This window comes from Felis catus, chromosome A1 (assembly GCF_018350175.1).
Source record: "Felis catus isolate Fca126 chromosome A1, F.catus_Fca126_mat1.0, whole genome shotgun sequence".
NCBI classification, from domain to species: domain Eukaryota; kingdom Metazoa; phylum Chordata; class Mammalia; order Carnivora; family Felidae; genus Felis; species Felis catus.
The window spans coordinates 135,644,091-135,908,244 of NC_058368.1; the positions used below are offsets into that span (position 1 = coordinate 135,644,091).

The window sequence follows — 264,154 nt, forward strand, 5'->3', positions numbered from 1 at the left end:
TATATATATGCATATATATGTATATATATTGTATACATATATATGAGAAAGAAGAGATTGATGTTGGGAAAAAGACGAAGGAAATATCGCTCTGAGTTCAGAAGAGAAAGAAAACTCTCCTGGGAGATTAGAAAAACCTTTATGGAGAAGAAGGCATACATTGTTAATAGGAAAAATCAGTGGAATTCACGATGATTTTGAACTAGACTTGTCCTCATCCTGGCCACATGACAAAGCGGGCTTAAACTCTGAGCTTCAGCTTCCTCAGGAGCATCACAGAGTTTTTGCAGGATCAGTGGCACCTTTCATCTACTCCCCACCTCTGACTCTACCCAACAGCTGATTGTAGAGTTCAGCTGGGCACCATTGCAAGACGTAACTTGTGCTGTAAAGCTTCTGCTCTGGACCAGCCCCCAGGTTACTTAGCCACAGTCTCAGAGCCTCAGGCTACACAGCTTTACTAGACTAGTCACTCCACAAAGACTGACTTCTGTGCAGAGCAAGTCAGATCACATCGGTAGTGGACTGCCGAAGAGAAGCCTGACTTCAGTTTCCAGGACTAGCACAGGCCCTCTCTCATTCTCCCTCACGCCTCTTTGGCCCTTCCTCTTCTTCATTCCCTTTTAACTGCCTCAGCCTTCTTGGCATCCCTTAACTCAGCACAGTAACTAAAGTTACTACAAGGACTGAAATTAGGCCTCGGAGGCGCCTGTCTGACTCATCGGAGGAACGTGTGACTCCTGATCTCAGGGTCGTGGATTTGAGCCCCATGTTGGGCATAGAAATTACTTTAAAAAAAAAAACATAAACTTAAAATTTTTTTTAATGTTTGTTTATTCTTGAGAGAGAGAGCGACAGAGCCCGAGCAGCAGAGGGGCAGAGAAAGAGGGAGACACAGAATCCGAAGCAGCCTCTGAGCTGCTCAGGCTCCAGGCTCTGAGCTGTCAGCAGAGAGCCTGACACAGAGCTCGAACTCACAGACCGTGAGATCCTGACCTGAGCTGACGTCGAGTCGGACACTTAACCGACTGAGCCACCCAGCACCCCTCTTCCCTTTATTCTTAATGTTATATGCCAGCACAGCGTGTTATGGGATCAGTGTTTTGTTCATTTATTTTGCAGAGTGATCAGATGTGAATTCATGAAACTATGTTCTTTGGTCCTGGGAAGTTTTCTTGTATTGTTTATTTAACAGTATCCTCTGTGAATTTTCTCTGGTTTATTTTTCTGGAACTATTAGTTGTATATTAGACCTTGTGGAATGATCCTCTAATTTTCTTTTCTTTTCTATAGTCCATCTCTTTGTCTTTTTATCCTTTTTTTCCTGGGAAATTTCTGTGACTTTCTCTTTCAAACCTATTGCATTTTTAATTTTTGCTGTCATATTTTTAAGCTTGCAGTGCTGTCTTATAAACTTACTTGTGGATGCATTATTTTTATTTTTCTGATGATATGGGTGGTAACTTTTTTTTTATTTTTTAGCTTTCTACTTGAATTGCTTGTTCATTTGAAGTTTCTTTTTGTTTGTTTTGGTCTCTTTCAAGTTGGAGCATGTCCTCAAATGTCTGGTGCTCAATGGCTGGCTATTAATAGTTTTTGTTTGTTTATTTGTCTCTTATTTTATTTTTTTATACTTATTTATTTTTCAGAGAGAGAGAGAGCACAGAGGAGGGGCAGAGAGAGAGGGAAAGAGAGAGCATTCAAAGCAGGCTCCACGCTCTCAGCACAGAGCCCAATGTGGGGCTCGAATCCACAAGCTGTGAGATCATGACCTGAGCTGAAGTCGAACATTTAACTGAACTGAGCCACCCAGGTGCCCCAGTTTGTTTGTTCTTTAAATGTTTATTTATTTTTGAGGGAGAGCACACCTGCACATGTGTGTGAGTGGGGGAGGGACAGAGAGAGAGGAGGACAGAGGATCTGTAGCAGGCTGTGTACTCAGCAGACAGCCTGATGCAGGGCTCGAACTCACAAACCATGAGATAATGACCTGAGCCAAAGTTGGATGCTTAACCAACTGAGCCATTCAGGCGCCCCTGTATATTAATGATTAAGAGTAAAACACTAAAATTGACTAGAAGCTCTGTGTCAGCATGCCAGCATGTCAAGTAATGAGCATCACTTTCAGGGTGACCCAGCCATTTCTTTGGGTAGTCTACCCATCAGTATTTTTGAGATTTTTCTTTTCTCTTGGGCAGGTCCACTCCCCAGAGAGGCAAGGCCTTATCTCATTTTGGAGGATATAACTTCAGCTACCTGCATTTAGGGGACTGAGTGGAAGAAAGGAACTGGAGGTCTCGCCATTTGGTGTGGAGAATTTTACTTCATCCTCTCTCAACTTGCCCAGCACCCGAATCCAGAGTTCCTTTAGTTCAGCCTCTCCAAACATAAACTTCCAGTCAGCTGGGACCAGAAAGACGCTATGCTCTCGCTGCCCTCGAATGTGTAGGAGGGAATCAACTAATTCTGTTTCAGCTCCACCTACACCACCACTTTCACAGGCTCCTGGTACTCCCCATTCCTGAAACCTGCCGGAGCCTATAGCAAGATTCAGTTTGCTTCTTGGTTTCCCACCACTAGCTTAGATTTCAACTTTCTTGGGCTCTCTGGTACTTCCATTACCACTTTTTGATTTGCTTTCCTGCTTCCAAAATGTTGGCATTATTGTCTCCTCACCTATCCTTGAGAGTTACACGTTTTACTGTCTTCAGGGAGAAACAGAGACTATGTATATTCAGTCTGTCATGTTAAACCACTATTCCCTCAGTGAGCCATCCATCGCCTTCTGTTTTCTGAGACAACACTGATCTCCAACCTCTCTGATCTTATTGCCCAATTTTCTTAACGGACTTCTCCCATTTGGTTCAGTTTTAAATATGGAGTGCCCCAGGGCTTGCTCTTGGCATCTAGGCTTCTTTACATTCCTTCTCTGGATGACCTCCTCTGTGTTAGGATTTAAATACCACTTACAGCCAATGAAGACTTAAGCTCCCTCCCTGGGCTCTGCCCAGTGGACCTCTCCTCCCCCATACCTTTAAACATTCCAAATGTAGCAGAATTCTTGATCTCCTACTCACAACCTGCCACCCATTAAAAGCTGCTCCTCTCTTAGTCTTTCTGTTTCAGTTACTCAGGTCAAAACCTGGGAGTTACACTTTACTTATTATTATTTAAAGTTTTATTCATTAAGTAATCTCTACATCCAATGTGGGGCTTGAACTCAAGACCCTGAGATCAAGAGTCGCATGCTTATCTGACTGAGCCAGCCAGGTGCCCCTGGGAATTACCCTTGACTCCATTTTCTCTCACTCCCAAGTATGTAAATCATCAAGACCCAGCAATAGTCTTTTTTTTTTAATAGATTTTTTTTAATGTTTTATTTTTGAGAGGGAGACAGAGTGCAAGTGGGGGATGGTCAGAAAGAGAGGGAGACACAGAATCCAAAGCAGGCTCCAGGCTCCAGGCTCTGAGCTGCCAGCCCAGAGCCCAATACTGGGCTCGAACTCACGACCCTGAGATCAAGAGTCGCATGCTTATCTGACTGAGCCACCCAAGCGCCCCTCCTACAATAGTTTCTTAATGGCTCCTCTGGCTGTTCTTTTCCTTCCTCCTGCTTCCCTCCTCCTCCCCACCTACATACATTATCTCCATAGTAACTAAGGTAATCTTTTTGAAAGATGGATTATGCCACAGTTTGGCTTGAAACCCTCCAAAAGCTTGTGCTGCATTTACATAGCCCAGACTCTTTACCTTGCTTTACAAAGACTTGTGTAATTTTATTCTTTCTAATTTCTTCAATCTCATTTTCACTCTATCCCCCATACTCTAGCTACACGCTTTTCTGAATATGACAAATTCATTGCTATCCCTGGGTATTTAAAAGGCTATTTCCTCTATCTGGAATGTTCTCCTATTTGTCATTTAAACCTCACCTTAACCTAGGAATTATGTCACCTTCTCAGACCATCCCTGACTACCAAGTCCAAGGTAGCTACCAAGTTACTCTATTTATATCACTTTCTTGGGGCGCCTGGGTGGCGCAGTCAGTTAAGCGTCCGACTTCAGCCAGGTCACGATCTCGCGGTCCGTGAGTTCGAGCCCCGCGTCGGGCTCTGGGCTGATGGCTCAGAGCCTGGAGCCTGTTTCCGATTCTGTGTCTCCCTCTCTCTCTGCCCCTCCCCCGTTCATGCTCTGTCTCTCTCTGTCCTAAAAATAAATAAAAAACGTTGAAAAAAAATTAAAAAAAATATCACTTTCTTTTCATTCTCTTCATTCACTTAGTAGTATCTGACTTTTCTTTTTTTCACTTTGTTTACTTATTTACCTGTTCTCTCTCTCTCTCTCCCTCTCTCTCTCTCTGTCTCTCTCTCTTTCTCTTTCTATCTCCCTCTTACTGGAATATAAGGTTTGTGAGAATGAGGCACTTCTCTGTTTTGTTCAGAGATATATTCCTAGCACTTAGAACAGGGCCTGGTATGTAGTCAGCCCTATTAACTTGGCCAGAGGAGAGAACATTGAGTTCACTGACTTCACACTGTATAGTTAGCTCACTTAGGAGGAAGACACACACATTTTTAAATATTGTAAAGAAAGGAGGTGATCCATGGTACTTAATGCTAATTAAGCAAAACAAAACAAAACCCAAAACTAGCATATTGAATGAGTCTATAGGTATGTACGTAGTTGGCAAGATTTCTCAACTCTGGCTCTACCAGACTATTGACATTTTGGGCTGAATAATTATTTGTGTATGTGTTTGGGAGGGTGGGAGCTGTCCTATGCATTGTAGGAAAAGCTGTGGGAACTGTCCCAGATTAAAGGAAGCTAAATGCAACATCTGGCTCTAGACTGCATCCTCTACTGGAGGAGGGAAGACGCTGTAAGTGACATTATTAGATCAACTGACAAATCTGGAATATAAACTAGGTTGCCTTTAATATTGTAATAAAGTAAACTTATGAGGCACCTCAGTTGGTTAAGCTGCTGACACTTGATTTTGGCTCAGGTCATGATCTCATGGTGCATGAGATTGAGCCTTGAGATAGGCTTTGTGCTGATAGTTCCGAGCCTGCTTGGAATTCTCTCTCTCCCTCTCTCTGTGCTCTTCACCTGCTCATGTGCATGCACATGTGCACTCTCTCTCTAAAAATAAGCATTTGGGGCGCCTGGGTGGCGCAGTCGGTTAAGCATCCGACTTCAGCCAGGTCACGATCTCGCGGTCCGGGAGTTCGAGCCCCGCGTCAGGCTCTGGGCTGATGGCTCGGAGCCTGGAGCCTGTTTCTGATTCTGTGTCTCCCTCCCTCTCTGCCCCTCCCCCGTTCATGCTCTGTCTCTTTCTGTCGCAAAAAAATAAATAAACGTTGAAATAAATAAATAAATAAATAAATAAATAAATAAATACAAATAAACATTAAAAACAGTATACTTATGAAGTTGATAACTGTATTGTGGTTATATATGAGATTATCCTTTTTTCTTAGGAAATGCACACCAAAGAATTAAGGGATAAAGGGCTGTAAGTATGTATAACTTACCATCCAATGTTTCAGGAAGAAACAAATTTTTCATAGAGTTCATTAATTTTGAGACAGAGAGAGAGAGAGAGAGAGAGAGAGAGACTGCAAGCAGGAGAGGGGTAGAGAGAGGAAGAGAGAATCCCAAGAAGGCTTTGTGCTGACAGCAAGATCGATTTTGCAAATCCTGAGATCATGACCTGAGCTGAAATCAAGAGTCAGAGGCTTAACCAGCTGAGCCAGCCACCCAGATGCCCCAGGAAGAAAATTTTTATATGCAGTGAGACATAAAGATATATATAGAAAGAGAGAAAAATAAATGATAAAGCAAATGAAGTAATATGTTAAGGGTACTTGAATCTGGGCAAAAGGTATATGTATGTTCTTTGTAATAATTTTGTTTGCAACTTTCCTAAAGTTGAAATCATTTTCAAATAAAAAGCTAAAATAAAAGATTGGCTTTGGGAAGCAATTGGATTAAAGTAATCTAGCGGGTTAAAAAGCTGACAATATTCTTTTTAATGTTTACTTATTTTTGAGAGAGAGAGAGTGAGTGAGTGAGTTGGGGAGGAGCAGAGCGAGAGGGAGACACAGACTCCAAAGCAGACTCCGAGCGGCCAGCACAGAGCCTGACGGGGGCGGGGGTTCGAACCCACGAACCGTGGGATCCTGACCTGAGCCGAAGTCGACGCTAAACCGACTGGGTCACCCAGGCGCCCCGAAGCTGACAATATTCTTAACATACAATTTGTGCTGTGGAAACTTCAGGGATCCAAAAAATAGCCAAAGTTTCGTTCCCACGTAATTCATTTTGTGATCCTGGGAAAGTCACCCAAACCCTCTCTGAGCTTCAGTTCCTCCACCCCAGGAATGAAAACAAATGAAAGATATTCAAATCAAATGAAAGAATGTATTTTAAACCCTTTCCTGCTACAGTCCACTGCAGAAGAGGAAAGTGTGTAACAATAAGCAAGATCACAGCCATAACTGCTTCTCAGTTTCTCCAACCCTCGCTGCCCCACTGGCACTTTTCAGAGGCCACCAGCCACTCCCTGGGCGAGCTCCCGCTGCGCTCAAGGTCTCCTCTCCAGGCCGGCGGCACACTGCCTGCTCGCCTCTCCAGGTGGCAGCACAGCTGCCCGAGAGCAGAGGCCTGGCCCCGCCCCCTCTCGAACGTCTCCGCGGGATCGCCCAGGAAACGCATTCTCGGAGGAACAGGCAGCCGCCAATGGGAAGGGAGCGAGTGCCACGAACAGACCAATGAGGAGGGAGCAGTGCGGGGTTTAAACCTGAGGCTGGGTACTGCTCCTCCCGGCGTGCTGCGGTGGAACGACTGTTGGTCTGCGGTGCGTTCAGGTCCCCGGCTCTTCGGTGGCTCCCGTGCTCTGCTTCTCCCCGTTGAGCTGCTGCCTGGTGAAGAGGAAGCCATGGCGCTCCGGGTCACCAGGGTGAGCTGCTGCGGACGATGAACAAACGCGGCCTTCCTGGCTTGCTGCGTGTCCTCACATCCTCTGTCGCCTGCCGGAGGCTCTCGAGCGGACCCAGGGCAGCGATTTGGGGAGGAGGACGGGGGCGGGGGGGATCGGTGGGCCCCTGGCTTGGTGGAGGAGTTAGGTGGACCGACGGAGAGAGGAAGAGAACTGGACCAACCTTGGATAAATGCTTGCCGCGAGTGGGGAGGGCGATGGAGGGTCCACAGGAAACCTCTTTTAAAATGTGATAGAGGGCCCCAGAGCCGACACCCACCAACCTCATAACCCCCTTCCCGGAGAGAAAATGCCTGCAATTGCAGGCTTTTCTATTTCCTTTCAAATGTAAATTCGTGGAATTTTAGGGTCGGCCGGGACTAAACCGACAACCCCTGAATAGATGAGTGAAGAGGTTCTGGGAAGAAATTGACATGTCACTACCGAAGGGTAGATCCTGGAACCCCGGTTTTCCTTGGGAACCCTTTTTTTACAGCCAACTTTTGTCCTGAGAGCCTCTCTCTTGCCCCACCTTAATTGACCCTTGACTTACTCCGCTCTGATTGGGCCAGCTCTGAAAGTGGTCTTGCTTCTTTCAGAACACGAAAGTTAATGTTGAAAATAAGGCAAAGATCAGTATGGCAGGCGCAAAGCGCGTGCCTCTGGCCACTGTTGCAGCCTCCAAGCCGGGACTGAGGCCAAGAACAGCCCTCGGAGACATTGGTAACAAAGTCAGTGAACAGCCACAAGCCAAATTGCCTCTGAAAAAGGTAACTATCTCTTCCTGATCTAACTTCTCTGTAAGAGTCCACCTTACAGCTGTGACCCTTGATGCAGAAACAGTTCATTTTCTTCTTTCATCCACAGGAAGCAAAAACTTTGGCTCCTGGAAAAGTTATTGCTAAAAAAATACCAAAGCCTCTGGACAAAGCACCCGAGCCTGTGTCTGTACCTGTGCCAGAACCAGAGCCAGAACATGAGCCTGTTAAAGAAGAAAAGCTTTCTCCGGAGCCTATTTTGGTAAACTTACTTTGGTTTGGTTGTTTCTTTCCCTCATTTAATAATAACGTGGAATCAGTGTTTGAACAAATAGTAATAATAGTAACATTTATAGAGTGCTTAGCAGGAGGTAGCCTCTGCACTTCAAATACATTTAACTCCCCCAATCTTTAATTTTTTTTTTATGTTTATTTATTTTTGAGAGAGAGAGTGTGTGTGAGCGAGGGAGAGGCAGAGAGAGGAGGAGACACAGAATCCGAAGCAGGCTCTGGGCTCTGAGCTGTCAGCACAAAGCCTGATGCGGGGCTCAAACCCACAAACCCAGAGATCATGACCTGAACCAAAGTCAGACGCTTAACCAACTGAGCCACCCAGGCGCCCCATAACTCACCCAATCTTTGTATGGACTCTCTTACTTGTATTACTACCTCTACTTTTTAGATAATGGCTTAGAGAAGTATTGGGTAAATTTTCTAGAGTCACACATCTGATCACACATATGGACTTAAACCCAGGCCATCTGGCTTCAGAACTAGGCTCTAAATCGTTTTGTTATACTGCCTCCCCTCTCTTTTATTTATTTATTTATTTATTTATTTATTTATTTATTTATTTATTTAAAGTTTATTTGAAAGAGAAAGTTCTCTCAAGGGGCAGAGAGAGGGAGAGAGAATCCCAAGCAGTCTCCATGCTTTCAATGTGGAGCCCACTGCGGGGTCAAACCCTTGAACCATGAGATCATGACCTGAGCCAAAATCAAGAGTCGTTGGAAGCTTAAGAAACTGAGACACCCAGGAGCCCCTACCGCTCTTTATTAATGGTATTGATTTATCATATGTGCATGGATCAAAGATTTTACTGTCTTTGGTACAAGCCATCTGACCAGAATTTATTGACTGAAACAGATGATCTTGAATCCTTTTATTCCCTAATGTGGCCACTGAATAATTAATAAGCCTGTAACACTGGAATATATAAAAGTGTAAAGCAGAAAAAAATGTAGATTTTCAGAGTAGATAAAATGAGTTAACATTTGGCCTCAAAAACTAAAATTAAGAACTTAACTAAACATCAGTCATGTAAATATATCCACTCCTTTGAAGGAGAAACAGGGCACCTAAAAGGGGCTTTGCTGAATTTAAAATGAACTGCATTTAATGAAGCTCTAATTTTATAATAATACTTTTTTTTTTTCAGTGTTTATTTTGAGACAGCACATGAGAGAGAGCAGGGTAGGGGCAGAGAGAGAGGGAGAGACAGTGAATCCCAAGCAGGCTCTGCACTGAGAGTGCAGGGCTCGATGTGGGGCTCGACCATAAACTGGAGATGACCTGAGCCAAAGTCGGACGCTTAACAGACTGAGCCACCCAGGTGCCCCTACAATGGCATCTTTAAATTAAAAAACAAAAAGTAGGTGCCCCTGGGTGGTTCAGTAAATTAAGCATCCCACTCTTGATTTCTGCTCAGGTCCTAGGATCTGCCAGGGTGGTGGGATCAAGCACAGGCTCCACTCCTAAATAAAAAATTGCATGTATACATACATACATACATACATACATACATACATACATACATACAAACCAAACAAAGTAGTTAAAACCAGTTGAGAAAATGATCTGTAAAAGTCATTCAGCCTAGCCCCTTATATCTAAGGGTGGGAGATCTGAGGCTGTTGCTTTAGTATTAACATTCTGGACATGACACATGAAACCTATAGCATGTACAGTCATACCAACTATGTGTGGTTTCCTTGAAAGTCCCATACTGATGGTCTTTGCTGTCCCACTTATTTAAAAAAGGCCTTTCCTACCCTCACACTCTTTTAGCTTATCTTTTCATCTTTCAAAACAGCTCAAACATCAACTCCTGAAATTTTCCCTAACTTTCCCCACCCCTGTTCTTAGCCTCTTATCTCCTCATTTTATTTACTTCTGTCTTCTAAATTCAAATCCCTTTGGGTGCCTGGGTGGCTCAGCCACTTGAGTGATCCACTTCGGCTCAGGTCATGATCTCACAGTTTGTGAGTTCAAGCCCCATGTTGAGCTCTGTGCTGACAGCTCTGAGCCTGGAGCCTGCTTGGGATTCTGTGTCTCCCTCACTCTCTTCCCCTCCCCCACTCATGCTCTGTCTCTCTCTGTCTCAGAAATAAACATTAAAAAATAAAAAATAGATAGATAGATTCAAATCCCTTTGAGGACACTGTAAAGACCATGTCTTGCACAGGGCTTGACTAGAAGAACATGATCAATGAATGTTTAAACAAAGGGGAAACTGGAGCTTCAAGGAAATGGTTAATGATAACGAATGAACTCTGTTAGTCCTTGGTAGGCAGGACAGACATTGTGTTTTCCTGGGCAGTGAGAAGCAGTCCATGTTTTGAAATGAAGACAAAAGAGTCATTCATTTAGATTGACTTCACATGACACTGATAAACAGATTTGTTATGTACTCATATCCTTTAGAAGAAAGTCTAACATGTGATTTTGTTTGCTTTTTCTCTGTTTTACCCATTCGTGTCGAGGTCCTACTGATTTCAAAGTGGCTCATTCTATTTGGGCATTTCACTTTTGTATTAATCATGTCCTAAAGAGAAACGGAATAAATTTGAAAAGAAACTAATTTTCCTTTAAGGAAATGAACTGTGAATTATATGTCTCTTTAGCAGTTGGTCTGTTGAATTGGTACCAATAATTGGGCCTTCATTCCCAGATGGTATGCTTCTCTTTGCTATTATTTCAAAAGGTTTCTCTATTTCAAGGTTGATACTCCATCTCCAAGCCCAATGGAAACGTCTGGATGTGCCCCTGCAGAAGAATATCTGTGTCAGGCTTTCTCTGATGTAATTCTTGCAGTGAACGATGTGGATGCAGAAGATGGAGCTGATCCAAACCTTTGTAGTGAATATGTGAAAGATATTTATGCTTATCTGAGACAACTTGAGGTCTGTATTACTTCCAGAATATTTGTTTTTTCTAAATGGTGCTTAGCTTTATTAAAGATATTTTACTTTGTTTACAAGAATTCAAGCAGGATGTAAGTAGCATTTCTTAACAGATGCCACTTGGAAATTCTTCGTGGGGTACCAAAAATCAAGTCCCCAGACAAACCAAGGATATCTTTTGTTTGCCATTTTGGACAGAGAAAATTCAAAGTGACACTGGGTACTGCCCGAATGCTTTTTTTTTTTTTTTTTTTTCTCTTTTTCAAAAAAAAATTTTTTATGTTTATTTTTAAGAAAGAGAGTGCAAGCTGGGGAGGGGCACAGAGAGAGAGAGACATAGAATCTGTAGCAGGCTCCAGGCTCTGAGCTGTCAGCCTAGAGCCTGATGCAGGCCTCAAACTCAACGAACCACGAGATCATGACCTGAGCCAAAGTCAGATGCTTAACCAACTCAGCCATCCAGGTGCCCCCAGAACCCTAATGAATGCCCATAGGTTAAGGATGGGCAATTCCCAGGCTCTGTGTTTGAGGGTTAGAGGCAGGAGGTAGGCCGTAATGGAGAATATGCCGAAAAACTATAACCACCAGCAACACAAGGCACTTTGGGTCCTTGTGGCTGATGTGCATGTAACACCAGGGAAATTTTTCTGTGTCTGAGAGTACAATAAAAAAGTTTTTGGTTTTCTTCCACTTCATATCACTTCTGAAACTTCATATTAGTGGCATATGCCCTCTGCTCCTCCTGCCTGCCAAAACAAGGAAGCATTCTGTATGCTAACAAAAAAGCAAACGAGCACATTTGCCCAGTTGTGTGTTTATAAGGCATTCTCTTCTTTCAGCACCATTTAACGTCTTTTCTCTTTTGTCTGGTTCTTCTGGGCATCCAAAAGATTTTCTATACAGTTGTTCTGTAAGAAGACTTCCTTGCCAGGACCAGGCTTCCACTTTGGGTTTCATCTCCCTTTTTAAAGTTTTCTAACTTTGGTGGGGTGGTTTAGCAGATGTATGCGTTGGTCCTTGATGGTTCATTCTTTTTACCTATGGTGTGTTGAGGGTTTAAATCCTACAGCAGGAGAGTGGTAGCATATAGGTTCCAGCTGATCTGGAAAATAGCTGGTGCTATTTTTCTCTGCTTCATAAAGCTCAGGTTCTGGGTTTATAGTCTTAAGTGAAAAGATCTGAGATGATGGCAAGATATCTTGGGGTTGAAGTGGTTACAGAGTGTGGGCAGGTAACAGTGATGGTAAGTGGAACTTAGTGAGATCTGCCAATATGAAAAACCTGTCAAACTGCCCTATTTAATGTTTGCTTTCTTCCTCAGTGATAGAGCTGTTTGTAGTGACAGTATGAAGAATTAAGTTGACACCTGTTAGAGATTCTAAATGCTCCATTACTGTTCTGTGATGACTAATATTTCTGATCAGAAATGTCACAGGGAGTCTTGCTTCTAAAGGATAATCAGCATTCTTTTGCAGGAAGAGCAAGCAGTAAGACCAAAATACCTCCTGGGTCGTGAAGTCACTGGAAACATGAGAGCCATCCTAATTGACTGGCTAGTACAGGTTCAAATGAAATTCAGGTTACTGCAGGAGACCATGTACATGACTGTTTCCATTATTGATCGGTTCATGCAGGTGAGCATAATTCAGTACCTGAGGGTTCTCCATTCCAGGGTTCTAGCTGAGTCCTAAGAAACAAACTTCTCCGGCTAACATCTGTCTTGTGGGGTAGAGTGTCATTAATTGAGATTTTGCTATTAGAATGTTTTTTCCCATGTTCCCTTCATAGCTATGTTGTCTCTTTTTTTTCAAGTACATATTAGTTGTTCATCAGGTTGGAATTCCCATTGCAGAATAATTGTGTACCCAAGAAGATGCTGCAGCTGGTTGGTGTCACTGCCATGTTTATTGCAAGTAAATACGAAGAGATGTACCCTCCAGAAATTGGTGACTTTGCCTTTGTGACTGACAACACTTACACCAAGCACCAAATCAGACAGATGGAAATGAAGATTCTAAGATCTTTAAATTTTGGTCTGGGCCGCCCTCTACCCCTGCATTTCCTTCGGAGAGCATCTAAGATTGGAGAGGTACAGATTTCTTGGATAATCTTTAGTATGGGACATTATGAAATATTCCTAATCACAAAGATCTGATTCACCTGACTTAGAACTCTACATGAGGAAGATGTCAAGCTGTTCTTTATTTCCAGTCAGGCTATGTATTAATGTTTTCATTGAGGCTTTCCATGGGTAGTTGAATTTCACAGTTTAAAAAAAATTTTTTAATGTTTATTTTTGAGAGAGATATAGTGTGAGTGGGGGAGGGGCAGAGAGAGAGAGAGAGGGAGAGGGAGAGGGAGAGGGAGACACAATCTGAAGCAGGCTCCAAGCTCCCAACTGTCAGCACAGAGCCCGACGTAGGGCTTGATCTCACAAACTGTGAGATCATGACCTGACCCGAAGTCAGATGCTCAACCAACCGAGCCACCCAGGCACCCCAGCATTTGAGAGTTTATAGACAAATACTTGTAATTATAGTTAAGGGTATACTGGTTATTGCCATAACAGAATTCTGACAAAAGCTCAGAGACCTGTGGGTTTTGTTTCAGGTTGATGTTGAGCAACATACTTTGGCCAAATACCTGATGGAGCTAACTATGCTGGATTACGATATGGTGCACTTTCCTCCTTCTCAGATTGCAGCAGGAGCTTTTTGCCTAGCACTAAAAATTCTCGACAATGGTGAATGGGTAAGCTCTTCCCGCAGATTTACATTACCCGAAGCTTTTAAATTTTAAGTGATGTTTGCGCTAATACTGGACCGTTTTCATTAAAGGACAATTCAACTGATTTCTAAAAATAGAGGATCGACTGAGAGAATGATTAAAAATGTTATCTTGTTTACTATGTGTTCATAAGATATTCCCACTTCGTTACCTAATTTCACCTTATACAGATGAAGACTCTCAGGCAGGTCAAATGACATGCTAGAAGTCCATTCATACTCCCTGATTCTACACATATTTCTCCTATGTGCCATGTGCTACCCTAGGCCTTAGGAGTAGTATTAGGCATGCGAATCGAATGTTGGTGTCAAACAATTTGGAGCCCAGCTTTGGAGGGTACACTAGTCAGCAATTAAAGAAGTTTAATGAGGTTTGAGCACATTAGTGTATAATAGGTTTAATAAGTACAGGGTCCTGGAGAAGCATGAAAGAAGAGTATTTGGGGAAGAAGGCATCTTAAATTTATCTTAAATTGTAGTTATAATCAGTCCTACAGAATCCCTCTTCCTACCCCCTACCCTTGACTAACTTACAGAAATTTTCTGAGAACCATTCTTCATGAGCATTTCTAACATTAACTTTTGTTGCCGTAGACACCAACTTTACAGCATTACCTGTCATACACTGAAGAATCCCTTCTAAATGTTATGCAACACCTGGCTAAGAATATAGTCATGGTGAATCGTGGGCTTACAAAGCACATGGTAAGTCAGGGGCATTGTAAGATGTTGGGAGGACAAGTGAAAATACTTAAGACTTCAAGTCTGTAAATGAATAGTTTATTTTCAAGGAGTTGATTTTTTTTTTATATATAATGTTATTGTTTTAAGTGTATTAATACTTGAGAGAGAGAGAACACCAAGAGAATGAGGGGGAGGGAGAAAGAGAACAACAAGCAGACTCCACGCTGGCAACGGTGTGGAGCCCAACACAGGGCTCTGTCCCACGAATTCTGAGATCCGTGACCTGAGCCAAAACTGAGGCGCTTAACCAACTGAGCCACCCAAGTACCCTTGGAATTATTTTAAGTGACTCTGTACTATTGGGTCTCACAATGTTTTCCTTTTTCCCTTCATTAATTATTATGCTTTTGTCTTCCAGACTATCAAGAACAAGTATGCCACATCTAAGCATGCTAAGATCAGCACTCTAGCACAACTAAATTCTGCACTAGTTCAAGATTTAGCCAAGGCTGTGGCAAAGGTGTAACTTGTAAACTTGAGTTGGAGTACTATAATAACTACAAATAAAATTGGCACCATGTGCCATCTGTACATATTATATGTTACGTTTACTTACTTTTAATAAAGTTTGTGGTCCTTTTTATTTCTTACACCTTAACTCATTTGAATGTGGCTACTTCCTACTCAAGGGTAACCAAAAAGGTGTGTTAAAGATACGATGGGGAATATAAAAAGTGCTTTCAGTTTATTGGGACCCAGCACATATATATAATTGTTACTTGTGTGGTGTTTGTTTTATGTACCTGGCTTTGCATTCTTGTATGAATTACTATGGTCATGAAGGCATTTAAAGCCGTTCTCTAGGGCATACTGCATGTAAGCCCAATTATCTTGGAGAATATGCTGCCTTATTCTGTCAAAGATCTGCCACCTTACCCCTAGTCCTCCTGTTTTCTGTTTCTTGTGGTGGTTGCTGCCATAATTCTAAGTTGTTTTTACTTCTACCACTATTTCTTAAACTATCAACTTTTTTATTTGCAAAAATAAGAACTTTATATTCTACACTTTTTCACTTTCTTGATTGATCAAATAAAAGCAGATCCTCAAAACACATAAAAGTATCTAAAAAAAAAAGTTAATTTACTCCCCACCCCCTACTCTTACAGCTCAATCCCATCCATCTGAAGGCACCAACAACAGTTTGGGGTGTATCCTTCTTTGCTTCTATAAATACAAATATGCTTATAAATAAGTTGTTAGGGGGATTTCTAAAAAATGGAATCATTCTATATATAAGCAATTCCTTTTAACATGTATAGGCCTTACCTGTGTGTGGGCATTTCCATTCCATAATATGGATAAACTATAGGTTATCCATTCTGTTGATCTTCCTCTTTGCTCCTACAGATAAACCTGTTGATCATTAAATACCATGCTTTCCTTTTTGTACTCTGGGTTCGCTAGGTATGTGCATTCTAAGTTTTGGCAGGTGCTGCCAGATGACTCTCAAGTGTCATCAGCAATGTACAAAAGTGCTGGATTTCTCTGCTTCCTTGCCAGAACCGAAGATAATGATTCTCCAATTTCTGTGAATTTGGCAAGAAATAATCTAAGTTGTTTGCTGTCCTAATTTTTTAATTCTGATGGCTAGGTTGAATAAATTTTTGTTGATATGTAAGGTTTTTCCATTTTGTCATTTGTCTTTTGATTGTTTATGCTCTTTTGCCATGCAGACACTGAAGTTTTTATATTGTCAAATCTTGTTTTTTTTTTTTTTAATTTTTTTTTTCAACGTTTATTTATTTTTTGGGACAGAGAGAGACAGAGCATGAACGGGGGAGGGGCAGAGAGAGAGGGAGACACAGAATCGGAAATAGGCTCCAGGCTCTGAGCCATCAGCCCAGAGCCCGACGCGGGGCTCGAACTGACAAACCATGAGATCATGACCTGAGCTGAAGTAGGACACTTAACCAACTGAGCCATCCAGGTGCCCCTCAAAGTAAATTTTAGATGTCAAGATAAGGTCCCCTTAACATACTAGGTCATGCATCTCCTAAGAATTCAGTCATTTTCCTAAATAACCACAATCTTCATCATGCTAAGACAATTAACAACTTCTATGTGTAATATGCAGTGTGTGTTCAAATTTTCTCCGTTGTCCCAAAATGTTTTACAAACTTTTTTTTTCCAATTTAGGTTCCAACTAAAATTAATTTGTTTCCATATACATGCTTTTTGTTTTTCAAGGCATGGACATGAACTGTCTAGTCCATTTGTCTTATAGAATGTCCCTCATTTTAGATTTCTTGTCTGATTTTTTTTTTTTTGTCTGATTGTTTTTTGATAGTTAAATTCAGGTTATGCATTCCCCAAGAATATAGGTGATTTGTACAACGTATGCATATTGGAGTTAAATATTAGTTGTTACTACTGAAGATACTGTGTTTGATCATCCGGTTAAGGTGGTAACCACCTGATAAAGCTTTGCTGTAAAGGCGCTGTTCTCTTTAGTTTTATTATTCATTAATATTAACTTTGAAACCAACACCTCACTAGAAATGACATGATGTATTACTTAATTGCATTATCCCTTCTATATTATTAGAGATTCTCTAAAGAATAGCTCCACACTCACATCTGTCCCTTTTTGTTTTACTATGGATTAAAAAAAACAAACAAACAAAAAACCTTTGTTATAAAGCATAGTGCTTCTCAAAGTGTCATCCCGAACCAGCAGCATGAACATCACCTGGGCATTTGTTAGAGACATAAATCATAATCAAAACTTGGGAGAGACACCAAGCAATCTTTTTTTTTTTTTTTTTAATTTTTGAAATTCCAGTATAACAGTGTTACGTTAGTTTCAGGTGTACAATGTAGTGATTCAACAATTCTCCACATTACTCAGTGTTCTGCACAGTAACTGTGCTTTTAATCCCCTTCACCTATTTCACCCATCTCCCCATCCACCTAGTAGTCTGTTTTAAACCAGTCCTCCCCATGATTCTCATTCCTGCTCAGATGGAGAACTACTGCATTGTCTTTGTCCCAGATTCGGCCTTGGACACCTGATAGGTTTAAAAGGATGAGCTTCATGTGAGATACTGGAAGACGTCCAGGGTAAAGCCAAAGCACAAGATTTTTTTTTTGTATAAAACAAATAATGGGGGGTGGGGGTGCCTGGGTGGCCCAGTCTGTTAAGCGACTTACTCTTAATTTCGGGTCAGGACATGATCTTATGGTTCATGGTTTCCAGCCTGGCATCCGGCTCTCTTGCTGTCAGCACGTAGGGCTTCAGATCCTGTCTCCCCCTCTCTCTGCCCTTTCGTCTCTCTCTGCCTCTATCTCTAAATAAGTAAACATAAAAAAGGAAGAAAAGAAAGGAAACCATGTTTTTCCAGGAGTTTGTGGGTAGGAGTGGCGAACCTAACGTCGTATTTACATTCCTGTCTTTGCACTCAATGCCGGTAGCTGTTACTTTGATAATGAAGAGGAAGAAAGGAGAGAGCACTGTGTGATCAAGTGTAACTGAGCGGAAACTAGTTCTACGAGGGGAATGCTCGGCTCCCTTGTTCAAAGAGGTCTGAGTTGCTGTGCTTGTGCTACAAGGCTAGAGTGTCCCTTACACGACCGACCCTAATGAAAAACTACCAATCAATGGGGCGATTTACGTCCCACATTGTCTCCATTAGCCGCTCATTTAGCTGCCCAGCTAAAAAAGCTTGATTGCAAGCTGATAAATCGACAAGGTGGCACTTGGGGGCACAGGACTGTTATAAGAATGAATCTTGCGGATAGTGAAATTTCACGCTGCGAGTCTGGGGTTCAAGTATATGCACTGACTCATAGCGGGCTTTAAGTTATCTCTGAACTCTAGCCACTGTTCTCCGCCAAATGAGGGAGTCTGGACACTATGAGCTCAGATGGAAAGTCTACTTAAACAACCTTCCGGTGTTTCCCTTTCCAAGCCCGCGAATGTTAAGGGAGTACCAAGATGGGTTAAAAAAAAAAAAAAAAAAAACAAAAAAAAAAAAAAAACAAAAACAAAAAACATACACACACAAAAAAAACCCACAAAACTGTCTCGAAGATCTCCTGTCCCAGAGCCAAGGATGAACGACCATTTATGTCGGAGTTTTCTAGCCTGTTCCTGGGCGCCGGGGTGTGTCCCAAAGGGCTGTAGCCCAACTCCTAGCCCAGCACTCGACAGAGCTGATGCTTAAAGTTCAACTTTTCTTATTAGTGATCTGTAATGGTTGCAAATACTAGCCAGGACTAGAGAAACAGAAGTAACCACGGCAACCAGGGGACGGGACGGAAGGGGTGGAGCCGTGGAGCGGAAGGGGCCGGACGGGAAGCGACGGTCCTCCGGCCCTTTCCGGGAGACAATTTAGTGGCGGGAAGATAGGCCTCTGAGGCTGCATCTTCCCGTCCCAGGCCGTACCTCCCAGCGCCAGTCAGAATGGAGATGCAACCCAGGGGACAAGCGGCCACCGAGTCCCCGGACTCCGGAGGCGGGGAAGGCAGGCCACCACAGGTCGCCGGCGCCCAGGAGGCACGTCCCGAGGACCGCCTGACCCTGCTGCTCAGGTTGTTCCCTCTGGCTCGCTCGGCCGCATCCAAGTGGGCGTCGTGGGCGAGAGCTCTATCCTTAGCTCTCAGAGCCCCTAAGGCTGCGAATTCTGACTCGGTCGCTTCGTGGCAGTGCCCTCGAGTCATTCATTTAAACGCCTTAAGCACCGTTCTTAATCTTAGAAACAGAGGAAGATTACACCTTCCTAGTAGAGATGCAGTGGGGGTTAAATGAGCTACTCAGAGGCAAGCGTTTAGCACAGAGACCAGGGCCCTTAAGGCCTTCGGAGCTGTAATTTCCTCTCCTTTTCTCGTGCACTCACGTCCTGGGCTCCCGATTTTCCAGCGCGTAGTGAGGTGCATCTAAGGCCTCAGCTACTTGCATAAACATTGTCTTTCCTCTTTGTTTTTATGGTTATGACCCTTTTCAATCTAGAAGCCTCATTTGTTATATTTCTCTACCAAGAGGATGATTGATGTTTATACGTTTCCACCAAGCAGTTGCTACGGGAAGATGTGATGAGAAAGGATATCATTCCGGTGGGCAAACAATGGCACAGGGCCAAGTCTACTCTACTGCCTGTTCTGGTGTGGCCTCTCAAGCTAGGAATAATGTTTATGTTGGGGCGCCCGGGTGGCTCAGTCGGTTAAGCGTCCGACTTCGGCTCAGGTCATGATCTTACGGTTCCTGAGTTCGAGCCCCGAATCGGGCTCTGTGCTGACAGCTGGGAGCCTGGAGCCTGCTTCCGATTCTGTCTCCCTCTCTCTCTGACCCTCCCCCGTTCATGCTCTGTCTCAAAGATAAATAAACATTAAAAAAAAAAAAATACAAGAATAATGTTTATGTTATTAAGTAGTTGGGACAAAAAAATTTCCTGGAGGAAAATTAAAAACACGTGAAAATTATTTGAAATTCTAATTTCAGTGCCCTTAAGAAAGAGTTTATTGGAACAACTTTTCCTGCTACAGGGTATGAGTTGAGTAGCTCCAGCAGAGACCTTATGAATCACAAAGACTAAAATGTTTGTTGTTTGGCCTCTACAGAAAAAAATTTGTTCTAAACCCTAACAAAAGTTTTTTTTGTTTTGTTTTGCTTTAACTCCCCAAAGCATTGTAACTATTTTAGATTTACCACTGCTTTGAAAGGTCTTGGCTACTAAGCCTCACAACCTTGCTTTAAAAATTCCTTCATACCTACAATATAAAATGCTAAAATATTAAAGATAAAAGATCGCCTTTTGGGGCGCTTGGGTGGCTCAGTCGGTTGTTAACTCTTGGTTTCAGCTCCGGTTATGATCTCATGGTTCTGAGTTCGAATCCTGAATCCGGATTTTGCTTGGGATTCTCTCTCTCTGCCCCTTCTCTACTTGCTCTCTCTCGCTGTCTCTCAAAAATTGATAAACTTAAAAAAAGAAGAGATCAGGGGTACCTGGGTGGCTTAGTCCGTTAAGCGTCCCACTTCAGCTCAGGTCATGATCTCGCGGTTCCTGAGTTCTAGCCCTGCCTGGGGCTCTGTGCTGACAGCTCGGGGCCTGGAGCCTGCTTTGGATTCTGTGTCTCCCTCTCTCTCCGCCCCTCCCCCGCTCATGCTCTGTCTCTCTCTCAAAAATAAATAAACATTAGGAAATTAAAAGAAAAAAAATAAGAGATCACCTTTTGTATCTCAGGTAAAAGGAAACTGTTCCTACAGTGTCTTAAAATGCTAGCCTACCTTCTTAACCTATAAGAAATCGTTCTTTTCATTTGGAACTTTAAATCTAAGGAATTTATACCATGGAGATTTAGAAATCTGTCTAATGTTACTTAGCTACTTATGTAGGTCTCAAAGTCACAGAGCAGTTTCAGAATTATGAAACTACCATGTAAATGTAAAACTTGTTAAGTATAACTTAATAACTAGTTAGCATCTTACCCATAGCTTTTCTACTTATTTTATGTATGATCTTGAATTAACTACAATCATAGGACGACTGAGAAACTATATGAATTATCTATCCAAGGAGTAGTATCTTTGTTATTTTTCTCTGTCTCCTAAAAATGTTACAGTCTGTTTTTAAACTCATTACAGTGTTTGCAGTTTTCACCATTTTGATCTGTTTGTGTGGCCCATATTTATTTCTTCAGTGTGGCATATTAAGAATAAATTTAAAAGTCAAACTTTTAACTTTTATTCTTAGATGCTGTTTCCCCACTGGATTCCATTTTGTGTTTTGTGTCTTATTCTGAGGACTTTTTTATTTTTTAAGATTTTAGTTTTAAACAATCTCTACACCCAACATGGGGCTTGAACTCACCACCGCAAGATCAAGAGTCCCATGCTCCACCACCTGAGCCAGCCAGGCACCCCATAAGATTTCGGTGTAGTTGACACAGTGTTGCATTAGCTTCAGTTGTACAACTCACTGATTTGAAGTTTGTACATTATGCTGTGTTCGCCAGGAGTATAGCTACCATCTGTCCCATGATATCACTATTACAACATCATTGACTGTATTCCTCATGCTCTGCCTTTTATTCCCGGGACATGCTCATTCTATAACTGGAGGCCTGTATCTCCCTCTCCCCTTCACCCATTTTGCCCAGCCCCCACCCACCTTCCTTTTCTCTGGCAACCATTAGTTCTCTGTATTTATAGTGTTGATTCTGATTTTTGTTTATTCATTTTTTCCCTTAGATTGCATTTATGTGTGGAATTATATGGTATTTATCTTTCTCAGTCTGACTTATTTCATTTAATATAATACCTTTTTGGTCTCAAATGGCACGATCTCATACTTTATGGCTGTGTAATACTCAATACTGTGTGTGTGTAGGTATATATATATACATACACACATTTTCCTTATCTGTTCATCTACTGATGGACATTTAGGTTGATTCCATGTCTTGGTTATTGTAAATAATGCTGCAGTAAACAGAGGACTGCATATATCTTTTGGAGTTAGTGTTTTTGTGTTCCTTGGTTAAATACCAAATGGAATTATTGGATCATTTGTTATTTATTTATTTATTTATTTATTTATTTATTTATTTATTTATTGAGAGAGGGAGTGTGAGCAGGGAAGGGGCAGAGAGAGAGGAGGGAGAGAATCTTAAGCAGGCTCTATGCTCAGCACAGAGCCTGACGTGGGACTTGAAATCATGGCCATGAGATCATGACCTGAGCTGAAATCAAGAGGTAGATGCTTAACAGATTGAGCCACCAGGCCCCCCTCATCATGTGGTATTTCTGTTTTTTAATTTTTCCAGGAACTTCCATACTGTTTTTCACAGTGGCTGTACTAATTTACATTCCCACCAACAGCACACGAGGGTCCTCGCCAACACTTGTTTCTTGTCTTTTATTTTAGCCATTCTAACAGATGTGAGTGATCTCATTGTGGTTATGATTTGTTTCCCTGATGATTAGTCATTTTGAGCATCTTTTCACATGTCTGTTAGCCATCTGTATGTCTTCTTTGGAAAAATGTCTCTTCGGGTTGCCTGCCCATTTCTTAATCAGATTGTTCGTGTTTTTGGTATTGAGTTGTGCAACTTTTTTGTATATTTTTGATATTAACCCCTTATCAGATATATCATTTGCAAATATCTTTTTCCATTCAAGTAGGTTGTTCTTTTTGTTGATGGTTTCCTTTGCTATGCAAAACTTTGTATTTTGATGTAATCCCAATAGTTTATTTTTTTTTCAACGTTTTTTTTTGTTTTTTGTTTTTTGTTTTTTTTTTTTTTGGGACAGAGAGAGACAGAGCATGAACGGGGGAGGGGCAGAGAGAGAGGGAGACACAGAATCGGAAACAGGCTCCAGGCTCTGAGCCATCAGCCCAGAGCCTGACGCGGGGCTCGAACTCACGGACCGCGAGATCGTGACCTGGCTGAAGTCGGACGCTTAACCGACTGCGCCACCCAGGCGCCCCTCCAATAGTTAATTTTTTAAAAATGTTTATTTATTTATTTTGAAAAAAGAGAGTGCATGTTTGCTTGCACACGTGCAGGAGGGGTAGAGAGAAGGGAAGAGAGAGAATCACAAGTAGACTCCTCACTGTCAGCACAGAGCCCATTGTGGGGCTCAGTCTCATGAACTGTTGAGATCATGACCTGAGCCAAAGTCAAGAATCCAACACTCAGTTGACTGAGCCACCCACGCGCCCCAAGTTTATTTTTATGTATGGTGTTAGGAAGAAGTCTAGGTTATTTTGCATGTAGCTGTCCGGTTTTCCTAGCACCATTTATTGAAAAGACTGTCTTTTCTCCATTGTATATTCTTGCTTCCTTTGTCACAGATTAATTATCTCTATACATGTGGGTTTATTTCTGGGGTCTCTCTTCTGTTCCATTGATCTATTTCTCTGTTTTTGTGATAGCACCATACTGCTTTGATCTGTATAGTTTTGTCGTATATCATGATATCTGGAATTGTGAAAGCTCCAGGTTCATTCTTCTTTCTCAGGTTTGTTTTGGCTATTTGAGGTCTTCTGTGGTTCCCTACAAATTTTAGTATTAATTGTTCTAGTTTAATGAAAAATGCTGTTGGTATTTTGGTAGGGATTGCATTGAATCTGTAGATTGCTTTGAGTAGTATGGACATTTTGGCAATATTTTAAAACATTTTTTTAATGTTTATTTTTGAGAAAGAGATAATGTCAGCGGGGGAGGGCCAGGAAGAGAGAGTGGGACAGAGGATCTGCTCTGTGCTGACGGCAAACTGCCCCATGCAGGGCTCAAACTCATGAACCTTGAGATCATGACCTGAGCCGAAGTCAGATGCTTAACTGACTGTGCCATCCAGGTGCCCCTTGGCAATATTCTTTTAACAGATGAACATGGAATATCTTTACCTTTGCTTGTGCCATCATCAAGTTTCTTTCATCAGTGTTTTATAATTTTCAGAGTACATGTCTTTCACCTCTTTGGTCAAGTTTATTCCTAGTTATTTTATTCCTTTTGGTGCAGTTGTAAATGGTGTTGTTTTTTAAAAATATCTCTTTCTGTGACATTGTTAGTATATAGAAATGCTACTGATTTCTGGGTATTAATTTTAAATACTGCCTCTTTACTGAATTCATTTATTACTTCCAGTAGGTTTTTTGGTTGAATCTTCAGGGTTTTCTATGTATAGTATCCTGTTGTCTGCGAATACTGACAGTTTAACATACTTACCGATATGGATGCCTCATTTCTTTTTCTTGTCTGATTGCTATGGAGAGGACTTCCAGTACTATGTTGAGTAAAGATGGGTCAAAGTGGACATCCTCATCTTGTCACCTTAGAGGAAAACTCTCCATTTTTCACCATAGAGTATGATATTAGCTGTGGGTTTTTCATGGAAGACTTTTATTATGTTGAGATATGTTCCCTCTAACTCTAATTTGTTGAGAGTTTTTTATCATGAATGAATGTTTAATTGTGTCAAATGATTTTCCTGCTTCTATTGAGATGATCATATGATTTTTATCCTTTGTATTGTAGATGTGTATGACATTTATTGATTGGCAAATATTGAACTACCCTTGCATCCCTAGAATAAATCCCACCTGATCATGGTGAATGATTTTTTAAAAATGTTTATTTATTTATTTTGAGAGAGAGTGTGTGTGTGTGTGTGTGAGTGGAGGAGGGGCAGAGAGAGAGAGAGAGAGAGAGAGAGAGAGAGAGAGACAGAATCCCAAGTGAGGCTCGAATTCACTGACCATGAAATATGACCTGAGCCAAAACCAATAGTCAGACACTTAATCAACTGAGCCACCCAGGTGCCCCAGTGAATGATTTTTTTTTTTAATTTATTTTTGAGAGAAAGAGAGAGAGAGAGGGAGGGATGTGGGAGGAACAAAGAGAGAGGGAGACAGAATCCCAAGCAGGCTCTTTGTTCACAGCCTTGAACACCGGGCTTGAACCCGTGAACTTAACTGACTGAGCTACCCACGTGCTCCCATGAATATTTTTTTTTTAATTTTTTTTTTTTAACATTTATTTTTGAGACAGAGAGAGACAGAGCATGAATGGGGGAAGGTCAGAGAGAGGGAGACACAGAATCTGAAACAGGCTCTAGGCTCTGAGCTGTCAGCACAGGGCCCAATGGGGGGCTCGAACTCACAGACCATGAGATCATGACCTGAGCTGAAGTCGGAGGCTTAACTGACTGAGCTACCCAGGCGCTCCAATGATATTTTTAATGTATCGTTGTATGTGGTTTGCTAATATTTTGTTGAGGATCTTTGCATCTGTGTTTATCAGGGATATATTAGCCTGTAATTCTTTTGTGTGGTGTCCTTTTTTAAAATTTTTTTTTTTTTTTTTTTTTTTTTTGAGAGAGAAATAGAGACAGAGCATAATCGGTGGAGGGGCAGAGAGAGAGAGAGAGAGAGAGAGAGAGGGAGACGCAGAATCCGAAGCAGGCTCCAGGCTCCAAGCCATCCGCACAGAGCCCCTTGTGGGGCTCGAACCCATGAACCGCGAGATCATGACCTGAGACGAAGTCAGATGCCCAACCAACTCAGCCACCCAGGCGCCCTGTGTGTGTGGTGTCTTTATCTTGTTTTGGTATCAAGGTAATGCTGGCCTTGTAGAATGTATTTCAGAGTTTTCCTATCACTTCTATCTTTTTAGAATAGTTTGAGGAGAATAGGTATTAACTCTTCTTTAAGTGTATGGTAGACTTCACCTTTGAATCAATCTAGTCCTAGACTTTTACTTTCTGGTGGTTTTTTGATTAGCAATTCAATTTTGTTATTGTAATTAGTCTGTTAAGACTATTTAATTTCTTCCTTGTTCAGTTTTGGAAAATTGTGTGTTTCTAGGCATTAGTCGTTTCTTATAGATTGTTCAGTTCGTTGGTATATAATTTTTCATGGTATACTTTTATAATCCTTTGTATTTCTATCGTGTCAATTGTTACTTTTCTTGATTCTGATATTATTTATTTGGGTCTTTCTCTTTTTTTATTGATGAGTCTGGGTAAGAGTTGTTCAATTTTGTTTATCTTTTCAAAGAACAAGTTCTTGGTCTCATGATTTTCTTTTTTCTGTTTTGTTCAGTTTTTCTTTAGTCTCTATGTCATTTATTTATGGTCTGATCTGTAGTATTTCCTTTCTTCTACTTACCTTGGGTTTTGTTCTTTTTGTAGTCCCTTTTATGTGTAAGGTTAGATTGTTTATTTGAGTCTTTTCTTGTTTCTTGAGGTTGGCCTGTATTACTGTATACTCCCCTCTTAGAAATGTTTTTGCTGTGTCACAAAGAATTAGGACCATTGTGTTTTCGTTTTCATTTGTCTCTGTATATTTTTTTATTTTTTCTTTTATTGCTTCACTGACCTACTGGTTGTTTAGTATCATGTTGTTTAGTGTCTTTGTGTCTGTATTTTTTCCAGTTTTTTTGTATTGTGATTTATTTCTAGTTTCATACCATTGTAGTCAAAAAAGATGCACAATATGATTTGAATCTTCAATTTATTGAGATTTGTTTTTTGACCTTATCTATGATCTCTTCTGGAGTACACTCCACGTGCACTTGAAAAGAATGTGTATTCTTTTGTTTTTTAATGGCATGTTCTATATATGTTGTTTTGTCCCTCTCGTCCAACATGTCATTCAAAGGCATTGTCTCCTAATTGATTTTCTGTTTGGATAATGTATCCATTGATGTAAGTGTAGTGTTAAAGTCCCCTTACCATTATTGTATCACCATCAATTTCTCTTGTTGTGTCTGTTAATATTTCTTTATGTATTTAGGTGCTCCATTGTTGGGTTTGTAGATACTTAAAAATGTTATATCCTCTTGTTGGATTGATTGTTGGATTGATTCTGATTATGTAACGCCCTTCTTTCTCTCTTGTTACAGTCTTTGCTTTAATGTATTTAAGTTTATTTTTATTTGAGAGAAAAGAGAAAGATAGTGTGAGTAGGGAAGGGGCAGAGAGAGGGAGAGAGAAATAATCTCAAGCAGGCTCTGCACTATCAGCATAGAGCCTGACGTGGAGCTCAAACCCACCAAACAGTGAGGTCATGACCTGAGCTGAAGCCAAGAGATGGAGCATTCAAACAACTGAGCCACCCAGGTGCCCCGAGTCTTTGCTTTAAAGTCTTTTTTGAAGAAGAAAAAAAAAGTCAATTTTGTCTGGTATAAGTATTGCTACCTAGGTTCTTTTGGGGTGAGGGGAGGCTTCCATTTTCATAGTGAATGTTTTGCCATCCCTTCACTCTCAGTCTATATACATCTTTAGGTCTGAGGTGAGTCTCTTTTAAGGCAGGACATAGATAGATCTTGTTTTTTTTTTTTTTTTTTAATCCATTCTGCCATTCTCTGTCTTTTGATTGAAACATTTAAGCCATTTACATTGAGAGTAGTTATTGATAAGTGTGTACTTATTGCCATTAAAAAAAAATTTTTTTTTGTTTATTTTGGGGGGGGGGGCAGAGTGCAAGCAGGGGAGGGGCAGAGAGAGAAGGAGACACAGAATCTGAAGAAGGCTCCAGGCTCCAAGCTGTCAGCACAGAGCCTGAGGCGGGGCACAAACCCACGAGCCACAAGATCATGACCTGAGCCAAAGTTGGATGCTCAACCGACAGAGCCAACCAGTCGCCCCTACTTATTGCCATTTGTAAAATGTGTTTTCTGGTGTGGTTGTAATTTTTCTGCAAAAGACCTTTCTTGCTCTCTTTCTTTGTAATCGGTGAGTGTAGTGTTTGGCTTCTTTCTCTTTATTTTTTGTGTATCTATCATAGATTTTGGGTTTGTGGCTACCATGAGGTTCCTATATAACATCCAAATAAATAGCAGTCCATATTAATTTGATGTTCATTTAAATTCAAACATATTCTACAAAAAACAAAAACAAAACAAAAACCAGGAAACTGTGGAAGAAAAAATATTTTCCCCGTCTCTACCCTTTTTACTGTGTTTTCCACATTTTATATATATCTTGTCATATTTTATATCTTTTCATGTATCGTTTTCTTATATCTTATTTGGCCATTTCTTTTCTACTTAAGGAAGCTCCTTTAACATTTCTTGTAACACTGGTTTAGTGGTGATAACTTATTTATTTTTTGTTTTTTTTGGGAAACCCTATCTCTCCTTCAAATCTTAATGATAACCCTGCAAGTTTGTTAGTTTTTTCTTTTCAGCACTTTGAATATGTCATGCCACTTGTTTCTGGCCTGCAAAGTTTTTGCTGAAAAATCAGCTGATAGCTTCATAGGTTTTCCTTTATAGGTACTTTTTGTTTTTCTCCTGCTGCTTTTAATTCTCTCTTTATCTTGTTAAAAAATGTTTATTTATTTTGAGAGAGAGAGAAAGAAAGAAAGCATGAACGGGGAGGGGCAGAGTGAGAGGGAGAAAGAGAATCTCAAGCAGGCTCTGCGCTGTCAGCACGGAGCCTGACATGGGGCTCAAACTCATGAGCTGTGAGATCATGATTTGAGCTGAAATCAAGAGTTGGACACTTAACTGACTGAGCCACCCAGGCATCCTCTCTTTATCTTTAACCTTTGATATTTTAATTAGTATGTGTCATGGTCTGGACCTCCCTGGGTTCATCTCGTTTGGAATTCTCTGTGCATCTAAACTTCTTTTCTCTTTTAGCTGTTCTGTTTGCATGCTTTCCATCACTGTGTCTTCCAGATCACTGATACATTCTTCTGTATACTTTAATCTGTTGATGGCCTCTAATGTGCTTTTTATTTAAGTTATTACATTTTTCAACTCTGATTGGTGCCTTTTAGTATTTTCTGTGCCTTTATTGAAAATCTCACTGAGTTCTTACACTCTTTTCTCCAGCCTGGTGAGTATCTTTATGATCATTACTTTAAATTCTTTTTCAGGCATATTGTTTATTTGTTTCATTGAGTTCTTTTTCCTTTTGGAGCATATTCCTCTGTTTCCCCATTTTGCTTGATTTTTTGTGTTTGTTTCTATGGATTAGGCAAATAAGCTACTTCTCCTAAACTTGAAGGAGTGCACTTGTGTATGGTGTCCCCAGTGCAGACTGTGTGGTTGGTGACTTTTGCCGGCTGGAGCTGGAGCTATGTATGCTAGTTTCTCTTCCAAATCGTAGCACATGTCCATCTCTCTTCCTGCTGTCTTTTTGTTCTCTTTATTGTTGGTTTATTCAGTAGCTGTTCACTCAGCCCTTAGTTCTTCAAGAGGAATAGGGCATTTAATGGATGTAACTTGATGGGGCACCTGGGTGGCTCAGTCAGTTAAGTGTCCAACTTCGGCTCAGGTCATGATCTCACAGTTCGTGAGTTTGAGCCCCCTGTCGGGCTCTGTGCTGACAGCTCAGAGCCTGGAGCCTGCTTCACATTCCGTGTCTCCCTTTCTCTGCCCCTCCCCCATTTATGCTCTGTCTGTCTCTCTCAAAAATAAATATTAAAATTTTTTTTAAAAAATAGATGTAATTTGGTGTGTTCTGTGGAGGAGTTGAGTTCAGTTTTTCTATGTTGTCATCTTGAACCAGAACTCTTTGTGCCCACTTTTATTTTTCTTTTTCCTTTTTTTTTTAATTTTTAACAAACTTTTTAAATATTTATTTATTTCTGAAAGAGAGAAAGAGAGACAGAGTGTGAGCAGGGGATGGGCAGAGAGAGAAGGAGACACAGAATCTGAAACATGCTCCAGGCTTTGAGCTGTCAGCACAGAGCCCAATGCAGGGCTTGAACCCATGAGCTATGAGATCATGACCTGAACCCAAGTTGAGGTTTAACTGACTGAGCCACCCAGGTGCCCCTATTTTTTACTTAAGTAAGCTTCGTGCCCAGCATGGAACCCAACATGGGGTTTGAACTCATGACCCCAAGATCAAGAGTTGGACACTTAACTGACTGAGCCATCCAGGTGCCCCTCTTCAGGCCCACTTTAAATAAATCAGGCAAAACTAGAAGACTTATTGCTGAGTTTATTTACATTCATTAAATGCATAAACTTCTGGAAAAAAATGAGTTGGTTTATCCTATATTAATGAATAAAACCTCAGTAAATATATGACCATCTGGGGCACCTGGCTAGCTCAGTCAATAGAGCATGTGACTCTTGATCTAGTGGTCATGAGTTCAAACTCCATATTGGGAGTAGAGTTTACTTAATTAAAAAAAAAAAATACACACACACATATATTACTTTCTCTTCTCTTTATCTGTTTTTAGGCTGAGAGCACAAACTAAACAGCAACTCTTGGAATATAAGTCAATGCTTGATGCGAGTAAGTATTTTCATTTTCAAATAAGATTTTGTGAGCTTGATGATGAATAGTATTCTAGAGAAAAGAATATCAACTTTACAAAATATCAACTTTACTTGTTAGGGGTTCAGGAAATCGATTTTAAAAAGTAAGTAACAATGCTGGACAATTAAATCCTGTTGATCAGAGAATTGGGAAATTCCTGTTGGAAGGAGTCCTAGAACTTGCTACCATCAACAACTTGGAGATTAAATTAGCAGATGAGATGATTGCTAAGCAAGTGATCTAAGATCTATACTTTGAGAAACACTGGAATATAGAGATGAGAGGCAGAAGGGAGATCAGCTTAAAGACATGAATGACAAATTTTCAATTCTAAACATTGAACAAATTTATTTATTTTTTTTTAATTTTATTTTTTAACGTTTATTTATTTTTGAGACAGAGAGCTTGAATGGGGGAGGGTAAAAGAGAGGGAGACACAGAATCTGAAACAGGCTCCAGGCTCTGAGCTGTCAGCACAGAGCCCGACGACGCAGGGCTCGAACTCACGGACCGCGAGATCATGACCTGAGCCGAAGTCGGCTGCTTAACCAACTGAGCCACCCAGGCGCCCCAACATTGAACAAATTTAAAGTTATCTTTTAAAACCATTAATCCAGAAGTCTTAGGGAGCAAGAGATTACTAAAATAATGGTTTAGCTCTCCTGAAGTACTAACCATTCTTGCCACCTGATTTGTAAGCCCTTGGATTACAAAGATAGGTTTTGGTAAATCTTTCTTTCTCTGTGAAATGGGCTTAAGGAATAAAACCAATTGATACTTTAGGTTGAATCAAGAGTTTTGTTTATTTTTTTTTTTAATGTTTGTTTATTTTTGAAAGAGAGAGAGAGCATGAGCTGGAGAAGGCAGGGGGATGGGCAGAAAGACAGGGAGACAGAATCCGAAGTAGGCTCCAGGCTCTGAGCTGTCAGCACTGAGCCTGATATGGGGCCCGAACCCACGAACCACAAGATCGTGACCTGAGCCAAGTTCAGATGGTTAACCAGCTGAGACACCCAGAGGGCCTGAATCAAGAGTTTTGAAGGGGCACCTGGATGGCTCAGTCATTTAAGCTGCTGACTCTTGATTTCGGCTCAGATCATGATCTCACAGTTTTGTGAGTTCCAGCCCTGCATCGGGATATCAGCACAGAGCCCATTTGGGATTCTCCCTCTTTATCTCTCTATGTTTCTCTTTCTGCCCCTCTCTCTCTGCCGCTTTCTCTCTATGCCACTCATGCTCTCTCTGTCTCTCTCTAATAAATAAACTTTTGAAAAATTTTAAGAAAAAAAAAGGAATTGTGGAAAACCTGAGGGACCACATAGATATCTTACTTCACCTGAATACATGATTGAACTTAGGAACTTTTCAGACTCTGCTCAATTTGTTCTATAGGTCCATAGATCTGAAGGTAGTTCTCGTGTATTGTCTGTCTGATATTCCAGGCTTTCTAAAAATATATTTTTTATTTATTTTGAGAGAGAGAGTGCGAGCAGGGGAGGGGCAGAGAGGGAGAGTGAATCCCAACCAGGCTGTGCATTGTCAGCGCAGAGCCTGGACATGAGGCTCGATCTTATGAACCACGAGGTCATGACCTGAGCCAGAGTCAGACACTTAACTGACTGAGCCACTCTGGCACCCCCTTTAATTGTATTATTAGTGTTATTGGATTTGCAGTCTTTGTTTATAAATGCAGGTTTTCTTTTCATGTATCTACCTATACATATAGATTTATATGTAGGAATCACTGTATCTATGTATATAACTAGCAAGTATTTTCTCCCAGTTTGTTGCTTGCCTTGTTTTTTAACTATCTTTTGAGGAACCAAAGGCATTAATTTGATGCAGTGCTTTTTATCAAGTTATTTGGTCTTTTGTGGTGTATGATTTTCAGTCCTAAGAATCTGTGACCACTCCAAGGTCATAAAGATTTTCTCCTTTGTTTTGTTCTATGAGGCTTTGGGTTTTAGATTTAACATTCAGTTCTGTGGTCCTTTTTGAGTTAATTTTTTTTTGTATGGTGTGAGCTAAGAATCAAGATTCATTTTGTTTTTTTCCCCTACAGAAATCTAGTTTTTCTAGCCCCGTTTGTTCAAAGACTTTCCTTTCTCCATTATTTATGTGTAGGTTTATTTTGGGTTTCTTTTCTCTGTTCCCTTGAGGTATTTGTCTATGCTTACAATAATGCCACAGTATCTTCATTACTGTGGCTTTATAGTAAATCTTGATATCACTACTGTAAGACTTCTAGTGTTGTTCTTCTTTATCAATATTGGTTTGACTATTCTAGGTCCTTTGTGTGTCTCTATGCATTTAAAAAAATTGTTTTGGGGGCGCCTGGGTAGCTCAGTCGGTTAAGCGACCGACTTCGGCTCAGGTCATGATCTCATGGTTTGTGAGTTCGGGCCCCACATCGGGCTCTGTGCTGCCAGCTCAGAGCCTGGAGCCTGCTTCTGATTCTGTGTCTCCCTCTCTCTCTGACCCTCCCCCACTCATGCTCTGTCTCTCTCTGCCTCAGAAATAAATAAACATTAAAAAAAAAAAACATTTAAAAAAAATTGTTTTTATTTATGTTTGAGAGAGAGACAGAGTGCAAGCAGGGGAGGAGCAGAGAGAGAGGTAGACACAGAATCCGAAGCAGGCTCCAGGCCCCAGGCTCCAAGCTGTCAGCACAGAGCCCGACGTGGGGCTTGAACTCACAAACCATGAGATCATGACCTGAGCTGAAGTTGGAGGCTCAACCGACAGAGCCACCCAGGTGCCCCTCTATATGCATTTTAAAATCAGCTTGTTGTTTTCTTTCTTTTTTTTTTTTTTAAGTTTATTTGTTTTGTGAGAAAAAGAGAGATTGTGAGCTGGGGAGGGGCAGAGACAGGGATAGAGAGAGAAGCCCAAGCAGACTCCAAACTGTTAGTGCAGAGCCTGATGCTTCCTGAACCAAGCCAAAACCAAGAGTCAGATGCTTAACCAACCGAACCACCCAGGCATCCCCAGCTTAACAATTTCTACAGAAAAAAAAAAAAGTATTAGAATTTTGTTTGGGATTTGATTGGGCTCTATAGATCATACTGGGGAAATTGTATTAGCCATATTGATTCTTCTAATACCTATACGTAATGTATCTTTTCATTATTTTAAAGTGTTCATTGTAGAGCTCATGTACATATTTTGTTAAATTTATCCTTAAATATTTCATGTTTTTGAAAAAAATTTTGCAACTTAATTTTATCTTTTAATTTCTAGTTGGTTGTTGCTAACAGATAGACATAGAGATGATTTTTTTGATATTGCATTGTTCATGTTAATATTTTACTCCTTTTTTTTCTCCATTCTAAAACCGGCCTCTTCCATATGGTAACCGCTAGTCCATGTGACTATTGAGCACTTGAAATGTGATTAGTCCTTGAGAGGAGCTATAAATGTAAAATACAGAAAAAAAATTGTAAAATATTTCATTAGTAATTTTAAATTAGTTACATGTTGAAATGCTAATATTTTAGACCTATTGGGTTTAAATAAGTTATACTGAAATATTTTTACTTCATTTATAACATGGAAATGAGAAATTTAAAATTAAATTTAGGGAAATAGGGAGGGTGGTAAAAGAATAAGTTTTTGGGGGGCACCTGGGTGGCTCAGTCAGTTAAGCATCTGACTCTTGATCTGAAATTAGGTCCTGATCTCAGGGTCATGAGTTCAAGCTTCATGTTCATGAGTTCAAGTCCATGCCCAGCGTGAAGCCTACTTTTTTTTTTTAATTTTTATTTATTTTTTAAATTTACATCCAAGTTAGCATATAGTGCAACAATGATTTCAGGAGTAGATTCTTTAATGCTCCTTACCTATTTAGGCCATCCCCCCTTCCCACAACCCCTCCAGTAACCCTCTGTTCTCCATATTTAAGAGTCTCTTATGTTTGTGTCCCCCTCCCTGTTTTTTTATTATTTTTGATTCCCTTCCCTTATGGTCATCTGTTTTGTATCTTAAAATCCTTATATGAGTGAAGTCATACGATATTTTTCTTTCTTTCTTTGACTAATTTCTTCAGTATAATACCCTCTAGTTCCATCCACCTACTTGAGAATGTCAAGATTTCATTCTTTTTGATCACCAAGTAATACTCCATTGTATGTATGTGTATATATACATGTATATATGTATGCCACATCTTCTTTATCCATTCATCCATCGATGGACATTGGGCTCTTTCCATACTTTGGCTATTGTTGATAGCTCTGCTATAAACATTAGGGTGCATGCGCCCCTTCGAAACAGCATACCTGTATCCCTTGGATAAATACCTGTGAGTTGTATGGTAGTTCTATTTTAGCATGGAGCCTACTTTTAAAAAAAAATTAAATGTTTGGTTCGAGTCTCTGGCTTCCATTATATTTCTGTTGGACAGTACTTTTTTTGAAGAAGAAGAAGGGAGAGGGGCAGAGGGAGAGAGAGAGAGAGAATCTTTTTGTTTGTTCATTTGTTTAGAGAGAATGCAAGCAGAGGAGTGGGGCAGAGAGAGAGAAAATCCCAAGCAGGCTCCATGCTCAAGGTGGATGGAGCTCAATGCAGGGTTTGATCCCAGACCTTGGGATCATGAATTGAGCCTAAATCAAGAGTCAGATGCTTAACCAACTGAACCACCAGATGTCCCTGGACAGCACTCTTCTAAACTGTTACTAACTTCAAAAAATTATTTATTTGTAGGTGAAGAAAAAACTCCAGAACAAATCATGCAAGATAAGCAAATTGAAGCGTATGTCATATTTTTAAATTGTGTGTGTGTGTGTGTGTGTGTGTGTGTGTTTTTAATTTTTATTTATTTATTTTGAGAGAGAGGGAGAGTGCAAGCAGGGGAGGGGCAGAGAGAGTGAAAGGGAGAGAGAGAGAATTCCACTCAGGCTCCATGCTGTTAGCATGGAGCCTGATGTGGGACTGGATCCTGCAACCTGTGAGATCAGGACCTGAGCTGAAACCAAGAGTTGGAGGCTTAACCGACGGAGCTACCCAGGTGCCCCTCAATTTTGTGTTTTTTACTAAGATTTGATACTATTACCCATCTTACACCATTGTCTTCTTTTTCCTTTTCTTTATTTTTCCAAGTAATTTTTCATGCATGTACTGAGAAGTTGTTGATATACGGTATGTTCTTACGTTACATTAGTGATCCCATTAGCACTTTTGGCATTCCCCCTTTACAACAGAATTAGTAAAGTATCTCAGAGGTATCTTTATCAAATCTATAAATGCATCAATGTGGGGGTCTGTAGAATATTTTTATCAAGAGAGAGTCATTTTACTTTTTAAAAGGTTTGCTTTATATATTTATTCTAATGGGGAATTTTTTTTATATTGCTGAAATTCTTTTGTTCATGCTTCTTTGATAGTAAAATTGAAGACCTGGAAAATGAAATTGAAGAGGTGAAAACTGCTTTTGAAATAAAAAGGCTTGCATTACACAGGTAATTATTAAATTTTTGGTATAAACATCGTGAACTGAATGCAAAATCGGTATGATTTGAGGTAGAGTTAATATTTTAACTAGTCTAAGTGATTAATCAAGTGAAATGATCATCAGATAATGGTCACACAAATTTTGAGCCCTGAGAGAAAAGTTAACATCATTCATTAATACCTTCATTAGAAGTAGTTATATAAGATTCAGTTAATAAGGAAATATCAGACAAGGAAGTAGAAGGGTGAGCTTAAATCCCATTCAATGTTTCAAAGGATTATTAGATTCCATTACTGCGGTTAACTGTTAGTCAAGTAAAAGAATTGTCATCAAGTTTAAATAAATAAATATATATAATTTTTTTTTAATCTTTATTTTTTTGAGAGAAAGAACATGAGTGGGGTAGGGCAGAGAATAGACTGAGAATCCCAAGCAGCGCCTCTGACAGCACAGAGCCTGAAGTGGGGCTCAAACTCACAAACTGTGAGGTCATGACCTGAGACAAAAATCAAGAGTTGGATGCTTACCCGAGCCACCCAGGCGCTCCTAAGTATATTTTTCATATAGGTTTGCCTATATGAAAATTCATTCATTCATTCATTCATTCATTCATTCATGTTTTAAAATTCATTCAACAAATATTTGAGTGCTTACTATGTCTTAAGCTTTATAGTAGGTGTTGGTATACAGCTATGAATAAGGTAAATAAGCTATCTTATAGATTTGTGATCTGAATTAATAATTCCACTTAAATGAATGACTTTAAATTGTTTCCTTAGATTTGTGGCCTTCCCAGATGAATTTCTTATACATTTAATTGAAAAGTAGTTAAAGTCCTCTTAATCATTTCCAGCAGTGAACATTTTTCCCTCTTCTCAAGCTGGCTCATTGTATAGATTTTATATATATATATATATATATATATATATATATATATATATATATATGTATTTTTTTTTTTAAATTAGTTAGTTAATTTTAAGTAAGCTCTATGCCCTACATGGGACTTGCATTCATGACCCCAATTCAAGAGTGCATACTCCGCCCACTGAGCCAGCCATGTGCCCTAGATCATATTTTTCAAGACGACTTCAGAACTATTAAGAGATCTTATTTTAATGAGTCAAATTTTTTTGTGTGACATACGTGAGGAAATGACCTAAATATTGCTAAGTTGATTGCATTTTCATTATTATTTATTTATTAACTGTTTGAATTTAAAAATAATTTATGGAGTTTGTTTGTATATAGGTGTATTTTAAAGTTTACGTTCAAGTATGGCTTTATATTCCCTTTCTCCATTTCAGGCCTGTGCTAATCTCTGTGTTAATGCTTAATGCTTCCTGCTGGCCCCTCGCCAAGGTGAATGGCTGGGAGAGCAAACCTCAGGCTGATTTCAAGTGTCATCAGCCCCTCAGCATAGTAGTGCACAGCCCTAGCCATCTTGTCATTTTCATTTCTGTAACTTACTTGTCAAAGTATTTCCCTTACAGTAGTGTTTTAAAAACTACTTTGGTTTAGGTTACATTTAAAGGAAATCAGTCTTTAACTTGTAATATTTAATTTTTTTCTTTTCAATGTACCACAAATGTTATCCATGTTTTATAATGCAAGCTTTTTTCCCTTGCATTATAGGATGCAACTTTCGGCTGCACTTAAAAAAAACCTGGAGAAAATTAACCCCCAGACTAGGTACGTTTGTTTTTTCGTCTGGATTTGTTAAGGATGAGAATAAGAAGGGACGTTGGCATAATGACTTTATTTTTGTGGAAAAAAATTTTTTTAATAATTTTATTTATTTATTTATTTATTTTTTTCAACATTTATTTATTTTTGGGACAGAGAGAGACAGAGCATGAACGGGCGAGGGGCAGAGAGAGAGGGAGACACAGAATCGGAAACAGGCTCCAGGCTCTGAGCCATCAGCCCAGAGCCCGACGCGGGGCTCGAACTCACGGACCGCGAGATAGTGACCTGGCTGAAGTCGGACGCTTAACCGACTGCGCCACCCAGGCGCCCCTGATTTTATTTATTTTTGAAGGAGAGAAAGAGAGCGACAGCATGAGCAGGAGGGGCATGGTGCAGAGAGAGAGGGAGGCAGAGGATCCAACTCGGGCTCTGTGCTGACAGCAGACAGCCCAATGTGGGGCTCGAACTCACAAACGATGACCTGAGCTGAAGTTGGTTGCTTAACTGACTGAGCCACCTAGGCACCCCAGTTTTGTGGACATATTTTTAATTTACCATCAATGCCAACCACCTATATCTGAGGAATAAGAAAAGTGATGGAAGTTTTGTGCACCCTCTTCAGCATTATACTTTTTATAGTCCTGCCAATATTTTGTTTGTATTGCAGCCCTAAGAAGCAATGGAGATTTTTAGCCAGAAAATCTGAAAATTTGAAGGAAGGTTTTGAAAGTTTATTTTTGCTCAGTGTTTACTGTAAAACAGGAACAGGGTTAATGTCATTTAATCCAGTAACCCAATGAGATAGGAATTATATGCCTCATTTTTCATTGGCAGAAATGAGTTTGTGTGTGTTAAACTATTTGCGAAGGAATATAAAATAAAAACTTTGGCAGTCAAGGTTCTCTATGATCTTGTCCTATGTGTCTGGTCTTAGAGGCCTTACCTGTTCTAAAAATCTTGTGATAAAAGATCCCCTACCATTAGCACCATAAAAGTGCTGGATGCATTTGAGCACTTCCCCTTTTTGGGTGTCTTAGTTCAGACTGGTAATGCATTCTCCCATATTCCCTTTAACTCCAGGATTCCATAAATCCTAAAATCTGAATTTAGGCCCTCCTTGAAAGGAGAGCTTTAAACATTCTTGAGTTAAAGAGGTACAGGACATATTGACACCCAAAGAGGACAGAAAGACCAAGTAGGCTGTGATAGTGCCTTTAGCATGTTTTGAAGTTTACAAACCAGTATAGCTATAATTAGTAGAAAATGAGCTTAGCTTTCCCAGGTCTCTGCAGAGATTCCCATTTTCAGCCTGCTTAACAAACTCCTTCTGCAGTGTTCTCAAATGCCTGGCTGTTTATCAGAACAATTAGTATTATCACAGAGATCACATTCCTGGTCCCATTCCAAACCTTTTGACTCAGTCTCTGAAGATAAATGAGGGTGGTGGGGATGATCTGGTGATCCACAAAGGACTGTGGCACTTTGAAGTATAAGAACCATTGTTCTTACCGAGTCTTACATTACACCCTTTGGCTCCAGCCATACCAAACTAGTTGATCTAGGTAATTATTTCATGTCCTTTAAGATTCCAGGGTTTCCCTTGTTGTACTCTGTGCTTAACTCTCAGCAGTTCATATTTATTGCTGGTTGTAGTGGCACTGTGCTATAGTTGTGGATTTATTTATCTCTTTCAACAGATTTTTTTCCTCTCCGTGTTTTATTCTACTTTACATTCCTGGTGCCTAACACAGGTTTTTGTTGAAGACATGAGGGTAAAAACACAGCTTATTCAGTGAAATTATTCTTGTTGATGCTATAATGATAGATACATGTCTTTGTACATTTGTCAAATCCATAGAATGTATAGTACCAAGAGTGAACCATAATGTAAACTGTGCTTTGGATGATAATGATGTGTTAAATGTAGATTCATTTGTGATGAACAGATCTTTCTTTATCCTGGGGGATGTTGATTGTCAAGGAGGCTGTGCTTGTGTCATTGCAGGGGCAAATGGGTCCCTTCCTTCAGTTTTGCTATCAGCCTAAAACTGCTCTAAAAAATAAAATGTATTAAAAAATAATAATAATAAAAAATAAAAAAAATAAAAAAATAAAATGTATTTATTTTAAAGCAGCTTATTAGCAAGTTATTAGGGCTTTTTCTCCAAAATAGATTTTTAGAAACATTCATACATGCTTAAATTTAATATTTTTTTGTCTGTGATTACAGATTTTTTTAGGGAAATGCATCTCTAATTTTATTGTTTTTATTATTTTTTTTGCACCTGTAATTTTTTTTAGTTTATTTATTTTGAGAGAGAGTGAGGAGTGGGGGTTGCTGCGGGGGGCGGGGGGGTGGGGACGGCTAGGGAGGCCCTGGGAGGAGGAGGGACAGAGGGGTAGAGAGAGAGAGGGAGGAAGGGAGGGAGGGAGGGAGGGAGGGAGAAAATCCCAAGCAGGCTCCAAACCCAGCATGGAACCCGACATGGGGTTCAAACCCATGAACTACGGGATCATGACCAGAGCCAAAATCAAGAGTTGGACACCTGACCCAACTGAGCCACCCAGGCGCCCCTGCATCTTTAATTTTAAATACAAATTTAGTTTACATCAAACTTTTCCAGGTTTATTTTGTTAAATGATGACTTTCTATTAAAGTATACAGTAAATTTCATGAAAGGAAATAGATAGTAATCAATGTGTGTTCATTAATGAGATTTTTTTATTTTTAATTAAGGTTAACAAGTCATATTTTTTATTCCTTTTCAGTGTGCTTATGGATAACATGAAACACATATTAAAGCTAAACAAATTAATCATGAAGTCACAGCAGGTAACTGCACTTTGGGCTCTTTACACATTCTCATGATTTCAGTAACTTGATGCTGGCAACTGTATTGTGTATCGTTATATAGGATTTCCCAGAGGTTACTGGTATGATTGGAATTCACAGTCCTTAAGTTTCCTCTTTTTCATAACTCAGTTATTTCTGACATTGTGGCTAATTATCTACTTGTAATTTAAGCTACTGTCCTTTGTCTCTTTTTTGTATGGAAATAAAGGGATCGAGAGCTAGATAGAGGTTTGGAAAAGGAGAACTAATAGATAAAATTCAATGATGTTAAGTGTTACAGGTTTGTTCTTAGGTAATGTGCCTTAATCTTTATTTCTAATAACAGGAATCTTGGGATTTGGAGGAAAAACTGCTTGATGTTAGAAAGAAGAGATTACGTATGTAGAACAGTTTGTTTTGGCTTTTGTTTTGTTTTCTTGTAGAAAACATTTTCACTTACTATGGAGATTGATAAGGCCAGTTATCTTAGCCATTGAGAAATTTCTTAGCTTTCAAATTTTCTCATAATTTTACACATGGCATTTTTTAAAAAAATTTTTAGTTTACTTTTGAGAAAGAGAGAGCGCGTGCAGGTCCAGGAGAGAGGGGCAGAAAAGAGATGGAGTCAGAGAATCCAAAGCAGGCTCCAGGCTCTGATCTGTCCATGCGGAACTCGACATGGGGCTCGAACTCAGGAACCTCGAGACCATGACCTGCCCTGAAGTTGGATGCTCAACCAATTGAGCCACTCGGGTGCCCCTACACATGGCATTTTTAAAAGTAGTAGTCAGGGGCATCTGGGTGGCTCAGTTGGTTAAGCATCTGACTCTTGGTCATGATCTCAGGTCATGATCTCACAGTTTCATGAGTTCAAGCCCTGTCTTGGGCTCTGTACTGACAGTACAGAGCCTGCTTGGGATTCTCTCTCTCTCTCTCTCTCTCTCTCTCCCTCTCTCTCTCTCTCTCTCCCTACTTTACACCGTATCTCTCAAAATAAATAAATTGAAATAAACTTAAAAAATAAATAAATAAAAGTAGTATTAAAGTGTATTTAGCTTGATTTTTTTTTTTTTTTTTAGACCATTAAATCACAAACTTAATACATTCTCAGGGAGAAAAAAATGATACGGAAAAGTATAGTGTGAAATTCATAACCTCCTTCCTATGTGACCACAGTTAAGCATGTATCATTCCAGCATTTTTCCCTGCTCATATAAACATATTAATATGTACATAATTTTTTAATATACATATACATTATTTTAAATGATCGGTTGATACATATGATTCTACAGCTTTTTAACTTAATGAACATGAATGAGATGGCTTTTTGTATGAAAGTTATTGAAATGTTTATTTCAAAAGTAATACACATTTTCAGAATTTAGAAACAGAAAAGTATACTTAGGAAAAGTAAACTGTCAAGAGATAATCATCTTCAGTGCTTATTTCTTATCAAAGTTGGCCTCATTTTATTCTATGTTGTAAACTGCCTTTTTCACTTAATAGTATAGGCATAATTTATTTTTAAATATCACACAAATTTGCCTGTTTGTAAGTAATCTCAGGGTCAGAAGTAGTCTTGGTCATCTGATCTAATCATCCTTTGGATGTTTAATGTTTTTTCCATTGATCCCAACCTACTTTTGATCCATTAATGTCAAGGAACCAAGCTCCTGGGACACACCCATTTATGTTTTCAAATCATTTAATTCTTAGAACATTTCAGGAACTACACTAAAAGGTTGCTGATATTTTTATCTCTGGAGGAGAGAATCTTTTCGGTGAAAATTTATCTTGTTGATATGTCATTTATGTAAATAAAGGAGGAAAAAATATTTCCTTATGTATATCTCTGTCTATTCTTTTGGCAGCCCAGTATAAGTCCACTTAACATGATGCCCCTTCAAATATATGTAGACAGCCATCGTTGTCATACATACATACTGTGAACGTTTCGTGGAGGACATTGCTAAGTGTAAAATTAAAATATTGGTATTTTGCACCACAAAAGTCATTTTCAGATCAAAATGGAACTTTGCACCCCAAAATGATGCTTATTACATATTTTCTTTTAACTGAAATAGACAGGAACTGTTCTGCTTCACAGTTTTTCAGGATTCTTGTTTGTAGTTGTTATATGTAGTGTTTTTTTGTTTTTATTTTTAACCTAATAGAATTAAAACAAGCTTCAGAAAGTAAGCTTTTAGAAATACAGACTGAAAAGAACAAACAGAAAGATGATTTGGCCATTATGGAAAATTCAGACAAGATAAAGACCGTACAACAAAACCTACAGACGGAGATACAAGTTACTACAGTGATTCAACATGTGTTCCAGGTAACATTTATATAAATTAGGAAAGGAGGTAAAGAACTTTTTAAAAATGATTGTTTCTCTTATTTTCAGATTTGCTTTCAGTTAGTCTCTGACCCTGAGAAAATCATGAATTTAATACTATATACTAGTCTGCTTACATATATTTGGAATTTATGTGTATTTAATATTTAAGGCTTTGATTTTTTTATTATGTTTAATCTTAGGCACTTATAAGTGGAATGATTTTAGCAGCTCCATGAAGGCAGAATGGTATAATGGTGGAGACCATTAGACTTGAACTAGGGAGAATGGGGAAAACATGGAAGGGGGTGATGGGAATCTAGAATTACAATACTGACTGCAGCTTAATAGTTCTGGACCTTGAACAAATAATTTAAGGTTTTTTAAACATCAGTTTCCCTGTTTAGAAAGAGAGGTTGTGAAAACTCAAGAAGATAATTCATGTTAATCTGTTTAGTATAATGTCTGGCCAAACTAAATTCTCAGTAAGTGTTGGTAGTTATTATCATGTCACCTATTAAAAACTTTTTTCACCTCTTAAATTTTATGTGTTCCTTTATTAACTGCCTATTATGTGTCAAAGCAAATGCTTATTATGTGTAAAGCATATCCTTGTAGAATATGAGTTCTTGTATCTGAGCATAAGAAATTTGTCCTCAGGTCTTAAACCTACGTTTTAGTAACAGTGGGTTACTTGATTAGGAGTTAAGGAAGTCCCCTAGGCTATCCTCAAGTGGAGGATTGCATTATAAGGACAGGATTATTTTAATTTTTTGGGGTACATGTTCCTTCCTACTACATTGAGTCTTCTGTTATTTTGCTTTTCTTAAGTTTTATTCATATACTCTTAATTAAGTCTTATTTAATGAAATCATTGCTTTGTTAAGCAGAACATAGTTGTGGCTACCTTAGGAGCTCCTGCCTTTAATGGGTTTACTTCTATTTGAATGCTTACTTCCACTTGCCTTTGTAATTTAATTGGATTTATAAACACTAGCCCAAGAGCAAGAAAATACTATAGATACACCAAATTTTATAATTTTGTACAAAACAATATAACATTTATATTCTAAAATCTGTTTTAACAGGATTTCAATTAGTAACTTGCTATCATTGAGCCATAGTTTTAAAATAATAAATAGGGCATAACAGTTTATGCTTAAGCTATTTTTCACCATAGAAGTGCAAAATGACTCTGAATCAGAGCTGCAGTCTTTTTCCTTTAATCTAGAATACCATTGTAAAACTCCTTAGCAGGTAAAAACTATCCACAAAACTGATGAAGCAGAAGAAATTGTTATAAACATTGTAAATATTCCTTAGCATTATGGGGATCAAGGCCAAAGTCTTACTTAAAGTGGAAATTAATATACAAGAATGTATTTTTTTCATAGAGTAAATGCTGACACCTAGTTTGGTAAATATTTCAAAACATCATTGAAAGCAGATTTTTAAAAAGCTTGTTAAATTTTCAAAAGTACTTAAAAATTTAATGTAAAAATTTTCTTCTATTTTTTTTTTTTAATTACAGAACCTCATTTTAGGAAGTAAAGCCAACTGGGCAGAGGATTCTGCCTTTAAGGAAATTGTTCTACAGCTTGAGAAGAATCTCACCATGATCAAATAAGAATTTCTGTTTTATTATTTTTTGTTTCTATCTTTCATATATCATTTAAATAGCATATTTCCAGTAATTTTTTTTAGTGGTTTTGGAACTATTCTAATACTGCAAATTTTTTGTAACTTAACACTATAATACGGAATCTATTGTTTTAAATATGATAATTAAAGTGACTGGCATACTCCAAAAGAATCTGAAGATTTTAGTCTTGCAAAGTTCCCTCCCAAAAGACATCTAATCTGGCTTTCCACTGAATGTAGACATTTTTTTACAACATTCCTGGCAATCCCAACTGTCATTTGGAATTTCTTTTTCTTTCTTTCTTTCTTTCTTTCTTTCTTTCTTTCTTTCTTTCTTTCTTTCTTTCTTTCTTTCTGTATGTCTTTCTTTCTTTCTGTATGTCTTTCTTTCTTTATGTCTTTCTTTCTTTCTGTAGTTTCAAGTTTTTATTTAAATTCTAGTTAACACAGTGTAATAATAATTTCAGGAGTAAAATTTAGTGATTTATCATTTACATACAACATCCAATGTTCATCACAAGTGTCCACGTTAATACTCATCACCCATTTAGCCCATCCTCCCGCCCACCATCATTTGGAATACTTCTGTGCATCTGTCAGTCAACTAAAATATTAGAAATATTAGAAAATGATATCCACTTCTTGGGTTTTTTTCCAACTCTAAGTTGTATTTTATTCAGATAAATCCCATTTTATATTTATCTCCCCACAGATTCTTTTTTCTCTCTTTTTTTTATACACAGATAAAATTGACAAAACATTGTGTAAGTTGAAGGTGTACAGGGGGCTGATTTGACCACCATGGCATTAGCTAACATCTTCATCGTGTTACATAATTATTTCTTTTTTCTGTGGTGAGAACATTTAAGATCTAGTCTCTTAGCAACTTTGAAGTATATAATAGAGTATTGTTAATTGTAACCACTATAACCACCCACTAATGCTGTGCGTCAGATTTCCAAAAACTTACCCATCTTCTAACTGCATGTTTGTGCCCTGTGACCAACATCTCCCCAAGTCCCCGACACCCCATCAACATCTTTAAATAGAGATACAAATAAAGCACCTCAACCTTGACAAATAAAACAAAAAAATATCCAGAGTGTAACTGTTGTGGTTGTTGTAGAGTAATTGTGACTTTTTATAAAAACAAAACAAAACAAAAAAAAAAAAAACGTTCATTTATTTATTTTGAGAGAGAAGCAAGCAGGGGAGGGGCAGAGAAAGAGAGGGAGAGAGAGAATCCTAAGCAGGCTCCTCGGTATCAGCATGGAGCCTAACATGGGACTTGATTCTACAAATGGTGAGATCATGACGTAAGCCAAAATCAGATGCTCAAACTACTGAGCCACCTGGGAGCCCCAAGTGTGACTCTTTGTTTTGTTTTGTTTTGTTTTGTTTTGTTTTAATGTTTATTTATGAGAGAGAGAATGAGTGGGGGTGGGGCAGAGAGAGAGAGAGACAGACACAGAATCTGAAGAAGGTTCCAGGCTCTGAGCTGTCAGCACAGATTCCAATGTGGGGCTCGAATTCACGAGCCATGAGATCATGACCTAGGTCAAAGTTGAACGCTCAACCGACAGAGCCACCCAGGCATCCCCCAATTGTGACTTTTTAAATTTTGTATTTCTATATCATGCATTACTTTTATAAGTTAAATAATAAAAAGAGCAAATGTTACTTTGTATTATTAAAAAATAAAACTTGCTGGGGCACCTGGCTGGCTCTTAGTAGAGCATGCAGCTCTTGGTCTTGGGGTCATGAGTTAAAGCCCCACATTAGTTGTAAAGATTACTAAAAAACATGTAAATAAACTTCTAAAAAATAGAACTTGGCCTCTTGTATAGCATCTCATTCCTTTTGTTTTTTTTTTTTTGAAAGAGTTAAAGCCCCACATTAGTTGTAAAGATTACTAAAAAACATGTAAATAAACTAAAAAATAGAACTTGGCCTCTTGTATAGCATCTCATTCCTTTTGTTTGTTTTTTTTTTTTTGAAAGAGTGGGGGGAGGGGCAGAGAGAAAGAGAATCCAAGCAGGCTCTGCAATGTCAGCATGGAGCCTGATGCAGGGCTGGAACTCACAAACCACAAGATCATGGCCCAAGCTGAAATCAAGAATCAGACTCTCAAGCCACTGAGCTACCCAGGTGACCCCCATTCCATTTTTTGAAAACTCTAATTGAGGGGCACCTGGGTGGCTTAGTTGGCTAAGTGACGATTTTGGCTCAAGTTATATTTTTCTTATGGAAAAGCATTATTCTGGAAAATGCCTTCCTGAAACAAAGACTTATCATCATCTGAAAAACTTTCTGTATTTTCCTGGGATTTTATTATCCTGTGTGTTCCCTTCCAAAGTCCAACTCTGAGAGAGAAATTTCATTAGTTTTTCCTGAAGTGCTGAATTGTAACAAACATTGATAACGCTCTTAGGTCCATAGTTTGATCGCTAGATGACATGAGGAGCATTCACTATATGAAACATTCCATGGTTTATGTGATCAAGCAAAATTGCAGAAGCACATTTAAAGTTTCTACTTAGAAGTGTACGGTATTTCCACCAAGGCTCTCTTCACCATGCCAGACATCACTGAGACAGGAAAGTATACTCCCACAGCAAGGGAGTGCTAGGTTTCAGAGCTGGGGGTAGAAAATGGGTATCTGCTGGAAAGAGTACAGTCTACCACAGTCTGCCATCTTGGTCTTAAATATTAACTTTCCTTGTGCATGTAAAAGGCACAACATTGCCCAAGGAAATAAAGTTAATAGTGTCATCCAGTCATAACAGTTTCCAAGTTCAGGATCTCTTGATAGTCTTTCCCATCAGGTCCAGATGTGACTTTTCATGATCTGGAGATCTATAAACTGAAAAGACAAATTCTTTTGTTTCGCACAGTCAGCAAACAATAGTGGACAAGGTTGGCGATTCTGAAATCCTGCTTGGCAAATGATAGGAGGTGCTCCTTCCTAAGGAGAGGGAACATGTTTTGATAAGGCTTTTGTGCTGCTCACTGGAAGAAGTTCCTTTCTTGACTCTGCCCTTTGCTGTGTTCTCCCTTTGCAATACTAACATTGGCCATATCTGAAGAGGACATTAGAGAGTGTCCTGAACAGCTTTCTCAGTTGGGGATTCAAATATTTTACTTTTACATCTGTCAGTCTTTAAATTTGGACCAGTGGTTTGGTTTTTTTTTTTTTTTTTTTAAGTTTGTTTATTTTGAGAGAGAGAGCAAGTTGGGTAGGAGCAGAGAGAGGGAGAGACAGAGAGTCCCAAGGAGGCTCTGCACTGTCTGAGCAGAGCCCAATGGGGGCTCGTACTCACAAAGTGTTAGATCATGACCTGAACCGAAGTCAGACTCTTAACCGACTGAGCCACCCAGGTACCCAGTGCTTTTGTTAATGTAGATTTTAAATGTGGTTGGTGGTGGTCATAGTTGTTTTGGTTGGTTGGTTGATCTGTGTTAAAGATCAGCAAACTGTGGCTTACCAGCTGCCTGTTTTTGTAAATAAAGTTTTATTGGAACAAAGCTATGCCCATAGATTTACATATTATCTCTGGTTGTTTTCCCTCTACACTGGCTTAATAATTGAACTGAGTAGCTGCAAGAGATTATATGTCTGGCGCCCTATTTTTCTTACAGTCGACTGACTTAAAGAAACCTGTTGACCTACAGACCATTTTCTATTATGATTTGTCTGATTGCTTCCGAGTAGTTTATGTAGCTTGTTTGACCTCTGTATTCCTTTAAACTAAAACTTAGATCTGCTTTACTAAATGTAGTTTCAATTTTTTTTGTAGTTTCAAACTTTTTAAAAAAAAATTTTAATGTTTTTATTTATTTTTGAGACAGAGACAGAGCATGAGCAGGGGAGGGGCAGAGAGAGAGGAAGACACAGAATCTGAAGCAGGCTCCAGGCTCTGAGCTGTCAGCACAGAGCCCAACGCGGGGCTCAAACTCACAGACCATGAGATCATGACCTGAGCTGAAGTTGGATGCTTAACCAACTGAGCCACCCAGGCGTCTCTCAAACTTTTTTATCAAGAAAAATTACAGTTGTGACTAGGTACTTCATATTGCATTACATCAGAAGGCTGTTATTCATGGTTTTGCCTAAGAGATCTACAGCCAATATCAGGAACAGGGTATACCGTACAAGAAAGGAGTCAAAGGCCCAGAGATAGTAACGTTAAGAACATACATAATACAAGGGAGACCTGTATGGTTCAGTCAGTTGAGCATCCAACTCTTGATATCAGCTGAGGTAGTGATCTTGCAGTCATGAGGTTGAGCCCTGTGTTGGCTCCACGTGCAGGCCATGGGGCCTGCTTGGGATTCTCTGTCTCCCTCTGTCTCTCTGCTCCTCCCCTGCTCACACTCGCTCTCTCTCTCTCTCTCTCTCTCTCTCAAGATAAATAAACATAAAAAAAAAAAAAAGGAAGAAGAATACATAATACAAGAAGTAGAATCAGTTGGTGTGTTCCGAGTCCATGAAAATAGTCAAATAATAGAATTGAGGGTGTAGACAAAAATCAGAGAGTCTGAATGGGGTAAGTAATCAAATGATCTGATTACAGATCTGATGGTGGCTGATAGAAACCGAGTGGCAGTAGGAAGAGAAGACAGGATTTGGGGGTTAAGTCAATTTGCTCCCTTCACTTTAACTACTTTTATCATCTTCATCCTAGAATTAATCCAGAAGGGAGCTGGATGAGAATTCTGTGAAGGAGTATGAATGTCAACACTTAGAAATGAATCCACAGTAGGGGGCGCCTGGGTGGCTCAGTCAGTTAAGTGTTCAACTTCAGCTCAGGTCAGGATCTCGTGTTTCCTGGGGTTCAAGCCCCACCTCCTGCTTTGAATTCTATGTCTCTCTCTCTCTGCCCCTCCCCCGCTTGCACTCTGTCTCTCTCCCAAAAATCAACAAACATTAAAAAAATAATATAAATAAATGAGCCCACATTAGAGAAAAGTCATTATTTTCCTGACTCCCCCAAACAAAATTCATACCAATGTGACCATTAATTTGCACTGCAGTTGACATTTTCTGAATTTGTCACCAAGTATTCCCAGGAAACTGTTGTGTATGTGAGGAGTTGGAAAGTTTTTTTTTTTTTTAATGTTTATTTCTGAGAGAGTGCACAAGTGGGGGAGGAGTAGAGAGGGAGGGAGACATAGAATCCAAAGGAGACTCCAGATTCGGAGCTGTTAGTGCAGAGCCTGACGCAGGGCTTGAACCCCTAAGCCATGAGATCACAATCTCGGCCAAAGTTGGATGCCCAACCAACTGAGCTACCCAGGTGCCCTGGAAAGTTTATTTTTAAAACTTTTTTTTAAATAAAAATTTTTAGGGGCGCCTGGGTGGCGCAGTCGGTTAAGCGTTCCACTTCAGCCAGGTCACGATCTCGCGGTCCGTGAGTTCGAGCCCCGCGTCGGGCTCTGGGCTGATGGCTCAGAGCCTGGAGCCTGTTTCCGATTCTGTGTCTCCCTCTCTCTCTGCCCCTCCCCCGTTCATGCTCTGTCTCTCTCTGTCCCAAAAATAAATAAACGTTGAAAAAAAAATTTTAATTTAAATAAAAATTTTTAATGTTTATATTTATTTATTTACTTATTTACTTAATTTATTCATTTAGAGAGCATGAGCAGGGAGGGGCAGAGAGGGAGACACAATCCGAAGCAGACTCCAGGCCCCAAACTGTCAGCACAGAGCCCAATGCGGGGTTCGGACCCACAAACCATGAGATAATGACCTGAGCTGAAGTCGACGCTTAATTGACAGAGCCACCCAGGTGCCCCTGGAAAGTTTATTTTTTAATAAAGGCTCTAAATCATGGCACTTCTTTGTCCATATTCATTTCTTAAACACAGTCATAAAGGAAAATGAAAAATGTTTATTTATAAAAGTAACCCAGAAAGTCTGTCTTTTAAATGACTTCAGAATGAGAATCTGATGTAGATATTTACATAGAAACTTGCTTTTTCTCTCTGTACTAGAAATCTAAGCTTCTGCTGCTTTTGAGCTTTCTACCTGTATTGAGGTCATTGACAAAGTTGTAAGATGGTTAAAGTGTACAACATGATTTGATATACATCGTGAAGAGATTCCCACAGTTGGGTTAACACATTACCCCACATATTTACCTTTTTTTTTTTTTGGTGAGAACATTTTAAGTTCTACTTAGCAAATTTCAGTTACACAATACAGTATTACCTACTACAGTCACCACTTTTGAGCTTTAAGAACACAGTATCTGGTTTCATCAGTGGTGACTTAAAACAATTTTTTAAAATAAAGTTTATTTGTTTTGAGAGAGAGGGAGAGAATCCCAAGCAGGCTCCACCCTGTCAGTGTAGACCCTGATGTAGGGCTCCATCTCACAAACCATGAGATCATGACCTGAGCCAAAGTCAAGACATGGATGCATAACCAACTGAGCCACCCAGGTGCCCCAAAACAAAATTTTTTTGGCCTAGGCTTTATTTTTATTTTTATTGGATTTAGGTTCACTGCAAAATTGAGAGAAAGTAGAGTTCCTATATACTTACTGCTCCTACACATTCACAGCCTTACCCACTAACACCATTCCTTCTAGCCTGGTATGTTTGTTACAACTGAACCTATATTAACATGTCATTATCCCTCAAAGGTGGTACATTGTATGGATTTTAACGTGTATAATGACACATACTTATATTACGGTATCATAGAAGAGTTTCACTGTCCTAAAAACCATTGTGCTCTGCCTATTTGTCCCTGGCAATCAATTATTCTGTTACTGTCTCCATAATTTTGCCTTTTCCAAAATGTCATATAGTTGGAGTCATTCAGTATGTAAGTTTTCAAATACCATCTTTTGCTCCCACCAGTGATGTGTGTGAGTGCCTCTTTCCCTACAGCCGCCCCAGAATGTGTTACCCAAATTATGTATGTTGACCAGTTGGATGGGTGAAACTAGTGTTTCAGCATAGTTTAAATTTTATTAGAAGGGCCCATTTTGGCGCTTGGTAAAGTATTTTTAAAACTCTTCCCAGATTCAGAAGCCGCCAACCTAGGTCATCAAAACAAATTTATCACTGTACTTGAAGTCGTTTATGGCTACATTACCTACAAAATTATGTTAAATGGCCACAACATATTGTGTATCAGAAATTATAACAACATAAAAATTAATGTTCACAAAATTTCATGTAATTTTGAGGGAATGATACTGAAGAGTTATGTTTAGTCGGTTAAGTGTCTGATTTCGGCTCAGGTCATGGTATCACTGCTGGTGGGTTCAAGCCCTCCCCTCCACGGCTGTTGGGGATCTGTGCTGGCAGCGCAGAACCTGGAGCTGCTTTGGAGTCTGACTCCCTCTCTCTCTCCCCTCCCCCGCTCACACTCTGTCGCTCTCTCTCTGAAAAATAAACAACAAAAAAAAATTAAAAAAGAAAAATGAACTTTTGAGTTCTCATACTGGAATCAGGCAGCAGTTTAATATCAGGACTAATGGCAGAGAAAACAAGACCGTATCAAGTAACGCCAGTAAGGCAGAGAGTAAGAGGTTGCCTTGTATAGTCCTCGAAATGCCTACTCTTTCTGAGCTTGCCACTAACTCCCAAGTTTAACGAACTCGTTAGTTTTAGGATGCCACATGACTTTGTATTACCTATTTGGTTTCAGACTAAATTTTGGATTCTACTTAAAATAGAAACTGGCTATCTGGAAAGGAAATGGCCCTAGTTTACTCATAACCCGATGAGCAAAACAAACCCAACATCACAAACCTTCGCGGGCAAAACAAAACAATGGAAAGCACGTGGGGCAGTTCCTAGGCGTGAATTGAGGCGGGGCGGGTCGGCGCCCAGCGTGGGCTGGCTACGCAGTGGAGGAGGATCCGGCGCGAGCGCACGCTCGCCCCTCCTCCATGACGCCACAGGCAGGCCCCGCCCCCCAGCTGCCCAGGTCTCCTGTTATCTCTGCGGCTAGCAAGCGCCCCGGAAGCTGCCCCATCTCGGGGTCATGATGGGCAGCAAGATGGCGTCTGCCAGCAGGGTCGTTCAGGTAAGGAAATTTGGTCACTTTTCCGCACCGTGGGCGGTAGGGATGGTGCTGATTATAGCAAAAGCGCTGGGAAGAAAAGGCGGTGGCGGAGGCTGCGCGGTGACCGCGGCCCTGGGTAGGGCCAGCGGCACCGCCCGAGGATATGTGTGAAAATTGGACCTAGAACCCAATGAGTCGGGCAGTGAGCCGGAGACCAAAGCCGAGGGTTCGAGCCAGGCCGCGGGAGTGCTGTGTATGAGCACGTAGGCAAAGAGCTGCTGCGCGGTCCCTAGACTGTATCCTGCCAGGACCTCAGTAGCCCTCTTAGAGGAGTCTGCGGGCTAGGCTGCCCTGGCAATAGTCTCGGCCAATCGGCGTCTAGTATTGCCTGCGGTGTCCCACATCAGCCAATCGGAAGGAAGGCGTTAACGGCGCGTAGAAGGAAGCGAACCGTGCATCTGACCCGGTGTCCCTTCAAGGTCTTGGGAATGGCCAGAGAACTGGCCCCGCGGGCGGAGTCCTCACCCCAGGCGTATTCTCCCTCACCAATCCGAGCGTCTGGTTACAGGCTGGATGGGGACAATTGGAGGGGGGGAAATATATATTATTTGTTTGTAATACATGTTTTGTTGTTACCCAAGTTTTTTTTGTTTTTGTTTTTGTTTTGCCCTGAGTTTGTATTGGTAGCTGGAGGAACTTTGTTAATCCACACATCAATAATTAACTCCTGGTAGCTTCTGTATTTGCTTCTTCAGTTGTGATCGCTAACTTAAATAGGACAGGTAAAGTTGGTATATAAAGGGACACAACCTCCACTTTTGTGGCTGTTTTACACAATCTCTTTTAAATTCCGGAAGTGTACTGTATGGTTTTTAACTTTGATATAAGAAGTGCATTTCCCTTTGTACAAATACATGTCTTAAAAAGACCTTTTCTTAAAGTTGTTTCAGTCAGAAAGATAATCTTAAATCCTAGCCTTGGGTCCCATTGCATAATGATTCTATTACTCATTCAGTAGGTAGATATTAAGCATTAACTAATTAAAGATAATATGAGGATTAGGAGAACTTTGGGCAAAGGACTGGTTGGTATCCGTAATGTATAACCATACATGTTCATAATACATAGCTCAATTTTAAAATGGGTTAAAAAGTTGAAATGGCACAAAAGAAGATACACGAGTCTGTGAAAAGATGTGGAACTTCATTGCTTACCAGGAAAATACCAATTAAAACCAGGAAGTACTACTACATCTACCAAAATTATTCAGAGTTTAAAAACTGTCAGTACCAAAAGTACTGATGACAGTGTGAAGCATCTGAAACCCTCATCCATTGTTGTTAGGGGTATAAATGGAATAGCCACTCTGGAAAACTTTTATTAGTCTCCAGTAATTAAATATAGCTTCCCTGTGATGCAGTTTTACTTATAGGTTTATACCCAAGAGAAATGAGTGCGTATACCTACAAAGAGACTTAGATAAAAATGTCTGTAGCCACTTTATGCCATAATGACCCCCAAACCAGAAAAAATCCAAGTGTCCATTAGGAGGATAAACAGATTGTGGTAGATTTATTAAAATGGAAGAGTACACAGTAATGAGCTACTAACTACTGATAAGGAAGAAAAAAAGATACTGTGAGATGCGCAGTAAGGAATGGTCTGTCTTCCTCTAACAGAGCTGCAAAGACTTGTACTCATATCCATAATACAAAGTGGTTTTTGCTAACATTATGCAATAATTACATATAACCTTAGCAAAATTTATTGAGTACTTCTGTGTCACGTCTGTACTCAGTGCTGAGACTATAGCACCAACAAGCCAGACATGGTGCCTCCATAGAACTTAGAATTTGGCTCTTAATTCATACCTTAAAGAAAGAGTAGTATTTCAACAAACTGGCACAAACTGATGGGAATTCATAAGGCATGGTGTCAATATTCAGTAGAGAAATTTGGCTCGACTATAAGGTATTCAGAAATAATTTTAGTAGAATAAGTTATAGGGGCGCCTGGGTGGCTCAGACTTTCACAGGCAAATCCCTGGTTCCTCCAAACATCGCTGTAAATATATGTACTCATTTGCTGAGTCCTACAATAGATTCAAAATGGTTTCAAAATTGCTATATTTATACAGCTACCAACACCAACATATTAAGTAAAAAGTTCAAGTTTTCTTAGTACTGTATTTATTATTATCATTGCCTTTAGATGACAGTACAGAGTATAAGTACTATGAAAGTTATTTGGATTAGTTCCTTTTTTCCCCCCTTAGTTATGTTACCCAACTGATACACAGGTAGAATTGCTTCTTTGGGGGTGCCTGGGTGGCCCAGTTGGTTAAGTGCCGACTTTGGCTCAGGTCGTGGTCTCAAGGTTCGTGAGTCTGAGCCTCACATCAGACTCACTGACAGTGTAGAACCGGCTTTGGATCCTTTATCTCCCTCTCTCTCCGCCTGTCTTCTGCACACACACCTGTGCAAGCACCTGCACACACTCTCTCTCTCCCTCAAAATAAACATTAAAAAAAAAGGAATTGCTTCTTTGTGTTTACATTTAGAGTCTAAACATTTTTTTAATGTTTGTTTATTTTTGAGAGAGGAAAAGTGAGTGGGGCAGGGGCAGAGAGAGGGAGACAGGATCTGAAATGGTTCTGTGCTGACAGCAGAGAGCCTGATGTGGGGCTCGAACTCTCAAAGCATGAGATCATGACTGGATCCAAAGTCAGACACTTAACCAATTGAGCCATCCACATGCCCCTACATTTAGAGTTCCAAAGCAAATTTTGGGGCGCCTCCATGGCTCAGTCATTTGAGCGTCCAGCTTTGGCTCAGGTCATGATCTCATGGTTCATGAGTTTGAACCATGTCTCTGTGCTGACAGCTGAGCCTGGAGCCTGCTTCAGATTCTGTGTCTCCCTCTCTCCCTCTCCAATTCATGCTCTGTCTCTGTCTCTCTTTCACAAATGAATAAACATTTAAAAAAAAAATTTTTTAAGTAAATATTGAGGTGTCTGGGTGGCTCAGTCAGTTAAACGTCCAGTTCTTTATCTCAGCTCAAGTGTTGATCTCAGGGTCGTGGGTTCAGGCTCTGCACTGAGCCTGAAGCCTACTTAAAAAAAAAATTTTTTTTTTAATTTAAAATAAATAAAAAGCAGATTCTGAGAGAGGAAAATTTGAGCATAAGTATTAGATGATATTAAAGAATTATTTTTAATTTATTGTGGTAAAATGTGTAGAGATTATGGTTTGACAAAAATCTTTTTATGTTAGTGATACATATGGAAGGTATTAACAGGTTAGAGGAGAGGGTTGGGATTTGTTTAATGGAGGAAGGGGTGATGAATTAAGATTGTCGCTATTGCTGTTGAAATTGTGTAATGTGTTTATCAGGGTTTATTTCATTTTTTGTTTATTAGGGTTTATTACAGTACTGGCTCTACTCGTATATTTAGGAAAATGCCTTTTAAAAAAGGGGACACCAGGGGCACCTAGCAGCTCAGTCAGTTAAGCATCCAGTTCTTGATTTCAGTTTAGGTTGTGATCTTGCAGTTCATGGGTTTGAGCCCCAAGTCTGGCTCTGTGTCCACATTGAGTAGATTGCTTGGGATTCTCTCTCTCCCTCCCTCTCCTGCTCCCCTGCTTTCTCATACGCATGTGCTCTGTCTCAAAATTAATAAATAAACTTAAAAAAAAAAAAAAAAAAACAAAGAGGGCACCAGTCTGGAAATTTAATCTATAAGGGCATATTATGTCATATTTTTAAGTGTGCGTAAGCATTGTTGAAATGGATTTTTCTCTCTTGTGTACGTATCATCGTTTAAGTGTGTGTATCCATACTCACATACCTATACAGTTAGTCCTGTCTCACAAATGGTCTCTGTTCACACTTGGCAAATGTTTCCTCAACATTTACTGCATACCTGGCAGTACTGCAGAAGTGCTAGTTCTCTGACTCTGCCTTTTGCAGGAGATTAGCTGTCCTCTAATCATTGGCTCATTGATCTAGGAACAGAAAAGTACTTCAGAATACCTGGAGTAAAAGATGTAGAAGACAGAGCTGAGAAGTGAGGCTGGAGAGGGAGGGAGAGGCAGATCAGGGTGGGCCTAGTGAATGCCAAATATGAGCTTGAAGTTTATCCTGAAAGCTGTTGGACATTTTTAAAGCTTTTAAATGGGGTGTTGATAGCATATGGATAGAACATTCTTTGAAGAAGATTGGCTGTGAAAAGGAAGAAATAGTTACTAGAGGGAGAATTGGGTTTCATTTTTGTTTTGTTTTGAGAGAGAGAATGTGTATGAGCAGAGAAGAGAGAGAGGGAGAATCCTAAGCAGTCTTCTTGCCCAGCATGGAGCTGGACATGGGGCTCAGTTTCACAGATTGACACACAGTGTGACATTAGAGTTTTGTTTTTTACCATTAGACTTGACTGTGAACTTATGCTGAGGGAGACAACTCTATTCCAGAATTTTCTCACAGGAGCACAATTATAGTGGGGTTTTCAGGCCAGTCCCAACAAGCCTATTTATTTCCGTATTCATATGAAATGTATATTATGTAGTGGGGTGCCTGGGTGGCTCAGTTGGTTGGGTGTCCTACTTTGGCTCAGGTCATGATCTCACAGTTTGTGAGTTCAACCCCTGGTCAGGCTCTGTGCTGACAGCTCAGAGCCTGGAGCCTGCTTCAGCTTCTTTGTCTCCCTCTCTCTCTGCCCCTCCCCTGCTCTCACTCTGTCTCTCTCTAAAAAATAAACAAACATTAAAAAAAAATTTTTAAATGTATTATATAGTACATATATACAAATATTTTGGAGATAAACATACAGCTCAATATCACTAGTTACAGAGCAACTTCTAGATTACTTTAGTTGAAAATAGTACTGTTCATTAGAGTCTTAGCATTGTATATTCAGAAAATTTCATGCTGAAAGGTCCATTTAAGTTTCTCTCTAGCAGGGGTGCCTAGGTGGCTCAGTTAAGCGTCTGACTTTGATTTCGGCTCAGATCATGATCTCTTGGTTTGTGAGATTGAGCCCCACATCGGGCTGTGCACTGATAGCACAGGAGGGCCTGCTTGGGATTCTCTCTGTCCCTCCCATGCTCGTGCACTCTCTCTTTCTCAAAATAAACAAACTTAAAACAAAGTTCCTCTACAGCATTATCTAGAATTCTAGGGGTAAAACAGCAATACCCTGCAAATATCTGGGTTTTTTTATTAATTTAATTTAATTTAATTTAATTTAATTTTTTAAATTTACACCCAAGTTAGCGTATAGTGCAACAATGATCTCAGGGGTAGATTCTTTAATGCTCCTTACCCATTTAGCCCATCCCCCCTCCCACAACCCTTCCAGTAACCCTCTGTTTGTTCTCCATATTTAAGAGTATCTTATGGGGGTGCCTGGGTGGCGCATTCAGTTAAGCGTCCGACTTCAGCCAGGTCACGATCTCGCGGTCCGGGAGTTCGAGCCCCGCGTCGGGCTCTGGACTGATGGCTCAGAGCCTGGAGCCTGTTTCCGATTCTGTGTCTCCCTCTCTCTCTGCCCCTCCCCCGTTCATGCTCTGTCTCTCTCTGTCCCAAAAATAAATAAACGTTGAAAAAAAAAAATTAAAAAAAAAAAAAAGAGTATCTTATGTTTCGTTCCCCTCCCTGTTTTTATATTATTTTTGCTTCCTTTCCCTTGTGTTCATCTGTTTTGTATCGTAAATTCCTCATATTAATGAAGTCATATGATACTTGTCTTTCTCTGACTAATTTCGCTTAGCATAATGCCCTCTAGTTTCATCCGTGTAGTTGCAAATGGCAAGATCTCATTCTTTTTGATTGCCGAGTAATAGTCTGTTGTATATATATGTACCACATCTTCTTTACCCATTCATCGATGGACATTTGGGCTCTTTCCATACTTTGGCTATTGTTGATAGTGCCACTACAAACATTGGGATACATGTGCCCCTTTGAAACAGCATACCTGTATCCCTTGGATAAATGCTTACTAGTGCAGTTGCTGGATCATAGGGTAGTTCTATTTTTAATTTTTTGAGGAACTTCCATACTGTTTTTTCTTTTTTTTAGATGGGATTTTCTTTAAAAAAATTTTTTTAATGCTTATTTATTTTTGACAGAGAGAGACAGCATGAGTGGGGAAGGGGCAGAGAGGGAGGGAGACACAGAATCCAAAGCAGACTCCAGGCTCTGAGCTGTCAGCACAGAGCCCGACACGGGGCTCAAACTCACGGACCGAGAGATCATGACCTAAGTCGAAGTCGGATGCTCAACTGACTGAGCCACCCAGGAGCCCCAAGGAATCTCCAAACTGTTTTCCAGAGTGGCTGCACCAGTTTGCATTCCCACCAGCATTGCAAAAGAGATCCTCTCTCCACATCCTCGCCAACATCTGTTGTTGCCTGAGTTGTTAACGTTAGCCCTTCTGACGGGTGTGAGGTGGTATCTCATTGTTGTTTTGATTTATATTTCCCTGATGATGAGTGATGTTGAGCATTTTTTCATGTGTCAGTTGGCCATCTGGGTGTCTTCTCTGGTGAAGTGTCTGTTCATGTCTTTTGCGCATTTCTTCACTGGATGATTTGTTTTTTGGGTGTTGAGTTTGATAAGTTCTTTATAGATTTTGGATACTAACCCTATCTGATATATCATTTGCAAATATCTTCTTCCGTTCTGTCGTTTGCCTTTTAGTTTTGCTGATTGTTTCCTTCTCTGTGCAGAAGCTTTTTATTTTGATGAGGTCCCAGTAGTTCATTTTTGCTTTTGTTTCCCTTGCCTCCGGTGACATGGTGAGTAAGAAGTTGCTGAGGCCAAGATCAAAGAGGTTTTTGCCTGCTTTCTCCTTGAGGATTTTGATGGCTTCCTGTCTTACATTGAGGTCTTTCATCCATTTTGAATTTATCTTTGTGTATGGTGTAAGAAAGTGGTCCAGGTTCATTCTTCCGCATGTCGCTGTCCAGCTTTCCCAGCACCACTTGCAGAAGAGACTGTTTTTATTCCATTGGATATTCTTTCCTGCTTTGTCAAAGATTAGTTGCCCATACCTTTGTGGGTCTATTTCTGGGTTCTTTATTCTGTTCCAGTGATCTGAGTGTCTGTTCTTGTGCCAGTACCATACTGTCTTGATGATTACAGCTTTGTAATACAGCTTGAAGTCCGTGCAAATATCTGTTTTAAAATCAAGGGGTGCCTGGGTGGCTCAGTGTGACTTTGTCTCGGGTCATGATCTCGCAGTTTGTGAGTTCTAGCCCCACGTAGAGCTCTGTGCTGACAGCTCAGTGGGTGGAGCCTGCTTCATATTCTGTCTCCCTCTCTCTCTGCCCCTCCCCCACTCACACTCTATGTGTCTGTCTCTCTCTCTCAAAAAATAAACATTAAGGGGCGCCTGGGTGGTGCAGTTGGTTGGGCGTCCGACTTCAGCCAGGTCACGATCTCGCGGTCTGTGAGTTCGAGCCCCGCGTCGGGCTCTGGGCTGATGGCTCAGAGCCTGGAGCCTGCTTCAGATTCTGTGTCTCCCTCTCTCTCTGCCCCTCCCCTGTTCATGCTCTGTCTCTCTCTGTCCCAAAAATAAATAAACGTTGAAAAAAAAAAATAAATAAACATTAAAATAAATTACAATAAATGAATGAATAAATAAAAATATTCGCAAATACGTGTTTCCATGGGTTTAGAAAAAAGACTAAAAGGGCCAACAAATGTTTAATCTGGTTTTTGTGGGTTTGGGGATTATAGACTGTGTTTTCTTATTTGTGGCTTTTCACCATTTCTTCCAAAGTTTTTACACAGAGCATGTGTTACTTTATAGTCGGAAAAAGCTTTTTTTTAATTACCTAATTTTCTTTCTTCCTTCCTTTCTTTCTTGCTGTCTTTCTGTCTTTCTTTCTTTTTTTCTTTTTTTTAAGTTTGTTTATTTACTTAGCTCATGAGCAGGGGAGGGGTAGAGAGAGAGGGAGAGAGGGAATCCCAAGCAAGCTCTAGGCTGTCTGCACACGATCCCATGAACTGTGAGATCATGACCTGAGCCAAAATCAAGAGTCGGACATTCAACTGACTGAGCCACCTAGTCACCCTAAATTAGCTAATTTTCAATATGCTTTCTATCCTGTTCTGCACTGCTAGATAATTGGCCGTGGTAGGAAAACAACATTCAATATAAGTCAGGACACTTCTAATTCTTACCCAGCAGCAGGGTAATATATGTCATACAACATAAAATCTGTGTCATCTTTTTTCATAGGGTTGTTTTGAGGTCAGTTGGTAGTATAGTAAAATGTCTTCTAATGTGTAAAGTCCAAAGGTATTATGAAGAGTAGATAAGATAAATTAAAAGTTCATAGACCAGCTTTCCTAGTTGGGGAAGATAAAATAGTAATATTCAAGTTGCTGTCAAATATTAAGTTATTTTGTTTTAACAAAGGTATCTATGAAGTTCAGTACATTGTTTTTTTTATAGAGTTAATGAGTTTAGTGCTTCATCTTTTTTTTTTTCCCATATATTTTATTTTTCCTTTAGGTAGTCAAGCCACATACTCCATTAATAAGGTTCCCTGACAGAAGAGACAATCCTAAACCCAATGGTAAGTTGTGTTTTAGACTTTTTAAAAATTAGGTACAGATATATTTATACGTGAATTTCTATTATAGGCATTATTTCACATTTTAAAATCAGGGAGACCATTATAGCTTAGATCAAAACAGTTTATTAAGTTGCACATGCAGAAATTAACTTCTTATTACCTCCATTTAAAAAGGTAGTGACTCAGTAGAACATGTCTTTGAACTTTTTTTAAGAGTTTTTTTTGAAGTAATCTCTACACCTACTGTGGGGCTTGAACTCACAACCCTGAGATCAAGAGTCGCGTGCTACACCAACTGAACCAGCCAGGCACCCCTGTCTCTGAATTTTTTTTTTTCAATGTTTATTTATTTTTGAGACAGAGAGAGACAGAGCATGAACAGGGGAGGGGCAGAAAGAGAGGGAGACACAGAATCCAAAGCGGGCTCCAGGCTCTGAGCTGTCAGCACAGATCCCGACGCGGGGCTCGAACTCACAGACCGTGAGATCATGACCTGAGCCAAAGTCGGACGCTTAACTGATGGAGCCACCCAGGCGCCCCTGTCTCTGAATTTTTAATGATATTGTGATTATACAGGGAAATTTTTGTTCTTTGTTTTCTTCTGTCCTTTATTTAAAAGATTCTCTCATGCTTACATTGGAGAGGTTGTAAGGCACAGTAGCCATTCTTATATTTTTCTCCTAGCTAACCTTTTCTTTCATTGACTGATATATTCATTTAGTCAATAGATACAGACTGCCTTAGACCTGAGTAATCATTGATTATAAAGTAATTGAAGATTCTGAACAAGTCCTGTTTTCCCCTTATCCCTCACTTTTAGCAAATCCTTTGTCTCTGTTTTTAATTAATTCCAGTATAGTTAACTTACAATGTACAATATATTCAACAATTCTATACATTACTCATTGATCATTATGATTGTCCCTGTTTTTATTATAAGATATTTAACCTTTAATTCAGGGAGGAGTGGAAGAATTTTTATAGGGATATTTTTAATTTAACTTATTGTAACTTTTTTTTTTAATGTTTATTCATTTTTGAGAGAGAGAGACAGTGTGAGTGGGGGAGGGGCAGAGTGAGAAGGAGACAAAGAATCAAAGTAGGCTCCAGGCTCCTAGCTGTCAGCACAGAGCTCAACGCAGGGCTCGAACCCATGAACCGTAGGATCATGACCTGAGCCGATTTTGTAGGTTTAACCGACTGAGCCACCTAGATGCCCCTAACTTATTGTAACTCTTAAAGAATTAAGATATAGGGGTGCCTGGGTGGCGCAGTCGGTTAAAGCGTCCGACTTCAGCCAGGTCACGATCTCGCGGTCCGTGAGTTCGAGCCCGGCGTCAGGCTCTGGGCTAATGGCTCAGAGCCTGGAGCTTGTTTCCGATTCTGTGTCTTCCTCTCTCTCTGCCCCTCCCCTGTTCATGCTCTCTCTCTGTCCCAAAAATAAATAAATGTTGAAAAAAAAAAAAAAGAATTAAGATATAGGTGATAAAGGGGGCACCTGAGTGGCTCAGACAGTTACGTGTCTGACTTCAGCTCAGGTCATGATCTCATAGTTCATGATCTCGAGCCCCACATCGGGCTCTCTGCTATCAGCTCAGACCCCACTTCAGATCCTCTGTCCCCTCTCTCTCTGCCCCTCCCCTGCTCATGCCACCCCCCCCCAAAATATATAAACATTAAAAAATATATAGGTGAATAAAGAAGTATAAAGGTATTGAGAAAACTTCTCTTCATATACCAACTTTCTTATTCCCTATTATATTACCTGTAAACACCACCATATGACAAAACTTAAGTGTGTAGATTATTCATATGGGTTATACTCTACTACCTAGAAATTTAATATTTTATAAACTTGTTCAGTTTAATAATTCATTAACTTAAAGCTTCTTCCTTATTTGTTTTAAAAAGAACTTTTTGAAATTATTTATAGCTACCCAATTTATAGCTACTCAATAATACATTTTAGAATTATACCCAGCATTTGAAGAATGACTTGATTACTCAATAATAGATCATTCAAAATAGTATTTTAAGACACCTGAGCAATTTATTTCTCTAATTACATTTTTTTTTCAGTATCAGAAGTTTTGAGATCAGCAGGACTACCATCTCACTCTTCTTCAATTTCACAGCATTCTAAGGGAAGTAAATCACCAGATTTGCTGATGCATCAGGGTCCTCCAGACACTGCAGAAATAATAAAAACATTACCTCAGAAATACAGAAGGAAGCTTGTGTCTCAAGAAGAAATGGAATTTATCCAAGTATGTCATCGCTCTTTATCATAGTACTGTGCAAAACACCTGAACATTTTTGGCTTTTGGAATTTCATATGCTTGTTCTTTCCATTCCTTGTCACTGTGGGTCCATAGCTAAGACCAAGATAGTCAGGTAGGACAGGGTTATGAGAAATAAACCATGTACAAGCCCTCAGTAAAAGTACCTGAAGGAATATATATGTAGAAGTATAATATGTTAAGTAGCAATAGCTATAACCACATGAAAAAAAGCTCAGTAGAGTCCTTGGTAATTTTTCAATGTGAAGGGCTTATGAGGCCAAGAAATTTGAGCATCGCCAGTCAAGGTCAACCTTGTGTTCCTTCCTGATCAGAAATTGTTTACAACATTGATACAAGTGCCCAAGAGCAATGAAAAACCGAAATTGTTATTGAACACCTGATGATCATTTGCTTAAAATGGTGTAAATTTATATAATGTCCATGAAAAGATTTCTTCTGTAAATTTAAACCTAATCTTTTTGCTTTATTTTTTCCTTTTCAGCGTGGAGGTCCGGAATAATCACTGACAGTGTGGCTGCTGTTTGCCATCAAAGGAATAGTCTTTACAATAAAGGACTTCCAAAGTGGCACATGAGAAGCTACATTAAACAACTTGAATAAATATTCTGTTAAAAAAAATGAAATAGAAAATTTAGATGGACACTTGTATCTCCTAATATATGTATGTTGGTCAGCTTCTCCACAAGCTTACCTAATTGTTTATATACTTATTAAAGTATACATTTTTAAATGTAGCCTATTAATTTACTCTTGATTATCAAGTATTATCAGTGTTGAGCTATTAAAAGCACACAATATCTAGTAAACTGTCATAGGTTTCCCATAATTTCACTTTTGTTTCAGTTTCCTTCCTTCCTTCCTTCCTTCCTCCCTCCCTCCCTCCCCCCCTCCCCTCCCCTCCCCTCCCCAGCACATACATAACTGGGGGAATGGCAGAGGGAGAGAATCTTCAGCAGGCTCCAAGCTCAGTGTGGAGCCTGATGTGGGGCTCAGTCTCATGACCATGAAATCATGACCTGAGCCGAAATCAAGAGTCAGAAGTTTAACCTACTGAGCCACCCAGGCGCCCCTCAGTTTCTTTTTAAGACATGGAAAGATTTATCAGATAGAATTGCTGCTTTTGGGAAGTGATTTTCCTGAAGTTGGATGAGGATCAGTGAAAGAATGACTCCATTATTTGTTCTTAATTTTCTTTATATTTTTCCATTCACAAAATTACTGGAGTATAACTAGTTTAAAAACCATACCCTACACTAAATAATAAAAATACAGCCAAGGTAAAACAGGTGACTTTGTGGTAGTAAAACTGGGAGTTAATACAAAAGATTATTTGTAACCTACATTCAGAAGAAAATGAATATAACATAGAAACATATAACATTGAGTAGAAACTGCAACTTACTATGTTATTAGGGCTGTTAAGAAAGTCTTATTCTTTGATTTATTTTACTGTTTTGTCATCATGTGTGCAAATTCTGATAACCACTAACTTTCTCAAACTTAATGTCTGAAAGCCTCTTAAAATCGACCTAGATATTTACCTAATTAAGGCAATTTATGAAACTTTAATAAGGTCTTACAATGCCAAGGGTATGTATTATTGTGAAACTAAAGCCTCACAAAGCTAAATAAATTTTCTTCCATACCTTGAATGATTTCTAGAATATGCTTTAAAGAAGTCATCCTTAATAGTAAGGGTAGCTAGTGGGCAATAGACCGAGTCAAATTGTTGAGTATCGCTCAGTTGCCTGCCAATTAAGCTTTACTTTTTCTTTCTTTTTCTTTTCTTTTTCTTTTTTTTTTTTTCTTTTTACTATTCCAGGGTTGTGGCCTAATATAAATATTGCCCATCTCAATTATCAAATATGAGACTGATATTTGGTGGTAGCAATAAGCTATTCTGGTGATTCATAACATGATTCATGATTTTTTTTTTTTTTAAACCTGTTTAGAAAGTTTTGTTAAAAAATATCACCATTCTCTTTTTTCTCTCTGTAATTTTTTCATTTCAGTAAAAGGAAGCCAAGGACAATTTTTTTTTTTTTTTGCTTTCAGAAACAGTGGGTTCAAGTAATGAAGACTGATTTGTGTACTCCTGTGGGCCAGCAGTCAGGAACCCCATACTAGAACTGTCTGAAATTCACCTTACTACAGATCCTACCATGAAAGTTGCAGTGAAAAAATAGATCACTTTTATAGAATCTGTGAACACAAGTATGGCAAAAAGGCATATTCAGTGGGAGTTGGTGTCACAGGATGAGTTCCCAACAAGGATAGTATAGAAAGAATTCTGGCTTAGCTTTAAATAGCCTGTATTTTCATTTCAGAGTGAAGCACTTAAAATGTGTAACCATCAGCAAATTGCTGAATTTGTTCAAGTTTTTCAGTTTTCCTCTCCAATACTACACAGTGTGATAGGCGGAATCACAGTAGTGTATTATGTATTACTTTGTAGCAATTGAAAACTTAATGACTAAACACCCAAAATGTAGTGGCTAAAAACAACAATAATCACTTAATAGCTCATGGTTCCTCTGGGTCTGGAATTCTGGACCGTTTGGTTTCGCAGTTGTGCTCGGTGTCTCTCATGAGGCTGCAATCAGATGCCAGCGAGGACTGCGGTTATCTGGAAGCTTGACTGGAGCTAGATTATCTACCTCCAGTGGCTCATTCACGTGGCTGGCAAGTTGATGCTGGCTGTTGGTGGGAGGCCCCAGTTCTTCCCCACATAGGCCTCTTCACAGGGCTACCTGATTGAATTCATGATATGGTGGCTGACTTACCCCAGAGCAAATGATCTATGCTTGCAAGGCAGGCAGAGCAATGCCTTTTATGATCCAGACTGAAAAGTTACAACACTTCTGTCATATTCTACAGGTCACACAGAACAGCCTGTTTCACTGTCAGAGGAGACTGCACAAGCACATTGATACAGAATGGAAGATTCATTGGGGCCATCATGAAAGCTGGCTATTGCTAATGGGTGCAAGTGCTTTCTAAACTGTATAATGCTATACAGATGACAAAAGGTATTTTATGCATACAGTGACCTAATGAAGCCAGAATATGACCTAAACAACTGCCTTTTTACCCTACTTAAAATGTCCCCAGATAGGAATTAAGTTGTCAACAGCATAGTATAATGTGATCATCAATTCATATGCCATGACATACTTCAGAGCCTCTAGCCTCACAGGTGTATCATCACATTTAGCTCACTACTTAGCTTATTGCTACTACAAGTGAGGTTAAATTACTATTAAAGTGAGGGAACTTTGGGGGAATTTTAAATTCTGTGATTCTCATATATTATTAGGTATGACTTGACACAATTAAGAGACAATGGTAAAGATGGTGTGTTTGTGTAATGTATGAGAAGTTTGCCTATGAACATATCAGAGCTCAATAAAAACCCAAGTGACAAAGACCTGGAAGGAGACCAGTAATAGTTACGCAATGACAAACAGCACTGTCAGACCCTATTCTAAGGGTTTTGGAAATGTGAAGTCATTTAAGACTTGCAGCAACCCAATGAATAGTTGGAAACTAGAAACCAAAAGGTAAGTACTTTGCCCAAGTAATAAATCTAGTGGTTGAATATTTGTGGGGCCAGTACTCAAATGCAGGCAGTCTAGATCCAGAGCAAGAACTCAACCTTTACATTACCTTGACTAAATGATGAGTGTTGGTATTTTGCTGCCTTTTTCAACTCTGAATATTCGCAACTCTTAGAAACAACAAATGCTCCAGCTCAAAACCTTGGAATTACTGTTTTGTTTTTCCTCCCCCCACAACCCATATCCAGTCTGTCAGTAAATCTTATTGGCTAGAAGCCAAAATGATACCACCTTACATAGCTTACTGCAATAATTCTTTCACAGGTCTTGATTTTTTCCTGCCCCTTTAAGTCTATACTGCTGTCAGTGTAAAGGGCCATAGTGAACTTTAAAACAATCAGATCACATTACTTTGCTGAAAACTCTACAGTGGCTTTTTTTTTTTTTTTTTTTTTTGGCAGTGTCTTTTCAGTGATGTCTTTTATTCTTTTATTTTTTTTTAACTTTTTTTTTTTAATTTATTTTTGAGACAGAGAGAGACAGAGCATGAACGGGGGAGGGGCAGAGAGAGAGGGAGACACAGAATTGGAAGCAGGCTCCAGGCTCTGAGCCATCAGCCCAGAAACGGATGCGGGGCTCGAACTCATGGACCGTGAGATCGTGACCTGAGCTGAAGTCGGACGCTTAACCGACTAAGCCACCCAGGCGCCCCTCAGTGATGTCTTTTAACACCTATTTAAAAAAAAATTTTTTTAACCTTTGTTTTTATTTTTGAGACAGAGAGAGACAGAGCATGAATGGGGGAGAGTCAGAGAGAGGGAAACACAGAATCTGAAACAAGCTCCAGGCTCTGAGCCGTCAGCACAGAGCCTGACGCAGGGCTCAAACTCACGGACTGAGAGATCACGACCTGAGCCGAAGTCGGACGCTTAACCGACTGAGCCACCCAGGCGCCCCTTTTAACACCTATTTAAAACTGCAAGCCCTACTATATCCTTTTTCCTGCTTTATTATCTCTATAGCACTGAATTCTGTGTACCGTATTTTATCCCCTTCCATTGGAAAGCATGGTTCCTTGTCTTTTTCCCTCCTGATTTCTGAGCCTGGCACATAGCACTCAATATACATTCGCTGAATAGTGAATTAATGTGTTGAAAACTTATGCGAATCAAGGTTGAGTACTGCTCACAGTTAACAAGCACCTACTATGTCTAAACTTTCTGGGTATCTGATTTACTCTTCAAAACCACTTATGATGTAGCCTATTTCCATTCTACAAAGTAGAAAACCGATGATCAGATGTCTGTTCCACAGTACAAAATTCTTCAGCTGACCTGGAATTTTTTCTCCCGGTAGTGCTTCTTTACAAAGGACTGAACTAAGAACGCCACTTGGCCAGCCCTAAGGAAATGGGTTCTCTTCTAAGTAACCTGAGATTGCGACGCTAGGCGTCCATAGCAACCGTGGCGCCCTGACGCCCTTGCGCAATTACCAGAAAGCGAGATGCGGCATAAAGAGGTCAAGCCTTCCACACTCATACATTAAGCCCATCGTAGCAGATTAAGAACATCGTAGTAGAACGCTGACCTGTCTCCGGTAGTGAAGGAAATATCTAACTTAAAACCGTACAGGGTTACAGGGTTACAGTCACCACCTAAAACATTCCGCTTCCGGGACCAGCAGGCTATAGCGAGACGCGGCGCGGACCACGCAGAAACGCCAACAGGCCTGACTCGCGCCGCTTCCGTAGGGGAAGCTCTGGTCGGACTTAGCAGCATCCAGCTCAAACCGGAAGTAGGGGCGGAGCTAGTAAAACGTCGGCTCTCCGTCAACGGAAGTGGCTGTTGCAGGCTCTAAAGTAGCTTTAAATTCCTGCTGTCTCGGGAGCTCGCCCTTTACAGTTGGAGTCGCGTTTCGTGCGACGGATGGCGGTGGACGTGAAGTCGCGAGCAAAGCGTTATGAAAAACTGGACTTCCTCGGGGAGGGACAGGTGAGGTTCCCGGGCGGGATTCGGGGGGCCTGAGCCGAGAGCGCGGAGCCGCCTGACACACTCGCACGTTTTCTGGTGGAAGTCAGAGGACTGGCCTGGCTTCTCCTTCTTTTTGGGCGAGTCTGCCCGTGTGTGTACCCTAGAGGAGAGCTCCCGAGTGGTCCTCCCTTTCTGAAGAATAGACTGGAACGGGCAGTTTATCGCCTCACCACGTTTCAAGCAGCCGCGCATCTTCAACAGCCGTGGGGTGTTTGCTTCTCCGGATCTGAAAAAGTGAAAAGGCAAACACAAAAGAGCTCCCACGAACTTAGATTGTTTCTGCTTTTCTCTCTAGTTTGCCACGGTTTACAAGGCCAGAGACAAGAACACCAACCAAATTGTCGCCATTAAGAAAGTGAGTTACCGTCTGTTATTTTTCCTGGAGTCTCCGAGCATATCTGTGTGTGTGAGCTCTTGCATGGGCTTTTTACTACTCTTGACCGTACTCTGCTCATGAGGAGTTATTTATGTCATTTTCGGGGAAGGTAGAATTTATTAATATTTTGTGTTCCAAGATGGAACTCGGGTGAACTAGTTTTTTGTTGTTGTTCCATTAGTTGAAATAAAGAGAAAGCTGTATGTTACGTTTGCTTTTTAAACTCGGACGTGGGCAAGGGGGACAAGGACTCATCTGTTGGGTCCTTAGAACTATTTTAATATCCTTATCTTCCCAGGTCACCGTTTCTGCCACACCTGCATCCATTTTGTGCATCGTCTGTATTTTCTTTCTTTCTTTTTTTTTTTATTAAGTTTATTTTGAGAGGGGGAGGAGGGGCAGAGAGAGGGAGAAAAAGAATCTCAAGTAGACTCTGTACTGTCAGCAGATTCGAACTCACAAAGCGTGTGATCATAACCTGAGCCGCAACCAAGTCCTACAGCTTAATGGTCTGAACCGCACCCCCCCCCACCCCCCGCCAGGCGCCCCTCATTTGTATTTTCTGTGTACAGATTTTCCATGTAAGGCTTTTACGAGCATTATCATTATCATTTTAAAAAATTATTTTTGTAGCTTTTTGACTTGGATTCATTCAAGAAACTTCAGTCATATTTAGCTTATTTTCTACATGTCAGGCACTTTCACTTACGTTTTTTCTTTTAGTCTTCAAAATAGCCATGTGAAATAAAGTATCCCTATATAATACTTGAGATACCTGAGCTAAGAAAGATTAAGTAACTCGTCAAGCTGACACAGATCCTAACTGATAAAACTAGAATTTCAGTCCAGGTGTTTTGATGCCAGGTTGCATGTTCTTTCCTGGCCTACTGAAATCAGTAACCCTCTGAAAGAGAGGCTGTTGTCACATTTCAGGGCCTGTTGGGGGAGGTGATCTCCACCTTCTTATTGTTCCTGTTGCTGTTTGAATCTGTTTCTCCTTCAAAATTCCTAACTCCTTTGAAGCATATCCCCCTGATTCATTTAATACCTGACTTCCTATCTCCCTTTGCAGTTATTTTTGCTATTTTTGTCTTTTCACTTTTTCTGGCTTCTCTCTGCTTCATTTCCCAATTTATGTTCTGTAATCCAGCACTGTAGCTACTCCTGTGTAAAAGCCTAATCTATTCTGACCCTTTCTAAAGTCATGTTTTTATTTCTACCCGTGGTTCGCTATATTCTAGCCCCACTGACCTTTCTGTCCCTTGAACACATTAAATTCAGTTCGTTCCCAGGATCATTGCAGCATCATATGCTGCCTTCTGGTTAGCATATTTTTCCTCTAAAACTTGGCATGACTGATTCCTAATCTTGAAAACTCACTCACATGTCTGTTCCACATAGAGGCCTTCACTGGTCACCCTTGTCGTCTTTGCCATATTTCTCCGTTATCTTCATAACATTTATCAAAATCTGAAGTCCTCTTATCTATCAACTTATTGTGTGTCTACTTCCACTCAAATAATACTTTGGTCTGTGGCCAGTAGTTTTGTAGACATTTATTAAAAATGTATTAACCTGGGGTGCCTGGGTGGCTCAGTCAGTTAAGTGTCCAACTTCAGCTCAGGTCATGATCTTGCAGTTTGTGAGTTTGAGCCCGGCATTGGGCTCTGTGCTGTCAGTGCAGAGCCTGCTTTGGATCGTGTCTCTCTCTCTCTCTCTCTCTCTCTCTCTCTCTCTCTCTCTCTCTCTCTAATGCTCCCGTGCTCACGCATACATGCTCTCTCTCAAAATAATTGGGGCGCCTGGGTGGCACAGTCGGTTAAGCGTCCAACTTCAGCCAGGTCACGATCTCGCGGTCCGTGAGTTCGAGCCCTGCGTCAGGCTCTGGGCTGATGGCTCAGAGCCTGGAGCCTGTTTCCGATTCTGTGTCTCCCTCTCTCTCTGCCCCTCCCCCGTTCATGCTCTGTCTCTCTCTGTCCCAAAAAAAATAAATAAACGTTGAAAAAAAAATTAAAAAAAATAAAATAAAATAAGACATTAAAAACTATAAGTAAAAAATAAAAATGATTAACCAGATTGATATAATTCCTTCAGTGTTAGTATATTGAGTTCTGTAGTTATCTGAAAATCCTAGTGGGGTTTGTTTTGTTTGGGGTTTTTTTTGCTTGTTTTTAACATAAGTTAGGATTTAAAATCCATCCTGTTTCTCTTTGATAGACTTTTACCCCTTGACGGTGACTCACAGTGGAATCTTCTTTTATTTATTATTTCTTTAATTTTGAGAGAGAGAGAGAGAGCAAGGGAGAGGGGCAGTGGGAGAGAGAGAGAGAAAATGTCTTATGCAGGCTCCACTCTCAGTGTGGAGCCCGATGCAGGACTCGATTCCACTACATCGGGATAAAGACCTGAGCCAAAATCAAGGGTCAGATGCTCAACCGACTGGGCCACCCAGGTGCCCCGTACATTTATTTTTTTAATATTATGTTTAAGTAATTTCTGCCACCCAGTAAGTATAAGGCTTGACTCACCATCCCAGGATCAGGAGTTACATGCGTTTCCTACTGAACCAGCCAGGTGCTCCTTTACATTTAATTTTTATTTCCAATAATACATCTTTGTGGTTTTTAAAAAAAAAATTTTTTTTTCAACGTTTATTTATTTTTTTTGGGACAGAGAGAGACAGAGCATGAACGGGGGAGGGGCAGAGAGAGAGGGAGACACAGAATCGGAAACAGGCTCCAGGCTCCGAGCCATCAGCCCAGAGCCTGACGCGGGGCTCGAACTCACGGACCGCGAGATCGTGACCTGGCTGAAGTCGGACGCTTAACCGACTGCGCCACCCTGGCGCCCCTCATCTTTGTGGTTTTAAAATAAAAGGCCAAGGCTTTTTAAGGTGCTTGACTCTTCTAGCCCTGTTTTTCACTCCTTGGAGCAATCACTTTCAACTCCTATAATTTGCCTCTGGTATTTACTTTTTTTTTTTTTTTTTAATGTTTATTTATTTTTGATAAAAGAGAGTGAGAGAGACAGAGTGCAAGTAGGGGAGGGGCAGAGAGACAGTGAGACACAGAATCCGAATCAGGCTCCAGGCTCTGAGCTGTCAGCCCAGAGCCTGACACGGGGCTCAAACCCACAAACCACGAGATCATGACCTGAGCCAGAGTTGGATGCTTAACCAACCGAGCCACCCTGGGGCCCCAAAATTCGCTTCTTTTTAAGCAATCTCTACACCCAACTTGGGGCTTGAACTCACAACCCTGAGATCAAGAGTCACATGTTCCACCTATTGAGCCAGCCAGGCACCCCTTTCTGGTATTTACTTATTTCTGTTTCATTAAATAATTTGCTTACATTGTTATTTCTTGAGACCCCCCCCCCCAAACCTCGTTTTAGGCATTCTTTCTGCTATAGATTTGATGTTTTGGACCTTCCCCTCCCAACACTCAAAATTTTTACTCGTTCATTTACTAACATTTGTGCTTAATTTTACAAAAAATGAGTATTCTGTATTCTTTCACCTATTGTATCTTGGACTTTTAAGATGTCATAGAGGTAAGTGAAATATTTAATTTCTACTGAAATTTATAAAATAGCATTGGTCTCTACCTCATCTTTTTAAACAGATCATACTGAATTTATGTTTCCCAATTTATTTAACCAATCCTGTATTAGTGGCCTTTCGGAGTATTTTGTTTACTTGCTGGCTGGCTGCCTGCCTGCCTAAACCCCCATATATAAATTTTCTTTTGCAGTTTGTTTTTCTGATTCAGCATTATTTCTGAAATCTTCTACATGGATACTGTAGATCTGGTTTATTTATGATCATTGGTGATTAGATTTCATCATATGACTACAGTAAAATTTGCCCATCCAAATTCTTGTTGATAAACATTTAGGCTGTTTTGTTGTCTTTATGTTTTCCCTTAAAATAGCCCTATAGACATTCCTATTCATGTGAGTTTCTTTAGAGAATATATCCTTATTTGAAGCCAACTATGAATTATTATTCTTTTAGGGAATATATAGCATCAGCCTCACCACATATTGTTAGATTGCTTTTCAAAGTGGTTGGACTAGTTTGACTTCCTCCCCACATTCTTATCATATTTGTATTGTCAGATTTTACAACATTTGTCAATTACCTGCATCAGAAATAGTATATGATTGTTTAAATTAATTGTTTAAAATAATTGTTTCAATTTCTCTGATTACCAGTTAGATTGATCATCCTTTCTTAGATTTATTAACTTTTTAGACTTTCTCCTATGAGTTTTTCTGTTAGCTTGCTTGCATTTTTTCCTTCCTGTTGATTTGGTGGAATTCTTTATATATTCTGGGCATTGACCCTTTGTCAAAAAATACAAACTACAGATATCATCTCCCAGTCCTTGACTAGACTTTTAGTTTATATATGGTATCTTCTGAAGTCCAGAAATTTAGAATTCTGTTCTGGTTGAATTTGTCCATTTTTTTCCTTCATGGGTTTCCATCTTGTATGCTTGCCAACCTCCAGTTTGTAAAGGATTCTATTTACTAAATATTTTAAAATACTGCTTTTCACACTTAGGTCTTTGTTCCATCTGGAGTTAATTTTTCTATTTTGTGTAATATGAGGATCCAGTATTTTTTTCCTTGCTGACCCAGCATAATTGATAGTCTGTCCTTTTCCTGGTGAGTTGTAACACGAAGTTCTGCATTTAGTTGTAATGCCATGTTCCATTATATACTTGGATCTGTTTCCGGGCACCGTACTTTTTTTCCATTGATTGATTTTTTTCCATCCTTGCTCAAGTACTATAGTGTCTTTAATTATTACTGCCTTATAAAAAGGCTTGAAATCTGGTAAGTTGCACATACCTGTTTTTCTTCAAAATTATCTTGTCTACTTTATCTGCCATTTGGGAAATTTCTGACAATCAGAATTTGATATGAATTAGATATTACATGGTGCTGAGGCATTATTAATAATTTTGTAGGTATGAAATAGCATTTTGCATATGTAAGAAAATGTCCGTATTTTAGAGGTGCCTACTTAAGTACATGGGGATGAAATGACATGAAATGTGAGGTTTGTTATAAAACATTTTAGCCAACAGAAAGGGGGGCAGAGATTAATGATGTAGTAAGTGAGGGTCACCTGAGTGGCTCAGTAGGTTAAGCATCCAACTTGGTTGAGATCATGATCTCATGGTTGGCGAGTTCGAGCCCCATGTTGGGCTCTCTGCTGTCAGCATGGAGCCTGCTTGGAATCCGCTGTTTCCCTCTCTCTGCCCTTCTACCACCTGCATGCGCTAGCATACTCTCTCTCTCTCTTTCTCACAAATAAACATTGAGGCACCTGGGTGGCTCAGTTGGTTAAGTCTCTGACTTTGGCTTCAAGTCGTGATGTTGAGGTTCTTGAGTTTGAGCCCGGCATTGGGCTCTGTGCTGAATGCTCGGAGCCTGGAGCCTGCTTCGGATTCTTTCTCCCTCTATCTGTGCCCCTCTACCACTTGTGCTTTGTCTCTCTCTCAAACATTAAAAAAAGTAAGTAAACATTTTAAAAATAATAATAATGAAATAAGTGTGGCAAAATACTGATAATTGTTTAATCTGGGTGATGAAGTAGATGACTTCATGAAACTAATATATTTTTACTGTGGTTGGAAAATGTAATTTGGGGGCACCTTCCTGGCTCAGTCGGTTAAATGTCAGACTTTGGCTCAGGTTGTGATCTCGTGGTTCATGAGTTCAAGCCCCACGTCCACCTCTGTGCTGACACCTCAGAGCCTGGAGCCTGTTTCAGATTCTGTGTCTCCCTCTCTCTCTGTCCCTCCCTTGCTTGCTCTGTCTCTCAAAAATAAAGAAATTTTTTTTAATTCAGAAAATTAATAATTTTTAAAATTGTTCTTAGCTCCTTAATATTCCATGTAGAATTTAGAATCAGTTTGTCACCTTTCTTTCTTTCTTTCTTTCTTTCTTTCTTTCTTTCTTTCTTTCTTTCTTTCTTTCTTTCTTTCATATTTGTGATCTTTATTTATTTTGGGGAGAGAGAGAGAGAGAGAAGCAGAGCTCCAGCGGAGGTGGAACAGAGAGAGAGGGAGACAGAATCCGAAGCAGGCTCCAGGCTCTGAGGTGTCAGCACAGAGCCCAATGTGGGGCTTGAACTCATGAGCTGTGAGTTCATGACCTGAGCTGAAGTCAGACACTTAAATGACTGAGACACCCAGGTGCCCCTGTCACTGTTCTTTAAAAAATGCTGTTGAGATTTGGATTTGGTTGCATTGAACTTAAAGAAAATTTATGTATTTGGTATATTTATGATAGTACTGAGTTTTGCTGTCCATGAATGTGGCATTTGTTTATTTTGGTCTCATTTTTAAGCATGTTTTAATATTCTTTTATAATTTAGTTTTGGAAGGCTTAGCACATCTGTTGTTAGATTTATTCCTAAAGTGCCTTATATTTTTTGATGCTATACTAGTCTATCTTTACGTAAAAAGTTGTGTCTGTAGTATTATAGGGAGATGTCTTTTTATGTCTTTTAATCTATATTTTTTATCGTTATCAAGAATCTTATTTTTTTAATTCCAGTATAGCTAACATACAGTGTTGCATTAGTTTCTGATGTACAATATAGTGACTCAACAATTCTATACGTAACTCACGGTTTATCATAAGTGTACTCTTAATCCCCTTAACCTATTTCACCCATTCTCCCTACCTTCCCTCTTTGTTCTCTGTAGTTAAGAGTCTCTTTCTTGGTTTGTCTCCTTTTTTATTTGAGTTTGTTTTGCTTCTTAAATTCCACGTATGAGAGAAATCATACGGTATTTGTCTTTCTCTTACTTATTTCACTTAGTGTTATAGCCTCTAGATCCATCCATGTTGTTGTAAATGGCAAGATTTCATTCTTTTCTTTTTTGTGGCCGAGTAATAGTCTATTGTGAATATATGTACCACATCTCTATCTATTATTCATCTATAGATGGACACTTGGGCACTTGAGTTGCTTCTGTAGTTGGGCTTTTGTAAATAATGTTGCAGTTAACACAGGAGTGCATATATCTTTTTGAATTAGTGTTTTCATATTCTTTAGGTAGGTAAATACCCAGTAGTGAAATTACTGGATCCTGTGGTAATTGTATTTTTAATTTTTTGAGGAACTTCTGTACTGTTTTCCACAGTGGCCGCAATCAGTTTGTATTTAGTTTTTTAGGTACAATAGCTTTTTCAGAAGTAGTTCTTTTTTATTTTGTTTTGTTTTGTTTCTTAGTATTCTTGATTGCATTTAGTCATTGTATAAAGCAGTGAGTAAGAGACTGGTGTAAGCCTGAACCTATTAATGCAATTTGTTATACTTATTTCTTTATTGTTATACTTACTAAGAGTAACAACAGTTAAACCATTTTTTGTATTCCTAATTTGTAATTTTGCTTTTTAGAAACTGTGTTCCCTAAGAGCATATTATTGGGCATATTAATAAACATGTTACTTTAGAGGCGCCAGGGTTGCTTATTTGGTTGGTTGAGCATCCGACTTCGGCGCAGGTCATGGTCTCGTGCATCTTGAGTTTGCGCCCGATATTGGGCTCACTGCTGTCAGCACGTAGCAGCCTTTGAACCCTTTGTCTTCCTCTCTCTGCCCCTCTCCCACTTGCGTGCGCCCTCTGTCTCAAAAAAAAAATACATAAACATTTTTTTTTTAATTCTTTTTGATGTTTATTCATTTTTGAGAGACAGAGACAGAGTGCGAGCAGGGGAGGGGCAGAGAGAGAGGGAGACACAGAATCCGAAACAGGCTCCAGGCTCTGAGCTGTCAGCACAGAGCCCGACGCAGGGCTCAAACTCACGAACCGCGAGATATGACCTGAGCCGAAGTCGGATGCTTAACCGACTGAGCCACCCAGGCGCCCCCATAAACATTTTTTTAAAACATGTTATTTTATGTTTATATGTTATGTATTTCCTCCCAAATAGGCTACCTTGAAGTGCTATTTTTGTTTGTTAATCAGGATGCCCTCAGTTACTTTTCCACATTTAATCTTGCAAAGATACAGGAGACATTTATTTTCTTAAGTCCATTATTTGAATGTATAACTTAAAAACTTAAAGAGTGAGGAATGGTAGGTACTTGATCCTTTTTTTAAATTTTTTTGCAACGTTTTTTATTTATTTTTGGGACAGAGAGAGACAGAGCATGAACGGGGGAGGGGCAGAGAGAGAGGGAGACACAGAATCGGAAACAGGCTCCAGGCTCCGAGCCATCAGCCCCGAGCCTGACGCGGGGCTCGAACTCCCGGACCGCGAGATCGTGACCTGGCTGAAGTCGGACGCTTAACCGACTGCGCCACCCAGGCGCCCCCTTGATCCTTTCTTATATTGTTAATTTTGCTTTTCAAATTCGTGATTTCTACTCTCTTCTTGCTTACTAGCTACATGTAAGTTGCTACATGTTTTTACTGTGGCTATGTATTTGAAGTGTTTGTATTTTATGCATGAAGTCTAAAATAATTTAACACATTTTTAGTGTTTGTTTTTTTTTCCCCCTCTACCAGATTAAACTTGGACATAGATCAGAAGCTAAAGATGGTAAGTATTTAATGTAATCTGACCAAACAGGATAAGTTTTTCTTCTCACTGAGGAAGTTCAAGTATTAGCGTTCTAAGTGGCTCTGGGTAGAGTTTTTGCAGGGTGCTATAAGAGTAGACTCAGCATAGAGACAGGATATCGGTGATATCCACCATTTGGTTGTTAAGAGTCATGTAAGTCACTCAAGTCATCTGAGTAAATGGAACATAGCAAAGTTATTTATCAGTGGCTTGTCTTACAGTCTTCATTACTGTTTAACGTGTTGTTGTAAGCAGTTTATTCTTTATCTTAGCTTTTAATTACTTTAAAAGTTCAGGATATAGCTTCATAGAAGTACAGAAAACTCACTCTGGAATAAGTGTATGGAGAAAAATATCTTTATCCCTTCCACACCCTTGTGTGCTATAGTGTTAAGTCTTATTTAGTCATCAAGAGGTAGTTTTTATAAAAAGGATCCATCATCTGTTTAACAGCTAATACCAGATCTTATTTTAAATTAGGAATTCTGTCTTTTGTTTTGGGAAAGATACTGTCTTACCACTGTTTTGCTGTTACCATCAAGAATCTGTTGCTAATATTCGTAATGTAAAAAGGAGGAAGCTCTTGACATATTGCCTTCATGTTACAAGCCGACACCTGTTATTCCAGCAGTCTTCTAAAGTGATATGCTGCAAAGTGAATACTTTTTGTCATCATTTATCATAGTCTGTGTGAAGCTAGTTTCAAAATAAAGCAGTATAAAAGAAAACCAGATGTCATAAAAATTGACAGAGTAGCCCTTATTTTTGTGTAGAATATGCATATCTATTCCCCAAAAGACTAACTTTTCCCCAAAAAATATGTTTGGAAGAAGATATGAGGCTTCAGAATTGCTTTTCACATTTTGCTCTGCTTTTTTATATAGGTATAAATAGAACAGCCTTAAGAGAGATAAAATTATTACAGGAGCTAAGTCATCCAAATATAATTGGTGTGAGTATGATCTACATTGTTTCTGGGATATGGGACCCTGCCATTTCTGAATGTGGTAGTTGTTGATTGAAGGCTCAGCAAGGTGAGTTGTTTTAGGTGAGCCTTGTAAAAAAGCTTAAAAGTTTATCATGCCGAAATGTATTTTTTGTTCTAATTGAACTGGAGGCAGTGTCTTTAAAACCGTACAACTGATGAAATAAATTTAATTTTGTCAAAAATTATTTTGAAGCCTAGAGAGCTCTAACATGCATAAGCTTGAGTAAGCTCCCTACGACTCTGTGCCATAATTTCTACCTCATAGGGTTGTTGCGAGACTAGTTAATTTATTGAATGTGTGCAAAGTACCTGGAAAATAGTGCCTGGCATAGAGATGGCATATAATGAATGATAACTGCCACTGCTATTTATAGGATTTTCTTAAATACTGAGCATGGTAATTTTTCTGAATTAGAGACTGAGGTGAGATTTTCATTAAGGATTTCTTAATTATAACTGAAAATTTTGGAGGAGAATTTAAGTAGTTAGTGACTTTTTAAAAAATGTTTGTTTATTTATTTGAGAGAGAGAGAGCATGTGAGCAGGAGAGGGGTAGATAGACATTCTCAAGCAGGCTCCATGCTCAACACAGAACCTGATGCGAGGCTGGATCTCATGACCCTGAAATCATGATCTGTGCTGAAATCAAGAATCAGACACTTAACCAACTGAGCCACGCAGGGACTCCTAGTGACTTTTTAAAAATATTAAAGTTTAGTATTTTTGTGCTTCAAAGTACTAATTCCTAGGGGCGAAAAAAGGATAAATGTCAAATTTAATAAAATAATTCAAATTTAACAGGGAAATATCAGCAGTCCAGTGCTAGTTTAAATTTTTTGAAATTACTTTGGTTGGTATAATTTTCAAGTATTTAATAGGGAATCAGATTTTGATCTTTTTTTTTAATACTGCTTTGCAGCTCCTTGATGCCTTTGGACATAAATCTAATATTAGCCTTGTCTTTGATTTTATGGAAACTGATCTGGAGGTAAGATTAAGATTCGTAGAGAAATTTTTTTCTCTCTAAATCAAAAGAGAACCTAAATGTTTATTTTCTATGTTTAAAGATACTGTTAGTCAAAGGAATGCTTAATTTTGTTGAACTGTGAATGTACTCCCCCGCCCCCACCAGAATGACAGAGAGAAAGAGAGCATTTGTGTTTGAGCACACAGGGTAGAGTCAGATGGAGAAGGAGATAGAGAATCTCAAGTGGGCTCCAGAGCCAGCTGAAAGCTCTACTCGGAGCTCAGTCTCACAACTGTGAGATCATGACCTAAGTCACAATCAGAAATCAGACGCTTAATTGACTAAGCCACCCAGGCACCCCTAAATGTGAATGTACTCTTTTTTTTCTTTTAATGTTTATTTATTTTTGAGACACAGAGAGACAGAGACAGAGCGTGAGTGGAGGAGGGGCAGAGAGAAGGATACACAGAATCCAAAGCAGGCTCCAGGCTCTACACTGTCAGTGCAGAATCCGACACAGGGTTCAAACTTACAGACCTCGAGATCATGATCTGAGCCGAAGTTGGACGCTTAATTGGCTACGCCACCCGGGTGCCCCAGTATTCTTTTTTTTTTTTTTTTTTTATGAAATTTATTGACAAATTAGTTTCCATACAACACCCAGTGCTCATCCCAAAAGGTGCCCTCCTCAATACCCATCACCCACCCTCTCCTCCCTCCCACCCCCCATCAACCCTCAGTTTGTTCTCAGTTTTTAAGAGTCTCTTATACTTTGGCTCTCTCCCACTCTAACCTGTTTTTTTTTTTTTCCTTCCCCTCCCCCATGGGTTCCTGTTAATTTCTCAGGGTCCACATAAGAGTGAAACCATATGGTATCTGTCTTTCTCTGTATGGTTTATTTCACTTAGCATCACACTCTCCAGTTCCATCCACGTTGCTACAAAAGGCCATATTTCATTTTTTCTCATTGCCACGTAATATTCCATTGTGTATATAAACCACAATTTCTTTATCCATTCATCAGTTGATGGACACCCCCAGTATTCTTAAGTGAAAGATCTTTGGAGTCATTTAGCCATATTCCCAGTGTTAGATACAGAGATTTGGATTTCAAAGCATTTTTGTTGACCAAGTTCCCTATACTTTATTGACATTATTTTTAGATAAATGAGTATCAGGTCTTTCAGAATTTCCATATTATTACAGAATATCATCTTTTTGAAAGCCAAATTTTTGTTTTTGAGAAATTAAAATGTTACGGTTTTTCTTAATATTAATTGAATCTCAGAAATTGACAATCCAGGGATGTTGAACAACTGAAAGTCTCATATGCTGCTGGTGAGAATGCAAAATGGTACAGCCAGTTTGGAAAATAGTTGGCAGTTTCTTAAACAGTTAAACACACACATAAAGTACGATCTCGCAATACTACTGCTAGGCATTCAAGAGAAACAAAAACTTGTCTACACAGAAATCAGTTGGTACACAGATGTTTAGCTTTATTCATTATTGCCCAAATTGGAAACAATCCAGTACTCACTTTTGTCTAGTGAATATATAAACAAACTGTGGTATATCTATATAATGGAATACTGTTCAGGAATAAAAAGAAATTAACTACTCAATTAAGCAACAGTATAGAGAAATCTCAAATGCATTGTACTAAATGAAAGAACCCAGGTTCAAAAGACTATGTATTATATGATTCTATTTATGTGATATTATGGCAAAGGCAAAACTAAAGGAATAGAAATTGGATGGGGCGCCTGGGTGGCGCAGTCGGTTAAGCGTCCGACTTCAGCCAGGTCACGATCTCGCAGTCCGGGAGTTCGAGCCCCGTGTCAGGCTCTGGGCTGATGGCTCGGAGCCTGGAGCCTGTTTCCGATTCTGTGTCTCCCTCTCTCTCTGCCCCTCCCCCGTTCATGCTCTGTCTCTCTCTGTCCCAAAAATAAATAAAAAACGTTGAAAAAAAAAAAAAAAAAGAAATTGGATCAGTTGTGGCCAGGATTGGAGTGGAGGGAAGTACTGGGTACAGTGGAGCCTGAGGCAGTTGGAGGTGGGAGTGAGGGTTATAGAACTCTTATCTTGATTATGGTAGTGATTACACAACTGGATAGGTTTGTTAAAACTCATGGAACTATGCACCAAAAAGGGCATATTTTACCTGAATCTGATTTCTTTTTTTGTTTTTGCAAATGGGATTGTTCTCTTAATTTTTCTTTCTGCTACTTCCATATTAGTGTTTAGATATGCAACAGATTTCTCTATATTGATTTTGTATCCTGCCACTTTCCCGAATTCACTTATCAGTTCTAGTAGTTCTTTATTTGTATTTTTTTCAATATATGAAATTTATTGTCAAATTGGTTTCCATACAACACCCAGTGCTCATCCCAAAAGGTGCCCTCCTCAATACCCATCACCCACCCGCCTCTCCCTCCCACCCCCCATCAACCCTCAGTTTGTTCTCAGTTTTTAAGAGTCTCTCATGCTTTGGCTCTCTCCCACTCTAATCTCTTTTTTTTTTTTTTTTCCTTCCCCTCCCCCATGGGTTTCTGTTAAGTTTCTCAGGATCCACATAAGAGTGAAAACATATGGTATCTGTCTTTCTCTGTATGGCTTATTTCACTTAGCATCACACTCTCCAGTTCCATCCACGTTGCTACAAAGGGCCATATTTCGTTCTTTCTCATTGCCATGTATATAAACCACAATTTCTTTATCCATTCATCAGTTGATGGACATTTAGGCTCTCTAGTAGTTCTTTAAAGACTATGTGAATCTTTAGGGTTTTCTATATATAGTATTATGTCATCTGCAAACAATGAAAGTTATTTCTTCTTGCCAGTTTGGATACCTTTTATCCAAATCTGATTTCTCAAAAAATAAAATGGGAATTTTTAGCTAGTATAACTTAAAAATCTAGGAATAAACTGTCTTTAAGTACAGTTCACAAATAATGCCATCAGAACTCAGTCTTGGACTTTAACTTAGCTCTATTTTCTGCTTTGTTGCCTTCCTTCTCAATATAGTGCCTAATTTCTCAATATAGTGGCTCAGGCACTTCAGGCTCAGATCCTTAGAGTTTATTGATCTCTAAAGAAAGAGAAGGTACTTTGTCCTTTTTCATTCTAGCAGAAGTACTTGGCCTCTTTAATTAGCTTGGCTAGGATCACATGTCCATCCCTAAACCAGTGTCCTGGATAACAGGCTTCAGTTTGGTGGTTGCCTGTGCCTGGGTCTTGTATCTAGCTCTAGAGGCCACAGGTAGTGGTCAGTCCTGTTTTACATTCAAACAAATGATGAATGCTGTTATCAGAAGGGGCTGTACATCCTGGGGCAAGCAAAACAACAGATGTTCACTATTAGTGCCTTTTAAACAGAACAGGAGGAGAAAAAGCACCAGAAGAGATATTTTTCCTAACCATGTAACTTGAAATTCTGACAGTGCTTCCTAAGGAGAGTTAGGCAGTCTTTCTTGAGATTGTTCTGTAGAATGGATAAATTGATTTTATGTCTGTAAATGATTTTATGTGATATAATTTATTTGGAATAATTGTGTATTATATACCGGCTTTGCAGGTGATAATAAAGGATAATAGTCTAGTGCTGACACCATCACACATCAAAGCCTACATGTTAATGACTCTTCAAGGGTTAGAATATTTACATCAACATTGGATTCTACATAGGGTAAGGTTTTTAACCAAGTATGATTGATTCTTTATATTTTAGTCAAGGTTTATGTAGCCAATTATTATATAAATGGTCTGAATATGTAAATTGTTAAAAATATAGCTGGACCCCATTTTATCCCACCTTCTTCCTCTGTGTTCCCTTCAGTTGTTCCAGGAGGTGGTGCTATGAGGATTCTAAAATACTATGTGAAATTTAAAAATGGAAGAGGCCCAGTTCATTTTTTTCATAGATGAAGAGCTAAGTTGCTAAGTCACCTGACCAAGGTTATATGTATTTTTTTCAAGGTCAGTAGCTGGTAACTGACAGAGTATTAGAATCTAGATGTTTGGGTTAACTCCAGTGTTCTTTGTGCTGTATTGTTGTGACAGAAAAAAAAATACAGTGAGAATCTGGATTAAATTATACAATCCTAAAATTTTTTTAGAAAAACAAAATTTCTAAGAACTCTAAAAATCTATGAAGTAATAAAATTTCTGAAATAGTTGAGTCATTGTTAGAAACATCCAGCTATTGAAACAAGACTGATAATCTAATAGGTAGATGTTCTTAGATAGTCTGTTTAGGTAAATAGCTGAGAATATATAATTTGTAGTCAGTAATCCTCATATCCTAAACTTGGGATCCCTTTGAGGTTATTGCTAATATCCTTATAGTATAGATTTTGAAGGCTATATTCCCCATCCTCTGTAAATGCATAATGTTTTTATTTACCAAAGTTCAGATGGCAGCGACTCTTTGTTGAGTTCATAGTCATTACACTAGGCTGTTCACAGCAACCTTGTAGGTAAATTGAAGCTCAGTGATCCAAGGTCTCACCAAAGTAATATAACCAACCAATCTTAATTTTTCTTTGGTAGGATTTTATATCAGTGAGAAAAATATTGATTATTATTTAAATTTGGGGTTTACCCTGTTATTGCAAAGTTTAAAGTTAAGCCAACTAAGTGTATTGTTATAATATTCTCTTGTGCCCTGCTTATGTATTGATTTAAAACCTCCATGTACAGGATCTAAAACCAAATAACTTGTTGCTGGATGAAAATGGAGTTCTAAAACTGGCAGATTTTGGCCTGGCCAAATCATTTGGGAGCCCCAATAGAGCATATACACATCAGGTTGTAACCAGGTAAGAATTTTTTAAAACACTGAAAACTTACGTTGTGTGGGATTTTTTTTTTTTTTTAAACAAGTTCTCCGTGGGCCCAACGTGGGCTTGAACTCATGACCCTGAGATTGAGAGTCCTATCTCTACCGACTGAGCCAGCCAGGTGCCCCTTGTTGTGTAGGATATTAATCACAAATGAGCATCATTTGGCTTCTTTGAAATATCTCGGCAGAGTTCAGGAATTATTGTTGGTGTTTTGCTAAAAACATGGACCTCTTTATGTTTAACCACAATGAAAAAAATACTGCCATTTTTTCAAATGGAGTTCGATTAAGTCCATTGTCAGACATTTACCTAACAAGTTTTGGGACTAATTTATACCACTTCTACATTTTAGTTAGGTTGGCTGGAACTGTAGTGGCTATTTTTTTACATATTTACCTGATGGGAGGGGGGTTGTGTTTATTTTATAGGTCATTAAGTGATTTCATGTTTTAAATCATTTCAGTATGAATAAAAATTCTCTAAAGCAGTACATTGATAACTGGAGTTTTCATGTTTTTAGTACTCATGTTTTATACTTTTTATGTATAAAAACTAAAAAAAATCAAATGAAATAGATAGGGACAGATTTTATAATTCTAGTCAGGATGTCATTTGTTAATTTCCAAGTCTATTTTAAGGATCTGAAATTTCCTCCGTGAAAGGGCTTAAAAGGATAAGAAAATATGGGGCAGCCTGGGTGTGAGTGGCTCAGTTGGTTAAGTGTCTGGCTTCAGCTCAGGTCATGATCTCATTGTGGATTTGAGCCCCACGTTGGGCTCTGTGCTGACAGCTTGGAGCCTGGAGCCTGCTTTGTGGATTCTGTGTCTCTCTCTCTCTCTGCCTCTCCCCCTGTTGTACTCTCTCTCTTAAAAATAAATAAAACATTAAAAAAAAAAAGAAAGGATAAGAGAGTAGGAATTGGAGACCGTAAGAACAGACAGCTTTTCAGAATAACTAGAGAATGTGGAGACAGCTATTGGAGCAGGTAGGGCCTGGAGAATTTTTTGTTGTTACTTTGTTTTTTAGTTTATTTCTTCAGGCTGAAGAAATAATGTTGTTTGTACATTATTGGTAAAAGTCTAGTGAAGAAGAAAACGTTGATGTGGGAGAAAATGGAGAGATTTCAGTATTCTTTAAAATAAGCAAGAGAGGGGCGCCTGGGTGGCTCAGTCAGCTGAGCAGCTGACTTCGGCTCAGGTCATGATCTCACGGTTTGTGAGTTCGAGCCCTGCATCAGGCTCTGTGCTGACAGCTTGGAGCCTGGAGCCTGCTTCAGATTCTGTGTCTCCCTCTCTCTTTGCCCCTCCGCACTTATGTTCTCTCTCTCTCAAAAATAAATAAATGTTAAAAAAAAAGAAGAAAAAAAAATAAGCAAGAGAGCAAGGTCTCTAGTACCCACAGTTGAGATACTGGTTTTAAAATAGTCCAGAATAGGGGCGTCTGGGTGGCTCATTCGGTTGAGCGTCCAGTTTTGGCTCAGGTCATGATCTCACAGCTCTTGAGTTCAAGCCTCTCGTCGGGGGCTCTGTGCTGACAGCTCAGATCCTGGAGCCTGCTTCAGATTCTGTGTCTCCCTCCCTCTCTCTGCCCCTCCCCTGATCGTGCTCTGCCTCTCTGTCTCTGTCTCTGTCTCTGTCTCTCTCTCTCTCTCTCTTCTCTCTCTCAAAAATAAAATAAACATTAAAAAAAAAGAATAAATAAACATTTCAAAACAAAACAAAAAATCCGGTATGATTTAGCTGTAGTTACAGATGGAAAGGCAAGTTGTATGAATACAATGACTATAGGTGAATCTGTAGAAAATTTTTTTTTCTTTTGAAAAAATAATTCTTTTTTTTCCCATTACTTGAATTTTTTTCAGTGAAGTTGGAAGTAGGATTATAGGCTTAGGGGAAAGGTGGTATTGAAAGTTTCAGGAGAAAGAAGGTGTCAGTCATCTAAGAGTGGAAGAGTGAATGGACCAAGGATGTGTTTAATTTCCAGTATGGAACTGATTGGTTTTACAGCCAGTTTTTCTTGAGTTATATCTGTAAACATGAATTTCATCAGTGGGATGATGTTTCGCTGAGGAGTTTTCTCCAAGAAATACTTTAATAATTTCATTTTAAATTATTTTAAAATTCATTTTAAAATTAAAATATTTCTGGGGTACCTGGGCGATTCAGTTGGTTAAACGTCTGACTTGGCTCAGGTCATGATCTCGTGCTCTGTGGGTTCAAGCCCTGTGTCAGGCTCTGTGCTGACAGCTCAGGGCCTAGAGCCTGCTTTAGATTCTGTGTCTTCCTCTGTCTCTGTCCTTCCCCTGTTCATGCTCTCTCTTTGTCTCATTCATAAATAAATAAACAAACAAAACTTAAAATATTTCTTTTTGTTCTTCAGGTGGTATCGGGCCCCCGAGTTACTATTTGGAGCTAGAATGTATGGTGTAGGTGTGGACATGTGGGCTGTCGGCTGTATATTGGCAGAATTGCTTCTAAGGGTAAGTCTAGGATTGATGTATACACTACAGTATTGTAATCAATATTCTTATAACTTGGGTAAGATTATCTTCCCATCGATAATTCTCGAAGAGGAGCACCATTCTTATAATAAAAAGCCTACAAGCCGACCAGTTAAAAAAAAAAAGCCATCTTCCCCAATGTACCTTTTGTTAATGTTGATGTGAGATGAGAAGATCTCTCATTTAAGACAATGAAGGTTTTATTATAGGTCATTTCTATGTTCTGAAATACAACTATAATAAAATCTTCATTAGGCCATAATATGGTAATATCTCTGCAGTAACTAAATGTGTTAGGATGAACTTTTGTAGTCCTGGGACATTTTTAGTTTGGGGCTGTTTAAAATTACACTTTAAGAGATGTGTAAAACCAGCCACTGCAGCTGCACTATATAACTAAACCTTGTGTGAGAAGATTATTTTAGTTCTCTTCAAACAAAGCAGACATCTTGGTCTTATAGCATTCCTCTCAACCGAGACCATCTTAAAACAAGACATCATCTCCTACCCTGGTGGCAACAAAGATGGTGCATGAGAAACTTTTCTTTAGCTATAAAGTTGGGTTTAGCCTTTCTGAATGATGACAGCAAAGGAATATTGGGGAGTCCTTCTGAAGCTGAGAGTTTTTTCCTCCTTATATTCCAGATATTCCAATCCCAGCTGTTTTCAAGTGATACGTATTTCAAGAAATGTAAACCCAAGGCACAAAAATACAGCTTTTTAGTTTCTTGAACACAGAAAATAGCTTCTATACACCAGTTACTGTTTTGTTGCTTATTTGTTTTTGAGAGAGAGGGGGCGCAAGAGAGCAAGGGACAGAGAGAGGAGAGCAAGAGACATTCCTACGAGGGGCAGAGAAAGAGAGAGAAAGGGGGTCACCTGAAGTGGGGTGAGAGAGAGAGAAATAGAAGCAGAGCTCACCTGAAGCAGAGCTCGTGTTTTTACCTGAAGCTGGACTCGAGCTCACCCGATGCAAAACTTGAATTCACGAACCATGAGATCATGACCTGAGATGAAGTCAGACACTTGACCAACTAAGCCACCCAAATGCCCTGCAAAGTTGCCTTCTTAAATATCTTTCTTAGTTTAGTGTGAGTTATATGCATCATTTTGAGAAGCTCATTCCTCTGGGTGCTTGCAGAAGAAACCCTCACACATTTAGATTTGAAGATGAATAGTAATCTGTGTGCTAGTAATGGGTCTTGTGGATCAGCTCTGCTACCCACAAAAACAAAGAATTTCCCAGAAATTTACATTTGAGGATCATTTAGTTTCCCCAAACAGTTCATTCATTACCAAGATAAAGCCAGAATTCCTTGGCCCCTAATATTATGATTTATCATTCCATTGAGAAAGTAAGTAGAGAGAGATAGCAGTTAAGAGTGAACAGGTTAACAAGAGACTCTTAATGATAGAGAACAAACTGAGGGTTGATGGAGGAAGATGGGCAGGGAATGGGCTAGATAGGAGATAGGTATTCAGGAGGGCACTTGTGATGTGCACTGGGTGTTGTAAGTGATGAATTCTACTCCTGAAACCAATATTACACTGTCTGTTAACTAATTGAAATTAAAATAAATAGGTACGCATGGGTAACTCAGTTGATTTAGCATCCGACTTTTGGTTTTGGCTTAGGTCATGATCTCACGGTTTAGGGATTGAGCCTCGCATTGGGCTCTGCACTGACAGTGCTGAGCCTGCTTGGGGTTCTCTAGCTCCCTCTCTCTCTCTCTCTCTCTCTACCCCTCCTGTGCTCTCTCTCTGTCTCTGTCTCTTTCTCTCTCTCTCAAAATAAATAAATACTAAAAAAATAAATACAAAAATAGTTTAAATAAATAAATAGATTAGAAATTGTGGACTTGGTTGGAATCACAGTTGGAGTCTTATTAGCCATTGGCCTTGTTGCTTGAAGCTTATGAAGAAATTAATGGTTCCATTTGGTGAAGAACTGTACCATTTTGCCATACTTTAGTCCTGCACAATTGAAGAAAAATGTTTCCTATTTTGCTATTTTTGAAATGTTTTCTATTTTAAATTCTTCTGTGCTCATTTAAAAATATTCATGGAGGGGCGCCTGGGTGGCACAGTCGGTTAAGCGTCCGACTTCAGCCAGGTCACGATCTCGCGGTCCGTGAGTTTGAGCCCCGCATCAGGCTCTGGGCTGTTGGCTCGGAGCCTGGAGCCTGTTTCCGATTCTGTGTCTCCCTCTCTCTCTGCCCCTCCCCCGTTCATGCTCTGTCTCTCTCTGTCCCAAAAATAAATAAACATTGAAAAAAAAAAATATTCATGGAATTGGGGCGCGTGGGTGGCTCAGTCGGTTAAGCATTCTACTTTGGCTCAAGTCATGATCTCACAGTTTGTGAGTTTGAGCCCCGCGTTGGGCTCTGTGCTGACAGCTCAGAGCCTGCAGCCTACTTCGGATTCTGTGTCTCCCTCTCTCTTTGCCCCTCCCCCGCTTACACTCTTTCTCTCTCAAAAATAAGTAAACATTAAAAAGATTAAAAAAATATATTCATGGAATTGCTGTCCACACAGTTCTGAATCTGTGGTGAGATCCTGCCATCCAAACAATTGAATGCAGTTTAGTTCAAAAGATTTGCTGTTATCAGCATTCAGCCTTTTTTAAAGTGTTGTTTTCTTTATATTATATTTTATAAACAATAAATAAGCTTATGTCCAACCAAAGTAGTCAATATTGTTTAAATCATTTTATTTATTGTTTTTAACTGTATTTTTGAGAGAGAGAGAAAGAGTGCATGTGGGGGAAGGGCAGAGAGAGAGAGGGCGACATAGAATCCAAAGCAGTCTCCAGGCTCTGAGCTGTCAGCACAGGGCCCAGTGTGGGGCTCGAACTCAAAAACCATGAGATCATGACCTGAGCCCAAGTCAGAGACTTAACCGGCTGAGCCACCCAGGCACTCCTGTTTAAATCATCTTAGAAGCAAATTGATCTGTGGTCTTAACATCCTCTGTGATTATTAAATGAAAAAGAACACATTTAATTTATGATCTTCTTATGTTCTTTTTCATAATCATATTTTGAGACAATGATTAATAGAAAATCTAAGCTGGGATATTAACTAGTGAGCAACTGTCTTATTATCTGATCTAGATAGTTTCAAGGATATCATTTTAGTTTATAAAGAAGTCTAGTTTGGGAAGAACATTTTATGCCTTACATAAGGACACTGAGCATCTTTCAGGCCTGTATTAAAGCCTTCTCTAGGGATAATATGGTGATACAAAGGTTGATCAACCAATTACTGCCTGCTCTTCTTTCGTTTCATTTAAATGATCAGGATCCAGACCTGTTGGCTTCACTCTGTCATTCTAATACTTCATTTGAGCTGTATTAGCTCAGACCACAGTTTTCATCAGTTGGTTTTGCATAGACTCATTGGTATACCAGGTGCTAGAGGCTAAAGTGTGCTAGTTATTCAAGAACTATATTGTTGATTATGCCTATTGCATTAAAACATTGCCAGACTTCTAATATTTGGTTTATGAACCCTGCCTCCCTATAAAGACATGAGAAAGAAAAAATAAATTTCTCCATTATAATTTTTTTTTTTTAAATGAATATGAACTCAGTTTAAGAAGAGATTTCATGGGGCGCCTGGGTGGCTCAGTTGGTTAAGCATCCAACTTTGGCTCAGGTCATGATCTCATGGTTTGTGGGTTAGAGCCCCACATCAGGCTCTGGGCTGACAGCTCAGAGCCTGGACCCTACTTCAGATTCTGTGTCTCCCACTCTCTCTGTTGCTCTCCCACTCACGCTCTGTCTCTCTCTCTCTCTCACAAATAAACATTTAAAAAAATAAAATGAATAAAAGATTTCATGAATGGCATCAAATTGAAAAGAACCAGAGGGATGTCCCTCTTGGTTTCCTTAATCTTAGTACTCTTGGAGTCAGCATCTCTCTTCTTTTTAGGATTAATTTGATTCTTTTTCCTAAAACTAAAAAGATTTCATTCACATGCTTAGTCACAATTGTGTGTTGGTGAAATTTTGGTATCCTCTAAGGTGTTTTAGAACAGGAAAAAACAATAAGAAGCACAGGCTTAATGTTTATGTTTGTAATATGTAGATATATTATCTGAACATTATACAGTTGTGTTAACTAAATATGGATGACTCACTAGCCCAAATTCCATATTTAGCAAATGAAAATTGGTTAAGACTATTAGCTATTAAGAATGAGATTGGAAAAGAGCCCTGATATGGACTTATATGTATTATACATAGTATTAAATATAGCCATTGAAATTACTAAATGAAAACCAGAAGTAGTTATTCATGACTAGAAAAAAAACCACACTGATTTGTTGTGGGTTACATACTGGACCCACTACCTGCTCAGACATGACAGTGCATTTCTTTTTTTTTTTAACATGTTTATTTTTTTAATGTTTTCTTTTTTTATTTTTATTTTTGAGAGAGAGCAAGCCAAAGTGTAAGCGGGAAAGAGGCAGAGAGAGAGGAAGACAGAATCAGAAGCAGGTTCCAGGCTTTGAGCCATAAGCACAGAGCACGTCTCGGGGCTCGAACTCACAAACTGTGAGATCATGACCCATGTTGCAGTAAGGCACTCATCTGACTGAGCCACCCAGGTGCCCCTGTTTATCTTTGAGAGAGACAGAGTGCAAGTGGGGGAGGTAGAGAGAGGGAAACACAGAATCCGAAGCAGATTCCAGGTTCTAATTTGTCAGCACAGAGAGCAACATGGGACTTGAACCCACAACCGTGAAATCATGACCTGAGCCGAAGTTGGACGCTTAACCAACTGAGCCACCCAGGTGCTCCATGACGGTGCATTTCTTAGTCAAATTGCTTTGATGTTTAATATAGGGAAGACATTTTCAAAATAAAGTGGTAATTATATCTTAAAGATTTTTGAGAGGGCAGGGCAACACCCCCGCTTATAAATTATCTCTAAAAATATATTTAAATGCCATGTTTGAAACTAGATGCCATAACACTATGCCAGAAGATGTGAAAACAGAAATGAAGAAAGGCTAGAAATTATCAGAAAAAGATGCCAGCTGGAGGCAGTATGCGCTTAACACACAGAATCCTGAAGTGGCTTAGTTAGTGAGAAGCACTTGTGATCATTGATGGCAATAATGAAGTGTCAGACTAAAAACTGGGGTTGGTTGAGAAACTTACATATGGAACAATTAATACCAAGGTCTCCGACACAGCCAGGTCACTTCCCTTCCTCCATCCAGACTTACACCTAACTTATCCCTCCACTAGAGATAGGTTTGTCTAAAGAAATTTAAACACAAGTCTCCACACGTAGCTGTCCTTACACATAGTGGAGGATGTGGGTGAGTTGCTAGGGTGAAAACATACAAATTACATGAAAGTCATATACTGAACAGTTAAACCTTCAGTTTAGTCCCCTGCTTAGCTCCCAGAACCCTCATAGCTTTTGTAATAACCTGTAGTAACTCTTTAACCCAGGCAAAAGATCAGAAGATCCTTTACTGGAAGAACCGAATGGTCCCAGAAGATAGACCCACAGATAACTGGCATTAAACATCCCACCCATTCTTTTTAGAGAAAGCCCAGGAGTTTTTATTACCTTACTTTTAAATATGAATGATTAGCCAATGACTACCACATAGTTACCAAGGATTTCCAGATATTTGATGAAAACATCCAGCTAGAAAGACAGACTAACCAAAAAGAAACTTGGGAAAAAGGTAGCAGAAGAAAATTAACCCTCCACCCCCACATCATCAGAGAACTAAGAGAATAGTACTATATCTGTAAAACAAGAACATGATACTCTTCCTAAGGGAACAATGTAAGAATAGGGATACTTGAACCTTTTCAAATAAGGTAAAAGCAAACAATAACAGTGGAAAGACTGGAAAAGTAAGCTCAAGAATTCTTTCATCATGTAAAACCAAAAGAGAAAATTAGCAGAGTGATCCAGGATTGATCCTAGAATATAGCAAAACAGAACAAAGTAAATGTAGGATAGGAAATTCACAAGAAAACAATCCAGCATTGATAGGTGTGAATTGACTCAAAGTGCCAAAAAGACCCTGCACAGTGAATGAAAAAAGACCCGGTTGCCTGGCTGGCTCAGTCGGTTAAGCATCTGACTTCAGCTCAGGTCATGATCTCGAGGTTCCTGAATTCAGGTCACACTTTGGGGGAGCTCGATCCCACTTGTCTCTCTCTCTGTCTCTCTCTCTCTCTCTGCCCCTCGTAGGGTTCTCTTTCTCTCCCTCTCTTTGTACCCTCACTCGTTACCTCTCTCAGAAAACAAAACAAAACAAAAAACAGTATTTAAGACCCATGCCAAGGCACATTATGAAATTTATGAGTGCCAGAGTAGAAGACAAAGATTTTATTTCCATAGAGAGGGAAAACAAAGGTTACACAGAAACCATAATGAAGGATTAGGGAAGAGAGTGACAGAAAAGAGTGTCCGATTTCTCAACAGCAACGTTGAAATCTGGAAGACTATAGAACACATTGTGAAAGAGAATGATTTTTTTTGTGTGTGTTTATTTTGAGAGGGAGTGCGAGCAGGGTGGAGGGTGTGGGTGGGGTGGGAGAGAGAATGCTAAGCAGGCTCAGCACAGAACCTAACAAGGGGCTCGACACTAAGTGTGAGATCATGACCTGAACTGAAATCAAAAGTTGGACACTTAACTGACTGAACCACTCATGCATTCTGGAAAATAATTTTCAGCATAAAATTCTGTTACCGTTTGTATTTTGAGTTTGCTCTGAGAATAAGTACAATTTATTACACTAAAAATTTTATATCTACTTCCTTTCTTGGGAATTTATTGGTAGATATGCTGTACTGTTACATGAGTAAATCAAGAAAAAGAAGTGGGATCCAGGGAGCATGAGGTTGAACAGAAAAGGGATGAATAGAATTCCCCATTTAATAGTGAAAAGAAGTTCTGAGGAAACAGATGTGTATCAGGCCCAGTGAGCAACTAGTCCAGATTGTAGCAGGTGGGATGAGAGATTCAGCAGGGTAGTCCCTGGGGAAAAAAATGGAACTAATGGACTTTGATAGATTTGATCATATAGAAATTTTATTGAATAACTGGAATCTTATCCTTCGGTACAAACTAAGTTGCCATAGGAAAACAGTGGGAAAAGTTGAAGTGAGGGGGGATAAGAAATCCTTACCTCTAGAAAAACTAAGTTACTATTTTTTTCAACCTTAGTTATTTTCAGAGAGAGCATGTGTGCGCACGAGCAGTGAAGGGTCAGAGATAGAGGGGGAGAGAGAGAATCCCAAGCAGGCTCCATGTTCAGCGAGAAGCTTGACTCGGGGCTTGATCCTATGACTGTGAAATTATGAACTGAGCTAAAAAATCCAGAGTCGGTTGCCTAACCCACTGAGCCAGCCAGGCGCCCCTAGGGAAACCAAATTATTGTACAAGAAGGGAAATTTAATACAAAGTTGGCACTGAACAAAAGTTATATAGTAATAAATTGGGGTGATGGGTCAAAGACTCATAATTTTTATTCTGAGTCTATTAATAATATTTGAACACGGTGTATGTATTAATAATACAAAAGAAAATGTTTCCAGTTCTAGTTCCAAAGCAACTCTTCCTTTAGGAGAAAAATGCCTTTTAGTATTTGTATTTTTAAACATGCAAAATCAGAGAACATAGTAAAATGAACGTCAGTGTACCCACCAGCCAGCTTAACCAGCTTTGAACACATGACCAGCTTTATTTTATTATTCTCTGACACCATACTTTTTATGCCACAAATCCCAGAAATCTGGGAGAAAAAAGGATAAATTAGTACCCTGTGTTCAGATTTCCCACTTTTTATCATAAATGTCTTTTATGGTTTATTCAAATTGACATCCAAAGTTCACACATTAGGTAGCCCATTATGATTTAAAATTTTCACATCATGGGGTATCTGCCTGGACGTATTTGAGGAGCTTGCGATGACTCTTGATCTCAAGGTCATGAGTTTGAGCCCCACATTGGGTGTAGAGATTACCTTTAAAAAATTTTTTTGGGGCGCCTGGGTGGCGCAGTTGGTTAAGCGTCCGACTTCAGCCAGGTCACGATCTCGCGGTCCGTGAGTTCGAGCCCCACGTCGGGCTCTGGGCTGATGGCTCAGAGCCTGGCGCCTGTTTCCGATTCTGTGTCTCCCTCTCTCTCTGCCCCTCCCCCGTTCATGCTCTATCTCTCTCTGTCCCAAAAATAAATAAACGTTGAAAAAAAAAATTTTTTTTTAAGTTTATTTTTGAAGGAAAAGGAGAGCATGAGTGGGGGAGGGGCAGAGAGAGAGGGAGACACAGAATCGGAAACAGGCTCCAGGCTCTGAACTGTCAGCGCAGAGCCTGACTCAGGGCTCCAACTCACAAACTGCGAGATCATGACCTGAGCTGAAGTTGGTTGCTTAACCGACTGAGCCTCCCAGGCGCCCTGAGATTACCTTAAATAAATACTTAAAAAAATTTAAGGGCACCTAGGTGGCTCATTCAGTTAAGCCCTCTCTCCCTCACTTTCTCTCTCCCTCTCTCCCTCACTTTCTCTCTCCCTCTCTCCCTGCCCTTCCCCTGCTGTCTTTTGCACATGCACATACATGCCCATGTACTCTATATCTCTCAAAAATAAACTTGAAAAAAATACTTTACATCATACCTAAACACTTATTCTTAAAAAATATAATTAAAGTGCCAGCTTGCCCATGAAACTAAGGCTATCATGACGAGTGTCCCTTGAGTACAGTTTTTACATCATTAGTCTGCAAAGTAGGAGATAGTATTTTGAGGTATGAGAAGAAAATGTTAGCATGCCTGAAAATACTTACAAAACGTTATTTAATATAAGTTCAAGTTTCTTTTTCTGGGTACACATTTCATATATATAATAGTGCAGTGTTATACATAGGAGTTGTATTAAATCTGGATCCAGTCAGAAAAAAGAAACCACACATTAATTTAAAGAGGGAAGTTTAATATAAAGAATTAGTTATAAGAAATTGGAATAATGAAGGTTGACTAATAGAAAGTTACTCTGAATTCTGAAGAATGTAGGAATAGCAAACAGAAGGAGCAACCACCCTAGGACTGAGATAGAGCACCCAAGGAAGAGGACCCAAGGACTGAGATCTAGACCTTGTTGAAAAGGGCACACACTAGGGGCGCCTTGGTGGCTCAGTCGGTTGAGCATCCGGCTTCAGCTCAGGTCATGATCTCATAGTTTGTGTGTTCGAGCCCCACATCGGGCTCTGTGCTGACAGCTCAGAGCCTGGAGCCTGCTTCGAATTCTGTCTCCCTCTCTCTCTGCTCCTCCCCCGCTCATGCTCTGTCTCCCTCTCTCCTTCAAAAATAAAACAAAAAAAAAAATGAAAAGGGCACACACTGTGTCTCACTGGATGACATAGAAGTTGCCGTGGAGCTGTGTCGGCAGAACTTGTTGGAAATCTTTTCTTTTGCATGTGGAGGAAAGCTGTTCAGGGGAGGTTTTCTGGAGCCATTCTGCTACTCAACCCTCTCTAGAGGGAAGCTGCTCTGTGCATTGGGCAATGAAGAAACTGCCCACAGTGGCAGGAACCTGTTGCTAGAGAAGCTCAGAGTACTGCAGGGGGTGTGCTGGGCCAGCGAGCTGGAACTGGGAAGCGAAAGTCTTCTTCCTATAATATTCCTCCAGCAGCCTCCATTGTCAGAGCTTCAGCTGGCAAAAGAAAAATACGTTTTTGTTTTTTGTGGTTTTTTGTGAGAGAGAGAGGGCACAAATGGGTGAGGGGCAGAGAGAGGGAGAGAGAGAGAATCCCATGAGGGTCAGAGAGAAGGAGGGAGAGAAAGAAGCAGGGCTCACTTGAAGCGGGGCTTGAGCTCATGAACTGTGAATCAGGACCTGAGCCAGAGTCAGATGCTTAACTGACTGAGCCACCCAGGAGCCCCCAAAAGGACAATCGTTAAAGACCTACATCTATTTTCTCAGAGAAGGCAAAAAGGGTGAGCTCGAGTAAATTGATAACTGGCAGAGTTAAATGCTTTTTTGGCAGTGTTGGGGGCAATTGGTAGTGGTCCACAGTAGTAGAAGTGTTGGAGACCTGGTACTTAATCTGGTCTTTTCAATGAGTTTATAAACTTTTGAAGGCGTTTAACTGTGAAAGGCCTGTTATTCACAGTAAATGCTTTTTTACTTTTCTGTATATTTACACAGATGTTTGAGAACGAATTGGAAAGTAGTGTCTAATATATAGCAAGGATTTTAATTATTTATTAGCTTCTAATTTTTAACTTGTAATCACTTACCTTTTAAAGTTCATCATTATACCTCTTCAGAGAATTAGCATGCCAAGATATTATTTAAGTTAGATTGTAATGTAAATATGTTCTGCCTGCCTGCCAGCCTTTGCTCTCCTTCACTTTAGCTAGAATAGTTTTCCTCCATTTTAGACTTTTCCTCTGACTCTTTTTCATCTTTCAGCTTTCACTGCTGCTTCCTCTAGGATGCCTTCCTTGACATAGCTAAATTGGGTTAGGTGCTATTCTGTGTGGGCTAGAATCCTGTACTCTCACTGAAAACATCATCTTGTAAAGACCCCCTTATTTGTATTACCAGCATTCCCCACATCTACCCCATAGGAGAGTGAGGACTGTCTTGTTCCCTTCTTTAAATACCTAGGGCTTAGTTAATTAGCACAGTGCCTATTACATGGTGGTTTTTTTTTTTTTTAATGTTTATTTATTTATTGAGAGAGGGACAGAGATAGGGAGAGTGCACATGAGCGAGGGAGTAGCAAAAAGAGAGAATCCCAAGCAGGCCCTGAGCTGCCAGCGCAGAGCTCGAAGTGGGGCTCGGTCCCATGAACTGTGAGATCATGTACATGGTGATTATTAAAGAGTGAATAAAATGAGCAGGATGGTACTGTTTACTTGGTTGGCAGTGTAGGACATAATGCCATATCCAGTACACCTCAAGCTACATTTTGATTTTTGTTACAGTTTAGTTTTTCTTATTAAGTTTACAGTATTACTTGTGTAACTATTACAAAACACCTTGAAATACCTGTGTCTTGCTCTCTTTCAGGTTCCTTTTTTGCCAGGAGATTCAGATCTTGATCAACTAACAAGAATATTTGAAACTTTGGGCACACCAACTGAGGAACAGTGGCCTGTAAGCCTTCATACATGTTCTTTAATGTAGTTAGGATTCTATATGTTGTTGTCGTGTAGGTATTTCTTAAAGAAATGTATTCACGTCTTAATTTACTAGTAATATATACTCTGCAAAATTTATACCAAGTAGAAAGTTAAAATTGTGGTATGGTATCCAGCCTCCCATGTACATGTTGCCCTTCCTCCATCCCAGGGTTAATCACTGTCAGTTTGGTGGAACGTCTTGCTGTGAAGATACATACATAAACATATACTTAACACAATTACATATTTTATCTTTTTCTTAATAAAAATAGGATCATGCCATGTAAACTTTTTGCCACCAACTTGATCTTTTTACCTAACGTTTGTAACTGACCTTTTTCTTTTTTATTCTGACGGTTTTCTTTTTAATAGCTGCATATTTTATTTTAATGGGTATTCATGTTTGTTCATCAACATCTTGGTGGATTTAGGGGGTATTTGTAGAATTTTCACTAATAGTTAAGATGTCTCAGTATTGTGCATATTTTTAATCCATTATATTGTCTACAAAAAAGAAATCTTAAGTTGTGAGTAAAATTTACACCAATTTGAGTTGCTAAATTGTATATATCATAGTTTAGTAAGATAATCTCACTTGACTGTTCTTAAATTAAAACTGTAAACCTTTAGATTTTCCTTCCTGTTATAGCCCCATCTCCTGGAGAATAAATAACTACTACAAAAGATAAATTTTAATCAGACTCTGCCTTCTGGTTAAAACTGATAAAATTATCTGAAGCTGAAATTTAGTGTAAGGAGTTTTTTTTGTGCTGTTACTTCCTCAACTTTCTAATTGAAAGTTTGCTATATGTACTCATTGTAAAACATGCTTTAGTAGCTATCATTTATTAAACACATTATATGCCATCATGACAGGCTTTTCATAAATTATATGTCATTTTCCCAACAATCCTATGAAGTAGGTACTGTTAGTCCCAGTTTATTTGAGACAAGTGAGGTTTACTGAGGATAAATAACTTACTTACCCAAGGCCACACAGTGTCAGAGCTAGGAGTGCAATGTGGATCTGTGTACAGTACTTTTCTCTTAGACATGATTTTCTTTTTTCCCCTCTTAGACATGATTTTTTGTCTTTTTTTTTTTAATTGTTGTAATGTTTATTTATTTTTGAGAGCAAGACAGAGACAGAATGCAAGTAGGGGAGGGACAGAGAGGAAGACGCAGAAGCAGGCTCCAGGCTCTGAGCTGACAGCACAGAGCCCAGCGTGGGGCTCGAACTCATGAGCTGTGAGATCAAGACCTCACTTGAAGTGGTTAACACCTGAGCCACCCAGGCGCCCCAGGCATGATTTGCTAAACAGTAACTGCTTTACTGATATTTTCCTTAGATTTTTGAAAATTATACTTATTTTGAGATGATTGTAGATTTTAGTTGTAAGAGATAATTGAGATATTCCTTGAACTCCTTACCCAGGTTCATACAAAGTTAGTACAATATCATGACCAGCATGCTGACGTTGATAGGATTAACATACAGGGGCGTCACCACAAAGATCCTTTATGTTGCCCCTTTTTTAGCCATACCTACTTTCCTTCCATTCCCACTCCCTCTTTAATCCCTGGCAATCACTAATCTGTTCTCCCTTCTGTAATTTTGTCATTTCCAGAATAGAACTAGAATCGCATACTATGTAACTTTTTAGGTTTGCCTTTTTTCACATTCAGCATAATTATTTGGAGATTCATCCAGGTTGTATATATCAGTAATTTGTTCATTTTTATTGCTGAATGGTATGTATGTACCACAGTGTGTTTAACCATTCACTCCTTCGTTGTTTCCAGTTGGAGCTGTTAAAAATAAAGCTCCTATAAACATTATGTGTAGGGTTTTGTTTGTTTTTGTTTTTTGTTTTTTGTGGGTTTTTTTTGTATAAAAATAAGCCTTTATTTCTCTAGACTAAATGCTCAGGAGAGCAGTTGCTGAGCTCTATGGTAGCTGTGTAGTTAATTTAAAAAACTGCTAATTTGTATTTTCAGACTGGCTGTACCATTTTATATTCTTACCAGCCATAAATGAGTAACCCATTTTCTCTGCATCCTCTCCAGCATTTGGTGTTGTCACTTTTTTATTTCAAGTGTTCTGATGGTTGTGTAGTGACAGTTCATTGTGATTTTAATTATTTCGCTAATAACTGATGGTGTTGGATATGTTTTCATGTGCTTATTGGCCATCTGTATATCTTTAGTTAAATGTCTTTTCATGTTTTTTTCCCATTTTTTCAATGAATTGTATTTTATGATTTTTTTAAGTAATCTTTGTACCTAACATGGGGCTCGAACTCACCATCCTGAAGTCAAGAGTCACATGCTCTACCCACTGAGCCAGCCAGGTCCCCATTTTGTGATTGGATTGTTTGGTTTTTAATTCTGATGAAGTCTATTTTATCAGTTTGTCCTTTTACAAATCCTTGTTTTGATGTCAAGTTAAAGAACTCTTTGCCTATCTCAAAGATTTTTCGACAAAACTATAAAAAAAAGTTAAAACTGTAAATAGTTTTATAGTTTTACATTTGTCATTTCAGTATGTGATCCTTTTTGAGTTAATTTTTGTATGAGGTGTGAGACTTTGATCAAAGGTCTTTTTTTTTTTTTTTTTTTTTGGCCTGTGTATGGTCCAGTTGCTTTAGCACCATTTGTTGAAAAGACTATCTTTCCATCGAATTGCTTTGCATTGTTGTCAAAAATCAGTTGGCGCCTGGATAGCTCAGTTGGTTCACGGTCCGACTTTGGCTCAGGTCATGATCTCCCACTTCATGGGTTCAAGTCGGGCTCTGTGCTGACAGCTCAGAGCCTGGAGCCTGCTTCGGATTCTGTGTCTCCCTCTCTCTCTCTGTCCCTCCCCTGCTTACATTGTTTCTCTCTCAAAAATAAACATTAAAAAAAAAAAAGTCAGTTGGGTAGACTCAGCAGCTGTCTGGGGTAGTGGAGTTTCCATCCTGGGACCATGGCCTAATTTGTTGGTAACCTGGAGAAGGCCCAGGTGCTGGTGGACACTTAAAGCTTGATTGGCCACATTTTGGCAGTATGCCAAGATTGAGCTGGTTCCTCTTCTCCCTGCTTAGATTCCTGGAGTTACTCAGAGCTTGGAAAAAATAGTCAAAAGAGTTCTCAAACAGCCTCACAGTTACGGACGCTCTGCTGAATGTTTTGGTGACCACTGATGTGTGGATATAGTTTTATGTCTTTGAGATCATAGGCAAGCATGGCATTGTTGACTAGAATGTTTAAAGACCAGTCTTTAACATCTGTTTATATTTGGTTTATTATTTGAATAAAATAAGACAATATATCAAAACAATGAGTTGGGCATATTTGTGGGGATCTGTTTCTGGGTTCTGTCTTGTGTTCCTTTGATCTATACCTGTCCTTCTGCTTAATGCCACAGTCTTAATTAAAGTAGCTATGCCTTAAGTGTTGAAATCAGGTAGATTGATTCCTCCACTTTTGTTGTTTTTCAAACTTGTTATAGCTATTACAGTTCTTTTGCCTTCCCACATACATTTTAGAATAATCTAAAGTGATTTTGTCAGAATTTTGCTAAGAATTCCCTTCAACTCCATATATCATTTTGAGGAGAATTCTCATCCTTACAAAATTGAATCTCCAAATCCATGAATAGGACAGGCCTCATCATTTTTTTTTTTATTTTATTTTTAATTAGTTTCTACACCCAACTTGCATCTCGAACTTACCACTCTGTTGTAAGATCAAGAGTTGAGCACTCCACCAACTAAACCAGGCAGGCACCTCAGTTATGTAGCTTTTAGTATAAGTGTCCTGTGTGTTTTGTTAGATTTTCATGTATTTGATTATTCTTTTTGAATTATTCTAAATGGCATTTTAAATTTCAGTATCCACGTTTGTTACCAGTATATAGAACCACAATCAATTTTTGTGTCTTTATCCTGTATCCTCTAACCTTGCTTTTACTCAGTAATTTTAGGAGTTTTTAAATAGATTTCTTGGAATTTTCTAGATAGATCATTTGACAGTTTTAGTTCTTCATTTGAGATGTATATGACTTTCAGTCCTTAAGTTTGAATTATAAATATTTTTACAGGACATGTGTAGTCTTCCAGATTTCGTGACATTTAAGAGTTTTCCTGGAATCCCGTTACAACACATCTTCATTGCAGCAGGAGACGACTTGTTAGATCTCATACAAGGCTTATTTTTATTTAACCCATGTACTCGAATTACAGCCACACAGGTATTTTAGCATATCTTTCTTATATTAAGAAATATGAGGATAATCTTAACTCTGACACTGATAAAATAGAGTATCGTAAGATTTTCTAACATTCTTTAAATACAGTAAAGATGTGTTTTTGTTTTAAGGAGTTATAAGTTTTATCTTGTACCTAAGCTACAAGCCCCATTCAGACTGGTATTAAACTACATCATGCATACGCAACAAGAGGGTTTACTTTTGCTTAGGAACGTATAAATATGTATTTATTTCATAATTAATTGGCTTTCAAGTAGCTTACCTACAGAAGAAAAAATAAGAATGGTTTTGTACTTGTTAAAATAATGATATTTCAATTAATGCCAAGCCTAATGCCAAAAGTGTTCTTGTTTTTTTCCCCCATGAAATGCAGTCTCGGTATGCATGCTGATCATTGTCATAGTCAGAAAATGATAATGGGGAGAAAATGGTATAGTTCCTTCTTTTTCTTTCTTAAAGATTTTATTTAATTTTATTTATTTATTTCAATGTTTATTTATTTATTTTTGAGAGACAGAGCTCGAGCAGGGGAAGGGTAGAGAGAGGGACATAGAGAATCCAAAGCAGGTTCCAGGCTCCAAGCTTTCAGCACAGAGCCCAGTGTGGGCCTTGAACTCACAGACTGTGAGATTATGACCTGAGCCAAGTTAGATGCTTAACCAACTGAGCCACCCAGGCACCCCAGATTTTATTTTATTTTAAAGTTGCTTTATTTTAGAGAGGGAGCAATCAGAATCAGGGGAGGGACAGAGAGAGAGCGGGGAGAGAGAGAATCCTAAGTAGGCTTAGGTGCTGCTGGTGCGGAGCCCAATGCGGGGCTTGATCCCACAAACTGTGAGATCCTGAGTTGGACGCTTAACTGAGCCACCCAGTCACCCCTAAAGATTTTAAGTAATCTCTTCACCCAGTGTGGGGCTTGAACTAAAAATCCTGAGATCCAAGAGTCACATGCTCTTCTGACTGAGCGAGCCAGGTGCCCTGAAAATAGAAAAAACTGTATGCTTACAAGAGACAGAAAGATAATCTGAATAGAACAGACATCGATACTGACCCTAACTTAAGGGAAATAAGAACCAAACTCAAAAAAATGAGAAGACCAAGAGTATCTGCTTTTCCAAAAGAAGGAAGAAATACTGTCCAACACAAAAACAAAAGAACATTAGATTTGAAAGAAAAAAATCCATTGTCTTTGTTTTAAAAACAAGCACAAAACAAAAAAAGGTTAGTGTCCCAAACACTTAAAATTGGGGCAGGGAGGGCTGCCTGGGTGGCTCAGTGGGTTGAGCATCTGATTTCAGCTCAGGTCATGATCTCACAGTTCATGGGTTTGAGCCCCGAGTTGGGGGCTCTGTGCTGACAGCTCCAGAGTCTGGAGCCTACTTCGGATTCTGTGTCTCCTTTCTGTGCTCCTCCCCTGCTTGGGCTCTGTCTCTCTTTTTCAAAAATAATTAAACACTAAAAAAAATTTTTTTTTTTACATTGTGTCAGGGAAGTGTAGAAATGCAACACAGTACAATGATTTGGCTTCAAAAAGTAAGAAAGACCCTGATTAAAATGAAATGTCATAAGTCTTCATATCTATGCACAATATACCAAGAATATAAAATAGATATTTTTTCACTTAAGTTTATTACAGACTACCAGATCATTGTTTAATGCATTTACTTCTATAGGCCTTTTCTTTTTGGCAGTACACGTTACCTTCATACATACATGCTAGATATTTTACGATTAGAAGCACTCTTCTCATTTCAAATAAGTACCTTATCATTAACCTTTCCATACACACACACACACACACACACACACACACACACACACACACACACTACCTTCATCATAAGAAATTTGAGATAAGGTCAGATTATCTAGAAAGTTGTTTTCATTAATAGTAAAAATCAAAATATAAAACATGTAAATAAAAATTTATAGAAAAATACTAGTTGTACAACTTATTTGGGTTATATTTTGATAGAATTTTTTACTTAAAAATTCTTTAATGTTTATTTTTTAATTTTTTAAATGTTTGTTTTTGAGAGAGAAAGCGCACGCAAGTGGGAGAGAGAACCTGAAGCAGGCTTCAGGCTCTGAGCTGTTAGCATATAGCCCAATGGTGGGCTCAAACCCACAAACTGTGAGATCATGACTTGAGCTGAAGTCGGATGCTTAACTGACTGAGCCACCCAGGTGCCCCATAATGAATTTTTTAAAATGGGTTTTGACTCATGAATATCTGTCTTAAAGTTGCAATGAGATAGTCTCCCTTTCTTAAATCTCTGATAGCTCAGGATTAGCTTAATTTACTTAGGGAACTGCTGATTTGGAAGCATACTTTAGAAATGCGACTCTCTTGAAGTAAGGAATCTCTAAATTGTCACTGCAAATAATGTAAAATAATGTTTTGAGAGGAAATGCTTGAAAAGTTTGTATGAATTTCTTTATATTCCTGAAAGGATTATTGAAAAGGAATTTTTGTGCCTATTGAACTGTACTATGCAAATAATGTATGAACTTGACAAATTTGTCATTTAGAATAAAACTATTTTTATTGGAATTCAGGACCAAAGTAAAGAAAGTATCATGTCATAGAACATTGAACAGGTATTATGTAGAAATAACCTTGCTCATTTCATTCCCAGTAAAATTTTTAACTGTGGTAAATTGTTGGATTTTAATACATTGTTACCAGCCTGTTGCGTCTTTTAAAACAATTTTAAAAAATCTGTATTTACAGGCTTTGGAATTTGAATACACATACATGTTGTGACAGACTTTGAAGTTCTTTTTAAGCAAGTTTCTGTCTTTACATGTTGAACTATAGAGCCCCTTATGTATAGAGAGCTGAATTATACATGTCTTAACTAGGGATATTTCATATTTAATATAGGCTGTTCACCTGTAGAAAAATTACAAGGTAGTCTCTTTTTCTTAAGGTAATGAAATTTTCAACCAATCTTAAACCGTTATATGTTTCTTTGTAGTAATTTGCTCATCCAAATTCTTGAGATTAATTTCATGTTGGAAGTGGGGCATTCACATAGTGTTTTTAATGTTCTCAATAATTCTGGTGTTTTGATTTTCATAAACCGTTCAGATACTCACTTAAAACCCTACTTTCTTTGGTATCTTTTCTTTAAAGGCATTGAAAACTAAGTATTTCAGTAATCGGCCAGGGCCAACACCTGGATGTCAGCTGCCAAGACCAAACTGTCCACTGGAAACTTTAAAGGAACAGTCAAATCCAGCTGTAGCAACAAAACGGAAGCGAACACAGGCCTTGGAACAAGGTAAAACTTTCATTTTCATAAGAAATGAAATGAATTCAGAAAACTCCAAGTAAGTAATGTATAGCTAGTGACAGAGGGGCAGCTAAGAAATGTAGATTGTGAGCTGTTTGCTTTTTTCTAAGTGTATGGTAGAGAATGTGGTATTTTAGCCATATTTGTTTCCATTGAAAATTAATTAAGCCAAACATTTTAAAAGGATGTGGGCACTTCTGAGTATACCTCAGCGTTGCACAAACTATCAATGTGTGCCTTATTTTCTTTATAAATTTTTATCGGTATACTACATGCTTAATGTTTAACAAGTGCTATTAGCAAATCAAAGCAAGTAAAATATATTGGATGTAGTTGGATGCAATGACTGGTTAGAATTGCCATAAGATTAAATGTGAACAACCTCATTTTTTTTTCACCTAGGAGGATTACCCAAGAAGCTAATTTTTTAGTTACAAAGATCACTGGACAGTATTTTACTACTGAAGGAAATAGTCCAAAAGGCAATTAATGGAAAAATAGTAAACGTTAAGTGAATGCTGTAGAAGGAATTTGTAAATATTCTACACATGTAAAATATGTAAAACTGGATTATTTTTATTAAATGTATTTTAAAACAAACTTAATTCTGATTTTTCTGATGAGAGTGCAAAAGTAAGATTAAATTCAATTCTCTGAAATGTAGAATTGAAAATTCATTAAGGAAACCTTAATAAAAATAATCATCAGTTATTTTGATGACCTGGCCCATCTAGCTTCACAGATTTATAGTAGTATTTAAAAATGGGGTAGTAGGGGTAGAGGTAGTATTTAAAAATGGAAGCAGTAGTAGTAATGTAGCATATACCTACGACCTAGAGTTAACAAATGTTAATATACTAAATAGGAAAAAAAAGATAAAACTACAAATGAAATTGAGGTCCCTTTAATACGCCATTCCATTCTTTTCCTTTTTGGCTTCCCAAAAGGGAAGCGACTCTCAGGAAATGAGTGTCTTTCCGTGATTTTATACTGCTATTTTATAAAAATGCATGTAGTAATATACAGTATTGTTTTGAGTCTCCAAGTTTTATATGAATGATAGGCTGTCTCATACTATAATTTATTTTTACTCAAAGCTTTTTTATTTCTTCCATGTTAATACATATATATCTAATTTATTTAACAGCCATCTAATATATAAAAATACATCTATCTTACGTATACAACACTACATTCTTATGCTTTATTTATGGACTGTTATTTTTCTTTCCTGTATAAAAATTACCGTAAGTGTATCAGCATAAAGTAACACAAATTTACTAGCTCACAGTTCTATAAGCCAGATATCTGACCTGGCTCAACAGTGGTTTTCACATAGGTCAAAATCAAGGTGTCAGTTGAACTGGACTCTTATCTGAGTTTCTAGAGGAGAATCTGCTTCTATGCTTATTCAGTTTGTGTGATTTTCATGCACATGCTTCCTGTCCTTGTTAGCTGTCAGTCAAGGCTTTTCCCAGCTTCCTAAGACAGTCCACATGCCTTATCACATGGCATTCTCCATCTGTAAGCCAGCAGCCGTGCTTAGAATCTTTGTGGTTTTCTTGTCTGCTACCAAAAAGGGAAGTCTGTCTCAAAAAAAAAAAAAAAGGTCACCTGATCGGATTATCCATATATTAAGGTCAATTTACTTGGGATTTTAATCTCTTTATAGCAGTACCTAGATTAGTACTTAAATAATCAGGATGGGAATCATAAAGTATGCATTTTCAATAATGTTGATATTGCCATATTTCCACTGTGTTCCCAATAGCTATTTAGTTCTTAAAAATGAAGAACTCTCCACACCCCACCCCACCCCATCCCAGGTGCCTGGGTGGACCAGTCAGTTAAGCATCTGACTCTTGATTTCAGCTTTTGATCTCAAAGTGATGAATTCAAGCCCCACACTGGGCTCCTTGCTGGGTATGAAGTATACTTCCCCTTATCTTACTCCATATATAAAAACTAACTCAAATTGGATCAAAGACCTAAACTCAAGACCTAAAACTGTAACAACTCTTAGAAGAAAATATAGAGGAAAGGCTTCATGACATTAGATTTGGCAAGGACTTCCTGGGTAGGACCCCAAAACACAGGCAAGAAAAGTGGGGGGACAAAAGACATAGGGCATCTGAGTGGCTTAGTGGGTTAAGTGTCTGTCTCTTGATTTTGGCTCAGGTCATGATGGGTCCTGAGATGGAGCTCTGTGTTGGGTTCTGCACTGTGTGTGGAGCCTGCTTGAAATTCTCTCTCCCCGTCCCTGTCTCCCTGCCCCTTGCTCACGTGCTCGCTCTCTCTCTGAAAAAAGAAAAAAAAAAAAGACACTGGACTATGTCAGCATTTAAAACTTGTATGTATCACAGGAGTGTTAAGCAACACAGTGAAAAGAACAGAAGAATATATTTGCAAATCATATATCTGATAAAAGATAGCTCAACAATAAAATATTTTAAAAAATGGGCAAAGGACTTGAATAGACATTTCACCAAAGATGATCTAGAAATGGCCAGTAAGCATGTAAAAGATGCTCAACATCACTAATCATTAGGGAAATGCAAGTCAAAACCACGGTGACATACCCCTTCAGACACTTTGGGATCACTACTGTATATTAAAAAAAAAAAATCATAGAAAGTAATAAGTGTTGGTGAGGATGTGGAGAAATTAGGACCCTTGTGTTCTACTGGTTGGAATGTAAAGTGGTGTAGCTGCTATGACAAACTGTAGTCTTTGCTTAAAAAAATTTTAAAGGCATTTTCATATGATCTAGCAATTTCACTTCTGAGTTATATGCCCCCAAAATTGAATGCAGGTTCTCAAATATACACGGTCATCAACACTGTATGAATGTATTTGTTTCCCCTCATCATCTCTAGCACTCACAGAACCTTTGTGATTTTTCCTAATTTGGTATCTCATTATCATTTACTTTTTTTAAAAGTCTGCTGTTGAATAGTTCCTCACATTTGCTTACCATATATAATCCCTCTTTGTGAACTGTTGATTTAGATTCTTTGTCATTTGGGGAGTATTCCAAATGTTAGCAGTTTAAGCATCTGCATTTTATATAATACACATATACACACATTAAAAAAGAACATTTCTAGCTTTTATTGTTTTTTACACTTAGATATTATTGAACATGCCCAAATCTTTGCTTTCCTTACCTTTTATTTCATATTCAATTATTATATGTATTAGTTCTGTGTATACTCTTTATCATATTCCATTGACCTGTTGGTACCACACTATTTTAAATAATGTAGCTTTATATTACTACCAGGACAATGCAATTTAATGTCTAGTAACAGTAGTTCCTCATCATTACTCCTTTTTTCAAAATTTATTTGCCAAAGTTCATCTTTTATTAATATTAAAGGCAACTAAATGTTCTTGCTTTAACACAACTATAAATGGTTTCTATTTTATATTGTTACTTCATTTTACCTGTTGTTACCTCATCTATAAGTAGTATTCAATGTAGCCATATATCTTTTTTTTTTTTTACTAGAGATCATAACTAAAGTTTTATAAAACTTCTAAAACTTCTGACAATGTAATGCATTTCCTTTGGCATAATTGTGATTATTACTAATATAGCAACATTCCCAGAAGGTATTAAAGATTTTACGCAATACCTTAAAATTCAGCATCAAAACCAAAGAATGGTATAAGTGCTAGAATTCTGCACAGTTCTGGCTCCAAAGTGTCATCACACCAACAAAAAAAGAAGCTATAAAGGTAACTAGCAATGCTTTGAATATACTTCTGCCAAAGTCCCACCATGATAACTTTTTTATTGAAGTTAACTTAAGGAAATTATTAGTTGTAACCTTTCTCTGGCAAATGAAAATCCTGAAAAATAGCAATAAAACAAGATACATGTATTTCAAAAATTATGCAGCCACTCCTAGGCATTGTTATTTCTTAGAGCATTAATTTATATTGTTGCTTAAGCCAAAGATCCCTTTAGTCAATCAAAATAGTTTAATAACTTTTTTTTCTCAGAAATCACTTTCTTGTTTTTAAGATGTTGGCAAATACTGAAAATTTAATAAAGCATACTAATGTAATTTATAAAATCCATCAACACAGAATATTAATAAATTTCTTGTAGAAAACATTTGAGTATTTAAGCTACCTTCTAAAACTTAGAAATACCCATAAAACATACAACTTCTGAAGATGTAGCAACATTTGTACAGTCCTTTTTTAAAGTATCATAATATAAACAGCTCTCAGGTCTGATTTCAACTGATTTATCTTCAAAACATGATATTTGATGGCAAAGAACAGGATCTTTTGAGAGTTCTTGTGTAGTGCTGATCTCTGTGAGGGTGCTGGATTGAACAAAGACAGCCCACAGAACTTAAAATGTGAACACTTGAAAACACAGGATCATGCAGTACAGGGAATTCTGAAACTTTCCCCCATGCATTTTTTAATGGAAAATTGTCTTTCACAAGATTTTTTTCCTTATTGTCATTTGAGGTGGTGTCTTTCTCTTCTAATGCCCGAGCAAGCATGTAACTAACTTTTCTTTGATGAGCCAGAGCTTCTTCTTTGTCATTCAGCTACTTGGACAAAAAATAAAAATATGCCAATTAGTCAAAAAATCACAGCATATAGAGCTATAATCAGACTTTTTCTCAGAATGTTCTGTCTTCAATCTGTTAAGTCAGTCAATGTAAATACATTAAGTTAATCTAGCGATACCCAAGTATTATGACTGAGGACTTTTTTTTTTTTTTTAAAGGAGGAACAGAAGTTTCCTTCTGCTGAAACTTTTGTAGGTCATCTGAAGAGAGAGGAAAAACATACACGTGGTGTGTGTGTGTGTGTGTGTGTGTGTGTGTGTGTGTGTGTGTGTGTGTAATATCAACATGTAATTACCCCTGCAAGAGGAGGCTGAAGTTCTTTATATGTGAAATTTTTAAAATATATTTATATGTGAATAAATGACTTTAACCCTCTTGTATAGATAAGTATGTTCATATAGCATGAGTCTTTTAGTTTAGTCATATGAAATAGGGATAATGATTCAAGATATAATGTGTGAGAAAGTTGCCTTGTACATTTTAAAAATTCCTGAATTAAGTAAAAGGTCTTGTCATGGACTGTATGTGTAAATGCAGATGACAGAGGTACCTGCAGTTAATTACAGGGAGCCCCCTCTTTTCAGAGGTGAAGCTTTAAACTTGTACAGGAAGAACATGGATGGGAGAAGTGGGAAGAGCATGCAGGGAATTTAAGGAGATGAAGATCAAAACTGGAGGATGGTACCTCAGCTGAGAAAAGGGCATAAAAGGCAAGTACAGAGTACTGAAGAACGGAATTTTTAAAAAAAGAGTTGAATTAATAGGAAACAAAAAGATTAGCTTAACCACAACTTCTAACAAGAGAAAGCAAAAACACTGACCAACTCTGTTAGCATCTTAAAGACTTCCTGAGGATTATCCTGGTCTTCAGTCTTCTTAGAACTGTTTTCTGAAGGGAGCATACCCAACAGTTTCTGCCCTAAGGTCTTCTTACTTCCTTGTGATGGTAATCCTAAAACTGAACATGCAAATCAACTGAAACATAAAAACCCTTACTCATATACTTCCAGGAAAAGAGGTAAGTCTGAACCAAGGATAATTCATTTGTAAATCAGTCAAGAGGTGGTTCTCTTCTGGAGAAGTCTGGTGAGTCAGGCATCAGTGTAGTGGGAAGAGAACACAGACTTGAGAGGCAGGATGGCAAACGGAGGTTGAGTGGGTCACAGCGTAAGGACCCAGAGCAATGCCCTGCCTGCCGCTCTACTCCTTGGCTCCCAGTGATAGCTTCCCTCAAGAGAGCATGCAGCCCACATTACCAGATCATCTCAGTCTTCCAGAGGAAGCAGCAATCCAGATGTGTGTGTGAAGTCTTCCAGTGTTAAATGTCAGCCACTTAACCAACATTATTTGACAACACTATGTAGACCCAACAAAACATGTCTGCAGGCCACAAGTGGTCTCTAAACCATACAAATCCTGCATTAGAGGAGAAAGACCTGGACTTGAATCCTCATTTAGCCCCGTACTCAGTGACCTTGGACAAGGTCTCTGTGCTTTTTTTCTTGAATGAGAATAATAGCCTCCATGCTTCAGGATTGCTGTGTCATTAAATAATAGAGCATAGGGGCTGGGAGAAGGGAGTGGACAGTTAGTGTTTAATGGGTAGTTTCTGTTTGGAAAGATGAAAAAGTTCTGAAGATGGATGGTCTTGATGGGTACACAACAATGTGAACGAAGTTAATGTTATTTAAATATGGTTAAAATGGGGGATGCCTGGGTGCCTTGGTCTCAACTCAGGTCTTGATCTCATAGCCATGAGTTCAAGTCCTGTGCTGGGCATGAAGTCTACTTAAAGTTAAAAATGGTTAAAATGGTAAATTTATGTATATTTTAGCACAATTAAAAAAAACAAACAAACATGTAGCCCAGGTACTGACCTAATGTTTAAAAGTCCACATCTTGAAATGTGTACACTGATGTTCTTTATAGAAAGGGTGCAGTTTTATAGCAGAAGGTACCAAAATTGTGGATTTATACAAAGAAAACATCAAGAATGCCTTTGGAATGCTCTGCAAATGGTCTAATGGAAAACTGAGAACAGATAAAAGACAGTTCCCTTTCCACCCAATCCTGATAAACCACAGCCACCGGGGCTCACTCACTGACCTCTTCCTCAAGCAACTTCGACAAAAGGAGAAAAGCCAGACAAGTTGAAGTGCTCATTAGCTTTGATGAGTGAATGAATCTGCATCTCTATTTGTAGTCTTAAAAAAAAGAAATATGCTATAACCTATCTCTCAGAACTCGTCTAAGCTGCCATATCAACAAGAAAAGTTAATGTCTTCTAAGATGTTAACCACATACAAGAAACTGACCTATGGCAACATCCTGTCCCTCTTCAGATTACTGAAATCCGTGAATAAAATGAATCAGTCTTGTCGCTAAGAAACTGACAAAGAGTAGGGGCACCTGAGTGGCTCAGTCGGTTGAGCTTCCAACTTCGGCTCAGGTCATGATCTCACAGTCTGTGAGTTCAAGCCCCACGTCGGGTTCTGCACTGACAGCTCAGAGCCTGGAGCCTGCTTCAGATTCTGTGTCTCCCTTTCTCTCTCTCTGCCCCTCCCCCACTCATGCTCTGTCTCTGTCTCAGAAATAAATAAACATTAAAAAAAAGAAACTGACAAAGAGCTACTGACACTTGTATGGACTTGTAAAGGCCTTTCGGAGATGAATCAGTTATTTTAAATTCTGCTTCCAGTCTCTTCAGGGCCTTAATGGAAAACAAAGATCAGGAGCTATATCTATCAAATCATATTTTTAATGGAAAAGTTTTTCGAGTTTGTCATTAGCTAAGAAAGGCAGTCGTTCTAGAATATAAAATGAGTATGTATTCAAGTGCTGAAATGAATATTAATCTACCTCTTAGGAAAAACCCATTTTGTCTGTCTAGCACTACCTTTTTGGCCAACTTCCATGCACACAGTGGGTGGTCTTCTGTGCAGATGACAGAATGTGGCAGGCTTTCATAAGATTGTTCTAACCATGCCTTCCCCTTCATTTTCTTTCTCCCATAACTCTTCTCATCTTCCATCAAAACAAACAAGCAATTAAATTACACTTCCAAAGGGATCTGCCTTCAGTTCACATCACAGAACACCAAGGTTGTGCTTAAAGAGAACACCTTTGAAAATTCGGCAGTCCAGCTCCTATCAAGGGCTTAGCTTAGGACCTACACATTTGTGGTCCTTGAAAGAACTAGGTATTAACATTTTCCGTCAATTCCTAAAAGACTAAGTATATGGACTATGTTTGCATATTTGCCTGGCAGAATCACCTACATTGAGTTGGACACTAAGGTTATACCTTTGGCCTTTATCAAGGGATTATTATAGATAACAGCCATATAAATGCTGATTTTATATTTATCATAAATGATTGTTGGGGATTTAGACATTACATTAGCCAGCTCAGGGATTTTTGTTGTAAGTCTCATGTCAGAAAACCATTTTAGAAATTAATTTTAGGATAGTGTGGAATGCCTCCTTAAGAGTCAGTGTTGAGAGTTAGGATTTCCTGTGTTGCCCTGACTTCCACCTGATAAACAGTCTAAATACAGAAGTCTTACGATCTGCTTCTATCTACTTTCATAGTTCTTGTTTATCGCTTCCTTTTTTATTTCCCTATATTTTATTTTCCCTATATTTTATTTTATTTTCACATCACTTGACCTGTATATTATTAGGAATATGTACTACTTGAGAAAAAATTAAAAATAGGTATCTTATTAAAAGTTTCGTTTTTAATATTCTAAGACTCATATTTCCAAAGTTCATCTGAACACAAGAAAGATTGGAATTAGGATTATTGGTTTTGACATATTAGAAAATATTTAGAAATATAGTCATCTCAGAATTTCAATATTAAAACATCTAAACCTACAAATTATATAATCTTTCTTGACTAATAAAAGATTACAAGTTGGAATTTTAAATTGAAGCAGTATGAGTTGCACTGAATAATACTGATGAATAAAAACTGATACTGAACATTTAGAGAAACTAAATTTCTAAAAAATAACAGCTACTTTGATTTTATTGGATGATCTACTTCCAACTGTCATTTTTATTCTGTTATTCCATTTTTATATATTTTGTTCACACCAGTACAATACTGAAAAATGGCCATGAACTTTTGATAGGTTTGTGAAAAAAACCTAACCCTTAACTTGTTTCATTTTTATAAAAGTATTTTATTAATATTTCCAACTTAAGATTTTTCCTCTACTCCTCCATCTCCTTTTAGAATCCTACATTTCAGCAAAGTTTAATTAGACATACTTAATGTTTGGGTTTCACTATTTTTTTAAAAATTTTTTTAATGTTTATATATTGAGAGACAGATGGAGCATGAGCAGGGGAGGGGCAGGGAGGGAGGGAGACACAGAATCCGACGCAGGCTCCAGGCTCCGAACTGTCAGCACAGAGCTAGATGCTGGTCTCAAACTCACAAGCTGTGAGCTCATGACCAGAGGCAAAGTTAGACGCTTAACTGAATGAGCTACCCAGACACCCGAGTTTCACTATTTTCATTATGACGTCTAGGAAGTTTCCCTTTAATCACATAGCACTCATAAACTTTCCCCACTAAACATGTTCTTATTTAAATGAGATAGTTGAGGGGCACCTGGGTGGCTCAGTCAGTTAAAGGTCTTTTTTTTTTTTTTAATTATCTTAGAGAGACAGAACACGAGCAGGGGAGGGGCTGAGAGAGAGGGAGACACAGAATCTGAGGCAGGCTCCAGCCTTCGAGCTGTCAGCACAGAGCCCAACACAGGGCTCGAACCCATGAACAGTGAGGTCATGACCAAAGTCAGCACTTAACAGACTGAACCACCCAGGCACCCCATGGCATCTGACTCATGATTTCAGCTCAGGTCATGATCTCACTATTCTTGAGATTGAGCCTTGTGTCTGGCTCTGTGCTGACAGCTTGGAGCCTGCTGGGGATTATCCCTCTTCCTCTTTCTCTCTGTCTCCCTCCCTAACTAGTGTGCACACACACTCTCAAAATAAGTGAACAATTTTTTTTTAAGTAGCTTAAATGAGATAGTTGAGTAGTAGAAAAGATTCTACTGTTTTATGGTTTTGGTGATCCCAATATTTCTTCTGTATATGTAACGTCCAGTGACCCCCTTTCTTCCCATAGTTGCTAAATTGTGTAATAAATCACAACTGTGATACTTTAATTATATTCTCCTTTCATTTAACGGTGCATAGTCAACTTTGATTATAATCAAAAACAACTAAAATTGTACCTGATTATTGCCATTATAATTCATATTTACCATCCTCCTTAAGGTGCTTCCAATTTATCCATTTTGTTGCTTTTTTACACATTTTATCCATTTGTGTCAATCTTAGTGCCTGGTCATTTTTCCTCATTAATTGTTGCTCAAATGCAATTCTGAATGCATCTGCCATTATGTAAGCTTCTTCTTTACTCTTCTGCAAAAGTCCCAACTAGTTTTGAAAGAAAGTTGGACAGGTGTCATATGCAAAACTAGAACAATTCTTGCCTGAATGCTAAGTAACATTAGCAAATGTAGTCTCCTGCCTAGCATGTATCTGTCAGTCTGATCTATTTCATGTGCTTAAACTAATTAGTACTTGCTGATTCCCCTCTACAGTAGCTGCCCACTCTGAACTAGATTACCAGAAATTTCCTTCCTGGTGCCCGATCATTCCTTGTTAATCCACTTCTTGGACCTTACCTCATTACCACAGAAAGGCCTTGTGTGTGACCTGCCCAACAAGTAAGAAATGCATGCCAAAGGCTGCATTTCCATTCTGCCTTGGGCCAGTCTAGACAGTATCACTGAAAATAATTATGAATGTCACCTTTTAGATACGTGCCATAACTGACCCTGACTGATCTTTGTAATCTTATGCTTGTCTTAATGAACTGCTAATTTTTAGCTGTTATTTTTCCTATGTCTGAAGACTTGAAATTCCATACCTTCAATAAAGGTAAAATACTTTTTAAATTATGGTCCATGTTTGTATTTGTTATTATAATTAACTATAATGGCAGCTGTCATTTAAGTGCCAGCACCTGCATGGTGCAGTGCTAAACATTAAATGTCTGCCTCTTCTATTTCCGCAAAACAGCCCAATAACTAGTTATTATTCTCTGTTTTAACATATGTGTCCAAACCCACACACGTAGAAAATACTAGAGCTATGACTCAAACCTAGGTCTGGCTGGTACAAAGAAAGGTCCCTTCAGTGTACCTTGCTGTTTTTCTGCTAAGCTTCATGTTAATCTCCCCATTTATCAGTGTTGTGGATCCTAGTGATTTTAAGCATGAGCTTTTTCCTCTAATTATAAATAGAGTAATTTGGAGACCATTTATAGAGAAAAGAAACATAAACTTAGGAAATATTAACTATAAACTTAGGCAGACAACTTTATGTTGCCATAATATCATGCCAAGTACTATTTGTATTTTGGAACCATGTAAATAAAATCAAGTTTGTACGTTAATTCTATCACATAAAAGTAAGCCTAAGTTCCACAGCCAGTGACTACTAAAAGGAAGCTAATTATTGCAGATATTTCCCTTCTATTAATAGAGAAAAAAAAAAGCTTTTAGTGTTTTGATAATATGGTACTTACCTCCTGTTTGAGCTTAAGAAGCATTTTCCGAGCCGACGCCGCCATTTTGGCACAAGCACAGGGACTCCCTCCGGGACCATGGCAAAGGCAGGCTCCGAGGACAGCAAGCTTTAAACCCGAAAACATTACTCCCATTACTGAGGGTCGCACTACCTAGCTGCACACAAAAGCAAGGGCACTTACACACATGCACATTTATATTCGAGCATGCAATTCAAAGAAATTGGAAAGAGAAACAAAAACAGAAGAAAATTGACAGGCGGATTTCAGGATCCAACCACAAATGAGGAAAAAATGTTACTACTTGGAACAAATCCATAAAGGAGTTCTACCTTGCTTCTTTTCTTTTTCCAAAACTTCTAAATTGGCACCAGTTTCTATGGTCTGAATCCCTGCCAGGAACTTGAAGTAATATTAAAATCTACCTTGTCGATTTGTGAATGAGCTTAGCCGGGCTGCCCAGCATTTACTCCTGCCAGCTCTCACCAGGGAGAGGTGCATGCTTAAAAATGATGAATGAATTTTAATATGTCAGGAAAATAATCATCCCTCTATTTCTAAAAAAATACTTGTGATTGTGTCATGTGAGACACAGCTAACACAGCTTATGCTAAAACTATAAAAATAAGAAATGGGGCAGGAAGTGGCCAGCACATGTCCTAGTGTACCAGAATGTAATGCATGGACCCAGTAAGGTTGAGGAACTGTCCTGGGGAAATCAATGGGCCTCTCTTACCCTCAGTCTCAAATTGCTAAGTATAGTGCTATTCTAGAACATGTCGCAGACGGTGACGGGGAAAAGGAAAGTAGAAAATCTCCCTCTTGTTCATCTTTCATACCTGCCTACCTACCTCAAGACCTGAAACCTCTGTAAAACCACATTTATCACGGCACTTGTGTTCCTGAGCTGCCATCTGCTGTTTGATCTCCAGCATGGCGAGGGCCTCCAAATACTGTCGATTTAAAACTAGGAAGGGCCAAAGAAGAGAGTGTTAGTTACGCAGTCTGACTCCGGCCTCACCTAAGCTACTGGTTACACCAACATCATACACTCACTTCTTACAAGCAGTGCATATGTAGACACTGCCTACCAGAACTGCACAGCCAGAAAATCTGATAAAATAGTGGGTATCAAACGAGATAACAGATACTTAACATTAGATGAAATGTTACTGTATTTAATGTGGAAGTGTCCAAAGTCTGGGCTTCATTTGCTCAAAGAAAATTTGTAGGATTTTCAAAGAACATACAAATGCAAATTATTTGCACTTGCTAGATCTTGAGACCACCAGATGGTGAGATCTCATGCATTAATGTCAAATGGACCAGCTATCCAAACTCTATTAGACTGCTATTATGAGTTTTCACAAGTTCTCAACCATTTTTAACAAGAGCGGTCCTACTATATCCTGGAACAGAAAATCGTGACTTCTCCCCGACTTGTTGCAGAGTGAGGTGGTAGAGAGGGAGTGGATGTGGTTATAGGCTGCTGCTTTCCTGAACTAACCTAACACAGGTGAAATCTCCCATCTGCTCTAATCACAGGTATGGAGAAGCACCATTTTCTCTGTGCAGTTCTCACCCAGGAGCTCTGCCACTATTCACTTACTAGACTACAGAAAGTGCCCCTCTCAGGCCCATGACCTGATTTAGAACTTTGTCTCCTTCAAGCCACTACTTTAAAACAGTTTCTGCTAAGAAGGAAAAAACAACACATCTCTTAAAATTATATAAAAAGTTGATGCCATCTTAATATTCTTAAAACATCTTGGAGGCGCCTGGGTGGCTCACTTGGTTAAGCGTACGACTTCAGCTCAGGTCATGATCTCATGGTTCGTGGGATCAAGTCCCACCTTGGGGTGTGCACTGACATTGCAGAGCCTGCCTGGGATATTCTCTCTCTCTCTCTCTCTCTCTCTCTCTCTCTCTCTCTCTCAAAATAAATTAATAAACTTAAGAAATATATTCTTAAGATACCTTAATATTCTTTTATTAACTTTTGTCATAAGGTGACTTATTACATAAGGGGTGTGTGTGTACACACATATAGGTAAAAACTTTCAAGTCTGTAGTCAGTATCTTGAAAAAGCAAGAGTGCTAGTATTAGCCTTAATACTATTAGAATACATTCCTACTAATGTCCCCCCCCAAAAACATGTACTTAGGTTTCTCAAATATGAGGTGCTCTGCCATTTTGTTTTACACTGAGTAGAAAAACAAAAGGATAACGGGAGAATGGGGAGAAATGCTTACTGGATACAGGGTTTTACTTTGGAGTGATGAAAATCTTTTGGAACTAGATAATTGCGCAACATTGTGAGTGTTATGAATTATTTACTTTTGAATGGTTAATTTTGATATGTGAATTTCATCTTAAATTTTTTTCATTAAAAAAACCGTAATGATGCATTTCTTGGAAGTACGTTACTTCTAAATAATAGCACTTTGTCTGTTGATACGTATGTTCTTAACATAGGACACTAAAACTGATATTTTAACATATTCTTAAGCAATCATCAAAATAATGCTCTTCACTTACGTGCATTTTCCGACTTCAGCATTTTAATTTCTTCTGTTTTCACATTCAGAGTTTCCTTGAGGACTGCATTTTCACAGTTTAGCCTGGAAAAAAAGTACCCTCCAAATAACTAAAACATTAACATTTCATTGTTTTTGTTGTTTTAATTTTTTTGATGTTTTTATTTATTTTTGAGACAGGGGAGACAGAGCATGAGCAGGGGAGGGGCAGAGAGAGAGGGAGACACAGAATCCGAAGCAGGCTCCAGGCTCTGAGCTGTCAGCACAGAGCCCGACGCAGGGCTCGAACACATGGACTGAGATCATGACCTGAGCTGAAGTCGGACGCTCAACCGACTGAGCCACCCAGGCACCCCTAACATTTCATTGTTGAATGAGAATATTTGTATCCCATAATCAGAAAACAAAAACCCAGATAAAATTTTTCCTACTTCAAAACAAGCTAGAACTTATATGTGTCACAAAACAAAAACAATTTAGAGTGTGGTAAGATTCTGGACATACTCTTAACCCTTCTGTATACTCATCTGAGAAAGAATCAGAAGTATCTCAAATTAAAAAATAAAAAATAATAAGGAGGGGGGCTGCTGGCTCAGTAGAGCATGCGACTCTTGCTCTCAGGGTCATGAGTTCAAGCCTCACATTTGGTGTGGAACCTACTTAAAATAAAATTTTAGGGGCGCCTAGGTGGTTCAGCTGAGTGTCTGACTCGTGATTTTGGCTCAGGTCATGATCTCACAGTTCTTGAGATTGGGCCCTGCATCAGGTTCTGCGCAGGCAGTGCTGAGCCTGCTTGGGATTCTCTCCCTCTCTCTCTGCCCCTCTCCTGCTCATGCTTTGCTGTCTGGTTCACTGTCTTTTTGTGCAGACTTCATAATAAAACCTCTTTTGCTAGTTCTGCTTAATTGAAGAATATCCTAAAAGGCAGTCTACTGACAGGTGCAAATCTGGGTGTTTGAATCAGAATTTTCTGGATTCTGTGCCACGAAAACAAAATACAAAAACCAAGACAACACTATTAAATTGGCATAAATTAAGATTTATGACTTTCTTGGGGCGCCTGGGTGGCGCAGTAGGTTAAGCGTCCGACTTCAGCCAGGTCACGATCTCGCGGTCTGTGAGTTCGAGCCCCGCGTCAGGCTCTGGGCTGATGGCTCGGAGCCTGGAGCCTGTTTCCGATTCTGTGTCTCCCTCTCTCTCTGACCCTCCCCCGTTCATGCTCTGTCTCTCTCTGTCCCAAAAATAAATAAAAACGTTAAAAGAAAAAAAAAAATTTAAAAAAAGATTTATGACTTTCTCTTGAGGAGGCACTTTTATGCATTGCTAGTAGGAATACAAAGTGGTACAAACCTTACAGACAAGAATTTGATAACATCTAATAAATCTACATATGAATTGACCTTTTGACCCAGCAATTCTAAGAATTTACATCAGAAGTACATCTCCCAACAACACAAAAATATATATGTCAAAGCTGTTTACTGCAGCACTGTTTACAACCGCAAGATACTGGAAACAATCTAAGTGCCTATATATGGGAGAATAGTTGAGTACACTATGGCACATCCACACAATGGAGTGGTTTCCTGGATGTATTGTTAAAAAGGAAAAACAGTGCAAAAGAATATGTACAGTCAGCTGTTCTTTGGTGTAAGAAAGAAGGAGAAATAAGAAAACAAACATATCTGCCAATTTGTGCAAACAGAAACAGAGGAATGATAAATCAGAAAACAGTAACTGGTTATCTATATAGATAGTGAGGGGAAGGAAAGATGGCAGGTTGGGAATGGGGTAGGGGCCCTGGGGGGAGAATGACATTTCTGAGTATACCTCAGAATAGTTCTGACTTTTGAAAGCATGTCAGTGTTTTATAAGATCAAAAATAGATCAGACGAGTAAATAAATCAACAAGGATGACGAAACAACTCTAAAACAGAATATAGATAAAAACAAATGAACTTAAATGAATTGTATAACCACAGAAAGAGAAAAAAAACTAAAGTCAGTTTTGAACACTTGTTTTGACTGGATCCCCTCAGGCGAGAAACAAAACTGCAAACAAATATTGAACTCTAGTTAGTAGGTTTGATTTTGCAATGGTGTGTATTAGCAATTCTAAAGCTACTTTCTGCATATTCTTTGACAACAAATAAGTAAACATTGGGTGAAAAGAGCCAGGTTTCTCACTGGAAGTTACAAATATGGAAATGAGCAAGGCTCAAATGCACCCTATGGTGGTGGGTTGCAGTTGAAGATATGGGTGTGAACTCAAGGGTTCTGAACAGAGAGCGATGAAGAGGTAGATGTATATGTCAGTGTGTGCGTGTGCATTTCCAGTCGTCCTCTCAGAGGACCTCTTAGCAATGACTTCCAGTAGCCATAAGCACACCTAGCACTAAGATCTTGATTTCTAAACACCATTCCCCGCTAAAAGGAACAAGGAATCCTTGGAAAGATGCCAATATTGTAAGCATAGTGGCCTATTACCTCTTCTACCAGAAAGCAAGAAAGTGCTCCAACAATAACAGGGAGGTGTCAGAAAGCCACAGGAGCCAGCTTGAAGGGGCTCCCATTGACTGAAGTTGGAAAACTGTATGCAAAAAAGAAATTATGATAGTAACCCATTGAATAATGCAAGAAATCATGAATCCATTTTGGTATAAACAAATGGGGGAGGAAAAAAGCTCTTAAAATGCCAGCAAATAAATACAGAAGGAATAACAGAATTAGAAAATTACCATTTGGCAACCGTCATAGTAATGACTGCTTCAGGCAGAATAAGCAGTGGATCTAAAACTAGTGGGTGAAAATCCGATAAATCACATAATCTCACAGCATCTCCCCACAAGATGCTTACTAACCAGAAGGGGGAAAATAATGGCTTTATAGTGGAAAATGAGGGCAGATACCACCCCTTAACCAAACAGTCAATATTCACATGCGAGGAATGGGACAAATCCACATTGCAGGCTCCCTGATATGATGCACTAATAACACATTGTTTCAGTAGTAATAGTGCCCCAAATGCATAACCTGAATCGAGTTCAGAAACACCAGACATCTCCAATGTAGTATATTCTATAACCACCCTGTCCTCCTCAAAAAATGTCAAGGACAAAGAAGCACTGATAAATGTTCCAGATGTTTTCCCCTTCCTTCGCCCTCCCTTACTCCTCATAGCTGTTTCAGATTAAAGGGGACGGAAGTTTAGATATGACAACCAAATGCAATGCGTGATTCTGGACTGGATCCTAGAACACAGGAATTTTTTTTCTTTTGATATAAGGGTATGTATTACTAGGATAATTAGCAAATCTAAATAAGGGCTGTAGGTTAAACAAGAATATTAGGAGGCGCCTGAGTGGCTCAGTCAGTTGAACCTCTGACTCTTGGTTTCAGCTCAGGTCATGATCTCAGGGCTTCGTGGATTCAGACCCCTCCATCGGGCTCTGTGCTGGCAGCACAGAGCCTACTTGGGATTCTCTCTCTCTCTCTCTCTCTCTCTCTCTCTGCCCCTCCCTCACTCTGTCTCTCTCAAATAAACTTTAAAAAAAATAGAGTATTAGGTTAATGTCTTAATTTTGATCATTTTACTATGGTTATGACAGAGTTATGTCCCTTTTAATTTTTATTTATTTAAGTTATTTTGAGAGAGAGAACATGGGCAGGGAAAGGGCAGAGAGAGATGGAGAGAGAGGATCTCAAGCAGGCTCCCAGCAATCAGCACAGAGCCCGACAAAGGACTCAAACTCACGAACTGGGAGGTCATGACCCCACCTGACATCAAGAGTCAGACACTTAAACGACTGAGCTACCCAAGCGCCCGAGTATGTCCCTTTTTAAAAAACACAAACTGAAGTATTTAGAATAATGAGGCCTTATATGCAACTTACTCTTAAATGGCTCAGATATCTATCTGTATCCACATATGTAACTATAAAGAAGACAGAATGTTAAAGCAAATGGGGTAAAGAGTTCTACTTTGGAGAATCTTGAAGATATACAGGATTTCTTTGTACTATTATTGCAACTTTTCTATACATGTTATCTCAGACTGTATCCACATATGTAACTATAAAGAAGACAGAATGTTAAAGCAAATGTGGTAAAGAGTTCTACTTTGGAGAATCTTGAAGATATACAGGATTTCTTTGTACTATTATTGCAACTTTTCTATACATGTTATCCCAGACTAAAAGTTAATAATAAATTAAAAATTAGGTATTAAAGCCATCTATAATCCCAGATACCAAATCAGTTTATCAGTGACTGACTTTATAATATGTGTATGTTATAATTTAAAGTTACTAAATAGAGGCGCCTGTGGCTCAGTCAGTTAAGCGTCTGACTTCAGCTAGGGTTGTGATCTTGCAGCTCGTGGGTTCGAGCCCTGCGTCAGGCTCTGTGCTGACAGCTCAGAGCCTGGGGCCTATTTATGATTCTGTGTCTCCTTCTCTCTCTATTCCTCCCCTGCTCATGCTCTGTCGCTCTCTCTCTCAAAAATAAAGATTTTTAAAAATTTAAAAATAAAGTTACTAAATTCATACTAATAAAAATTGCTTAAAAGATATATGAAAAACAAATGCCAATGATAAAATAACTTGGAAAACATGGCTCTTACATTGCTTTTTATTTTTTTATGTTTATTTTTTGAAAGAGAAAGAGAAAGCAAGCTTGGGAGGGGCAGATATAAAGGGAGAGAGAGATCCCAAGCAGGCTCCATGCTATCAGGAGAGGGCCTGACACAGGCAGGGCTCGAACCCATGAACCGTGAGATTATGACCGTAGCCAAATCCAAGAGTCAGATGCTTAACCAACTGGGCCACCCAGGCACCCCCTAAAATTTTTTGTTGTTGTTTTTGTTTTTTTTGAGAGGGAGAGAGAGAGAGGGAGCAAATAAGTGAGGGGCACAAGGAAAGACAGAGACAGAGAGGTAGAACTCACCTAATGTGGGACTCAAACCCACCAACCAGGAGATCATGACTTGAGCCAAAGTCAGATGCTTAACAACCGAGCCATCCAGGTGCCCTAGAGTTTTTTTATTTTTTAATTTATTTTTAATTTTTTTTAACATTTATTCATTTTTTTTGAGAGACAGAGACAGAATGTGAGCAGTAGAGGGATAGAGAGAGGGGGAGACAGAATCTGAAGCAGGCTCCAGGCACAGAGCCCAACATGGGGCTCAAATTCACAAACCATGAGATCATGAGCTGAGCTGAAGTTGGTCACTTAACCGACTGAACCACCCAGGCACCCCAAGTTTTTTTTATATTTTATTTTATTTTTTGTTTTATTTTATTTTTTATTTTATTGCCTAGCATTTTTTTAAATTTTTTTTTCTAAATTTATACCCAAATTAGTTAGCATATGATTTCAGGAGTAGATTCCTTAATGCCCCTTACCCATTTAGCCCATCCCCTCCAGTAACCCTCTGTTTGTTCTCTATATTTATGAGTCTCTTCTGTTTTGTCCCCCTCCCTGTTTTTATATTATTTTTGTTTCCCTTCCCTTAGGTTCATCTGTTTTGTCTCTAAAAGTCCTCATATGAGTGAAGTCATATGATATTTGTCTTTGACTAATTTCACTTAGCATAATACCCTCCAGTTCCATCCACGTAGTTGCAAATGGAAATTTTTTTATTTTTATTTTTAACATTTATTTTTGAGAGAGAGAGACAGAGAGACAGAGTATGAGTGGGGGAGGAACAGAGAGAGAGGGAGACACAGAATCCAAACCAGGCTCCAGGCCCTGAGCTGTCAGCATAGAGCCTGATGTGGGGCTTGAACCCACAAACTGCAAGATCATGACCTGAGCAGAAGTTGTGCACCTAACTGGCTGAGCCACCCAGGTGCCCCTTTTTATTTTTAATGTTTATTTAATTTTGAGAGGGAGAGCACGCCCGTGCAAGCAGAAGAGGGGTAGAGAGAGGTGGACAAAGGATCCAAAGTGGACTCTGGGCTGACAGAAGAAAGCCCAATGCGGGGCTTGAACTCATGAAGTGTGAGATAGCGACCTGAGTCGAAGTCAGATGCTTAACTGACTGAGCCACACAGGCGCCCCTAAAGTTTTTTTTTTTCTTTAAGTTTATTTTGTGAGAGAGAGCGCGTGCAAGCTTGAGCAGAATAGCAGAGCAGGGGTGGATGTGGGGGGCGGGGAGGGGAGGAATTCCAAGCAGCAGGATCTCCAGTCTCACAGTGTAGAGCCTGATGTGGGGCTCGAACTCCCAAACAGTGAGATCATGACCTAAGCCACAATCAAGGGTTGGACACTTAACAGAATGGGCCACTGAGGTGCCCCTTACATTGCTTTTTAAAATACAGTTTATAGGGGAACCCGGCTGGCTGGCTCAGTTGGTAGTGAGTGCATGCAACTCTTGACCTCAGGGTTGTGAGTTCAAACCCTACTGTGGGCATTAAACCCAATAAAATACAGTTTATTTATATTATATAAAAAGATAATACTAACAGAAAAATATGGAACAGTGAAGTGGATAAGCAGTAAGAATTTTATAATATTCACAGTTAGCTCAGAGAAGGAGAAAAGAAAGCCTAAGCTACATTTAAATTATACACACTTTATGGGGTGCCTGGGTGGCTCTGTCGAAAGAGCATGTAACTCTTGATCTTGTGGTCATGAGTTCAAGCTCCACATTGGAGTAGAGATTATTTAAATATTAAAACAATAAAAATGTAAGTAAATAAATTATACACACTTTAGAAATTTCCAAAGAAAAAGTACAGAATAAAAATATACAAACCTGTCATATTTTTGGGTCCATGATTCTTCTATATTTTTAAATCTATTCTGATCAAATTCTATTTCCCATTGCAAGACATTTATTTCCTATAGAAAGAAAATAGGACTTTTCATGGAAAATTACTACAAATAAATCATTTCAGGACATTGTAAATAGCTGAAATAAATCATTTAATCATTTAACAGAAATAGGTTAAAGAGAAACTAATTATTGTTCAAAAAGAGTTTATGACATTTAAAAACACGTACAACATGCCTCTTTAGCACTCAAGAAGAGCTTTGCCAAAGCTTACTTACTATGAGAACAATTTCACATTGTTTAGCTTCAAAATTTGCTTCTCAGAACCTAGATTCCTCATCACCCCTACCCCCAACCTATACAGACCCAGAAGCAAAATCCATTCCTGGGAGTGTGAGCCCAGGACACTCCCATCGAGGGAGGGTTCAGGAGGAACAGAACAAGACCTTCCAAGGTGACTCCTTACTACTATTTTCATGACAATGAGGTGGTCAGAAAGAGGGAGGCTCTGCCAAGCAAGCAGAGAAGGAGCAAAAGAAAAGAAAATTTATAGTAAGTGTCAAGCTTCCTACTACCTTAAAATGAGGAAATAAAAGAAATCTTAATTGTTTGCCCATGTAACAATATGTTTTGGATTATAAGTTCCAAAAGGGACAGGACTGTATAAAAAAGCACAACAAACAGACATCCATTAGTCTTGTGGTTTTTAAAGGAAATGCTATTTGAAAGCTTGGTAGTTTGAACAAGTCTACACTAAAAGTGGCAAATACCTTCTCCAAGGATCTCTTTTGTTCCATAGTTTTTTGAAGCATCACTTGAGTATGACTTGTGGCTTTGCCAAATATTGCCTAAGAAAAATAAAAATCATACCAGTATACATTAAATTTCTCATCACTCCTTTATGCACAGTAAGGTTCACATTTTTATTCTAAGACAGTAGAAAACCAGAGAATTTCCACAGAGACCACCTTTTATGGAGAATTTGATAGTTCAAAAGTCAGCAGATCTTCGCTCGGCTCTCCTGATGAATAGAGTGAATGAATGAATGAACTTTCCACACAAAGACTGGTACATGAACAAATAGAGCAGTGTTACTCATAACAGCCCCAAAGAGGAAACAATGTAAGTGCCCATTAACTGGTGAATGGATACACAAAATGTGGTATATCTACACAATGGAATATTATTAGGCAATAAAAAGGAAGAAAGTACTGACACGTGCTACACCTTGCAGGAGCCTCAAAAACATGTTAACTAAAAGAATCCAGACACATGTCGTATCGTTCCATTCATATGAAATAGAAAAGACAAATCCAAAAGACAGTAAGATGACTGGTTGTCTAAGGTTGGGGATGGGAATGGGGAGGGACTGCTAATGGATTAGAGGTTCCTTCTGGGGAATACTGGGGAAATGTTCTAGAATTAGACTGGTTAGTCTAATTAGAGATGGTTATCCAACTCCAGTAAGGATAAATTGTATGCTGAAAACAAGTGAAATTTATGGTATATAAATTTTACCTCAGTAAAAGTTTTAAAAAAATCTACGCCTTCAAAAAAGCTATTTTAAGCACAGATGCTTTTGTTTTAAAAGATAAAATCATACTACCTAAAAATTTAAAAATAACTTCTTACCATGCTTTGAAGAATTTTCAGTGCTTCTTCTTTACCCTCAAGTTGTCTCTGAGACGCCTCAAGTTCAGTTTTTAAAATTTCTACCTCCTAAAGAGAGAAGTAAGATTAGTCTACCCATCTGCAAGACGTGCAACCCCAAATGTGGATAGTTTACATGTAAGCTCAGTGTGCACTGACTCTAAGCACTTTGACCTTATAAAAGAGGTTTGAAATTCCTCCATTGTTCATAAGTGGCCCAGGCAGGCTTTACACTGAGACTCTTACTATCCAGTTGTAACTAAAAGTCCAAATCTTTTGCTTTTATCCTTCTAGACCACACAGCCAATAATCTGAAAAAAATCTTTAGAGCACAAAAATAAGCACATGATCATCCACAAAGCTATAGTAGCTATTATCGGTTGAACTGTCCTCCTCACCAAGTAAAGATATGCCCAAATCCTAACTCCTGGTACTATGAATGTGACCTTATTTGGAGACAGGGTTTTTGCAGATATAATCAGGTTAAAATGAGGTCATACTGGATTATATAGGCCTCAATCCAATGACTGGTGTCCTAAGACGAGGGAAATGTGGGCACAGACACAAAGGGGAGAAGGCCACGTGACAGTAGAGGCAGAGACTGGAGTGAAGTGGCTATGAGCCATGGAATGCCAAGATTGACAGGGGCAACCTCCAGAAGCTAGGAAGAGGCAAAGAAGGATTCTCCTCTAGACCTTCCAGAGGGAACATGGCCAGCTGACATCTTGATTTCAGATTGCTAGCCTCCAGAACTGAGAACAAATCTCTGTTGTTTTAGCCACCTATTTATGGTGCTTTGTTACAGCAGCCCTAGAAAACGAAAATGGTAGCTTTCACCAGAAGTGTCACACACACACACACACACACACACACACACACACACACACACACACACACACACTAAGATGGGCTTCCTCCTTCCCAAAAGACAGGCACCCTGCATACAAATTCCTACTGCCAGCAGGGCCTCAGAGCACCAAGAATACTTTCTGGTCTTCTGATTTCAAAGAGGTTAAAATAAGTCAGCTTATTTCAAGCCTCACGCACAGGGAAGACAGATGGAAGGAAGTTTATAACTGTTCTCTCCAGGAGCAGATTAGAGAAGTAATGAAAGATTAGGGGTGAGAGGTGAATTGGAGGGCATGTTTACGTAAAAAGCTTTCTTGAGAGATGAGGATAAGAAACAGGAGGCCAGTTGAAAGTTATGAGCTTTACACTGTGGCTCATGCAGAATATGTGGAAAGCCAACATTGCCTTCCATACAATTTTAGCATTACTTAAAATATCCATCAGTGGGCTATATTCTCATGAGAATTTTTTTTTAATGTTTATTTAGTTTTGAGAGAGTGTGTGAGAGGGGCAGAGAGAGAAGGAGACACAGAATCCAAACAGGCTCCAGGCTCTGAGCTGTCAGCACAGAGCCTGACGCAGGGCATGAACTCATGAACTGTGAGATGATGACCTGAGCTGAAGTCAGACACTTAACCGACTGAGCCACCCAAGTGCCTCATGAGAATTTTTATAGAAGCCACAGGACTTACCTCTAAAGTATCATGAAGACGTTGCTTTAATTCGACATTTGACAATTCTGAATTAGAATCTATTAAGGGGGAAAAAAAAACACTTCAATACATTCTTTAACTAGAATACAGCACATCTGTTTATAAAATATCAAATGCAGCTTTGTGCCAAGAGGAAAGAACTGTAACAAACCAAATAATGGTAAAAATAGGTAGCTTAAAACATTTCACAAATGAAAAGACACATACTTTTGAATAAAAAGACTTTAAAAAAAGGAATCTCTACTAAACTGTTGTTAACGAATTGGTTAATTATTACATGCAAAACAGTACTTAAAAACATGAATGTTGGTGAGTGAAATAAATTTTGGTGTTTGGCTTAAGTTTGATCAATACAGTGATATGAATATCTAAGAAATAACCTGAATTTAATTTCTTTCCAAGGAGAATGACTAGAAGTCTCCTGTAACTTCAATTATTCTCTCCTTAATGTGATCAATTGACACATTAAACTGAGCTTCCCAGGAGCTTCATTTTCATTGTGGTCTCACTGGCAATAGAAAAACATTAAAGTGGTAAATTACAAGCAAGAAGATTAAGAAGAAGTAAAAGGAAGACAAGATTTTTTAGAAAGAGTATTTTGAGGGACATTAAAAACTTCTCGAAACAGTTTTTTTCTTTGCTGTTCTGAACTTTCACTATGGCGGTTTCCAACGCAAAACCTAAATCTTGGTTTTACTCTAATGACAGGGGCTCCAAGGAGGGACAAGTGCCACTGGTTTGGCAATGACATGTTGCGTTGTAGTAATCCTTGTGGTAGGCAGAGCAAGGGCCCTAAAGATGCCCACATCTTAATCCCCAGAACCTGGACAGACACGGCAAAAGGGACTTTTCATGGATTATCCAGGTGACCCCACTGTACTCACAAGGGTCCTTATAAGTGAAACAGGGAGGCAGGAGAGTCAGTGTCAGGGTGAAGCAGTATGAGAAAGACTTGAACAGCCATTGCTGCCTTTGAAGATGGAGGATGGCGGCCATGGGCCAAGGAATGCAGGCGAGCTCTAGAAGCTGGAAAAGGCACAGGAATGGATTCTCCCCTAGAGTCTCCAGAAGGAATGCAGCCTTGCCAACAACTTGGCTTTAGCCCAGTAAAACCCATTTTGGACTTCTGACCTATAGAACTGTAAGATAATAAATTTGTGTTAAAATTTTTAAGGCATTAAATTTGTGGTGACTTGGAAATGACCTATTAGCAATAAGAAACCAATACAATATCCTTACCTAGGACCAGGCTAATTTGAGATAAAAGTCTATAACCCAACAACACAGGAGCTCATATTTTTACTGTTACATATTTATATCCCAGTGGTTTCCTCATATTTTTATAAAGGTATTTTAGCATCATGTACTGTTTTCAACATCTTGCTTGCAAAGCAGAACCCATCCTCTATACGTGATGAGGAATTAAAAGAATAATATATAAATAATTCCATGCTCATTTCAAGAAGGATTCTGAAAGATGGTGATAAAATCCCCATCTGCTACATGCTTTTGGCAAATCTAAAACCATGTTTCTTACATTATTTTCATGTTGTTCTAATTTGTGTCTGTTCCACTCTAGTGGGGGAAGTTTTACAACATGGATTACAAAAGATTCAGCCAGATAAAAGCTGTGCCACCATGTAGGCATGGAGTCACCCCTGGACTCCCAGCCATTTTGGAGTTGTAACATTCTATCACAATGTGTTCTTTCCTTAATAAATGGCATAATTGATTTTGGGTTATGATAAATTATGATTCATTTTTTGAGGGGCACCTGACTGGCTCAGTCAATGGAGTATGCAACGCTTGATTTCAGGGTTAGGAGTTCAAGCCCCACATTGGGTATAAAAGTTACTTTTAAAAAAGATTAATTTTTAGAGGGAGGATTTCATGACATTCCTAAAATAACCAGAAGCATACATGTTCTGCCTGGAATACTCCTTCCCCAGATAAGTACCAGGCTTGGGCATCAGTTCACTCCAGTGTTCAAAAGCCACCTCCTTAGAGAGGTGACCCTGGCCTGATCCTTGCCTGAAATAGCATGCCCTGACCCCTCCAGATATTCACAATGCCTGCATTTAACTACTGGGAGATTTATTTTTTCTCTCCTCTACTAGAATGTGAACTGTCACATGGAGACTATTTTGTTCACTAATGTTGTTCCCAGAGCCTAGAACTGCCCCTGGCACCTAACAGGTACCAAATAAATACTTGAATAAGAAAAAAAAAAAAAAAAAGATAACGCACACCACTAAATCACACACCCACAGAAGCAAGGTAGGTAATCACTGATATCACTAACATATCTGTATTAATGCAGAATAACTACTGTAGTTCAATTTGTGCAATACTTGGAAATGAAAACATGAGTTACTTTTGTACTATCACCAATCCCAAGAGGTGAATAAAGATGAATTCTCAAAATCCACCACAGTGACCTATTGTCATGTGTTGCAAGGGTGAAGGCACTGATGAAATCCACAGGGGAGAAGAAGGAGGGAGAGGGATCGAGGCATTCTTACCAGTGCTACTTTGTCGTCTGTGGTGGGAAGTGCTGGACTCTTCAGGGTGTGTATCTTGGGAGCTCTTATGCCTGGAATACTGAAAAATGGCACCACTTCTTTCTTCCCTCGTTCCTGGAAAGGGGGGAGGGCTAAAGTTCTTTCCATCCGATCTTTTTCTAGATGTAGACAGATGTGAAACTTGCACTTCATAAATACTGCTGGGCCTTCTCGCGAGGCCATACCCTAAGTCGCCTTCTGCCATGTCATCGTCCTCGGTTTCCCAGGTTGGCACCTCTGCCTCACTCGGCGGCCTCACCACCCTGCTCATCAGCCAGATGCCGTATTTAACATAAGGAAAAACAGGGTATCTGTGGTTAAGAGAAACAATTTAAAAAACATCAGTATAATAAAGTTGGGGTTTCGAGGGGAGAAGAGTTTCTTTCTCTATTATACAGGCACGACTATCCCAGTGATGCATCAGCACACAAACATCTCTTACAATCCGGTTCAAGATGTTTAACATTTAAGGGCTTTTTAGGTAGGAAATGATCAGCCTCTTATTTCAAAGACTGCAGTGAATTGTAAGGAAGCAGGAAAACCTTTTACTGAATCCAGTAATCTACTGATCAGGATAAAGCAAATCAGACTTTGCCAAGGAAAGAGAAAGGGTTTGGTTTTCACCAGGCTAGGAGCTACGAGAAATTCAGGGAATCCCTGCAAAACGGAACTTGCAGGGAGTACACAGAGCACCCTGCCCCTGTCCCTTCATGGCCTTGCGTGCACTTCAGGTGCTCATGGCTCTTATAGCCTGTCCTGTAGCCCTCTGTACTATGGGAACATCTTCTGTTTTTCTGCAGACACAGCAGGGTTTTTGTACCTGAGACGATGATAGGTGGGAAGGAAGTACCCCCTCTCTTTATCAGACTGTGTGTTCAAGGCCCTCCACTGTTTTCACAACACAGCATAGAAGTCAAAGTCCTTTCGATGGCTCGCCTCTGACTGCATGCCCTCCTAGGCTGGCCACCCTGGCTGGCTTCCCCAGCGTTCCTGGCACAGAGCTGGGGTTCCCTCTGGCTGGAACACTCTTCCCCAGACAGTTGCTCAACTGGTTCCTCACCTCCTATGGGTCTTTCCTTCAGTGACACCTCAGTGACTGATACCAGATCTAAAATTGCAAACTCCTCCTCCTCCTCCTTCCCTGATTTATTTTTCCCCTAGCACTTAGGGCCTTCTAACATACCCCTCCATATTTTACTCATTTTTCAAGTCACACCATGAAAGGCAGGAGGTAGTACAAAAGTGGGAGCCTAGCAAAGCCAAAGGTGATTCTGCCCTGCCTATGATGCCTCTCAAAAGGCCGAGCGACCTAAAACTTTTCCTCTGCCAGAGCCCAAACCTGCTTAAGATGGCCCAAAGTGGAAAGTAAGGTCCATCACTGGGATCATCACTGCATTCCCAATGCTGAAAACAGTATCTGAGACGTAATCAGAGCTCAATAAATACTTTTTAAATAAGGTGAATGAAGGAATAAAATTCCCTTCCTGTAGGGCAGAAAAATAGTCACCTCAGCAAGACTCCAACCTGAATACTGGGAAGCTAACTGCCTGCCCTTCTTCCCAGAGGAAAACATTCCAGATAAAAATGCCTTACAGAGAAATTACCACCACTGAGCCCTCCCCATGTGGAGACGAAGGACCACTGTAGGCACCTACCTGTTGGCTGCAGAGCACCTTAAATGCTCAGCCTTGTTCTCTTGTACACAGTAGTACAGGAAGAACTTTCACCACCAGGCATTTCAGAATAGCTGTTTTGCCGTAGTTGTTTAGAAATATCTCATCCTTTTCTCAAGATTCATTTTTTATTGGTTTTTTTTTTTCACCTTTATTTTTGAGAGAGAGACAGAGCATGAGTTGGGAAGGGACAGAGAGAGAGGGAGACAAAGAATCTGAAGCAGGCTCCAGGTTCTGAGCTGTCAGCACAGAGCCCTGACACAGGGCTCGAACTCACGAATTGTGAGATCATGACCTGAGCCGAAGTCAGACACTTAACAGACTCAGCCACCCAGGTGCCCCAAGATTCATTAAAAAAAATAAATAAATACATAAATACATACACACATACATCTGACATCTCTTCTAAATATATCCTGCTATTTACATAATTGCTTACCAGGACTTTAAAAAATAATTAAATCTTAAACTTGCATTTTTTAGTGAGATGTTTCTCTTATTCTTCCACTATTAAAACCACACAAATGGGGCACCTTGGTGGCTCAGTCGTTTAAGCCTCCAACTCTTGATTTTGGCTCACGGTTTGTGAGACTGAGCCCTGCATCAGGCTCTGTGCTGACAGTGTGGAGCCTGCTTGGGATTCTTTCTCCCTCTCTCTCTGCCCCTTCCATGTGCTCTCATGAGCTCTCTCTCAAAACAAACAAACAAATAAACAAACTTAACCACCCCCCTCCCCCTACACACACATAGTTGAAGAGGTTTCTGTTGTTTTTAGGGTTTAAAGTACCATATTCTTTCAGTATTTGAAAGCCAAGGCCCTTAAAGATTCGAAGACATAACATCATAAAAGAAGGTAAATGGATAGAAAGACATTCAACATCAGTAGCTGTCAGGGGATTGTAGATTTAAACTACAATGACAGTCTGTTACATACCAGTGTCAATTCTAAGTATTGCTGCGGATATAGACATACATAGTAGGCAGGAGTATAAAATGGTACAGCCACTGTGGAAAATTTTGGTAGTTTCTTTTAAACAAGTGATCCAGCAATTGCATTTTTGATATTTACCCAAGGGAAATGAAAACATATGTTCACACAAAGATGTATGGATGACTGTTCACAGCATTACTCAAATGGGCTCCAAACTGGAAACAACCCAGATGTACAACAGAAAGACAAATTGTTAAGTCGATACAACAGAATATATTCAGCAATAATGAATTTCTAATACATGTAACAACGTGGATGAGTCTGAGAGACATTATGCTAACACAGGAAGCCCATCCTCTGTGAAATTCTGGCGAAACTAATATATAACGGACAACAGATTAGTGGTTGCCTAGGGTGGAAGGCTGACTGCAGAGGGCAGGAAGGAACTTTTGGGAGGTGGTAGAAAAGTCTCGGTTTTGGGGCGCCTGGGTGGCGCAGTCGGTTGAGCGTCCGACTTCAGCCAGGTCACGATCTCGCAGTCCATGAGTTCGAGCCCCGCGTCAGGCTCTGGGCTGATGGCTCAGAGCATGGAGCCTGTTTCCGATTCTGTGTCTCCCTCTCTCTCTGCCCCTCCCCCGTTCATGCTATGTCTCTCTCTGTCCCAAAAAAAATAAATAAACGTTGAAAAAAAATTAAAAAAAAAAAAAAAGTCTCGGTTTTGACTAGGGTGATAGTTTGTCAAAACTCAGCATTCTAACAATGGTGCATTTTATATGTAAATTATGCCTCGATAATAGGTTTAAAAACTTTTAAACACACAAAATAAGGGACCTTTAACTGCATTAGGGGACAAGATGAGAAATGTGTTGATCAATTGTATCCTCCTAGATAAGCAAATTATTAAACTGGATGCTCTAAATCAGCAAGAATTTCTTTTTCAATGATATAATAATAGCACTTGTTGCTTCTTTTCTGTGTGCTAGGCACTATTTTAATGTTTTTCTTAGATTATTCCATTTAATCTTCATCTTTCAAGACAATAGCGTTATTAAATATAGACAATTAGCTAACGAGAGGTTGAACCAGATTCTGAATCCTGACTCCTAATGTAAGAGACACTGTGACACTCTTAGCTACTGCTTTCTGTCACTGGAAGAATATGAATGAGCGTTACATCAGAATAAACCACGTTTCTATCATTTATGACATCAAACAGTACTAAAAGTAAAAATCTTTTTTCCCCCAAATTTTTATAAAATCATCTTTGTTCCTTTACAAGTTTATTTCCTAAATAAGTAAGTTTTTCTATTTTTATTCATCAAGACAGACAGGAAATAATCCCTAAGGAGCTATGTTTTGCCTCTAATGCAAACTCCTGCTTATAAATGCACTCTCACACCTTTGTTAAGGAGGGTATGCTCAGGGCTAGGCAGCCAGCGGTGGAGAAAATGGAATTGGTCAACACAAAGGAAAAAAGTAGTAAGAGGAAAGAGTAAGCAATCACAGGATTAGCTAAGAATATATATGTAATTTTTTGGAAAGGTCATCTGAGCTTTATTGTACATCAATGGTCCATCCTGGAGCCTGCGTCTTAGCATTCCTGGGGATGGTGGTCCTGGGGCCAGCCCCAACCCCAAACCCAAATGCCCCAGCCCTGCCCAGCTCCCAATCCAGTGCTGGGTTAGCATGCTTTGGGAGTAGGGAGGGGTGGGGTGGCCAGAATTCTTGCCCACAAAGCCCAGGTGGGGCTTGGTCCTGGGACCCTGGGCTCCTAGGAGGTGGGACAGGGTGGGCTCTTGGGATAGGAGAGCCCCCAATCCTCTGGAGCCCAGATCCTGGCCTACACAGGGGCCCAGCCTGCTGAGTGGGGCCTGGCCTGGCAGATTCTACAGGGTGTCTGTTGGAGCAGCCGTGGATGAGAGCATGGCACTCACTCCAGCTCATTCTCCGGTGCAGGCCTGTCTCATCTACTTGCCTGGGGTCACAGCCCCCATGGCTGTCTCTGCCCAGCAGCATGTGTTGCAGGCATCACCTGGGCCTTGGGTAGCAGCAGGCTCTGGTGGCTGGGCTGCGTGGCTACGAATATTTTTTAATGTGCCACATAAATTCAGGTATCATGGTCTGGTCTTTCTAGCCTTTCTGCTATTCACAGTTAACATAATGAGCTTTCCCATGATCCAATACTCTTACTGTTTTAAAAAATGTAACTTTGGGAACTGGTGGATGTATACTCTCCCCTTTTTTATATACTTAACATTAATAAACCAAACGACTTTCAGAACACATTTCTTCTAAGAAAGGGAAAATGTTAGAAGTTACTAATGTTCCACTCAGCCAGTTTTCAATATATTCAATGTTGACAACCAGGGAGGCCCAGCAGGATGTGTGACAGAGAAGGCTCTGACTCAGGAGGTCTGAGTTCAAATTTCACTCCACCACATGCTGCTCTGTGATCTCGGGCAAGTCATTTAACTTCTCAGAGCGCGTTTTCCAATCTCCAAAATGAGTTTAAGCATTACTACTTTATAGGGTTATTTTGGGAACCATTGATATGATATATTTCAAGTCCATGTTTATTGAATTAGAGTTTGGGAGTATTAGTCCCATTGTTAAATGGGAGGATTGGACAAGATGTTTTGGTTCTTCAGGACTCTAAAATTATGGTTCTGGATCATCTTTTCCCAGTGTGTGCCCCATGGGACACTAGTTCTTTGGACTATTAAGTGTTGCTAGGAATAAAAGGGTCCTTCTGGTTTTATTTTTCTATGCTAGTAAAAGCTATGCATGACTGGCCCAAAATTACACAGGTAGTGGAAGAGCCAGAACTAGAAGCCATATCTCTGGCTCCTGGCCCAGTGTTCTGGTCGCTTGGGAAAGGCCACAGGATGAACCAATTACAAACAGTGAGCAATCTTCCTACTTTTGCACTAAAACAACTCTCTGAAAAGGGACCACTGACTTCCTAATTGCTAAATCCAAGATCTAGTCTTGCTCCTCGGTCTCCTCCACCTGTGCAGAAGCTGTGGCACTACTGATCTGCCACGCCCAGGCCCCTGGTTGACCTTAGCCCCTCAAACCCTACAGGAATGAGGAACCACCCCATGTCTGCCTGCTCAGGCTCCTTTTCCTTTCTGTCCTGCTCTGTATGTTTGGCTTCCACTATTAAACACACTTACACATTTCCAGCTGGATATCCTGCCAGCAATTCAAACACAGCTGTTCAGGGGCGCCTGGGTGGCTCAGTCGATTAAGTGTCTGACTTCAGCTCAGGTCATGATCTCGCAGTCCATGAGTTCGAGCCCCGCGTCGGGCTCTGTGCTGACCGCTCTGAGCCAGGAGCCTGTTTCAGATTCTGTGTCTCCCTCTCTCTCTGACCCTCCCCCATTCATGCTCTGTCTCTCTCTGTCTCAAAAATAAATAAACGTTAAAAAATATTTTTAAAAATAAAAATAAACAAATAAATAAAAAACACAGCTGTTCAAAAACAAACTCACTGCCCTCCCACTCCCACCCTAGATCTATCTCATCCTGAGTCCTCTAGTTCTGCAAACGTTTCAACCATGCTCCAAAACACCCAGGTCCAAAACTTTGGGATTTCTCTTTTCCTTGACCCCTTCAGATGCCAAGATGTCTAGGCGCACAAAATCTCCTGAAACCATATCCTTTGGATATTAACTTCACAGCCCTGGCTGGATTTCTTATTACCTCTTCCAGGTGAAACCAATAGTCCCCAAGTCATCCTATACACTGCTGCTCCAAGCACAGATCCAGAGATGCCCCCCCTCTTGCCCTAAAACATTCCATGGCTCCCATGCCATAAAGTGTCACCCTGTTATCTACGAGACTCATTTTTACTTCACATGTCAGCTGTCACTGCTTCCTGGACATGTTCTGTGCTTCCATTAAGAAGGACTGCACCGGGGTGCCTGGGTGGCTCAGTTAGTCAAGCGTCCGACTTCAGCTTGGGTCATGATCTCTCTGTGGGTTTGGGCCCCACATTGGGCTCTGTGTTGACAGCTTAGAACCTGGAGCCTGCTTCAGATTCTGTATCTCCTTCTCTCTCTGCCCCTTCCCAGCTTGCACTCTGTCTCTGTCTCTCTCAAAAACAAGTAAACATTAAAAAAAAAGGACTGCACCTGTGCCCAGTCCTCCTCAGGGCAATCAGTCACCTTCAAGTCTGCTGGTGCTCATCTCCACGCCAGGAACGCTGACTCCTCTGTAGTCCCCCGCAGCTCATGACAGCCACTCCCCCCAGCAGCCCTCCTGACACCCCTGAGCCAGACGTGATCTCTGAGCTTTCCTAGCTCTGTGTTGTACCTTTTAATTTTTTTTAAGTCTTTATTTATTTAAGTAATCTACACACACAACACGGGGCTTGAACTCATGACCGCTCTCACAGAAGACCCAGGCAGGCATCCCTGTACCTTTTTAATAGTCCTTTTTCCTGACATGTGTATTGCACACGCCCCTACAGTAGCTCGATGTATCCTTAACTCACTGACCTGTTCAAAGAACGGTGACAGACCGAAATGAAGAAACAGACTCCTGCCCAGAAATCTTGGACTAGAAGCATCCACACCCACTAGCCTGATACTTGCCCTAGCAAACACAATGGTCAAACAGACACCCAATTCCTGTCAGGCTTGGCAAAGAGGAACTAACTTGAGCCCTCCCTGGTGAACAATGGCCTGCTACACAACACTGCAGCATTATGTTTTTAAACTTTTTATGAAAATAATTTTAGATTTACAGTAAGTTGCAAAGATAGTGCAGAGCTCCTGTATACCCTTTGCTCACACTCCTCTAATGTTAACATTTACCAAAATTAACAAGTTAATATTGACACATGGAATTAACTAAACCACAGACTTTATTGGGATTTCCGCAGTCATTTCTACTGATGTCCTTTTTCTGGTGCTGGACACGTATTTTTAAGGCTCAATACTAATAGGAAAAAATAATAAAGGAGGAGAGGGAAAAGGCAGAAACAGATTCTTTCAAACCTATTCCTTTTTTTTTTTTTTTTTTTTTTTTAACGAGACGAGACCATTAAACTAGCGTTTAGGGGAAAAAAAGCAGCCAGTGGGCCAACTTGTACACAACCTGCCGGGTTTGCACGAATCTGCGCAGCCCGGGTCCCGGGTCCTCCCCACTCGCCGTTCCCACCAGCCCTGCCTGACCACGCGCCCCCACAACGCCCGTCGCGGGGACCCGACCAGGGGACCGGACCAGGGAATCCCGCCCGGCGCCCAGGACCCCCACCGCCCTCGCGCCCCACCTGGCGCGCTCACCTGGCGCCGAGCCTCTCCGCCGCGCGCGTCGCCGCCCTCCAGCCACGTGACCACGCGCGCCGCCGGGACCAGAAGGAGGGGCGAGGCCGCCGGAGCCGGACCCCGCTGGTTTGGTCAGCTGCCTGCGTGAGCTGGTCGGTTGGCGCGGGAGATGTTAGCTCCGTCCGGCTGCAGAGCCTGGGGTTTGCCCCCTACGAGCCACCGAATTAGAAATGTTAGCGCGGAGACCGAGAGACACAACAAGACCGCGGGCTCTCAGGAAAGGTGAAAATGAGATGGTGCAAACATGAAGTGTGTAGGGGGTAAGGGACCGAGGGATCCGAGCTGAGTCAGTTCAGCGGCGCAGGTGGACCGGGAAAGTAGGCTTTCCGTACTGAGAACGGAGGAGGGCTTTACGGGCGAGAGGAACTTCTGGGGCAGAGGCGTGGCTGTGGGAGGGAACAAGAGTGGGGCGGAAAGAGCTGCCACTGGAACTGATTCCATGGATTACTAGAGGCGGGCCCTGCCCTCCCCCCCCATCCCCCACCCTCCAGAACGTTCAGAGTCTGTAGTGATGAGGGAGCGTGTGGCAAGCTGAGGGCTATAACAGCGCGCACACACATACCCTCACACACCCTCCAAAGTGGGATATGTGTGATACTCCTCAGATGCCCATGGCTACCCAAGACCAAAGGAAAGGAAAGCAAATGGTTGACTGATCACAGTCATGCAGGACAGGAACCTCCTTCATTTTACAGATAACTTAGTAAACTGCAAGGAAAACACAATCTTATCCATAGTCTAATCTCCAGAAACCTATAGACTCCGTTTCCTGGAGCCTTAATATCACCCTCATCAAGATGAAGGGGTTTCAAGTGCTTGCCATGGTGATGTGGGAAACAAAGGCAAATGAAAAATTCCCGTATTGGTTACGGCCCACTGACAAATCCTTGAAGCAGGCAGAGTGACCTTCTTTTAGGAGCTCAGCTGCCTCAATGATGGTACTTTGCTGGGGATAAAAGGGAATCTTGCTTAACATTATCCTGCCCCCTGCCCCTAGGATCCTGTGAGTCTTCTTAAACACATAGAAATTCCTTTGCAAACCTCTTTTATCTTCCCCCCCAAGTATATGTTGGCAATTATACTCCAAGCATATGGCTCCTTACATATATTTGAAGGGTCTCATGTCTGAGGTTTTACTTAACAGTAATAAATGTTTTTCTAACAACAGCTAGCCCCTCAAGGTCCTGGAAACCTTGCTTCCAAAACACTGTCCCTAACCCCATCCCAACCTGAAGGTATATAATCAGTCACTCCTCACAACCCCAGTGCAGCTCTTTCTGCCCACGGGTACTGTCCCCGTGCTTTAGTAAAATCACATTTTTTGCACCAAAAACATCTTCAAGAATTCTTTCTTGGCTGTCACCTCCAAACCCCGCCATCACTTGAAACCCCATCAAATAGCTTCAGTGCCTGGGTGAAATGATTTTGATAGTATTTCCTAATATCAACATAATCGAAATAACTTTGGCTGGATTTAAAGATTATTCTGGATTAGAAACAAACAAGTGAACCCTTCTTTGCCTTAGTAGACTTCTTTTATTCTTCCTCTTCTCCAGATTCAGCCCATACTTCCCTTAACCACCCACTTCCCCCAAGTAAACATACCATACTTACATGGAAAACCAGACTTAGAACAAGATCAGTGCTCTGTGGATATTAGATGCTCAGAGATTTAAGATTATCTTAAGAGATTTAATGTATTTATTTTATTTTTAATTTTTATTTATCTTTTTAATTTACATCCAAGTTAGCATATAGTACAACATTGATTTCAGGAGTAGATTCCTTAATGTCCCTTACCCATTTAGCTGATCCCCCCTCCCACAACCCCTCCAACAACCCTGTTTGTTCTCCATATTTAAGAGTCTCTTATGGTTTGTCCCCCTCCCTGTTTTTATATTATTTTTATTTCCCTTCCCTTATTGTCATCTGTTTTGTATCTTAAAGTCCTCATAAGAGTGAATTCATATGATATTTATCTTTCTCTAATTTTGCTTAGCATAATACACTCTAGTTCCATCCACGTAGTTGCAAATGGTAAGATATCATTCTTTTTGATTGCTGAGTAATACTCCATTGTGTGTGTGTGTGTGTGTGTGTGTGTGTGTGTGTGTGTGTATACACTCACCCACATCTATATATACATACATCTATATATACATATATATAGATGTGGGTGAGTGTATATATATACGTATGTATATATATGTATATATAGATGTGGGTGAGTGTATATATACACCGCATCTTTTTATCCATCCATTGATGGACATTTGAGCTCTTTCCATACTTTGGCTATTGTTGATAGAACTGCTATAAACATTGGGGTGCATGTGCCCCTTTGAAACAGCCTGTATCCCTTGGATAAATACCTAGTAGTGTAATTGCTGGGTCGTAGGGTCGTTCTGTTTTTAATTTTTTGAGGACCCTCCATACTGTTTTCCAGAGTGGCTGCATCAGTTTGCATTCCCATCAGCAGTGCAAAAGAGATCTTTTCTCTGCATCATTGCCAACATCTGTTGTTGCCTAAGTTGTTAATGTTGGCCATTCTGACAGGTGAGGTTGTATCTCATTGTGGTGTTGATTTGTATTTCCTGGATGATGAATGATACTGAGCATTTTTTCATGTGTTGGTTGGCCATCTGGATGTCCTCTTTGGAGAAGTGTCTATTCATGTCTTTTGCCCATTTCTTCACTGCATGATTTGTTTTTTGGGCGTTGAGTTTGAGAAGTTCTTTATAGATTTTGGATACTAACCTTTTATCTGGTATGTCATTTGCAAATATCTTCTCCCATTCTGTCAGTTGCCGTTTAGTTTTGCTGATTGTTTCCTTCCCTGTGCAGAAGCTTTTTATTTTGATGAGGTCCCAGTAGTTCATCTTTGCTTTTGTTTCCCTTGCCTCCGGAGACATATTGAGTAAGAAGTTGCTGCAGCCAAGATCAGAGAGGTTTTTGCCTGCTTTCTGCTCAAGGATTTTGATGGCTTCCTGTCTTACATTGAGGTCTTTCATCCATTTTATTTTTGTGTATGGTGTAAGAAAGTGGTCCAGGTTCATTCTTCTACATGTTGCTGTCCAGTTTTCCCAGTACCACTTGCTGAAGAGACTGTCTTTATTCCACTGAATATTCTTTCCTGCTTTGTCAAAGATTAGTTGGCCATATGTTTCTGAGTCCATTTCTGGGTTCTCTGTTCTGTTCCATTGATCTGAGTGTCTGTTCTTGTGCCATTAGAGATTAATATATTTATAATTTTAAAGTCAATTTGTCTACTATTCTAGCATATTCAATAGCTTTGCAAACCAAAAATAGTTTTTCTTCACTTAAAACTTTGACCGATTTAAAATAGACTTCTTTAACCTTAAAAATATTTCAGAACTTTCCCACTAAAAATATTTTAACTCTGTTTTCTTTATCAGACTTCTCCAGAAAGCATAGATTTGAATGCATGCATATTAAATTTTTATTTAAAAAATGCATGAGTTTATTTTTTAAATATTTTTATTTATTTTTGAGACAGAGAGAGACAGAGCATGAGCAGGGGAGAGGCAGGGAAAGAGAGGGAGACACAGAATCTGAAGCCAGCTCCAGGCTCTGAGCTGTCAGCACAGAGCCCGACGCGGGGCTCGAACTCACGGAGTGTGAGATCATGACCTGAGCCGAAGTCGGACGCTCAACCAACTGAGCCACCCAGGCGCCCCTGAAAAAATGCATGAGTTTAAAGTAGGCTTTCATCACCCTTTATGTGCAATGCTGCTAAACTATTGCATAATAAATGTGCGGTGAATCTCTTTAAAAAAACTTCTATCTACCAATTTGAGTACATTTCATTCTTTTCAAGTTTATTTATTTTGAGAGAGAGAGAGAAAACACATGTGCACAAGTGGGGGAGCGGCAGAGAGGAAGAATGAGAGAGAATCCCAACCAAGTGCTGTCAGCCCAGAGCCCACCACGGGGCTCAGTCTCAATCTCAAAAACCAAACCATTAGATCATGAATGGAGCTGAAACAAGTCAGATAGTTAACGGACTGAGCCACCCAGGTGCCCCAAGAGTATCATGTATATTTTATATACAAATCTGTTTCATATGTGTGTTTACATTTCTCCTAATCTGTGGCTGCTGCTGTTCTTAAGTCTTTTTTTTAAGCAGGCTCCATGGCCAACCTGGGGCTAGAACTCATGACCCTGAGATCCAGTTGCGTGCTCTCCTGACTGAGCTAGTCAGGCCCCTCCAATATTAGGTGTCTTTTGAGAGGAAGAGTTTTAAATTTTGAAGTCAAATTTATTGATTCTTTTTTCTTTGGTTTGTGTTTTTTGTGTTCTATCAGATAAATCTTTGCCTAATCAAAGACCACTAAAATTTCTTAGTATGTTTTCATCTAGAAGTTTTATATATTTTAGGTTTTACACATAGGTCTCTGAGACATTTTGAATTAATACGGTATGTGGTTAAGTTTGAAGTTCACTTTTTTTTAATTTTATTAAGTAATCTCTACTTCCAATGTGGGGACTAGAACTCGCAACCCCAAAATCAAGAGTCTTCTGCTCTACCAACCGAGCCAGCCAGGTGCCCCGAGGTTCACTTTTTTGATATGTATACCTATTATTTGTCAAAAAGTTAGTTTCCCCATTGATTTTCCTTTTGCACCTCCATCAAAAATCGCCTGTATAGGCATGGATTTCTTTCTGGACTCTCTTTTCTGTTACAAGATCTGATCTATGTGTCCCTCATTGTAGTATGCCACATTGTCTTGCTTTAGTCTTTATAGCAAATCTTGAAATCACGTACACCAGGGTTGTTTTTAACTTTGTTCTCCTGCTTCAGCATTGTTTGGTTACTCTAGCTCCTCCATGTTTCCATATAAATTCTAGAATCAGCTTAGCAATTTTTCTTTTTATTATGGAACACTTCACAAATTTGCGTGGCATCTTTGTGCAGAGGCCATGCTAAAGTTCACTGTATTGTTCCAATTTTAGTGTATGTGCTGCCAAAATGGGCACTCAGCAACTTTTACTTTAAATTTTTTTTTTAACGTTTATTTATTTTTGAGACAGAGATAGAGCATGAATGGGGGAGGGTCAGAGAGAGAGGGAGACACAGAATCTGAAACAGGCTCTAGGCTCTGAGCGGTCAGCACAGAGCCCGATGCAGGGCTCGAACCCACGTACTGTGAGATCGTGACCTGAGCTGAAGTCGGATACTTAGCCGACTGAGCCACCCAGGCGCCCAGCAACTTTTACTTTAGAAGAGTATGCTGGCATTTTGATTGGGGCTGGATTAATAGATCAATTTGGGGAAAATTGTCATGTTAATAATATTGAATATTCGATATCATGAACATGGTTTATACATCTTTTTTGGATCTTTGATTTCTTTCATTTGAATTTTCAGTATGCAGATCTTGCAAATATTTTGTTAGATTTAACCTAAGTAGGTCATGTTTTTGGTACTATCGTAAATGGTATTGTTCTAATCTTAATTTCCAATTGTTTGTCACTGCTATATGGAAATGCAGTAGTTTTTGTGTATTGGTCTTATATCCTGTGACTTTGTTAACGTCACTTATTAGTTCAAGTAGTTTTTGTATGGATTCTCTTTGGAATTTCTACATCGATTATCATGTTACCTGAGAATACCTTATTTTTTTCCTTACAGTTCTGTATGTCTTTTATTTATTTTCTGCTTAATGCACTGGTGAGGATCCCCAGGATGAGCAAATGATCACTTGGCTTTTTATTCGCTAGCCTCGTGTAACAAATTATATTTTTTTGAATCCTCCCTTCCATAATAATAAATTCCTTAGACAACAAACCTCTGAATGGATTTCAAGGGTCTTTGAGTCTTTGAAAAACATAAATATGTATATCTGTATTACTTCGAGGAAGTGGGTTCATAGCTTATATCAGACTGTCAAAGGGATTTATGTCATCAAAAGTGTTAAGGAACTAAATTTTAAATAAAAGCCTATTTATACATATAAATACGTATATATAAATGATTTTCAGGATGTTGTTTTTCACTACTAAGAACTGGGATGCCTGGGTGACAGAGTTGGTTAAGCATCCGACTCTTGATTTTGGTGCAGATCATGCTCTCACAGTTTATGAGTTTGAGCCTTGCGTTGGGCTCTCAGCTGACAGCGTGGAGTCTGCTTGGGATTCTCTGTCTCTCTCTCTCTCTCAAAATTATTTATTTTGAAAAAATAAATTAAAAAAAAGTTACTAAGAACCGTGATTCTTTTTTTACCTTGGACTCTCCCCACTCCATAGGAAAGGATAAATGCTTCTTGGCAGTTTTTACCCCTATGACTTTTTTTTCTTAAGATTTTTTAAAAAATGTTTATTTTTGAGAGAGATAAAGAGCAAGCAGGGAAGTGGCAGAGAAAGAGGGAGACAGAGGATCAGAAACAGGCTCCGTGCTGACAGCTGAGAGCTGATGTAGGGCTCAAACTCATGAACCCCGAGATCATGACCTCAGCTAAAGTCAGACACTTAACTGACTGAGCCACCCAGGGACCCCTGACCCCTATGACTTTTTGTTAGAAACTAACAAATTTAAATGTTGGTAGGGATTGGTGGTAGAACATTCAAAAGAAATACAGATGAAGTGAGGCAAAATCCCTTTTAAACGCCCACAAAAATAAAAAATATACCAACAAGAGTGGGCATAAGGAAAACAATCAGTGGTTATACATACTTCAAAGCTTGTTAAGGTACTCACGAGGAACAAAATATATCTTATTAAGAAGTCTTATTTACAGAAACATAAAATGATTTAAAATTTAGAATACTTTTTATCTCCTTAGGTTTGTTTTATTATTTTTTTATTAAAAAAATTTTTTTAATGTTTTTTATTTTTGAGACAGAGCATGAGCAGGGGAGGGGCAGAGAGAGGGAGACATAGAATCTGAAGCAGGCTCCAGGCTCTGAGCTGTCAGCACAGAGCCCGACGTGGGGCTTGAACTCATGAACCGTGAGATCATGACCTGAGCTGAAGTCTAACGTTTAACCGAGCCACCCAGGTGCCCCTCCTTAGGTTTATTTTAAACCAATCTACTTAAGTTAAAAACCAAACAAGTAGGTTGAATAAAACCAAAGACAAACAGTAAATGGGGTTATTCCTACAACCTTCTAATAATTGTAACAACATGTTAAAGCACTATCACTAGTTTCAAATAAAAACCTAGAGCTGAAATGAGTATATTAATATTTAATTTAATTATATTAATATTTAATTAATATTTAATTAAAATTCCCAAAAGGTGTATAGCTCTGTATTAGATTCCCTTTTAGATAATAATCTCACTTCTGTTGAAGGAAAATCTTTGAGTCAGTTTTACTGTTAAGCTAATTAGCAACCACTTGATAATTTAGTGAATTCTAGTAATGAAAAAAACATTGTCTTCTCAAAACAGCCATTAATATTACTAAAAATAATAACAGTATGTGCCAAACACTGTTTATTTAATCCTTACAATAGCCCTATGATGTAATTATCCTCATTTTATATGTGATTTGACTGGATAGCACCTATGTGCTATTATCTTAGTCTGAGTAATTCTCTTCTCTATCTCTATACTCATTCTTCAAAGCCCTGCATCCTATAGCATTTATCCTTTTCTGATATTCATAGTAGGAAACAGTTATCTCTTTTATTCTCTATGTTAGAATCTCCAGTAGGGCATTTGCCACAGTCTACCTGATTTGTCTAAAGGGTCCATTTGTATGTATATCTTCCTTGTATACTAGGTTATGATCATCTGAAGGTCAAGAACTTGAGGCTTTCCCCACCAGTTATTTGGTTGGAGTCTTAAATGTATATAATAGGCAATATGATTATTAAAATGAATGTACTAAATGTTCTTTGCTTACAATTTACTCAGGAATTTACTGGACAGATAAACTTACTCATGTGCCAAGTTCCATGTACATTAAGCAGTATAACTTAATGGGTAAGAGCCTGCTAAGATAGACTCCTGACTCTGATACTTCCTAGCTGTGATCTTGACTGGGTCACTTCATTCTGTGCCCTGTTTCCATCACCTGTAATGGAAATAATAATACCTACCTCAGATGGTATCATGTGGATTAATAGAGTTCACTTTTGAAATGTATTTAAGAGTGCTTGGCATGTAAGATACATGTAATATATACATGTAATATACATGTTATTATTTCTTACCCTTTTTTTTTTAAGTTTATTTATTTTGAGAGAGAGCGTGTGAGCAGGAGAGGGGCAGAGAGGGAGAGAAAGAGAATCCCAAGCAGGCTCCTTGCTGTCAGTGCAGAGCCTGACGTGGGGCTTGATCCGATGAACCATGAGATCATGACCTGATCTGAGATCAAAAGTCAGAGGCTTAACCAACTGAGCCTCTCAGGTACCCTTCTTTCTTACCATTCTTGGCAATATTGTAATAGTAAAAAGCTGGAAACAACCTAAAAGTCTATCAGTAAGGGACAGATTAAACCAATCATAGCACTCCTATATGGACTTATGTGCAAACTTTAAAAAGATTAGGGATCCAGGGGTGCCTGGCTGGCTCAGTTGGAAGAGCATGTGACTTAATCTCAGGATCGTGAGCTCAAGCCCACATTGGATGTAAAGATTACTTAAATAAAACTTAAAAAAAAAAAATTAGGGATCCAAAGAAGATGACTAATAGGTACATCAGTAGTCATCAGGGAAATGTAAATCAAGACTAATATGAAATATTACTATACATGCACAGGATGGCTATTAGATGAACAAGTGTTCATCTAGCAGGTACTGGCATGGATGTGGAGAAATTAGATCCCTACTACATAGACAGGGGGAGGGGAATGTAAAGTAATGCAACCATTTTGCAAAACAGTTTGGTCTTTTCGCAAAAAGTTAAACTCAGTTGCGAAAGGACCCAGAAATTTCCCTCTATACACAAGAATTAAAAACCTACATCTACACAAAAAACTGTATACAAATGTTCATAACATAATTCATAAGACCCAGAAAGGATACAACCCAATTGTGCAAATGATGGAATGGATAAACAAGAGGTGGTACATACAGTGGAATATTACTTGATAAAAAGGAATCAGGTACCTACCAGTAGAGGCTGCAATATGGATGACCTTGGAAACAATATGCTAAGTCAAAGAAGCCAGACATAAAAGGCTACATATTGTATGATTCCATTTATATGAAATGCCCAGAATATGCAAAACCATACAGACAAAGTAAACTAGTGATTCCAAGGGGCTAGGAGAAGGGAAAAATGGAAAGTGACTGCTAACAGTACTGGACTTTTTCTAGGTGGGGTAATAAAAATGTTACGTATGGAATTAGATAGTGATGGTTGAAGTATGATGATTACACAATCTTGTGAGTAGAATAAAAGCCAGCTAGTTGTGCACTTTTTTTTTAAGTTTATTTTTTGGGTGAGAGTGCAAGTGAGCAGGGGAGGGGCAGAGAGAGAGGAAGAGAAAGAATCCCAAATAGGCTCTGTGCTATTTAGCGTGGAGCCCAATGTGGGGCTCGAACCCACAAAATGTGAGATTGTGACCTGAGCTGAAACCTAGAGTTAGACACTTAACTGAGCCACCCACGCACCCAATTATGCACTTTAAAGTGACAGATTTGGGGCACCTGGGTGGCTCAGTCAGTTAATCGTCCAACCCTTGATTTCGGCTCAGGTCATGATCTCATTGGCATGAGATCGAGCCCCACCCCATGTTGGGCTCTGCACTGGGTGTAGATCCTGCTTGAGATTCTTTCTCTCCCTCTCTGCCCCTCCCCTGTGCTCTCTGATTTTTTTTGTTTGTTTGTTTTAAAGGTTTATTTATTTCTTTAGGGGGGCAGGGGCAGAGAGAGGGAGACACAGAATCCAAAGCAGGCTCTAGGCTCTGAGCTGTGAGCACAGAACCCAACGCGGGACTTGAACTCACAAACCGCGAGACCATGACCTGAGCCAAAGTCGGACACTTAACCGACTGAGCCACCCAGGGCCCCCATGCTCTCTCTTAATAAATAAACAAACAAGTAAATAAATAAAAATTTAAAAAAACACATAAAGTAAAATTTTATCTTAATTTGAAAGAATAGGGAGGTCTGTATGTTATGAGATGATATACTCTCCAAAATATATTAAATGAAAATAAGAAGATACAGAAGAGTGTATATGCTACCACATGCTTAAAGCAACTAAAGTACACAAACATACATACTTTGCAGGCATAAAATCTCTCTAAAAGAGACTTAGGAAACCAGAAACATTACTTCTTAAAGGGAGGGGATGGCTGAAGAATAAGGGGTGGCCTGGAAGGGAAACCTACCTTTCCAGTATACCCTTTTGTACCTTCCAGTTTTTGTAGAGTATAAGTATTACCATTTCTTTGTGTGTGTGTGTGTGTGTGTGTGTTTATTTGAGATGGGGGGAGGGGTGAGGGTGAGCGGGGGAGAGGGGCAGAGAGAGAGAGAGAGAGAGAGAGAGAGAGAGAGAGAGAGAGAGAATCTTCAGCAGACTGCACACTCAGCATGGAGCCCTACACGGGGCTCAATCCCATGACCCTGTGATCATGACCTGGGCTGAAATCAAGAGTCAGAAGCTCAACTGACTGAGCCGCCCAGGAGCCCCTGTGTGTTTGTTTTTTAAGCAAAGAAATAAAAATGAAAAACTCTGATGTTTTATCTTCAGTCTTAACTTTTACTTTAAGGGATCACTTTTACTTTATTCTGCAATGAACTTAAAAGATAGCCACCCATGTGGTCAGATTTATTTATTCTTTAGCTGTTGAAGCATTTAAAATGAACAGTTTTTACTATCAATCCTTAATGATATTATATATACTATACTTGAGACTTTTGCTTTCTCATGGAGAAAGAAAGCCCACACATAAACCTTTAGGCCATCCATCTATTAGTCTTGCAGCTCAATTTTAATAAAAAAGCTTTACCGACAATTGGGCAATTTATTCAATATGGCAGAGATATAACAAGAGTGGTTGTAAAGTGGCTAGTAGTCTTGTAAATCAGGAGCTATGATCCTTAATCCACTGCTCAATCCACTTCAATATCTGATTGATGTTATCCTCTAGATCTTCTGGTTTATTGCTGGGCAGCTGATGTACTATTTCTTCCTTGTAGGATGCTAATGCTTCTTCATAAAGAACTTGAAAAATTTCACACTGAATATTATCTTTTAGTTTCTTCTCATTGTAACCCCTAGAAGGCAGTGAGAAGATTAAAAAACAGCAAAATGAATGGCATTAACTGGAGTTTTAGGAACACAAGAGAAACCGGACATTTTCAAATACATGAAATATCATGCAAAAATACTTCTTGTAGTCTATTTATTTAAATAAAATAGACTGGCACCTGTATATATGAGACTTTTTTTAGTTATTTATTTTTTTGATGTTTATTTATTTTTGAGCAAGAGACAGAGAGTGAGCAGGGGAGGGGAAGAGAGAGAAGGAGACAAAGAATCCGAAGCAGACTCCAGGCTCTGAGCTGTCAGCAGAGAGCCTGACATGGGGCTCGAACCCATGAACCATGAGATCATGACCTGAGCCAAAGTCGACTGAGCCACCCAGGCGCCCCAATATGAGACTTTTTTAAATATATAAGGTTTATTGAGAGACAGAGAGAGAGAGCATGAGCAGGGGAGGGGCAGAGAGAGAGGGAGAGAGAGAAAATCCTAAACAGGCTCTGCACTGTCAGCAAAGAGCCCAAATGCAGGGCTTGATCCCATGAACCTGAGCCCAAGTCCTATGCTTAACCAACTGAGCCACCCAGGTGCCCTGAGAGGCTTTTTTGACAAGAAGTTAAAACTAATATCCAATGTTTAGGTTTGTCTTAATTTCAGCCCCCAAAATTTGTCATCCATTCCATTAGCAAACATATCTACCTACCTCAAGCCAGATATTGAGCTATGAGATAAATAAGAAGTGTAGAGCTTTGGTCCTAGATTTCAAAAGAAATTAGAGGAATTAAGATACAGACAGATAAAACAACGAGGTAGTGTATAAAAATGAAATACTTATGGGGGGTCCCTGGCTGGCTCAGTGGGTGGAGCATGCAACTCCTGATCTTGGGGTTGTAAGTTCCAGCCCAGTGTTGGGTGTAGAGATTAGTTAAAAAATAAAATCTTAGGGGTGCCTGGGTGGCTCAGTCAGTTAAGTGTCTGACTCATCGTTTCAGCTCAGATCATGGTCTCACAATTCATGAGATCGAGCCCCACGTTTGGCTGTGTGCCAACAGTGCAGAGCCTGCTTGGGATTCTCTGTCTCCCTTTCTTTCTGCCCTTTCCCAGCTCACACTTGCCCTGTCTCTCTCAAAATAAATAAACTTTACAAAAAATAAAAAATATTTAAAAAAAATTAAATACTTATGATAGGAACACTATATACTAATTGGGTACTTGATCATACAGATAGATGTATCTGTGCTTTACCAATTACAAAGATGTAAAAAAAAATTAACTTACATTATCTTTAGGCAGATATGTAAATTAGCCAACTAATTAATTAGCTAATGAAAAAGATTTTTAAAAATTCATATTAGTTCAACCTTGTAACAATCAAGAGTAAACTGAATTACTTATGGGGTGCCTAGATGGCTCAGTCAGTTAAGCATCTGACTTCAGCTTGGTCATGATCTCACGGTTCGTAGGTTTGAGCCCTGCATCTGGTCCTGTGCTGACAGCATGGAGCCTAAAGCCTGCTTCAAGTTTTGTGTCTCCCTCTCTCTTTGTCCCTCCCCCACTCACACTCTGTCTCTCTCTCAAAAATAAACATTAAAAAAAAAAAGTAAATCGAACTACTGAAGGATGATTAACTGTATGAAAACATAACCAACAGAATGAGAGAAAATTTTTGCAAATCATATCTGATAAGGGATTTGCATCTAAAATACACAAAGAACTCATAATTAAGAAGGAAGCATAACCCAATAAAAAACTGGGCAAAGTGTCTGAAGAGCTATTTCTCCCAAGAAGACAGACAAATGGGCAATAAGTACATGAAAAGATGCTCAATATCATTAGCGATCAAGGAAATGCAAATCAAAACCACAATGAGATACTACTTCATACCCAATGGGATGGCTACAATGAAAAGACATAACAAGTGTCCATGAGGATGTGGAAATACTAGAGCCTTCAAACACTGCTCTTAGGAAGGCAAATTGGTACAGCCACTTTGGCTAAGAGTCTAACGGTTCCTCAAAAGGTTAAACATGGAGTTTATTTTATTACCCAGCAATCCCATTCTTAAACTTCATATCCAAGATAATTGAACACAATGTCCACATAAAATCACAGGCACAAATATTCACAGCAGTATTATTTACAATAGCCAAAAAATGGAAAAGACCCAAATGTCTATATTCTGGTAAGTGGATAAAAACGAAGTATTGATACATGCTGCAACATAGATGAACTCTGAAAACATTATGTTAAATAAAAGAAGCCAGACACAGAAGATCATGTACTGTAAGATTTCTTTTACATAAAATGTCCAGAATAGGCAAATCCAAAGAGACAGAAGGTCAATTACTGGTTGCCTAGGGCCAGGGGACTGAGAGGAAATATGGGGAGTGACTGCTAATCGGCACAGGTTTTTGGGGAGGAGGGAGACAATGAACATTTTCTAAAATTGGCTGTAGTAACGGATGCATAATTCTGTGAATATACTAAAAACAAATGTGTATACCTCTAATGGGTGAATTGTATGTATGTGAATTTAGCTCAGTAAAGCTGTTATTTTTTTTAAGGTGATTGATTACTTTGTAACTTTTTCAATGGCTAAAAACAAGAACAAGCTCTCTCAAATTTTTTCATATCTTAGTCTTTGGCTATTTATATAAAACAGAAATCTTTTTTTTTAAGATTTTATTTTTAAGTAATCTCTATACCAAAGGTGGGGCTTGAACTTACAAGCCCAAGATCGAGCACAGCATGCTCCACTGACTGAGCCGGCCAGGTGCTCCAAAACAGTAAATTTCTTCTTTTACAGATTTTAAGTAATCTCAACACCCAATATGGGGCTTGAACTTAAAACCCTGAAATCAAGAGTTGCATGGTCTACCAACTGAGCCAGCCAGGTGCCCCAAAACAATCATTTTTAATAAAAAATTTAAATTGTTTGGTTTGCAGAAAGGAATGTGTACCATATGGTCTCCATTACTTCTCTGTTAAAACACTGTTAATGTCGTTTCTCTGCCTAAAAAAGACGATTACGGTTTTAGGTCTAGCTCCAACTTTCCCCATATATTTGCTACTATACTCCTTGGTATAAGGATTTTACAAGTATCCTATGCAGTGACGGTTAGTCAGAGCTGACTACTGTCATTGAGAACTACGAATTCTAAACCTGAACTCAGGGAAACTTTTGAAGTGTTCCTTCTGAGATTGCCCCATAAATCCTCTAGAACCTCCATCTTCCTACAGCTTGACTCAAAAGACAGTGGAAAAATGTTTCCCATAAAAATTCCTCTTTTTTGTTTATTCTGGATTAAGTCTGATGTTCTCTTGGAGGGACCAACTCAAAATATATTTTAAAGGTTGGAAATGTTGATTTATCTTGTCAGTTTTTCATAAACTTTCCCATTCATGTTGTGCGGATATTTTGAGTGGGTAATGTACATTCAGCAGTCAGAGTGTTATTGGCTTGGTTGTTTTCCCAGGAAGGTTTTACATTAAGGAAACATCATGACTAAATAGAGTTGCTGTGACAGTATATTTTATTTAATGAAACTGTCAGTTGCAGTATTCATTTACTCAGTTATAAACTATTACCTGTGTTTTACAAATGCATCTTTTTCTCTTAGCTTCAGAGCATTGGTACCATACAGACTTGGTTTATAATGAGAGACCAATAGTCACATATTCGAAAGGAATCCTTTATCATGGTTGTACTGGCTAATTTCAGGAATCTGAATAGAGGGTTATATCATACTTTAAGAATTCAGTGTTTTTCCTTTCTTACCTTGTTTCAAGTCTTTTGTACAATACACTGTTATCTGCTCGCAGCACAAAAACTATATGAAACCAGCGTTCAGGGAAGAAATCACAACCATGGTAATCAACAATAACTCCACCTTCACTCATTTGGTTTTCTAATTCATCAACTACCTGTAAGAAAGGGACAAAAAGAATGCTCCTTTAAAAAAAAATGAGGTCAACTTTCCTATTAAATTTTTAGAAGTATACTTTATAAAAAACTTGTACTTACTCTATCTTCATCTAAAATGGGGCAATCATACTCTTCATCATAGCCATCATATAACTGCCCTAAAAGAGATTTACACTGGCTTATTAAACTAGTATTTTATACGTAACTGTCAGTAACTTTCAATTAATTTTAGACTTTAGGAAAGGAAATATACCATCAATTACTCTTTGAGAGACTAGAGAGGGCACTAACACACAGCAGATGTCACACGGACACCAAATGTAAAGAGCAATGCTGATTAAATCAGAATTTTACCTAGAGGGAAACTTGGATAGCAATATATCTGATACAATTTTAGCTATCAAAATTGAAACCAACTAAAAAAAAATGAATGATTTCAGAATTTGTGGGACTAATAGAAGAGGACTGCATTATTTTTGTTGAGCTATTTGGTGGGAAGAGGGGACACAGGGATACAGACACTCGCACACATTAACAATAGATTATCAAATATTTTAGGCTAAGGAGATGGAACTTAGTAGAAGCAACAGCAGATTCTCAATTCTAAAAATGAGCCCTCAGTCACACAGGTCCCATCTTCGTGGGGTCTGGGAAAGGAGAGTCAGTTTGACCCAAGTGCTCCTGAACAGTATTTTTACTTCCAGATTTCCAGGATCCTCAAAACCCATGAGTTGAATAAACATTTCAGAAGGCAAAACAAGAATGATGGGCAGTTATAAAGAAGGCAGATTTAAATCTCATGTAAGAATTTTCCAACAAATCAAAGCTGGCTTTCAAAGGAAGTCTTGCTTTAGAAGATGAGACATAATCCTATGCTCACCTAAATCTCTAAGAAATATGTAATAAGGCTTAGACCATCCTTTGAGCCATCTCTAAGAGCATGCTATAGTCCTCCCACATCTTTCCCTCCAATATTTTGGCCCAGGTTGAAATTAGGTTAAAATGAGCATGAGTTCTGAAGTAATAAAAGGGTAGTTCTGAGGGTCAGTGGGAGGCACTGAGACAGTTGCAACTTTTTGTCCTGCCAGGACAGTGTATGGACTCATTCTGGCCATGTGAGCACCTCTCAAGCACCTCCCTGTGCCATCTGCTTCCCTGGATTACTGCGCAATTACCAGATACTCTAGCTAAAAAAATTAAACTGTCTTGGTATTGGGAAAACTGGATAATGATTTACAAATAATCTAAATCCTGTATACTATAAACTGGATTAAAGAGCCAATTGTTAAATTCAAAGACAATTAGTGGAAAATTTAATCTGTAAAGGAATGATTCATTTGAGTTTGTTCATTTTAAAACACATAAAATGCTAAATCTCTGTTCAGTGAAAAATAATGTAGCAATAAAAACAACTACTGGGAGAAATTTTTGTAGTAGGACAAAGGCCTGAAATGTAGATTACATAATGACCTTCAAAATCAAGATTAAAAATACGTACCTTAACAAAAAAGAATTCACACACAATGAAAATAATAAACATGATGAAAAAATGTTGGACTTTCCCAGCTATTAAAGAGATATAAACTAAAATTACCCTTTTTATGCCTGTTGCATTAATCATATATGTATATAATAAATTGGAAATGTATTTCAAAAATAACTTTAGGGGTGACTCAGCTGAGTGTCCAACTTCGGCTCAGGTCATGATCTGATCATCAGTTCATGGGTTTGAGCAGTGCGTCCTGCTCTATGCTGTCATCATGGAGCTGGCTTCAGATCCTCTGTCTCCCCCTCCCTCTGTACCTCCCCACTCACACTCTCTTAAAAATAAAGAAGACATTTAAAAAATAATTTTAAAAATAAAAATGTCATACCCATTCATAGATTTCCTCTACCATTTAATTTCTAGCCAGAAAAAATTTTAAGTGATAAAATAAACATTCAACAATAGGAAAAACTTAAATCTCGGTTTACTAGTTTGATGAAATATTATTAAAGTTAAGAAATTAAAGTTAAGAAAATAAATATTAGTATTATGTAGTATGGACTAGGTCACACATGATAAATGCTTATGACACAAAGGGTAAAACATAAAAAGCAGAAATCAAAGTTGTAATAGGGCCAAAGATCAGAAATACAAAAGATGGAAATAAATTAGGATTTGGAGTACTTTTTTGGTGTATTATTTTTACAATGCCACAAAATCTAATACCTACTGTTGATTCCATACTATGTAGGAATCTGCAGTAGATAAATACTGAGGTTCCTTCATATTTTAAATCCTTAACTCTCAAGACTAGTGAAACCGTTAAAAAATATGCTATCTAAAATAGAGACAACCACTGCAATGTTGAGTCAGAATTAAAGTCTTTATACCGCAATGCTGAAATGCAGGATTTCTTAAATCATGTTAATGTAGTTGAATAGTGTAATCCAACCTTTAAAACATTCATTTCAAAAAACACCTATCAAATACCTACCATGTACAAGTGCCTGTAGGGATAATAAGGATTTAATAATGAGCACAATGATCAAGAAGGCAAACGTAGTCTTTCCATTAAAGAGTTTACAATAAAATTAGAGAGGACAAAGTAACCTGGAAATTATAATAGGATAATACTTTAAAAGTGGAACAGTAGGGAAGGCTTCCTGGAGAAAGTGACTTTTAAGTGGAGACTTGAAGCAGGTACCTAGGGAAAAAAGGTAGGGATGACTATTTTCAACAGAGAAAAACAATATTCAAAGGCAGAGAGAATTAAGAGGGCAAGACTCAAGGGAGGGAAAGTTTCTTAGACTATGTATAAAATAGGTGATAAAGGGTCAGGTAAATTGAGGCCAGATCAAAAAGGGTTGCAGAGTTAGACTTAACCTAAGGCAAAGTAAAATCATTAAAACATTTTAAGCCTGAAATGACAGGATCAATTACAAATTTTTAAAAATTATTTTGGTTTCTCCACAGAGAGTAAGTTAGAAGGAAGCAAATCCAGAAACAGGGATACCAGATCAAGGCTACTGCAGAATTTTAGGTGAGTGATAATTATAACCTGTACCATAGGGAATGGAGAAATGGATTCTAAAGTTCATTTTAGGGGCGGCTGGGTGGCTCAGTCAGGTAAGCATACAGCTCTTGATTTCACCTCAGGTCATGATCTCATGGTTTGTGAGATCAAGTCCTGCATTGGATTCTGCACGGACAGAGCAAAGCCTATTTGGGATTCTCTCTCTCCCTCTCTCTCTGCCCCTCCCCGGCTTGTGCTTGCTCTCAAAAAAAAAAAAAAAAAAAAAAATCCTTTAAAGTTCATTTCAAATTTCATGGGGTCCCTGGTGACTCAGTCAGTTGAGCATCCAACTTTGGATCAGATCATGGTCTCTGAGTTCGGGAGTTCGAGTACCGCGTCAGGCTCTCTGCTGTCGGTGCAGAGCCCACTTGGCATCCTCTGTCCCCCTGTCTCTGCTTCTCCCCTACTTGTGCCCTCTAGCTCTTAAAAATAAACATTAAAGGGTGCCTGGGTGGCTCAGTCAGTTGAGTATCCGACTTCGGCTCCAGTTATGATCTCACGATTCGTGGGTTCGGGCCCGTGTCATGCGCTGTGCTGACAGCTCAGAGTCTGGAGCCTGCTTCGGATTCTTTGTCTCTCTCTCTCTCTCTCTAGCCCCTCCCCTGCTCATGCTCTGTCTGTCTCTGTCTCTCAACAATAAATAAATGGTAAAAAAAAAAAAAAAGTTTAAAAAAAAACATTTAAAAAAAGTTCATTTCAAATTTCTGAAAAAAACGGAAAAACGTATGCTACTTTATTATTTTTTTATGTATGCCACTTTACAAAGTTTCAGTTGGAAGTCAAATTTAGAGCTAAGTACAGGATCCTAATCTAGAAACGATAAAAAGGCTTGAATTGATTAACCTACCAAAAGCTTAGAAAATTCAATTTTCTCAACAAAGTTTTATGATTTAAAGTTAGTTGTAAAAAACAAATTGTGGGGCCAAAGTTAAATGGCTTAAGTTCTTACCTCAAAAGATCTTCCTACCTGTTGTTAGTCAAGCAATAAAATCATTACATTTTAACTGCCCTCCTAGAGTTTATACTCACATGAAAGCTGTTCTTTAATGATGTTGGATGCTAACTATTTCGTTGCTATTGCCAATATTTAAAACATTTTCAGATTTCTTACTTTGTACTTTTTTTTTTAAGTAAGCTCCATGCCCAATGTAGGGCTTGAACTCACAACCCTGTGATCTTGAGTCCCATGCTCTACAGACTCAGCCAGCCAGGCACCCCCTCCCCAACCCCCTGATTTCTTACTTTGAAAAATTTACATTTACCTCAATCCAACAAGAAGCTTATAACTGTAATGCAATTAGTACAAGAAGCTAATTGGTTTAGAAAGATATAGGGCTTTGATACCTGACCTTTTATGTAGAGAAAAGCACAATAAATCCTACTTAGAGGTTAGTGAGCACCAAAGATGTGACACTTGAGTTGGGTCTTTCTCTTTTTTTAAGAATCTCAAGCACGATCCACGCTTAGTGCAGAGCCTGGCACAGGACTCCATTCCACGACCTTGGGATCATGACCTGAGCGGAAATCAAGAGTCAGCCACTCAACTGAGTCACCCAGGCGCCCCCCTTGAGTTGGGTCTTTTAAAGAGTTGTTTAAAAGGCAGATTAAAAAAAAAAAAAAAAAGGCAGATAAGGGCATCTCCAGGTAAAGGGAATAGCACTTGTAAAGACCTGGAGGTCAATTCCCAGTGAGGAACAAGTGCACTGTGCGCAGAATGAAGGGAACCTAGGGGAGTGGCTGCAGGTAAGGCTAAAGGTAAACTCAAACCAGTTCATAATCCATACATTACAGATGATGGACTTTATCAGAAAAAGTTCAAGTCTTGTTTATTCCCTCTCCCTCTTCTTTATAAAGGACATAATAATGGCATAGAAGAGGAAAAGATACTAAAGAGTAGGAGATTTAGGAGAAATGGGCTTGAAAATAGGATAGGGATACCATAGGGATTTTTCAGGCAAACCACCAAGATTTACAGGGCAAGTGGATCTGTGTTAGCATGTTTGTGTTTCTATGCGAGGGGAACAAGAATCAAGCATGAGCAAGTAGTCAGGATTTCAGAGCATGTGCTTCTTAAATGTTTTAGTTTGTGAAAAGGTCTGGCAACTGTCAAGAAGGTGATTACCTTTAGTAGGATCTTGAAAAAAAATTTTTTTTAATGTTTATTATTGAGAGACAGAGACAGAGCATGAGCATGGGAGGGGCAGAGAGAGAAGAGGAGGCACAGAATCCGAAGCAGGCTCCAGGCTCTGAGCTGTCAGCAGAGCCCGACACGGGGCTCAAACTCACGGACTGTGAGATCATGACTGGAGTCGAAGTTGGACACTTAACCGACTGAGCCATCCAGGTGCCCCGAAACTGGGCTCTTTTAAAAGGGAGTAACTAGTCCAGAGTGAATGAGATTACTAAAGGGAGGGGCAAAACTACAATACAGCTGCAGTGAAATTATGGAGGAAGACGTGTATGTAGGAGGATCACATGCAGACTGGGAGACAGCAGTGCTGGAGGGGCCACCAGGGAGGTTAGCTTCAGAGCCTTCCGGGGTAGCTTCCAGTGGAGGAAAAAAAATGGGATAAAGAGGTTAGAGCGGGGATAGCAAGCATTTTCTGTAAAAGGCCAGATAACAAACACTTCATGCTTCGTGCGCTAGTCTTCAGCTAATGTGGTTTCTATAAAAAACAGCAGTTTGTCGGGGCGCCTGGGTGGCGCAGTCGGTTAAGCGTCCGACTTCAGCCAGGTCACGATCTCGCGGTCCGTGAGTTCGAGCCCCGCGTCGGGCTCTGGGCTGATGGCTCAGAGCCTGGAGCCTGTTTCCGATTCTGTGTCTCCCTCTCTCTCTGCCCCTCCCCCGTTCATGCTCTGTCTCTCTCTGTCCCAAAAATAAATAAACGTTGAAAAAAAAAAAAAAAAAAAAATTTTAAAAAAATAAAAATAAAAAAAAAAAAAAAAAAAAAAAAAAAAAAAAAAAAACAAAAAAAAACAGCAGTTTGTCAACTCCTGGATTAGAAAGAGATCAAGATTTTAAGTGCTGAGGGCTCAGCTATGCATAACAATGTTCCAAATGGACCCAACGTTAATAGAATTATATCACTTTGTCTAGACATATGGGGATCCTGGGGTTTATGACCAGAGGCTGAAGACTGATAAACTTGTGGCAGGAAAATTAAGGACGCTGTTAAGTAATTAAGTGATTGCATAAGGGAAAGTAAGAATCTGAGACTGGAGTAACAGGGTAAAAAAGCATTCTTAGCCATACCATATTTAGGACTCCCCATTTTATTAAGCTTAATCCTTACCAAATTTTTCCTACCTTGGTTCCACATGGCATAAGTCTCTTACAAATGATATAGCAACTCAACAGGTTACTAGAATGGCAATAAATTCTATTTAGACAGATTTATTTAAAACAAGTGGGTTGTTTTTGGTCTTACTGCTTTATAGCAGGGTTCTCAATCTCAAATACTGACGTTTTGAGCTTGATAATTCCTTTATGGGAACGGAGGGTTATTCTGTGAATTGTGGGATGTTCAACTGAATCCCTGGCTTCCACTCCAGTCCTGACTACTGAAAGTATTCAGAAATTGCCAAAAGTCCCCTGAAAGGCAAAAATCACACCTAGTAGGGAACCACTCCTTTACAGATGATTACATGGTTTCTCTTAAAATATATCACTATTTGAGAAAAATGAACAGGTAGGGTCTCAGTATATTTTCTAGTTAAGATTTTCAGATATATTCAAATAGCATCTGGAGAAAAGAACAATCTGGTACATTATGAAAAACCCTATAGAGTACTTTATCTAACACCATGTTAAGAGAGACCAGAAATCCTTTATCTGGCGTTATGGGAGAAGTGGGGGAACCCAAGGCTTGGATTCTATCTTATGAAACAATCTCATCAATAAAATACAGAGGACATTTGGGACTATATACTCCATTAGGTGTACATACACTGGCTAAAAGTGTTGAGTACAAGTACACGAGGAACCAATTGTCTAGTGTTATTATTCCTCTCATACTATTCGTGATAAATTATATAGCAACTTCATTACATTTAGAAATGTTAAAGTCAGTGGGTAAGAGAAACTGAAGACAAGACTGAAACTGACAACTGTATGGGACTGTGAAATCACTTGTCAAATTCAACAGGCAAAGAAGAAAACCAGATTTTATATAGGTATAAAATGGGGAGACTGACTAGCCTTGTACAACAGCAAATAAATACCTAAATTTTATGAACTATAAATACCTGGATTAAAATATCACCATGAGTGACATCTGGATGGCTCAGCAGTTAAGCATCTGATTCTTGGTTTAGGCTCAGGTCATGATCTCATGGTCATGGGATAGAGCCCCATATCAGGCTCCAGGTTGAGTGTGGAGCCTCTTTGGGATTCTCTCTCTCCCTCTCTCTCTCTGCCTCTTAGTTGAGTGTGTGCGCATGCACTCTCTCAAAACACTGAAAAAAAATATGAGCATGATACTTATAGCATCAAGAATATGACAAAGCTAAGATGTACAAAACTGACCTGCAAAAAAGGATACTGGGGAAAAAAAGGTATTGCGGGGGAGGCAAGTGAGCAAGGGGCAGAGAATCCCAGAAGCAGCAGGAGCGGGGGGGGGGGGGGGGCAGGAAGGGGGAGAGAGAGAGAGAGAAGGAAAACGTGGGGCTCACCTGAAACAGGGCTCATGCGACATGGGGCTCAAGCTCACCAACCATGAGATCATGAGCTGAGCCGAAGTCAGATGCTTAAGGACTGAGCCACTCAGGTGCCCTACTGGAAAAAATTTTTTTGCAATTTTAAAGTTGAACGATAATGGGAGACCCATCAAAGGTCCTTAAATACAACCAAAGAGATAAAAAAAATAGGACCTAGGAAGAAGTTAATAATTGACAGATTATTCATCAAAACAGATGAAGTGGTCTCTCCAAAAGAGACATAGTTCTATGAGAGTGACTTATACACTAGGGATCATACTGTGGTCTAAACATCTGAACACACCAGAAGTAACACTCTAGTGGTAATGAATAGGCCACAACAACTTCAAGTTGTTTTAAGGGTTATTCCTGTTGGTGACACAAAGAAAACTGCTTCTAAAAACATAATTGCCAAAGTACCAACAAAGTAATGAACTTTATTTTTTACACTTGAAGGCTGATGAAAAACCATTACTAATCCTATTAAAGAAAATCCAACAACTCAGAGAGGGTAACTATATTTACTCATTAAATACAATTTACATGTTCTACAACACAACATGAAAACACCCAGCATGCATGTTTAATCTCAGTACAATGGATTCAAGACCAAGTACACATGTTACAAGCATCAAAGCTAGATTACAAATTATCATAGTCATCATCATCGTCGTCGTCATCATCATCATCATCTTCTCGTTTTCTTTTCAATGCATTTGCTGATTCATTGGCAGTATTTTGTGATGACACCATGTTAGTGGTTATGAGAATGTTCTTGGACCCAATTAATGATGGATTAATTAGAACATTCTGAACTGCAGATGTTGCAGGAATTGATGCTTTTACAGTTGGGGACTGTGAAGTGGGCATTTGTACTGTAAACCTTTGCCCTGTGAGGGACATTGGAGTCCCTACTTTAGTTGACACAGACATGGTTTGTGGGGTTGGCGTGCCAAGCGTGGGAGTACTTGGTCTGCTAGTAACTGAACCAACACTTAACCGCGGAACTGTTATTCTTCCCGCAGAAGTAGATGCCTTTTTTTGTAAAGACTTAAGTCTATAGTTTGGAGCAGTCAAGCAATATCTATCAGGTGGCAACCTGGGGCCTGAATATGGCTTGATTAAGGGCAAAGGAGTTTGATTTCTTTGCCTTGCAATATCTAATAAAAAATCTCTTGGGGGAGGAGAGGTAAAAGACTGATCAGCACGACACTGGATTGCCAATCGCACATCATCTGCATCAACAGTAGCTTTCTTAGCATGGCTTGAATAAATTTTTGCATCATCTAGAATTGTGGTCACATATCGGAAGGCAAACTCCAACATCTGATTTATAACTCTTGGCTCATATTCTGTAATCCCCATATCCTTCAGGATTTGTGCCATCATCTGTGCATCTTTCGGCATGCTCTTGGGAGAAGCCATCTTGCCAGAATCCATGATATCCGTTGATCAGACTTTAGATCATTTGAAAAAAATATGTACATTAGATCAAACCTGAAATAGTTACTTTAGTAGCAACTGTCAGGAACTTTCTAAATTTTAAATACTGTTAAAATTGTGAAAATATATTTAAAATTTTTAAATATTAAATCTTTTTAATTTTAATGAGGCACACTTAAAAGTCCCCTTTACTTAAATTTATGGAGTTTCCACCCTATCCAAATCATTACAGGATATACAAAAATGAAGACACAAATAAGGAAGTGATAAAAGACTGGGGGGAAACGGTAAAATAAATAAAAACATTTATCACTTCAGAATAATGTTCAGTTGTGTGCAGGCATGCAACTATCAAATGAATCTAAGAAAAAAAAGAACAGTCATGTCCTACTGACTGAGTTCAAAATAATGTGTCCTTCCAGTGAGAGCAATATACTATCTCCACAGATACGCTTAGTAGTACCCACACTTCTATGTGTTTGTCCATCTCAAAAACATTCTCCCCAAATCCCATCTCTTCATGGAAACATTCCCAATTATCACCACTCAAAAAAAAAAAACAAAAACAAAAAACCAAAACAAAACACAACAACAAAAAACTATTGGCCAAGAGGGCAGGGGAGGATGGGATGTAACAGTCAAAACAACCAGAACACAGTATTATACACTTATTTTCTCTTTCTATGGGTCCTCAACAGAGCATCAATTCCTTAAAAGCACTGTCTCTGCTTTTTGTACCTCTCACAAATATAGTACTAACTCCATTATCTACTCTCTTTAAAAAAACCAAAAAACCAAAAAAACAAAAACTAGCACCAAAGTATCCCTTACCTTCTCGAGCTAAATCACCCACATTAATGTATTTCAGTCCTGATCTTGATGCAAGTTCTTTGCCTAGGGTGGTTTTTCCAACCCCTGGTGTACCTGTAAGACAAGCCACAGAAGAATACTGTTCATAAAATACTTGTTAGACTTCAGCCACCTATATACCCTTCTTAAAGTGCTTAACAACTGAAATGAAAAACTTCCTAATTAGCAATCCTCTGTGAATTACTATACACTATGACCTAATCAAAGTTACTCAAAGCCTGCTGGATAGCAGAATCTTGCCAAGTATATCTGATCTATCAGGAGTAAGGCTTGGGTGATTCTGATACCAATGCACAGACTGCCTGCCACCATAACAGATACTCCAATAATAACACTACTGATCTCAAATTACCATCATTTATTTGCTTTCATTTTTAAAAAATGAAGAAATTATTCATGGAAAAAATTTAACCAGTATGAGGGACAAATCTCATTTCCACTACTGGCTCCACTACCTCTTCCTTAGAGGTAACCACTGAAAAGCAGTTTCTTTTATCTTTCTCAAGAAATCCTAACGCATATGTATTTTTTTTTTTTAATTTTTAACATTTATTTATTTTTGAGACAGAGAGACAGAGCATGAACGGGGAGGGTCAGAGAGAGGGAGACACAGAATCTGAAACAGGCTCCAGGCTCTGAGCTGTCAGCACAGAGCCCGATGCAGGGCTGGAACTTACGGACCGCGAGATCATGACCTGAGCTGAAGTCGGCCGCTTAACCGACTGAGCCACCCAGGCGCCCCTCGCATATGTGTTTGTGTATACACACGTGTATTTATATATATGGCAACCCATATGTATATACACATATGTGCATATGTATATATATATTACATACGTGTTACACGCATTTTTATATAATAAACACACCATACGTTCATTGACTTTCAGATAAATAGCAGTACTAGGCATTGTTCTTCGCTTTTCCTTTTTTTTACATCATCTTATTTCAAAATAATCAAATGTGTAATTTTCAGCACAGAACAGGTTAGAGCCAGTGAAGTTATAAAACTTGGTCATTATAATAATTAAAGATAAAAGACAAATCATGCCTCCCTTTACAGGACAAGAACTTTTACAAGTCCACTGTAATACACCAAGTTTGAACCCTGGACTATCCTGTGTTTGTTTGTTTTTTCCTGGACTACTGTGTTGTCCATAAAATGTTCACCTTTAGGTTTTTGACAGTACGGCTGGATACTAAAATACCAGGACCCTGGCTGACCCCAACAGTTCAGAAGTTGTAGTGTCGTCCCCTAAGGAATCATAATAGGTAAACAGATTACTATCTGTAGCTTTCAAAAACTGACAAGACGTGGGCGCTGTCAACAAGATTATGTTTTGTTAAATAATAAACTTCAACTGCTTTGTTGCCAGGAAGAGCGTCTCAATTTTTGTGTTCCAACACCATCTACATCCATTTGACTTTTGCATGAATGCCCCATGATGCTATAACTACAATTTAATAAACATTTAAACAGCTAACAATAGTCTCTAAAATCATAATGCGAAAGTTCAGTAGGCCTCCCGTATAACAAGCGCCCTGCATACCGGTACAAAGACCGAGAAGGGACGAATCTATCATCCCAGGAACTTTAGTGCATCTAAACAAGAGAAACGATCAGGGATGCTCAGGAGGTGCCTTTTCTTTTTGAAAGGAAAAAAACAAACAAACAAAAAAACAAAAAAAAACCAGAAAAGAGCTTCTGACGCTAACTCAACGTACACAGCAAGTTAACCAAACTACGTCACAAATATCCGAACCCTTTTACCCAAAAGTGATTATCAGACACCAAGGAAAATGAAACATGGCCAAGAAAGGCCTAAGGACGAGGCATCCAGCATTAAATACAAAATGACTGCCTTACATTATCTCGCTTAAAACTCTAAACACAACCCTACCAAAGAAAAAAATCAACAGCCATTTTACAAACAAAAACCAGATTCCCAAAGATTCGGCAGAATCAGATTTCTTGCCAGAAAAGGGACCAGGACAGGTCTCTCTCTCTCTCTCTCTCTCTCTCTCTCTCCCTACCTCACCGAGTGACCTCAGGCCAAAAGAATAACGTTCCCCGCCCCCACCCCGCCTCCCGCAACGGTCGGAGGACCAGGTCTAGAGGCCGGGACCACAGCCACGCCGCGCCGCCCTCCACTAGCCTCGAAACACCGAACGGCACGGCCCCCTTTCTGGCGCCCGACGCCCCACAGCACTCAGGTCCGTAGCCTGCCCGCAGCCCAGCGCCTCCCCGCCGCGAGCCTGACCGGTGAGCAGGATGTTCGGAAGCAACATGGTCCTCACCGCGCTGTCTCTGGGCGCCTTGGCTCACGCACTCTACGCACGACAGGGAGGAGCTGAAAGGGGCGAGCTGCGGCTAGCGCCAGCGGCCTCGGGGTTCTCAAGGCCCTCCGCGGCGCTCGCGGCCCATCTCTACCGCCTAGTCACTGAACACTGGTTACCTGGCCTTCTATAGCACGTTTTCAGTGCAGTGTCCCAGGCTGGGGCACAGGTCAGGTCCGCGTTCCGGGTCAGGCAATGCGGTAGATGCCTAAGTCACAGGCGCCGTTGGCGGCCGCCCTTCTGCCTGTGTCGCGGAAGCGCCGACGGCTCTAAAAGGTCCCCGGGAGGCGGGACCTCTGAGAGGCTCGCCGCTGAACCCGGGTAGGGCCAGGTGGTTGCCCTTCCGCTGGTGGAGAGCTTGGGCTCCTCCGCTCCTCTCCGCCCACGAGGGGGATGCAGCTCCCGGAAAGTAAGGCCGCCGCGGCTGCGGCTGTAGTATATATATGTTCTAGAGACTCGAACCCATCTCTGCCTTAACGCCTCCCCGAGCTCTCTTCGCTCCTCCTCCCGACCTGCCCATCCCATTTGGAGATGAGAGGGTGGGGGTGCAGAACTCTGGCCTGGGGTCGGGGCACGCGAACGCATCTCGGCTGATTAGTAGCTTTGACGTTTGACGAATGTCTGGTCTTAGTATCTCCCCGCAGTGTGTGTGGCGCGGGGTGGGAGGGTGAGTAGGCCAGAAATATTCTTGAAGGTCTTTTCTACCTCTGACGTCTCATTTCAGGAAACTGGCATCCATCATCTGGGACAGTTACTTTTCTTTTTTAAAGGAGGTAATTGTCAGTCTTGTTTCCAAAGAGCGACCAGAGTCCTGACCGTAAAAACAGTCTGCATCTTTTATTTCGACCTGCCAGCTATATTTATCCAACAGGTGTTTTTTTCCACCTATGTATCTCTGAAACTCCAAAGCAAAAACCCCTCTAATCATGAACAATTTGTGTGTGTTGGGGGGGGGGGGGGAGGTGTACAGTTTGTTTTATCGTGTATGGAAGCTTTTACACATATAAACTGTGTACATCCAAACCATAAAGCCCAATACAGTTTCCAGTTTATAAGCTTGCAGACCTTAAACTTTGCTTCTAGCTAATTTAAAATTGGTGAATTCACTAGTTTATATAAACATTAAAGAATTATTAAAGTCAGAAAATACAGTGTTACCTGCAAATTTCCTAGTATGTTCAATTAAGGAAAACAGTTACAGTTATTATACAGTTAGATTTAAACTCTTTTTCCAAAATAAGTGGAAGTATGAATTTGTTATATGGTCAGTTTGGTTTTTTTTTTTTAATTTTGTGGGGAAAAAAAACCTGCAGTGGTAATTTAAAATGAAGGAAATTTTAATTTTCAGCATAAGAACACAAATAGAATTGTCTGATTTTTTTTTTTTACTGACAAAATGTGAAGTATGTGTTTTTTCTGTTTTCTCTAATATATTATTGAGTACATGTGAAAGACAACGCTTAACACAAGTAGTTTATTTGACATTGTTGTAGTAATTGAAAGTACACTTTGTTGTAGCATTTTGACTTCGTTATATATATTTGCTATGTTGTCTTTCACTAGTTTTTGAACTTCTCTTATCCTGTTGATTACAATGGTATATGTCACCATACCTCTATTTTACAGTTTTTCCTATTTTGAAATTTTTTTCTTTTTTTTTTTCTCTAGGTGAAGTATACTTTAATGTACTACAGGTTGTATACTACGGATGGGAACTATTAAAGTTTATAATGTCAAAAACTTTTCTTAGACCAAAGGTATCTTCCACAAAGGTATGACACACTAAAATGGCCATGTAATAATTGTCCAAAAAGAATGGTAAATTTTGTGTATGTTCTTAATGACTTATTATTGCCATCAAAGTAACAATGCCCAGTATGTGATGTAATTAATGATCTAAAAATTGTGATAGTAAGTTGTGAAGTGACTAAAACCACAATTTTAAAAAAGTGATTGTAGTCTCAGTTGCAAAGAAAAGCCTGAAAACTCTTAAATGAAAGGTCAGTAGAAGAAAAAGAAATATATGAGTCTTAGTTGGTGTTAAGCGTAACAACAAGCCGTGCCTCTTAGAAACCTTAGTTCTCACTAAGGCTATTGGGCAGAGTAGGATGGGGGTCAGGTGGTATCATACTCATTTGCAGGGTACCTATTTTCTAGTGGTGGGTCTTATTTTTCTTTGATCTTAAATAAGTGACTAAACTTTGCTCTTTCTCAGTCTTTTTTTTTTTTTTCCAGTGGATGGGAGTCCACATTTATATAAGAAATAAAACTGTAAAATGTATAAGTAACATGCAGATCAGAACTATGAGATCGGGGTGCCTGGATGGCTCAGTTATTTAAGGCTCTGATTTTGATTTCGGCTCAGGTCATAATTTCATGATTTGTGAGTTTGAGCCCTTGAGTGAGGTTCTCAGTGGCAGTGTAGAGCCTGCTTGGGATTCTCTTTCTGCCTCTCTCTCTGCCCTCCCTTCCTCCTGTGCTCTCGCACAGTCGTTCTTTCTCTCTCTGTCTCTCTCTGTCCCTCTCTCTCAAAAATAAATATACATATAAGAAAATAGAATTAGGGCGCCTGAGTGGCTCAGTCAGTTAAGCACCTGACTTCAGCTCACATCGTGATATCATGTGGTTTGTGAGTTTGAGCCTGCATTTGGGCTGTCTGCTGTGAGCGCAGAGCCCATTTTGGACCCTTTGTCTCCCTCTCTCTCTGCCTCTCCCCTGATCTCAAAAATACATAAACATTAAAAAAAAAAAAAAAAAAGAATTGCGAGATCAGATTTGCTATCAAAAGGTTTACTATAGCAAATGATATTTTTACATACTCTTAAAATACAAGAAAAGAGCCAAAATTGTAGTGCCACTAACAGTCTTGAGGAAGAGGAAATGAATTAGGTGGCTATGACTGAATTTTTTTCCCACAGGTCTTCATTCCTTTACCCACTGGTGATAATATTCCTAACTTTTTGTCCTTAACGTGGGAGTGAAGTGTGACTTTCATTCCTAAAATACTTCTAAATCTCAACTTGCATTTCCTTAGCATTGGCTAATATGTGGTACACAACTATGGCTGATTATTCAATGAAAATGTACCCTAGGTTTCCCCTTGTTAGCCAGCCAGGGAATTTCAAAAGCCAGTACTAAGCTAGGTTTTTCTAGATTTACGCTGTAGGAATGTTAAGAAAATTCATCTTAAAAATTTTAGTTACTAAAAAGAACTTTTTAATACTCCCAAATACTTTTAGGTTTTGTTTTTTGTTTAACGTTTGCTTATGTTTGAGAGAGCGCAAGAGCATACAAGCCAGGGAAGGGTGGAGAGAGAGGGACACAGGATCTGAAGCAGGCTCTGCGTTGTCTGCATAGAGCCCTTCGTGGGGCTCGATCTCACGAGTGTGAGATGATGACCTGAGCCGAAATCAAGAGTTGGACGCTTAACCAACTGAGCCACCCAGACACCCCTAAATATTTTTAGGTTTAAATTGCTTAATTCGTCATTTTTCTCTGTGTATCCTTACAAAGGATTCTAAAGAAAAGTTAATGATAAAGGGAACTGTAGAGAGACCAACAGTTTCTAGAGACCAGAAGCACATGAAATAGAACTCACTGATTTTCCTGTTCTATTATCCCAATTCTGTTTTCCTAGACAAATCTAAGAAACAGATCATCCTCCTTGGAAAGCCTGCATCCCTTTATTGAAAATAGTATTTGCTTTACAGGCTAAAGAGAAATATAATCAAGTCATAATTAGAAATTATTCATAACGGGGTGCCTGTGTGGCTCATTCAGTTGAGCATACGCCTTCATTGCAGGTCCTGATCTCACGGCTCATGAGTTGGAGCCCCACATTGGGCTCTGTGCCGGCAATGCTGCGTCTGCTTGGGGTTCTCTCTCTTACCTCTCTCTCTCTGAACCTCCCCAACTGGTGCTTTCTTTCTCTTTGACAATAAATAAACTTAAAAAAAGAACAAATTATTCATAGCATCAGGATTCTTAGACTGTACCTTCATAAAAGTTAAAGCTGATAAGGATTATTTGGATCAGTATGCAGTGGTTCTCAGTTTGTGACTGTATTAATCTGGTCAAGGCAGAAGTATCACTCTTCTTATGGTTAAAATATATATATTTTAACATTCTATTTCCTTATTTAGTTTTGCTTCTTTTTTGGTACTTAATTTTAATATTCTTGTTTTAGTCTACCAATAAGTTTAAGAATAATCAGTCTATTCTATACTGGGAATATTGTAATTAGTAAAAAGAATTATGTTTGTATTCTATATTCCTTTAGATGGCATTCATCATTATCCTGGTTAAGTGGACAAGTATGCATTTGTACCTAGCATGAAGTGAAAAAATAACTAATAGATATAAAGCCAGATTTACTTAAAGAATTAAGGTGTGAGATTTTTGTTTGAGATAGCTTACTTACATAGGGAATAGAAGCAGAAAATATAATATTTACATTTCTTTTTTTCAGGTAACAGATTGGGTAGACCCATCGTTTGATGATTTTTCAGAGAATACAGGCATCTCTATTACTGCCCCATCATTACATGTGAATAACGCAAGTCACAGAAGAAAAAATGTGCCTTCCAGATTAGAAAGTAGCAGATTTCCAGCTAGAAAAAGAGAAAAGCCACGGTCTTCAGAACAGATTTATGGTCCAGAAAATTCAAAAGACTATTTATCGGAAAACGAACCATGGGTGGATAAATACAAACCAGAAACTCAGGTACTAAGTGGGATACAAACAAGTGTACGTAATTTAATTTCAGGAAGGAGAGGAATGTGCATTTTCAGATGATTACTCATAAAAATCTGAATGAATGAATTAGAAAAAAACAATAGTTCCTAGGTTTTTTTTAATGTTCCGTTGTTTAGCATTTCTCAAGTTCTTCCGAAGTTGAACCATTGCTTATTTGTCTTAGATTTAATTTAACCCAACATAGAATTGATCTGTTTATTTTTTTCTTAAGTATAACACCTCCCTCTGTTTATTCCCTTCCCAAAATGTATTTGAGGATTTAAAAAAAATTATAAAATTCCAGACCTGCTCCAAATTTTCATAAAAAGGTATCAGCGTAAGAACGGAATTTTTCCATAACAATATAAAAAATTAAGTGTAATAACAAAGACTTTTAGTTACCTCGTGTTACTTGTTTGCTGTTTTTTTTCATTAAAAATGCTTAATTTAGATTAATGTGTACTAATGTACCAAAAATCCTTGGGTTAAAATTGTTTATTTTAAACTTGAAATTTTTAGCATGAACTTGCTGTGCATAAAAAGAAAATTGAAGAAGTTGAAACCTGGTTAAAAGCTAAAGTCTTAGAAAGGCAACCAAAACAGGTAATTTAATAAGAAATGTGTTTTAAAATATATTAACATCAAATGTTTCTCCGATTTATGGTTGGTTGCAAGAAGTTAAACTTTTAGGATGACATTGTTCATTAAGTCCAGATCACATACAATAAGTCTTTGGTTTACTGCTTCAAGCTTTACTAAAAGACTCAGACTTTGAGTTTTCTCCTTTACTTATACCTTTCTCCCACTTATGTTCTCGTAAGTCATCATAAAGCATAATAAACCGGTTAGGGTGCTAGCATTTTTAGCATATCTGATCATCTCATGCTGAAGCAAGAGGCAAATTACTTACTAGTTTTTGTACTAAATATAGCCTGAAACAGTCATTCATTTTAAAGCTAATTTTTTTGTTTCACTTCCTAATTCTGTAATTACTCTTGGCTTCCAAGCTAGAATATTCTTTCTCTCTCTCCTTTTTTTTTTTTTTTTTTTTTAATGTTTGTTTATTTCATGAGAGAGACAGAGTGTGAAGAGGGGAGGGGCAGAGAGAGAGGGAGACACAGAATCCGAAGCAGACTCCAGGCTCTGAGTTGTCAGCACAGAGCCTGGTGTGGGGCTCGAACTCACAAACCGCGAGATCATGACCTGAGCCAACCGACTGAGCCACCCAGGTGCCTCTCTTTCTCTCTTTTTTTAAACTTACTTTTTTTGAGATTTTTTTCAAATATAAAGGAAGGTAGAATAATAAATGACTACTCATACGCCCATAAAGTACCCATCATTTTCACTCTCAAGTATTTTAAAGTAAATTATAGATAAGTGACATTTCAGTCAGATTTTTAGAAACATCAGTATGCCTCTTTTTTTAAAATAAACATTTTCTTAATTAACTATATGTACCATTACTCTAACAAAATTAGTTATAATTCCCTAATGTTATCCAATGCTCATTTCACATGCACATTTATCCGTTTGTCTCCAAAATGTCATTTACAGCTGATTTGTTACAACGAGGATCTAATTGGGGAACACCCATTGCATTGGATTGTTACACCTCTTAGGTCCTTTAAAATCTAGAACAGTACACTTCACTCTCTCATTTTCTCTAAGACATTGTGAAGAGACCAGGCCCGGTGATACACAGAACTCTCACATTCTAAATTTGTCAGATTGTTTCCTCTTCATGATGTCTAACTTGTTCTTCTATCCTGCATTTCCTGTAATCTGGAAGTTTGAATTAAGGGCTTGATTAGACTCAAGTTGAACATTTTTGTAAGAATATTCTGTGTTGTATGGTGTATGTTTTATGTTGTACCATATGAGAAAATATGTTTGGTTTTCCTACTGTCTTTGATGTTAAGTTTGATCACTAAATTAAGGAAATGATAGTAAAAAAATATTCATTGTGAGAAAAGTTTCCCTTGCAACTGCCATATAATCTATGGGGAGAAAATTTGACAATGTTCTATGTCCAGTTCCCCAGCAGCCTTTCACCAAAATGCTTTAGCATCCATTTGCAGTCTTTGCTTGAATCAGTTTACTTTGTTAAGATTGCAAAATGGTGATTTTTAAATTCTACTTTTCTGTAATTGTTAGCTGGCAGTTTTCTATACAGAAGTTTGCCAACGTTAATTGGGGCTATGTAACTACGTTTAAATACAAGTCCAATTGGAAACACAGGATAGATTTTAATGGATTGCCTTTAATTTTCAACTTTGAGATGAAAGGGTTTGTGTTTTAGTTGCCTCCAGTGGTAACAGGTCTTTCTCTTTTGAATTGAGGTTTTTTCTGTCTGGTCTGTGGATCTAACCATTTGGTTTAGTGTTGAGATAATGTATTTAAGGTGGATTTGCAGTGTCAGCATTGGTATTCCTCTGCTGGCTCAAAAAATCTCCCCTCTCTCTTTTGTGAGTACAGATTCTTGGGCAGTTTCCCTGACACACTTCTTACATCCAGGCATTTTCTTAGCTGGGCTAATATTTACATCTTTTTAGTGTTCACTATGTTGTCTCACTTACCAATACTTTGATAATGTAAACATTATCATGTGCTAAACCTACTTGTGTTACTGTTAATACTCTAATGAACTTAGGTATGTGTGTGCATATGTTGGTATTTTGGAAAATATTTCCTCTACAATTTTAAAAGCTTCTTCCCTCTAAGAAGTTAGAGTGTTACCAATCATACACTCTTTATTATACAAAAGTCCAATGATGTCAGTAATTACAAGACATTTTTATTCAAAAAAAAATTTGGTGACTTCTAGATTTTTCTGTGGGCAAGCTAAAATTATTTTTTCTTAAATTTATTATAAGTACTTCAAATATCTGCTGAATATAATTTTTCAGGGCAGCATCTTTCTTTCCTTCAAAATATGGTAAAACTATTACAATGTGATGAAAATGTACATAAGGGGATATAGTCAATAATTAATAACTTTGTATGGTGAAATGATAAGTAGACTTATAGTCATCATTTTATAGTGTATAAAAATATCAAATCATTATGTGTACACTTGAAACTAATAGGTTATGTCATTTATACTTCAATAAAAAAAAGAAAAACTCTATTTTAGGTGATGGGAACATTAACACACAAGTCTTTATGCTTTAGTGTTCTACCTACCCCCACTTCTCTTACTAGAAGCAAAGCTTTTGCTATGTGGCTGTGCTCACTGTGTCAAAAAACAAGACACTTAACTTTATTACATAAGAAAAATACATGGGTGCCTATGGGTTCCTCTTCTTTTTTTAAAAGTAATCTGCTTGGTGGTAGTCAGTTCTCATTACTTACATTAGGCATGTCCTGTAAAGTTACTAGAAACAGCGAATACTGAACCATAGTTCCTGAGAGAAATAAGTAGTTAGGTTCCTGCAGAATCTTCCTCTGGCCATATTTACATCAAGTCATCAATATATAACCTTGTTTTATATTTGTTTTGGTTTAAAGACACCATAGTTAACATACATATGTGTGTGTGTGTGTATATATATATATAATTTACATTTTTTTTTTTTAATGCTTATTCATTGTTGAGAGACAGAGAAAGATAGAGCTCCAGCACGGGAGGGGCAGAGAGAGGGGGAGACAAAGAATCCAAAGCAGACTCCAGGCTCTGAGCTGTCAGCACAGAGCCTGACGCAGGGCTTGAACTCAAAAACCACGAGATCATGACCTGAGCTGAAGTCAGATGCTTAACCGACTGAGCCACCTAGGTGCCCCATATTTTTCAATCATTAAAATCATGGTCGATAGATAGCACTATAATTCATGCACTTATTTGTTTTAAAAAATGGGACTGGTTCTCTTCTGGGGCCAAGTACAAGAGTCGTTTTTATACTAGTTAGTAAAGGTAAACAGTTGAGTAAGGATTACAGTCCACCAGGGAATTAGGAAATCTTCCCCTGATATTTTTTTAGATTTAACTTTTTTATCAGATTGATAATATGAGGAGATATTACTGTGACCTACAACCTCTAGTCTGTCTTTAGAGTTCTAATTCTGGAAAAGATGTTTCTTAATACACATTTCTTAAAAAATTTGATATCCAAACAAAAATCTTCCCATAAGAATATTATACTTATTTAATACTAAAGTGTATAATTGAAAGAGAGGTTTGTATTAAGATTGGGTTTTTGAATTCAGGTAACCTCTAAAAATATTTGTTTCAGACATTACCTGCTCAATCTAATTGACATTTAGTTGTTTTAATTTAGTTGCTAAGTAGACCTTAGTAGGGACATAATGCAAGAATGGAAGAATTATCAGAAGCTCTACTTAAATTTTAGGAAAAAGACTATCTTATTTTATAGTCATAAAATACTTATGATTTTATACAGTTGGTATAATCCAGATAGCATCATTGTAAAATTTAGTCACGTTATACCAGAAATTTAGTAAATATTTATAGAAGTAATTAATATTTAGAAAGAAAATTCAAACAAAATACTCTCGCATTCCAGGTGATTTTGATTTTTTATTAATGTTTGTATTTGGTTTTAGGGTGGATCTGTTTTATTAATAACAGGTCCTCCTGGATGTGGGAAAACAACAACTCTAAAAATACTATCAAAGGAGCATGGTATTCAAGTACAAGAGTGGATCAATCCAATTTTACCAGACTTCCAAAAAGATGATTTCAAGGAGATCTTTAATTCTGGTAAGATTTGCTGTGAAGGTAGTGGAAATAGTGGGAAAAGTCTATGTTTAAAGGAGGTTTGAAACTCCCCATCTGGGGTGCCTGGGTGGCTCAGTCGGTTACGTGTCCAACTTCGGCACAGGTCATGATCTGACGGTTTGTAAGTTTGAGCCCCACGTCGGGCTCTGTGCTGACAGCTCAGATCCTGGAGCCTGTTTCGGATTCTGTGTCTCTCTCTCTCTCTCTGCTTCTCCCCTGCTCCTGCTCTGTCTCTCAAAATAAATAAATAAACATTAAAAAAAAATTAAAAAAAAAAAAAAGAAAGAAAGCAACTCCCCGTCTATATTCTTGAGATTCCCAAGATTTTTGGGTATATGTTTTTAGAAGAAATTATGTGTTGTCACTCATATGCTAGATTGACATCTGACCACTATTAATAACTTCATAAAATAAGAATAGCAATCAAATGAAACCATATGAGAGCATTTTCTTTGATACTTCCCAGTTTTAGAGAGTAGTAATTTCAAGAGAAGGGGGGAAAGTTGCCTCCAGTAGAGGAGAATGGGATTGTTTGAGGATTAAGTCTGATCAGTTGATTCATAGCACACTCATTTGGAGTGTCTTCATTTTACAGGCAAAGACATAAATGTTTTTACCAGTTGGGTGACTATTGTACTGACAGCTGTATTCTGAAGTTATTTAATTCCATATTACATTCATTGGTATAGAAAATTCATTGTGGTCGATGATGACTCTTGTCTTTTGAAATGTATATCTTATTTTGAATTTGAACAGTTTTGCCTAATTAGAAAAAAATCTACAATTTTGTGAGCTCCTTCAGGTATATGTGAATGTATTCAGTAACATATATATGTATATTAAGTACATATGTGTGATGCTGATGTGTGCATAATTTGTTGAGAGTAAAAATGTTGAATGTGTTTTCTTTCAGAATCAAGCTTCCAAGTATTTCCCTATCAATCTCAGATAACAGTTTTTAAAGAGTTTCTGTTAAGAGCAACAAAATATAACAAACTACAAATGCTTGGAGATGACCTGAGAACTGATAAGAGGATAATTCTGGTTGAAGTACGGACAAATTTTGAGATCCTACTAACTACTGAGTAAATAATTACAAGATATATCTTACTGATAGTGGCGTTAACTCTCTGCATAGTATTAATCGTGGTAAAATATAATGTAAAGGCTCTGTGATAGCAGAAACCTCAGGTCTTTTCCAGTAAACTTGAGTAGAGTAGCTATCAGTTGATGAACTTTAGAATTTTAATGATGTAAGTGTGGAAAAAGCAAAAGAAATAATTTGAAGGGTGCCTGGGTGGCTCAGTCATTTGAGCATCTGACTCTTGATTTCGGCTCAGGTCATGATCTAGCAGTTCGTAAGTTCGAGCTCGGTATCAGGACTGCGCCGACAGTGAAAAGCCTGCTTGGGATTCATATTCTCTCTCTCTCTCTTTCTCTCTCTCTCTCTCTCTCTCTCTCTCTCTCTCTCTCTCTCTCCCCCCCCCCCACTCCCTCCCTCTCTTCCCCTCCCTCCCTCCCTCCCTCCCTCTCCCTACCCCTCCCCTTCTCACTTTCTTTCTTGCAAAATAAATAAACTTAAAAAAAAAAGGAAGGATTTTAGAAAGTGGTGTCTTAGTGAAAATACTGTAACTAGTAGTGACCTTAAGAAATTTGAACTGAAACTTGGGTTTCCCATTGATGCATTTTACTGGATAGGACATCAGCTTTTTCATGTTTTCCTTAATTTCTATAAAAGTTCTAGTTACAGTACGTTGAATAGGTGACATTTTTTCCTAATTTGGTAAATATAAATCTGAAAATTAATTTACACAAGAATAAAACTAAACTAGTATTTATCATTTTTCAATAGGATTTACCTAACCAGTTTTATCGAGATTCTCATACTTTACATGAAATTCTCAGGTGAGTTTCAGTGAAGTTTTCTCAAACTTTGAATTAAATGGCAATAGCTTAAATTTCAACATTGCTATACTTTATTTTAGGAAATATGTGCATACTGGTCGGTGTCCTCTAATATTTATAATCTCTGACAGTCTCGGTGGAGATAATAATCAAAGGTTACTGTTTCCCAAAGAAATTCAGGAAGAGTGTGCTATATCAAACATTAGGTAAGAATGAAATTCTTGTTATGCTCACATTCACAAGTTATATTTTTAGGTAATCATCTAACCCTTATCTTTCTTTATAAAACTTTTGACAGTTTTAACCCTGTGGCACCAACAATTATGATGAAATTTCTTAATCGAATAGTGACCATGGAAGCTAATAAGGTAAATCTCTTTAAGAACTGATTAATCTGAATCTTACATTTTATTTATAGAAAGTGAAACTTGCAGAGTTAGAGACACATATTATTTCAGTTTTTAGAATTAAAATATTTTATTACATTTGTAAGGCCTGTCATTTTAGGAAAGGCAGGAAATAGTTTTAGAAATCCAGGGGTGCCTGGGTGGTTCATTCAGTTAAGCGTTTGACTCTTGATGTTGGCTCAGGTCTTGGTCTCAAGGTCATGAGTTCAAGCCCTTTGTTGGGCTCCACAGTGGGCGTGGAGCCTACTTAAAAAAAAGAATCTTTGGGGCGCCTGGGTGGCGCAGTCGGTTAAGCGTCCGACTTCAGCCAGGTCACGATCTCGCGGTCCGTGAGTTCGAGCCCCGCGTCAGGCTCTGGGCTGATGGCTCAGAGCCTGGAACCTGTTCCCGATTCTGTGTCTCCCTCTCTCTCTGCTACTTCCCCCGTTCATGCTCTGTCTCTCTCTGTCCCAAAAATTAAAAAAAAAAAAAAAAAAAAAGAAACGTTGAAAAAAAAAATCTTTAACCTTTTTCTACTATTAAATCTCACTTTCTCTTTCATATTGAAGTAAATAGTTCTTTCCTTTGCTTAGTATTCTAAATTGTGTCAATTATCAAGAGACTGTTTCCTGGCATTTAGATACTTAGTCATCAACAGTCCAACTCTACATTTATCCTGTTGTCAGTTTTTTTTTTTAATCTAACATTTTTATTGTGGTAAGAAACATAAAATCTACCATCTTAACCATTTATTTTCTGATATTATGGAATATACTTGACATAGAACATTCATAAGTTTAAGGTATACAACACACTGATTTGATACACTTAACATATTGCAAAATGCTTACCACTGTGGCATTACACAGTCCCACCAAGTCGTGTCATTACCACTTCTTTTTTGTGGTGAGAACATTTCAGATCTACTCTCTTAGTACCTTTAAAATATTTAATATGGTGTTATTAACTATACCGTCTTAACCATTTTTAAGTGTACAGTAGTATTAGATATATTAACGCTGTGGTGAAATGGCTGTTGTCATTTTTTTTTAAATTACAATTCTGTTTTTATTTGTGGAGTCACAGTTACATTTTTTTATTGTGTATGCAGTTGCAATGTTAACTTGAATTATTCAATTCGTTAAAAGTGAGAGTTTCAGAACCAAGGAATTTCTGTGATTTAATGTTTTTCAATGACAAATAATGATGTTTTAACTGTAATTATAGTTTTATATTATTTGTATACCTTATCAAATAAAAACAGATGGGGTTTCATAGGAGCCAGTACCATGGTAGTTATTATTTAAATGGTAAATTGTTTTTTCCTTTTAAAAAAAAAAATTTTTTTTTTAATGTTTATTTATTTTTGAGACAGAGAGAGACAGAGCATGAATGGGGGAGGGTCAGAGAGAGAGGGTGACACAGAATCTGAAACAGGCTTCAGGCTCTGAGTTGTCAGCACAGAACCCAACGTGGGGCTTGAACTCACGGACTGCAAGATCATGACCTGAGCCGAAGTCGGACACTTAACCGACTGAGCCACCCAGGCACCCCTGTTTTTTCCTTTAAGGTACCGAATCAGTCAAATTAGTTTCATCAGTCAAACAATTGGTCTAGTGTGTAAAACTAAAGTTCAAATTTGTCCTTTGACCTTATTGATGAATTAATCATCAGTTGATTTTCTGACTTTGAAGTTGACATTTGTAGTTCTGTGTGGTCTTAAAATCTCTATTTCTGGCACAATCCAGTGATTAAAATATTATGAAATCCTTGGGTACAGAACATTCAGCTCTTTTGAGCTATTATATTAAGAAGAAAATGTAAAATGTTAATAATACCTGTTAATTTAGTGGTATGATTAGTAGACTTTAAGGTATTATTTAATGTTATCATTACTATCACTGCCCATATAAAAATAGTATGTATTAACTATTCCCAAACTTCATTACCATGCTTGTATCTATACAAACTATTTTAAACAGATTTATATTTCTTCCCTGTGGTTTTTATGGCTTTTAAACCAAAACCAGTGTTATTGACCAAAAGGACAATCTAAAATATTTGAAACTATTGATTTGGCAGAATGAGCTTTGTTGGTGTGCAAATAAATATAAATGGAAAAAGAAAAACCTCCAGAAAAAAAATTGGTGTAGACTTTTTTTTCTGTAAAATAAACTAACTTTCTGATGAGTTTGGGAACAAAAAATCAAATAAATCATTGGTTCCATATAAGAAAACCTTCTTAAACTGGTTTGTACATCTGTAAGGCAAGAGGAATTAACCTTTGCTTAGCCCCTGATCTGTGACATAAATTACTCTGAGTTATTTGTCTTTGGAATTTTTCTTTTCTTTCTTTTTTTTGTCAAGGAAGTGATGTTTATTTTTTTATTTTGTTATTTTGTTTTAAATTTACATCCAAAGTAGTTAGCATATAGTGCAACAATGATTTCAGGAGTAGATTCCTTAATGCCCCTTACCCATTTAGCCCATCTCCCCTCCCACAACCCCTCCAGTAACCCTCAGTTTGTTCTCCGTATTTATGAGTCTCTTCTGTTTTGTCCCCCTCCCTGTTTTTATATTATTTTTGTTTCCCTTCCCTTATGTTCATCTGTTTTGTCTCTAAAAGTCCTCATATGAGTGAAGTCATATGATATTTGTCTTTCTCTAATTTCGCTTAGCATAATACCCTAAGTTCCATCCACGTAGTTGCAAATGGCAAGATTTCATTCTTTTTGATTGCCGAGTAATACTCCATTGTGTATATATTTCACATCTTCTTTATCCATTTATCCATCGATGGACATTTGGGCTCTTTCCATACTTTGGCTATTGTGGATAGTGCTGCTACAAACATGGGGGTGCATGTGTCGCTTCGAAACAGTACACCTGTATCTCTTGGATAAATGCCTACTAGTGCAATTGCTGGGTCTTAGGGTAGTTCTATTTTTAGTTTTTTGAGAAACCTCCATGCTGTTTTCCAGAGTGGCTGCACCAGCTTGCATTCCCATGTTGTCATTTTTAATGCATCATTTTTTCTATCTTTGACATCAACATTATGTTAAAATAAATCGATGGAACTTCTCCCAGCAGCATGGTTCTAGGGGGAGCCTACTACTACAAATCAACTAGATCTTAAATGAAACATAATAAATTTTTTTGCACCACTTGGATCATAGAAACTGAGGGAAATCTTCAAGAGAGAGGTTGCTTTGAGGATCAAACAAAAAAATGTATGTATGAAAAGCACTTAACTGAATAAGTAAAAACTATTAATAGTGAAAAATTATAGGCAGACTCCAATAATAGAGGGAGCAGTTATTATGATGAGGTGTCATGTCATTAATTAGTGTTTTGAGAATATTTAGTGATATGGGAAAATACGAATTAATGTATTTTAACTTAATGTCAAGTTAAAAATACTAAGGTGCAGGGGGCACCTGGGTGGCTCAGTCAGTTAAGTGTCTGACTTTGGCTCAGGTCATGATCTCACGGTTCATGGATTCGAGTCCCACATCAGGGTTTGTGCTGACAGCTCACAGCCTGTAGCCTCTTTTGGATTCTGTGTGTGTGTGTCTCTCTCTCAGCCCCTCCCCTGCTCATACTCTGTTTCTCTCAAAAGTAAACATTAAAATAATAATAACAATAATAAGGTACAAAGTTATAATGCTAACAATAGAAATTACATATTTAGGGGCACCTGGGTGGCTCAGTTGGTTAAGCGCCCAACTTTGGCTCAGGTCATGATGTCACACTCCATGAGTTCGAGCCCCACATCGGGCTCTGTGCTGACAGCTCAGAGCCTGAAGCCTGCTTCAGATTCTGTGTCTCCCTTTCTTTCTGCCCCTAACCACTCATGCTCTGTCTCTCTGTCTTAAAAATAAAATAAAACATTTTAAAAAAATGAAAAAAAAATTACATCTTCAGCTTTTAATATGCATCAGGCACTAAGCAAAGTATTGTTATATACCTGATCTTATTAAACCTCATCACAACTGTACAAAATTGGTACATAATCCCCATTTTATGGATGAAGAGACAGCTTTTGGGGGGAAATGACTTGCATATCTCACAACTATTAAGTATCAGATAGGTTTGAAGTTTTGTTCTCACTCCAGTTTACTGTGCTAAAACAAAATAATTTTCAGTAACAGCAGAATGCATGTTATACTTACACCCATACATACTAGAAGAAACGACATAAAAATGCTGAGTGTGGTTAGTTCTGGATGGTAGGATTACTTGTGTTTTTTTAATGTCTTTTTGAAAGTAAATCTACATTCTGTACTAGGAGCATAACTACAAATTATTATTTTTAAATACTTTATTTACTAAACATCAAGAACTAATAAAAATAGTCAACATATAGCACCTTACCACATTAACTCAAAAAAATTTTTAGGACTAAATCATCAGGGGTACCTAGGTAGTTCAGTTGGTTAAGCATCCTACTTTGGCTCAGATCATGATCTCATGGTTTGTGAGTTCGAGACCCGCATCGGGCTCTGTGCTGACACCTCAGAGCCTGGAGCCTGCTTTTGGATTCTGTCTCTCTCTCTCTCTCTCTCTCTCTCTCTCTCTCTCTCTCTCTCTCTCTCTCCCCCCCCCCCCCCCCCCCCCCCGCTTGCCCTCTGACTTTCTCTCTCTCAAAAATAAACATTAAAAAAAAAAAGACCAAATCATTAAATTGCAAATGGCATTCACTTTAATAAGTTGTGTTGGAATAGTAAAAAATATACCATGGGGGCGCCTAGGTGGCTCAGTTGGTTAAGCGTCCAGCTCTTGGTTTGGGCTCAGGTCGTGATCTCACAGTTTGTGAATTTGGCCCTCGCATGGAGCTCTGTGCTGGCGGTGTGGAGCCTGCTTGGGATTGTGTCTCTCCTTCTGTCTCCGCTCCTCCCCCGTTTACTCATTCTCTCTCTCAAAAATAAATAAACTTTTTAAAAAAGAGAGAGAGATGGGGCGCCTGGGTGGCTCAGTCGGTTAGTGTTTGACTTTGACTCAGGTCAGGATCTTGCAGTTTGTGAGTTCGAGCCCCATGTCAGGCTCTGTGCTGACAGCTTAGAGCCTGGAGCCCGTTTCAGATTCTGTGTCTCCCTCTCTCTGCCCCTTCCCCGCTCATGCTCTGTCTGTCAAAAATGAAGAAACGTTAAAAAATTAAAAAAAAAAGATAACATGACTTTTTTGTTGTGTAGTTAACATGTTGTACTTTAAATAGTTGACCTGCAAGAATGTTAGAACTAGTATACTTGGGGCACCTGAGTGGCTCAGTTGGTTAAGTGTCTGACTTTCGCTCATGTCATGATCTCATAGCTCATGAATTTGAGCCCCTCATAAGGTTTTGTGCTAACAGCTCAGAGCCTGGAGCCTTATTCAGATTCTGTGTTTCCTTCTCTCTCTGCCCTTCTCCCACTCGTGTTCTGTCTCTACCTCTTAAATATAAATAAAAATTTTTTTAAAAATTTCATTGTATTTAAGATTTTTAAGTTTAGTTTTTATTTTTTTAAGTTTACTCATTTATTTTTGAGACAGTGAGTGAGCACAAGTGAGTGGGGGAGAGGCAGAGAGAAAGAGAGCCAAGCAGGCTCCCTGCTCAGGGTACAATCTCACAAATCTGTGACATTATGACCTGAGACAAAGTCAAGAGTTGGACGCTTGACCGACTGAGCCACCTAGTGCCTCAAGATTTTTTAAGTTGTCTTGACACCCATTGTGGGGCTCGAACTTACAAGCCCGAGATCAAGAGTCTCGTGCTCTACTGACTGAGTCAACCAGGTGCACTTAAAACTAGTATACATTGAGTTTATTGTTGATACGTTACATCACAGGAGCAATAACCAGCACACTTTAAATCCTTCAAACTTTTATAAAATCAATTGTTAGGATGCTGTCTGGGGTCTCCAAAGATGATAATGATGTTATAGGAAGATTAAGAGTTTAATCTCTGGAATTCTGCACCTCAGTTAATCAAGAAAGAGTGTTGACATCTTTTTTATTAAATAATGTTTTATTTTTATTTTAGAGAGCTCGAGCAGGGGAGAGGCCCAGAGGGAAAGAAAGAATCCCAAATCCCAAGCAGGCTCCATGACCAGTGCCGAGCCTGATGTGGGGCTTGATCCCAGAACTCTGGGATCATGACCTGAGCTGAAATCAAGAGTCAGATGCTCAACCGACTGAGCCACCCAGGTGCCCCTAGTTATAAGAAAGAATGTTGAATATCTTAGGTTTTTTTTTTTTTTTCAAGTTTAAATAGATGTTTCTTTGTTTTTATAAGAAAAAAGGTCTTTAGTCTTTTCTTTATTATTAAGTATGTAAATTGTGATCACACATTTCAACCACAGTTGTATATGCAGAGTAATTAACATCCATGGTATTTCCTTCAACTACCAAGGATCATGATTTTAAATTATATTTCCTTTTTGGCAACTAATCCATACTAGAATTTTTCAAAAAGAAATACTCTTAAAATAATTTTAAATAAAATAAACGTATTCACAATAAAAATGAAGTTAATCTGGAAGAGAAATTCACAGGCATGAGCAAGAAAATTTTATAAAGGAATAATGAAGAGAGACTTGCTCTGTAGGTATTGGAGCATAATATAAAATTATACATATCACACCTGCATAATATTGGCACAGTAATAGACAAAAAAGAATAAAATGAGAAGAAACACAGAAATAGATGAGTATGTGTAAATGGCAATTTTCTGTATAAGAAAGTAGTATTTTACGTTACTGGAGAAAGAGGAGACTATTAAAATTAAGTAGTATTTGCACAATTGGATATCCATATGGAAAGACATAAGGTTGCATCTTTATACTATGCACAAAAATAATTTTTAGGTAGACTGAAGTTCTGGGGTGCCTGGGTGGCTCAGTTGGTTGAGTGCCTGACTCTTGATTTTGGCTCAGGTCATGATCCCAAGGTTGTGGGATGGAGCCCCCCACATGGGGCTCTGGATTGAGTGTGGAGCCTACTTCAAATTCTCCCTCTCCCTTCTTCTCTCCTCCTCTCCTCTCCTCCTCTCCTCCTCTCCTCCTCTCCTCCTCTCCTCGTCTCCTCCTCTCCTCCTCTCCTCTCCTCCTCTCCTCCTCTCCTCCTCTCCTCCCTCTCTCTCTCTCTCTCTCTCTCTCTCTCTCCTCCTCTCTCCCCCTCTCTCTCTCCCTCTCTCCCTCCCCTGCATGTGCATCCCTCTCTCTCCTGCATCTCTCTCTCTCTAAAATAAAAGAAAAAGAAAAAATACTGACTTTGGTTTGGAGGAAAGTATTCCTAAGCAAGAAACAGAAGTCCTAAAAACACTGGATTTACTTCAAAAAGCTTAGGAGAGGGGCTCCTGAGTGGCTCAATTGATTAAGCATCAGACTTCGGCTCCGGTCATGATCTCATGGTCCGTGAGTTTGAGCCCCGTGTCGGGCTTTGTTCTGACAGCTCAGAGCCTGGAGCCTGCTTCAGATTCTGTGTCTCCCTCTCTCTCTCTGCACCTCCCCTGCTCATGCTCTGTCTCTCTCAAAAATAAACATTAAAAAAAAAAAAGCACTTAGGAGATGACAGAAGGCATGATAAGCTAAGTTAAAATACAAGCCTTGGAATGGAAGAAAATATTTGCAATTTATGTAACAGATAAAGCATTAACACCTGAATATAGTATGTATTATATATGTAACATATATACATATAATGCAATATATATTGTATGAATATATAAAATTTTATATATATATATATATATATATGCCTCCAAAAAAAGGTTAAGAACAGAAGCCAATACTCAGAGTACTACAAATAGCTAATAAACATGAGAGGTGTTTAGCCCTACTAGTAATCAAAGAAATTAATATTTAAATATATTTTTAAATGTTTATTAATTTATTTTGAGAGAGAAAGCATGAGTGTGGGAGGAGCAGAGAGAGAGAGGAAGAGAGACAATCCCAAGCAGACCCCACACTCTGCGCAGAGCCTGACACAGGATTTGATTCCACAGTTGTGAGATCATGACTTGAGCCAATATCAAAATCAAGGGGCACCTAGGTGGCTCAGTCAGCTGAGTGTCTGACTTCAGGTCAGGTCATGACCTCATGGTTTGTGGGTTCGAGCCCCACGTTGGGCTCACTGCTGTTAGCCTATCAGTATAGAGCCCACTTTGGATCCTCTGTTTACCTCTCTTTCTTACCCTCCCCTGCTTATGCTTTCTCTCAAAAAGTAAAACATTTAAAAAATTTTAAAAATCAAAATCAAGAGTCGGATGCTTAACTGACCGAGCCACCCAGGTGCCCCCCAAAAATTCATATTTAAACCAGGTGCCATTTTTCATGTATCAGTTTGCAAAACATTTAAGAAATCACAAAAAGGATTGCCAAAGAAGGAGAAAATAGGCACTCTCATATACCATTGGTAGAAAAAATAAAATTGGTAACTGTTAGACTTTCGAAGGCACTCTCCAGGCAGAGCCTTGACGCAGAGTGCAAGATCATGACCTAAGCTGAAGTCCGATGCTTAACCGACCGACTGTGCCACCTAGGCGCCCCAAAGGCATTCTCCTTTTACAGAAATATTTGTGCTGCTGACAAAGATAAATTTGTGGTGAAAAGTGGGAAACAATGTAATGTCCCTTCATTGGGGAAACTGGTAAATTATAATATACTCATAATGTTTTTTTAAAGTGAAATACAGTTAAAGGTGCTATTATAGATCGCAGAGAATGGTATTAAGTAAAAAGTCATGTCATAGAATAATACATGTAGGGGCACCTGGGTGATTCATTCAGTTCAGTATCTGACTCGTGATTTTGGCTCAGGTCATGATCACAGGGTTGTGGGATCAAGCCCTTTGTCAGGCGTGGAACCTGCTTAGATTCTCACTCTCCTTCTGCCCCTTTCCTGCACTTGGGCACTCTCTCTCTCAAAGATAATGATAATAATAATAATAGTAATAGTAATAATAATAATAATAATAATAATAATAATACATGTAATATGACCCTACATGTATTTAAAAGTTAACTATGTTGGGGTACCTGGGTGGCTCAGTCATACAAAGCGTACAACTTTTTATTTTGGCTCAGGTCATGATCTCTTGGTTCATGGGATTGAGCCCCGCATTGGGTGCCATACGGCATGGAGCCTACTTGGGATTCTCCCTCTCCCTCTCTCTCATTGCCCCTCCCCTGCATGAGCTCGTTGCTCGCTCTCTGTTAAAAAAACAAAAACTTTAAAAAGTTAACTATGTCTATACATACTTTTAGGTTCTCTATGTACTTAGAGATATTTTTACACAGAAAGTAGTCTGGAAAAATACTGACTAGAATATTAACAATTGTGACAAAGTTTAGGATATGGGGAGACTAACCTAGAACAGTAAATTTTTCATAAAGACTTCTGAAACAGCTTTGATTAATAAAAATATATTCAAAGACAATAGGAAAGTACTATTTTTTGTGTTTTAATCAGTTTTTACAAAATCTGAAATGGGTGATATATGAGCTGTCACATGAATTTGACTTAAGTCTTGTTATCAGTAAACCATTAGGGTTTCTTAAGGTGAGAAGGAAAGAGAAATGTTTCTGGTCTTATATTTGGCCTGACAAGGGAGTGATATTTGTACATATGTATGTACATATAGTTGGAGAGAGTCTCAAAATACAATCTAGCCCAAATAAACAAGTAAAATTATTTTATACTCTTGAAAATTTACCTTAATCTATGATAAGTCATTGACCTTCCTGAGCAGACTGGTGTTTAACAAGGAAGCTTTTTAGCCTCCAGCTTTGAAAGATTCTAATTTATTTTTATTTAGTTTAGAGAATGGGCGGCGGGGCGGGGGGGGGGGTTGTTTTAGAAAAGGGTTTTTTAAACTGTAATTTTTTCATTTTAGAATGGAAGAAATATTACTGTCCCTGACAAAACTTCCCTAGAGTTGCTCTGTCAAGGATGTTCTGGTGATATCAGAAGTGCAATAAACAGCCTCCAGTTTTCTTCAAAAGGTAACTATGAAAGAAAAATTCTTACAGTATTAGGTGACTTACTCTTAATTGTTCATGAGATGAAATCAAATTAAATATATTTTAATAACTGATACATATCTATCTCCATCTATTTTTTTTGAGATTGTTTCATAAAATCATGTATGTACATGTGCATACAATAAACACACCCCTGTGAATATGACATTGTATGTATCCATATACCTGAGACAAAACCTGATTTATTTATGTGGTTTACTACTTTACTTTTTAATTGTTTTTTTTGTTTTGCTTTAATTTTAATGTTTATTTTTGAGAGCGAAAGACAGTGTGAGCCAGGGAGGGGCAGAGAGAGAGGGAGACATAGAATCCGAAGCAGGCTCTAGGCTCTGAGCTGTCAGCACAGAGCCCGACACAGGGCTTGAACTCACAAACTGCAAAATCATGACCTGAGCTGAAGTTGGACGCTCAACCGACTGAGCCACCCAGGCGCCCCTTTAAAGTTAATTTGGATGAGACTTCCTTTTTCTGCCGTTTACCAGTGACTTAGTCTTGCAAATGACAATCATTTTGTGCTTGCATATTCTTACCTTTTATATGAGAACCTCTCTTACAGAGTTGTGTGAAGAATAAGTGAGGTCGCACTTGTAGTGTTTATTCCAGTGCTTGATACATATTAAGGGATCAGTAAATGGTCAGCTGTTAATGAATTTAATAATATTGTGCTGATCACAAAAGTAATCAATTACTTTTGATTTTTAAATTACTTAAAAAAAATTTTTTTTAATGTTTATTTTTAAGAGAGAAAGAGCGTGCACATAAGCAGGAGAGGGCTGAGAGAGGGAGACACAGAATCTGGACTAGGCTCCAGGCTCTGAGCTGTCAGCACAGAGCCCTATGTGGGGCTCGAACCCACAAACCATGAAATCATGACCTGAGCCAAAGTTGGACGCCTAACTGACCAAGCCACCCAGACGCCCTTACTTTTGATTTTTAATTTATGTAAGATACATTTAATAAATTGATTTACTTCATTTTAAAAATGGTGCATAGTCATGCTACGTTAAAAGAGATAGCACATAGGGGCACCTGGTTGGCTCATTCAGTTCAGCATCTGACTCTTGAGTTTTGCTTAGGTCATGATCTCACGGTTTGGTTCGTGAGTTTGAGCCCTTTGTCAGGCTGTGCGGAGCCTGCTTTGGATTCTCTCTCCCTCTCTCTCTCTTTGCCCCTCCCCGGCTCAGTCTAAAGAAAAAAAAAGAGATAATACATGATTTATTGTGCATGGTCTTTCATCAGAAAACATTTAATAAGTCACCACATTGAGGAATTGACCTTGAAAATTTAAAAGGCATCTTTGGAGCTCTCAATCCACCTGAAATCCTAGTATCTACCTACAAGTGTAGCCTGTTCATTAGTTTACATCTCTGTTTTTCTTTTCTTTTTAATTTCTTTTTTCAATGTTTTATTTATTTTTGAGAGTGAGAGTTGGAGCAGAGGAGGGACAGAGAGAGAGGGGAACAGAAGATCTGAAGTAGGCTCTTTGCTGACAGCAGCAAGCCTAATGCAGGGCTCGAACTCACAAACTGAGATCGTGACCTGAGCCGATGTCACTCAACCGACTCAAACAACTGAGCCACCCAGGCACCCCTACATCTTTGTTTTTCAAAATAACAATAGAGAAAAGTAAATAGGCAGCCTAATACAACTGAAAGTAGAATTCTGCTTATTCCTGTAGAAATGTAAATGTTGCTTAGGTTCACTTAGGTTCACTTAGGAATTACAGGTTGGGAAGGTTGAGGTAGGCCAGTTTGAGATCCTGACTACTATTTATACCATTATTATTCTGAGCTCAGAAGTTTTAAAGGGAAGAAAATAATATTTTTTGAATGGGTCAGGAACTGTATGAGCAATCATATATTTTTACATTTAATTTTTGACCAGCCTAATGAAATAAACAATAATAAATCAATTCCAGATCCTATGTTTTTTCTGCTCTTTCAGGCTACTTTTTTTTTTTTAAGTTTATTTATTTGTTTTGAGAGTGAGTGCACTGGTTGTGGGGTGCGGCAGAGAGAGAGGGAGAGAGAGAATCCAAGCAGGCTCTGTGCTGACAGGCTCTGAGCTGATGCAAGGCTCAATCTCACCACTGTGAAATCTTGACTTGAGCTGATATCAAGAGTTGGATGCTTAACTAACTGAGCCACCTCCACACCCCTCAGGCTACTTTTCTTAAGTGATGCATTCTGAGTTTTGAACAGACTTACCAATGAAATTTCAACACAGGCATATTCGTAAATTGAAGACTGCCCAAATCAGTGTTAAGCATCCACTGCAGAACCATACTGCCTGGTTTCAAATCACTTACCAGATGACCGCGAGCTAGTAACTTAAACTCTTTATATGTCCTGTCTTTTTTTTTCTTTTTTAACATTTATTTATTTTTGAGAGACCGAGCAAGACAGAGCATGAGCAGGGGAGGGACAGAGAGAGGGAGACACAGAATCTGAAGCAGGCTCCAAGCTCCGAGCTGTCATCACAGAGCCCGATGTGGGGCTAGAACTCATGGACCACAAGATCATGACCTGAGCTGAGATCGGAGGCTTAACCGACTGAGCCACCCAGGCGCCCCTATATGTCCTATCTTCAGTGTGTATAATAGTAGTTCTCCCCTAATCTCAAGTGTTTTGAGGATTAAATTGGTTAGTACATATCATGAACCAAGAATAGGACCTTGCACTGTGAGAAATCAAGATGATAGGCCTGTATTAGTGTCATTTCAATGTGTGAAAATTTGAAATTTTTGTCATGAGATACTTTTAGATGACATTTTATTTCATTTTAATAGTTTAGTAACCCAAAGAGGACTGTTACTTAGTTCACAGATTTTACGTTATTGTGTATTAGAAAAGTATATTTTAATTAGAATATTTAGTGTAACTGTACCTAAAATGTTCTCAGTTTTGTTTTCCATATTTTAATTTTATTTCCAATATTGTCTCTTGGGTGTATATTATTTAGGAGAAAACAGTTTTTGGCCAAGGAAAAAAGGAACATCTTCATTAAAATCAGATGCTGCGCTGTCAAAATCAAAACGAAGAAAAAAAACAGATAGGGTTTTTGAAAACCAGGAGGTCCAAGCTATTGGTGGCAAAGATGTTTCACTCTTTCTCTTCAGAGCTTTGGGGAAAATACTGTATTGTAAAAGTAAGAAAATCTTATGTTTTATTAAAAATCTGTTAGGTATTCGTCCTACAACGGAAATAAAATACCAGTTTTTGAAAATGTCATGTATTTGGCAGTTAGGGCCAGGTCTGACACTGTTTGGCAAGGCCTGAGACACAGTAGGTAAATGTATTTAGGTACAGTATTTTTGGACTGTGGATGGGATTAAATGTAAAAACTACTGTCTGTAAATCTTTAAAATTATAGTTTTCTGAAGGTAAACTATGTATCAGTTCCTCTAGAATTTTAGTGGCACATGTTGGTAGCCCAACACCAGAACCCTAGACAAGTTGTCAGGTAGCGTCAGGCTTCTTTGGATCTCCTTACATTTCTCTTCACTAGCTGCTCTCTCCACAACCAGAGATGTTCCATCGCCTTTTCTGTATTTGATGCCTGCTTCCCCTCCGACCCTCCATCTGCATCACCCATCACCCAGCTCCCAAATTGCCTCTTTTTTCAATAAAATCCCAAACTTCTATTTCTTATGTAGAAAATATCACTTCTTAGCTGATCCTGAAGGAAGAGAATTAGGATTGGGGTCTGGGGGGGTGGGATCTGACCTGCTTTTATGTAGATTAAAGTAATTCATACAAAATTTTGAGGGAAACTGTTGCCTTAGTTTATAAATTTTTTTTTAATGTTTATTTTTGAGAGAGAGATAGAGTACAAGCAGGGGCGGGGCAGAGAGAGGGAGACACAGAATCTGAAGCAGGCTCCAGGCGCTGAGCTGTCAGCCCAGAGCCTGTCGCGGGGCTCGAACTCATGAACCATGAGATCATGACCTGAGTCAAAGTCGGACCCTCAACTGACTGAGACACCCAGGTGCCCCTGCCATAGTTTATAATAGTTTTATATGTTATACCACAAAGTAAATAATCATAATGGACTATTGAAAAAAGTCCTTTGTGTACAATGGCTTCAATTTTCTCTCAGATGTTCAAATCTCATGTAAATTAACTGCTTCAGTGGGTCACAAGTAGTATGTGAACAGACATTCATTTAAGCTTTGTGTTTATCATGCCTGTTATTATCTGAGATTTTTTTCTGGTTGCCAAAAGCCCAGTTGTTTTAAACCACTGTTTTTATCTTTCTATAACACTGAGTGCCTCTTATACCTGTTTTCCATCTTCTTACCTCCTTGCCTCTTTCTCTTCTGTTATCTTTCTGTATTTCTGCTTCATTCTCTCCTCACTCCAGGCATCCTTCTTGTTTTAGGCTATTATCTCTCAGTTTCTTCTTTCCAGGTGGTTGAAAATTTGAGATTTCTAAATGGAAAATTTCATGCCACCTGAAGATGAACCTGGCATCACTTAGGTGGAAATGAAGACACCCTCTGTCCTTGGATCCTCTTACCTCTGAACCTCAGTGGCTATTCCCACTGATACTTTCCCTTCTACACTTTCTTTTCCTTCTCAACATTCATTTGCAGCTTCCTGCATCAGGGAACAGGGTCTGTGTTCTCTTGTGCAGAAAGCAACCTCATCCTACATCGTAAATAAAACAGTAAAGATCTCTATATTGAGAATGAGGATCAAAAGAAAGCAACTCAGAACTGAAATGGTGAAATGCAGAGTGCTTTGAGAACTGGAATATTTTAATACTAGAGAAGCCATAATTCAGGCATCAGAATTCTAATTTGAGTTCTTAAGAATAGTGATAGTGAGGCTACTAACTATATACATATAGTAGCAAGGCGCTGTAGTAGTGAGGCAACTTACATAGGTCTCCAGTTGCTTTGTTTTTATTTTTAATATCTTACTTAGTATGTTTGGTATCATGTGCCTAAAGTATTGGAAAAAATCTTCAAATGAGTGGTTCTGTATAACTTTAAGGTGATGTTATTTTTAATAATTCCAGAATTTTTTTTTTATAGGAGCATCTTTAACAGAATTAGATTCCCCCCGTTTGCCTTCACATTTATCAGAGTATGAAAGGGATACCTTACTTGTTCAACCTGAGGTAAAATCTTTAATAACATATACTACTTTTTCCAGAATATATATTAGTTACATTTATGGAAATGTCCGTTTAACCACAGAATTTTCACCAAAATAATATGTGTATGCTTCTTTTTATAGGAAGTAGTAGAAATGTCACATATGCCAGGAGAGTTATTTAATTTATATCTTCACCAAAACTACTTAGATTTCTTCGTGGAAGTAGATGATGTTATGAGAGCCAGTGAATTTCTGAGTTTTGCAGATATCCTCAGCGGTGACTGGAATGTAAGACCATTTGACTTAACCATTTTTGTTTATGAATGTTTCCTCCAAATGGAGAAAGTTTGCTTTTATTCCTCATTATTGGACATCTTATGTAACTTCTTAATAACAATGATAAAATTATTTAATCCAACTCAGTGTTTCTAATGACACCGGTTAATCTGATTTTTTTGGTGATAATATAACACTAATTTTTTCTGAAGTTATTTTCTGATTATAAAACTAATATATTCAGAAATTTTGACAACCATTGAAAAGTAGATAGGGAAGAAGTGTGTTTTTTATACTTTCTTTTACTTTTTTAAACAATTTTTTTCATAACTTTCAAATTATTCACTATAAAATTTATATTTTTTTCTTAACATTTTAACACAGCTCTGATCAATGTAATAGCCACTAGCCACATATGGCTATTTACATTAGGTTAAATTTAACTTAATTTAAAATTCAGTTCCTCAGTCACACTGGCCACATTTCCAGCATTCCATAGCTGCATTTGGCTAGTACCACTGTGTTAAACAGCTAGATACAAAATGTTTTTGTTACAGAAAGTTCTTTTGGACAACATTGTTTTAATATGTTAATATTTCTGTTATAAATTTGAAATAGTATTAATTAAAATTGGAAAAGATACAGTGAAAAACATGTATGATATGGTTTCTGTATTTAGAGTTTCATTATTCAGCAGTTGTGTTTGCTTAATTTTTCTTATATTTTTTATTTTAAAATTTTCTAACCTGTAGACGAATGGAAGAATAGTATGATGAATGCCTATATACCCTTAGCTTTTGTTCACCAATTTTTCACATTTTGCTACATTTGCTTAATCTCTATGTGTTTATACACTTGTTTTGGCCCAATAATTGGAAAGTAATTGCAAACATCATGTCACTTAATACTTATCCATGTGTAAGGACCTTGCCCTATTATAACCATAATAGCTTTTATCACACTTAAGAAAACTAACATTGGGGCCCCTGGGTGGCTCAGTTGGTTGAGCATCTGACTTCAGCTCAGGTCATGTTCTTACAGTTTGTGAATTTGAGCCCCGCATCAGGCTCTGTGCTCACAAGCAGTTAAGAGTCTGGAGCCTGCTTCAGATTCTGTATGTCCCTCTCCCTCTCCCTACCTCTGCTCATGCTCTGTCTCCCCCAAATAAATAAATATTTAAAAAAAATTTAAAAAAAGAAAACTAACATTCATTCAGTAACATATTGTCATTATTTCGATTTCCCCGGTTGTCTCAAAATGTATTTTAAGTTATTTTCAACACCCATATCCAAGATCCATAGTTCACACATAGTGGTTGATTGTTATGTCTCAGTTGAATTTGATTTAGGTAATTTTGTAGCTTATTATTTTCAGGGTTGTGGTAATGTTGGAAAAAGTGAACATTAAATAAATATGGTTGGTGGTTTTTTGGCATCAGCAAGATGAATAGCACTACTTTATAAATCTCTCATTTTTGTTATTTTACATTTTGTCTTCTTTTTTAGATGCGCTCCTTACTCAGGCAATATACTACATCCATAGCTACGAGGGGTGTGATGCATTCCAATACAGCACGAGGATTTGCTCATTGCCAAGGAGGAGGATCAGGTTTTCGACCCTTGCACAAGCCCCAGTGGTTTTTCATAAATAAAAAGGTAAAGAAAAAAAAAAAGAATTGTGTACTTTTAGTAGGTAAACTTTATGGCATGTGAATTATATCCCAATGAAGTTGTTACTTTTTTTTTTTTTAGTTTTGAAAAAGTGTTTTATTAGTAGTAAAAAATAGTTGTTAATTCCCACAATTTTCTTCAAATTACATTAAGACATAAAAAGGACACTCTTCTTGAATACCCAGTTATTATTTTTAAGGAAAAAAAGCACTCAAAATTTGAAAGCTTATATTTTATTTATTAGTTGACTAGTAGTGAATTCAAAATATCATTATAATTATATTTTAATGTTTATTTATTTCTGGGACAGAGAGAGACAGAGCATGAACGGGGGAGGGACAGAGAGAGAGGGAGACACAGAATAGGAAACAGGCTCCAGGCTCTGAGCCATCAGCCCAGAGCCTGACGTGGGGCTCGAACTCCCGGACCACGAGATCGTGACCTGGCTGAAGTCGGACGCTTAACCGACTGCGCCACCCAGGCGCCCCTCATTATAATTATATTTTAATTTTAATTGAAAATAGGGGCATCTGGCTGACTCATTTTGAAGAGCATGAGACTCTTGATCTCAGAATTGTGAGTTCAAGCCCCACATTGAGTCTAGAGAAGGAAGGAAGGGAGGGAGGGAGGGAGGAAGGAAGGAAGGGAGGGAGGAAGGAAAAAGAAAAAAAAAAAGAAGAGAAAAGAAAATAAAGAAAAGAAAGCAATCCTGGCTTCTAACCATCTGGACAGATTATTTTACCTAATGTACACTTCATTTCCACAGCTTTAAATGCATTGGATTGAATTAGAAGTTAAAAATAGGCGGTCCCACAAGTTGAATACTACACACAGAGATTTTTTTTTCATGAATTTCCAGTCTTTAAAAATGAGTATAATAATTCAAACTCAGATATGGATTTCTGGCTCAGAATGTCTGGACTCTCCTGAAATAAATGCAAAATAAGGCAACACTGTCCTATATTTTTACATGGCAACAATCTGGCCGAGCCAAATAGCATCTCCCCCTTGAAGATGGGAGTGATGGGTACCTTCCCCAGCTGCTTCACTGCACTGATTTATGTACCTGCCTGTCTCCTAAAGCATCTGAATTTGTGACGCAGAACTGCATCATCTCTAAGATATCTTCCAGTTCTTTTTAAAAAAAATTTTTTTTAATGTTTATTTATTTTTGAGACAGAGGGAGACTGAGCGAGGGAGGGGCAGAGAGAGAGGGAGACACAGAATCTGAAACAGGCTCCAGGCTCTGAGTTGTCAGCACAGAGCCCGATGCGCGGCTCGAACCCACGAACCATGAGATCATGCCCTGAGCCGAATTCAGATGCTTAACCGACTGAGCCACCCAGGTGCCCCACATATCTTCCAGTTCTTAAATCATATGGCGAAATAGGAGCCTGTAATTCATTACCTAAGACATTTTTTCCAAAGATTTCTTGGGGAATTTCATGACTTGTAACGAATTTGTATCCCTTATTGACTTGCTTTGCTATTTATAGCACTTATATTAATTTTGCCTTATAGTTACATATGAATTGTTTGTAAAACCATAAGCTCTTTGAAGGCAGATTGTACTTGTGTCCTTATCAGCCTAGCATTGTACCCGTGTTAACTAAAGAATACTAATTCTTTAATTGAGAACAGTATCCTCACATAATTTGTGATGTATGCTCATAAACAGAATTCCTTTGATTTTTAAGGTTTATTTTCCTTCTACCTTAAGTCTCTTAAAAAATTCTTGTTGCTGTTATGTCAAATATGAAATAGTTCTATAGGTAAAATGCTTTATTAGATAAGGCTAGAACAATTATAAAAAACTAATCAGGTAAACTCTTAAAAGTATGTTTGTGGTATGTATAAACACATTTTGTGTTACAGTAAACTTCATTTGTCTAGGAATACATCTCCATTTGTTTTAATTTTATTTTTCATTTCATGTTCCCCCCCACTTCTATACAGTATCGGGAAAACTGCCTGGCAGCAAAAGCTCTTTTTTCTGACTTCTGCTTACCAGCTTTATGCCTCCAAACTCAGCTGTTGCCATACCTTGCTTTGCTAACCATTCCAATGAGAAATCCAGGTAATAACATGCGTTTTTGTTTAATCCAAGAAGTAGTGTTTTGTTAATTTGAGAGAGAGAGAGAGAGAGAGCGAGCGAGCAAGCGCGAGTGGGGCAAAGGGGGAGAGAGACATATTAAATTTTTTTTTTTAATGTTTATTTACTTTTGAGACAATGTGAGAGACAGAGTGCAAGCAGGGGAGGGGCAGACAGAGGGAGACACAGAATCCGAAGCGGGCTCCAGCCTCTGAGCTGTTAGCACAGAGCCTGACGTGGGGCTCCAACTCACGAACCGTGAGATCATGACCTGAGCCGAAGTTGGATGCCTAGCCGACTGAGCCACTCACATGCCCCGAAAGAGAGATAATCTTAAGCAGGCTCCATGCTCAGTATGGAGCCCCACATGGGACTTGATCCCATGACCCTGGTATCATGACCTGAGCCAACATCAAGTTGGACGCTCAACCAACTGAGCCACCCAGGCGCCCCCAAAAGTAGTGTTTTATAACCTTATCTTTTTAAAGTCAACTCATTGCTACAATCTAGTGAGACTAAATTTTTTTTCCATTATTTTTTGATCTAAAATTAACACGTTTCAGATTTGGAAAGGAAGAAAGAATTCAAATAATAATAGAAGTTAATAAAAAGAAAAACTAATAACCACAGGTAATTTCTTTTGAAAGATTGATGTAAGTTCTTCCTGACGTTTTTCTGTGCATATGCAAATATTAGGCATATGCTTTAATTGGCATATATCACTTACCATGGATAGCACTCCATATGTTATAAATTAGTATTCAGTCAGCTCCGCAGACTGGGAAGTCCAAAATCAAGATACAAGCAGATGGTGAAGGCCTCCTCCCTAGCTTATAGATGGTCATCTTCTCGTATTCTCACATGGCAAAGAGCAGAGCAAGAGAGAGGTCTCTGTGATGTTCTTTTTGTAAATGTCAGAAATCCAGGATCATTTTATACTTTCTCTGCCCTAGTACTAGAATCAGGAATTCCAAGGAGCCCTGGTTCCTCTTAGTGGAAATGGTATTTAGAATTTAGGATCTGGGAGCACCTGGCTGGTTCAATAGGTAGAGCGTGTGACTCTTGATCTAGGGGTTTTGAGTTGAATCCCATGCTCGGCGTAGAGCCTACTTAAAAAAAATTTAGAATCTGTCACTAGGTATGATCATTGGTATTGGAGTATCATTGTGTCTATTCTTTTTCAATGGAACAAAGCTAGGAGATTGTGTGTGTGTGTGTGTGTGTGTGTGTGTGTGTGTGTGTGTGTGTGTGTAAGTTCTTATGTTTTTCTGTGCATATATGTGTGTACCATGAGTTCACGCCCGTACATTCATTTTCAGCCTAACACTACAGAGTTTATTTTAACCTTTCCCAATTCAGTAACTCGTACTGGTTTAGACAGCTTACATTGAAATTATCTGGAAAATCATTTATCCACTAGTTAAAAATTCAGATTATAGGATCACAATTCATTTTCCCATATGAAAAAGCTGTTTTTTAAAAAATCCTGATTCTGTTCTGGAGTGTATCTTTAAAAAGGTAAATATTGGAGCGCCTGGGTGGCCCAGTCAGTTGAATGTCCAGCTTTGGCTCAGGTCATGATCTTGTGGTTCATGAGTTCAAGCCCCACGTCAGGCTCTGTGCTGACAGCTGAGCCTGGAGCCTGCTTCAGAATCTGTCTCCCTCTCTCTCTGCCCCTCCCCTGCTCGCGTGCGCACTCTCTCTCAAAAATAAATAAACATTAATAAATAAATAAATATTTATGAGCCCTCATAGTGTTGCATTTACAAACATTGAAAGGTGTATAAAATTCATTCAAAAATAAGATGTTCTGGGGGTTCTTGGCTGCTCAGGTGGTAGAGCATGCAACTCTTGATTTTGGGGTCATGAGTTCAAGCCCCAAGATGGACATGGAGCCTACTTTAAAAGAAATTTTTTTTGGATTTTTGTTTTTATCATTTTTTTCCCCATTTACTGTGTCATTTTAGAAGTTATTTCTTTATATTTTTTCTGCTCCTATCTCTGTCTTTTATTCTGGTCCTCCATTAGTGTTTGTTGGTGTGCTTAAAGATATCCCACTTTCTTCTGCCAACATTGGTCATTTGTTTTCACTCCATTTTCTCTGATTGTGCAATCTTTATCAGTCTCTGTTCAAGTTGACTGATTCTTTTGCCAGTTCAAATCTACTATTGAACCCCTGTAGTGAGTCACTGTTCTGGGTGAGTGCTCAAGTGGGGGTAGTCTCTGATCATCTTGGCTGAGCCCCTCCTAGCGTGGACCCTCCTGGCCCTATGAATGAGCTTGGGTGAGGGCCAGTGGCAGTTAGAGGAGGAGGCAGTATTCTCGGCCTGCTGTGCTACTAGGATAGAGCTTCCATGCCAAGGGTTGGAGAAAGGGAGTCCCGAATTCTAGGCTGGCCACAGGAGGGAGGAAGTCCTATGGGTTCTTAGCCGTACCTGACCTGGAGTGAAGTCTCTCTAAAGCTGAGGAAGTGAAGGGGTGGGTCCTGGTTCAAATGCCACACTCTTGCTGTTAGATTTTCCTGAAAAAAAAAAAATGTTTCTTCACAGCATAAAATTTATCATCTTAAACCATTTTTAAGTATATAGTTTACTAGTGTTAAGCTTACTCACCTTGTACAACCAATCTCTAGAACTTTGTCATTTTGCAGAATTGAAACTACACACATTAAATGCTAACTACCTCCTACTCCCTGTCCACCACCTATCTTCTCTCTCTGAATTTTATTTTTAATTTTTTAATGTTTATTTATTTTTGAGAGAGAGAGACAGAGCATGAGCAGGGGAGAGGCAGAGAGAAAGCGACACACAGAATCTGAAGTAGGCTCCAGGCTCTGAGCTGTTGGCACAGAGCCCGACGCAGGGCTTGATTTCATGAACCATGAGATCATGACCTGAGCCAAAGTCAGATGCTTAACGCACTGAGCCACCCAGGCGCCCCTGTGTCTGAATTTGACTACTCTAGGTACCTCACATAAGTGGACTCATGCAGTATTTGTCCTTTTGTTACTGACTTGTTTTACCTAGCATGTCATCAAAGTTTTTATTATAGCATGTGTCAGCATTTCCTTTTTAAGGCTGAAGAATAACACATTGTATATACCACATTCTGTTTATCCATTCTTCTGTTGATGGACACTTAAGTTGCTTCCACCTTTTAGCTATTGTGAACAATGCTGCTGTTAACATGGGTATACAAATTACTCTTTAAGACTCTGCTGTCAGTTCTTTTGGGTGTATACCCAGAAGCGGAATTGCTAGATCATGTAGTAATTCTGTTTTTAATTTTAAGGAGCTGCCTTACCATTTTCCACAGCATTTATACCATTTTACATTTCCACCAACAATGCCCAAGGGTTTCAGTTTCCATACATCTTTACCAAACCTTTTTTTTTAAATTTTTTTATAACAGACATCCTAAAAGATATGAAATGGATCCCATGGTTTGATTTGAATTTTCCAAAAGATTCGTGATTTTGAGGTTTCTCCTTCCTTCCTTCCTTCCTTCCTTCCTTCCTTCCTTCCTTCCTCCCTCCCTCCCTCCCTCCCTCCCTCCCTTCCTTCCTTTCACGCAAGGGGGAGGGGTAGAGGGAGAGGAAGAGAATCTTAAGCAGGTTCCAAGCCTGGCATGGAGCCCAATGCAGGGCTCTATCTCATAATCCTGAGATCATAACCTGAGTGGAAATCAAAAGTTAGACATTCAATCAACTGAGCCACCCAGGTGCCCTAAGTATCCCTTGCTTGTTGGCCATTTACATATCTCCTTCAGAGAAATGTCTACTTAAAGCTTTTTTAAAATCTCTGTTTCAGCTCAAATTTCTTTTATCCAAGATATTGGAAAGCTTCCTCTGAAGCGACACTTTGGAAGGTAAGCTGTTTTAATTTTCGAAGAACTGTTACTGAAATGTCCACTGAATGTTATCTACTTATTCAGTATACAACCAATAAAAATTTATCTGTAATCTTCCAGTTAACAAATCTTACGTATTTGGAAACCTCTTTTAACCTTTCCTCCCAAGATGTTCTTAGTTTATTTTTTTTCCTAATATTTTTTTAAAATATTTATTTTTGAGAGAGAGAGTTGGGGTGGGGAGAGACAGAGGATCCGAAGTGGGTGCTACACTGACAGCAGCAAGCCTGATGCAGAGCTTGAACTCACAAACTGTGAGATCATGACCTGAGCTGAAGTTGGGCAACTGACCAAGCCACTCCAGTGCTCATTAGCCTATATTTAAAGCCTGCAGGAACCAGGAACTACCACAAAAGCACTGTCTTTTTTAAACTTCCTTATTTTAAAAGATTCAGACAAATAAAACCTAGATGTAGAGAGGTAAATCTGTATCTGTGCTATTCATTTTATTGCAAAATGACTGCTGGGCTGATATCAGTGATTAATACACCTATATTTCATTTCTTCTTAGCTTATCTGTAAGATCAAATTATGTGTTCAGGCATTTAATTATTTATTAATGTTTTATTTTACTTTTTATCTTACTTTAGAGAGAGAGAGCACAGATGGGGAAGAGGGCAGAGAGAGAGAATCCTAAGCAGGCCCCACTCTCAACTTCAGAGCCTGATGCAGGGCTCAGTCCCACGACCCTGGGATCATGACCTGAGCCAAAATCAAGAGTCAGATGCCCAACCGACTGAGCCATCCAGGCACCCCTGTACTTAGGCATTTTTTAAAGGTTTAAAAGGGCTTTTTAACTGCTCTTATTGGTTCAACTACTTGATCTATCTTGGGAGACAGGATTTGTCAGTGCTACTTACTACAGTGACTAGTACTTTATCTTTCATTCATTGTGACCATATTTAACCTTATCATTGATTCATGTTGACAATATTAAATATGAATATTTAGCTTGACATTTAATATTAATATTTAATAGTTCTCTAGTTTCCTGTAATCCAACCTACACCTTATTTGTGTACATTTAGCTGATTTCCAACTTTATCATAGCTTTTCTTGTAGCTTAAATCATTGCTGTTCCTAGGTCATGTAGTAATTCTGTTTTTGATTTTTTAAGGAGCTTCCTTACCATTTTCCACAGCAGTTACACCATTTTACATTTCCACTAGCAATGCTCAGGAGTTTCAGTTTCCACATATCTTTGCCAAGTCTTTTTTTTTTTTTTTTCTATTTTTTTTATAACAGACATCCTAAAGGATGTGAAATGGCATCAAATGTTATTTACATAGGATGTATTCCTAGAAATGAAGTTGCTGGATCAATGGTCATACACTTTTTTGAAGCCTTTGCTCTATATTACCAGATTGCTCCTAAGAATATTTTGCTAATTTTATGTCCCCTTACAGTGCATAAACATATTCTTTTCTCCTAACTCTTGACACTTCTGGGTTTTTGTTACTTACTTGGGGCACCTGGCTGGCTCAGTTGGAAGAGCATGCAACTCAATCATGAGATTGTGTGTTTGAGCCCATGTTAGATGTAAAGATTACTTAAATAAATAAAAGATAGGTAGGTACGTAGGTAGGTAGGTAGATAGATAGATAGATAGATAGATAGATAGATAGATAGATAGATGGTTTTGGCCTGTCTTAAAGATTATAGTACTAGTTCATTATTTTAATTTCATTTTTTAAAATTATTGATTAGGTTGAACAATTTGTTTACTTACCATTTGTACTTTTTTTTATGTAAGTCGTCCGTGTTTTATACCCATTTTCTATTCTGTATTTTCTTTTTAATTTGTAAGAACTCTTTACAAGTTTTTGTATTATAAGTTGTAATGATTTATTCACATTTTGTCATTTACCTTTGTATTTTTGTTTATATCATTAAATAAGCTAAAGGGCCTGGCTAAACAGTGAGCACAGTGAAAGTAGATGCAAAACTAGAGGTGGCTTCATAATCATCACACATATGGTGTAATTTAAAGGCATCCCCTTATTTGGTTATTATTGATGCCTGCATTATGAATCTGGCAGGTTGAAAATGGAAGCCCTGACGGACAGGGAGCATGGAATGATAGACCCTGACAGTGGAGATGAAGCCCCGCTTCCCGGAAGGCAGCCTGCAGAGGAAGCTCTGGGTGAACCCACTCAAACCACTGAAACTGAAACATGCTGTCTTCCTTTGAGTCAGAATAGTGGGAGTGAACTGCCTGCCAGCCAGCCTCAGTCCTTTTCAGCGCAGGGAGACCTGGAAGATGAAGAGATGATCATAGAAGACTATGAGAGCGATGGGACATAGAAACCAGCCTGCCCATCATATTGCTACTGGGCAGATTCATTTTCCTTTTATTCAGTGGTACCTGAACAGAGATAATATACTTTTCAAGTGAATGACAGTTCAATTCTTCACCCTCGTATTTCAGCACAAGAAACTGACTTCTCTGTCATTTTGAAGTAAACAGAAGATCAAGCTTCAAATAATACCTTAATTTTGTTTTCTCTAGTATTTATTGAGTCTTGTGAGTGGTGCTGGGAGTAGGTCAGTGTGTATGAAGTGTGTTTGAACATTATGCCAAATATCAAACAATGTGAAGGAATGATTCTGAATATTAAAACTTGATGGGGCTGTAAATACAAATTATAAAAGTTTAGTATGCAGTGATGAGTGTAAATAAACTTTGTGCCTTATCCACAGTTTCTCTATGGTCTCTAACTTCTCAAATACCATTTTTATATGCTGTACACTGGACTATTTTAGATACTTTATGGAAAGTAATTTATATCAAAATTAAAATGTTGAATTTCTTTTCGTTTCCTCTTTTAGTATTTCCTAACATGTATTGTCGGCAAGGTATCATTGGGCATAATACATGAATCTCCTTTATGCATTGTTAACACTTTTCAGAAAAGTAAGAGAACCTTGCAAAGAGAACTCTGGAGGTCCGTGAATCTCACCTTCACTACCTTTCCAAGCCATGTATGCGCATGCGCGGCGCGGGTTTGTAACAGCAGCTCTGAGGTGCGGGGGCGGTCCCCGACCCTCCCTGGCTCCTAGTGGGAGTCCGGTCCCGACAAAGCCGGGCGGGGCAAACGTGGCTCGGCTCCGCCCCGGGAGCTGAGCCTGGTTTCGGCGCGGCGGGCGGCGAGCGCGCTCTTCCCGGTGGCCGCGCAGGTGAAGGGGCGCGAGGGGTGGGGCCTACGTGATCCGGCCGTGGGCGGGGAGGGCCCGGCGGCCCCCGGCAGGTGCGCGGGCCGGGAGGGCGAGGCCGTGGGCTCTCAGCGCTCTCCTGGTCCTGCTGCGCTCTCCTTTCAGCCCCGCCATAACCTTCGGCCGAGACCAGACGGCGGCGCGGAGAGAGGTAAGGGCCACGGGGAGAGCGGGGCCAGCGCGTCAGGAGGGCCCCTCAACTAGCGCGCTTTCATCCAAGGGACACAGGTGCGCCGCGAGACGCGCCCCGCCGGCAGCGAAGGCGCCGCCCTTCCCTGGCGCGGGGACCCTCCTATCCTGACCGGGGCACCAACTTAGTTCCGGCCGCTTTGGGGCGTCATCTCGGAAGACTGAGAATGGGTTTTCCCTGGGACGCGAAGCAGGAGCGCTCCTTGGGGTAGTTCCCTGGGGTGGGCAGAGCCGAAGACTGAACGGGATTCTGGGACCGGACGCGAAACGGCAGGCTCAAGGGAGACCCCAGCGAAGATGCTGGGTGTCCCATGGCACTCACGCGTGGGTTAAAACTCTCAGGGAGCTTTCCCAACCCCTAGGAAGAGCAGAAACATCTCTTGGGCCCAGCAAAACTTTAAAGCTGGCTAAAGCGATGATTCTCTTTTTGGAGAGGCTACCGAGTTCGGTTGCCGTGTCACTTTCCTGGGGGAAACTATTTCTCCTCCCACCGATGTGGCGTTCAGAGCTGTGAGTTCCAACAGAATGGAGTCAGGGTCCAGGGGCTTGACCAAAACAAAGACCCACTGTGCCTCAGCATGCTGAATCCAAGTGGGCTCTCAGTGACACCCTGAACCATACAGGAGGGGTAGCCAGATAACTAACGTGATAAAATACCGCTGACCATTCCCTTCTAAAATCACGTGTTATGTTAATTGCATGATTCTTCAAATTTATTGTTTTTGTATTTTATTTAAACGTGAATGAGATAGTCTAATTCAAATTAGCCACTTTGCATTGATGAAGACAAGGTAAACCCATTACAATGAAGCACACTTTTTTTTTTTTTTACCTGTGTGTTAAATTAAGCAAGGATATCCTTTACGTGGGTATGTATCAGGGGCCCATGATGGCCCCTGGGTGGGTTGAGCGTCTGACTCTTGATTGCCGCTCAGGTCATGATCAGGTTGTAGGGTGGGATCCAGCCCCGTATAGGGCTCCACACTCACTGTGGAGCCTGCTTAAGATTGTCTCTTTCTGCCCTTCCCCTGCTTGCGCGCTCGCTCTCTCTCTCTCTCTCTCTCGCCATAAATAAAACTTTAAAAACTATTTAAAAATGTAAACAAGGTTAAAAAAAAATTTTTTTCTATGTTTTTAGACACAGATGAACTAAATGACAGAGAAAAAAATAATCCTTAATTGATGTCATTTATAGAGCTGCCACTTTGGGCACCATGCTGGGACTTTCAGAGTTAATTCTCTAAAATTGGAGTACCCCAGGGATGTCTGGGTGGCTCAGTTGGTTAACCATCAGACTTGTGCTCAGGTCATATCTCACTGTTGGTGGGTTAAGCTTCACCTCAGGTTCTGTGCTGACAGCCCAGAGCCTGGAGCCTGCTTCAGATTCTGTGTGTGCCTCTTTCTCTCTCTGCCTCTCCCCTGCTCATGCCCTGTCTCTCTCTCCCACTCTCCCTCTCTCTCACTCTCAAAAATAAACAAACATTAAAAAAAAAAAATTTTTTTTAAGGGTTGTATTCATTTTTCAGAGACCTTGCATGAGAGGGGGAGGGGCAGAGAGAGAGGGAGACAAAGAGTCCGAAACAGGCTCCAGGCTCCAGGCTCCAGGCTCCAGGCTCCGAGCTGTCAGCACAGGGCTTGAACTACAAACTGTGAGATCATGACCTGAGCTGAAGTCAGACGCTCAACCGACTGAACCACCCAGGCACCCCTAAAAAAATTTTGTTTAATTGGAGTGCCTCACTAAAAGACCCAGAAATTTAGAACTCTCCATTTTCACCTATTCCTTGGGTGATTGTATCTAATCTATGGTATTACTTACCTTTCTGTGTGTGTACTGCCTACTGGATGTATCTGCCTGGATTTTTTTTTTTTTTTTTTTACATTTTTTTAATGTTTTTTTTTTTTTTTTTTTTTTTTTTTGAGAGAGAGAGAGGGGCAGGGGGAGAGGCAGAGAGTGAGGAAGACAGAGGATCTGAAGCAGGCTCTGTGCTGATAGCACAGAGGGACTGGAACCCACAAACCCTGAGATCATGATGTGAGCTGAAGTCAGAAGTTAACCGACTGAGTCACCCAGGCGCCCCTCTCTACCTGGATTTCTAATGGGTATCTTCAAACTCTTCAGACTGCTTATACCCAGCGTTAAACTGGAGGGGTGGAGAAATGTTGCGTATGAAATGATCTCGTGTCTGAGATTTGCTTCAAAGCAATCTATTGGCAGAAGGAATAAGTAGGAGGTATAGAGGAAAGAAGATTGGTCATAAATTGATAATTATTGAAGCTGGTTGATGGGTACATAAGGGTTCATAATGCTATTCTTTCCACTTTTTATTATGTTTGAATGTTTCTATAGGAAAAAAAAATTAATTCCTGTATTTAAAAATCTGACTTCTTTTTATCTCCATTGTTATCACCGTGGTCCTTTGGACTAACTCTGTTGCCTCTTAGCCATTCTCCCTGTTTTCTCCCTTGTGTCCTGGAGCGTACCCTTGACATAGCATCCAGAGTGATCCTATTAAAACAAGTCAGATCCTGGGGCACCTGGGTGGCTCAGTGAGTTGAGCGTCCGACTTTGGCTCAGGTCATGATCTCACAGTCTGTGAGTTCGAGCCCCGCGACGGGCTCTGTGCTGACAGCTCAGAGCCTGGAGCCTGCTTCAGATTCTGTGTCTCCCTCTCTCTCTGCCCCTCCCCTGCTCACACTCTGTGTCTCTTTCTCTCTCAAAAATAAAAATTAGGGGCGCCTGGGTGGCGCAGTCGGTTAAGTGTCCGACTTCAGCCAGGTCACGATCTCACGGTCCATGAGTTCGAGCCCCACGTCGGGCTCTGGGCTGATGGCTCAGAGCCTGGAGCCTGTTTCCGATTCTGTGTCTCCCTCTCTCTCTGCCCCTCCCCCGTTCATGCTCTGTCTCTCTCTGTCCCAAAAATAAATAAACGTTGAAAAAAAATTTTTAAAAATAAATAAAAATTAAAAAAATAAAATAAGTCAGATCCTGTTGCTTCTGTACTCAAAATGCTCCATTGGCTTTTCATCTCACTTCCAATAATAGCCAGAATTCTTTCCAATGGTTTTCAAGACCCTAGTGATTCAAATGGACTTAATTCTACTACTTACCCTCTCCTCTCTGTTACTACTTGCTGCCCCATTGTCCTCCACGACTTAATAATTCTTGAACTTGCTGAGCACTCCCACCTCAAGGCTTTTGCAGTGGCTGGACCTCCTGCAGCCTGGACCTCTTCCCCTGATAACCTGTCTGGCTTCCTCCTTCACATCCTTCATTTGTGTATTCAGATGTCATATTCTCTATGGAGACTTCCAATGTCGTTCTATTTAGAATTATAATATCCTGCCCACAAAGTACCTTCTCACCATTCTTAGTTCCTTAACATCTGATCAGATGTCTTTCACTTCCCTTATCTATCATCTTTTATCCCTTCATTGAGATTTAATTTCCATGAAGGCAGGGATTTCAGTTGGTTTTGTTCACTGATACACTTTCAGTGTGCCTGGTACATGGTAGATGTTTGGCAAATATTTGTTGAATGATAGGTCTCCATTTTACAAAATAAAATAAAACAAAGCCTTAGTGGAACCCTGGGTGGCTCACTCAGTTAAGCATCCTGCTCTTGGTTTCAGCTCAGGTCATAATCTCACGATTTGTGGGTTCAATCCCTGAGTCAGCGAAGAGCCTGCTTGGGATTCTCTCTCCCTCTCTCTCTCAGTCCCTTCCTGGCTGTCGCTTGCTCTCTCTCTCTCAAAATAAATTTAAAAAATAAACTTAAAAAAACAAAACAAAACAAAGCCTTAGGGGGTGCCTGGGTGGCTCAGTTAGTTAAACGTCTGACTCTTGATTTCGGCTCAGGTCACTATCTCATGGTTTGTGAAATCAAGCCCCACATCAGGCTCCCAAGCTGACAGTGTGGAGCCTGCTGAAATTCTCTCTCTCTCCCTCTCTCTCTCTCTGTCATTGCTCATTGCTTCTCTCTCTCTCTCTCAAAATAAATAAAGAAACTTAAAAAAAAAAAAAAAGCTGGGGCACCTGGGTGGCTCAGTTGGTTAAGCATCTGACTTTGGCTCAGGTCATGATCTCATGGTTCATGAATTCGGACCCCATGTTGGGATCTGTGAGCAGCCTGGAACCTGCTTCAGATTCTGTGTGTCTGTCTGTCTCTCTCTCTCTCTCTCTCTCTCTCTCTCTCTCTCTCTCTTAAAAATAAACATTAGGGGGAAAAAAAGCCTTAGGAATTTCTAAATGGTTCAACACCATAAAGGCAGGATTCTTCATTTAAAATTTGAGACCTTCATGGTACCAAGTACAATGCTATATGGCCGGTGAGTCTTTAGCAAATACTTGCTTTATGAGAGAGATACTTGCTTTAGCAAATACTTGCTTCATGAGCAATATGAGGGAGAAATTCATTGTGTCTTAAACCTAGTAGTTACATTAGCAGAAAGTGTCCTCCTTTTTTTATATGTGTCCAGGTCATTGATTGAAAGAAATCAAACAGGTTTAGTGAAAGTGCTTTTTCTGTGCTTTATTTTTTAGGTGGCTCAAACCCCCTCTGAGATACTTTCTGAGTGTCATTATGACAACAGCAGATCACCTTGAGGTGGCTGCACTGGAAAGAGTGACATACATGATATACATGGCTGTTCTGTGTTGTACTTTCGGGGAATCTTAAGCTTTGGTGGCTTTTTTTTCCCTCTGAGTTTTCAAATTTCAAAATCTAAGGGGCTCCTGAGTGGCTCAGTCGGTTAAGCGTCCGACTTCGGCTCAGGTCATGATCTCACGGTTCGTAAGTTCGAGCCCCACATCCGGCTCTGGGCTGACAGCTCAGAGCCTGGAGCCCGCTTCAGATTCTGTGTCTCCCTCTGTCTACCCCTCTGCTGCTTGCACTGTCTCTCGCATTGTCTCAAAAGTAAATAAACATTAAAAAAAAAATTTCAAAATCTAATACGAAGTGTTAATATTTTAGAGTGGAAGAAGCAAGTCCCCTACACTGACTTCCCTGATTTAAGAAAGAAAGGTGCTCTTCACTCCTTCTGTTTATCAGACTGCTTCTCCCAGGCCTTTCCAAAGCAGATTTGAGGTAATGAAAATGAAGAGAATTTGCTGACCCGTCAAACTTTGGTATGCCCAAACTATTAAATATTTTGATTTAGATGTTTGAAGAAAGGATTCTATTTGGGATGTGTCAGTATCCTGTATTGTTAAAATTTGGTTTCTGTTATGGTGTTTACAGTCCGTTGTTCATAGGGCTTGTAAGGTAAGTTAGACTTATAAATGTTTTAATTCAGAACTAAGATTTTAAATTTTGATTCCCCTTAAAATCATATAGAACGATGATAATATCCCTGGCTAGTATGTTACATATGTTTAAAATATACCTGTTTATATTAGCATTTTTACATATCATGATCGTTAGACATGATCATATTGGTTTCCTAAATATGATCATCTGCCATTAAGTGGATAAAATCAGCATCATTGAAAGAATAAGTGATAACTTTTTTCTTGGCCACAGGTGTAAAAATCACAAATGTCGTCCAGTGATGGAAGATGCAAGATTCGGGACAGGCACTATGATGAGGTCCCAAGGGACTCACCCTATCAAGATGGCACCATAGGAACCCTCCAGACTCTTCATGACAGTGAGCTGGCCGTGAGCGCTGATCCCTTGCCACCACCCCCTCTCCCATTACAGCCACCATTCGGCCCAGACTTCTACTCAAGTGACACAGAGGAACCGGCCATAGCGCCAGATCTCAAACCCGTAAGGCGCTTTGTCCCTGAGTCCTGGAAGAACTTCTTCAGAGGGAAGAAAAAGGACCTGGGATGGGATAAGCCGGTGTCTGACATCAGATACATCTCCGATGGAGTGGAGTGTTCACCTCCATCCTCTCCAGCAAGACCAAACCACCGTTCACCCCCCAACTCCGACAAAGATCCTTACGGAGGGTCAGAAGGAACCTTCAGTTCCCCGAAAGAGGCTGAGGCAATGTTTCCCCACGACCCCTACGGTTCACTAGGCCGCCACACACAGACAGCCCGAACGTACAGTGAGAAGGTGGAGGAGTATAACCTGAGGTATTCCTACATGAAGTCGTGGGCAGGCCTGCTGCGAATTCTGGGTGTGGTGGAGCTGCTCTTGGGAGCTGGTGTCTTTGCCTGTGTCACGGCTTACATTTACAAGGACAGCGAGTGGTATAACTTGTTCGGATATTCACAGCCCTATGGCATGGGAGGCCTCGGTGGCCTGGGCAGTACGTACGGGGGCTATTACTACAGTGGCCCCAAAACCCCTTTTGTACTCGTGGTTGCTGGATTAGCTTGGATCGCCACCGTTATTATTCTGGTTCTTGGCATGTCCATGTATTATCGGACCATTCTTTTGGATTCTAACTGGTGGCCTCTGACCGAATTTGGAATTAACGTTGCCTTGTTTATTTTGTATATGGCTGCAGCCATAGTCTATGTGAATGATACCAACCGAGGGGGACTCTGCTACTATCCATTATTCAATACACCGATGAATGCGTTGTTCTGCCGGGTAGAAGGAGGACAGATAGCAGCGATGATCTTCCTGTTTGTCACCATGATTGTTTATCTCGTTAGTGCTTTGGTTTGCCTAAAGTTATGGAGGCATGAGGCAGCTCGGAGACATAGGGAATACATGGAACAGCAGGAGGTAAGGAACTTCATAATCCTTCATTCATTTTTAATTTTTTTCCTGTTATTTATCCCCTTGTTAAATATACATAGTTCTTAAAACAAAAATTTTATAAAAGGCTTTTTTAGGTTTATGTTGTTTATTTTGAGAGAGAGAGCATGTGAGTGGGGTAGGGGCAGAGGGTGAGAGAGAGAATCCCAAGCAGTCTCCCTGCTGTCAGTGCAAAACCTGACACAGGGCTTGATCTCATGAACCATGGGATCATGACCTGAGCTGAAATGAGGAGTCAGGCATTTAACTGACCGAGCCACCCACGTGCCCCCCCCCCAACCTTTTTGTTTTAATGATCTGAAGTTCAAGAATCCTACCTCATTGACTGACCTGCTTTGGGTGGGATCACCCACTCTGGCGTGTCACTGTTCTAGAACATTGCAGGTAGGTACCAGATGTGTAAATACAGTATATAGTTTGTCGACTGCATTATGTCTGTGATGCTTAAGGGGAAAAAACAGCTACTGATTCTTACAACTAAGAATAAGACCATATTCAGTACAATAAATGTCTCCCCGTTAAAGTAAGTTTAAGAACAGTGTTGATTCTTTAATATGGTAAAGCTTAACAAAAAAAAAATAACTTTTCAATTATAAGGAGAAAGTGCTTATTTACATGTTGTGATGAGTGACACTTTATTCCGGTGACTTAAATAAAGTGAAGTAAGAATACAGTGAACTGGGGGCGCCTGGGTGGCTCAGTCGGTTAAGCGTCCGACTTCGGCTCAGGTCATGATCTCAAGGTCCGTGAGTTCGAGCCCCACATAGGCTCTGTGCTGACAGCTCAGAGCCTAGAGCCTGTTTCCGATTCTGTGTCTCCCTCTCTCTCTGACCCTCCCCTGTTCATGCTCTGTCTCTCTCTGTCTCAAAAATAAACATTAAAAAAAAAAAAAAGAATACAGTGAACCGTATTTGATTTTTTCAAGTATCAAGAGGCTGAGTGGTCATGAACATACTCTGAACACTTCCCTGGGCATTTTGATGTTTCATTCTTACTTTGGGGAAAAGAGTGTTCCCAAAATTAGAATGGGAGTCTGGCACTTGTTTTTATTTGTAGGATTTAACTAATTAAATAGAAGAAGGAGGAGAATTAATAATAATAATATAATAACAATGCCTGAGGGATAAGATTATATAGAAGCCATATTTAAAATTTTTTGAACAGGAGCATCTGGGTGGCTCAGTTGGTTAAGCCTCCTGCTTTGGCTCAGGTCATGATCTCACAGTCTGTGAGTTCGAGCCCCGCATCAGGCTCTTTGCTGACTGCTTGGAGCCTGGAGCCTGCTTCAGATTCTGTGTCTCCCTCTCTCTCTGACCCATCCCCATTCATGCCCTGTCTCTCTCTGTCTCAAAAATAAATAAACATTAAAAAAAAAAAAGTACTCAGTAACCTATTTATTTACTCACTGATCTGTGTATTTTGTGTTTACTCTTTTGCATGAATCTTACACATAAAACTTGACTAATTTTATAACAAGTACCTTGTGTTTGTACGATGAACCTTAACATGTTGCAATGTGATCCATACTCTCTCATCACAATATATTAATCTTACTGGAACTCCACATAGAGTCAGGTTGTTTCTTTTTTTTTTTTTTTTTAATATTTATTATTTATTTTTGAGAGAGAGAGACAGAGTGTGAGTAGGGGAGAGGCAGAGAGAAAGGGAGACACAGAATCCGAAGTAGGCTCCAGGCTCAGAGCTGTCAGCAGAGAGATGATGCGGGGCCCGAACCCACAAACCGTGAGATCATGACCTGAGCTGAAGTCGGACGCCCAACCGACTGAGCCACCCAGGTGCCCCTAGATTCAAGTTATTTCTAAAGATTTATCTTAGCACATTAAGCATATTTCTTAATTTTACATCTGTGTATACAAAATAGAGAATTTCAGATTCAATCAGTATGAAATCCAGATAGTGAAACACCCACATTTCCTCATAATTTTATGTAAGTTTAATAACAACAGAGTTCTTAATGTTGTTTCAAAATTCTTCATGAATAGGATTATAATTATCGACATGATATATTCATTTCTTTTTCCTTTCTCAAAACTTGTTCCCATCAGACTTTTTCCAATGGTTGATGAGACTTGAATTACCCCTGCTATAGAAGGTGGTCCCAGTTTGGGTGTTGCTGTGACCTCTTAATAGTTAGAAGCTATTCTGGCCTATGGGTTTTTTCTGTTAATTTTATAACGGTCTCTGTTTCCAGCTCTTTAATTGCACAAGGTATTGGGAGCCAAGAATAAATAAAATCTCTAGGTAATTCAAAGCACTTTACCTGATAGTCTCTATCATGTCTGTACTCCAACCCTGCTGTCTGTTCCTGGCTGACTAGAGGTTATCGTTATCCCTCCTCTGGCTCTTCTCCAGCCAATCGAAAGTCGCCCAGGTGAGGGGGAGGAGCATCTGTCAAGCAGAGAACTGACCTCTGTGAAGTTGAGATTGGGCTATAAATGCAAATGGATGAAAATATTAACACAGTAGCCTCACACACCTTTGAAAAGTCATTTTAACTCTTTTTTGTTCCAGATAAGTGAGCCATCGTTGCCATCAAAAAGGAAAATGGTAAGAATAAAGTTCACATTATTATTTTATGTCTAGATTTGTTAAATACTTCTCTCTTATCTGTTTACCTGCAGAGTAGATCATCTGTCTGTGAAAGTGTGTCTATTACATTGAGTTCCTAACTGAACATGGAGTTTAACTTTCAACTTTTTTCTCATAATGAGAGGATCAAATTAGACATGCACATGGTGTTTATTGGGCAAAATTATGGCTTTTATAGTTTTTATAGTGTCTTTTCATTTTGTTAGTTGAACCCGTGAACAGTTGATTCTCCTTATATGTTTAAAATTTAATTTTTTTAAGTAAAGGAGATTCTGTCAAACTTTTTTTAGTCTCTTTAAAGTTCTTTGACATTCTTTATTTTTTTTTTTAATTTTTTTTTTCAACATTTATTTATTTTTGGGACAGAGAGAGACAGAGCATGAACGGGGGAGGGGCAGAGAGAGAGGGAGACACAGAATCGGAAACAGGCTCCAGTCTCCGAGCCATCAGCCCAGAGCCCGACGCGGGGCTCGAACTCACGGACCGCGAGATCGTGACCTGGCTGAAGTCGGACGCTTAACTGACTGCGCCACCCAGGCGCCCCAAAGTTCTTTGACATTCTTTTCTGACCTTCTCATCTTGTTTTCAGATGCTAAATTTTGTTGTGTCAGGAAGAAAATTCCTATTCCAGAATTTACTAATAGTGTGACAATAGGCAAGGTATTTAACTTTCCATGCCTTAATTTCGTCTGTAAAATTGGAATAATAATAATAATAATTTCTACATCACATGTTTGCTGAGAGAATTAAATGAGATGCTATTATACTTATATACACATATGTAAAAACCTAACATATTATCATAATTTTACCTCATTGAAAAGTCCTTTTTTAAAAATATTAGGTATTATTTCTAAGCAAGAGGTTGAGAGTCCAGACTTTGGATTTGTTTGTTTCTTTGAAAAGGGAGTATATTTACTTGGTTCAAAATTCAAAAGGCTCTCGAGGGCGCCTGGGTGGCTAGGTTGGTTGAGCATCAGACTTTGGCTTAGATCACGATCTCATGGTTCATGAGTGCGAGTCCCACATCAGGCTCTCTTCTGTCAGTGTGGAGCCTGCTTCAGATCCTCTGTACCCCCCTCTCTCTGCAACCCCTCCTTCCCTCCCTCTCTCTCTCTCTCTCTCTCTCAAAAACAAACAAAAAAAATTCAAAGGGGTCTTTAATACAAAGTCTTCTCTCACTCCTCTGTCTCAGCTTCCCAGCTCTCCCACTTGGAAGGAACCAGTGTTATCAGTGCCTTGTGTTTCCTTTCAGATATCTGTTTATATTATACATACATATTACATATATACACATATGTAAAATGTATGTATATTTGCTTAACTCCCCCTTTCACACTGCCATCCCATACACAGTTACATATGTCCCTTTTTTTTCACTTAACAATATGTTTCTTGAGAAGTTTCCTTATTAATACATAAAGAATTTCTGCATTCTCTTTTTATAGCTATATATATAGTATTGCATTATATGGATGTTACATAATTTACCTAACCATAAATGACCATTTATGGAACGCCTGGGTGGTTCAGTCGGTTAAGCGTCCGACTTCAGCTCAGGTCATGATCTCACAGTTCCTGGGTTCAAGCCCCATGTTGGGCTCTGTGCTGACAGCTCGGATCCTGGAGCCTGCTTTGGATTCTCTGTCTCCCTCTCTCTATACCCCTCCCCTGCTTGTTTGCTTGCTTGCTCTCTCTCTATCTCTGTCAAAAATAAATAAACATTAAAAAAATTTTTTTAATGACCATTTAAGTTGTTTCCAATCTTTCTCTATTAAAAACAGTGCTGCAGTGAATAACTGTATACATCCAAGTATATGCTTGTACATACTTCCTTCCAGATATGCGTAAGTGCACCTGAAAGATAAATTCTAAGAAGGAAATTTCTGGATTAGAAGAAATGCACGTGTTTATTTTGACTACCAAGTTGCCCGATAGAAGTTTTGCCAATTTGTACTCCCAGCAGCACCACGGGCTACCTCACACCTTGACCAACACACTGTGTTAGGAAATTTGTTGACATTTGTCAACCTGATAGATGAAAAATGATATCTAATATAGTTGTAATTTACATTTCTCTTATAAGGAGTGAGATTGAGCATTTTTAATGTATTATGTTTGCTTTTCCTTCCCTGTTAAACTGTATCCTGTCCACTTTTTTACTAAGTTGCTAATTTATACAAGTCCTTCAAGTGAATGCATTTTAAAAATACCTTTTATAGGTTTTTGGGGTTTTTTTTGAAGTTTATTCATTTTGAGAGAGACAGATACAGTGTGAGCGGGGGAGGGGTAGAGACAGAGGGAGAGAAAGCAAATCACAAGCAGGCCCTCCACTGTCAGCACAGAGCCCGATGTGGGGCTCCAGCTCACAAAATTGTGAGATCATCACCTGAGCCAAAACTGAGTCAGTTAAGTAACTGACTGAGCCACTCAGGTGCCCAGGATCTTTTTTGCTTTTAAAGTTTATTTATTTATTTATTTTAAGAGAGAGAGAGCATGAGCAGGGGAGGGTCAGGGAGAGAGGGAGAGAGAATCCCAAGCAGGCTCCGTGCTCAGCATGGAGCCAAATATAGGGCTTGATCCCACAACCATGAGATCATGACCTGAGTCTATATCAAGAGTTGGACGTTTAACCAACAGAGCCACCCAGCCACCCCTATAGGTTCTTTTTAACTTTATTCTCTATATTATAACACAAATACTGTATGAAGATGTTTTATTCACAGTGAAGTAAGGGATTTATTTATCTATCTATCTATCTATCTATTTTTAATGTTTATTCTGAGAGAAAAAGAACACATGCATACACAAGGGCAAGTAGGGAGGGGCAGAGAGAAGGAGAATGCCAGGCACGCTTTGTGCTCTCCGTGGAGATCCCACAAATAGTGAGATCATGACCTGAGCTGAAATCAAGAGTTGGACGCTGAACCACCCAGGTCCCCCTTCAAAATTTTAAAAGCTTTTAACGAATTAAACTAACAAATACTTCAGATCAGGGGTGCCTGGGTGGCTCAGTTGGTTAAATGTCCAACTCTTAATATCGATTCAGGTCTTGACTTCAGGGTTGTGAGTTTGAGCTCTGGGCTTTGCGCTAGGCATGGAGCCTGCATACATACATACATACATAAAATTGAGATAAGCAATGTAAAGCTGATGTTTATTTAATTAATAACACTGGCCCTTTGAGATTTAGGTGCAGCTTCCCTAACTTACCTATGGGCTGCCTTCCAGTGTTAGTACTGAGACGTAAATAAGTTTGACCAAATGAAGAGAGCAGTCTTCCCCGTGGAGAGTCCTCATCAGAGCGTCTTGGGCAGACCGTTGCCGGTACTCTCATTCCAGGTTTCTAGTACCACCTTAACCCTTTGGGAAGTTCTACTCCCTCAGAGGGACTGACTCCGAAACTCTTGAATCCCACCCTGGCCAGGAATGACCATCATTGCTGCCTCTCAGCCCAATGAGAGTCCTAACATAGTGCTCACCGCACGGAGAATAATCAAGTTTAAAAGGACTTTGGTTTAGAAGATGAATCAGGGTTACAAAGGCTATTTATAACGAAAAGGGGTCTACAGACTTAACTTGTTAACAGGTGATAGTGTAACGTGATACCAGAGTTAGCAAGTTAGAGTGCTAGCATTAAGAAGTATATTTCATGGGGGTGGCGCCTGGGTGGCTCAGTTGTTTTGAGGGTCAGACTCTTGGTTTCGGCTCAGGTCATGATCTCGTGGTTTGTGAGTTCAAGCCCTGCTTCGGGCTTCACACTGACAGCGCAGAGCCCGCTTGGGATTCTCTCTTTCCCGCTCTCTGCACCCCTCTCAAAATAAATAAATAAACTTAAAAAAAAAAGTGTGTTTCAGATCATCCTCAGGGACTTAATCTGTTTGTTTTGTGGGGGTTGAAGGTGGTGTGCACTTTGCAGATGTTGATTGTTAAGCAACAAGCTGGACAGGGCTGTTTAATGGGGCTGCAGTGTGACAGCAATGTGGCAATGATGGTCATTGTTTGCCATGGTGAAATTTATGGGCTTCCTCGTCAGTCCCTTTGAGGTCATGGGATTTACCAGTGGGGTTAAGTGCAGAGTGGAGTCCACCTGAAAGGTTTGGCTGAATTGGGGGGGAGTTGCCCCAGATGCTAGGGTGGTCAGCATCCTGGTTTGGTGAGAATGTGGCTAAAGCAGATTCCACAGGTAGGACAGGGTTAGGGAAATCTGCAAGCAAGTTCCAGAGTACCTCTTCCAGGCTGCCTTAGAAGGCTGGTACGCATCACGTCCAGGGTGTGTTGCAGGGTCCCAGCTCCCGAGGGGTCCTGGAATAGTCAGAAATAACCTTAGTGGAGTTGGAACCCCCATTCCTAGAACTCCTTTGAAAATGATACCAATCCAGAGGCACCTGGGTGGCTCAGTCGGTTAAGCATCAGACTCTTGATTTCAGCTCAGGTCATGATTTCACAGTTCGTGGTTCATGGGTTTGAGCCCCATGTCACGCTCTGTGCTGACAGCACGGAGCCTGCTTGGGATTCTCTCTCTCTCCCTCTCTCTCTCCCCACTTCTCCTCTCGTACATGCTCTCTCTCTCAAAATAAATTAAAAAAAAAAAAAAAGAAAAATCATACCAATCCAGTTAATTTATACTCTTTCAATATATGGTTGCTGAATGCAAAAGATGTCCTTTCATGGGGCTCTTTTCCTGGGAAATGAATCATTATGGATCTACAATTAGGTGTGCTCTAGAGGCAAACTTCCATGAGAGGGAATCTCATGACTTAATTGAGGAATCTCTATTGGACTTACCTGCTAGAAACCTTTTAGAAAAGGTTGGATCTCCAGCTTCTCACTGGGTTTGATTTCCACCAGCTTCCTTCCCAGTTCTTAGTAAGAATTGGCAGCCTACCACAGGAGAGGCAGTAGTATGATAAACAAAATAAACTTTGGAATCAGGCAAATCTGAGTTTTATTACTAGTAACTCCATGATTCTGAGGAAATTATGCACCCTCTCTGAGCTGTCCCTTGTATCCTGTCCCTTGTTTGGAGCTTTTTCCTAGACTGTAACTTCTTATTTTGTATTTTAATAAATATACTTTCTGAAAAGCAAATAAGATCATTTTTAAAAATAAATATACAGACATAAAGTAAGATCAAACAGAAGCAGAAAAAAGTTCTAATAACTCCCTAAGTGCCGAACAGGTTTTTTTCCAAGCCAGAAAAGTGAGACTCTAATCTGAGCATTGAAGGTGATGGTGTGGGTTTGGGACCGGAGCCTCTGCACCATTGTATTCTATGCTCAGAGGGAGAGAGACTCAGCATTTGGACAAATGTACACTATTTCTAACTTGGCAGCATATTCAGCCCGTTTTTATTTAAAGCATTTTTTTATTGAAGTCGACACACACTGTTAATTACTTTCAGGCATACAACATAGCGATTCAACATCTCTCTACGTTATGCTCTGCTCACAAGTGTAACTGCCATCTCTCACCATACAACACTATTCCAGTGTCATTGACTCTATTCCTTATGCTGTGCCTTTCATCCCCGTGACTTACTCGTTCCATAACTGGAAGCCTGCACCTCCCTGTCTTCTTCACCCATCTTTCCCCGTCTTCCCAATACATTTTTTAATTTGAAAAGCTTAGTAATTATAACCATAGCATTACTTACCCTGTTGCTTAATTACTTTCTCTTGCCTCATGATAAAGCTTTTTTGATATTTGCTGACGACATTCATTTTTGCTAGAAGCAAAGAAAGGTCATCTGAAATCTCGGGCCATGTGTTTGTAGTCACGGATACGGTTTGAGAGTGATGTGTTCCAGGGCTGTGGAGCCCAACACATCCATCCGATAAAAGCCTAATGAGGGGCGCCTGGGTGGCTCAGTCGGTTAAGCATCTGACTTCAGCTCAGGTCACGATCTCACAGTCTGTGAGTTCGAGCCCCGAGTCGGGCTCTGGGCTGACAGCTCAGAGCCTGGAGCCTGTTTCGGATTCTGTGTCTCCCTCTCTCTCTGCCCCTCCCCCGTTCGTGCTCTGTCTCTCTGTCTCAAAAATAAATAAACCTTAAAAAAAAAATTAAAAGCCTGATGAGGTTTTGATTCTTTGTCTTATGTGTGCTTTCAGATTCTTTTTTTTCTCAATAAGGTTTTCTGAAACTCAGGGTCAGTGACATTCACCCAAAAACAAGTTAAGAGCATAAAAACAAAAAAATTTAAAGCAGATGACAGCACGGAAACTACTGTGAAACTACTCTGACTTCTTTAAAATTCCCTTTTTATTTATTTTTTTAAGTTGTTTTTTTTTTTTTCATGTTTATGTATTTATCTTTGAGAGAGAGAGAGAACATGAGCAGGAAAGGGGCAGAGAGAAAGGGAGGTACAGAATCCAAAGCAGGCTCCAGGCTGTGAGCTGTCAGCACAGAGCCCGAAGCTCTGCTCAAACTCACTGACCATACGATCATAACCTGGGCCGAAGTCAGATGCTTAGCCAACTGAGCCACCCAGGCGCCCCTTAAAGCTCCCTTTTCAAATTAAAAAGTGAATCTTACAACTAGGTATAGGCAAGTAAGGAAAATGAATAGTTCCTGCTTGAAAAACGTGACCTAGACGCAAACAAACAACAACCGCCCTCCTATGGCCTCTCCTGCCCACTGTGACTGCCTGGGCAGAATTTATGATTTTGACCTGGAAACCCGAGTTTGGTACCTGCGGCTGCCGCTAAGCTCTAGAGAGTCACCATGCTCCATAGCTCCTTCAGTGAGCTGTGTGGGAAATGGGTTGTTAAATATTTAAAAGCTAAGAAGGGCTGCCATGAAATAGAGATCCATTTATTTAAGCCAAAAAAGGTCCCCCTAATTTAATACCATGATTCACTATCAAGATCACTATCAAGATCAAACACATTAAGAATTCAGTAGGATGAAGAAATGGCATCCCAAGCAGTGGAGAACAAAAGAGAATAAATACTAACCTCAGGAGCTGTTCCCTGAAATACTCTTGTTTAATCTCCTTTCCTTGGGGTTTCCTGCTCTGCACTTGAATTCTTGCTGTTTGGGGCCCAGTGGCCAGGCATGCCTTCTGCACCAAGATGATCTGGTTCCCCTTCCAGCTGTCACCCTGGGTGCCTTGGGCCCAGCTTCTCCTCTCCAACCCTCCCCCAATGCTGGTTTAGCAGCCTCACCATCTAATGTGTGAGCTAATCTTAAACCAAACCTCAGAGGCAGCCTCAGAGATAGGGAAATCAGGAAACAAAAGGATTTTAAAGCTGCCTGGTAAGGTAAAGAGCAAAGTTTTAAAATCCTGTGTTGCAGTTTGTTTTCAGCCAAGTTGCCCCCTGCCCAAGCTGCTCTCAGTTTAGTTCAGCAAGTTTAATTCAGCAAGTGTCTGCTGAAGTCCCAAAGAGGGGTCAGTGGAGGGGGACTTACTGCTCTAATGAGAAATCAACCGTTTCTAGCGTGCTGTCAGAATTGAGGCTTGAACAGTATGCATTTACGTAAACCTTTCTTGTGTTATTCCTTAAAACCCCAAAAAGTTCTGGGTTTTTTTTGTTGTTTTTGGGGGCGGGCAGGGAGAGCCTAAGCAGGGGAGAGGGGCAGAGAGAGACAGAATCTTAAAAAAAAAAATTTTTTTTTTAATGTTTATTTTATTTTTGAGAGAGAGACAGAGGGGGCATGAATGGCAGAGGGGCAGAGAGGAAGGAACAGAGAATCCGAAGCAGTCTCCAGTCTCTGAGCATAATGTGGGGCTCACACCCAGGAACTATGAGATCATGGCTTGAGCCGAAGTCAGACACTTAAACCAACTGAGCCACTCAGGTGCCCCCAGACAGAGAAAATCTTAAGCAAGTTCCACTCTCAGTGCAGAGCCCAACACTGGGCTCGATCTCATTACCAGGAGATTGTGACCTGAACCGAAATCAAGAGTCAGATGCTTAACCGACTGAGCTACCCAGGTGACCCCAAAATTCTGGGTTTTAATTGTGGCTTTTCCACTTCCCAGTTGTGAGGCTCTAGAAAATATACCTAACTTCTCTGAACCTTGCTTCTTTCTGTGTAAAATAGAAACCCCTCTCCTGGCATCCACAGGCCTCGCCAGCATGGTTGGTATTCTGGGCACTGCCCAGTGGGGTTCCTGAACGGTCTCTCCCCAAAGCTACATACCCATGTTAGCCTGCTCATTCTAGAATGGGTTCCCCTGGGCCTTTGCATCCCTGCTTCCCATATGTCGGTATTTTAGTGCTTGAAAGCCTGTCCTGATACTTCCTCTCTGGGCCACTTCATTTTGTGCTGTTTCCCCTCTTTTGAAATGTACCATTTTTTTACTAAAAAGGCCTCTATGAACTCTCCAGTCTAGAAACCAGAATGACTTAAACCAGGGGATCACAGGTTCAGAACTCTTGGACAACTAAAAGACCTTCACTGCCTTTCCCTTGGGTTTGCTTGTTTTCCATTTCAGGTAATGAAGACAATGTAACTTGTTTCCCTTTCTGACCTACTCAGTGGCTACTGGTAGTTCATTCATCTCAAGTTCCCCTGTCATTTTTTCTCTTGTTGTTTAAGTAGCCTTGTTCCATTTTCATCTCTGAATTTCTTTTTTTTTTTTTTCAAGTTTACTTATTTATTTTGAGAGAGAGAGAGAGAGTGCATGTGAGCCAGGGAGGGGCAGAGAGAGGGGGAGGGAGAGAATCTCAAGCAGACTCTGTCAGTGCAGAGCCCAATGCGGGCTCAATCTCATGAACCGTGAGATCATGACCTGAGCTGAAATCAAGGGTCAGATGCTTAACTGACTGAGCCACCTGGCGCCCATGAACTTCTTATTTTGAACTACATTTTGTATTCTTTTATAGCTAATTGAGGCATAAATCCTAAATAAACTACTTAAGACCCTACATTTAACATTTCATCCTCCACATTTGACATCCACACGATTGTTTTGTACTGTTACGTACTCCTGTATTGCAGTGTGCTTCCCTTTAGCCATTACAAAAGCATTCAGAACAACTTTGTGACTATAAAACCTGTAATTCTAAAGCGAAGTATTAATTTCTGCTTCTACTTCCTACTCCTTCTCCCCACCATTTTCTTCTAAGAAACAAAGTCGTGGTTTTGTTCTTCTTCTTCTGCATCTGTTTACAAATAAATGCTCTTTTCCTCCCTAACTGCAGTGTGAAATGGCCACTGGTGTTGACAGACAGAGAGACCAAGAAGCTAATTTCAAAGAATTGAGACCAGCAAAAATGAAGCCTGAGCTACTAAGTGGGCACATTCCCCCAGGCCACATTCCTAAACCTATCGTGATGCCCGACTATGTGGCGTGAGTGTCTAAGTCCTTCTTCGAGGTAGAAATGGAGAGGTTCCATTTGGGCATTTCATTTTCCTGTTTGTCTCCAAGCTAATGCTCTCTGCTTAAGATCATTTGTATCCAGGGGCACCTGGGTGGCTCAGTCAGCCAAGCGTCTGACTTCGGCTCAGGTCATGATCTCACGGTTTGTGAGTTCGAGCCCTGTGTCAGGCTCTGTGCTGACAGCTCAGAGCCTGGAGCCTGCTTCGGAGTCTGTCTCTCCCTCTCTCCCTCTCTCCCTCTCTCCCTCTCTCCCTCTCTCCCTCTCTCTGAGCTGTTTGTTCCCTGAGAGGTAGTACATTGAATTGAAGATACGGTGTGGTCAGTGAGGGAAGAGCTAAGCTGATTTCCCATTCAGTCCGTTTCAGTGAAAAAGTCACATCGCTGGCCAATTTTTTCCCGCAGAAAATACCCTGTGATTCAGACAGATGATGAACGAGAACGCTATAAAGCTGTGTTCCAAGACCAGTTTTCAGAGTACAAAGAGCTTTCTGCAGAAGTCCAAGCCGTCTTGAGGAAGTTTGATGAGCTGGATGCAGTGATGAGCAGATTGCCACGTTGTTCGGAAAACCAACAGGTCAGTACCCACAGTGCCTGGGAGGAGCAGTGAGAGAGGAAGCGAGAAATCTGAGCTTTCTTCAGGTCGATGTGGGGAAGCCATAATAACTGGGTACATTTGCTGTCTGTGTCTGGGAAAGTCATTTGAGATCTTCGAAGGGACTAGTCAGGATTACAATTCACATTATATAATTTTGTGTCTTTTGCCCTCAATTACTAAATAATTACACACAGTTATAAAACAGTCATTTTATTTTTTTATGTAAGTAAAATGTCAGTGTTCCTCAGGTCCGTACTGAATCCGTCAGGGTCCCAAAGGAGACGGATGGCACACTCCAACTAATTTGAAAAAGATTTTTTCACACAGGGGTGGGTGTAGGGGAGCTACCAGGGGTCGTGCGTTCTCCAGGGATAAGTAACAGCCAAGCGGTTACCACCCCAAGTCCAAAGAACACAATGGTAAGGACAGAGAGTTGATCTGAGCTGTTAGCTCATCCCATCAGACTGATAACCATGATTGTGACAGAGGGAACCAGGGAGGAGACGCCAGTCACCAGGGACTCAAGCATTTTCTGTAATGCTCTGGAGTTTGTGGGGGGGGAGGGGGGGTTTGCATGTTAATATTTCTGAAGTCAGGATGCCCTGATAATCAGTGGCACTTTTTTTTCTCATGTGCATTTTTTATTGAGGCAAAATTCACATATAAAATTCACTCTTTTAAAATGAACAATTCAGTGAATTTTAGTTCATTCACAAAGTTGTATAACCATTACCACCCCCTAATTCCAGACCGTTTTCATCACCCCAGAAAGAAACGCCATACTCATCAGCACACAACTCCCCATTCCCTCCCCCCTCCAATCACTAACCATTGTTAATGTACTTTTTGTCTGTATGGATTTATTTCAAACTCTTCATATAAATGGGATGATTTAATATGTGGCCTTTTGTGTCTGGCTTCTTTTCATAATGTTTTTAAGGTTCATTTATATTGTAGGAATATTCGGGATTTCATTCCTTTTTATGGTATTTATTCCATTGTATCTATATACCACATTTCATTTATCCATTTATCAGCTGATGGATGCTTTGGTTGTTTCTAGTTTTTGGCTGTTATGAATAATGCTATGAACTTTTGTGTGTAATATCCTACCCTTTTAAAAGACAATGTGTTAATCTATTATTCATATAATTCAAATTTTTAATTTTAATTTTTTTATTTCAAAAAGAGAGAGCATGAGCAAGGGAGAGGGGCAGTAGGAAAGAGAAAGAGAAAGAATCTTAAGCAGGCTCCACAAACTGCGAAATGATGACCTGAGCCAAAATCAAGAGTCAGATACTCAGTCGGCCTTACCACCCAGGGATCCTTGTAATTCAAATTTTTAAAACTCACACAGCATTTTTAACAAATGTCAAACAACTCAACGTATGTATGTAACTAATATATATATGTAGGGGCGCCTGGGTGGCACAGTCGGTTAAGCGTCCAACTTCAGCCAGGTCACGATCTCGCGGTCCGTGAGTTCAAGCCCCGCGTCAGGCTCTGGGCTGATGGCTTGGAGCCTGTTTCCGATTCTGTGTCTCCCTCTCTCTCTGCCCCTCCCCTGTTCATGCTCTGTCTCTCTCTGTCCCAAAAATAAATAAACGTTGAAAAAAAAAATTTAATATATAATGTATATATAGTGCCCCTGAAATCCATATTGACTGAGCATCTTTGTTTTGACCACAAACTTTTTTTTTTAATGTTTTTTAACGTTTATTTATTTTTGAGACAGAGAGAGACAGAGCATGAACAGGGGAGGGGCAGAGAGAAAGGGAGACACAGAATCTGAAACAGGCTCCAGGCTCTGAGCTGTCAGCACAGAGCCCGACGCGGGGCTCGAACTCACAGACCGTGAGATCATGACCTGAGCCGAAGTCGGATGTTTAACCAACCAAGCCTCCCAGGCACCCCGACCACAAACTTTTTTAAAAATTTATTTTTTAATGTTTTTATTTATTTTTGAGGGGGGGGGGGACATAGAGCGCGAGCAGGGGAGCAGCAGAGAGAGAGGAAGACCTAGAATCCAAAGCATGCTCCAGGCTGTTAGCGCAGAGCCCGATATGGGGCTCAAACTGAAGAGACGTCAGATCAAGACCTGAGCTGAAGTCAGACACTCAACCGACTGAGCCACTCAGGCGCCCCAACGATAAACTTTTAAGTGTACATTTAAATCATTTGTAATTACGAGCTCTCTAAGCCAAAATAACCAGAGTAGTAACATTTTCCCAATCCTGGAGCAATGGAATGGTGTTATCTGTGACATACTGGCACCAGGAAGGAGGAGAAATCCAGCAAATACTGTAGGTCAAGGGTCAGTTAGTACCACTTGAAAAACAAGCAAGGTCCATAGGTCCAAGAAGGACACCCAAATTTATAGGCCCTTAAAGGAGTGCAGGAAGGAATGAGCAGGCCCCAGGAAACTGGATTGGCTCAGGCTGGGAAGAGCAAGCTGGTTGACAGATAAGATGCTGAGCAATCCAGTTGTGCAGTGGAGTCTTTGAGTCTAGACCCAGTGGACTCCAGTGTATGGGCTTTGTGTGATGGGCAAGGGCTCAGGCATGTGGGTCTGCAACTGAGGGGTATAAAGTCCTAATTCTGGTAGGGGCTGAGACTCGGCCTTCCCATGATATTTCTGTACAGTATCAACAATAGTCATTTCCTCTGGTTTGTACACAGCATGGCAAGTAAGTAACCAGATGAAAAGGCCACAGTCTCAGTGTCTCCTCTAGTTCTTATCTAAAGTAGAAATATTAGGGGCACTGGGGTGGCTCAGTCGGTTGAGCGTTCAACTTCAGCTCAGGTCATGATCTCGCAGTTCGTGAGTTCAAGCCCTGTGTGGGGTCTGTGCTGACAGCTCAGAGCCTGGAGCCTGTTTCGGATTCTGTTTCCCTCTGTCCCTGCCCCTCCTCCACTCTCACTCTGTCTGTCTGTCTGTCTGTCTCTCTCTCTCTCTCTCTCAAAAATAAATAAACATTAAAAAATTTTACAAATAATAATAAAATAGAAATATTAATTGTATCACAAAATTTAACATCTCCTCGGCCACAGGCTGAGCTTTGCCATGGGTGGGGGCCTGCCAGGTCTGTTCATTTCCCACCAGGTCCCCAGGGAGGGGCGTTTCCAAGCACAGTGGGCCCATTTGCAGGCACACGTTCTCTCACAAACCTGGTTGTGTGCCCTTGAAAAATTAATCACATAACTTTTTTAAGCCCACAAAATAGAAATAATGCTCAAAATAATCTCTCTGGTCCTCACTGTCTGAAATTCAGTTTCTGTGACAGAGTCTAGGAGAGGTTTTGCAGCTCTTATCTGTGCTGTGTCTCCAGCACAGCACCCCTGGCCCCAGGCAGCTAGTTTACTTCCAGGCCAGGACCCATTCATACAGGTGACAGTTGAATTACCAAGGTCATCTCGATGCTGGCAAAGGATGAAAACACAATTGAAACTCATACAAAAGACACTGAAGAATCAAAATGTATTGCAAAAAGGATATGGGTGGGTGATGAAAAAAATGTTCTCGGGAGGCTTTTAGAACTATAAATTATTATATTTTCTCTTTTATGTATTAGGTTTACAGTGTTTGACAACTCTAAAGCACTGGTTTACACAGATAAATGAGGGCATTGTTCTAGTAATCTGTTCCCTTTGGTTCAATCCATTAAGTAACTTCATATTTACTATAAAACTTAAAGTTAGAAGGAACCTTCTATTAGTTATTTTTGAAAATTGAATAGTCTCAACCTCTTAGTCCCGGTGTATAATATAGTTATTACATACCGAGCACTTTATAAGTATCATTTCAAATAAGTACAGCTTCTCACAACCTTATGAGGTCCTTGTGGTTATTATTTCCATGTTCCCAGTAAGGAAAGTGAGCCTCAGGATGAGTAGCTTGCTCAGGGTCAGACACCTGGCAAGCAGTGGCCCTGAGACTCAGTTCTGGTTTCACACAGGCGGGGGCCTTTCTCTCTCTTCACCCCTAGATCCCAGTGTGTGGTGAGTGGTAAGCCCTCTAATCTGTATCCATTGAATTGAATTTTAGTGTGTGAATATTTTCATTATAGTCTTAGATAAAAATTATTTTTTGTTCTAATCCCCAGTGTACTTCTGAGACATTCTTGAGATATGATTTGAGTAAATCCTGGTGTTTTAATTCAAGTATACAATATATTATTTTTAGGAACATGAAAGAATTTCAAGAATCCATGAAGAGTTTAAGAAAAAAAAGAATGTGAGTAAAACCATTTTCTTCTTCAAAGTATTTTCTCATCCAGGTGCCGTGGTGAGTTGACAGACCTTAGATTCTCTCAGCTAAAGTAGTTCTTTTTAAATTTTTTTTTTTGTTTGTTTATTTATTTTGAGAGAGAGAGAAAGAGAAAGAATCCCAAGCATGCCCTGTGCTGTCAGTGCAGTCTGACCCTGGGGTCGATCCCACGAGCCTGGGAACATAACCTGAGCCAAAGTCAAGAGTCAGACGCTCAACCAACTGAGCCACCCAGGCGCTCCTCTTTTTTCTAGTATTTGTTAAGATGGTACTTACTAGAGAACATGAGTAGCTCCTGAATGTCTTCTGTTACATCCTAGTTTAGCAACCTAGGGAAATGAACACCCGATATAGAACTTTTCACTGACATTTCCTTCAAAAAGATTAAGTTATTTTATGTTTGTCACTCCATCCTTAACTTAATTGCACAGAGAAGTAGAGCCTGGAGAGAGCTTTTATTAATCTTTTTCTGCACTTATTATTTGCTCCTTGATATAATTTAAACTACCAAAGTTAAAGTTGTCTCAGCTCTCTGTATTTCCCACTCAATTTTGCTGTGAAACTAACACTATTGTAAAAAGTAAAATCTATTTTAAAAATGTAGAGACATGCTCTTCTTATCAGGAAGATTTTGAAATCTGTTGCAGAAACTCTCCCATGAAGGGTCATTTTCTGGATGATAATGTCTGTTTCTGTGTTCTTCACTGAGGAAACTGGAGGCTGAAATAATGGCTGTGTTTCTTTTTCAGGATCCTACATTTCTGGAAAAAAAAGAGCGCTGTGATTATCTAAAGAATAAACTTTCTCACATAAAGCAAAGAATTCAAGAATATGATAAAGTAATGAATTGGAATGTACAAGGTTATTCTTAACCTTGTTTGAAACCACTTTTTTTTTTTTATATTAAACTTACTATTTATTTACTGTCTTTTTCATGCTAGTCTACGATAGAGAAAAGCATGTGCTTCCGGCATCGGCTTTTAATTGGTGTAGCCAGTCAGCCATGTTATGATAGTATGATTCCACTTGACACATTTCAAAACAGATTCGGATTTACCAAGGGTAAGAAATGGTATGTTCATCTGTGTGCATTTTATATTTATCTTGTTAAAAGTAGCTTAGAGATCATACCCTTGCAGTGTGATGGACACAAAGAGTATCAATTCTGGTGCCGCATTTTCCTTTTTCACTCAGGCCACGCCTGGGATTTCTCTAGGACACATTTCTCTTCCAGCCCAAGTGTGATTTCTTCTCTTGAAAGGGATTTGAATCTGAGATCCACATTTTTAAGTCTTATGATCTTGGGCAAGTTCCTTAATCTCTCTGTGCCTATTTTCTCGTCTGTAAAAATGGAGCTAATAATAGTGCCTCCCTTGTAGGGTTGTTATGAGGATTAGATGAGTTAATATTTGTAAAGCACTTAGAATAGACCCTGGCACATTATACGCAGTACCTTAGAGTGTATGAAATCTGTAGCAGTGATTGTGACACGAACAAACTAGCAAGGAAAGGTTTTTAATGGGCAAGTTCAGCCAGCTAACCGCAAGTCCCACGTGTCTCATGAATTTCTTTCTTTGCTGTTAATAACTCTTAACCACGCGTAGCCTTAAGCGGATGCTTCCTTGTGGATCTGTGCCCATTGGGGTCCACCACATCTTTCCTCTCGTTCATCAGTGTCACTGGGCACATATGTCCACATCCCCACAGCCCAGCCATTCCTGTATACATTCAGTGTGAGGTATGTGTGACCATTGTTGCGTTTTCTGTCCTGTTTGGGTGTCCCTCTAAGGCCCCATGATCTTACTTTTACTTGGGACCTCCTTTTGACTTATTGTGATGTTTGGTCTTCCTAAGCATTATCTTGGCTTTGGGGCTTTATTCATGAAAAATGTTTTGTTTTTATCAGTATGAACAGTGGACTACCTGAAAAAATGTTTTTAAAAAATCACTGTTATTATTGCTATTCCACAGCATCTATCTTGGAGATACTTTCCTAGGTGCAGAAGTACAATTTCTGCTTAACGTAGCTGCCATTCAAACAAGTGATGTTCAAAGAATTTACTAAAGTGATGAAACCAAAGAAAGCATGTGGAAAAGCAAGAGGCTTAAAAACTGTTGCATACTAAATGGACTTCCTAGTTTTTCTTTATCATTGAAATCTTAGTGTTTATTGTTAATATTTTAATTCCATGGCTCTCAGACTATGCTTTAGGCCCTAAGCAACTTAGCAGGTGACACCTAGGGAAGAGTGAGGCCCCTATAAAGTCCCCTCAACTGCAACAACTTCACCTGTTTTACATATTGGGACTCCATGTTAACATTTCACTTAAGATGCATACCAGTGCTTTAAGAAGAGGAAAAGTAACATGAAATAATGCCATTTTGATAGATTATAAAGATTTGTATTGAAATGAAGTGTTAGATTTAACTTTGTGAAATTTAATTTAACTCTAATTATAAATGTTAACCTTTGAAAAACCAATGTTGTCACACTGACTTTTTAATTTTTTTATGTCAATACCTGGGCATATTAAAATTTCAATTACTTGTTTTTTGTGTGTACCCTTTATTTACTTATTTTTAAATGTTTGTTTATTTGAGAAAGAGAGCACAAACAGGAGAGGGGCAGAGAGAGAGGGGGACACAGGATCCAAAGCGGGTTCTGTACCGATAGCAAGAGATCCCAACATGGGGCTCAAACTCAAAAACTTTGAGATCATGACCTGAGCCAAAGTCGGACACTTAACTGATTGAGCCACCCAGGTGCCCCATGCATGCCCTTTATTGTTTGCTTTTCTAGCATTCCTGTGTTGACTGGGCATGTTCTTGAAAATGTTTTCCATTATCAGAAAATAAACTGGAAAGTCATTGAAAACCTGTAGGTCATGATGTTCAGGTGACAGTTTCCTCCTCCCCCATTATTTGCAAAAATTCAAAGCCAAGGCCACCGTGCACCACAGGCTGAGTGGCTTAAAATAACAGAAATCTATTGTATCACGGTTCTCCAGGCAGGGGCTTGAAATCCAGGTGTCAGCAGAGCCAAGCTCTCTCTGAAACCTGTAGGGAAATCCTTCCTAGCTCCTGGTAGTTGGCTGGCCATCTTTGGTGTTCCTTGGCTTATGTATTAATCATCCCAGTCCTCCGCCTTCACATTGCCTTCTGGTGTCTCTGTCTTCACGTGGCTATCTTCTTAGGACACTAGTCATATTGGATTAGGGACTCATCCTCTCTACTATGCCCTCATGTTAACTAATTGCACCTGCAAAGACCCTATTTCCAAATAACGTCACATTCTGGACATACCAGAGGTTAGAACTTTTTGGGGGTAAGGATACAATTTAACCCATAGCAGTCATTTTTGGCAAGTTGTGAGATTCAGAAGCAAAGATATTTTCCAGTACATTTTATTTCTTCCAGATAACTTTAACATGTATTCTAATTTGAAACTTAATATAAGAATATGTCAATATATCTATAAACATTTTATTTTAGAGAGTGTATGCACACAAGCAAGGGAAAAGGACAGAGAGAGAGAGAGAGACAGAATCTCAAGCAGGCTCCACACTGAGCACAGAATCTGACACAGTGCTGAATCCCACAATCCTGGGATCATGACCTGAGCCAAGATCAAGAGTCAGATGCTTAACCAACTGAGCCATCCACATGCCCCGAGAATATGTCAATATATTTAAAACTTAGAAAGAAGAAGGTATGTATTCTTCACTCATTCATTTGCCAGTTATGTGCCAAATGCTTTCATTGGCCAGATGCTACTCTAGCATTGAGGGTACAGTAGTGGGTGATACAGAAAACCCAAGACTTTTGTCTAATGGGAGATACGAATGAGACAACCAGGGCTTGATAATGAAATACACGTTTTTGTTATGTGCATTTCTAGAAATGGTTTGTGTAGTGAACTTGATACTGAGATGCACCAATGTTCAAAAGATAGACAATATAGGAAAAATATATAATTATTTCTGATTCTTATCTTTAAAAAAAAACAAACAACAATTGTAGGGGCACCTGGGTGGCTTAGTTGAACGTCTGACTTGGGCTCAGGTCAGGATCTCACAGTTCATGAGATCAAGCCCCACACTGGGCTCACGGCTGTCAGCACAGAGCTTACTTTGAATTCTCTGTTCGCCTCTTTTTCTGCCCCTCCCCAACTTTCTCTCTCTCTCTCTCTCTCTCTCTCTCTCTCAACTAAATTAAAAAATTTTTTAAATAAAATAAAAACTATTATAGAATAATTTTTTAAAGAAAAAAAATAGTGTAAAAGCTAAGAAAATAAAAGTCCCACCACTATTGGGGTACCTGGCTGGCTCAGTCAGTAGAACAGATGACTCCTGATCTTAGGGTCATGACTTTGAGCCCCTTGTTGGGTATAGAGATTACTTAAAAAAATAAATAAAAGTTGGGGTGCCTGGGTGGCTCAGTCGGTTGGGCAGCCCACTACGGCTCAGGTCATGATCTCATGGTCTGTGAGTTCAAGCCCCACATCGAGCTCTGTGCTGACAGCTCAGAGCCTGGAGCTTACTTCTGATTCTGTGCCTCCCTCTCTCTGCCCCTTCCCTGCTTGGTCTCTCTCTCTCTCTCTCTCTCTCTCTCTCTCTCTCTCTCTCTCTCTCTCTCAAAAATAATAAAAAAAAAAATTAAAAAAATTTTTTTTAAATAAAAGTCCCACCACTATCAATTCTACTACCTGTCAATATATACTGTTTGGAACATATCCTCCCAGTCTCTCTCTTTTTTTTAATGTTTATTATTTTTATTTATTTATTTATTTTTATTTTACATTTATTTTTGAGAAACAGTGAGACAAAGCGTGAGCAGGGGAGGGGCAGAGAGAGAAGGAGACAGAATCTGAAGCAGGCTTCAGGCTCTGAGCAAGCAGTCAGCACAGAGCCTAATGCGGGGCTCGAACCCACGAACTCTGAGATCATGACCTGAGCCAAAGTTGGATGCTAACCAACTGAGCCACCCAGGCCCCCCAATGTTTATTACTTTTTGAGAGAGTCACAGAGAAAAGGAGAGAGAGAATAGCAAGCAGACTCCCTGCCATCAGCACAGAGCCAGACACAGGCTCAAACCCATGAAACATGAGATCATGACCTGAGCTGAAACCAAGAGTTGAGCACTTAACCGACTGAGCAAACTAGGTGCCCCTCCGGTCTTTTTATGATCCATATAATCATTTTTACATTGTCTACATTAATACTTTAAATGCGTTTTTAAAGAGGAGTATCTGAGGGGCACCTAAATGACTCGGTTGAGCGTCCAACTTTGGCTCAGGTCATGACCTCACGGTTTGGGAGTTTGAGCCACTGCTCAAACTGCTTTCAGCATAGAGCCCACTTTGGATCCTCTGTCCCCCTCTCTCTCTCTTCCCCTTCTCAGCTATCATTTTCTCAAAAATAAACATTAAAAAAAAGAAAAGAAAGGCGCACCTGGGTGGCTCAGTCAGTTGAGCGTCCAACTAGAGTTCAGGTCATGATCTCACGGTTTGTGGGTTCGAGCCCCGCGTCGGGCTCTGTGCTGATAACTCAGAGCCAGGAGCCTTCCAATTCTGTGTCTCCCTGTTTCTCTGCCCCTCCCCTGCCTGTGCTCTGTCTCTCTCTCTCAAGAATAAGCATTAAAAAAGAATTTAAAAATCAATCAATCAGTAAATAAGAGGAGTATCTGAAAGGCTGCACCAGCAAAGGATAGAGCGACTCTCCTATACTAGAGAAGCTGGGAGTGGTCTCAAGGTAAGGAGGGTGCAGCCCAGTAGATGCAGAAGGTAGACTTTTGAGCTTGTCACAACCGAGACTCCATTACTGACTGTGTGATCTTAACCACTGAATCTCTCTAAGCATCCTCCTCCTTACCTGTGACATGGGGATACAGTTACTGCTTAAGGAAGCAAATGTGAAAATTTAATGGAATAATATATGTGAAATATTAGGAACATGCTTGCTCAGTAAATGGCTGGGTATTCAAAACACACTTTTCGTTGTGTTAGATGGTGAGTTGACTATTTTAAAGGTACAATATCAAAGTAACTTTAATAATAACAATAATAAAAGGCTTTTTCAGGAAGGATGTAAGTGCTACATGTATTGTAGAAAATGTACAAAATGAAGGTAAGCTTATACTCTTCCTCTGGAACACACACAAATAAAATTGCCCATATTTCTACCCCTGCTTACCCCCAAGAGATAGTTCCTGTTAACATTTTGGAGCATAGCCCCCATCTTACTGAGGCATGTACTTACATATGTATATAAAGGACAGCTTTAGTATTTACAAAAAAAATTTTATTGTCTATTATGTTGTGTTTTAGCATAATAAACTAGATCATTTATTTTTCTAAATTTAGGGTTTTTATGCTATTTCATTTTAATACAATTCAGTTACATAATTGTTTTAAAGTTATTGATGTTCATATTATAAAAAGCATGGAATGGGAGTTAAATCTAGGTTCAAGCTGTGTGGCCTCAGGCAAGTCACTAAACTCCTCTGAGCAATGAGAGCAGATGGGATTAAAAAAATAACCTCAAATCTTAGTATAAATGAAAATTCTCTATGAAAATGCTTACATTTAATTTGACTTTTTTTGGCTCTGATAATATAACCAATAAGAACTTTTCATTAGGCAAAGTACAGTTCATTATTAATAACTTGAGCTATTAATGAGTACATTTATATAACCAGGGCTTCTTTGGAAGTCTGTATATTCTAGTGCAGACTACTATCTCCACAACGGCTTTTGATGCATTCAGATGCCAATGCGAAAGGAGGAAAGAAAGGCTGGAGACCAGGGAATACGTTTTCCAACTAACAAGATACAGACTGGACACCTTACTTTTTTTTTTTAATTTTTTTTAATGTTTATTTATTTTTGAGAGAGACAGAGCATGAGCAGGGGAGGGGCAGAGAGAGATAGGGAGACACAGAATCTGAAGCAGGCTCCAGGCTCCCAGCTGTCAGCACAGAGCCGGACATGGGGCTCGAACTCACAAGCTGCTAGATCATGACCTGCGCTGAAGTTGGATGCTCAACTGACTGAGCCACCCAGGAACCCCCTTTCTGTATAAAGAAGGGAAAAAAGGCTACCAGATAGGAGAAGCTTATCACAGACCCCACCTCCAGGTATGTATTTAAAGACATAATTCTGTTTGCCCTGTAATTTGTTTAATGGCTAAGCCTGCCATTTAGTTGCTTTGGAGAAACTACAATTATTGCAACATGTCCCATAGTAGGCATTTAACGGGACAGTTTGAATTATAAGTAGCACACAAGGTTTCTCTTTTCACAACAAACACCCTTTTGTACTACCAATTAAAATGAGAAATATGTGTATATTTTTTTAAATGTCTAAAGGAAGTATAACATAAAATGTTATATCAGTTTCAGGTGCACAACATAATGATTCAACAGTTATAAACATTGTGGAGTGCTCTCCATGATAAGTGTAGTCACCAGCTATCATCATAACAAATTTATTACAATATTATTGACTACATTCTCTATGCTGTACTCTTCTTCCCAGTGACTTATTTGTTTTATAACCAAGTTTGTACTTCTTAATCCCCTTCACTTATTTTGCCTATCCCTTCACCCCCCTCTCCTCTGGCAACCAGCAATTTATTTTCTTTATTCGTTTTTGTTGTTTGCTTGTTTTGTTCTTAGAAATCATGTGGTATTTGTCTTTTTCTCACTTGGTACATTTAGTATAATACCCTCTGGGTCCATCCAGGCTGATGCAAATGGCAACATTTCATTCTTTTCTATGGCTGAGTAATAACTTCATTGTATTATCTATAAACATATCTTCATTCATTCATCAATCTGTGGATCCAGGTTGCTTTCATATCTTGGCTGTTGTAAATAATGTTGCAACACACATACGGGTGCATATATCTTTTCAAATTAGTGTTTTCACTTTCTTTGGATAAATACCCAGAAGTAGAATTACTAGATCATATAGTACTTCTATTTCAAGTTTTTTGAGGAACCTCCATGCTGTTTCCACAGTGGCTGCACCAATCTACATTCTCACCAGCAAGGCACAAGGGTTCTCTTTTTTCCACATCCTCATCAAAGCTTGTTATTTCTTGTCCTTTTGATACTAGCCATTCTGACTGGTGTAAGGTCATAGCTCATTGTGATTGTGATTTGCGTTTCCCTGATGAGTAGTGATATTAAGCATCTTTTCATGTGTCTGTTGGCCATCTGTATGTCTTCTTTGGAAAAATGTCTATTCAGGCTTTCTGTCCATTTTTAATAGGATGATTTGGGGTTGTTTTTGGTGTTGAGTTGTATGATTTCTTTACATATTTAGGATATTCACCCCTTATTGGATATATCATTAGTAAGTATCTTTCTCCCAGTCAGTAGGTTGCCTTTTCATTTTGCTTATGGTTTTCTTTGCTGTGCATAAGTTTTTTAGTTTAATGTAGCCCCAGTGATTTCTTTTTTGCTTTTGTTTCCCTTGCCTGGAAAATATATTTTCTGAGACATATCCGGAAAAATATGGCCAAGGTCAATGTTCGTGAATTTGCTGCCTATGTTTTCTTCTAGGAGTTTTATGGTTTCAGGTCTCGCATTTAGGTCTTTAATCCATTTTGAGTCTATTTTTGTGTTTGGTGTAGGAAAGAAGTCCAGTTTCATTCTTTGTAGGTAGCTGTCCAGTTTTCCCAGCACCATTTGTTGAAGAGACTGTCTTTACTCCAGTTGCATATTCTTGCCTCCTTTGTTGTAGATTAATTGACCTTACAAGCATGAGTTTCTCTCTGGGCTCTGTATCCTTTCCTGTTGATCTATATGTCTAATTTTTGTTCCAGTACCATACTGTGTGTGTGTGTGTGTGTGTGTGTGTGTGTGTGTGTGTGTGTGTGTGTGTGTGTTAGAGAGACAGAGAAAGTGCGAGTTGGGGAGAAGGGCAAAGAGAGAAAGAGAAAGAATCTTTAGCAGGCTCCATGCTCAACATGGAGCCCAACTTGGGGCTCAATCCCATGACCCTGGGATCATGACCTGAGCCAAAATCAAGAGTTAGATGCTCAGCCTACGGAGCCACCCAGGTGCCCGTATACTGTTTTGATTATTATAACTTTGTAATATGGCTTGAAATATGGTATTGTGATACCTCCAGCTTGGTTCTTCTTTCTCAAGATTGTGTTGGCTATTCAAAGCCTTTTGTGACTCCATACAGTTTTTATGGTTTTTTTTGTTCTGGTTGTGTAAAAACAACACATATTTGTAATCATCATTTATGGGAAGATTTGAATAGGAGGATTCAGCAGTCAGAGTTCTTAGTTAGAAGCCACAGAAAGCAAAGCTGGTTGATTTAAGAAGAGGGGTTTATTAGCACCTGCTGTCTAGCTTACAGCATTGTTGGGGTGGCTGTAGAACTGCATTGGACACTATGTGACAGCCTATGCATTGTCCACAATGACACCTAAAACCCCATCTGCTGAGAATAGCTCTCCATGCCAAATGTACCACCAACTCTGCTGGAAGCACTCATGACTCAGATTCAGATAATTCAGAGTGAGAAGCGGATTGAGGCAACTAGGTCACTTGCCCCACTCCGGTTACAAAGGAGACTGGGATGACAAGGGCCTTTGAGCTTCAGTACGAGAGCTGGGCCTTCCAACCGAGATTCATCACTCGGGGAATTCCCCAAAAGTATGAAGGGATTTGGATGCTGACAGCTAAAGGAAAACAAATATCACCTACCCAATAGTAGTTGTCCTAACTGTGAGTGTAGTTAGGGATTTAAATTACTCACTTATGAATAGTCCAGATACAGCCAATGCCAAAACATCTTTAGCCTTAGCACTTCTGAGAGAAAAGGCAGGGAGGGTCCCCACTAATTTCCTAGACATAGGAGGTGTGTTCCTTGACTCCGGGCTTGAGATTCAGAAAGCATTATCACCCAAAAAACACTGCAGTGCAATAATTTCCTGGCCTTACCAAAATAAGTCAGGTTTTCCTATTATACGCTCTTAAACACCCGTGCCTCTTATTGAAATGCATATAAATGTTTACCAAGAGACACGTACAGGAATGTTCTTAGCAGCTTTACACATAATAGCCCCAAACTGGCAGTAACCCAGATGTCCATCAACATTAGTGTAGTAGAAATGAGAATAAATTATGATATAGTCATAGAATACTACAGAGCAGTTAAAAAGAACAACTTGGTATTACATGTAAAACATGACACAGCGTTGAACAAAAGCCAGACCTGAATGCATACTGCACAAGCTGATTTATATAAAGCCTCCAAACATGCAAAATTAAGCAAGGTTGACCTACAAAAATGGATCACATCAGAAGAGCCAGTTAGTAACTGGGAAGGGGAATGAGAAAGCATTCTGGGGTATGAGAATGTTCTATATACTGTTCTTGATGGTAGGTACATGGGTGTATACGTATTTAAATATTTATTTCGCTCTACCCTTGAGATTCCTTCACTTTTTTGTACTTAATATTTGTTCTATATCAATAAAAAGTTATTTTAAAAATTTAATCTCTGCTGGTGGAATTCAGAATAGAGGTTACCTCTAAGAGATGGTTATGTCTGGGGAGGGGCATGAAGGAGCCCCCTAGGGGTTATATGTTGATCTGGTTGATTACCTGGGTATCTACATAAAAATTCATCAGCTGCACAGTTAAAAGTTAGTTCTTTTTTTTTTTTTTTTTAATGTTTATTTATTTTTGAGAGAGACAAAGACAGAATGCGAGTGGGTTAGGGGCAGAGAGAGAGGGAGACACAGAATCCGAAGCAGGCTCCAGGCTCCAAGCCGTCAGCACAAAGCCCGATGCGGCGCTCGAACTGACAAACCGCAAGATCATGACCTGAGCCGAAGTCAGACGCTGAACCGACTGAGCCACCCAGGTGCCCCAAAAGTTAGTTCTTTTTAACTGTACATATGTAATGCCTCAAACTTTTTAAGTTTTTTCGTTTGAGAGAAAGAAAGAGTATGTGAGCAGAGAAGGGACAGAGATAGAGGGAAAGAAATTTTCAAGCAGGCTCCTACTGTCAGTGCAGAGCCTAATGCAGAGCTCAATCTCATGAACCATGAGATCATGACCTGAGCTCAAATCAAGAACCAGACACTTAATCAACTGAGCCACCTAGGTGCCCCTATAACTCCTTAATTTTTGATAATATGTTTGAAGAAAACTATGTTTCCAGTTTATTTCTTTTAAGGTTTATTTCTTTGTTTTTGAGAGAGAAAGAGCGCGCGCATTCGTGAGCAGGGGAGGGGCAGAGAAAGAGGGAGAGAGAGAATCCCAAGGAGTCTCCATGCTGTCAGTGCAGAGTCCGATGTGGGGCTCGAACTCATGAACAATGAGATCATGACCTGAGCCAAAATCAAGAGTCAGGCACTTAACCAACTGAGCCACCCAGGCGTCCTTGTTCCCACTTTAAAACATCAATATAAATTTAGGAACACAGTCCTTTCATACTTTGAAAACTGCTTAGTGTTCTAGTGGTCTCTGGAGAGTATTTATAGCTATGGCAACACAACAGTCTTAGAACTGTTGGTTTAATGAGTCCTGCTTGAAATCCAAGATTGTGTTTGTGACTTTGAACTAAATCCCACATCTGAGATGGCAGATTATGACCATTTTCTTTACCTTTTCCTTTATGAGCAGCTCAAACACAGAAAGTTACAAACGGATGAACCTGAAAATTATTTTTACCTGTTGAAAGGCTTGCACTCTAACGTGTTCATGCCTGCGAATTATCTTTGTGCATAGAGCCAGAGGCTGAAGGATTTATGACTGGTGAGGAAAATACTGTCTCTTAGTAATGTGCAAAAAACAGCAGCCCTTCCCTGTTTAAATCTTGTTCGTGATCAGGAAGCCTGCCAATGTGGTTAATATTCAAGGGTACTCTGAAAATTGTTCTTGCTGAAGGGCAAGCCCAAGTTAAACAGTGGGACAAATGTATGCACAACTACCTTCAAAAGTATGTGGACGGTGCCTGCCATGTGATCGAGCCACCCCGATGCAACAGTGTGATGGAAACAGTCTGTTGCTGTTTATACAATGAGTGGTGATATCCAGGATTTTCTTAGAAATCCTTGGGATTAAGAGTTTGAAATCAGAGAATATGGAGAGATTACATACTGCACAAATGTTATTGTAGGTGTCTGATGTCAACATGCCAATGTCAGTGAGTATTTCTCATGAGTCACTTGCACAGTATCACTCCTCCTCTATAGGTTGCTCTTTGATTTTCCCCTATGCTCACGATGAGAAATTGGTACTGAACGATTGGACTGTGGAAACTCCTCTTCGTCTTTGTGACCCTCAAGTCTGTATCAGCTCACATCTGGGCTGGAACAGCTGCCTCCCTCGTCTTTCCACCTCCATTTTGCAATGTTAGTTGAATATGACTTGAGCACCTCCCATACACAAAGTGGATGCTTTGCTTACACAGCTTGTGAAAACCATGGATTTTTCTTTCACAGAAGTCATTCGTGTGCCATCTGCTCATGAACTTTGTTGGAAGCAACAAAGTAGAGTAGAGTGACTGATGGCTGAGAGTACTAGCTATGGAACCAGACTGCCTGGGTCCAAATCCTGGTGATGCCACTTACTTGCTATTTAACGTTAGACAAGTGACTTCACCTCTCTGTGCCTCAGATTCCTTATTGTGTAATGGGAATAACACCGCTGACCCCCTGAGGCTTTTGTGAAGATTAATTGAACTAAAACATGTAAAACACACTTAGGACAGTGTCTTAGCACACAGTAGCCGACAAAACATTTGCAAATTATTAGCAATTTTTCATAAAACATGCTTTTTTTCTAAAGTATTTATGGTAACGAATTCTCTTTGCTTGTGATAGGGCAGGAGACTGAGGGATGTATAGCAGGTGGGTAAAATGCGGTTTATTAGAAATGTGAGAGGGGTGTCTGGCTGGATCAGTCAGTGGAGTGTGCAACTTTTGATCTCGAGGTTGTAATTTCGAGCTCCATGTTGGGTGCAGAGATTACTTTTAAAAAAATCGTAAATTGGGACGCCTGGGTGGCTCAGTCGGTTAAGCGGCCGACTTCAGCTCAGGTCACGATCTCACAATCCATGAGTTCGAGCCCCGCGTTGGGCTCTGTGCTGACCGCTCAGAGCCTGGAGCCTGTTTCAGATTCTGTGTCTCCCTCTCTCTCTGACCCTCCTCCGTTCATGCTCTGTCTCTCTCTGTCTCAAAAATAAATAAACGTTAAAAAAAAAATCGTAAAAGAAAAAAAAAAAGAAATGTGAGAAAGACACCAGTCCTTCCCTATTTTGTGATAACCATGAAACAGAATGCTACAGAGCAATGAAATAGAATGAACCACTGCTACCTGCAAAATATGATATAGCATTGAACAAAAACCAGACAAGAATACATACTACACAATCCCATTCACATAGAGTCCAGAAGAGGCAAAACAAAGCAATGGTGATATAAGTCAGAATAGAATTATTATTTTTTTCTTTTTCCCTAAAGCCCAATGCCTTTAATTCTAAACTTTCAGAGAATAGGGACCCTGACTCCATCATTTTTGTGCCTCTGCTTGGGCCTCTATAGTGGTTGGTCTAATTATCAGAATTACCAGGGATGCTGTTATTAATTTCATTTCCTAGTTTCCTTTCTGGGATTTTCCAACTAGTCTGGAGTAGGGACCATGAATTTGTACGTGTTATGTCCAGTCTGTGAGGATACCCAGGGGAGAAACCCAGGGACCAGATACTCCAAACTCCTCTCCCTGCTCTCGTGTCTTGCTGGTGCCTCCCAACGGCCGAGCCCAACCGGAAGGCAAGACAAGGAGCCTGATGATGTCATCTTCCCAGGTCAGCCCCTTGGGCCCTGGTGCAGAAGGATGGAGAGTGGGTTTTGGGGAAGGCATCCAGCACCTGTGCTAACTCACTGAACGTGAACCAGCAACAACTCTGTTATTGTCCCATTTTACAACTGAGGAACCTGGGGCACAGAGGCAGATCCTCAAGTTTTTCTCACTAACAATGCTCACTTCTACCTACAGGTAGGATTTGCACCAAATCTCATAGGGTCTGAATGCTCCCATTGAATGCCCAGCTCATTTTAGCTCCTTGATCTTCACATCTTCACCCTTCTTCTCCTTCCCCACTTATAGTCACAGCTTGTTCCATAAATATATATAATGTTGGGGTCATTCAAGGAAGCACCACCCAATTCTCTCATTCTCTAGAGTAATCAGCAGCCCAAGTTCTATGTCTTGTATTCGTTTTCCATTCCCTAGCTAGACTATCAGCTGTAGGAGGGCAGAAACAAAGTCTTACATGATCTGTATCCCACACCCCTTAGCAGAGCAGAACACATGGCCCATACTCAACAAATTCGTTTTGTTTTGTTTTGGTTTGGTTTTTTAAAGTTCATTTATTTATTTTGAGAGAATGTAGTGCAAGTGCGGGAGGGGCAGAGAGAGGGGGAGAATCCCAAGCAGCTCCACACCATCAGCGCAGAGCCCGGCACGGGGCTCAAACTCATGCAACTGTTAAGATCGTGACCTGAGCGAAATCAAGAACTGGACCCTTAACCCACTGAGCCACCCAGGTGTCCCAACAACAAGTTCATTTTGATTGGTTTGGTTGGTTAATGATTATTAGCTGAATAACAGATAAGCTATTTTAGCATTGGAATCTTCTGGCCTAGAGGTAGAGAGAAACAAATATTTTCATTCATAGCTGTTTAGAGAAGTTGATAAACTGTCAAAATGCCCGTAGCCAAAATGTCAAAATTTAATACAATTCTTTAAAAAAAGCATTAACTTCTAACTTGGCAATCTCACTTCTGGAAGTTCATATGAAGAAGAAATTGACAGATATGTGCAAAGATTTACGGACAAGTATGTTTGTCTCGATGTTATTTATAATAGTACACATCCGGGGCGCCTGGGTGGCTCAATCAGTTGAGCGTCCGACTTCCCTCAGGTCATGATCTCGCGGTTTGTGACTTCAGGCCCCACGTCGGGCTCTGTGCTGACAGCTCAGAGCCTGGAGCTTGCTTTGAATTCTGTGTCTCCCTCTCTCTCTGCCCCTCCCCTGCTCATATTCTGCCTCTGTCTCTCAAAAATAAATAAATGTTAAGAAAATTTTATAATGGTACACATCCAGGTGCATATACATTGTGGGAGACTGATAATCAGTCAATGCTCAGAGCAGGCAGAGTAGTGGAACTCTGTCTGCCCCACAACTTGGGAGCAAGGTTTCAGGAAGACAAGCTACAACCTCCACAGCCATCAGCCCCAAACAGCAAGGACGGAACCAATGACTGCCAGCTTCCATAATTTTGCCATCCCTCCCCCACGTTCCAATTTAGGACCCATCACAAAAAGCCAAATCCATTCCCCCTAACCAATCACATGGTGCCCGCTTCTAATTAGTCCACCTCCAGTTTCCCATGCCAACGACCTCTGATCAGGGCATGCCTGAGACATTTCTTTCCACTATAAAGCCTTCAATTCCTTTGCTTGCCTTTGAACCTCTGCCAAACACAGACGATGGTGGATGACTTCCTCGCTGCAACAAGTTCTGAATCAATAGCCTTTGTTCTCGTTTGGGTGGTCTTCGTTTATTTCCATAACTGGTAACAACCCAAAGGGTCTGATGATAGAATATTTAAATAACTTATGGCATATCTGTATCATGGAATGTTACACAGTGATTTAAATAAAGTTTTTTGAGGAAAGTTAAGTCAATTGGTAGCATGCTCATGAAATAATATTGGGTAAAAAAAGGAAGCATGTAGGTAATTGGTTCTTCTGAGTTGGTGACACTGTATTATTTTCATTTTCTATTCATGTCTTTCTATAATTTCCAATTTTCTACCTTGAATATCCATTTATTTTTGTAATAAGAAACGTTTAACTTAAAAAATTATCTTTGGCGTGCCTGGGTGGCTCAGTTCATTGAGTGTCCGACTTCATTCAGCTCAGGTCATGATCTCACAGTTCCTGAGTTCAAGCCCCACATCGGGTTCTGTGCTGACAGCTAAGAGCCTGGAGTCTGCTTCAGATTCTGTGTCTCCCTCTCCACTCTCTGCCCCTCCCCCGCTCACACTCTGTCTCTCTCTGTCTCAAAAAAAAAAAAAAAAATTTTTTTTTTTTTAATTTAAAAACACCCAATTATGCTCTTACCCCTTGGAACTGGTTTTGGAAATGCTATTTTATGGCAATATTGCAGCCGACAGAGTTATTTTAAGAGGCAATGTAAATATTTACTTTTGTGCTATAACCTTTGCCTTGTTTGTAGTCTAGTTTAAGTCAAGACAAGAGACAAGCACTTAAGTTTCTAGATAGTTGCATGAATATTACAAATAGCTAAAGCACCATGCTGACAAAAATGGACCTTTTCAAAATAGCAACACAAAAATTGGTTACATCTAAGTTTATAGAAAGCAATTTTTATCTAGCTATTTCATAATAATTATTCAACATATATTCCAAACAAGAAGGAAAGCAATTTAAAAATTCTACCAAAATAAACTTAATAAAGCTTTTAGATAATTGTGAATGAATGAATAGCTTTTTAAATTTCTGGGTTTTATTAACCTATAAAATAACTATTAAGAAGGGACTGAAATCATAATATATTTGAATATCATAAATACATTTAATTTAATACATTAAACTGTAAAAAATATACAATTTACATTCAGAGAAAAGTGGTGTGGATTTTTCTTATTGAAAAACAAGAGGGAACAGAAAGCAAATATTTACTTATTAAATCTTTGCCGGGAGGAGGCTGACAAGTGGAAAAAAGGTTGTAAATGTTTGTTTTTGTTTCCACTTAAAACACCAAAGTTTGCTATTTTGCCAGCTTTGAAAGTCTGCCTTTTCTTTTCTGAGGGGCTGGGGTGGTAGAAATTGGAGGCTATGGCCTACCAGTTCAAAAGACCCGGAGGGGTGTTATTTCCTTTTCTTCCCAAGTTTCAAAATCTACGGGCAGCTCAACCAGTTCCCAAGGATAAAGAGAGGATGTGACGTCACTACTTTTATTCTCCCCCCCACATCCAGTTCAGGACCAGGTATTCCCTTCTAAATATTTCTCAAAACCCTTGCCTCCAGATTTATTTATTGACCATCTACCGTGTGTCAGGCTACCCCTGGGGTTACAGCAGTAAGTCAGACTCTGGTGGAGAACCCAGGAGAGCTTACACTCTGGTTGATTCCTCCCCACTGAAGACAAACCAAACAACCGCACCACTTCCCATAGCACCGATCATTTCCCCTCCTAACTTGCAGCGCACACACGTGTCCCATTTTACAGACGAAGACACGGAGGGCTGGAACAGCTACCTAACGTGCCTTAGGTCACAGTCATGAAGGGCTAGAATTCTTTACAATTTTTATCCATTCTCCATCCACAAAGTATGGATGGTCTACCATCAGTCTGCCTCTGTTGGGCGTATCCTCTGGGTATAGTGGTGAAGAGAAAAGAAAAAGTTTTCTGCTGTATGCAGTTTGTATTCTAGGTGAAGCAAGTAATAAATAACAATAGTATCAGAGAAGGATTGTCCAAGGGAGTAGCTGCATGGGTACTTAGAAATGGGGGTGAGGCAAGCCCACTTAAAAATTTTTACTTATTTACTTTTTTTAGTTACAGTGTAATTAGCATACAGTGTTATATTAGTTTCAGGTGTACATACAGTGACCCAACGATTCTATACACTACTCTGTGTGCATCACAATAAGCATACTTTTAGGGAAGGCCACTTTTTAAGTCTCCGTAACCTCTGTAAATTTACCTTGTGTTTTCTACCTCTGTTTTCCCAGAGTGCATAAGAGCAAAACCTTTCGTAGGATCAGACCAGTTTTCTGATCAAGCAAGAAAGGAAGCTGGTATATTGGCTTCGCTCAGCTACTGCAACAAAGTTCCACAAATCCAGGGGCTTGAAGCAACAGAAATTTATTGTTGCAGATTCCGGAGTCTGGAAATCTGAAATCAACATGTCAGCTGGGCCATGTTCCTTCTGAAACCTGCACAGGAGAATCTTTCTTTGCATCTCTTCTCATTTCTTGTGGCTTGTGACAGTCCTCGGGATTTCTTGGCTCTGCTGCTGCAGCACTTCGATCTATGTCTCTGCGTCTCTATCTCGGTGTCTCTGCTCTTCTCATAAGGACACTAGTCATGCTGTGTCTAGGGCCCACCTCACTCCACTGTGACCTCATTTTAACTGAACTATATCTGCAAGGTCTCTATTCCCAAACAGGGTTACATTCCAAGGCACTGGGGTTAGCACATCATCTGTTACCATGAAGACATATTTTATTTTCATAGAGTCAGATTTATTGGTCTTTTGGGTGTTTTAATTCTTTCTCAGAAAGACACTCCCTACTTTGAGACTAAGGGAAAATGCTTCCATGGCTTCATGTTTTTGTCGTCATTTTTTATGAGTAATTCTTTGATCCGTCTGAAATTTGAGTGTACAGTATCTCGACATATGTCTGTCTTCACAGCAATGCCCCATGTCCCCTATGCCCCCTCCCAACAGACACAAAAAAAGCAAAAGAAAAATGACAGAGGACAAACCAGGAAAGCAACCTGTGACTCGCAATGCAAAGTATATTTTGAAAGCCAGTGTCATTAATATATAGAGTCCCTATAAATCACCAAAGATGAATGATACAATAGAAAATTTGCAAAGGATTGGGATAGTTCACTGGAAAAGAATACTTAAACATACGGAAGGATGCTGAGCTCACTGATATTAGATAATGCAAATTAAAAGTATGTCAAAATGCTATTTTGTCATGTATCAGAGTGCCAAAGATTTCATAACCCACTTTGACCAGAGTTTGGGAAACCGTCATTTACATTTTTAGCAAAAGGAGTGTAAATCGTTGCATCCAGTATAGGTGGCAATTTGGCAATACCTATGGAAATTAAAAATGAACTTATTCTTTGAGTGCGTACTTTCATTTCTAGGAAAAAGATGCCAGCACATTCCTGGGGTCAGTTGTTTGGGTGACTGGCTCTTGATTTTGGCTGAGGTCATGGTCTCGTGGTTGTGGGATCAAGCCCTGTGGGAGGCTCCTTGCTGAGTGTGGAGCATGCTTGGGAATCTCTCTCTCCCTTTTTCTCTGCCCCTCCTCTGCTTGCATGTGCTCTCTCACTCTCTCAAAATAAATAAATAAATATTAAAAATAATAAAATGGCAATATATTTTAAACAAAACAATAAATGTCAATATTATATCACAACATGATACCATATAATACACTAGTGGTATCATCAATATTCTTTTCCTCATACAGAAACTGAGGTAGATATTTGCTGGGTACATAACATAAAATCACTCAGTATTTACTTGATAACAGAAGAATCTGAGCTTGCTCACATGATTTTATACTGTCAAATAATATCTTATAAATTTAAAAATAACCCAGCGGCCTCATTACACTTAATTTGGATTCCAGGTCATAAATTATACAAATAGCACAAACTCATGAAAAACACATAAACACTGAAGAGTCATAGTGTGGGCACATTTCTAGGAAATTACAAAAAACCATCTGATTCAGCCGCAGGGGTATAAAAGAGTTCTATTAGAGTATTAAACCATACAGATCTTAAAATCCAGTTCTTGAAAATTGCGGCTTCAAAATCCTATTGACACGAAGAAGCTTTAAAAAACAATATGGTTAGCAAAGCAACATAGCAAATTGACAATAATAAAGCGAGACTAACCAAAATTGACATTTACGGGAAAGACTAAGCCAACCTAGTACCTAAAGACCAGCCTGAGTCAATATTGATAATGCAACCTTAACAAAGCCTTCCAGCTGGAAAACAAAGGAATTCCAACTATCTGGGTAATTGCATAGTGGGAGTTCGGCAAAGTTGCCGGCAACTCAACTTCTCAGCATAACGCTGAATCGATTACTGTGTAAAACCTGAGTCAAGGGCCAGTACTTTATGAATAGCAAAGATGCGTTACCTTTAATAACTTCTGTAGAAGGCTATTGGTAGTGCTTGGCGTTATACAAAAATTTACTCCTGAAAAAGATAAAAGGAACTCCTGCATTTTTGAACACAGGAACCAAGGAAAGGGCTTCCAATTTGGGATTAGGGGACAGCCCCATAGAAGGTGCACTTGGAGAATGAGAGCACACCCTGAAAGGGTGTATAATGTGGGGAGAGGGGGTGGGAGGGGAGGACAGGAGAAGAGGGTTGACTCTAGAGACCCTTTGAGAAGGGTGAAGTGACCTACATTTTGTCAGTAAAAACAGAGCTCTTTTGAGGCAAGTTTGGAAGGAAGTGAGGCTAGGCAGGGTTTGAGAATGATGCATGTGCTGGTATTAGCAAGTGGAGTGCTCTTTGGGATTCATAGCAGTTTGAAAAGCATGTTTAGTTCTCCTGAGCTGGGGATGAGGCAATATGTTTAACAATTCAACAGATACCATTTTTACCTTCACAACAGATACTTTTCCATGCATGAAGTCCTTATCCTTTCTTAAGCACTTTTACGTAGCTTATCTCAGGACCGACAGACCCCAACAGAGTCAAGAATTCTGGGGAGGAGAAGGGAGTTCCAGAGAGGCTGCACTAGGCTGAACCGGCCAGAGAATCTTCGGAGAAAGAGGTAAGGTTGGAATTGAGCCCTGAGTTGGGTTTACAAAACAGGATGTGTTAAGTCTCACCTCTGAGATAGTAAGACTGACTGAATCTACTGATTGAGAGAACGGAACAGGCCAGGAATTGACTTGGCTTCGGGGCTCCTTCTCAGCCCATCCCTCTGTCCTCCCTGTTTCTCACAGCATATTAGTCTCATCTTCTATTTACACACTTGTGTGCAATGAGGAAGATGGCTCCCCTGCTGTATGCAGTACAGTTGTGTTGAGGGGTCACAGGAGGAGACTGTCTTCCAGCCATCCTCAACCACATCTCTGGGAAGCCTCTGATAGACCTTGATTGGGCCATATGTCCATCTTTGAACCAATGACCACCTCTCATTAGCTGGCTGGCCTCGCTGTCCTACTCCCCCCTGTAGGCTACAGCACTGTGACAGCCCTATCAGACCTCACGAAAGTGGCGGAAGGGTAAGTCTTCAAAGGAAAAGCTGCGAGTTCTTAACAGAGGCTGGACTTGCAAAAACAGTAGATGTCCATGACATTCGCCATGCCTTAACTATTCTTGTATTCCCCCTGAGACCAAGCGCACAGAACCAACTTAGTGTTAAATGTTGAGTGAGTAACTACTTAGAGCATTTATACTTTCAAAACCTCTTCATGGACATTATTTTATTGTCACCGGTAAAGACAGATTGAATGACTCACTTAAGGTTACACAGCTGGTTTCTTTTCTTTTTTTTCTTAATCTTTATTTTTGAAAGAGAGGGAGAGCACGAGCAGGGGAAGAGCAGAGAGAGGGGGAGACACAGAATCCGAAGCGGGCTCCAGGCTCTGAGCTGTCAGCACAGAGCCCGACGTGGGGCTCGAACCCACGGACCACGAGATCATGAGCTGAGCCGAAGTCCGACCCTCAACCGACTGCCCGGGCGCCCCTAAAGTTACATAGCTGGTTTCTGACAGAGCTGAGTTTGTAACTGGGTCCCCTGGCTTCTAGTCCAGTTCCCGGAGGAGGTCTTCCTCTCTTCTACTCTCTTGCTGTCATGACTGATGACGAAGGGGAAGGAAAGAGGAGAGGGACATTTTGGTCATGGTGTCACACTTTTTAGAAGGCTTGATGCGGTTTTGTCCCTAGAAGTCCATGATAGTGGTAGGTGACCAGACTACCTCTTTCAGCCTAATTATAGGTTTGTAGAGTGGATGACTGTTGCCGTATGTGTACTATTAATTCATTGAGTTGTGGCATCTGCCAAAGAAAACCTCACTTATTGTCTTGCTTCTAAGGCTAATATTTGTCCCTGTGTTTGATGACACTTTGATGTGCTAACACTCTGTCATGAAGATGGCTCCTTAAAAGTAGTGCAGTGTACTGGAAGTAACGAAGGATGCACACTCAAGCCGTTGATTCCCAACTCTGGTACTTACAATCTTGGGCAAGCCGGGAAACTTCCATGAGCCTCACTGTTCCATAAAATTGGCTAATACTAACATCTATCTGCTATACCTACTTCACAGGTTGTGGTAAAGATAAAATGAGGTTTTGTTAGTACAAGTACCTTGGTAACGTGTTTTGAAGGGCTCTGTGAAATTTGTAAGGTATACATTTCACATTATTTTGTCTTATTTTAAGAACAAACATTAGCACAAGTATCTGTATAACCAGTTGTGTGGTCATTACTGCTGTTCACAGGTTAGATACCTGGTTTTCTTCCCCTTCCAGACACATGGAAGACTGTGGCTGGGTGGGACCACATGTCTCGTTCTGGCTTGTATTGTTAATGAAAGTGACTTGCATCACTTCTGAGTTAAAGCATTTGATTGTCAGTGTGAGACCCTCTAGAATTTTCTTTTCCTTTATTATATTTAAATTTTATGCATCTAAAAAATTTTTTTTAATGTTTATTTATTTTTGAGGAAGAGAGAGAGACATTGTGTGAGCAGGGGAGGGACAGAGAGAGAGAGAGAGAGAGAGAGAGAGACAGAATCTGAAGCGGGCTCCAGGCTGTCAGCAGTGAGCCTGATGTGGGGCTCCAACTCATGAGCCATGAGATCATGACCTGTGCCAAAGTTGGATGCTTAACTGACTGAGCCACCCAGGCGCCCCTGTTTGGTAACCTTTTAAATGGTGGCTCCTTTGGGTGCTTGGCTGGCTCAGTTGGAAGAGCATGTGACTCTTGACGTCAGAGATTGGGTATAGAGATTGGGTTGGGTTGGGTATAGAGATTGGGTATAGAGATTGGGTATAGAGATTACTATAGAGATCTATAGCTGGGTATAGAGATTACTTAAATAAAATGTAAAAAAAAAAAAAAAAAGAAAAAAGAGAAGAAAAGAAATGGTGGCTTCTCACGTTGGGCATAGAGATTACTTAAAACGTAAAAAAAAAAGAAAAAAGAAAAGAAAAGAAGAGAAAAGAAAAGAAAAGAAAAGAAAAGAAATGGTGGCTTCTCTGACAGCCTGGGTCCTAGAGTAAGAAAACTCTGAAGCAGTGCCCTTAGCCAACTCTCTTTAGATGTGGAGCGTGAGCAAAAATAAACCACTGGTTTTAGACACCAAGATTTTATTAGGGTTTTGTTACTTCAGCATAACCTAGACTCTGTTCATTGAATCACCATGATTGGCTTGGCCACTTTGGACATGGATCTTTTGGTCAGTGTCAAGGAAAGTTTGTGGACATGTCTGTTCAGTAAAGGAGGCAAAAGAAATTAATCTTGCCAAGTAACGGTTTTATCACTTTTGTGAGTTCTTCCTTAAGGAAAAGGGTGTCAACAGAGTGAGGCCCCTCATCCCATCATTTGTATGGTAGGCAAGGAAGCCACAGAATCAAAAGATCCCAGTCTGATTTCCAAATTCACTTTTCACCAGTTCTGTGACCTTAATCAAATCACTTAACCTGCTGGGGCTTTATTTCCTTATCTAGAACATGAGGGTGATAATACTCACCTTTGAAGGGTTGCACATAAAGTGGCTAGCCTTATTCCTGGCACAAAAGAAATATTCATCAGTGGACATTTACTAAGTGCCCATATTGTCTATATCAGGAGAATTTCAGCTCAATGCAACAACAACAAGCAATTGTGAAGTGGTTTAAATAAAAGGCAATGTTTTATTGCACATGACTGGAAATCCAGAGTGGGCTCTAGGCTCTAGGTTTCCTTGGTGGTCCTGGATCTGCCTTATCTGGGTGTAACTTTGATTTTTAGGTTGATTCCTCTTGTGGTTGTAAAGATGGCCGCCAACAGCAGTGGGGGCAGTGTGTCCAGCTTCCTGTTGATGGGCTGAGATGTGAGTTCCTGAGTCAATCACTGCCAAAGGGACTAGGATTATCTTTAGCCATTAAGCCACTCCCCAGGAGCTGGGGTGGAGTCAGCGTCTCCGGAAGCCTTTGGCTGCATGGGGAGGATGAATATAAGACTAAAATTGACATTCGGTGAGACAGAGGAAACTGGGAGATATTTGGTTATATTCAGTATTCATGCATCAAGCATTGCACTAACTATTGTGGACACAAGGACCTCACACTTTGCTATCAGGGCAGGCATCTAAAAGACACAGCCCTATGACGGCATGGATTGGGTCAGAAAGACATATATTTTATATCCCCACTTTATCCTTTTTTAGCTGTGTAATCTGAAGTAAATTTTTATCATTTATGAAACTGAGTTTTCTTATCTATAAAATGGAGTTAATATTTAACGTGTGATATTGTGTTGCTTGATAGTACCTTCTATTTCTTTTCTTACAATCTACAAAACGTACGGGAGCACAGAAAGAAAGGAAGTTACCTACCTGCAGCCGCGTTCCGAGTTCCTGAGTCACAGTTTGACACCAAGCACAGCTTCCAGGGGACAATTGTGGATACTTGGAATAATATCTACTTATTTCTGCTTTTCTTTTTAATTTAAGAGAGAGGGAGCAAGCATGAGCAGTGGAGAGGGACAGAGGGAGCGAGAGAAAGAATCTCAAGCAGGCTTCATGCTCAGAGCAGAGCCTGACACGGGGCTCGATCTCACGACTCTGGGATCATGACCTGAGCCCAAATTCAGAGTTAGACGCTCAACCCACAGAGCCACCCAGTTTCCCCTGTAAGGCTGTATTTGAACTTGACCTGATTTCAATAAAAACAGCCAAATTGCTACACTGAAAATTCTTAAAGCTCAAAGCAACTTTGGTTGTTTCAAGTGGTGCTGTGATGACCTAATATTGTGCATAACTCCTCTTGTATGGAAAGGAACAAATATTTGATATCCATCTTCATTGTTTGCTGTGGGTTGGTTTCCTGTTATTTTTTTCCCTCTGTCTAGAGGAAGGGAGTAAAAGAAACTTCCTTGTTAACTTACTACTGTAAGGAACATGTTTGGAAAAAAAATAAGCCCGGAGGGCAAGAGTAGAGTTTCTCATCAAGATTATTACCAGCATAATTCAACCTCAATAAACCTAAGGACAGTTTATTGATGCATTGACTGTTGTTCATTTACTCAAAGTAACAAAAGTGCAAAGTACCAGAAAGAGGCGCCCACTGGGAGTCCAGGCGAGTCAGAAGGCAAGCTCACCCTCAGTCAGTGTGCAGTCTAGAGGATCCACACCCTCCTATAATCCAAGTTAGAAAGGAATTTAACACGGAGCAGCCAAAAGATTTGATAAATTGATTTTGGAATATGTGCAAAATTGGGAGAGGCCAACCTTTTTATTTTTTAATTAAAAAAAAAATTTGGGGGGGGCGGTGCCTGGGCGATCAGTCGGTTAAGCATCTGACTTTGGTTCAGGTCATGACCTGTGGTTTACGAGTCTGAGCCCCATGTTGGGCTCTGTACTGACAACTCAGAGCCTGGAGCCTGCTTTGGATTCTGTGTCTCCTTCTCTCTCTCTGCCCCTCCTCTGCTGTGCTCTGTCTGTCTCTTTCTTTCTCAAAAATAAATAAACATTAAAAAATTTAAAAGAAAAAAAATTTTAAGTGTATTTATGTGTTTTGAGAGAGGTGGAGGGGCAGAGAGAGAGGGAGAGAGAGAATCCCAAGCAGGATCCTGTCAGCACAGAGCCAGACTTGGGGCTGGAACTCACAAACCGTGAGATCATGACCTGAGCTGAAATCAAGAGTCAGACACTTAACCCACTGAGCCACCCAGGTGCCCTGATGCCAATTTTTTTTTAAAAAAAGAGGAAAAATTAAAGAAGTTGTTGTTGTTGTTGTTGTTGTTGTTGTTTTTAATAGGAGAGGGGATTGCTCAGTCTTGAAGCAGTGGCAGTATTTTAATATATGAACCTGAATGCAAAGGTGAAAGGAGAACATTCCAGGTAGAGGAATTAGTGTGAGCAAAGGGCAAGTCACAGACACACAAGTGGGAAGCACATGGGCAGGCAGGTGAGGAGTTGCAGTGAGTCAGAAAAGAGAGTGTTCTTATCTTTACCACTCATACAGCACTTATCTGTCCTTTTTTTTATTATTATTATTTATTTTTATGAGGTACACCTCATCTCCTGGGCTATGTGAGGGAAGAAGGCTATACAGAAGTATGCTTTCCTTTCTCCCCACATCCCCCGCCCTCCCTAGTAAATAAACAATCAGCTCATATATTATTCAGGTAAGGGCGTTGGTTGACTTTTTAAAGAAAACACAGAAAAAAAACTGTATCATAAAAAATAAACTTTTCTTCCTGTGAGGTCAGTATGCCAATGACGTAGAATGTTTTCCACCTTCTTTTCTTCACACTTGAAAGTTCTTTTTTTTTTTTTTCTTGATGGCACCAGATAGTGTTGATACGAATACTTGATGATACTAGAAGATAACATTAGGCACCGACTGGTGCAATACTGGAGTCAGGCAAGAATCAGCAGTGGACCCTGAAAGCCTTCCTTGGATGAAAGGTTGTTGGAGAATAAGACGGCCAAAGCATCACCGCGTGGAATACTTACTGATTACAAAGGGAAGGTACCACCTGATTCAAAGTTAGCACCACTCGTTCTGGGACAACTTCATGGCATCAGCCTCCTGATGTGATAGAGAATGCAGTCCACAACATCACCCATATAGTATTTGTGCCAGTGGTGTTTCCTCTAAATCTAATAGTTGGCAGCGGGGAGGAGGGATACAAATCCAGATAGTGAGACATTCAACAGGACAACCAGATTCTTTTAAAAAATGACAGTGTTGGGGCACCTGGGTGGCTCGGTTGAGCGTCTGACTTCAGCTCAGGTCATGATCTCACGGTTCGTGAGTTCGAGCCCCGCGTCAGGCTCTGTGCTGACAGCTCAGAGCCTAGAGCCTGCTTCAGATTCTGTGTCTCTCTTTCTCTGCCCCTAACCCACTCGCATTCTGTCTCTGTCTCTCTCAAAAATAAATAAACATTATAAAAAAATTTTTAAAAATGACAGCGTCAGGGCGCTTGTGTGGCTCAGTCGGTCGAGCATCCGACTTTGGCTCAGGTCATGATCTCGCAGCTCGGGAGTTCGAGCCCCGCATCGGGCTCTGTGCTGACAGCTTGGAGCCTGCAGCCTGCTTCAGATTCTGTGCCTCCCTCTCTCTCTGCCCCAACCCACTCACATTCTGTCTCTGTCTCTCTCAAAAATAAAAAAACATTATAAAAAATTTTTAAAAAAATGACAATGTCATGAAAGACAAAAATGGTAATGGGACTGTTGAAAAGTTAAGGAGACGTAAGAGACATGACAATGAAAGGCAAGGAATGATCCTTGACTGATTCCTAGATTTAAAACAACAACAACAAACCATAAATGACATTTTTGGAACTGGAGCTATGTGGGTATGTCCTACATATTAGGTAGGATTATGTATTAATGTTCATGGGGTAGGGGTGTCTGTTAATGGTATGGTGGTTGTTGTGGTCTGAATGTTTGTGTCCCCCCCAAATTCTTACATTAAAATCCTAGCCAACCTGATGGTATTAGAAGGTGGGGGCCTTTGGGGAGGTGATTAGGTCATGAGGGCAGTCCCTCTGTGAATGGGAATAGTACCCTTCTTTTTGTGTGTGTGTGTGAAATGAGTCTTTTTAAAAAAAAAATACATGAAATTTATTGTTAAATTGGTTTCCATACAACACCCAGTGCTCATCCCAAAAGATACCCTCTTCATTACCCATCACCCACTCCTCCCCTCCCTCCCACCCTCCATCAGCCCTCAGTTTGTTCTCAGTTTTTAAGAGTCTCTTATGCTTTGGCTCTCTCCCACTCTAATCTCTTTTTTTTTTTTCCTTCCCCTCCCCCATGGGTTCCTGTTAAGTTTCTCAGGATCCACATAAGAGTGAAACCCTATGGTATCTGTCTTTCTCTGTGTGACTTATTTCCCTTAGCATAACCCTCTCCAGTTCCGTCCAGGTTGCTACAAAGGGCGATATTTCATTCTTTCTCATGGCCACGTAGTACTCCATTGTGTATATAAACCACAATTTCTTTATCCATTCATCAGTTGATGGACATTTAGGCTCTTTCCATAATTTGGCTATTGTTGAGAGTGCAGGGAATAGCACCCTTCTAAGAGAGACCCTAGACAGGGATCTCACCCTCTTCACAACACAAAGAGGAAACTGCTGTCTGCAGCCCAGAAAAGGGTTCTCACCGGAACTTGACCGTGCCGGTACCCTGATCTGACTTGCATGCTCCAAACTGAGAAATAAATTTCTGTTGTTTATAAACCACCCAGTGGATGATATTCTGCTATAGCAGCACAAACTGACCTTGGCTGTGTAGGAGAATGTCTTAGTTCTTAGGAGCACATGCTACAAAGTATGTGCGGTGAAGTGTCACTGTATCTGGAAGTAACTTTTAAATGGCTGAACCAAAAAAAAGTATCAATGAGTATAAATGATTGAGTTAAAAAATGCCATGTGTAAATTTAGTGTGTGTGCTCACGTTCGCATGTGCCATGGAGAGAGAGAGAGAGAGCACGCGAGAGCGCAAATGTGAACAATTTTAGCAAGTGGTGAATTTAGGTGAAGGATAGAGTTCACTGTGCTATTTTCTTGGCTTTTCTGTAGGTTTGAATTTTCCAACACAGCAAGGTAGGAAACAATGAAAACCTATCTTTTCCCCAATCATCAGAAAGACTACATGCTTGATCATTGAGAAATTTTAGAAAACCTGGAAAAAGCATGAAAAAGAAAGTAATCATGTGATTATTGCAGAAGTTCCCTTACCGTCATCCCTTCTAGGGAAGCATCTTGTACCGCTCAGGCACAGGGGCCAGACTTTCTAATTAAGATGCACGTAGGAAGATGAACAGGAGTTGTTTACATTTCTCAAGATACTATCAACTGGTTTCAGATCACCCTGGCTCTTTCTCAGGTTTAATCCTGTCTATTCAGAAGCTAACACTTCAAAGATAAATAACTCAAGTGTTACCAAAATTATTAAACAACAACAACAACAACAACAACAGGAGAAGGCTTAGGAGGACACTTAAAACTCCACAGAATTCTAAAACATAAATTCGTTACTACGAAATGCCTAAAACCCTCCAAAGCCTTTCCGTTCAGTTAGATGAAAACACACACTCAGGTGACCTGGCCTCTGAGGGCTGACTTCCACCTTCCTCAGACTTCACCTCCCACGGGCTTCAGGTCCCCTTCTCCTGGCCTCCTGTTCTTTGAATGTCTAAAGTGGCCCTAGATTTTGCCTTGGGATATTCTTGGCCCAGATCTCTGCACAGCTGGCTCCTTCTCATTAAAGTCTCAGCTCAAATGTTGCCTCTTCGGAGCAGCCATGGGTGTCCACTCTATTCTAGACAGCTGCCGGCTGCCTCTCCCAGCCCTCTCTGTCTCCTTAGCGTGTTTCACTTCTTTTTTTTTTTTTTTTTTAATTAATGAAGTTATTTAAGTAAGCTCTACACCCAACGTGGGTCTCGAATTCACGATCCTAAGATCAAGAGCCACACGCTCCACCGACTCAGCCAGCCAGGCACCCCAGGTGCTTTTACTTCAAGTCACTCATCACTATTCGAAAGTATCTTGTTCATTTTCAGCTCAATCGTCTTTGTTGCAAGTGTTCTCCCAACTAAAGTATCAGCCTCCGTGAGGGACCCTTTCTTCTCTTGAGTCCATCTTATCTCCAGGGCTCGGAACAGGGTCTGGTGTATAGCCTGGTACCGAGTAAATATTTTTTGAGTGAATCAATATTCCCTTTCGGGTACAGTTCGCAAATGTGCCACTCAGACCACACCCTGTGTGGGTTAGTGTAAACATTTCAGGAGCTGCACTAAGTTTCCCTTTGTAGCTCCTGAAGGTTCTCCTAAATCATCTCTAAATTGAAGTCAGAAAAGCTGTCAGGCAGAAGCCCCTGTCACAGATAAAAGAATTGTAACTCATAACCAACAAAATGTTAAGAGAAGCTTGTGGTCTGGTAAGAGTATGTCGGTTTCAAACCAACCCTGTTCAAATGATTTTTCTAGGGTTAGGATTCCTTGTGATAAGTAACAGGATTATTATTAGTACTTTTCAGAGTTTGGGGACATAGAAGGTAAAGAGCCCTATGAAGTTAAAATGACATATAAGAACACAGTATTTGCAGTATTTGGTTAATGTTTATTTTTTCCTCTTCCTTTTTATAAAAAATTTTTTAGCTTAAAAAATTCAGGAAGATCAGTTTCTGAAAAACCCTGCAAGGCCAATTTTCCACTGCAATGGATGACTGCTACAGTTAAAAAAATCAGCCCCAAATCTCTTTCTCTGCATCATCCGCATAATTGTGGCAGCATTCTGTCCCAGATTGAAACCCTCCCTCTCCTTTTCCAGATGATAGTCTCGACTTCCTCTGATCCTGCCCCAAATCTCTGTCTGCATCACCTACATAATTGTGGCAGCATTCTGTCCCAGACTGAAACCCTCCCTCTTAGATGATGGTTTCAACTTTGATCCCAGGAAGTTCTTTTCTGCTTGTGTTTGAGGAACGTTATTCACAAAACAAAACTAATGAAACATAGGTCTCCAACCAACTTTAAAAAATGGCTCTAATCTCTGTTCTTTTATTTATTTATTTTTAAATTTTTTATGTTTATTTATTTTTGACAGAGAGAGAGAGAGAGAGAGAGAGAGAGAGAGAGCATGAGCAGGGGAGGGGCAGAGAAAGAGGGAGACACAGAATCCAAAGCAGGCTCCAGGCTTTGAGCTGTCAGCACAGAGCCCGATGCGGGGCTCGAACTCACAGACACCAAGATCATGACCTGAGCTGAAGTAGGACGCTCAACCGACTGAGCCACCCAGGCGCCCCAAATCTCTGTTCTTTTAAATAAAATTTTTATTATAACATAAAATTCCCATAGAAAGTGCATCAAACATACATGTACAGTTTAGTAAACTGTTGTAAAGCTAATAGCCATGTAACCTGCATCCAAGTGAAGAGAACAGAATATTGCCAGCACCCCCGGTACATCTTGCTCTTCTCTTCCACTCTTATTTTCTTTTTAATTTTTTTTAATGTTTATTTTTGAGACAATGCGAGAGACAGAGTGCAAACTGTGGAGGAGCAGACAGAGGGAGACACAGAATCTGAAGCGGGCTGCAGGCTCTGAAGTGTGAACCCAGAGCCTGACACGGGGCTCGAACTCACGAACTGTGAGATCATGACCCGAACCGAAGTCGGAGGCTTAACCGACCAAGCCACTCAGGAGCCCTTTTCCACTCTTATTTTCTTAAGAAAGATGATGATTTCTTTGCTTTTCCTTGTAGTTTTGCCACTAATGCATAGAATCCCCAAGTGATATAGCTTAGTTTTGCCTGGTTTTGAACTTTATATCAATGGAATCATACTGTATGTTTTTAGTGGGGGTGGGCTTGTTTGTTTTGTTCAATATGTTTGAAAGATTCACCATGTTATTGGAAGAATCTCTAATTCATTCATTCTCATCCATAACACTCTTTTTTTTTTTTAATGTTTATTTTTGAGAAAGAAACAGCACGAACAGGGGAGGAGCAGAGAGAGAGGGAGACACAGAATCCAAAGCAGGCTCCAGGCTCTGAGCTGTTAGCACAGAGCCCGACATGGGCCTCGAACTCACAAACCCTGTGATCATGACCTGAGCTGAAGTTGGATGCTTTACTGACTGAGCCACCCAGGCGCCCCAATAAACACTCCATTTTTTAAGGGTTTGTTTGTTTGTTTGCTTGCTTTTTATAACAGCACCATGAAATCTTTCTATGGGCGGGGAGTTTAAAGGAGTTTGGGTATTTTTTGGAGAAAAAAGGCAGTCCTGGAGTATAGTGAAACTGTTAAGATATTAGTTCTGGGCTTGGATTGCCTGGGTTGAATCCTGACTCGACAACTTCTTAGCAGATATTTTAAGTAAATGAAGAAATCTTTCTGAGCTTTACTTTTCCCAGAATGAGGGAAACAATAGTACATCCTAAGATTGTTTTAAGGATAAAAAAGTCCGTAACACAGCACAGAGCCTGGCACAGGAATGATGGGGTTTGCAGTTACTCAAGTTCTACTCGAAGCTCCCTTTCTGGTGCTCCCTCTGTTTAATCTTTGATCCCTCCAGAAGGATCTTGCTTAATACATAGGAATTGAGGAGATAGAGTTTTACTCACCAAGTGTCATCATCCTCTCAGAAATTGCCTTCCTGGTGACTTTCCCATGAATTTCTCCATAAATCTGTCCAAGGAATCCACCCTCCATGGACTAGGATCCTCCCCATTCCTGATTGGGTGGGGAGCCTAGAGGCTCCCCATTCCTCCATGGACTAGGATCCTCCCCATTCCTGATTGGGTGGGGAGCCTAGAGGCCCTTCAGGCCAGGCCCTCAGCAACTCCTTAGTTGCCCTTGATCAAATACCAATCACTGAATTCATTCACTAAGCAGGCGAGGCAGAGAAGAAATTTTCTAACCTCCACTCTCTTCTCCTTTGAAACCTAGTATCAGGGATCTAAGCCTTAAAATGCTGTGAAGCAATACGCTGTTTTTATAGTAACAAGCTATCTGAGAGATGGGCACGGCTCCACAGGCATGTTGGAATGAGGAATCAGGGTTGTATTCATTTGCTCATCCAACACATATTTTTGGAACAACCATGTGACCGGGACTGTTTCGGGCAGACAGGATACAGCAATGAGTTGTTAAAACTTTTTTTCAAAGTTTATTTTCATTTATGTTGAGAGAGAGAGAGAGGGCAAGCAGAGAAGGGGCAAAGAGAGCAGGAGACAGAATCCCAAGGGGGCTTTGTGCCTATGAGTTTGCAAACTGTGAGATCTTGACCTGAGCCCAAATCAAGAGTCAGATGCCTAACTGACTGAGCCACCCAGGCTCCCCAGTGACTTGTTGAATTTATCGAGACTCAACATGTGGCCCAGCATATGGACAGTCTTGGTGAACAGACCATGTACTGCTCAACAATCTTAGGAACAGATAACTATTTACCATCATCCCATCTTTACAGTGGAGAAAAATGAGACTGCTGTAGTTTAATTTCCCTCAAGGATCAATCTTATCTGGCTGCTATGTGGCAACATTGAGATTTGAACCCAAATTTCTGACACCATATTCTGAGCTCTGAACTTTCTTCTTTACATATAAAAGGGAAGAAAAATAAAATTTAAAAACCTTATCATTCACTTGACTGCACGTAAGATCAACAAACTTATAATCATAGGTCTTCCGAAAATAATATTTACTTTGTTTCTGAGTCATGAGAATTTTCATCAAATATGTTCAACAGTGTAACCATAGTCAAAAAGACTGAGTTGTTGGGAAGGAATATTTGATTTAAAATATTATTTAATTATTTTTCATTACAATTTTTAATTAATTAAATTAAATTAAATTTAAATTAAATTTAAATTTTATTTTTTATTTTTTTTAATGTTTATTTATTTCTGAGACAGAGAGAGACAGAGCATGAGTGAAGGAAGGGCAGAGAGAGAGGGAGACACAGAATCAGAAGCAGGCTCCAGGCTCTGAGCTGTCAGCACAGAGCCCGACGCGGGGCTCGAACTCACAAACCATGAGATCATGACCTGAGCCGAAGTCGGTCTCTCAACCGACTGAGCCACCCAGGCGCCCCTAAATTTTATTTTTAATTAAAGCTTTAATACAATTTAGGATTATATAACATGATTACACTGAGCACGGCATCATGAAACATTCAACAATCTATTTTTCTATTGAAGAATGATGCATTCAGCTTTTCAGGCTGGCTTTTCTTTCTGAACCTTTTCAACTACTACCTACTATGCACACCATTAGGAAACAGTTAAAAGAACAAAGTTTTTAGATTTTTCAGTGTTGTAAGCGTTGTTTGGGAAATTAACCTGAATGCCATACAACATTCCCAACATAGGGGCGCCTGGGTGGCGCAGTCGGTTAAGCGTCCGACTTCAGCCAGGTCACGATCTCGCGGTCGCGGTCCGTGAGTTCGAGCCCCGCGTCGGGCTCTGGGCTGATGGCTCGGAGCCTGGAGCCTGTTTCCGATTCTGTGTCTCCCTCTCTCTCTGCCCCTCCCCCGTTCATGCTCTGTCCCTCTCTGTCCCAAAAAATAAATAAAAAACGTTGAAAAAAAAAATTAAAAAAAAAAAAACAAAAAAAACAAAAAACATTCCCAATAGACATTTAGCTTAGTATTAAATTGGACCCTATGAAATTGCCATTTTGCAGTTAAAAATGTAGATAAAACTCACCAATTTCGTGTAGTTCAATTTAATAAATCTGGTTATTTCATCTGTGTGAGTACAGCAGTACCTAGAATGTAAGCTCCGCTAAGACAGTGATTTTCAGGTTTTGTTACTACCGTTCACATGGTAGGCCCTCAGGAAATGGTTGTGAATGAATGAATCTGGGAAGCAAATGAAATACGGCAACTAACCTTCCACCCTCACACATGCCTTTGCGTTCTGTTTAGTGTGGGAGTAAGAAAAGTAGCATTCGATGCATAAGTCTCTTCAAATGATAAAATGCTTAAACACCTAATTCACTCAAGAGAATCGAAAATATGCCCACACAAACACTTGTACATGCATGTTCATAGCAGCATTATGATAATAGCTAAAAAGTAGAAATAAGCCAAATGTCCATCAAATGATGAAAGTTTAAACAAAAAGTGGTATATCCATGCAATGGAATAGTATTCAGCCACAAAAAGCAATGGAGTACTGGTAGGTACCACAACACGAATAAACCTTGAAAACATTATGCTAAGAAGCCAGACACAGAAGGCCACGTATCGTATTACCCACTCATATAAAATGTCCAGAATGGGTCATCAATAGAGACAGAAAGTAGGGTAGTGGTCGCCAGGGTCCTGGAGGCAAGAGGGAATGGGGAGTGACTGCTAAGGGACACACAAGGTTTCTGGAGTTAGAAAGTGGTGGTAATTGTGTAACCTTCAGAATATACTAAAAACCACTGACTTGTACGCACACTTTAAAATTCAGGGTGAATTGTACGGTATGTGAAATATATTTCAAGTTTTAAAAAGTGGGGGAAAAAAACCTCTAGGTTCTTTTCTGAACATATCAA

General features: G+C 39.6%; 9 protein-coding genes, 1 long non-coding RNA gene and 1 other non-coding gene across 32 annotated transcripts; 6 read left to right on the forward strand and 5 right to left on the reverse strand.

The window, feature by feature from the left end:
• Nucleotides 1–6,786: 6,786 nt before the first annotated feature.
• On the forward strand, nucleotides 6,787–16,067 carry CCNB1 (cyclin B1). Of its 2 annotated transcripts, none has more exons than XM_003981036.6 (9): nucleotides 6,787–6,961; nucleotides 7,579–7,749; nucleotides 7,847–7,999; nucleotides 10,737–10,919; nucleotides 12,395–12,553; nucleotides 12,772–13,008; nucleotides 13,530–13,670; nucleotides 14,300–14,410; nucleotides 14,808–16,067. In XM_003981036.6, exons 1-9 carry the CDS (start codon nucleotides 6,941–6,943, stop codon nucleotides 14,913–14,915), a joined length of 1,284 nt encoding a protein of 427 aa, XP_003981085.1. In that variant the 5' UTR covers nucleotides 6,787–6,940; the 3' UTR covers nucleotides 14,916–16,067. The 2 variants fall into 2 exon arrangements, with proteins under 2 accessions (XP_003981085.1, XP_044917590.1); XM_045061655.1 differs by lacking the exon at nucleotides 6,787–6,961 and adding an exon at nucleotides 6,964–7,059.
• Nucleotides 16,068–16,303: 236 nt separating this feature from the next.
• Nucleotides 16,304–18,724, reverse strand: LOC123386592. The gene is made up of 3 exons (XR_006600701.1): nucleotides 18,446–18,724; nucleotides 17,600–17,736; nucleotides 16,304–17,457 (listed from the first exon to the last, which is right to left on the reverse strand). It is a non-coding gene; the product is annotated as an uncharacterized LOC123386592 (long non-coding RNA).
• A 2-nt stretch (nucleotides 18,725–18,726) lies between these two features.
• Nucleotides 18,727–44,298, forward strand: CENPH (centromere protein H). Of its 2 annotated transcripts, none has more exons than XM_003981043.5 (9): nucleotides 18,727–18,979; nucleotides 30,097–30,152; nucleotides 34,878–34,926; nucleotides 35,558–35,632; nucleotides 37,261–37,317; nucleotides 40,084–40,147; nucleotides 40,494–40,545; nucleotides 42,325–42,488; nucleotides 44,020–44,298. In XM_003981043.5, the coding sequence occupies exons 1-9, from the start codon at nucleotides 18,852–18,854 to the stop codon at nucleotides 44,113–44,115; spliced, it is 741 nt and encodes a 246-aa protein (XP_003981092.2). In that variant the 5' UTR covers nucleotides 18,727–18,851; the 3' UTR covers nucleotides 44,116–44,298. The 2 variants fall into 2 exon arrangements, with proteins under 2 accessions (XP_003981092.2, XP_044917681.1); XM_045061746.1 differs by lacking the exon at nucleotides 18,727–18,979 and adding an exon at nucleotides 27,436–27,554.
• A 7,719-nt stretch (nucleotides 44,299–52,017) lies between these two features.
• On the forward strand, nucleotides 52,018–63,768 carry MRPS36 (mitochondrial ribosomal protein S36). Its single transcript, XM_045061764.1, has 4 exons — nucleotides 52,018–52,170; nucleotides 60,668–60,731; nucleotides 62,811–62,998; nucleotides 63,516–63,768. Exons 1-4 carry the CDS (start codon nucleotides 52,129–52,131, stop codon nucleotides 63,531–63,533), a joined length of 312 nt encoding a protein of 103 aa, XP_044917699.1. The 5' UTR covers nucleotides 52,018–52,128; the 3' UTR covers nucleotides 63,534–63,768.
• A 4,382-nt stretch (nucleotides 63,769–68,150) lies between these two features.
• Nucleotides 68,151–132,162, forward strand: CDK7 (cyclin dependent kinase 7). 7 transcript variants are annotated; one of them, XM_045061683.1, is made up of 12 exons: nucleotides 68,151–68,582; nucleotides 68,917–68,976; nucleotides 77,534–77,567; nucleotides 78,473–78,540; nucleotides 79,496–79,564; nucleotides 83,126–83,236; nucleotides 84,250–84,368; nucleotides 86,772–86,871; nucleotides 97,948–98,034; nucleotides 102,142–102,291; nucleotides 105,449–105,596; nucleotides 130,926–131,774. In XM_045061683.1, exons 1-12 carry the CDS (start codon nucleotides 68,517–68,519, stop codon nucleotides 130,988–130,990), a joined length of 1,077 nt encoding a protein of 358 aa, XP_044917618.1. In that variant the 5' UTR covers nucleotides 68,151–68,516; the 3' UTR covers nucleotides 130,991–131,774. The 7 variants fall into 7 exon arrangements, with proteins under 7 accessions (XP_044917618.1, XP_044917622.1, XP_044917632.1 ...); XM_045061687.1 differs by lacking the exon at nucleotides 130,926–131,774 and adding an exon at nucleotides 132,031–132,162 and having other exon boundaries at nucleotides 68,154–68,582; XM_045061697.1 differs by lacking the exon at nucleotides 130,926–131,774 and adding an exon at nucleotides 110,365–110,593 and having other exon boundaries at nucleotides 68,154–68,582.
• Nucleotides 108,696–132,178, reverse strand: CCDC125 (coiled-coil domain containing 125). Of its 2 annotated transcripts, none has more exons than XM_019835116.3 (11): nucleotides 131,869–132,178; nucleotides 129,326–129,384; nucleotides 127,767–127,853; nucleotides 126,905–126,982; nucleotides 126,117–126,202; nucleotides 119,361–119,443; nucleotides 117,673–117,788; nucleotides 116,822–116,929; nucleotides 115,491–115,665; nucleotides 111,028–111,164; nucleotides 108,696–110,182 (listed from the first exon to the last, which is right to left on the reverse strand). In XM_019835116.3, the coding sequence occupies exons 1-11, from the start codon at nucleotides 132,176–132,178 to the stop codon at nucleotides 109,874–109,876; spliced, it is 1,548 nt and encodes a 515-aa protein (XP_019690675.2). In that variant the 3' UTR covers nucleotides 108,696–109,873. The 2 variants fall into 2 exon arrangements, with proteins under 2 accessions (XP_019690675.2, XP_044917613.1); XM_045061678.1 differs by lacking the exon at nucleotides 131,869–132,178 and adding an exon at nucleotides 130,231–130,360.
• A 7,748-nt stretch (nucleotides 132,179–139,926) lies between these two features.
• Nucleotides 139,927–204,991, forward strand: RAD17 (RAD17 checkpoint clamp loader component). Of its 6 annotated transcripts, none has more exons than XM_045061669.1 (18): nucleotides 139,927–140,066; nucleotides 157,909–157,975; nucleotides 169,022–169,125; nucleotides 171,822–172,076; nucleotides 172,608–172,691; nucleotides 176,649–176,805; nucleotides 177,737–177,873; nucleotides 178,676–178,728; nucleotides 178,809–178,934; nucleotides 179,027–179,096; nucleotides 188,985–189,093; nucleotides 192,094–192,279; nucleotides 194,171–194,256; nucleotides 194,376–194,522; nucleotides 196,016–196,165; nucleotides 198,137–198,257; nucleotides 202,082–202,139; nucleotides 204,221–204,991. In XM_045061669.1, the coding sequence occupies exons 3-18, from the start codon at nucleotides 169,084–169,086 to the stop codon at nucleotides 204,483–204,485; spliced, it is 2,046 nt and encodes a 681-aa protein (XP_044917604.1). In that variant the 5' UTR covers nucleotides 139,927–140,066; nucleotides 157,909–157,975; nucleotides 169,022–169,083; the 3' UTR covers nucleotides 204,486–204,991. The 6 variants fall into 6 exon arrangements, with proteins under 6 accessions (XP_044917604.1, XP_011282207.2, XP_044917607.1 ...); XM_019835099.3 differs by lacking the exons at nucleotides 139,927–140,066; nucleotides 157,909–157,975 and adding exons at nucleotides 167,631–167,762; nucleotides 168,078–168,224; XM_006927775.5 differs by lacking the exons at nucleotides 139,927–140,066; nucleotides 157,909–157,975 and adding exons at nucleotides 167,631–167,762; nucleotides 168,078–168,126.
• Nucleotides 144,736–144,842, reverse strand: LOC111556773. Its single transcript, XR_002736504.1, has one exon. It is a non-coding gene; the product is annotated as a U6 spliceosomal RNA (small nuclear RNA).
• AK6 (adenylate kinase 6) lies at nucleotides 150,579–167,414 on the reverse strand. 4 transcript variants are annotated; one of them, XM_045061758.1, is made up of 6 exons: nucleotides 167,173–167,319; nucleotides 164,978–165,070; nucleotides 155,049–155,107; nucleotides 154,803–154,948; nucleotides 151,728–151,779; nucleotides 150,902–151,038 (listed from the first exon to the last, which is right to left on the reverse strand). In XM_045061758.1, exons 1-5 carry the CDS (start codon nucleotides 167,303–167,305, stop codon nucleotides 151,746–151,748), a joined length of 465 nt encoding a protein of 154 aa, XP_044917693.1. In that variant the 5' UTR covers nucleotides 167,306–167,319; the 3' UTR covers nucleotides 150,902–151,038; nucleotides 151,728–151,745. The 4 variants fall into 4 exon arrangements, with proteins under 4 accessions (XP_006927836.2, XP_044917685.1, XP_023112940.1 ...); XM_006927774.4 differs by lacking the exon at nucleotides 151,728–151,779 and having other exon boundaries at nucleotides 150,579–151,038; nucleotides 167,278–167,414; XM_045061750.1 differs by lacking the exon at nucleotides 151,728–151,779 and having other exon boundaries at nucleotides 150,579–151,038.
• TAF9 (TATA-box binding protein associated factor 9) lies at nucleotides 163,121–167,427 on the reverse strand. Of its 3 annotated transcripts, none has more exons than XM_045061733.1 (3): nucleotides 167,315–167,427; nucleotides 164,978–165,070; nucleotides 163,121–164,160 (listed from the first exon to the last, which is right to left on the reverse strand). In XM_045061733.1, exon 3 carries the CDS (start codon nucleotides 164,141–164,143, stop codon nucleotides 163,346–163,348), a length of 798 nt encoding a protein of 265 aa, XP_044917668.1. In that variant the 5' UTR covers nucleotides 164,144–164,160; nucleotides 164,978–165,070; nucleotides 167,315–167,427; the 3' UTR covers nucleotides 163,121–163,345. The 3 variants fall into 3 exon arrangements, with proteins under 3 accessions (XP_044917668.1, XP_044917664.1, XP_044917673.1); XM_045061729.1 differs by lacking the exon at nucleotides 167,315–167,427 and adding an exon at nucleotides 167,278–167,310; XM_045061738.1 differs by lacking the exon at nucleotides 167,315–167,427 and adding an exon at nucleotides 166,187–166,484.
• Nucleotides 204,992–205,186: 195 nt separating the features above from the next.
• On the forward strand, nucleotides 205,187–231,653 carry MARVELD2 (MARVEL domain containing 2). 3 transcript variants are annotated; one of them, XM_045061676.1, is made up of 8 exons: nucleotides 205,373–205,545; nucleotides 210,557–210,670; nucleotides 211,106–212,269; nucleotides 214,835–214,870; nucleotides 224,062–224,210; nucleotides 224,643–224,814; nucleotides 229,019–229,069; nucleotides 229,852–231,653. In XM_045061676.1, the coding sequence occupies exons 3-8, from the start codon at nucleotides 211,121–211,123 to the stop codon at nucleotides 229,972–229,974; spliced, it is 1,680 nt and encodes a 559-aa protein (XP_044917611.1). In that variant the 5' UTR covers nucleotides 205,373–205,545; nucleotides 210,557–210,670; nucleotides 211,106–211,120; the 3' UTR covers nucleotides 229,975–231,653. The 3 variants fall into 3 exon arrangements, with proteins under 3 accessions (XP_019690741.1, XP_044917611.1, XP_011282202.1); XM_019835182.3 differs by lacking the exons at nucleotides 205,373–205,545; nucleotides 210,557–210,670 and adding an exon at nucleotides 205,187–205,358; XM_011283900.4 differs by lacking the exon at nucleotides 210,557–210,670.
• The last annotated feature ends 32,501 nt before the right edge of the window (nucleotides 231,654–264,154 follow it).

Excerpts from the sequence above, each read along its gene's own strand:
- CCNB1 (XM_045061655.1), top strand. The coding sequence starts at position 6,979 with ATGAACAAACGCGGCCTTCCTGGCTTGCTGCGTGTCCTCACATCCTCT. Across the intron at positions 7,750-7,846 it reads CCAAATTGCCTCTGAAAAAG|GAAGCAAAAACTTTGGCTCC; the intron begins GTAACTATCTCT and ends TTTCATCCACAG. Across the intron at positions 13,009-13,529 it reads GAGCATCTAAGATTGGAGAG|GTTGATGTTGAGCAACATAC; the intron begins GTACAGATTTCT and ends GTTTTGTTTCAG.
- CENPH (XM_003981043.5), top strand. The coding sequence starts at position 18,852 with ATGGAGATGCAACCCAGGGGACAAGCGGCCACCGAGTCCCCGGACTCC. Across the intron at positions 18,980-30,096 it reads CGCCTGACCCTGCTGCTCAG|GCTGAGAGCACAAACTAAAC; the intron begins GTTGTTCCCTCT and ends ATCTGTTTTTAG. Across the intron at positions 40,148-40,493 it reads TAATCATGAAGTCACAGCAG|GAATCTTGGGATTTGGAGGA; the intron begins GTAACTGCACTT and ends TTCTAATAACAG.
- MRPS36 (XM_045061764.1), top strand. The coding sequence starts at position 52,129 with ATGATGGGCAGCAAGATGGCGTCTGCCAGCAGGGTCGTTCAG. Across the intron at positions 52,171-60,667 it reads CTGCCAGCAGGGTCGTTCAG|GTAGTCAAGCCACATACTCC; the intron begins GTAAGGAAATTT and ends TTTTTCCTTTAG. Across the intron at positions 60,732-62,810 it reads AGACAATCCTAAACCCAATG|TATCAGAAGTTTTGAGATCA; the intron begins GTAAGTTGTGTT and ends TTTTTTTTTCAG.
- CDK7 (XM_045061683.1), top strand. The coding sequence starts at position 68,517 with ATGGCGGTGGACGTGAAGTCGCGAGCAAAGCGTTATGAAAAACTGGAC. Across the intron at positions 77,568-78,472 it reads TAGATCAGAAGCTAAAGATG|GTATAAATAGAACAGCCTTA; the intron begins GTAAGTATTTAA and ends TTTTTTATATAG. Across the intron at positions 98,035-102,141 it reads CAACTGAGGAACAGTGGCCT|GACATGTGTAGTCTTCCAGA; the intron begins GTAAGCCTTCAT and ends ATATTTTTACAG.
- CCDC125 (XM_019835116.3), bottom strand. The coding sequence starts at position 132,178 with ATGAGCAGGGTGGTGAGGCCGCCGAGTGAGGCAGAGGTGCCAACCTGG. Across the intron at positions 116,930-117,672 it reads CAGAGGTTTCAGGTCTTGAG|CTTGCTGTCCTCGGAGCCTG; the intron begins GTAGGTAGGCAG and ends TCGGGTTTAAAG. Across the intron at positions 115,666-116,821 it reads TTCTTAAGCTCAAACAGGAG|TTGGGACTTTTGCAGAAGAG; the intron begins GTAAGTACCATA and ends TTTCAAAACTAG.
- TAF9 (XM_045061733.1), bottom strand. The coding sequence starts at position 164,143 with ATGGATTCTGGCAAGATGGCTTCTCCCAAGAGCATGCCGAAAGATGCA.
- AK6 (XM_045061750.1), bottom strand. The coding sequence starts at position 167,305 with ATGTTGCTTCCGAACATCCTGCTCACCGGTCAGGCTCGCGGCGGGGAG. Across the intron at positions 155,108-164,977 it reads GGGTGATTTAGCTCGAGAAG|GGCAGTTATATGATGGCTAT; the intron begins GTAAGGGATACT and ends AATCTCTTTTAG. Across the intron at positions 154,949-155,048 it reads CCATTTTAGATGAAGATAGA|GTAGTTGATGAATTAGAAAA; the intron begins GTAAGTACAAGT and ends CCTTTCTTACAG.
- RAD17 (XM_011283905.4), top strand. Across the intron at positions 169,126-171,821 it reads CAAAGGTATCTTCCACAAAG|GTAACAGATTGGGTAGACCC; the intron begins GTATGACACACT and ends TCTTTTTTTCAG. Across the intron at positions 202,140-204,220 it reads CTGAAGCGACACTTTGGAAG|GTTGAAAATGGAAGCCCTGA; the intron begins GTAAGCTGTTTT and ends TGAATCTGGCAG.
- MARVELD2 (XM_019835182.3), top strand. The coding sequence starts at position 211,121 with ATGTCGTCCAGTGATGGAAGATGCAAGATTCGGGACAGGCACTATGAT. Across the intron at positions 214,871-224,061 it reads TGCCATCAAAAAGGAAAATG|TGTGAAATGGCCACTGGTGT; the intron begins GTAAGAATAAAG and ends CCCTAACTGCAG. Across the intron at positions 229,070-229,851 it reads AGTTTAAGAAAAAAAAGAAT|GATCCTACATTTCTGGAAAA; the intron begins GTGAGTAAAACC and ends TTTCTTTTTCAG.